This window comes from Dryobates pubescens, chromosome Z (genome assembly GCF_014839835.1).
Source record: "Dryobates pubescens isolate bDryPub1 chromosome Z, bDryPub1.pri, whole genome shotgun sequence".
NCBI lineage: Eukaryota > Metazoa > Chordata > Aves > Piciformes > Picidae > Dryobates > Dryobates pubescens.
Window position 1 is genome coordinate 32,903,057 of NC_071657.1, and position 288,358 is coordinate 33,191,414.

General features: G+C 42.7%; 4 protein-coding genes across 5 annotated transcripts; 3 read left to right on the forward strand and 1 right to left on the reverse strand.

Annotated features, from left to right (window-relative positions):
* The first annotated feature begins 43,903 nt into the window (after positions 1 to 43,903).
* CKS2 (CDC28 protein kinase regulatory subunit 2) lies at positions 43,904 to 46,799 on the forward strand. The gene is made up of 3 exons (XM_009901471.2): positions 43,904 to 43,962; positions 45,283 to 45,410; positions 46,557 to 46,799. Exons 1-3 carry the CDS (start codon positions 43,904 to 43,906, stop codon positions 46,607 to 46,609), a joined length of 240 nt encoding a protein of 79 aa, XP_009899773.1. The 3' UTR covers positions 46,610 to 46,799.
* A 7,164-nt stretch (positions 46,800 to 53,963) lies between these two features.
* SECISBP2 (SECIS binding protein 2) lies at positions 53,964 to 83,662 on the forward strand. The gene is made up of 16 exons (XM_054178776.1): positions 53,964 to 54,258; positions 56,070 to 56,193; positions 56,593 to 56,747; positions 57,790 to 57,853; positions 60,131 to 60,264; positions 61,091 to 61,258; positions 66,494 to 66,595; positions 71,260 to 71,379; positions 75,770 to 75,902; positions 77,819 to 77,988; positions 79,354 to 79,492; positions 79,934 to 80,063; positions 80,992 to 81,212; positions 81,982 to 82,136; positions 82,557 to 82,755; positions 83,535 to 83,662. Exons 1-16 carry the CDS (start codon positions 53,980 to 53,982, stop codon positions 83,639 to 83,641), a joined length of 2,400 nt encoding a protein of 799 aa, XP_054034751.1. The 5' UTR covers positions 53,964 to 53,979; the 3' UTR covers positions 83,642 to 83,662.
* A 3,823-nt stretch (positions 83,663 to 87,485) lies between these two features.
* Positions 87,486 to 196,074, reverse strand: SEMA4D (semaphorin 4D). 2 transcript variants are annotated; one of them, XM_054178775.1, is made up of 18 exons: positions 195,915 to 196,074; positions 129,098 to 129,494; positions 125,662 to 125,807; positions 121,804 to 121,866; positions 118,601 to 118,699; positions 117,789 to 117,882; positions 116,378 to 116,491; positions 115,365 to 115,516; positions 112,269 to 112,444; positions 112,005 to 112,161; positions 110,927 to 111,149; positions 110,307 to 110,422; positions 107,568 to 107,740; positions 107,314 to 107,357; positions 103,102 to 103,308; positions 90,284 to 90,493; positions 88,304 to 88,401; positions 87,486 to 88,146 (listed from the first exon to the last, which is right to left on the reverse strand). In XM_054178775.1, the coding sequence occupies exons 2-18, from the start codon at positions 129,189 to 129,191 to the stop codon at positions 88,117 to 88,119; spliced, it is 2,196 nt and encodes a 731-aa protein (XP_054034750.1). In that variant the 5' UTR covers positions 129,192 to 129,494; positions 195,915 to 196,074; the 3' UTR covers positions 87,486 to 88,116. The 2 variants fall into 2 exon arrangements, with proteins under 2 accessions (XP_054034750.1, XP_009899774.1); XM_009901472.2 differs by lacking the exons at positions 87,486 to 88,146; positions 88,304 to 88,401; positions 90,284 to 90,493; positions 103,102 to 103,308; positions 195,915 to 196,074 and adding an exon at positions 104,403 to 106,210 and having other exon boundaries at positions 129,098 to 129,202.
* A 42,116-nt stretch (positions 196,075 to 238,190) lies between these two features.
* On the forward strand, positions 238,191 to 239,835 carry GADD45G (growth arrest and DNA damage inducible gamma). The gene is made up of 4 exons (XM_054178270.1): positions 238,191 to 238,290; positions 238,428 to 238,529; positions 238,627 to 238,840; positions 239,212 to 239,835. Exons 1-4 carry the CDS (start codon positions 238,238 to 238,240, stop codon positions 239,320 to 239,322), a joined length of 480 nt encoding a protein of 159 aa, XP_054034245.1. The 5' UTR covers positions 238,191 to 238,237; the 3' UTR covers positions 239,323 to 239,835.
* Positions 239,836 to 288,358: the final 48,523 nt, after the last annotated feature.

Here is a 288,358-nt window from a genome sequence, read left to right on the forward strand (position 1 = left end):
TCCCTGATTGATCACTCCCAGGCACTGTAGTGAGCCCTAGCTTGTCAATAGCCCTTGCATCCTCCTTATCTCATGTCCCATTATCCTCCTTCTCCTCTGAGGTAGCAGTGGAGCCATTACACCATCCCACAGATTTCCCAGGCTTGTCTCCATTGAGTGTGGTACTTCCCCTTGCCCCCATCCAATATAGTTTATAGCCATGTAAATGAGCCTGGCCAACTGCTGTGATAAAACCCTTCTCTTTTCAGAGAGGTGTACCCCATCTGCCACCAACAGTCCAGGGATCATGTATATTGACTCTGATTGATAAATTGACTCCTATTAAAGGTGCAGTTTTGAGATAATTTCAGTATCCTTTGTAAAGACCAAGTAGCAAAACCAGTATACATCTTGCATAATTCAATTTTTTCCTCATCACTATGAAATACTGTATGAAGAGCAACTACACATACATTCTGCCTTGTACACAAATGCTGCCTTTCCAATTACATGACCATTGTCTACTTAAAATGCATTTTCATTGCAGAGTGCCCATATCAGCATTGTAAGTACATCACATTCTTCAGTCATTAAAGTCTCTCTCTTGAAATCAGCAAGAATATTTAACCAATTTTAATTCCATTAAATATAGTGTTAGATTTAAAAATATGTAGCATTTAGGGATACCGTTGCAGGGAGCAGGGGGAGAGGGAGGAGCAGAAGGAGATTTCTGTTAAAAGGGAGTCATGTTACTTCAAAATCACTGTTTATTTCCATGAGACATTCAAGTATACCTGATATGGAGAATGGTTCTGGTATTTGTAGGGTTAACCTGCTGAATCGTGACTACTTGTAACTGTCAAACTCTCTACAAGGATAAATAATTAAAGTTTCAGGAAGAATAAGCACACAGGAAGTGTTGGAGATTGGATGTACGTAGGTGTTGAGGGCATTCATTTTTATCCAATCACTGAACAAAAAGCACATTATTCATGCAATCTTGTTCATTCACTGCTACGTGACCTGCACCACAATAGTAGACTGCAGCATCCAGTGCTGAATAGAACTGCATTCAAGGCAGAGTATCAGCACATAGAAGCAAAATGTTACCATTCTAGGTATATGTGTAGCCTCTGATTAATGCTATAGCATTGATAATTTATTTTAGAATGACACAAAAGTACTGTTTCTTATAGAATAGTTTTCTATAAGTGAAATAAAAATATCAAACATAAGCATTAAAGTGAAATTACTTTTCCCTTTTCAGCTTAGATCTTCACATATGTTACTAATGCTTTATGTTACTTAATGCTTTTTGTTACTAATGCTGATCTTTGAGGTCTCTTCCAACCTTATTGATTCTCTGATTCTAATGATCACTTCCAGATGAAAAACCCAAACCTGTAACAGACAACAAACAAAAGTATTCACTAACTGGCAAAGTAATACCAATGCAATGCACTGTAATATCTGAGGTACTTTTAAAACAAAGTATTTCAGTACAGTGAACACTGGAAGGGATAAAATCTACAGCAAAGCAATCTTAGCTGTGAAGCTAAAAAAAAAATCTGTTGAGTGTTCCTGAGGGTTTTTAAAGCACAAGAACAACTCTCTGTTCCAAAATAGATTCCTTCGCCTTCACATTCCTATTTCTGTCCCATGTTTACTCGTTGCGAATTCTATCTTTGGCTTAATATCTCATTTGCTTGTTACCTACTCTGTTAAGTGCAATTATTGCTTTGAATATTTGTATAACACATGCAAAAAGTGAAACTCGACAAGACTCTAGTGAAAAAAAAATCAACAAATAAAAGATAAAAAGCTCAGTATCTATAATCCTATTTTAAGACCCATAGTTACTGGAAAGCAAGGCACCTGCTAAAAGTGTTCATATAATCTCCCACAACTACCTACTCACTCTGGCATTTTTAAATACCAGATCAGTTACATCATTCTTAGTAGCAGATGTTACATCTTTGTGTCTTATATCCAAGCACAGGCACAAATGATGAAGATTTTAACTCTCATTTATCATGAAAAATAATGATACTGAAGAAAGATTTGAAAGATGAAGAAGTCCCTAATGACAAAATTGGGCATTTGAAATGCTATAAAAATAAAACCTCATTTTATTCTGACATGAAAAACACAAGTCCGCCAAAAACACTGTACACACATTTAAAGCACAGAGGAATGTGGAAAATTAATTAATTTCTTCTCACAAACAAAGAAGAAACTGAAAAAGAACCAAAGGATATATAAAAAGTAAGAAAAGTCTTATTTTAATATCCTTCCTTGGAAGGGTAATGAATGCTCTATCTGCAGAGAAAAAAAATAAATAATGGATGCCGATGCGAAAAAGACTTCACTTACAGATTAAGAGTAGGAAAAAGTGAAAATCACATACAGACAGTCATGAAGAAGAATACGAAGGCAGAAATAAGAAAATATTATCAGATCAGAAACATATCTGAAGACTATTTTAGCAACAGACTCCACAGAAATATGGAAATAAATTAATGGCTGTAGTAGGACAGCTTTAATTTAGAAATCATTAATAAACCAAAGTCTTTGAGGAAAACCACAGGGGTTTTGCACCAGACAAGGCAACTAGGTTTCTTAATATAGACTTGAAAATATTCTCAAAGACTGTTCACCAAGAAGGGAAAAAAAAAAAAAAATTAAAAATAAAGAAAGAAGAAAGGAAAGAAAGGAAAGAAAGGAAGAAAGGAAGAAAGAGAGAGCAGTATAGTCCTACTTAATATCTGTGTCTTAAAAGAGAGTAGTTCCCGGCTTGCAAACTGCAGAAAAAGAATTAGTTTATTGGAAAAAAATCATAAAACACAACCAAGTAAATATGCTGCTATACTCAGAGTATGAGAAGGCTTTCATAGAGGAGAATGGTCTTTTTAAAAAGCACTGCGACCAAAGAATTAAGAATCATCATGAATGTGTGGATTACAGGTCACTCCTCTTCAACCTGAATTCAAACTACAGAAGGCATTGCAAAGAATTTGAAATAACAAATGCATAATTTTGTCCTTTGTGCTCTTCTTTGGTCACCCTCTTCACAGAGTCCCTAGTACAAAAATATATCGCTGTAATAGGGCAACATTAGACACAATTAATCAAAAGAACATAAAATTGTCCTATGTTGTGATGTAGTAGTAACAGTTACCAGCATTATAAAGCATCTGCCTTACATTTTGAAGGAAATTAATCAACATAGCAAGATTGATATTATATAATTAAACATTATTAATGTTAGGACCCAAGATTACCAAGCTCCTAAGTAAGGTGGCATTTGTATGATGCTAACAATTGTGTGCCTTTACTCAGGAGAAAATAGTACTCCTAATGTTAATAAGGAACATTATTAACCTCCCTCTCCTGTTTCAAAATTGCAAACTGGAACAGAAGAGTAATACAAGATTAATTCTCCATTTATCATACCCAGGTCATGAAATAGTAGTCATACCTGTGGTAGGTTAATTTCAAGGTTTAAACTCAAAAGAAGATTTGAAGATTTTCAATTTTAAAACCTTGCTAAGATTGGTTAGCTTTTATAATTCACATTTGTCATTTGTGGTATTCGTGAAAAATTAATTCCTGAATAGCAAGCGTCTGATCATCACAAACAAGTCATTTCAGAGCAACGAGATGCTGAATGAGATCTATAAACATTTGCTTAGATAGTTCACTAATGTCAATAAGAATTCACTGTGTTTAAAATAGCCACAGAAAGCCATCTCAAGTATAATTATAATCTCAGCTGAAATGCAACGTGACCATAAACAGCACAACTGATTTTATCCCACCCATATATAGCATGCTTCTGACAAGTTAATACACAGATTGCAGGTGGGTGTTTCCAGGTTCAAAAGCTAGTTCTGTCATTGAGTGGCGTGTTCCTTAAGTCCATTTTCAACACACCTAATTTTAGGCACCTAGTGGAGGGGTTTAAGTTAAAAACCCAGTCATCCTAAACTCTCTCTACAGGCTATGGAAATAGATATTAAGCAGTAGAGGGCTGATTAGATTTTTCCATAGCTGAATTTTGTTTAGTGAGTGCCTGCTCAGTAATTCAGACTGAAGCTATCTGCATATCAGGAGTTCAAATGTTTGAACAGCATTCAGAACAAACAAAATCCATATAAAGACTAAATGAACTGTACGCTTCTCGCTCTCAATTCAGCCTTCTCTCTCACTATTTCTGTGAAAAGAAACCAGTATCTTTCCAAAGAGACAATTCTTCCCACTTTCCCTCCTGTTTCTTCATATGTCACAAAAGTAATAATTTATTCTCTAGGAGAATACTACAAGAGAATTGGGTTTTTTTTGATAGCTACAGGTAGGTGAGTATCTTGTCCAGCTTAGCATACTTTAAAACTAACAATAGCTCCTAAATACCTTAAATGTTGTTCAAGCATTTTCTAGTCTTAGAATAGAAACTTCTGCTCTGTCCTACATGTTATTTAGTACAAGAAAGCCTTGGAAGTTATTATCAGTTATTAATTTTACACAAAAAAAGGCAAAATCTCTGACAATGAACTCATCAATAGTTACAGTTAAACAATTTACAGGACGATGGCAGTGAGTCTTGGAAAACAGTAATAGGAAAACTAAGAGCATTTATTGCCTTGCCTTTTCAGCTATCTACAATTTAAAAGTACAGGAAGCTATCTAGTCAGTGTATATAATGTAATGATACATTTTCTGAGCCAAATATAGTTGACTAAATAACAGGCAAAAACGTGGAGTGCAACTGTAAAAATAGAACCAAGCAAATATGAAAAAAAAAAACCAACAAAACAAAACCAAAAACAAACACCCAAACAAAACAGCCTAACCAGCAAACTCAAATCCAGTTGAGTTTTAAACACCTTTTTATAAAATTATCTTCTGATTGCTCACTTACAATACATAAATTACTTTAAAATTTTATTTTGGAAAAAAACACAATACTGTCTTGGGACAAGAACCGTATTTCTGCAGCTTCAGGCCTACATGTTGTCATAGCTGCTCAGAAAAGCTGCCATTTTTGCACTATAAGAACATCATACATGTTATACATGCTATATACTATTTGTTTTGTTTGAAAGCAAATGAACAAGCTAGCAAACCAAAAACCTACTTATGCTACTTCTTCATTACATCCTGTGAGAATCTGAGACGCAACTCTGCAGTAAGTCTTGAAGAGACTTTTTTACCTTCATAGGGCCACACATTATTTAGTGCAGATGTATACAGATAATATAATAGAATACATAGAATAAACCAGGTTGGAAGAGACCTTCAAGATCATCGCATCCAACCCATCAACCAATCCAACACCACCCAAACAACTAACCCACGGCACCAAGCACCCCATCAAGTCTTCTCCTGAAAACCTCCATACTATATTCTAAACATTTCTGACAAAGTACTAAATTTTATTACTTGCACTGTGAGAAAATAAACTTTTTTTGAGGTCAAATAATACATAAATGAATGAATTAATGAATAAAAATACATTTCAAGCAAGAATAGCATGGAATATTCCAGCATTCTCAGAAAATCTTTTAATACTCACTATTCACTAGGACAGAATTTTCTTTGTAGAATATCTAAGCCAAAGATCAAAAGCAACATACTTCTCTCATGTATAACATTTTTGAGGACCCAGTTCACAGGCCCAGTGAAGCCTGTTAACAGTGATGCACAAATAGTGCTAAATTACAGGAATATTTCTTGTTTGCTTCAGATGGCTTGTTTTGAACTCTTCAAATCAGAATCTCTAGATTCATTTAAAACCAAACTGGGAACCTGTTACTCTTACCTTTCTTCTAATGATCATAATCTTCACTATTCCTGTTTCAGTGATGTGTTATGGATCATAACAACATTATAAAAGATACCACATGAAAACAGAAAAAGCAGCAACAGAAATTTTGCAGTCTGCCAAAACAGGGCAGAGGACTTTGTATAGAGCTAAACCACTCTGAAAGCATGCTTGTGATGCATGGGAAGTAGTAAGTGAGTAAATATCCATTTTGGCTTGTAGACTGGTAAATTAGCATATTCTTATTCATCCTTATGATGGATACATACTCTTCAGTGCACCAGGGGTAGAAATTAATTGAGAACTATAAGAAGGCAAGAATTTTATGCAAATTGCCCACATCTATACTGCCTGAAATCATGAAATCTCCTTTCAGCATCAGGCAATGTGTGATAATATGTCACTGCACGCAGCAAAGTCAGCAATTAATACTCAGTACAGGGTATCAGAGGAGAAATAACATGAGTAAGGTATCTGCAGGAACAGAACTAAAGTGGCACTTTTCTAAATCTTAAATGGAGGAGGGGAATTTAATGCAAGGAAACTATTCTTTCCCTGGCAATTATTTGCACTGGGAAAGCTCTAGACAGTTGCTTTCCCAAATAATAGGTCTTAAGTATGTGGTTGGAGGTATGATTGCACCGGAGTACCCCTAGTTGAATGTCTGAAGAGATTTGACCTCTTTCCTCTCATATTTTGGAGCTGCAGAAAGAGGCATCCTCCATAATGCCCATTTATAAATGGGGCAGATCGAGATGCAATAGTTGAATGGTAAGGCACACAGCTACAGATCTCACAGAGTCATAAATATGATGTCAACTATATAAAAAAAAAAAAAAAAAAGAAAGTGATCATGCATACCAGGGGCTAACAGCATTAATTTCATTTAGCTTTGCCTTCTGCAGTGAATTTTGTAGGAATTACTGTCAAACTCACAGCTCTAATTACATTCTGCCATTTTAAAGTACCTGCATATGCATTTGATGCTTCCAATGACAGCACCCTCAATACTGAATTTCCTCTCTTCATTCCTAGAAAAGATACATTATTAATAGCCAATGCAATAGCACCTTAACATAAGACAAATGACCAAGGTTCAAGATACTGTTTTCCCAAGTTGAAATCTGAGCTACACTTAAGCAGTAAAATATCTAACATTTCAAAATATCCAGCTTCTGCCTTTTAATCTGCTCCATGTAGCAGGAAGAATTCTGCTGGAGCCAAAATACATTTTGAAGAACTGCTGATTTTAGACTGAGCTTCAGACTCTTCCCTCATGTCATTATTTTAGACACCATAGAAGTGAGGCAAACAGAAGGACAAAAATAATTTGATTATCTTACTAACTTCTCTTGTTCTTTGAAGTGCCAGAGTAGAGTAAGTTGAGCATGTGATTACTGGATTGTACCATCCATATTGCAATTTATGTACTCTCATCTAAAAAAAAAAATCCATCATGAACAACACTTGAAACAAAATACATCCTTATCCTGTGACAAGTTGAAATTGGAGCATAAAAAGAATTCCATAGCGATAATGCAGTGTGTCTTCAACAAGGATGTAGTTATAAAAGCTCAATCACATGATTGACTGTATTAAAAAAAGCAGTTATATTTAAAGCCTTACTACCTAGCTAATCTCCTGGAAACATCACAGAACCCACACTCAGAAAAAGGGCAAAGCAATGTATTTTGGTAGTCATGAGGATTATGTGCTTTAGAAAATTTGGGTAAACTATGGATTTCTTTAAGGACTTCTAGCAGTCTTCAATGGATTGGCTCACAGCACACCACTTCTTCAGAAAGGATATGATTAGTCCTCATGGGGAACTTTAACCACCCCAATACCTGTTGGAGGAACAACACAACAAGGCATCAGCAGTCCAGAAGGTTCCTGCAATGCTTTGATGATAATACCCTTCTCCAAGTGGTAGAGGAGCCAATAAAGGAAGGTCCTGTGCTGGATCATGTTCTCACAAATCAGGAGGCACTGGTGTGCAATATGAAGCTCAAGGACAACCATGTTGAGTTAACCATGAAATGCTTGAATTCCTGATCTGTAGGGCAACAAGAAGGGTGCATAGCAAGGTCAGTATCCTGTACTTCAGAAGAGCTGACTTTGAACTCCTCAAGGACCTTGTTAGTAGGGTTCTGTGGGATAAAGCCCCAGAGGGGAGAGGTGCCCATGAAAGCTGGTTACCATTCAAGGATCATCTGCCCCAAGCCCAGGAGTAATGAATCCCAACAAAGAGGAAGGTGAGCAAGAATGCAAGGAGGAAAGCAGGGATGACCAGACAGCTCCCAGACACTGTTAGCTGTCAAAGCAGCCAGGAATTAGGCTAGAAAAGCTAAGGCCCAGACAGAATTAAATCTGGCTAGTGACATCAAAGGGAACAAGAAAAGTTTTTATAAGTCCATCAGTGACTGCCCTGCATGACAGCCTGGCCACCAAATTGGAAAAATACAGACTTGAGCAGTGGACCAGTCACTGGACAAGGAATAGCCTAGATGCCCACTCTCAAAGAGCTGTGATCAATGGCTCAGTATCCAAATGGAAACCTGTGATGAGTGGAGTCCCTCAGAAATTGGTACTGGGACTGGTGCTGTTTAACATCTTTGTCAGTGACATGGACAGTGGGATTGAGCGCACCCTCAGAAAGTTTGAAAATAATGCCAAGCTGTGTGGTGTGGTCAACATGCTGAAGGGAAAGGATGGCATTGAGAGGGACTTAGGCTGGAGAGGTAGGCCCATGCCATCCTCATGAAGTTCAACAAGGCAAAGTGCAAGGTGCTGCACCTGGGTTGGGGCAATCCCAAGCACAAATACAGCTGGGGTGTACATTGGGTTGAGAGCAGCCCTGCAGAGAAGGACCTGGAGCTGCTGGTTGATGAGGTGCTTCACATGGGCTGGCAATGTGCACTAGCAGACCAAAATCCCATCTGTGTCCTGGGCTGCATCAAAATATGTCACATCAAAAGATGCATGGCCAGCAGGTTGAAGTGATTCTGCCCTTCTACTCTGCTCTTGTGAGACCCCACCTGGAGTACCGTGTCCGGTGTTGGATCCCCCAATACAAGAAGAACATGGATCTTTTGGAAAGCATTCAGAGGAGAGTTACAAAGATGATCAGTGGGCTGGGGCACCTGTCCTAAGAGGACAGGCTGTGGTACCTGGGGCTGTTCAGCCTGAGAAGAGAAGGCTTCAGGGAGACCTTATAGCGGACTTCAGTACCTGAAGAGGGCCTGCAGGAAAGCTTGAGAGAGACTTCTTATAAGGGCATGTGGTGAGAAGACAAGGGATAATGGTTTTAAATTAGAACAAGATAGATTTAGTTGAAACATCATGAAGGAGTTCTTTATTATGAGGATGGTGAGACTCTGCAACAGGTTGCCTCAAGAAGTTGTAGACAACTCATTCCTGGAAGTGTTTAAGACTAGGATGGAAGAGGCTTTGAGCAACACCTGCCCACCATAGCAGGGTGGTTGAAAGTAGATGATCGTTAAGATCCTTTCCAACACAAGCCATTCTATGATTTCATGATCCTTTGACTGCATTGACAAACCAACTCTGTGAAGATCTTACATCACTACATTCTGATTTAATATATGCAGTCTGATGACTGTTCTAATTTTACCTTTCAAAAAAATTAAATACTAAACATTCTTGGGTTCTTTTTTTCTTTCCTCACTCTTTCAGATATTAGGGGGAGGGATTAAATAAGGGGACAGAGGCCCAAGTTAAGGAAAGGTTGTCATTAGTTATTACTAATTTAGAGTAATTGCTTTTAGTTAGGTACAGATCAGATAAATGAGAGCACATGTCTAACTACCAGATGATACATTACAGGACTGTTTGCTTTAATTTATCATCAATCATATGGAGCATATTTATAACAAGTTTATTTTAGCATTATTCCATTCCAAATCTTTTCACTTGCATATTTTTTCCCCTTGTGGCTCCATCTGCTGATAGGAAAAATGTTACCAGGTACCATGGTAACGCCTGCTATGGTACAAGACATACTGATGGAAGTTTTCAGACTCCCCGGGCATAACTAAGACATATAATATCAGAAAAACACTGCAGAGAGATTATTTTAGAAGTTTTCATTGATTTGTTATTTATATGTATTTTATATGGGGAAACAAAATGAGTATAATAGAGACAGTGAAAAAAAGTGTTTAATGAAAGGCATTTCATGTTTCCCAGAAGCAACACATTTTGCTGGCTCCAAGCAGTCTCAAAGTGTTGCACTGGCAGTATTGAAGCCCCAACTTCTCTGCTCAGCATAGAACTACTGATGTCAATGGTCATTAGAGACAAGTGATATGCATAAGGATTAACTTTGAGAGACAAGAGATTAATCTGCCTAGACTTCCTCTCCAGTCAGTAAAATATTATTTCACAGGAAAATTCAGAGAACATACTAATTTTGTCTTTATGAAAGACCATCTCTGTCACCAAAGAGATCTAGATGACCAGCTATACTACGTTTAGACTGCTCTTGTGCCCATAAAAATCAAAGTAGCCCAATCTTCACTGAGGCCTTTCTTGCAGCAGCACAGATTAGTAGATGTTATCAAGCAGGATAAAAACAGAGCATGGTCAGGTCAGAGTGTTTATCCCATATGCAGCCTTTCATCTGACAAGAAAAAACACACATTTAGATCCATACTGTGTTTGCATATTTCTGACAAGTGGAGCATACAGAGAAAGAACTCTATCTCCTGCTTTCAGGCTAGGTAACGAGTCTGAGTTTACCCTTTACTATTTAATCTTCTTTCTGATGCAAGCCTACTCCACATACGGTAATAATATATAATACTAAAAGTGGACATGTGTAATGTGAATTTTTCCACAGAACAGGGACTTGTTTGAGATTTGCTTTGCTGTCACTGCATAGGGATAGGGTGACGGCCAAAGTGACAAAGATAAATGCAAGCAGAATATAGAGAAAGATAAAAGACTCCATTTATTTCAGCAAAGCAATACGTATCTGTATGTCTGTTGTTAGTGTGGCTGTGTGTGATTGGTTAACAAACTTTTCTCAAGATTCTCACTGATTACTGGTAGCATTGCTATAGTTACTCGTTAAGCTAGCACAGGTAGCTCCTCTATTTCATCTTGTGGTTTCTCATCCTCAAACATTCCGTCCAGGGTCTTTCCAGATTCTCATGGGAACACAGTGATGTTTTCAATATTGAACTCCTCACCAGAGCTCCTCAGAAGGTCCACAGATTCATCTCACACACACACCCCCAATTCCCCCTTTTTGTTTTTCTGCTACAAATGTTGCTTTGATCATCTGCTGTAGGGCCCTTTGCAACAGATTAATCAGGCAGGGCAACATCAGTAACATCACAATTACCAAAATTAACAACCCTGTTTTAACAATCAAAAGAAGCCAGACACAGAATGCCCATCCTTTAAACAATCCTTCAAACCATCCTTCATTATCAATGTGTGTTACTCCCTGTTCCAGTTCTTGAATACACTTATGTATAGAGACCGAATGATCTAACAGATTCATACAACAGAATCCTTCAAATTCTTGACAACCATGCCCCTGAGCTAACAGCAAGAAATCTATTGCAGCCCTATTTTGCAAAGCAGCATGTCAAACAGAATCCACATCAAGCAATAGTTCTTTCAGGGCTAGAGACGGAGTGTTACTCTGTTTTGCTAACCAACATCCCATTCTATTTAACGTACCTAGTGCCTTAGCTGCTGCCACTCCTGGAGAGAGGAGAGAGGCTCTTATGACTTTTCCCCTCCCCCAGAAATTAATGCTGTCATCACAATCCTTCTCAAAGGCATGAACACTATGCTTTTGCCTCTTTCTAAAGTGATTGAAAATTTCAGATGCATTTGGTGTTAACATGGTCAATTGATCAAGACTGCAAGATCCTCCCCTCATCCGTGAGGGCAAGGCTGGCCAGGCCCCATCCCCACAAATAAGGAAAATACCTGCAGGAAAACTACAAGGATAAGAATGCAGTGGCATTGTTATAAATGTAGTGTGATTACACCAGGCTCTATAGCTTCTGTTCTCCCTCCATGCTGGGGTAACATCCTGAACATTCATGGCTTCATCCAATGTAACATTAGACATAACACAATTATCCATTTTTACCAATCCTAACAGATCAATTTCTTGAGGCTTTAATGCAGCCCTCAAAAGGCACTTGGGTCCAGTTATTCCAACCCCTAGCCGTATAGTCTAAAGTTAGTCTTTTCAAATCCTTCCCAACTAAAACCATAAAAGCTTTTAAGTATTCCATATGTTTTGTTAAAATTTCATAAATCTGTATATAAAATGATCTTTTTGAGTTCAGAGGTTCAATCTTCTTGGTAATGTCCTTCCATCCGTTCACCGGAATGCCCACCAGGCAGGTGCTGAAAGGATTCATTGGTGTTGATACCAAGAGGCACAGCATATCTTGTTTCAGGGCATTAGCAAGTGTGACCTACACATTCTTCCGTGGATGCTTTGGAATCTGCATAACTGATGCAGCAGTCAGTGTCCAGAGGATGATGAAAATGCTGGTCAAACCCATCTTGCTGGAACCCAACATGGTCCAGAATCTGTTGAGACACAAGCATACCCTTGTGCCCAAGTTATTAAATCACAAGGATCAGACCACTGACCTGCTTGCAGATCCCGAACCCTGACTTTATCTCCTGAGGGCACCCCACTGGTGGTAGCTAAGGAGCCACGATGACACATTATTGGGGGTTCCCAAGAATCACAAAAATCTGCAAAAAATTTAGAACATACATAGCTTTGTTCAATCGAGCTTCTGAAGGATCCCTTGCCATTCCCCCTTTTTGTTTTTGCAACAGTTGTTTTAATGTGCCATGAGCACATTCAATAATGCCTCATCCAGTGGGAGAATGAGGGATACCTGCAACATGAGTTACACCTCATGATTGCAAGAATGAGTTAACCTTTGCAGATACATACTCTGGACAATTGTCTGTTTTTATCTGAAGGGGAACTCCAGCAGTAGAAAAAGCTCGCTACCAATGACAAACAACAGTTTCTCCTGTATGAGCAGTAACAATGATGACTGAGGAGAATGTATCAATAGACACATAAACAAATTTTAATCTGCCAAATTCAGCAATGTGGGTAACATCTGTTTGCCAGATCTGGAGGGCTCACAACCTCTAGGGTTAGTACCAGAATAGTGAGGAATAGGCTGGCCCTGACAATCAGGACATGCAACAACAATACCTTGAGCTTCAGCATTAGACAACTGAAATTGCCATTTTAGAGCATGATAACCTTGATGAAAAAATTTATGAAAAGCTATGGCCTGTTGTTTGATATTTGGAATTGGTCCTGTTGCTACACCAAACACAAGTGCATCTGCTTTTGCATTCCCTTCCACCAAAAAACCTGGCAAATTTGTGTGACTCTTAATATGCAAAACATAACAAGGAGCACATTGGTTTTGAATCTCAGCCCATAAGAGTTTTAAAATGACAAAATGCTTCTCCTGATTAACATGACCAAGGACAGCTTTATCTAAACATTGCACTAACCCAGCCACATAGGCTGAATCAGTAATGATGTTTACAGGACAGGAAAATTGCTGAAATACCATAATCACAGGCCTTAACAATCTGAGGAGAGCCTTCTTGGTATTCCATGCTGTTTTACCATTGATCACCATCATACCACACGATGGCAGCTTTTCCTGTTTTTCCTGAGCCATCAGTGAACACTGTGGGACCAAGCACAGGGCTAGATTGACTTAACTGTTTTTGTGCAAACTGAATTTGTCCACCCATTTTTATTAATGGATGGGAAGATAGCAAAAAAAAGATAGCAAATTTGACCTATATAATTTGCCATTGCTGCTTGTAGTGCTGAACTGTTAGCAAGGAACCATTCAAAATATTCACTTTGTACTGCTATCACAATTTTTTCTGGATCCCTTGCCAACAATTCTACACAGCGAGCTCTTGTTTTCATGATGATCTGAGCCAAACATTCAAACAGGCCAGGAACAGTTTTCTTAGTTTTAAAAGGTAAAAAGGCCCATTCTAGAATATGAAGAGGATCTTGCCAATCAGAGTTCCACTGTGCAAGCATTGCAAAAGGTATCAGATCATCTATTAAAACAATCACCTGCTTTTTGTGGATGGCTTGTTCTACTTCTTCTATTACTTGCATTGCTTCTGGAGTTAGAACTTGTGGTGCAGAGATGTCCAAATCCCCTGTTAGTTATTCTAAAGAGTGGCTGCAATTTGGAGGATGTCAACCCTAGATAAGGTCACACCCAATTAATCATTCCTGCTAATTTTTTGACATCATTCAAGGTTTTTACATTGATATGCAACTGAATTGGTTGTGGCATTACTGTTTGATCTAATACTTTCACGCCCAGGTACAACCATGGCTGCTGACATTGTACTTTTTCTGGGGCAATCACCAATCCATAATTCTGTAGTGATTTTTGTGCTTCAGTTTCAGCTAGCATTGTTTATGAAGGAGCTCTTATGTCATCCATATAGTGGTAACAGTAGCCTAGTGGAAACGCAGCCCAAACAAGGACTTAATGCCTTTGCCACAAACCACTGATAAATAGTTGGTGAGTTTTTCATACCTTGTGGTAAAACTTTCCAATGATACCTATGGTGGTCCCATCAATCCAAATCCTTTGTCACCATATATATCCTGTTCTGTTCTAGAAACATGACTCATAAAAGATACAAGTTGAGCAATTCGAGTCCCTTTAGGAATTGTTACAGGTGGTGTTGCAGTGGATATTAAAACACGTATTTGTCCAACATAATGAGCATCAATTATCCCTACATGTCCGTCTGTTCCTTGAAGGGTGCCACTTGCTCATCCTATTAATAAAGCACTGAACTGGTTACCAATTGGCCCCCACGTGTCCAAAGGTAACTTGTGTATATTTTTGTATGAAATAGTTATTACATCTGCTGTGGATACATCCATCCCTGCTGATCTCCTTGTTTTGGCTAACCATTTGTCACACAAGGTAGGACCTGTTGAGCTGGCTATGCCCCAGTCGGAAATGGATTGGACATTGCGGGGTATTTGTGTCATCACGCACCCTTGTCACATTCTTTTTGCTGTTTCCCTGCAAAGGCTGACCACTTGCATGAAATCTAGATTTGCAGTGTTTAGTATATATTGAGTACTGTGTCCAGTTCTGGGCCCCTCAGTTTAGGAAGGACATCAAGACACTTGAACGTGTCCAGAGAAGGGCAACAAGGCTGCTGAGAGGCCGTGAGCACAAGCCCTGTGAGGAGAGGCTGAGGGAGCTGGGATTGTTTAGCCTAGAGAAGAGGAGGCTCAGGAGAGATCTCATTGCTCTCTACAACTACCTGAAAGGTGGTTGTAGCCAGGAAGGGGTTGGTCTCTTCACCCAGACAACCAGCACCAGAACAAGGGGACACAGTCTCAAGCTGCACCAGGGGAAGTTTAGGCTCAAGGTGAGGAGAAAGTTCGTCACTGAGAGAGTCATTCATCATTGGAATGGGCTGCCCAGGGAGGTGGTGGAGTCACCATCCCTGGAGGTGTTCAAGAGGGGATTGGACATGGCACTTGGTGCCATGGTCTAGTCATGAGGTCTGTGGTGATAGGTTGGACTTGATGATCTTTGAGGTCTCTTCCAACCTTAGTGATACTGTGATACTATAATGACCAGGTTTACCACAAGAGTCTCTTGTGTTAGCTCCCAGCTGTGCTTTTCCTTGCTTACAATTAGCTTTCACATGTCCCTCTTTCCTACAGCTGAAAGACTTCACTGGGCCTCCTGATTTCAAGGCAGCTGCAAGCACAGTCATTGTAAAATCAGTACTGCTGACCTTGGAACAAGCGGCCACCATATCAGCTACAGGTGATTCACCTGGCAATGCTTCAGCAATTTTTTGGCAGTCAGCGTTTGCATTCTCTTTTGCCAAGTGCTGACAAAAAATTTGCCTGAGATGTTCATCATCGACCTGTTTCTCAATAGCAGCAGAAACCCTTTCTATAAATTGCAGAAATGGTTCCTTAGGATCCTGTTTAATAGCTGTATATCGAGGATGTGGAGATGCAAGCTCCATCATCTTTCAAATTGCAGACATTCCTATTTTTTAACTCTGTTCCAGTATGGAAGGGTGCCGGTGAGCTTGTGTGTTAAAATTAGATAACACAGGTCCTGTTCCCATAAGGGCATCTGTCTCACTCCTCATAGAAGATAGTTTGGATCCCTTTGCATGTTTTCTATTGCAGCCTTTTCAGCTAATTTTTTCCAGTTAGTTTTGAATACTGAAAACTGAACAGGCTGAAAAATTATCTGCACAAGATGATGAATATCAAATGGACGCAGCACATCAGTGTCTATAATATGTAAAAGCTGCATAGTTTCACTTGAATTGACACCATACTTTGCTACTGTGGATCACAAATCCTGTACAACTTGCCAGCCCAAAACCTGATGATCATCTTGCTTTCCCAATCCTGGAGCTGCTTTTTCCACAGGGAATGCCATAGGCTTGTCTGAAGCACCCATAGGAGAACACATCTCCTCTGGTTGAATAGACATATGTGGTGCCTCAAATATTTCCACTAAATCTCAGTCACCCACATCAGCAGCTTTCTGGCAAACTTGCTACCAAAATCTTGCCACCGAACACAGAGTAACAGTCACACCACAGGGAGGTAATGTCCAGGGTGCAGACATACCAGAGGACCAACACTTTCCTCGCTCTTGGTTCCCAGCAGTCTTTTGCATGGTCACAGTCACACTATGATTTAAAGCTTCCCCCTCACTCTCGTCCTCGCTATCAGATGGCAGAGAAGGTAATTGGTGTTGTAAAGGCAATTGCTGGTGTGAAGTCTGTAGATTATTACGCTGATTACATTCCTCTTTTTTCCACATGTTCTTTCAGTTGCTTTCTCAGAGATTGACAAACCAGTGGCATTTTTGTAGTGTTTGGGACTTTTCCAGTTCATAGGGAGTTTAAGTTGTTCATTAAGAGAAAGCTGCTTGTCAGCAGCGCCTGTTACTTCCTGCGCTGTTGAATCTACTCCTGAGCAGACAGGCGAGGTGGGGCTAGAGGGTGCCGGCATGTCCTCTACTGATTTATTAGTCTCCCCCATAGCCAAGTCAATCCCTTTTTCTTTCAACTCCCCCATTATTTCCTCCTCTTTTTTCTCCTACACCTGCTTAAGATATTTTAGTGAGTCACTAAGCAAGGGCCATGTAATAGCCACGTCAACCAGTTCCTTGTCTCCTTTTGATACAGCGTCCCACAAATGACTACCTAGTTTGTGCCACACAGCAATGCTGAAAGCTGTAGCCGAGGAACGCTCAAAACCTTGCTGCTTGCCCCATAATAGTAATTTTGTTAGCTCATAATCTTTAATTTTTAGACCACTATGTTTCAATAACAATTTCCAGGTTCCGATAGCCTGACACGTGTTTCTTTGGTTTCAGCCATTGAAACTCTGTCTGGAAAAAATGAGAATAACATGAAAGAGCTTGTAATGGGTTGGGGCAGATCCCCTCCCCACCACAGGCAGTGTGCCCCTTTCTTAAAGGCACAGCATCAAACGGCCACAATGCTGAAGGATGAATTTAGAAATACCATATCCCAATTGACACAAAGAGATAATTCCAATTCTTCCTCCAGGTGGATACAAGTTTCATCTATGAGGAACAGACATCCTCCAAGGAGGTCATTCCAAACCAGATCAAATCAAAACAGACCACCAAGGCAATCACGTGGGACTATTCGGATAACTCTGTGTGATCAGTTTGGTGAGAACATGAACAGATGGGATGGTCAGCCAACTTCCAATCTTTTCAGGAGACTGAGGGAACTGCAAAGTGCAAGAACCCAGGGTAGCAATACCAGAAGGGTGCGCTGTTACTTCCACACTTTCCCAAGACAACTCTAATAACTCCAACAGTGGCTCCAGTTCTAACACTGCACAGTGTGCTCGTTGCACCTGTGGGCATGTTCCCCATAATTAGGTGTGTCCTGCCTCCCGCCAGGGGGAGGAGAGGGGTAATAGAGATAACAGAATCTATTGGGATGTGTACATCCAGTGGCCTGGCACTTCACAATTTCAGAAGTACAGGGCCTTGGTTGACACAGGAGCTCAGTGTACCATAATGTCATCAAATTATCAGGGATCAGAGCCTATAACTATTCTGGGAGTCACTGGTGGATCTCAAGAGTTAACTAAGGTAGAAGTTGATATAAGTTTAACTGGTAAACAGTGGAAGAAGCATACAGTTGTGACCGGACCTGATGCACCTTGTATTTTGGGAACTGATTTTCTGAAAGAAGGGCATTTCAAAGACCCTAAGGGTTACAAATGGGCTTTTGGAGTAGCATCTGTAGAAGCTGATGGACAAAAATTGAAGCTGTCTGTTAGACCTGAACTCTCTGCAGTTGAATCTGCAGTTGTGGGACAACACAAGATTCAGGACATTAAATTGCTGGTTGCTTCTCAGACTGTGCATCACAGACAATACAGAACCAACCGTGACTCTTTGGTGCCCATTCAGAATCTGATTTGTCAGTTGGAGAGTCAGAAAGTCATCAGCAAAGCTCATTCACCCTTCAACAGTCCAGTGTGGCCTGTGCGAAAGCCAAAAGGAGACTGGCGTCTGACAGTGGACTACTGAGCCCTGAATGAAGTAACACCGCCTATGAGTGCAGCAGTACCAGACATGATGGAACTCCAGTATGAGCTGGAATCCAAAGAGGCCAAATGGTATGCTACCATAGACATTGCTAATGCGTTTTTCTCTATTCCCATAGCAGAGGAATGCAGGCCTCAGTTTGCTTTCACCTGCAGAGGAATCCAGTACACTTTCAACAGACTGCCAATGGGCTGGATCCACAGCTCAAGCATCTGTCATGCAGTGATCCATGATGCTCTGGAGGAAGGTGGTGCTCCAGAACACATCCAGTTCATCGATGATATCATCGTCTGGGGTAAAACTGCTGAGGAAGTCTTCAAGAAAAGTAATTGACATTCTTCTGAATGCAGGTTTTGCCATCAAGAGAGACAAGGTGAAAGGGCCTACCACAGAGACTCATTTTCTGGAAGTGCAGTGGCAGGACAGACGCCAACACATTCCAGTAAATGTGGTAAATAGAGTCTCTACCATGGCAAATCCCATGAACAAGGAAGAAACTCTACGTTTCTTGGGGATAGTGGGATTTTGGAGACTGCACATTCCTGGATACAGTCAGATTGTGAAACCTCTGTATGATGTGACTAGAAAGAAAAACAGTTTCCACTGGGAACCTGAACAACAAGCAGCCTTTGACCAGATAAAGCAAGAAATAGTTCAAGCAATGGGTGTGGGACCTGTCCGAGATGGTCCAGACATTAAGAACATTTTGTACATGGCTGCAAGTGACAATGGTCCAAACTGGTGCTTGTGGCAAAGAGCTCCAGGTGAGACATGAGGACAACCTCTTGGTTTCTGGAGTCGAGGTTACAGAGGCTCAGAGGCTAACTATACTCCAACAGAGAAAGAGATTCTAGCTGCCTATGAAAGAGTAAAAGCAGCTTCTGAAGTAATTGGATCTGAGTCACAACTTCCCTTAGCTCCCAGATTACCAGTTTTGAAATGGATGTTCAAAGGCAAAGGTTCCACACCACATCATGCCACAGATTCCACCCGGTCTAAGTGGATGGCTCTGATAACACAAAGAACTTGAATGGGAAATCTTGAAAGACCTGGTCTGGTGGAGGTGATCTCAAATTGGCCTGAAGATTCCAACTGTGCTAAACCTCCAGAGGAGAGAGTAACTCGTGCTGAGGAAGCTCCTCCTTACAATGACCTTTCAGATGATGAAAAGAAGTATGCTTTGTTCACAGACGGTTCATGTCGTCTCGTCGGGAACAAGCGAAGGTGGAAGTCTGCCGTGTGGAGTCTGATACGCCGAGTTGCAGAGGCAAAGGATGGAGAAGGAGAATCCAGTCAGTTTGCAGAGGTAAAAGCTGTCCAGCTAGCTCTTGACGTAGCTGAACATGAGAGATGGCCAAAGCTTTATCTCTACACCAACTCATGGATGGTAGCCAATGCTCTCTGGTGTTGGCTAAAGAACTGGAAAAAGAATGGTTGGCAGAGAAAAGGCTGACCTGTGGCAGGACATTGCTGATTGAATCGAGAGAGTTCCAGTGAAGGTGAGACACATTGATGCTCACATTCCTAAGAGCAAAGTTACTGAGGAACACAACCATCAGGCAGATCTAGCTGCAAGAGTTTCTCAATTAGACATGGACTCTGATCTTGATCTCAACTGGAAGCACCAAGGTGAGATGTTCTTAGCTCAGTGGGCTCATGATTCATCAGGACATCAAGGCAGAGATGCAACCTACCAGTGGACTTGTGACAGATCCATAGACATTTCCATGGATGCCATCACACAAGTCATCCATGACTGTGACATTTGTGCTGCTATTAAGCAGGCAAAGCGAATTAAGCCCTTGTGGTATGGCAACAGATGGTCCAAGTACAAGCATGGTGAAGCTTGGCAGATTGACTACATCACTGTACCACATCCTCATTCTGGTAAGCAGTATGTGCTTACTATGGCAGAGGCAAACACTGGATGGTTGGAAGCTTATGCAGTTCCACATGCAACTGCATGCAACACCATTCTCGGTCTGGAGAGACAAATCCTGTGGAGACACGGAACTCCAGAGAGGATTGAGTCAGACAACGGAACTCATTTCAAAAACAATCTTGTGAAGAACTGGGCCAAAGAGCACGGCATTGGGTGGATATTCCACATTCCTTACTATGCACCAGCTGCAGGGAAGATTGAATGCTACAATGGTTTGCTGAAGACCACTCTCAAAGCCATAGCGGGTGGATCTTTGAAAAACTGGGAAAAACATTTAGCACAAGCAACCTGGCTGGTGAATAGTAGAGGTTCAGTGAATCAAGCTGGACCTGCACACTCACGTCTGCTACAGAAAGTAGAAGGTGATAGAGTTCCTGTTGTTAGAGAAAAGAATCCGTTAGGTAAAACTGTTTGGGTATCCCTCAGGAGAGGCTAAACCTGTCCAAGGGGTGGTTTCAGCTGAAGGTCCTGGCCACACTTATTGGGTAATGCAAGAGAATGGTGAAATTCAGTGTATTCCATGAAGAAATTTAGCTTTAGCTGAGAGAGTTTAATTTCAGAGTGTTGTGCAGCTACATCGCGCCCAAGGAAGAGTCCATGAGGAATCTACAGTGCACAAACCCTGAGAACCCTGAGAGCCCTGAGTCAACTGAGAGTCCCTGTATCCCTGTTTCCCTTTCTTCACTTCATCTGCGAGGAGACAAACTGTTTTCTGTTTTTCTTGTTTCCTGATTTTCTTGGACTTCTGAATCATCTACATCTGAGGATAGCCGGAATGGACTATGAACTTTACTTACAAATTGTAGATATCGTTTTAAATTGGATAGACAGTACAAACAGCCAATGAAATTGTTTAGAAGGGATGGATTGTGACCGTTTTAGGCTGTGCCTTTAAGAAAGGGACAGTTACTGGAACACTGTGGCTGAATGTTTCGGTGAGATAATGAAAACAAGATATTCTAAATGAATTTCATTGGTAGATTGGTAGAATGCAACTTCGACTTTTAGTTCAGTTTGAATCTCAGTTCAGTTCTGTCCGTCTTTTTCAGCCTGTCTGTTTCAGTCTCTCTCTGAGCAACAGCTGTGCAGGACAGAGTTGACCTTGAACTAACAGATAAGAAACTAATTCTTGCATACGCTTTGAGCTAACAGAATTTCCTCCTTAATAATTACCTTTTCTCTCTCTCTAACCCTTTTTGGGAAAAAAGGGAGGTAGGGGGAGAGAGGGGATAGCGGGGGGGGACCCTTCTGGCTGGAGGAGGGAAAGTTTTGTTCTGTATTACGTTCTTTGCTGTATATTTCTGTATATATTGCAAATACTGTATATTGTGTATATATTCACTGCATCTCATCCTGCTTGTAAATATAGCTTATTCATATCTTTGCTTCTCCGACTGAGTTAGCCATGGTTTCTTTGTGTCGGGGGGAGAACTGAACTTTCTCTCACCACCACACAAGGACTAAGTCCTTGTCCTTCTTTAATTCTTGTCCCATTATGTTCCCAGTGGCTCACTTACCTCACCTGGCCAGGTGTCAAAGTTCAGGCCTGGACCAAAGGCAGTATCCCCACTGCTCTCAGCTACACCTGGCTCTGTCACCATTGCCGCATTCACCTGCAGCCCAAAATCACCTTGAATCAAATAGAGTCGTGTCTCAAATCATGTCTCGGGGGCACCATTTGTCAAACATTCCGTCCAGGGACTTTCCAGATTCTCATGGGAACACAGTGATGTTTTCAATATTAAACTCCTCATCAGAGCTCCTCAGAAGGTCCACAGATTCATCACTATCCCCCCCCGTCTGCCATTCTGCATATGTAGAAAATGGTAGACCTGACAGCAATCCATTGTGTTGTGACAACAAAATCCACTTTTTCTGACATGAAACAAAATGCTTTCTCTCTGTCAGGACATACACTCCAAGTGTAACACCATCTACTGAAAGCGTAAGAATTTGTGTAAGCAGTTTTAGTAATGCTGAACAAAAAAACCTTTGACTTAATCTCAGGCAACAATTAGTTTACATGTTATCCTGAAACACAACATCCTTATTCCCAGTTCTGTCTGGCACCTTCCCAAAATAGAATAGTAAGTCAATGAAACCCCAGGTACCATTCTCAAAGCATTTTATGGCTTTTAAAAAAATACTACTGCTCCAGATCCACATCTTTACCATCCTGCAGTTGCAAACTAAATGCAGTGACAATATTTATCCCTGTTCTCTCTAAAGACAGCTGTAAGATATTGTCCTGGTCTGAATGAGAACACCATTTTTTTTCAATTATTTAGTTTTTCAGCTCAGTCTCTCCTAAGTAACCGCACTTTCTGAAATTAACAGCATGTTTTCACAGACAGTGTCTGCCTCCAGTAGTGGTAAAACTTGATGTTTCTAGTAAGTATCAAGGACTGGTATGCAGACCAAAGTCACTGCTGAATCTTGGGTACTATGTTGAGGGTACAGAGTAAAATCCTGCACCTGCAGGAGGAGCAGGCAGTTCAGGTGACCCTAAACTGGCCAACAAATTATTCCATTCCACATATGTCATATTTGGTATAATGATGAGGGATCATGGGAGTAAATTTCTCTTAATAGCCAGCATGTAAGGAGGACACTATCCATTCTGCCTTCAAATCCATGAGTTCCTGGATCCAATTCCAGACTCCAGCTCCTGAATCTGGTTCTCATCTGCTGTTGAGTCCAGTTTGGAACCTGTGGCACAACATCAGTAGTGCTGGTGACACAATTGTCATCGGATGGTTTGGGTTTGATACTGGGTTTGGATATATCTGTATGTATTTCATTTTATTATTATTATTTTAATTAATGTAGTTTTAGTTTTCTAAAATGTAAGTCTCTCTCTCTATTACTCCCTTTCTCTTACCCTGGGGAATGGAGTGGGGGTTAATAGAGGGCATCTGTCACTATTTTAGTGGCCAGCCCAGCTCCAGCCCTTGATAGATACAATACTGAAATTGTACTCTATTGGAAAGCTACATATACCAACAACAGAGAAATGGCCTTTATATACAAACTTGTAACACAATTTGTCTAAACAGGGAGGCTGAAAGGGTAAGCTCTGACCAGGTTTAAATGAGTATGGACACTGCGTATCACAGATTAAAGTGCAGTAAAGATGAGACTGCATGCTTTTTCCATCACCCACTGTAGTTTCCACAGGAAACAGAGTTGTGCCAAATGCTATCTAGTCCTGGGTCCTTGTAGTATAAGTATGGAGAGGCCAGGATGCATTCTGAGAGGTACATCCCATGAGCACAGATGTAGGTACAGTGCCACAGTTCAGACTCAGTTAAAAATATGAATTGAGCTTACACATCCCCACTCCTCCTGCCAAATTCTTAGCACTGCAGAGGTTACATTACCAAAGATTCCATTCCAGAATACACATAAAAAGATGAATTAACATTTTGCTGTCTTCACGTAGAATCAAGCTAGTGTTTCCCATAGCCTTTACTGGTTCATCTAAGATTAAAATTATGTTGGCCAGCAATACAGTTAGGGAATTAAACAAACAAACAAACAAACTTAACCAACCACCACAGGATGAACAGGACGAGAGCGGCAGTGCTGCAGTGGAAAGGCAGGTGATTTCAGCATCACAGAGGTGAGACTGAGCTGGAAAAAGAGTTTGGGGAAGAGGGGAAATTGAAATCCCACTAGTCCCCTCTGTAAGTCAACACACAGTATTGGTAGGGCTTGAATCTACAGTAAAAGACCACCAAAGAAACAGCATTACAGAACTGACTACAGGACAGCTATCAGCCCAGGATGACAGCAGAAACAGCCGTCCAAGGTCCCTCTCCTGGCATAGGCACACCTGTGACACATCAGGTACAGCACCTTGGGACAAACCAAGCTGCAAGAAGTTCCTGTAGGCTGGGGTCAACCCTAGGCATGGCCTCCCCCACAGCACTGCTTGGAAGCCTCTTTCCAGCACTGTCACTGGTGAGAAGGGGCTGCCCTCACCTGCACTGGCCTCAGCTGCGTGGTTCAGTGATGGCCCCAGTTCCTGCAGCTAACTCCACACACAGCGGGAGCATGTCCAGAGCACTTACACTGATCTGAAAGTATCAGATGATGTAACAATGCAAGAGAATGACTTCCAAATCTGCTGTCAATTCATATTTTGAACCTCTAATACAAAGATCATGCCCTAAATGAAAAAAAAAAAAAATAAATTCCAAAACAGTTGTCCCAAGACCAAAATATTTCAGCCTCCATGGCCTGTGTTGCAACCATGATAGATTACCATGGGAGAAACAGCAAGATGCAAGAGCTACACTAACAGACTAAGCTAGCAGAAGCTTCAAATTTGTTGTGCTACCATCAAGATAAAATGCTCATAACATATGTAATTCTCAACAGTAAAAAAAGACATAAGAATTATATGAAAACTGTTATGAAACAGAACATTTACTGGCATTCTACTGTTCATTTACATATTTGTCCAGAATTTCAAGATGACCAATGACTTTTCTCCGATTTCAGTACACTCTCCATCAAGTTCATAAGAACAGTTAACAGGTGGGAAGGGAAAATCCCATTTTTAGCAATTTGCAAGCCCATAAAACAGGACATGGCTCAGTATCCATGACAACACTGCTGATGTGCTGCTAAAAATGAGTAAAGGCACCAAGTTTTAATACCTCTAAAGTCAGCTAAATCAGCTTGCCTGTGCTTCTATGAAAATTTGAATTTGCTTAACTTCCTGTTATTTTTTTTCAAAAGGTAAGGCTATATATACATCTATTTAATGATCTAAGTTTCGAGTATGGACAAGGAGAACTTCAGTCATGGATACTCTTTGGAAAACTGAAAAAAAGTATGTTCTCCTATGTTCTTCTAGCTGGAATAATTTAAGATAGACACAATCCCTTTTAACAGACAAAGGGCTAAAGTGGAGGGGGCAAAGATAAGGTTTCAAACTGAGCATATTTCTAATATATACCATTTTAGAAGTGAAGTCTCTGAACAAGCAGTGTTGATTTGCAACATGAACATCAAGAGCAGGAACAAATGCAATACAAAAATGATTCTGATGAATGTTTTTAGTCTAAGCAGTAAGAAGAACAGACTCTCGTTTATTTCCAGGTAGATTCTTTTTCTCATCTACCTTATAACTGTTAAATTATTTAGTGTTTGGTAATGTATAATGAGAGAGTTTAACTGTGGGTATTTTGACACCGTTCCTTTGACACCGTTCCCCATAGCAAACTCCTGGCCAAGATGTCAGCCCATGGCTTGGATGAGAGCACACTGCGATGGGTTAGGAACTGGCTGGAGGGCCGAGCCCAGAGAGTGGTGGTGAATGGTGCCACATCCAGCTGGCAGCCAGTCACTAGTGGTGTGCCCCAGGGATCAGTGCTGGGCCCCATGCTCTTTAACATCATCATTGATGATCTGGATGAGGGCATTGAGTCCTTCATCAGTAAATTTGCTGATGACACCAAGCTGGGGGCAGGAGTTGATCTGCTGGAGGGTAAAGAGGCTCTGCAGAGGGACCTCGACAGGCTGGACAGATGGGCAGAGTCCAACAGCATGAGATTTAACACATCCAAGTGCCGGGTTCTGCACATTGGCCACAACAACCCCATGCAGAGCTACAGGCTGGGGTCAGAGTGGCTGGAGAACAGCCAGGCAGAGAGGGACCTGGGGGTGCTGGTCGACGGTAGACTGAACATGAGCCTGCAGTGTGCCCAGGCAGCTAAGAGGGCCAATGGCATCCTGGCCTGCATCAGGAACAGTGTGGCCAGCAGGAGCAGGGAGGTCATTCTGCCCCTGTACACTGCACTGGTTAGGCCGCACCTCGAGTACTGTGTCCAGTTCTGGGCCCCTCAGTTTAGGAAGGATGTTGACTTGCTGGAACGAGTCCAGAGAAGAGCAACAAAGTTGGTGAGGGGTTTGGAACACAAGCCCTACGAGGAGAGGCTGAGGGAGCTGGGGTTGCTTAGCCTGGAGAAGAGGAGACTCAGGGGTGACCTTATTACTCTCTCCAACTACCTTAAGGGAGGTTGTAGACAGGCGGATGTTGGTCTCTTCTCCCAGGCAGCCAGTACCAGGACAAGAGGACACAGTCTCAGGCTGCGCCAGGGGAGGTTCAGGCTAGATGTTAGGAAGAAGTTCTATACAGAAAGAGTGATTGCCCATTGGAATGGGCTGCGTGGGGAGGTGGTGGAGTCGCCATCATTGGAGGTTTTCCTCTTCTCCAGGCTAAGCAACCCCAGCTCCCTCAGCCTCTCCTCTTATGGCTTGTGCTCCAAACCTCTCACCAACTTTGTTGCCCTTCTCTGGACATGTTCCAGCAACTCAACATCTTTCCTAAACTGAGGGGTCCCATTACTGGACACAGGATTCAAGGTGTGGCCTAACCAGTGCAGTGTACATGGGTACAATGACCTCCCTGCTCCTGCTGGCCACACTGTTCCTGATACAGGCCAGGATGCCATTAGCCTTCTTGGCCACCTGGGCACACTACAGGCTCATGTTTAGCCTACTGTGAACCAGTGCCCCCAGGTCCGTCTCTGCCTGGCCACTCTCCAGCCACTCTGACGCCAGACTGTAGCACTGCATGGGGTTGCTGTGGCAAATGTGTAGAAGCCGGCACTTGGATGTAGCATCTTAGTGGAAAACTCCAAGTACTGGCTCTGCTTTCAAAGACCAGTTTGTCATTTAATATGAAATGTGAGCCCTCAAGTGGCTATTTTAAACCTTACATTGCTACAATAATCATAGGGAGAACTCTAAGTACATAAATAGCTTCTTCATATTCCACTTGATTTCATCTTAATTCGTTCAACTTCAACTACTTCAATGATACAACCTTTTGTAGCAACCTATTGAAAGGCTTTTTAATACTTGTAAACAGATGTACTTTAAGTGCACGTACTCACTTTCTCTCCTGTATATGTACAAAATTTACAATGGCTTCTTTTAAATGTTTGAGTAATTTCACAGAAATCAATGAGAAATATTTAACTAAGAGTCTGTGCATTGGGTTCAAATTAAAAATTCTAACCCATAATTCTGTAGCATATAAAATCTACCTCTGGAAATTACAAACATCTGAGACAATGAATAAACCATTCACAGGATCTTCCAATACAAAATCCCAGATGTGGTAGATTTAACCTAAACAAAATTTGCTTGATCTCATAAAGGTCTTTGTTCAGCCACAGAACTCCTTGCAACAAGATGCTGTGGAGACAGGATGTTTGGCCCAAAGATAACCAGAAAACTAATGAAACAAAAATCCACCTGGGCCATCAATATTCCCTAGAGTCTCAAGTAATCTCCAACTTTTACATTCTACCTTTACGGAATACATCTGTTGAAGAATGCTGTAGAGTTAAGTCTGGCTAAAAGGACCTTTCCTCATATCTAGCACTGACAGTTTTACGTTTAAATAAAACCTTTACTCAAACTATTTAACCACTGTGTCGAAAATATCAGGTAACTGAAGAACTGCGAGATTCTGCTGCAGATTTTTTGCCATTAGTTCAATTAGAGATACTGCTGCATTGAGCATCTCACAGGAAAACTCTGAGAAGGATTGTGCCTCATCGCTGCCAGGACCCCCCGGAAAAGCCACCAACTGCTCCTTTTGCAGCTTGCAGGACCCGCGGGTTTCTCGGCACTCGACTGAGACCAGCTCCTGCCGATTCTCCACGTGCTCAGGATCGCCTGGGTTGCCTGCATCGCCACGGCGAAGCGCCGTCGGGACCGTGTGGCCGGTCCATCTCAGCCCGCCCTCTTGCTCAGACGCATGCACCGCCGCACTTTTTCTAAAACTTTGTGCAACGGGTGCTGCGGGCAGGGCTGGGCATGGTGGTAACTCGCCACAATAACCCCTTTAAAAAATCAATATAAGCAGGAATATAAGCAGGTAGGTAAGTGTCATAAGCAAGAGGTAGGTGTCCAGGCATCTGGCTGCAGACAGTGCTGGAGCCTGGTGCTTGAGATGCAGGGTAGTGGGGACAACTCCTGCATAACATGTGAGTGGATTGACTATCTGCTTAACCTGGTGGCCAGACTGAAGGACGAGGTTGCTAGACTTAGAGATGTAAGAGATTGTAGAAGGGGGACGGACCTGAGTAACCAGGCTCTGCAGGCCCCCCACGCAGAGGCTTGTTATCCGAAAAGCAAAGGGGAATGGACATAAGTTCCTCTCAAAAGATGCAAAGTTAAACCTCCTTGCCTCCTATCACCTTCCCTACTGCCCTTGGAAAACAAGTACAGAGCATTGGAGGTCGAGGGTGAGGTGATTCTGATGGAGGACACACCATCTGGGGTTTTCCCTGAGGCAAAACAGCCTAAGGCAAAGCAGCCTAAGGTTAAACAGCCTTCCCCTGGCATCAGGACCTGCTCCCTTAAAAAAAAGAGGAGGGTAATTGTCATTCCCTCCTGAGTGGAACAGAAGGCCCCATATGTTGGCCAGACCCTACTCACAGGGAAGTTTATTGCCACCCAGGAGCTAAGGTTAAGGATATTACCATAAGGATGCCCAGTTTGGTGCAGCCCTCTGACTACTACCCCTTACTAGTTATGCAGTTAGGGAATGATGATGTTGTAACCAGAACTCCCAGGGCTATCAAGAATGACTTTAGGGCCCTGGGGGATGTCATTGAGGGGTCAGGTGCACAAATAATTTTCTCATCTATACCCTTAGTTACAGGAGGGAATACCAGAAGGAACAGGTCAGCAGCCATAGTCAACAAGTGGCTTAGAGGGTGGTGTAGTCAAAAGAATTTCAGGTTTTTCAATCTTGAAAAACTTTCTACTGCACCAGGTCAGCTGGCAACAGATGAAGCACATCTGTCCCAGAGGAGGGGAAAGATCAGAATGTATGAAAATGGCCTATCCCTCAAAGGGAAAAAGATCCTAGGAAGGCAATTGGCAGGTCTCATAGATAGGGCTTTAAACTAGATTTGAAGGGGGAAGGGGCTGAAACCAGTCCCCCCAGGCAGGAGTCTGGGGGTAATAAGCTTGAGCCAGAGGTGAAACTGGCAGCCCGGCTGAAGTGCATGTACACTAATGCACGAAGCTTGGGTAACAAACAAGAGGAGCTGGAAGCCTTGCTGCAGCAGGAAAGTTATGATGTAGTTGCCATCACAGAGATGTGGTGGGACAACTCACATGACTGGAGCGCTGCAATTGATGGCTACAGGCTTTTCAGAAGAGACAGGCAAGGAAGAAGGGGTGGAGGGGTGGCCCTGTACATCAGGGAGGCACTAGATGCCATTGAGCTGGAGATCAGGGATCATCAGGTTGAGTGCCTGTGGGTGAGAATTAGAGGGAAGGCCAACAGGGCTGACATCCTGGTTGGAGTCTGTTATAGACCACCCAATCAGGAAGAAGAAGTTGATGAAGCATTCTATAGGCAGCTTAAGGCTGTCTCAAGAACGCCTGACCTTGTTCTCATGGGTGACTTCAACCTGCCTGATATCTGCTGGGATCTCAGCACAGCAGAGAGGAGACAGTCTAGGAGGTTCTTGGAGTGCATGGAGGACAGCTTCTTATCCCAGGTGCTGAGTGAGCCTACCAGGGGTAAGGCTCTGCTTGACCTCCTCTTCACCAACAGGGAAGGGCTGGTGGGTGATGTGGTGGTCGGAGGCTGTTTAGGGGCCAGCGACCATGAGATAATTGAATTTTCAGTATTTGGTCAAGTTAAGAGGGGCAGCAAGAAGACCTCCACTCTGGACTAACAGAGGGCAGACTTCAGGTTGCTCAAGGAACTAACTCAGAAGGTTCCTTGGGAAACAGCCCTTAGAAACAAAGGGGTCCAGGAGAGCTGGGCCTACTTCAAGGAGGAACTGTTGAAGGTGCAGGGACAGGCTGTGCCAATGCCACGGAAGATGAGCTGCCAGGGCAGACGGCCAGCCTGGATGGGTGATGAGCTTCTAAAAGAACTAAGGGAAAAAAAGAGGGTGTATCATCTTTGGAAGAAAGGGGAGGCAACCCATGAAAAGTTTAAGGATGTTGCTAGGTCTTGTAGGAAGAAAATTAGGGAGGCAAAAGCACATTTGGAGCTTAGACTGGCCTCTGCTGTGAAGGACAACAAAAAGTCATTCTATAAATACATTAATAGCAAGAGGAAGGGCAAGGACAACCTCCACTCCTTGGTGGACATGGAGGGGAACGTTGTAACTAAGGATGAGGAGAAGGCAGAGTTACTTAACACCTTCTTTGCCTCAATTTTTTCTAGCAGGACAGAATGTCTTCCAGACAGCTGGCCTGCAGAGCTGGCAGAAGGAGTCAGGGAGCAGCATAGTTTTCCTCTGTTCCAGAATGGGGTAGTTGGTGATCTGCTTAACCACTTGGATCCCCACAAGCCCATGGGACCAGATGGGATCCATCCTAGGGTGCTGAGAGAGCTGGCAGATGTGCTGGCCAAGCCGCTCTCCATCATTTTTCAGCAGTCCTGGCTCACTGGAGACATCCCAGATGACTGGAAGCTGGCCAACGTGGTGCCCATCCACAAGAAGGGCCGGTTGGATGAGCCAGGGAATTATAGGCTTGTCAGCCTGACCTCAGTGCCAGGCAAGATTATGGAACAGGTCATCTTGACTGCAATCACACAGCACATCCAGGATGGCCAAGGGATCAGGCCCAGCCAGCATGGGTTTAGGAAGGGCAGGTCCTGCCTGACCGACCTGATCTCCTTCTATGATCAGGTGACTGCCTGGTGGATGTGGGGCAGGCTGTGGATGTAGTCTACCTGGACCTCAGCAAGGCCTTTGACACTGTCCCCCATGGCAGACTCCTGGCCAAGCTGTCAGCCCATGGCTTGGATGGGAGCACACTGCGATGGGTTAGGAACTGGCTGGAGGGCTGAGCCCAGAGAGTGGTGGTGAATGGTGCCACATCCAGCTGGCGGCCAGTCACTAGTGGTGTGCCCCAGGGATCAGTGCTGGGCCCCATGCTCTTTTAACATCATTAGTGATGATCTGGATGAGGGCATTGAGTCCCTCATCAGTAAATTTGTTGATGACACCAAGCTGGGGCAGGAGTTGATCTGCTGGAGGGTAGAGAGGCTCTGCAGAGGGACCTCGACAGGCTGGACAGATGGGCAGAGTCCAACGGCATGAGATTGAACACATCCAAGTGCCGGGTTCTGCACACTGGCCACAACAACCCCATGCAGAGCTACAGGCTGGGGTCAGAGTGGCTGGAGAGCAGCCAGGCAGAGAGGGACCTGGGGGTGCTGGTTGATGGTAGGCTGAACATGAGTCTGCAGTGTGCCCAGGCAGCCAGGAGGGCCAATGGCATCCTGGCCTGCATCAGGAACACTGTGGCCAGCAGGAGCAGGGAGGTCATTCTCCCCCTGTACACTGCACTGGTTAGGCTGCACCTCGAGTACTGTGTCCAGTTCTGGGCCCCTCAGTTTAGGAGGGATGTTGACTTGCTAGAACATGTCCAGAGAAAGGCAACAAAGTTGGTGAGGGGCTTGGAACACAAGCCCTATGAGGAGAGACTGAGGGAGCTGGGGTTGCTTAGCCTGGAGAGGAGGAGACTCAGGGGTGACCTTATTGCTGTCTACAACTACCTGAAGGGGGGTTGTAGTGAGGGAGAGGTAGGTCTCCTCTTCCAGGCAACCAGTACCAGAACAAGAGGACACAGTCTCAGGCTGCTCCAGGGGAGGTTTAGGCTGGAGGTTAGGAGGAAATTTTACACAGAGAGAGTGATTGCCCATTGGAATGGGCTGCCCGAGGAGGTGGTGGGGTCACCGTCGCTGGGGGTGTTCAGGGCGAGGCTTGACAGGATGCTTGGTTGCATGGTTTAGTTGATTAGGTGGTGTTGGATGATGGATTGGATACAATGATCTTGAAGGTCTCTTCCAACCTGGTTTATTCTATTCTATTCTATTCATTTGACAGCATCTTCTTGTGCTTGATGCTCTAGTCATCTTGAATTTGTTATATGAGCATTGGTTGCTATGGAAATCTTCATCTGCTAAATTCAGCATTATGATTTTGTTTAGCAGAAGAATACTTCAGTGTAGCTCCTTTTCAGATCTGAGCTGTAGTTTTCAGAGAAGGTTCTGATTATTCCTTTCAAAGGAGCATTCATAAAAAACCTAAGCGGTATTTAAATCTCAATGAAACAACAGATTAAGACTAGCCTCCAACATCTGCAAGGATCTGACTGGATCACAGACATACTGTATCTCTATCCCCACCATGCAAGATGGACTTTTTATGATTTAGTAGTAACTTATTCAAGAACACCTCCAAAAGGCAGTTCTTGAACCAGCACAGGTACTGGAAGAAGCAGGTATTACTGGCTTCATTTCTCAGATGGAAATCCCCAGTAATTCTGATAATTTTCAACACTTACATTATTTACAGACAGATGAACCATCAAAACATATTATCATTACTTAGTCTCCTCAAGACATGGTTCACATTTTTGTGTGAAATGAAAAACAAAACAATTCATTTACTGCATTAACTAGGGAGAGGTTAATTAGCACAAAACTCCATGCTTGCAAAAATGTTTTTCAAATGGCATTGAGGCAATAAATCCAAATTTAGATATCTAAATTCCGGTGAACTGATTTTAAATAACAAATCTGTAAAGACAAATATTGCAAATATTATACACACAAGCATCCTGGTCAAGTCTGCAAGACCAGCGCTTTGAGGATTCCTGGGGTTGTGAAATACTAGTCAAATAGTATTGACTGCCAGAAAGTAAAATCACAGAACTAAATAAGATGGATTTTCTACTGACTCCTGGTTTATGAATGATTGTCTTCACTGTCTCAGAAGATGAACATATCAAAGGTTTGAGGATAGTTACCACTGAGGTATTTATATAAACTCTTTTTCCCATGTAGACTTCTTGGTGTTGAATAAGGTATGAGTTGTTCCCCATCATAGTGCTTCTACTCTATCTGGCCAAGTGTTATCATGAAACCTGCAATAATTTATCAACATCTGTTAAATTTGACCAACCAGCCAATAGGTTGAAAAGCTAACTGAGGATCCAAATCAATGGAGCATACAATTGTTTAAGCCTTGCTTCTATAAGAAACACGAAAAATTTAAAAGCACAAATAATGATTTATCAATATTCCTTATTAATATGATTCACAATCAAATTATTCTCAAATTATTAACTACGTATATGATTATGACTCATGAAGACACTGCAAAAGGTTCCTTGCCGTTCTGTTGAGGAAAATGTATTATCAGATATTAGTATTTTATGAGGACATTGCTTGAAAACAAAGCTGCAGTAGAAGTACACATAACTTAAAATTTTCAAATACCTCATAGAACTAAACAGAAAAAGCAGCAGAGAATTAAAATCAGAAATTTCTATGCACACCACAAATGGAAATCTTTGAATGTTCTTCTATCAAAAAGCTTGGAATATCTTTTTATCCAGCATAACTTACATCATGGACTCTGTGTATGCAAGTCAGGTACATACAGACCTTTCACTGTAAGAGATTTTTACCTACCACAGCCCATATCACTCTGTGAATGACCTTGGTCAAAAGTCACAGGTTACACAGGTTACAGTCTGCTCCTGTTCAGATATATGAAATCATCCCAAAACCCCTCATATTCATAGTCCATCTTTAGTTCTGAAGAGTCTCTGTGCTGACTCTAGTCATACTGCTCACATACCAATCACAGATTATTGCTGCTCAAAATTATACACACCTGTGAAACACCTACAGAAGAAAGAAAGCAGCTCAAGAATAAATAATTATGTTATTTTAAAGTTTTATCTTATGTTTCAGCAGAAAGAGCTAATTGGATAGGGCTTTGAGCAGGAGCATGCCTTTCAGCTGAGTAGCTCAAGTGCTTCTCCTAACAAACTCATGTCCCTGAGGCTAAGTGGAAGCCTTTTGAGTCTGCAGCATGGCAAACTCCTTTGCTGTATGCTTTGACATATACCTTCAACATGCTGAGACACAAGTATATGGGCAACTTTAACATGCCTGATATCTGCTGGCAACTTAACTCAGCAGAGAGGAGGCAGTCCAGAAGGTTCTTAAGAGTGTATGGAGGACAGCTTCTTGATGCAGCTGTTACGTGAGCCTACCAGAGGTCAGGCCCCACTTGACCTGCTGTTTTCAAATAGAGAAGGGCTGGTGGGAGTGTGATGGTAGGATGCTGTCGAGGGTGCAGTGACCATGAGATAGTGGAGCTTTCAATATTGAGGGAAATAAGGATGATCAATAACAGAACCCTTACTTTGGACTTCTGGAGGGCAAACTTCAGCTTATTTAAGCAACTTACTTGGAAAGTACCCTGGGTAGCAGCCCTTAAGAACAAAAGGGACCTACTTCAAACAGGAACTCTTGAAGGCACAGGAACAGGCGACCAGCCTGGATGGGCAAGCAGCTCTTGAAGGAATTATGAGCAAAAAAGAGGATGTATCACCTCTGGAAAGTGGGGGAGGCAACTCGTGATATGTTTAAGGATGTTGTTAGATCATGCAGGAGAAAAATTAGAGAGGCAAAAGCCCAGTTAGAACCCAAGCTGGCCACCTCTGTGAAAGACAATAAAAAGCTTTTTTATAAATATATTAATGCTAAAAAGAGGGGCAAGAACAACCTCCACTCTTTACTGGACCTGGAGGGGAATATTGTAACTAATGATGCAGAAAAGGCTGAGGTACAAAATCCCTTCTTTGCCTCCATTTTCAACAGAAAGGCAGGAGGACTTCAGGATAACTGGCCTCCTGAACTGGGAGATGGGGTCAGGGAGCAGTGTAATCTCCAGATATCCATGAGGAATTAGTTAGGGACTTGCTGAGCCACTTGAATACTCACAAGTGCATGGGACCAGATGGGATCCATCCTAGGGTGCTGAGAGAGCTGGCAGATGAGCTCATCAAGCCTCTCTAGATCATTTACCACCAGTCCTGGCTGACCAGAGAGGTCCCAGATGACTGGAAGCTGGCCATTGTGATGCCCATCCACAAGAAGGGCTGGATGGAGGAACCTGGAAACTACAGGCCTGTCAGCCTGACCTCAGTGCCAGGCAAGATTATGGAATAGGTCATCTTGGGGGCAATCACAGCACACCTACAGGATGGCCAAGGGCACAGGCCCAGCCAGCATGGATTTAGGAAGGGCAGGTCTTGCCTGACCAACCTGATCTCCTTCTATGATAAAGTGACCCACCTGGTGGATATGGGGCAGGCTGTGGATGTAGCCTACCTGGACTTCAGCAAGGCCTTTGAACACCATCTCCCACAGCAAACTCCTGTCCAAGCTGTCAGCCCATGGCTTGGACAGGAGGACTCTGTGTTGCATTAGGAACTGTCTGGAGCCCAGAGTGGTGGTGAATGGTGCCACATCCAGCTGGCAGCCAGTCACTAGTGGTGTGCCCCAGGGATCAGTGTTGGGACAAATCCTATTCAATATCTTTGTTAATGATCTAGATGACAGGACTGAGTCCAGAATTAGCAAGTTTGCAGATGACATCAAGTTGGGAGCAGGTGTTGATCTGTTAGAGGGTGGAAGGGCACTGCAGAGGGACCTTGACAGGCTGGACAGATGGGCAGAATCCAGCATGATGGCATTTGACAAGTCCAAGTGCCAGCTGATACACTTTGGAGACCATTATCACAGTATCACCAAGGTTGGAAGAGACCTGAAAGATCATCGAGTCCAACCTGTCACCACAGACCTCATGACTAGACCATGGTACCAAGTGCCACATCCAATCCCCTCTTGAACACCTCCAGGAACAGTGACTCCACCACCTCCATGGGCAGCACATTCCAATGATGAAGGATTCTCTCAGTGAAGAACTTTCTCCTCACCTTGAGCCTAAACTTCCCCTGGCACAGCTTGAGACTGTGTACTCTTGTTCTGGTGTGGTTGCTAGAGAGAAGAGACCAATACCTTCCTGGCTACAACCACCTTTCAGGTAGTTGTAGAGAGCAATGAGGTCTCCCCTGAGCCTCTTCTCTAGGCTAAACAATCCCAGCTCCCTCAGCCTCTCCTCATAGGGCTTGTGCTCAAGGCCTCTCACCAGCCTTGTTGCCCTTCTCTGGACACGTTCAAGTGTCTCGATGTCCTTCTTAAACTGAGGGGCCCAGAACTGGACACAGGACTCAAGGTGTGGCCTAACCAATGCAGAGTACAGGGGCACAATGACCTCCCTGCTCCTGCTGGCCACACTATTGCTAATGCAGGCCAGGATGCCATTGGCCCTCTTGGCCACCTGGGCACACTGATGGTTCATGTTTAGGCGGCTGTCAATCATCACCCCCAGGTCCCTCTCTGTTTGGCAGCTCTCCAGTCACTCTGACCCCAGCCTGTAGCTCTGCATGGGGTTGCCATGGCCAAAGTGCAGCACCCAGCACTTGGACTTGCTAAATGCCATGCCATTGGACTCCACCCATCCACTTGGTCGAGGTCCCTCTGGAAAGTCCTTCAACCCTCTAACTGACCAACATCTGCTCCTAACTTGGTGTCATCTGCAAATTTGCTGATGACTGACTCAACCTCCTCATCCAGATCATCAGTGAAGATATTAAAGAGGATGGGGCCCAGCACTGATCCCTGGGGGACGCCACTGGTGACTGGCCGCCAGCTGGATGTGGCACCATTCACCACCACTCTCTGGGCTCGGCCCTCCAGCCAGTTCCTAACCCAGCTCAGAGTGTTGGTGTCCAAACCACGAGCTGACAGCTTAGCCAGCAGTTTACTGTGGGGGAAGGTGTCAAAGGCCTTGCTGAAGTCCAGGTAGACTACATCCACAGCCTTCCCCACATCCACCAGACGGGTCACCTGATCATAGAAGGAGATCAGGTTGGAGAGGCAGGACCTGCCCTTCCTAAATCCATGCTGGCTGGACCTGAGCCCTTGGCCATCCTTCAGGTGCGCAGTTATTGCTGCCAGGATAATCTGTTCCATCACTTTCCCTGGCACTGAGGTCAGGCTGACTGGCCTGGAGTTTCCAGGTTCCTCCATCCGTCCCTTCTTGTGGATGGGGACCACACTGGCCAGTTTCCAGTCATCTGGGACCTCTCCAGTGAGCCAGGACTGGAGGAAAATGATGGAGAGCAGCTTGGCCAGCTCATCTGCCAGCTCTCTCAGCACTCTAGGATGGATCCCATCCAGTCCCATGGACTTGTGAGTGTCCAAGTGGCTCAGCAGGTCCCGAACTAATTCCTCATGGATTTCCAGGGCATCACACTGCTCCCCGACCCTATTGCCCAGCTCAGGAGGCCACTCATCCTGAACTCGTTCTGCCTTGCTGTTAAACATTGAGGCAAAGAAGGTGTTCAGGACCCCAGCCTTTTCCTCATCTTCAGTCACAGTGTTCCCCTCCAGGTCCAGTAAGGAGTGGAGGTTCTTCTTGCCCTGCTTTTTAGCGTTGATATATTTGTAAAATTGCTTTTTATTGTCTTTCACAGAGGTGTTCAGCTTCAGTTCCAACTGGGCCTTTGCCTCTCTAATTTTTTTCCTACATAATCTAACCACTTCCTTAAACATACCTCGAGAAGCCTTCCCCTCCTTCCAAAGGTGATACAGCCTCTTTTTTCCCTTAAATCCTCCAGGAGCTGCTTGCTCATCCAGGCCGGTCGCCTTCCCCGCTGGCTCATCTTTCGGCACATGGGAACTGCCAGTTCCTGTGCCTTCAAGAGCTCCTGTTTGAAGCAGGTCCAACCCTCCTGGACCCCTCAGTTCTTGAAGGTTGATACCCAGGGAACTTTGCAAATAAGTTTCTTAAACAGGCTGAAGTTTGCCCTCCGGAAGTCCAAGGTGAAGGTTCTGTTGGTGCTCCTCTCTATCTCCCTGCATATTGAAAACTTCACTATCTCGTGGTCACTGCACCCTAGGCAGCCTCCCACGATCACCTCTCCCACCAGCCCTTCCCTATTGCAGAACAGCAGGTCAAGCAGAGCCTGTCCCCTGGTAGGCTCACTTAACAGCTGCATCAGGAAGCTGTCCTACATGCGCTCCAAGAATCTTCTGGACTGCCTCCTCTCTGCTGAATTAAGTTCCAGCAGATATCAGGCAGGTTGAAGTCACCCACAAGGACAAGATCTGATGATCTTGAGACAGCCTCCAGTTGCTTATAGAATAATTCATCTGCCTCCTCATCCTGGTTGGGTGGTCTATAACAGATTCCAACCAGGATGTCAGATTTGTTAGGCTGCCCTCTGATTTTAACCCACAGGCTCTCAAATCCCTTCATCCTCCACCTCAAGTTCTGTGGCAAAGAGTGACTCCCTAATATACCGAGCCACCCCTCCTCCTCTTCTCCCTCATCTGCCTCTCCTAAAGAGCCTGTAGCCCCCCAGTGTAGCACTCCAATCGTGCCTGTTGTCCCACCAAGTTTCTGAGATGGCGACTATATCATAGTCACCCTGGTGGAACAGGACTTCCAGCTCATCTTGCTTATTGCCCATGCTGCGTGCATTGGTGTACATGCACTGCACCTGGGCTCCCGACTTCCCAATTAACCCTAATTTGTGCCCCACTCTTTCCTCTTCAGAGGGACTGATTTCCTCACCCACCCCCTTCAGACCTAGTTTAAAGCCCTCTTAAACAACAAACCTGTGCAGTGCTACAGGCTGGGGTCAGAGTGGCTGGAGAGCAGCCAGGCAGAGAGGGACCTGGGGGTACTGGTTGATAGTAGGCTGAACATGAGGCAGCAGTGTGCCCAGGCGGCCAAGAGGTCCAATGGCATCCTGGCCTGCATCAGGAACAGTGTGGCCAGCAGGAGCAGGGAGGCCATTCTGCCCCTGTACACTGCACTGGTTAGGCCACACCTTGAGTCCTGTGTCCAGCTCTGTGCCCCTCAGTTTAAGAAGGATACTGAGACACTTGAACATGTCCAGAGAAGGGCAACAAGGCTGGGGAGAGGGAGAGGTCTCAAGCGCAAGCCCTTATGAGGAGAGGCTGAGGGAGCTGGGGTTGTTTAGCCTGGAGAAGAAGAGACTCAGAGGAGACCTTATTGCTCTCTACAACTAGCTGAAGGGAGGTTGTAGCCAGGTGGGGATTGGTCTCTTCTCCCAGGCAACCAGCACCAGAACAAGAGGACACAATATCAAGCTGCACCAGGGGAAGTTTAGACTCGAAGTGAGGAGAAAGTTCTTCACAGAGAGAGTTACTTGCCATTGGAATGTGCTGCCCAGGAAGGTGGTGGAGTCACTGTCCCTGGAGGTGTTCAAAAAAGGATTGGACGTGGCACTTGAAGCCATGGTTTAGTTAGTCATGAGGTGCTGGGTGATAGGTTGGACTTAATGATCTTTGAGGTCTTTTCCAACCTTATTGATTCTATGGTAAGAGTCAGTCAGCAGCTTTCCTCTTTAATAAATGTAGGTATTTGTGGTTTGATTCAGTTCTGACCTGGTTCGGAAGCTTCAGTCAGGATACGGATCCACATGCTAAAAATCTTAATTCCAGAAACTAACTGCTTTGAATATGAAAACGCATTACAGGTCTACTTAAAAGGTCATTCTAGTGCACTAGAGGGAAAAGGAACAAAAAACCCATAAAGTTACCTTTGTTCTACAGCTGTATTGGGTTTGGCTGAGATGGAGTTAGTTCTCCCCATAGCATCTTTCATAGTGCTGTGCTTTGTAGTGTTGGCTGGAAGGGTGCCGATAACATGACACTGTTTTGGATACTGACAAGCAGTGCTTGCACAGCACCAAGGCTGTGCTTTTCCAACATTCCCACCCCCAACAACAGGCTGAGAGGTGGGCAAGATCTTGGGAGAGGGCACAGCTAGGCCAGCTGACCCAAACAGACCAAAGGAGTATCCCATGCCATATGATGTCACCTCACACATAAAAACTGAGAGAAAGGAGGAAGTGTGGGAGACCTTGGTTGATGTCATTTGCCCTCAGGAGCAACCACTACGCATATTGAATCCCTCCTTCCTGGGGAGTGGCCAGACATCATCCACCAATGGGAAGTAGAGAATATCTTTGTTTGCTCTTGCTTCTGTGTGCGGCCTTTGCTTTCACTTTGCTTTATTAAATTGCTTCTATCTTGACCCATAGACCTCTTGTTGTATTTTCCTTCTATGCTGTCTATCAAAAAAGGGGAGTGTCCTGGTTTAGAGCGGGACAGATGCTCTATTGTCCCTTGCCCAGGACAATGTCTAGATAGTTTGGAAGATCTGCAAGGATGGAGAATACAGGAGCTCTCTGGGCAATCTCTGCCAGTGCTCCAGCGTCCCTACAGTAAGAAAATGTTTCCTGATGTTCAAGAACATCCAGTGCTTCGGTCTGTGACAACTGCCTCTGGTCTAGCCACCTGCCACCGGAAAGAGCCTAGCACTGTCTTCTTTGTGCCTTCCCCTCAAGTTTTTATATATATTGACAAGACACCCTCTGAGCCTTCTCTTCTCTAGGCTGAACAGTCACAGCTCTCTGTCTTTCCTCGTAGGAGGGATACTCCAGTCTTTACATCACCTCTGTGGCCCACCATTGGTCTCTCTCCTGTATGCCCATCTCTCTCTTGCATTGTAGATCCCAGATGAACAGTACTCCAGCAGGGGCCACACCTATGATGAATGGAGGGAAAGAATCACCCTCCTTCAACCTGCTGGCAACAGTCCCCCTAACACAGTCCAGAACACCATTAGTTGTCTTTGCTGTAAGACAGTACGTTCAACTGGGTATCCACCAGCACTTCCAGATCCTTTTATACAAAGCTGATCTTCAACTGGATGGTTCTCATCTGGCACTGGTGTGTGTAGTTGTCCCTCCCCATATGTAGGACTTTGTACTTTGCCTTGTCCAAATTGATGAAGTTCCGCTCAGCCCATTTCTAGCAGCCATTCAACCAGCAGCACAACTGTCCAGTATATCAGCCCCTCCTCCCAGTTTTGTGCTGTCTGCAAACTTTACACTCTGACCCACTGTACAGATCATTAATGAAGGTGCTGAACAGGATCATATCCAGTATTGGCTGATGGAAAGCACCACTACTTACTGGCCTCCAATTAGATGTTGGGCCACTAATCACCACCCTCTGGATCCAGCCATTCACCTCACTGCACATTTCTCCCATGCATCAACAGCTTTTCTCTGAAGATGTTATGTGAGATTATGTCAAAAGCCTTCCTTAAGTCTTGGCAGACAATAACCGCTACTCTCTCCCCAGCTCAGCCAGGCAGTTTCATCATAGATGCTTAACAAGTTAGTCAAGCATGACTTCACCTAGGTGAATCCACACTGACTGCTCCTGATGCAAGAGTTCTTGTGCCTGGAAATGATTATCAAATTTAAGCATTTAACAAGCTTAATAATTTAGCAAGCTTATTATTTTATTTCATAATTTTTCAGATTATATCCCTGACATATTTTAGGAAGAAAATATCAAATCAGCAGTAAAGCATAACAGGTTCCTGGTACTGTTGCATTATTTATCATTCACCAATGTTTGTAAGTCTTGTCAGGCAAATGACAAAAGAAGAAGCTGAAATGGCACTCTGGTACTAAATAACATCTCCTAACCCTGGATTACTAAAACCAGTATGTCAGTTTTGTTCTATCACAGTTGTTTCTCACAGACCTGAGAAACAAGAACTTTCAAAATAATTTGAGTGATCTCAGAAAACTGGATGTGTATCTGTCTAAGAAATCTTTTAATCCTTTTCAAACTTACAATTTGTTATAAATATTTGCAATACAAGGAAAACTTGCTTTAAACAGCCTGCAGGCTTTCACTTCTGAGTGAACTCAAGGGAGGATTATACATATACTTACATGAATGAAATGTTTTCTGTCCAACAAAAGCCCCTTGTCATACTAGTTGGATCTTTCCATTTTTACATAATGTCATGTCTAACAGAAATTGACAGAAATTGTTGTGTACTCTGTCTTAAGTATTCAAAAATAACAGTTGTTTTGCCAGGAACCAATATTAAAAAAAAAAAAAAAAAAAAAAAAAAACAAAGCAAACAAACAAAAACCAACCAACCAACCAACCCCCACCCAAACAACAAAAAAACCCAACACCTCTATTTTGAATAATCCAACCAGTATCTTTAAAAACTTGCAGGTCGTTTCTATGTGTATCCTTATACTAGAATTGATACTGATGCCAGGAATCTTTGTTAATGAAAGGAATTTAATGCATTTAACTACACTGGTATAATACCGACTTTATTTTGCCTGCAAATGACCTGTGCCAATGTTCCTTAAGAAACATTCTAATTAAGGGAAAACTATTACTGGTAGGGTGTAAGTGCTTCCTTTAATAGCTTTAAGGCATGAGCTTGGTTAAACTTTAGCATTTAAGGCATCTGGCTGTAATACTAGTAAAAACAAAGCTGCTAAACCAAACAATGCCAGTCATACGTATGTGTTAGCACTTGTGCCTCATGACTTTTTCTCCCCAGTCAGAGCAATTTTCAGACAGATGTATTACATGATGGCAGACGATACCGGTGCTTCTGGTAGCACCATGAAGACAGGAAATCAAGTGTTTACATCAGAGGCTCAATAAGGCGACAGCAGCAGTCCGTAAACTGGGGCGGGGCAGAGAACGTGAAGAAGAGAGCAAGGGTGAGATCACTCTGGCAGCACCGTCACCTCCGCTTGTTTCGTTTCACGGGGCAACAGCAACAAATAGCACTGCCGTTCACGAAGGCACAACGTTCAGTGTTTACCTACCGAAAAAGCCTGATGCCAAAATTAACATTCATACCCTAGAACTGCAGTGCCACTTAACAGATCCTAACAAGCTGCTGATTGTTTTACCGTGGAAGTATGTGCTGCGCCATTTTACCGGGTAAGAAGCTGAAATCCTGTCCACAGACCACACACAGCTCTTAATACATCTATTCCCCATGCCTATTCTTTATTTGCACTGCGAGTGACCAGCACGTTAAAACACTTCAGATCCCCCGGCCGCAGAGCAGCACGCCACTTTACAAACTGTACCCAGCCCCTGGGTATGCAGTACACAAGCGGCATCAAGGCACAGGACACGCTTAATTTAAACGCGAAGGTCTGTTAAGGGCTTCCCATCACTGCTTGCCATGAGCAGCCCCCTTGCCACACGGCACCACAGCGGCCGCCACATGGCCGGCGCCGAACAGCCAACAGCAGGCCCCACGCAGGGTCAGCTAACGGCCCAACCGCCCGCCGCTCGCGCACGCACCCCGTCCCCACTCGCGCCCTCCAGTCCAGAAAACGCTGGAACTGTACAGCCGCGGTGGGCCAATCACCGCGCCCTGCGCCTGACACCCGCCCACCGCTCCACTCGGAACCGCCCTGCCCTCCTTACGTAACGCTCCCCTGCAGCTTTTGGGGATTGGCAGGAGGACGAACATTAGAGTCACGCGGCAGCTCCGTGATCGTGGCTGAGCGGCACGCTATTGGCTGGCTCGGCAAAGCCAATAAGAATTGAGCTGTTAAGATTCAAACCGAGGGGGGCGCGGAAGTAGACGGTTAGTTCGCTTCTTGCTGCCCTTTCTAGTGCTTCGTCTGTCTATCGCCGCTTCTGTCGCCGTCTATCTCGCCATGGCCAACAAGCAGATCTACTACTCTGACAAGTACTTTGACGAGCAATACGAGTACCGGTATGAAGCTGTGAGAAAGCGTGAGAGGGCCATCTGGAGGGTTTGGGGAAGTGGAAGTTTGGATCGGGGCCGCTTCAGCAGTGTTGTGCACTTGGGGCTTATGCGAGGCCTTCAGGGAGTAAGGTCCACTAGTAGCATGGCTGGCTTCGTGGGCCGGAGAGGCTTAAAGCCTGCGGGGAGGAGTTGTGCTTCGCTTCACAGTGGGCTTTTGCGTAGCTTTCGACGCGTTGGGGGGGAGGGGCGGGGAACGTGCTGGTCTCGGCTGGCGCTTTCATGGCCACAGTTGTGTGAGCCGGCTCTGCCAGTCCCCGCCCGCGAGCGCTGAGGACAGTAGTTGGGGCGGACAGCAAGCAACTGTGGTAGAGGTGGGCTTGGGCAGCACTGCCGGCTACTCCGCTAATGAGGCCCGGGTGGGTGGCCTCCTTCCACCGCCCCTCTAATGGCGCCAGCGCTGACTGCGTCGGCCTGGGAGAGGAGCGTCGGGGCCGTCTGGCGTGCGGCGGGTGCTGCCGTCTCGCTTGCTCGGCTGCCGTCAGCTGCTGGAGCGAGGAACTCCAAACCCTTGTGTACAGAATGCTTTACACGGGTAAGAGTACTAGCGCAGCTGGAGCTCTGAATGTGGATGAAAGATGAATTTTTATTAACGCATTAGTTTCCAAAGCAGCTCCTAAGGCCATGTGAAAATGTAGTAATAATAAATAAGGTTCGTAAAAGCCTTCGAAGTAGTGCTCTTTCTGCTAGTTTTCAAAATTCTAGGTAATAACTGATGCTGTTGCAGGTTCAGTTCTGTAACGTTACTTGAATGCACTACTATAAATCACGGGGCTTTTAACTGTGAGAGAGATTCAAGTGTCCCTTTGAGCACCCGACTCGTTAAAATTTCAAAACCAAGACTTGAATGCTTTGCATTTAAGTGGTAAAAGAACTTGCAAGTGTGAAGAGCAGGCTGTTTCTCTTCTGATAGACCAGGATTTTAAGTGTTAATATTCTTTCTAAACCATCATTATAGGTTCTGCAGAAAAAACGTTGTTGGCTACAAAATGCCAACAAGAGTGACTTAATCGTTCTAAAAGTCCAAAGTTCTTTTTCAAATACCTGATATAATGGCTGGTTGCGAAAACACTTTTGTACAACTAACATGATTAGAGCACATGGGAAAATTAAGCTCTTCTAGAAAGCAGGTTGACTATTTCAATACACAGCTGCATTACAGTGGTTTAATGGACAAAGTGATTTTTAAACAGTCAGATTAGTGGTATCAGCACCCTAGGCAAATTTTGCAGAGTATGTAGTGTGTTTTTAATAATTAAACCTCCACAGACATGTGACGCTGCCAAAGGAACTTTCAAAGCAAGTGCCAAAATCCCATCTAATGTCTGAAGAGGAGTGGAGACGACTTGGTGTTCAGCAGAGTCTTGGCTGGGTTCACTATATGATCCATGAGCCAGGTAAGCATATCTGAACATAATTAGATGGAAAAAAAGTAAAATACCAAAAGCCTGTTGCTCAGCTGAAGTGTATAGTGCATTACTGCTTATGATGTGGAACCCATCTGAAGTTCACTACTCAAATTTTCAGACTTGATGTTTTGCCTCCTTGCTATTTCAATCATTGTCCACAAAGGCAGCATAGTAACCTTCACATCTTTGCAGCCTTGTCCTTGGTATATGTGATACATGAGTAGACAAAGCATGTCAGTCTGGGAACTGTGCCAAACTCTGCTTATAGAAGTAGGCTTCTTGTGAGCTCTGGTGTAGGTAATACTAGTATCTCAGTGACTGAGCCAAACTTTATGTAGCAGCATACCTTTAAATCATCTATTTTTTTTTCTACAAAAACTTAATAGACCCCCATGTAGACAAGGTGCTATATTGATGCTTTAAAGTTCAGTTTGAGCTCTATCTATACACTCTACTAAAAGCAGCACTTAAAACTACTCTTTAAATTAATGGAGGGTAAAGCTCTGAAAACAGTACCAACTAGGATGTGCTGAAAACCGTCATTCAAGGTAACTTACCATTGATAGGCCTGACTAAAAAAGTATCTGGTGGTAGATGATTTGCAGCAGCATGGAGTTCCAAGATTTTGAAGAAACAGGTATAAAAATTAACCTTCCAGTGTTTTGTTTTTCTTTTGACTCTTCAGGCTGTTTTGGAGGACTTCACAATTAAGTCAGAGAAATAATAATGTAAGCTGCTGAATGCAGTGGGGTCTTGATTGTTGACACCATGATGCTCAAACACTAACAAGGACAGCATCATTAGATTGTTAATTTGTTACAACAGTAGCCTGATGTAGAGAGAATTAGTACCAATATTATCTAAAAGTAGTTCGCTTTTTTCCCCAGTATTTCCTCCCTGTAAGTATCTTAAGCTCATGGCACTGCTATAATTTGGTATAAGACTTTCAAAGGCACTTGTTTGACTGTTCTGAGGTTACTGCAAAGTTGGTATATTAATACTACATCTGGGACCGTATTTGTGGCCTTTTTAATCTCATTCTTCGACAGGAAGCTTCAACTATTGTTCAAGAGTTCTTAAATCCCTGTAATCAAGACTTGGGAGACTGACAGTTTGTTCAATTTCTTTCCACAGAACCGCATATTCTTCTCTTCAGAAGACCTCTTCCGAAGGATGTGCAGAAATGATCCTTTGTCTCTAAGCGTCTTAATCTGGAACCATGTACATGAGTGTATATATGTTGGTAGTATTCAGTGAATACTTTAAAATGTACAAAACAGACATCCATACCTGTGCATGAGCTGTATTATTCACAGCAACAAAGCTCAGTCAAATGCAATTCTAAGCAGGCTGCTATGGTGTTCAAAGGATGAAATTATCCTCTTTACTATTGATTTCTTTTTTTACTTCAATGTTACTGAAGCTTACTTATGTTCTGACTGCTTCATTGCTTGTTATGTGTCTTCAATATCTTTTGCACTCTGCTTTTCTGAAGTTTTAGCTTGTTCAGATGCAATAGCTCACCTCTTTAGTAGTAGCCATGAAGAAATAAACTGCAATGTTCTATCAAACCTAAATATGTAGTAGTCAAATTCACTAGACCAAACCATTTTTGCCTCACATGCTTCACAAACAAATGGACTTAGTCACCCTATTCTGTTTCAAGTTATTTTACCTTACAGGCTGAAGTTCCTAACCCTGATTTCAACTGAGAAATGCAGGCAAACTGAAAAACATCTACATGTACATTTACATGTAGTAAAAACAAGCTGCTAAAGTACATGTGTGTAATGTCTGCTTGTGATTAGGTCATTACAATGACATAAGTAACTGACCTGCCCAACTTGAGGAAAATAACCTTCATTGCTCTTCTAAAACTTCTGGAGATGTCTCTTAGTGCTGGTCTGATGGTCTGTAATAGGCACAAATGCTGAGGTGTCAGACTTTCTGCCCCGTTGGGTGCCTGCTTGTCGCGCAGTGCCCCATTCAAAATCTGTAAGGATCTCGTTGAGCTGAAGCCATGAGCTTTTCAGAGCTGTGCCACTGGTGGTGCTTAAAGGGGTTTATGTGCTACCATCTGCAAGTGCCTTTTTTTTGTTCTCGTGCCCTTTCCATTGGGGGACGATGATGTGCGCGTCCCGGAAGGCCGGCTTGGTTGGGATCAAGCCCTGCGTGCTTTGTACGTCTCTCAGCTGCTCAGCAGATCACGCGCGGCAGACGCAATGGCGCGCTCACTGACGCCTCTGGCTAGCAGACGTTACTGCTCAGATCCCGCCCCGACCTCGGGCCGGAACGGGGATCGGAAGGTATCCGCCGCTGCCCGGCGTTGACGTCATCGTAGCGCGCCGCGGCGCCAGGCGCGGGGAGTGGGAAGCGGCTGCGCTGGAGGCGGGGGTCGCGGGTCGTCTAGGCCATGTCCGCGGAAGGATGGTCGGGCTCGGGCCGAGGCGGTGAGGTAAGGGCGTCAGAGGGCCTCTCATAATTCCTAGCTTCCTCTCCAACTTCGCCCCACCTGTTGCATAACGGCGGTGCAAAGCCGCTGCCCGGCGTGGGAGGCGCGTGTAGCCTGCCCCGCTACGCAGCGCCTCGGGGCCCGCGGCGAGCTGCCTTTATCGCTCGCGGCGGCCGGAAGCCAGGCCCCTCGCAGGCAGACCGGGCTCTCCGCGACCCACCGGCCTTCGCGGGGCGGGACGGGTCTCTCGCACCGCACCTTGAGTCAACTTCTAGTTCAGAACAGGAGGCGAGGGGCAGCGTAGGTTGGTGCGCGGTGAGGCACGTTGTACCATCAGGAGAGGGAACCCCAGATGGCGCCTTTAGTGGTCTTAAGTAGGAAAGCCACAACTCAGTTCAGGGATTGGATACTCTGCTTCAAGAACAGGTAGAAAACCCAGTTGCTTTAAAGGTGGATGCACAAGTTCAAGCAGCGACTTTGCATTGCACACGGATTTGCATCCCCGTCAGACTCAGAGGCCTTAAAAGTTAATAATTATCTAGAAATCACAGTTCCTTCCTATGGTACACAACGATGTGTTTAGTAAGGTGTTCTCAATAATTATTCCGGAATGCTTTATGTTAATTATCTCCAAGTGTATACTTTTTGTAGTTACTATTGTACTTTGCCATGTCACTTTTAAGAAGAGTGTACATTTAGGCATTTGTAATTTGGACTGTCAGAAGTACTTCAGTGTTTATGATATGAGTGACTGCTGAGCTGCTGGAAGATGCATGGTGTCCAGTTTACATGCTCAAACACTAAAATTACTGTTCAACTCTTTTAAAAAGCCTTCTGTCATTCAGTTATTGAAGTTCAGTTATTGAAATTGGCTTTGACAAGTGGAGGAAAAAAATATCTTAGTTTTCATGTAGTGTCACTTACCCCAGAATACACAATCAGCTATAGCATGTATTAGGGTAAGTAAAGCTGTGTAACACTGTAAAGGCAATAAATACCTTGAGTCATATTTTGGTGCCCTTCCATGTATACATATGCACTTTAAGTCAGTGGCAATTCAGAACAAAAGGAAATTTTGTCTTAATAGATTTGAGTTGTGTGAGAAATGTGAAGACTATATAGTTGAGTGTTCATTTCAGGCAGACATACAAACATACACAGAACCATTGATTTTACAGTGGAGTTAAGATGCATTGTGAGCTTTAGCTTATATTGTTCAAATCTGAAGTGAAAATTCACATATTAGCGTTTACCGCATCATAAGCAAGTATCTGTCCTTTCGATAACTGACCTTTGTATTTCGTAAGAAATGTGGGTGTTAACAGAAATAACTTTCCAGAGTAATTGCATTTCTCTTAGAATTTCTTAAATTTGCTTCTCTGTCTTGCTCTGTTTCCTTCTGCTGAGTTTTACTGTTTCGCATGTTTTGTCAGAAGAAAGGAAACTAACACTTGCATATGACAGTTAAGGTCAGAAGGATGAGTATTTTTCAAGTTGTCAGCAGAAAGTCAAACCAATTGTTCCAAAACATCTACAGCCTCTGCATTCTCAGAAAAGCGATTTTACTAAGAGTGCTAGAGGTTTCCAGAAGACTAGTAGAATCATAGAATTGTTAGGGTTGGAAGGGACCTCATGGATCATCCAGTTTCAACTCCCCTGCCATGGGCAAGGACACCTCACACTAGATCACCTTGCTCAGGGCCACATCCAGCCTGGCCTTAAAAATCTCCAGGGATGAGGCTTCTGCCACCTCCCTGGGCAGCCTGTTCCATCATTTCACTAGCCTCGTGGTGAAGATCTTCCTAATGTCCAATCTGAATCTACCAATTTCCTGGTTTGTTCCATTCCCCCTAGTCCTATCATTACTTGACACCCTAAAAAGTCCCTCCCCAGATTTCTTATAGGTCCCCTTAAGATGCTGGAAGGCCACACTAAGGTCTTCTCAGAGCCTTCTCTTCCTCACACTGAATATCCCCAACTCTCTTAGTCTGTCCTCATAGGAGAGGTGCTCCAGCCCTCTGATCATCCTTCTGGGCACCTTACAGCACATCCAGATCCTTGCTGTAATAGGGGCACCAGAACTGAGCACAGTACTGCAGGCGGGGTCTCATCAGAGCAGAGTAGTGGGGGAGAGTCACCTCCCTCAACCTGCTGGCTATGCTTCTCTTGATGCAGCACAGGATGTGATTTGCTTTCTGGACTGCAAGTGCACACTGCCGGCTCATGTTGAGCTTCTCATCCACCAGCACCCCCAAGTTCTTTTCTTCAGGGCTGCTCTCAAGCCACTTACTGCCCAGCCTGTATCAGTGCTTGGGATTGCCCTGACACAGATGCAGGACCCTGCACTTGGTCTTGTTGAAACTCATGAGGCTGTCATGGGCTCACCTCTCCAGCCTGTCAAGGTCCGTCCTGGATGTCATCCCCATGCAGGATGTCTGCTAAACCACAGAGCTTGGTGTCATCAGCAAACCTGCTACGGGTGCACTCAATGCCACTGTCCATGTCACCAACAAATATTAAACAAGACTGGTCCCAGTACTGATCTCTGAGGGACTGTGCTTGTCACTGACTGCCACTTGGACATGGTCCATCCATCAAATCCATGCTGCACCAGCTTGGAGACCAGAATGCGGTGTGGGACAATGTTGGAGGCTTTGCTCAGGTCCAGGTAAATGACATCAGTTGCTTGGCCTTCATCTGTTAATGTTGTGACCTTGTCCTAGAAGGCCACCAGGTTTGTCAGGCAGAATTTGCCCTTGGTGAAGCTGTGCTGGTTGTACCCAATCATCTCTTTGTTATTCTTCTGCCTCAGCAGTGCCTCCAGGAGGATCTGCTCCATGATCTTACCAGGCATAGAAGTGAGACTGACTGGCCTGTGGTTCCCTGGGTCATCCTTTTTTCCCTGTTTGAAAATGGGGTTATGTTTTCCCTTTTCCAGTCAGTGGGGACCTCCCCAGACTGCCATGACTTTTGGAATATAATAGAGAGCAGTTTAGCAACCTCATCTGCCAGTTCCCTCAGCACCTGGGGGGGGTGCCTCCTATCAGGTCCCACGGACTTGAACACTTTCAGGTTCTTCAGATGGTCACGAACCTGATCTTCACTCACAATGGGCAGTTCCTTCTTCCACTCTCTGACATTACCTTCCATTATTCTGGGGGTGCAGCTGGAGCCCTTGCCAGTGAAGACCGAGGTAAAGAAGTCACTGAGAACCTCCATGTCACTTTGTCAGCAGCTCACCTGTTTCCTTTCTGAGGGAGCCCACACCTTCCCTAGTCTTCTTTTTCGTATTAGTATACCTATAGAAACTTTTACTGTTCCCCTTGATCTCCCTGGCTAGATTTAATTCTAACTGAGCTTTAGCTTTTCTAACCAGGTCTCTTGCTGCTCAGGCAGCTTCCTTATATGTCCCCCATTCCAGCTGTCCTTTCTTCCACTCCTTGTAGAGTTTCTTCCTGTGTGCCAGCATGTTCAGGAGCTCCTTGCTCATCCAGGCAGGTCTCCTAGCATTCTTTCCTGCTTTCCTCGTTGTGTGCTCCTGGGCACAAAGAAGGTGATCCTTGAACACTGACCAGCTGTCCTGGGCCCCTCTTCCCTCTAGGGCTTTGTCCCACCATACTTTGGCCAGCAGATCCCTAAAGTGATCAAAGTCTGCATGCGTAGAGTCCAGGCTTGTAAGCTTGGGCTGTGTCCTCCTAGTTGCCCAGAGGACCTTAAATTCTATTGCTTCATGGTCTCTGTGGCCAAGCTTGTCCCTGAGCCTCACACTGGTGACCAGCCCTTCCCTATTGGTGAGAAGAAGGTCCAGCACAGCACCTTTTTCGTTGGTTCCTTTTCCATTAGGAGGAGGAAGTTGTCATCTGTGCACTCCAGGAACATCCTGGAATGCTGGTACCTAGCTGTGCTGTCCCTTCAGCAGATGGGTGGCTGAAATCCCCCATGAGGACCAGGGCTTGTGAATGTGAGGCCACTTCTATTTGCCTGTGGAGTGCCTCATCTGCTTGGTTCTGCTGGTCAGGTGGCCTGTAGCAGACCCCTACAGTAACATCACCTTCCCCTGTCTTCCCTTTAATTTTCACCCATATGGTCTCAACCAGCTCATCATCCTTGCCCAGGTGAAGCTCCACCGATTCCAGCTGGTGACTGATGTAGAGAGCAACACCTTCTCCACTCCTATCCTGCTTGTCCTTCCTAAAGAGCTTGTACCCATCTATCCCTACATTCCAGTCATGGGAATCATCCCACCAATTTTCAGTAGTAGCCACCGCTATGTCATAGCATTCCAGCAGCACAGTGGCCCTTAATTCATCCTGTTTGTTGCCCAAGCTGTGTGCATTTGCATAGAGGCTCTATAACATCCTTTACCTGGCCACCAGGGCAACAGCAGACCCCTCTATGAAGTGGGTCCAGTCTGCATATCAGGCCCTTTGCTCCCATCAGCGGAGAGTCACCCACAACAGTGACCCTTTGATTTTTCTTTTCAGGGTCAGTTTTTATGGCTGCCCTGAGGCAGGTTGGCATTAGTGGCACTTCTGGCCTTTGTGAGCCCTCATCTTTGCTCACAACCAGTTCCTCCTGCAGAGCATCATACCTGTTCTGCAAGGACACTGTGGCTGGTGTGCTTCTTACAGTAGCACATTTGCTCCATCTGTACCATTTGTTTTGTTGGGTAGTAGTTCCCAGTGACCCTGCACATGCGAGTTACTACTGGAAGACTGGGGGGCTTGCTGATGAGGGGATATCGAATCCTCTGCTCTACTAAGAGTCAACTCTTGTTCTGTATTTGTAAAGATCGGTTTGTGAAAGTTAGTAATCCCTGAAAAAAAATGGTGAGCTTACTGAAAAAAGGATTGGTAACATTTGAGCAAGCAAGAAAAAAGCCTAGATAGTAGGGTAGGAAATAATCGAGTCTTGTAAGAATCTTGTGATGTTACCTAGTTCTCTAGTTGCTTCTCAGAACTCTAAGCATTAATTGGATTAACTTTGAAATTTCTGTGAAGTTATTCATGTGTCCTAACAAATTCAGTTAAAGTCTCAGCAAACACATTCCTTGTAGGCCTATATTTGGTCATGTAGGAAATGTCATTATTTTCAACCCATTTAGATTTGTAATAGAAATTTAATGTTGAGGTGAGTATGGTCTCATCTGTATGCTAGAAAAAAATAGAGTATTATCATTAATTCAATTACCCTTTGGGAGAACAGACAAACAACAAAAATCCACCCCTTCCCCCCAAAAAAATCCCAAAACCCAAATGAAACCAAACCATCAGACTGGAAGGAGCTATATTCTGATGAATATGGCTGAGAGTGAGCCATTGCTGGTTTGACTTTCATTTGTTAGTTTTCTTCTCTGTAAACTATGATTGTTTTGACTACAGTCAAAATTGCTACAGACAATGAGAAACCTGTTATCTGAGGTTTCTTTGTTTGATGGTAAAGCTTGACAAAGTTTCTTTGTTTTTCGTTGTGTACCCATTGGCCACTAATCACAACTTTTTAGGTTGAAATTTCCTTCCTCTGTAATCAAATTTGGACCTTGGCATATACTTTCTGCACAAAGTTTAGGAGGAAATTGTAAGGGAACTTCAAATCCACATGTGAAAGAAGGCGGCAGGCCACAGACAATGCTGTGTTTACGTAAACTGTGATGGTTAAATGCAGATCAGTTAACAGTTACCTTGTAATTCTGTGTTTCATTCATGTCTTAAAACCCATAATATGCTATACTTCTACTTGTTACTATGGCATTTAAAGACAGAATTTACTCTTTAATGTTTGTGGTTTTGCAGTTAAATATGTAGTGCTTGCCATGTAGTTATGTTGTGCTTTCAGTTTGTTTCACAAGAAAAAGCCTGCTGAAAGTAAGTATGAAGAATCTTGATAACCTTAACCAGGAATGAGGACTACAACTGCAAAGCATTCTAGCTTTGGGATTTAGAAACAGGTAACACTGTGGTTTTCAGTATTTGTTAAACTACATATTATCCCCAAACAAAATTAATTCTTTTTAAAAGCAGCATATAGTAGTCAATACTTAATTGCGCTAACATGGAATAGTGGTTTTTTGAAACAGAGCTTTTAAACAAATTCTTCAGCCAAGGAATGATATATTTATCTAGGCAGCAAGTATATGCTGAAGATCTGCCCTGGGATGACTTCTCATCTCTTTCTCAATGTCCGTTGCATAGTGTTCTCAGAGATCCTGCCTTCCCTGAATACTACAGCTGCTCTTACTCACCTGATGTTGTTTTGAATGTATATCCAGTAGATGTCTCACAATACCATTCTCACTACTCACCCCATTGTAATGGTTCAGGAATAGTCAGTGAATCTGCTGAGCAAATGTATCCAATCAAACAAGAAAGTAAGAATCTTTCAAAGGTGAGCAAATAACTGGGTGTTTTTAAAAATCAAATTAGATTCTCATTCTCGATTGGTCTTTCTAAATGTTTGGTTATTTTGTTTTTTAACAGGAATAATTACTCTCTGTTCTTGTGGTTACTATCAGTGCCATTTAAAGGGGGTAGTAATAATGTGCTCAACTTCAGATTTTTAAAATGTTACAGAAATCTACAGCTCAAATAATACAGTTTTTCAAGCTGTCTTTTTGGAAGAGGCCATTCATTTGTGAACTATGCTGTAGTTTTTCACTATTTGGGCTTAAGGGGAGGAGTGATAGGCTTTTGGGGTTTTTTGAGCACAGTGGCAGTTCCATGGATCTGAGTTAAGAGAAACCTGGTGTGTGTGATCAGGAGTCCAGGCCTGTCATGAAGGGATTTCCAAGCTCTCCCACAGGTAGAAAAGAATCCACAGTAGAGTAGGAATTAGTGTTGGTATGGAGAGGGAAGAGAGGTTTGTGTTAGAAATGTTCTTTTTCAGTCAAAACCAAACCACATGTTCTGTAAGTATGTCGTTCTTTGAGTGTGCCTGCTTGGGGATAAATTTCCTGAAACTTGGATAACATTTTCAATCAGAAAATAGATACAGTCCTCAAAACATAAAAATTGGGGCAGGGGGAATAGTAGTATAAACCCATTTCCTTCTGTTGTGCGACATTGTATCGCTTTGATTTGTAAGGCTTTTGTTGGCTCAAGTAATCTGTTCTCCAGTCACATCCTCCTGGTGGACTTTACTTCCTAGGCAGAGACCTCATGACTTCACTGTGTAGAGAATAGAATAGAATTAGCCAGCTTGGAAAAGGCCTTCGAGATCATCAAGTCCAAGAGAGGCCTGTACAGAAGAAGTTGTAAGATCTAAGTCCTAGGCATGCATTACTGGACATAAGATTCAGAGATTAGAGACCTAAAATTAGTAGTTTTCTTGCTGAGAATAAAACTAGACACTGAAGCTGTCTGGGAAGATTATCTCAGTGTTGGCAGAGGTGATGCAATATTAAAAAGCTTAGTTTAGCTTCTGTGAGGAATTCTGTAATCTTTGCAGAGGCTTGGGCTGAGCGGTGTAACTGGTTGACTCTTTTTGTGGCTGTTTTCTGTCTGTTTTATGTGTGAGCGTTGCATTAATACAATCACATATCCTAAAGCTTTACCCGTTTGGTTTTGGGAGTTAGGAAATGCCTTATCCCCTTACCCAAGAAAATAATGTTGCTTTGAATTTTGTTCAACATCCTATAATGAGAAAAAGATAAGCCAATTACCTGCGTTCATACTTTGTGTGGATGCAAGCTGAGCGCTTGTTCTTAGCCTGATTTACTGATTCCTGAGCCCAGCTCTGCCAGACTGTGTTTTTTGTGAGAATCAGAAGGCTTTTAGGACCTCACAGTATGGGTGAATGTGTTTCCTTTACTGGGATCATACAGATGTATCTTTTCTAATTTCTTTGTGTGCTCCATGCATTTTGAGTGCTGTGACATCAGACTTTCCTGGTTTTCTGCATAATACATAGATTAGGCAAAAGATTGAAATGCTTTTATAAGCTTTTAGTCCTATTGTAGAAGTTCAGTTTTAGACAATAAGAATGGATGATTTAGGACCATTTAACAAGGTAGATAAATAACAAATCTCTAACCAGCTGTTTGTGGTTTTATTTGTTACTTGTGGTTATGGTATACTAACTTTATGTTGCATTGACTTGATGGTTAGGCTCAAGATGCAGAGGTAGATAATTGTAACTATAGGTAGACCTGATCACTTTGCAAAGTAAAAGTAAAATTAATACGTCACAAATACTTGCAGCAGAGATCAAAAGACGGTGAGAAAAAAACGGACAGCAAAAGGTGTGGTGGAGATGACTCTTCTGTCAGAGTTATGAACAGGACTTCGTTCCAGACCTCGTGCAGCAGAGATTTTGTGAAGCCAGGTACAAACATGGTGTTTGACTAGAAATGCATTGAATAGAGACATAATGGTTAACTGTGCTGTAGCCCTGTTTGTGACCATATTTGTGAATCTAGAATAATTAAGGAACAGGGTTTATCCCTTGTGTGACATTTGGAAAGGGGTGATGAAATATGTCCTTTTGCTGGTGAAGAAATACATGTAAGCTGATAATGAAATGTTTCCTAAGCAAGCATGTGAATTTGGAGTTACTTCTCAATTCAGTGTAGTGCATACACATTGTTTATAATTGCCAGGTTGTGTTTTTAGTATGATCAGTAGTTCTTGATTACCATAGTTATGTCAGTTAGTGTTATATAAAACATACCTGGAAATGATCACAACAGAGTTTAATTATTTAGATTTTCCATGCTTTATTCAGACAGGTTCAATAAAACTACAAACAAGAAGTTGGCTCAAACTCCAAAACCAGAATCTTTCCCTGTACCCACGTTGGAAGCTAGCATTCTGGATATCCACAAGTCACAGAATTTGGGAAGAAGTGAGATACTGAATGTACAGCATAGGAGTGGACCAGTATGTTCAGCAGGAAGTAACATTATGTGCCTTAGTCAACCACAGATGTCTCTTTTGCTGAAGACAGAGGTTAGCTGATGCTTTCATGTTGGAGAGCTCATAAATAGAGGTTTTACACTTCTTTTTGTAGATGGTGGTGTCAATGCATGCTGTCTCCCTCTTTTCTCCCTGTCTCACTCACTTTCTTTCCTCATCTGTGCTGCCAGTAGATAGAGGAAAACAAAGTACTGTTAGAATTTAGGTTGGTAATGTTACGGTCTAAACTTTAGCTTGCCTATACAGGCACATACATTCCTGAGATTTCTTAACAGCTGCTTATTGTCTTTCCCCTCAAAACAACAGGTGAGCAGTCACTTACCCAACAGTTTTGACAGATTTAAAAAAAAAAAATAATCTAGATTATTACTCTTAATTGCTTTGTGCCAAAAGGAAAAAAAAGAAACACAATTTCTAGAAGGAGGAAAAAAAATACTAAAATGTAAGCATATAACTTTATTCTTCTTGAGTTCCTTGGTACCCTATTTGTTAACAAATGCTTTTCTGACACATTCAGCAGTATGTCATAAGTATATTGAATCACAGTTTTAAACAGTGATTAAAGATGAGCAGTAGTTATGAACGATCCAAACAGCATAGTATTTCCCATGCTTCTGAGTGGAAAACTAACTGTGATTGGAAAAAAGACCCTTCTGCCATCACTGATGTTTCCTTTTTCATTGCTAGTTTGAGTTTGATCATGAACTTTAATGTACTTGAAACATTAGAGCATTTTATTATTTGTTCTTAGTATTTATATCTTTATTATTTGTTCTTGCTTGTACAGTAGTGGAACAACATCTGCCTCTATTTTGTAATGCTCTAGGGTTGAAATGACAGTTCCAATTAGAAGAGCAATAAAAGTCAGGCTGTGAAATTCCCTATACCTTTATCTGTGCATGCATTGAGGATTTTTTTTAATTTATGAGGGTTTTTTATGTTTAGCTCTGTTCAGATGGGTGTTTTTAATCCTGCTTTTCTTGATGATTGACTGCCTGTTTTACAGGAAGATACTTTTGCAGTAAGCAAAGCTTCATCCAGCTTAACTCCCACTTCTCTTGATAGTAGAGGTAAGTGCTCTGCACACAGATTATTTGCCTGTATGTCAACAGCTTTCATCTTTTCAGCTTGGAAAACTGAATTGTTCTGAGGAGCAGTGGTTGTGCAAAGAAAGGAATTACAGAGCAAATGCATAAGAAAATAAAATAAAACTAACCAGATAAATAAAGCTGTATCAGTTTCTTTTAAATGAGATGAGCAGTAACAGCTCGTTCTTGCTTACAGATTTCTTCAGCAGATCAGAACTGGGATTATTTTACTGTTCTGTTGCACTGATTCTCAAGGGCATATGTTCCTGTAGTTGCCTCCATGTTGTTTGAGAGGAGAGAAATTAATGCATATTGATTCTTGGTAGTCTGTTGAATAACCTTCAGATTCTTTTTTTTCAAGAATGAATGAGAGGTAAATACTTAGCCAATCCTGATAAGCAAATTTGTTTTAAATTACTGGCAGACTAGAGTCTGGTATGTACCCAGAAATTACTGTGTCCTACATTAATTCTGTCTAGTCTGTTACGCAAAGAAGGATAGTTCTCTGTGGAGAGCTGTGATGCTTAAATAATCCTGTTATTTTTGTAAAGTTTGTTTGTTGTTGTGGGGTTTTTGTTGGTTGTTTGGTTTTGTTTATTTGGTGGTTGTTGGTTTCGTCTACCTGTTGTCTGTTTCTAAGGGTGAAGAACTTTTTTTTTTTTTTTTTTTTTTTTTTTTTACCATTTCCACAAACTATCAAGTGGCTGTTTGGAAGTAAATATTTAAATTTAACTGAGATACTTACATCCAGAATTGTGGAAAAAAATGTCCAGGAATCTCGTGGAAGGGCCTTGTGCATTGAACTACGCCTCTCCCTGTATCGACAGTTTGGTCCTTCAGTAAGAATTTGGAAAGAGAGGTTGATCTGCTGAAGTACCTTGAAGGGCACTCTGAAGATGAAATTATTCCAGAAACATTAAAGTCATCTGATAATGTAGCTGCTTTTATCTCTAAACACTATATTCAGTTCCTATCTCCCAGAATAAATTAACAGTTTGTGGTGAGTTGATCTTGGCTGGCAGTCAGATTCCCACCCATGCTGCTCTCTCCCTGTGTTCTTTCTCTACCTCTTCAGCAGGACAGGAGGAGAAAATAAGATAAAAGGCTTGTGGGTCAAGATAAGGTCTGGAGATTGCTCACCTCTGACCCATCTTGATGAATATTAATTCATTGCCAATTCTAAAATAGGGTAGGATGGTGAGAAACAAACAACAAAAAAACCCAAAAAACACTTCTTGTCCCACCTTCTCTTCTTGCTAGGCTTATCTTCATTCCTGACTCTTCTGCTTCCTCCCTGTCCCAAGCATCACAGAGGACTGGGAGTTGCAATTGGTGCAGAACATCTCCTCCCACCCACTTCTGCAGGGGTGCAGGGGCCAGCCTGCTCCCCCACGGTCATCTTCAGGGGAAATCTCCCAGTGCCTGGTGCACCTCCTCCACCTTATTTGCTGACCTTGTTGTGTGCGGAGTTTTCTTTCACACTTTTTCTTACCCCTCTCCCTGTCATAGCTCCTGCTTCAGTTTTTCCCTGTAAGTATGCTGGCACTTATACTGAGGCACTATTACTGAGCAGTTCAGCTGTGTCTGGCTGTTGGTCTGTTTTGGAGTTGGCCAAGGCTGTCAGTATCCATTTCTTGCAGAAGCCACCCTTGCAGCCTCCCACCACTAACAAAACCTTGCCATGTAAATGTATTCTGCTATTCAGTTGTTCAGTGAAAGTTTTTCTTATTCACAAAGAAAAGTCCAGATTTTGTTCTGTGTTTTCTCGGTATTAGGAATAATTACCAAATTAATTGTGAACAGTTTCAAAACTTTATTACTTCCAAGTGGAAATGCTGTTGTAGCATTGTATGTAAATGCTCTAGGACTGAGAGAGATAAACACTGAAATATATACATATATTTGTTTATGTATATAAACATAGCAGAAGTTCATTATTATAAAGAAAAATATCTTAGAAAATGAGCACAGAACTATATAGTTAGTATGACACAATATAGATTTCCAATTGTAATTCAGTTTGGCTAAATATATTTATATAGCTCTGGACCATACATGGAGTAGTTGCAGTTCTAGAAACTTCTTGGAGAAATGAAATGTGTGTGTCATATTTCAATCCTTTCTCAGAGGAATGTGGCTCTCAGCTGTATCTGCTGGTCCTTCATTAATTACTGATCCTTTTTCTTTTGGGTATTTCAGAAATATTTTTCAAATATCTTTGTATATCACTTTTTTTCCCCTCAATGGCATTTCCTGGAACACCTGCAGATGGCTCTAGTCAGCCACACGTGTCTTGGGCCAGGGTCCTTTCACAACCTCCGAAGAAAACTCTGTCATCACCAGCATCTGAAGGCCTTGCCAGAAGCAAAGGGAAGCAGGGTAGTGAAGCAAAGGTACTTGAGAATTGTCTGGACTAATTTCTGTCTCTGTGTGATTGTGTCTCTTGATGTGAAAGACTGACATTTTTTCTGGGCTTTGAACAGTGCCCACTTCTCGTGTAGCTTTTTAAGCAGCTGAAAGGAGGTTGTAGCGAGGTGGGTTTTGGTAGGCCAAGAGGAAATGGCCTCAAGTTGTGCCAGAGGAAGTTTAGATTGGGTATTAGAAGAAACTTCTTCACTGAAAGAGTTATTAAACACTGAAGTAGGCTTCCAGGGAGGTGGTTGAATCCCTGGAGGTGTTTAAAAGATGCATTGATGTGGTGCCAAGGGACATGGTTTAGCACCAGACTTGGCAGAGTTAGTGAGTGGTTGGGCTCCATGGTCTTAAAGGTCTTTTCCAACCAGAATAATTCTATGATTTTAAGTAATATAAAGTTACATTGTCAATATTGCAATTCTTCTTGTCTGGTAGTGAAGACAAGATGTCAGAAGTACAGTGCTGCTCCAGCAATACAAATTTTCAACTTTTAGGCTGGACTTTTTTCAAATTCCTGATGCTCAGAATGAGACATGACACATGGAACTCTTGCCTGATGTGGGTCCATATTTCCTGTTGAAATCTCAGTAGTCCTGATACATTCTGATTAACCATGCAAAGTGCTTCCATCTGAGTTTTTGCAGAAGCTCTGACTTTCCAGGAAATCTTGAATATTACTTGTGCCCTTAGTATCCTAGACTGGATTAATTAAAATAGCCCATTAGCTCTCTAAGTGCATTCACTTCCTTTTATTTTGGTAGATGGTAATGAAATAAATCAGTTTCTAATGGTCTTGCCTTACAGTTTTTTCAGCAGTCAGAAACAAAAAATGATGCTAGTGAAACTGAACCTGAAGAAGCATCAGAAAAGAAGAAAAAAAAGAAGAAAAAGAAGAAAAAACCAAACTCACTCACGGATGCAGAGAAACCTCAAAATGAAGCTAGTATAATACAGGAACCACCAAGGATTGAGGTACAGGGAAGAAGTTTCAGTTGTTCTTTTAAGTGTTATGTGTGTATTGGAACACCAGATGTTAACACAGCTTTGTACAAATTTGATTTCAAATTCCATGGGTAGAGAGTAGTGGTTCAGTTGAGGTGTTTATCAGAAGTCACTGGTAGGGGAATAGTTGGGAATATACTGGTTACAATTCCACGCATCTCATATCTGTAAGCAGTTTCTGTGTAACACAGGTGTCATTTGCTATTGTTAATTCCAGGGTTTTTTCTAATTCATGTAGCTGCCATATTCATATTAGTATTTTGGTTCTTCTGTGTGTCAGTAGTGTGCTGACTTCAGGGTCTCCTACATTAGAGAATTGTTTTATGGTATGTGGTTTAATGGTGTTTCATTGAAAGCCAGTACTGCACAGCACTACGTACATGTGTTAATTTATTATGCTTGATCAAGTATGCATGTTTGTGTAATGACATCATAAAGAGTCCTTCCTGGCTGGATTCTGCTCTGTGTATTTTAACATGGAACACAGAGCAGGATTATGGCTACATGTTCTCTTCATTGTGTTGTTCATTGTCCTGCAATGACAAAAGATACAACTTCTCACAGATGTCTTCAATAGAGAGCTATGGATAGAATGGACTTAAACATCTCTTGGGAGGGGGCATTCCCAACCACTCCAGGCAACCTCTTCACAAATCTCACTGCCCTCATACTGAAGAATTCTTTTCTAAGATCTAATCTAAAGCTGCTGTCCCTCAGCTTAAAACCATTCTTCCTGGTCTGCCACTAGACCCTTTTACAGAAAGTTGCTCTCTGGCTTTCCTGTAGGCTCCCTTCGGGTAGTGGAATCAGGAATCTCCAGCTTCTTCCCCTCAAGAGAGCACCCTCATTTTTACTGTATGCTATCATACAGTGTCTGATCTGTGAATGGCTTATCTAAACAGAAAGAGAATGGCGGGAGTCATGGAAAAGAGTAGGAAGGAAATGGCAATAAAAACAAAAAGGAAAGAAATGGCATAGAACCACTGAATGGGACGCATGCATTGCACTGAAATTCATGGTGAGGATGCATTGTCTGTTGTAAACAGTGAGGGACTGTTTTCAGATTCTCCTGGCTTGCTGGGAATGCTTTTGTGCTCATCTGTTTGAAAAATGAGTGAAACATTCTTGTGTGATGCTCTTTAAATAGGAGAGCATGAAAGCAGCTTAGATATGAGTGTTTGTTCTTAAAGGCACAGCCTCAAACGACCACAGTATTTTTTCTGTATTTTTTCACCCAAAAGAATTCCAGGCACCGATCATATAGGAGCTGCATCTTGTACTTAAACCACACATACAATTTTTGCATTATATATTTGCCTATCTGATCGATAATCATACCCAGGCAATACTTGTAGATCAATACACTGAAGACAGAGAAGAGCAGACGCTCTAAAACCCAAAACACCTTCATGTTTGCTCATTCGACTCAAGCAAGCAATAAATCAAACTAATTTGTCACCAAGCCCTGAATTGGGCAGCCAATAATGTGGTAGGTTGAGAGAGGGCTTAGCTCTCCCTCCTCCACAGAGTAAGAAACCACAGCTAACTCAGTCAAAGAGCAAAAGCTATATATTTACAAGCATATATGGAAAGCAGGTTATATATGACACAATATATACAGGTATTTACAATATATACACAGAAATATACAGCAAAGATCCCCTCTCTCCCCCCCTTACCTCCCTTTTTCCCCAGAAAGGGGTTAGAGAGAGAGAAAGGCAAGTTACTAAGGAAAGGAGTTGTTAGTAAGCTTCAAAAGCCCATGCAGGATTAGTTTTTGCTTATCTGAAGGCCAACTCCAGCAGTTCGCAGAAGAAGCAGGCAGGGAGAACAGGCTGAAACTCCAACTCCCCCAACTCCCAAACCGAACTGAACTGAGGGAAAAAAAATTCCAACTGCTTTACAATCTAAAGCTGCATTTTTGTTTATCAACCATTGAAATTCGTTTAGAATATCAGAATGTTTTGGTTCTAGTACCGAAAACATTAGCCAGTGTGTTCCAGCAGTGTTTGTTCTTAAAGGCACAGCCTCAAACGACCACAATATGGAACTTGTGGGCACACAGGAAGGTTCTGGTACATGCAGCAGCTCACAGGAGCAAGGTATTGGATTGCTTACTAAAAGCAGTGCTTGCAAAAAGCATTCATTTACAGATTGTTAAAGAGCATAAACAGATGCATTTGGGGAAGAGTAATCCTGTTTTTCCAAACACAAGGGTAGGTCCTGAGCTAGATGCTTGTTGTGCAGGGAAAGAATGGAGGCTGCTGTTGATAATCAGTTCAGTGCTGGTTGTACTACTGGCCAAATGTGTAAACAGTGCTGGGAATTGTGAGGAAAATAGAAAAGAAAGTGCATTATGACAATGCAGAAATCCAGGATATATCCAGTCTAAATATAGTGTGGATTTTGTTTTTTTGCTTTACCTCCACTCTTTGAAAAAATAGACATATCTGAACTACAAAAAGATAGACAAAAGGCTCCAAAAATAACGAAAGGTATGAATCAGCTTCTGTAGGAGGCAAGACTGAAAAAATGGGACTTCTCAATATGAAAAACACATCTCTAAGTGGAAATCAGAAGTGACAAGGAAATAAAAGGGACATTATTTGATCTTTGTTCTGATTTTGTTTGATGTCCTCTGGTTCTTACAGGTGATGGGTTTAAAAGCAAATACAAAGAGGTATCACATGGAGTGGTAGATTTTAATTATTCATTTTGCATCAGGGTATTGCAAGTGCTGGAAATTTATTTGAATTTAAGAAGTGATTGGAAAGATAGAAATAAAAATTATTCTTTTGAGAGCTATTTAAACACAAAGGCACTACCTCTAGTTCAAGATGTCCCTAAGCTGGAGGTGTTTGTGAAACATTTTTGTCCTTTCTTGCAGTCAATTTCTGGCATACTTCTGTGCCTCTTCAAAAGTAGTTAGTGAAGTGTGTTTGTCCTTAAGCTGCAGCTTCCTAGCTTGGGCTGTTTACATAAAATCTTCCAGGCTGCAGAATTGTTAAATATTCTCAGTAGTGGCTTCTCAGAAAGTGGAAGAAGAAACAAGTGAATGAAAAGCAAGCTGGTGGACCAAGATCATTGTGGTTGACACAGTGGGTGTAAGTTAGACTGTTACCCATAACATCCTCATAGAAAATCTCAGGAAATGTGGCATAGATGGCTGGCCCGTGAGGTGGATTGCAAATGGGCTTGACAACAGAGTTCAGGGGGTCATCATCAGTGGCACAGAGTCAACTTGGAGGCCTGTGGCCAGTGGTGTTGTGATTAAGAGGTTATTAATTTATGAATGTAATATGATTAATATAAATAATATTTTATTATTAAACTTATTAATAACTGGTTAATCACTATTTTATATACAGATTCTAGTGCATGATTGTGAAATACATCCCATAAGTGGTTTAGTATTTATGATTTGGATTCAATTAGAATATTTGCAGAATTACTTTCTATTAATATAATGAAGGGTGCAGTTCTGCCCCTTGTCCATCAGATGGCGACTCGATAGGACGCTGGTGGCATAACTATGTACAGAAACATTACAAGGTGTCAGAGGTTACTCTCCTAGACGTGGGTGCTTTGAACCAAATGCTAATGAGTGGAAAGCACGTGGAAGATGCACTCTGTCCTTTGTTGCAGCAAGGTTAGGTTCGGGCAGACTGCTGTCACTGGGCTGGTTTCTGGCTGGTCTGGACAGTGACAGTGGGGGCAACCTTCTCCCTCCCATGGCAGTGGAGATGGGATGGAACATAGGTTAGCCAGTAGGCAGGTTCCCTTGGCAGGACTCAAGTGGCTCACTCTGGATGGCAGGGAGCGGTCCTGCAGGATCAGCCCAGCAGGGCTGGTAGGGCTGGTCTTGGGAGGGAGTCAGCCCTCACAAAGTCAGCCCACATGGCAGGGTGGGGCGACAATTCCCGGTAGGCGGGTTCAGAGGTTTCCAACCTGGCATGGTTGCAGGCAGGGCCAGAACTGGCAGGGTCAGCCTGGTGGCAATGGGCTTTGGGGCTGTCATGGACAGCCGTCGGGAAGAAGGTGGCTGCGCAGAGCGGTGGCTTTCCCTTTGCTTGGCTCGAAGGAGCGAGCAGGACCCTCTCGGAGCGGTCCCAGTTTTGCAGCACAGGGCACAAATGGTGCACTGGATTTCCCTGAGGTTCACAGGGCACGGAGCAGCAGAAATGACAGCTCCTCTTCTCTCCTGCAAATGGCGGGGTCACGCAGGCATGCAGCGAAACGCTAGTCTTGCTCTGTGCAAGCGGCTACGCACACCTGGGGGCTCGTCAGTTTGCTGCTTAAGGCTGAGGCAGACATTTGGACTGCCAGCCTCAGCTAAATCCCTTCCCCAGCAACTGGGCAGGTCTTACCTTTGCAGGTCCAGTCCTCTTGAAGATGTGGTAAGGAGAGAGACAACAAATTGGGGTAATACTTACAGGTTTCTTGAGGCTAGATTTGGCTAATGGGCACTCTGGTAAATGACTGGCTTCAGCCTACAGGAGGCATGAAGCTAGAATTATGCCCGTACTTGGCCTTTGTTCCCCTCATGAAAGGAGGGGGAACTTGTCCACGTGCTGGGACAAGTTTCAGTATCTGGGCATAATGTGCCTTCACCACAGGTGTTCCCCAGGGATTGGTATTGGGTCCAGTTTTTTTCAGTGTCTTTATTAACAACCTGGATGAGGGGATTGAGAGTACTCTCATCAAGTTCACTGAAGATACAAAACTGAGGGGGTGGATGACTAATTGTTGACTAATTTACATGTTTATTCCCATACTGTAGTCAAGAGTCACTACTCTCTTGACTGCCCTTTTTGTTCACCACCACTCACATGACTTAAGGAAGAGTTGCACAGCTGGACACTGTACTGGAAGAAGAGGGAATTCATTTTTGAGGCTGCTAAATCACCCCAAAACCACTTCTTTAGGAGCCTTTTACCTCTGATTATGTGTATCAGCTGGACCTTTTTCTCTTGAAAGCTCTTTCATCTGCAAATGAAATCAGCTGCAGTATAGGTAGCTGTACCATTGCAGTGCTGTACAGTGCAGTCATCACACTGATAATTGGTGCCCGTTTTTCTGCAGTGAAACAAATTACAGGGAATATTTGATAAGCAGCGAGAAAATAATTTGAAGGTAGGGAAATTAATTTTGAGAGTATAGACTCGATAGTGCTTACTAAAATCATCTGCTTTTTTTATTATTTAGGATGCTGAGGAGTTTCCTGATCTGACAGCTGCTTCTGATAGGAGGAACCAGCCCAGATCTCAGAAATCATTATTTACTCCTGCTTTCAGAAAGCAGTCTGAAGTAAGTACTCTTAGAATATCATGTGAATGTTAAGAAAATAAGCAGGAAAAGATTGCCTGTTTTAGATTAGATTAGAGATGGAATTCTTTAGAATAAATGCAGATGTTTATAGAATAGAATTAACCAGATTGGAAAAGAGCTTTGAGATTGAGTCCAACCTATCACCAAACACCATCTAATCAACTAAACCATGGCACCAAGCACCCCATCCAGTTTCTTCCTAAACACCTCCAGTGATGGTGACTCCACCACCTCCCTGGGCAGCCCATTCCAATGGGCAATCACTCTTTCTATGAAGAACTTCTTCCTAACATCCAACCCAAACCTCCCCTGGTGCAGCTTGAGACTGTGTCCTCTTGTTCTAATGCTGGCCACCCGGGAGAAGAGACCAACCCTCACCTGGCTACAACCCCCCTTCAGGTAGTTGGAGAGAGCAAGAAGGTCTCCCCTGAGCCTCCTCTTCTCCAGGCTAAGCAACCCCAGCTCCCTCAGCCTCTCCTCATGGGGCTTGTGCTCCAAACCCCTCCCCAGTTTTGTTGCCCTTCTCTGGACATGTTCTAGCAAGTCAACATCTTTTCTAAACTGAGGAGCCCAGAACTGGACACAGGACTCAAGGTGTGGCCTAACCAGTGCTGAGTACAGTGGCCAATGACTTCCCTGATCCTGCTGGTCACGCTGTTCCTGATACAGGCCAGGATGCCATTGGCCTTCTTGGCCACCTGGGCACACTGATGGCTCATGTTCAGCCTACTGTGAACCAGTACCCCCAGGTCCTTCTCTGCCTGGCTGCTCTCCAGCCACTCTGACCCCAGCCTGTAGCACTGCATGGGGTTGTTGTGGCCAGTGTGTAGAACCTGGCACTTAGATGTGTTCAATCTCATGCCCTTGGACTCTGCCCATCTGTCCAGCCTGTCGAGGTCCCTCTGCAGAACTCTCCTGCCCTCTAACAGATCAACTCCTGGCCCCAGCTTGGTGTCATCTGCAAATTTACTGATGATGGACTCAATCCTCTCATCTGGATCATCAGTAAAGATATTGAATAGGATGGGGCCCAGCACTGATCCCTGGGGCACACCACTAGTGACTGGCTGCCAGCTGGATGTGGCACCATTCACCACCACTCTCTGGGCTCGGCCCTCCAGCCAGTTCCTAACCCAGCACAGAGTGCTGCTGTCCAAGCCACAAGCTGACAGCTTGGCCAGGAGTTTGCTGTGGGGGACGGTGTCAAAGGCCTTGCTGAGGTCCAGGTAGACTACATCCACAGCCTTCCCCACATCCACCAGGCAGTCACCTGATCATAGAAGGAGATCAGGTTGGTCAGGCAGGACCTGCCCTTCCTATAGCCATGCTGGCTGGGCCTGATCCCTTGGCCATCCTGGAAGTGCTGTGTGATTGCACTCAAAATGACCTGTTCCATAATCTTGCCTGGCACTGAGGTCAGGCTGACAGGTCTGGAATTCCCTGGCTGCTCCTTCCAGCCCTTCTTGTGGATGGGCACAACATTGGCCAGCTTCCAGTCTTATGGGACCTCTCCAGTGAGCCAGGACTGCTGAAAAATGATGGAGAACAGCTTGGCCAGCTCATCTGTCAGCTCTCTCGGCACCTTAGGATGGATCCCATCCGGTCCCATGGACTTGTGGGGATCCAAGCAGCTAAGGAGGTCTCAAACTACCTCCCTCCTGGAACAGAGGAAAACTATACTGCTCCCTGGCTCCATCTGCCAGCTCAGAAGACAACCTATCTTGCTATTAAAAATTGAGGCAAAGAAAGTGTTAAGTACCTCTGCCTTTTCCTTATCTTCTACTATGTTCCCCTCCATGTCCACCAAGGAGTGGAGGTTGTCCTTGCTTCTCCTCTTGCTGTTAATATATTTGTAGAATTATTTTTTGTTGTCCTTCACAGCAGAGAACAGTCTAAGCTCTAAATGCACTTTGGCCTCTCTGATTTTTTTCCTGCATGACCTAGCAACATCCCTAAACATTCCATGAGCTACCTCACCTTTCTTCCAAAGATGACACACCCTCTGTTTTTCCCTTAATTCACCCAGAAGTTCATCACCCATCCAGGCTGGCCGTCTGCCCTGGCGGCGAATCTTCCGGCACACTGGCACAGCCTGTTCCTGTGCCTTCAAGAGTTCTTCCTTGACGTAGGTCCAGCCCTGCTGGACCCCTTTGTTTTTAAGGGCTGTTTCCCAAGTTACCTTCTGAGTTAGTTCCTTGAGTAATCTGAAGTCCACCCTCTGGAAGTCCAGAGTGGAGGTTTTGTTGCTGCCCCTCTTAGCTTGACTGCGTATTGAACACTCAATTATCTCATGGTCACTGGACCCCAGACAGCCTCCAACCACCACATCTCCCACCAGCCCTTCTCTGTTTGTAAAAAGGAGGTCAAGCAAAGCCTTACTCCTGGTAGGCTCACACAGCAGCTGGGATAAGTAGCTGTTCTCCATACATTCTAAGAACCTCCTAGACTGCCTCCTCTCTGCTGTGTTAAATTCCCAGCAGGTATCAGACAGGTTAAAGTCACTCATAAGAACAAGGTCTGGCAATCTTGAGACAGCCTCTAGCTGCCTATAGAGTAATCCATCAACTTCTTCATCCTGGTTGGGTGGTCTGTAACAGACTCCAACCAGGATGTCTGCCTTGTTGGTCTTCCCTCTAATTTTCACCCACAGGCACTCAAGCTAGTCATCCTTGATCTCTAGTTCCATGGTGTCTAGAGTCTCCCTGATGTACAGGGCCACTCCTCCACCCCTTCTACCTCACCTTTCTCTCCTGAAGAGCCTGTAGCCATCAGTTACAGTGCTCCAGTCCTGTGAGTCATCCCACCATGTTTCTGTGATGGCAACTACATCGTAACTCCCCTGCTGTAACAAGGCTTCTATTTCCTCTTGTTTGTTACCCATGCTGCATGTATTAGTGTACATGCACTTCAGCTGGGCTGCTGGTTTCACCCCTGACTCCAGCTTACCAGCCCCAGACTCCTGTCTGGGGGGACTGGTTTCTTGGAGTTCTGTCTGTAGCAGTCCCTTTAGGTACTGTGTGGACAGGGAAGAGCTACTCAGTGTATTTGGTAGATTCTTACCATTTCAAAGGAGGTACTGTTTTGGTCTCTGAATTGCTGCCTAAACTCTGGGCTCCTAACTCTTGACAAAGGCACCAACTTAATGTTAGCTTAAACAAATTGCATTTATGTAGTCTTATTTTCCTGCAGGTAGTGTTTCAGTTTAATTTTCCATTTCATAAAAATAATAAGATGACTCAATTTCTGCCTTTGCTGTTTGTTTATATAATCAAATTTCAGGGGCATCTGAACAGTGTAACACTCTGTTCTCCAGCTGTGCAAGGGCAAGAATTTGAGTCTGACACCTATTGTAAATCCAAAATTGCTGCCTCCCCTCCCCAGCATAAGTGAAATAAATCCCAAGGATGAATTTGGAAATTTGTTCAATATAGGAATGAATCCAAAGCATAAATCACAAGGGTTGAAAATATGATTGCTCTTGCAAAGCAAATAATATAAATAATAAAGGTGAAATTCTAGGTTTCAGTTTCTTTGAAACTAGTTTTGCTGCTAGAAAATTTTGTCTGTGTTGGTTTTTTTCACTGAATATTTGTGGTTTAAAAAAAAAGAAACCATGCCAGAAAACAGAGAACTAAACCCCTTGTTTGCAGCATTAAAGTGTGTTGAGAGGGAGGAATGCCCAGGGAAAGGCACTGTAATTGTGCAGACCAGATTTGTTACAGAGAAAGTGCATGTCAGTTGACAAAAAACTTTCAGCTTTGTAGGTGTAAGTGGGACATAACCTCTCAAAGTTTATGTAAGTTGTAGAGGTGCAATTATTAGGCCACTGCTCTGTAACAAAAGTTTGAAGTTCAAGCTGCTGATTTTTTTTAACTTCCACATCTGAAAAAAAGAAGGAAACCATGACTAAGTATATGGCATCCAATAAATGATCACACTTTTAGAAGGCCACAATAAGGTACTCTTTGAGACTTCTCTTCTTCAGAAATCTGTTTGCTCAAATCTGTTTGCCTTTTATTGTAGAAGAGATGTTCCAATCCTCTGACCATTTTTATAGACTTCCTCTGGACATACTCTAGCAGTATGCTAGTGCTGTTCTTGTGCAGGGGACCTTGGAACTGCACAGAGGACTTCAGCTGGGAACATGGAAGGGTAGACAAGAGGAGGAGAATCACACCTCTTGGTCTCCTGGCCATGTTTCTTTTTCCACACAGCCCAGAAAAAAAGTTAGCTTTCTGGAATGCAAATACATAATTGTGGCTCATGTCCATTTTTTCAACCACCAGTGTCCTCAAGTCTTTCTCTGCAGGACTGCCTTCAATCCATTTATCCTACAGCCTGTATTGATACTGAGGGTTGCTCCAGCCCAGGTCCAGAACCTCGCACTTGACCTTGTTGAACTTCGTGAGGTTCATGCAAGTCCACTCCTCATGCCAGTCAATGTCTCTGGATGGCATCCCTTCTCTAAATTCTATCCACTCTACCACCCAGCTATGTGTCATTCACAAACTTACTGAGGATGCATTCAGTCCCGTTGTCTACATTGCATTTGAATTTAGTATCATCTTCACTTTACTCTTTTCCGTGTGTCCTGAAATATTTTCCCTTCCTCCTTGTCACTTTTTTGTCTCTACATTTAAAAGATCCATCTTCATGGAGAGCCTTGGGATACTCGATCTCCCACGCTGGATGGAACTCCTAAAGTGGATGGACTATCAGGGAAGCAAATTTCATCCTCTACATTAGAAAGAAGGAAAATGCAGGTAAATGAATTAATGTTTGAAAAGAAGTCAAAATTACAAAGGAAATTAGCCTATTTAAATAGAAGACTACCCAGTGAAACAAACAATACAAATGGAGCAAATGTGCTCCTTTAAGAAGCACACCACCCACAGTGCCCTTGCACAACAGGTACGAGGCTCTGTGGGAGGATCTGGTTGTGAACAAGGGTGAGGGCTCACAAAGGCCAGAAGTGCCACAAAGGCCAACTCACCTGAGGCCAGCCATGAAGACTGACCCTGAAAATAAAAATGGGAGGGTCATTGTTGTAGGTGACTCCCAGCTGAGGGGAGCAGAGGGCCTGATACACAGACCGGACCCACTTCATAGCGAGGTCTGCTGTCTCCCTGGTGCCCAGGTAAAGGATGTCATAGGTAAACTTCCCACCCTTGTGAGTCCTTCAGACTATTAAACATTTCTGGTTTTGAGGTGGGTAGTGATGATGCAGCAGTGAGAGGCTCACAATCAATTAAAAGAGACTTCAGGACCTTGGGGCAACTGCTAAAGGGATAGGAGCTGAAGTTGTGTTCTCCTCCATCTCTCTGACATTAGCAATGGATGAGGGAACATTTAGGAAGAGCCAAGAGGTCAATTCATGGCTCTGGGACTGGTGTCAGTGACAGAGGTTAGAATTTTATGATCACAGCTCTGTTTACAGGGCATCAGAGCTGCAGGCAACCAATGGGATGCACCTGTCCCAGAGGGACAAAAGAATTCTAGGACAGAAGTAGGCAGGGCTCATTGATAGGGCTTTAAACTAGATTTGAAGGGGGAAGGGGATGTTAAACTCATGCTTGCCTGTGACAAACATTGGGGCAGCTCACCAAAAGCAGAGGGATGGAGTGCTAGCAAGGGCTCTCAACTTGTTGCTCTGAGACAAGGCAAGGATGAAGCACTGGAGCACCCCAAGGGAATCAAGGAGGATTCACCTGAGAGGGTGACATGGCCAGCCCAGCTGAAGAGCCTCTATGCAAATGCACACAGCTTGGGCAACAAACAGGATGAATTAAGGGCTACTGTGCTGCTGGAATGCTATGACATAGTGGTGGCTACTACTGAAACTTGGTGGGATGATTCCCATGACTGGAATGTAGGGATAGATGGTACAAGCTCTTTAGGAAGGACAGGAAAGGTAGGAGGGGAGGAGATGTTGCTCTCTATATCAGTGACCAGCTGGAATCAGTGGAGCTCCACCTGGGCAAGGATGATGAGCTGGTTGAGACCATATGGGTGAAAATTGAAGATAGAGGAAGGTGATGTTACTGTAGGGGTCTGCTACAGGCCACCTGACCAGCAGAACCAAGCAGATGAGGCACTCCACAGGCAAATAGAAGTGGCCTCACATTCACAAGCCCTGGTCCTCATGGGGGATTTCAGCCACCCATCTGCTGAAGGGACAGCACAGCTAGGTACCAGCATTCCAGGATGTTCCTGGAGTGCACAGATGACAAATTCCTCCTCCTAATGGAAAAGGAACCAACGAAAAAGGTGCTGTGCTGGACCTTCTTCTCACCAATAGGGAAGGGCTGGTCACCAGTGTGAGGCTCAGGGACAAGCTTGGCCACAGAGACCATGAAGCAATAGAATTTAAGGTCCTCTGGGCAACTAGGAGGACACAGCCCAAGCTTACAAGCCTGGACTCTACGCATGCAGACTTTGATCACTTTAGGGATCTGCTGGCCAAAGTATGGTGGGACAAAGCCCTAGAGGGAAGAGGGGCCCAGGACAGCTGGTCAGTTTCTATAGGTATTTTAATGGGAAAAAGAAGACTAGGGAAGGTGTGGGCTCCCTCAGAAAGGAAACAGGTGAGCTGCTGACAAAGTGACATGGAGGTTCTCAGTGACTTCTTTACCTCGGTCTTCACTGGCAAGGGCTCCAGCTGCACCCCCAGAATAATGGAAGGTAATGTCAGAGAGTGGAAGAAGGAACTGCCCATTGTGAGTGAAGATCAGGTTCGTGACCATCTGAAGAACCTGAAAGTGTTCCAAGTCCGTGGGACCTGATAGGAGGCACCCCCCCCAGGTGCTGAGGGAACTGGCAGATGAGGTTGCTAAACTGCTCTCTATTATATTCCAAAAGTCATGGCAGTCTGGGGAGGTCCCCACTGACTGGAAAAAGGGAAAGATAACCCCATTTTCAAACAGGGAAAAAAGGATGACCCAGGGAACCACAGGCCAGTCAGTCTCACTTCTGTGCCTGGTAAGATCATGGAGCAGATCCTCCTGGAGGCACTGCTGAGGCAGAAGAATAACAAAGAGATGATTGGGTACAACCAGCACAGCTTCACCAAGGGCAAATTCTGCCTGACAAACCTGGTGGCCTTCTAGGACAAGGTCACAGCATTAACAGATGAAGGCCAAGCAACTGATGTCACTTACCTGGACCTGAGCAAAGCCTTTGACACTGTCCTACACCACATCCTGGTCTCCAGGCTGGTGCAATGTGAGTTTGATGGATGGACCATTCAGTGCATAAAGAACTGGCTTGATGGCCACATCCTGAAGGGTGGCTGTCAAAGGGTCCATGTCCAAGTGGAGGCCACTGATAAAGAGTCCCTCAGGGATCAGTACTAGGACCAGTCTTGTTTAATATTTGTTGGTGACATGGACAGTGGCATTGAGTGCACCCTCAGCAGGTTTGCTGACAACACCAAGTTTTTAAAACCAGGCTGAATGTGGCTCTAAGCAACCTGATCTAATGTTAGGGGTTGTGCTGGGTTGAGGCAGCCCCCTCTCTCCCCACCACAGGCAGGAATAAGACACTCAGACAAACGGATTGCAAAAGTGATGAAAGTTTAAATAGAAAGCAGTGAATGTTACAGAGAACCCAAAGCGCAGTAACAAAGAAAGATCCCAAAGCAAACCCAGAGCCATCCCATTCCCACCTGAGGGTACACCCGAGACCCTCAGGGCTCCTTCTTCCCCCTCCCTCTGCTGGGCTAGTCTCAGCTGGCCAGGCCTGAGACTGCCCATCCCCCCGTGGCCTTGGGCCTAGCCAGGCCCACAGCCAGGAGACATCTCCCCCAGTTACCAGCTGGCAGAGGAGGAAGAAAAGAGAAGGTGCTACACCCCGCACCAGATCTTATAGTGGTGCAAAGAATTATGGTAGGAAATACACACAATTTCCTGTGTCCATCCCTCTGGGCTGGACTTCTGGACACAGGAAGTGAACACATCAGGGGGCACCCAGCTCAAACTGCAACAGGGGTCCCTGCCATTGGCAGAGAGGTTGTAACTGGATGATCCTTGAGGTCCTTTTCAATCCTAACAATTCTATGATTCTTTGATTAAACCCAGGCTCATCTGCTAATATATTTGTACTTCATCATTCATACTTTCTCCTAAGTTACAAGATCCTCCCAATAAAAAGCACTTAGTTAAGAGCACTGTAGCACCTGGTATCCCCCAGTTTGAGATACAGTGTTTAGTTAAAAATTTTTGATTTTCATGAATGTGTATGAGTTTCTCCTGCCTAATGTGATCATGACATAAATCCTGTCCAAACTGATTGTGTTAAGGAGCTGAGAACCTTTTAAATGTGGTTCTGCTAGATAGTACAAGGAGGCAAGGAGATCCATTTAGCTTGCAGCAAGAAGGGGAGATAATTAGCAACAGTGAGGTCAGCAAGTAGTTCCATCTTGGTCAGCAGCTTCTAGCATAGCTCTGATACATGTTGGGTTCTGAGTCTCAGAAGGAGGAGGTCATTCATATTCCTTAACCCTATTGTAACAGAATAGGACTAGCATAAGGCTTCTAAAAGTACAACAACTGTGAGTGATTTTGTTAGCATTTGTTCTGCCTTCATAGTTTGCCCTTTCATAGTCTTTGATTAGGACTATTCATTTGTAATCTTTGGTTTCTGAATCATTAAAGATGGTGCCAAGAGCGGGACACTGCTTTTGCTTTCTCTTCAAACAGAAAGGTTACTGGTCATGAGGTGATGTTTAAAGATGATGACCTGCCTTTTTAGTAAGGCATTGAAGACAATGATACATGTATATTGCAATCACATGCCCTCGAAGATATTCAGAGTAGGTCTGTGCATTTAACAAAACTTTGCATTTTGTTGAGCCTTTTATTTCTTTTTCAAAGATAGGTGGCAGTCTGACTACAGTGGGATTCTGACATAAAGCACATCCCTTATTAAAGGTTTTTTACTTTCATTCTTCATTCCAGTAGCTATTCAATAGTTACTCTGAAGTGTTTCAGATTTTTATTTTTTACATAGAAGTTGCTGAGTATTTTAAGATCAAAATGCTTCCATTGGATCCAATTGAGAGCACTGGGATTGAAGATGTAGGAGTGTGTGACACACAGTAACAGTCTTCATATTCTGAAATGGAGAGTGTTGCTAATTGGTACTGCACTTGTTCAGGAAACACCCAGGAGCAGTGGCAAGAAGAGTCAGATTCCTGTGCAACTGGATTTAGGTGACATGCTGGCAGCCTTGGAGCAGAAGCAGCAAACAGAGAAGTCAAAACAGTCTTCTAAGCCTGTGGTGCTTTCAGGTACTTGTTACGATGAAATCCCTTTTCTTTCAACATGAGTCAAATGTGGCCTGATTTCTGATCTGTAATGATCTCTGAATATACAGGCAGGAGCACAGTCCACAAGATAGCAAAGAAAATACAGGTTCCTTAAAAAAATGAAAAAGTTTAAAAGCATGACAGTCAGAATTCTTTGGAGAAGACTTGAAGAAAGAAAATTCTTCAGGACTATGATTTGTAAAAGAATACCTTCCATAGAATTGGAAGAGGTGATTGAAATTTACCTTTGAAAATACTCATGTTTGCAGGGGTTTTTTTGCTTTCTTAAGTTCATGATTTTCTGTTGTAATCTGAACCTATAGGAAGAGGCTACACAGTAACACAGGCTTCATTAAGCTCCTCTGATACTAGAAATCCTAGAGCTGAGCTTGAGTGGAAGAGTGTCTTTGCAAACAGGGGGGGTTATACTGAGACTCAATCAGCCTAAGCCAGAGGATGAATTCTGCCATTCTGCTGTTAACAAAATCCTCATCTTGGCAATAGAGAAAGTCTTTCAGAACATTTGGATGCATAACTAGGAGGAAGACACAAATAGCTCAAAATGTAGTCTTGGCTATGTTAGTGTAGTATATTTTGCAAAAGGAAGCACAATGTTTGCTGGAATTTAATGATGATAACATTTCTCTCATTTCACTAAAGAGGTTTTTTTCAGAGAGAGCTAATCATGGGAGAATGCACCTCACAATGTTTGATAGCTGAGAGAACTTGTAAGATGCTTTTAAAGATTCTTTTCTGTAATTGATGTTTTTTCATTTGAGACAGTCAAATTCAATAGTGCAGAGGTGCTAACAACCATTTTTTATTTCTCTAAAATTATACAGTGCATGGATTGGTGGAGCACAAAGGTGTGGGTCACAGTACCCATTTTCTAATGTTAAATTGCTTGTCTCTGAATCTGCTGCAGACGAGAAATTGATGTATCATGTGGAAGTATAAGTCTGGAAGTATAAGGCAGATATTACCTCAGTTTTATGCTTTTTTTTCAACATTCAGTGGTGTTGGGGGACTTACCATATAAGCACTCTGGAAGCAGTAAATGAAGATGGCTTAAGACAACTTGTTAGAGGCTTTGGGTGTTTTTTAGGGGAGAAGGGTTGCTTGAGGCATGAGGGCGTCAAGCTCATTCCACTGATACTTATATCATCCTCTTTGTTGACTTGATAATGTGACCTGGTTTATATTGCAAGTAGCTGAAATTTGACAAAGTGCTTTCACAGGATACAGCAGTTCCTCCTGATAGTGAATTGAAAGGGAGAGTAGTTTTCAGGATGAGAGTTTGTGGTCTGTAAGGTCCAGATTCAGTGACTTGGCAAGTCATTTAAAGCTTCTGTGCTCTAAACCCTCTGCAAAATGCAAGCAGATGTCTCCTTAGTGCTGTGCTGGTTAAGCAAAAGAGACTTGACTGTAGCTTTGCATTATTCATTACCCATCTGCAAATGAACTTCATCCAACTTCATCAAGGTGTGGGTAGGAGTAATTGCTCCAAATCACTTACAAAGATTAAATTTAAAATATATAATACTGCAACTCAAAATGTATTAATGCAGTACAGAATCTGTGGAGTAAAGAATGCTATTGCCATGAGACATGGAGATTTCTGAAGATTTTCTGAGACAGCATGATGTGGTAGCTTGGAGTGCAGTGTTTTGCCACATTGTACTTCTGAGAGTTCAGGGACAGCGCTTCTGATTCTACTTACAAAATAAAGGTAGAGGAGACATGTCTTTGTTAAATAACGTTGATTTAAGACACGAGATTGCCTATAAAGAGCAGCAAAACAATGTGCATACTGGTTGTGATTCAGACATTAAACTTGCATTGGATGCTAGTTTAGGTACTTGCTATAGTTGTTTGATGCACACTGTTTTTTATCTCAGTTGGTGGTGCCATACCATTGCTTTCTAAAGAACCTGCTACAGCCACAAAAAGTCACCGGTTAAACCAAGGAAAGATGCCTCATAACCCTTTGGATTCCAGCGCTCCTTTGGTAAAGAAAGGGAAACAGAGAGAAGTCCCTAAAGCAAAGAGACCGACACCTCTTAAAAAGGTGCTCATATTTTTACCTTAAATAGTACAATATAGGATAATGTAACTTCAGTATTAATCTGTGAGTCTGTTAAACCTTCTGGTCTGGAAATCTGCATCTGTGTTCACTTGTCTAAACACAACTTTAAATTTCCATGTTTAAAAAAACTAATGGGAGCAGGGAAAAGAGTGGAGTGTTGCTAAGTAGAATATACAAATCCTGCCAAAGATAGCTGAAGAAGTGTCACTACAAAAGTGTTTGTGCTTTTGGTGAATACTTGGTACAGGGGGACATCCAAAGAAACCTTAATTGTTTTGGACAAGGTATGCTTATTTACAGTATTGGGGAGAATGGTTTGAATAAAGGTGGTATTTAATGTTTCTGTGCTCTTTGAAGCCAGAACTTGAGCTGGCTCTGCAGCAGCTAGTGTTAAGTCATTGTAGAATGATTTAAAATGGAATTTGTATTTACTTGAAAATGATGATTTCTCTTGTATCTTCTTCATTTCTTTCCCATTCATGCTGCTTGCCATCATGTCTTCTATACAGAGGATTTTGAGATGCCCCTCCCTTGCTAGGTCACTTTTTGGTCTAGCAAACGTAGTGTAGTGGTCATTCTCTGCTGCTTAATTGAATTTGAAAACTCTACAATGCAAACTACATACACAGAAAAGTCTGGGAGGCGATACTAATTAGTGTATCTTCTGGCTATTTTCATCTTGAGAAGACAAAGATTGCTCTGTCTGTAAAGTCTGTGTTCTGAGCATGGTAGGAAGCTTCTTTTTGTTGTTCGTTCATCTTTGACAAATGCAAATGGATACATTTACTTTTGCAATTAGATTCTGTGGTGTAATTAAAAACTTTGGATAGATTAGCAGAACTGGTGATACATATATATTTTTAGCAGCTATGAAAGAGAAAGAAGGCGAGTTTCAGGAAGTTATTATTGCTTTCTCATGCAGTAGCATGTTTGGATCCAGCATATATGTTCTCTCTGCTCCCTCTCCTTCATCCATGTATCGTACAGCTTAGCTATCCATGGTAATTTCTTCTCTATTTCTTCAACCAGTTATTAGAATAACTCAAGATTTTTAATAAGGGGGGGGAATATTAACTGTACCTGTATATACATATGTACTTGAGTGTTTGACTTAATTGCAATGAACTGATGATCTGAAGAAGAAAGTTAAAGAGGGAGACCTTTTCACGTGCTTCTCTGCACTGAGGCAGTTTGTTGGTTTAACTTTAGTTCTTCCCTTGTAGTTTGATACCAGTAATTATTTTCTCCACATAGACACTGTTAATCAAGGGAAAAGCCCTTGGTAAGAGAAACTGCTTTATTATCTGTGTGACGTTGAATAGATTTTGGGTGTTTGGTTTTTTTTAGATTATTCTGAAAGAAAGAGAACAACGAAAACAGCAGCATCTGTTAGAACAGAAAGCAGTACTGAAAGATGAAGACACTACTTGTCACTCTACAGAAAATACCACTGAAGATGAAACACTTACACAGGGTAGTCAAGCAGGTATCTTTCAAGAGGCTATAATACAGCATGGAGATTTGAGAGTGAGCACACTTAGTGCTTTCAAAGAAGTGTACCAAAGACTGCCAACCAAATAAGAACTGTTTCTAGGATTTGTTTGGGGGTTAACTGGAGTTTAAAGTGTGCGAAAGCTGACAGTCAAAGTAGTTCAATAATTTAGATTCTGATTACTATTTCACACTTCTATGCCTGTTTGATTTATTATTGTCAAAATATGAGTCCCTGCATCTCTCTGTCAATCTGTTTAAAAAGATAAACATTAATAAAAATTAAGAGCATAAAAGGTATGACCTCTGTGCCCCTACTACCACAGACTGTTGTAATACTGAAGTAACAGCTCTTAAAGAAATACCTGACAAGCTGTTCTCTTCACAATGGTTCTTAGTCTCTCTTTTCAATGAAATGTCTTTATTTACATGGTAGCTGTTCCTGTAACTCAAGTTGCTGAAGGGATTCCGAAGCACACGGGGATCAAGGAATCTACAGAAATTTCTGGGGCTTCAAAGCAGCCAACATCCAACCTTCCAAAAATCCATAGCAGGAATTTTAGAGAGTAAGTATTGTACTGATGTCTGTTTTCCTACAGTACCGCTTATGTGGAATTTTCCAAGCAAGGTACTTCAGCTGCATTTTGTGTAATGCTGCAGTTCAAACTGAGGGATCTGCCTTTTTTGTTTTTAGTATGATTTTTTTTCTGTCAAGCTGACACAGACAGAGAAATTATATCTATATAAACTGTAGTAATTCTTACTTCAAAATGCATCTTCCTTGAAACAAAAAAGACCAGAAATTCATTAAAGGCTGATGAAGGAAAAGGAGCTGCTGTTGAAGTACCTTATTTTAAATAAATGGAACACCAGCATGATACTTAAGAGGAAAAGGAGTACACTTGAATTATTTTTAGGATGTCCTTTGGTTTTCTGCTGCCAGACCAAAAGGAGAAAATGTAGAGCCAGATGACATTTTCATGTTTTGTCTAGGCAGAGAAATAAAAGGAAGATGTTTGGGTTATGTGCAAACACTTTCAGTTTTGTTTAAAGAGGTGCATGTATGTGTTTCCTTATGCAGAAATAATTCTGCTCCACTTTGATTTATATAAAGCAAATGCCCTCAGAAAAATGCTTCAGTAGGAAAATGTACATATGTGCTTATTGGTATAAAGTGTGTGTGTGTGTATACATATATATATATATATATATATGTATGTTTATTGTAGATCTGTTACCTGTTTTTATTATAATTTGATGGGGAGCTAGATACCACAAGTAACAATTTTCTCTAAGTTCTCAGCCAGTCAAAAAAAGAGCAAGTACGTTTTTGTTTTCCTGTGTATAACAAGTGTGTTTGGAGTGGAAATAGGGGAAAGAAAAAAAAAGACAGAGACGTGGGGTAGAACTGTTTATATTTTACATACTGCGTGTCCATGTGTTACATACTTGTAATTTTACGGGTTTTAACATCTAATTCATTCTCTGTTTCAGTTACTGCAGTCAGGTACTTAGTAAAGAAGTTGACAGTTGTGTGACAGATCTTCTAAAAGAGCTGGTTCGTTTCCAAGACCGTTTGTATCAGAAAGATCCGGTGAAGGCCAAAATAAAGCGCAGGCTTGTCATGGGTCTTAGAGAAGTTTTGAAACATCTGAAGCTGAAAAAACTGAAGTGTGTCATCATTTCTCCCAACTGTGAAAAGATTCAGTCAAAGGGTAAATAAGGTTTTTTCTGGTGTTGTTTTTTTTTAATAATGTTTTTGTTTAATAAAAGAAATGTTAAAAAAAAATACTAAAAGCAGACTCAGTATACTGGCAGCAGCGTTATTATTACTACTGGAGGAATTTCCTTGAGTAGCCTTTGAAAGTCAGCTAAAGATACTCTCCTTCAGATTGTTTCCTGCTGTGCAGCTGAAGTAGCAGCTGAGTCAAGATGTACCCACTGGAGTGGGGAAGGTTTTCTCAAACTAGGACCTGTTTAGTTGTTGATTTGCTGTGCAGCTGCACAAAAGATCGCACTGACACAGATGAGAAGAGACAAAAATTCCTGATGCCAGCTGTGGCACTACAAGAAATCCAGCTGCACCAGTCTCTTTTAGGCCACAGTATGACAAGAATCTGTCAGTGATAGTTTGATTTTTTTTAATTTGTTGTAATTATTGTCATTACTTTCTGTTAACTGGTAAATAATTTCTTAGCTGCTGGCCGTTTTACACTAGTTTAGACTATATTACACATGAAACACAGAATAGTAGCAGTAAAGAGATACTGCTAATGAAGAATTAAGAACGATATGTCAAATTCTCCTTTAAAAATCGGTATCTAATGCAGTATTGAGGTCCATGTATCTTTTTCTTACAAACTTTTAATTTCAAGATGCACCCATAATCATGGGCTGTTCTTGGCCCTCTTTTTACGGAAGCATCCTTTAGTTCTAATTAGCTTGAATACTGTAATTCATTGCTAATTATGTTGTCTGCTCCAGGTGGATTAGATGAGACTCTACACAACATTATTGACTGTGCCTGTGAACAGAATATCCCTTTTGTTTTTGCCCTTAATCGCAAGTCCCTAGGCCGCTGTGTGAACAAAGCAGTGCCTGTGAGTGTGGTGGGAATTTTTAGCTATGATGGGGCTCAGGTAAGCTGAAATAAGTAGGCTTATTTTGCTTTATTTTGTTTACCTTTGTACTTGTAAGAGGAAAATAAACCCAAAACTGACTTCAAGGTTTTGTTTGTTTTAGTTTTGCATACTTAAGACTCTTTATCCAAGGTCAGTGAAGGTGATATTAGAAGTAAAGCCACTCACCCTGGTTCAAAAAAAGTGTTTTGGCTCTCTCCTCCTGACACCCTCACATCTAGATCTCTTCTCAAATTTTTTTTTTCAAGAGGATTGGTGGGTTTATAAATGGTTTAGGTTTTCATATCTTTATACATACTTAACTGTTCAATTTTTCTATATGAACATACATGTTCTGGATAAGGAGCATTTTTTACAGGTTTTCATGGAGATTTTAAATCTCTGTGACTTAACCTCTACTAATATTTTATATTTCCATAGGACCATTTTCACAGAATGGTGCAGCTGACAACAGAGGCCAGGAAGGCATACAAAGACATGATAGCAGCTTTAGGGGAAGAAACTGACGGACCAAGAGAAACCCAACCCAGCATTTTAACCACTGAATGTGAAAAAAAAGACTTACCAGAAACTGGTAGAACATCTTCCAAGGACTCTGATGAAGATGTACCAAATTACAGTGAGTATTTACTGACTGGGATTTGATTCAGTTCTCATCCAAAGTGCTCTTTATTTCTATGATTTTCAGTGAAACAAAGGACACCTGACACCTCAGTGATTAGAAAGGGGGGAGATCCTGCTTTTCAGTGATTTCATTGCACCCTCATTACTTTACAAACCTGAGGTCAGGTATGGCAGAACATTCCCCAATGAAATCTGCTGGTGGCAGGCAGTACTCATTGTTTTGTCCAAGGAGGTTTAACAGAGTTCCTTATTATTTCTATTTGTTAAAATATCCTTTAAGTCTTTTTGTAGAAGTGCATACTCTGTAAGTGTGGTGGACATAACTTTTGTATTGAAGCTTGTTTGAGATACATCTTCCTGTCCCAAAGCATTCTTGTTTTGTAAAGGCCTTTCTAGGCGCTTGTTCCTCCAGCTCTACTCATACAGTCACCAGAGAGCAACAGTTAATGTGGATACCAGGCAATTTAAAACTTCTTTGAAAATTTTGAATTTTAAAGGTGGATCCACCTTCAGTGTCAGCTTTGCTTGAGCAGAGGACTGGACACAGGGACCTCAGTGGATCCCGTCACTCCTTAATCATTCTTTCACTTCTCATCTGATGGTGCATGGTGTACATGCAAACATGCCCAAGTTCCACCCTATATCAGCACTTGCTTTGAGGAGGAAGTAGATAATCAGGGTGACTTAAGTTTTAATTCAAGTATTATACAATAACCTGTTTGTTTTGGGTTTGTTTTGTTTTTCTCTGTTTGTTTTTATTCTAATATTCTCTAGTTAAAATCTGGAAGAGAAAACTTGAAGAGTATAACCCATATGCACTGGAACTGGAGCAGAATGCAGCTGCTGGCATGGTGATAGTCAATTCAGAAGAGCATCAGTAAACCCAGATCCCATTCTGTGGGGCTTTTGTTTGTTAATTTATTTATTTTCTTTTTTTAAGGAGATCACTAGGAAGAGGGTAGCAAAATAAATTGAGGAAATATATGAAGTCAGCTAAGTTAACTAACCTATTCTGACTCCCTTTAAGCAAGATACACACTGAAGCACATGAGGCACTGGCTCATGTTCTCTTATGTTCTGTGTATTTGGCCGATGACACAGCAGGTTGTCTTAGCCAGGAGCTACTTGAACTGGCTTGGCACGCCTCATTGACTTGTTAATGATAAAATAAACCGAAAGAACTTGCTGGAAATACAGTTTTATGTGGCAGGTGAATCTATGAGCCAGGTTTGGCCTTGTGAGGAGCTGTTTTCTATTTTCTAACTCTTGTTTAAAGAACTTCAACTGTTTTTTAATTGTGGGTTTGGCTTTAGTTTTTTCATCTAAATAAACCTCCTCAGGTGGGCAGGCTGCCATCAATGTCACTTTCTTTCAGTTAGTGAGAAATTAATTTTGAGCAGGCAGCTTGAATAAAACTATTGAGGAAGACCATGATAGCAGAGTTCCCAGTTAGCTCTTGTGTTGTTTTATTCTTCTGGGATAGAATAGAATAGGATAGGATAGGATAGGATAGGATAGAATAGAATAGAATAGAATAGAATAGAATAGAATAGAATAGAATAGAATAGAATAGAATAGAATAGACCAGACCAGACCAGACCAGGTTGGAAGAGACCTTCAAGATAATCATGTCCAACCTATCATCCAACACCACCTAATCAACTAAACCATGCAACCAAGCACCCTATCAAGTCTCCTGAACACCTCCAGTGATGGTGACTCCACCACCTCCCCAGGCATGTGTAGAACTTCCTCCTAACCTCCAGCCTAAACCTCCCCTGGCACAGCCTGAGACTGTGTCCTCTTGTTCTGGTACTGGTTGCCTGGGAGAGGAGACCAACCTCTGCTTGTCTACAGCCTCCCTTAAGGTAGTTGTAGAGAGCAATAAGGTCACCCCTGAGTCTCCTCTTCTCCAGGCTAAGCAACCCCAGCTCCCTCAGCCTCTCCTCATAGGGCTTGTGTTCCAAACCCCTCACCAACCTTGTTGCCCTTCTCTGGACACACTCCATTAAGTCAACATCCTTCCTAAACTGAGGGGCCCAGAACTGGACACAGTACTAAAGGTGTGGCCTAACCAGTGCAGTGTACAGGGGCAGAATGACCTCCCTGCTCCTGCTGGCCACACTGTTCCTGATGCAGGCCAGGATACCATTTGCCCTCCTGGCCTCCTGGGCACACTGCAGGCTCATGTTCAGCCTACCGTCGACCAGTACCCCCAGGCCCCTTTCTTCCTGGCCACTCTCCAGCCACTCTGACCCCAGCCTGTAGCTCTGCATGGGGTTGTGGCCAATGTGCAGAACCCGGCACTTGGATGTGTTAAATCTCATGCCATTGGACTCTGCCCATCTGCCCAGCCTGTCGAGGTCCCTCTGCAGAGCCTCTCTACCCTCCAGCAGATCAACTCCTGCCCCCAGCTTGGTGTTGTCAGCAAATTTACTGATGATGGACTCAATGGCCTCATCCAGATCATCAATAAAGATGTTAAAGAGCATGGGGCCCAGCACTGATCCCTGGGGCTCACCACTAGTGACTGGCTGCCAGCTGGATGTGGCACCATTCACCACCACTCTCTGGGCTCAGCCCTCCAGCCAGTTCTTAACCCAATGCAGTGTGCTCCCATCCAAGCCATGGGCTAACAGCTTGGCCAGGAGTTGCTATGGGGGACAGTGTCAAAGGCCTTGCGGAGGTCCAGGTGGACTACATCTACAGGCCTCCCCACATCCACCAGGCAGTCACCTGATCATAGAATTCTATATAGGATCCTATAGCAGAGGTAAAGGAGAGAGCATGGACTCTAAAGGTCTATAATTCCTGAAGTAAAAATGCTCTGTTTAGACACTGCATAAAGCTGATCAAGTGTACAGTTGTGTTTCTGCTGCTACTCAGAGTAGTTTATTGTAGGTCCTGCTTTGAAGTTTGAAGATACTGAAGGAAGCAAACATGCTAGCCTGCTATTATGTATGTATCTTCTCCATGCTGACAGACTCCTCATTCCTTCAATTTGGGGTTGTGTCAGTAGATATATATATATATAAAAAAAAGAGGTTTTTGATCAACTCAGTTTGTATGTATGGTAGGGAAAAAATTTATCTTACAAGAAATTAAATTTATATCTCACAAGAAAAGATATTTTAAAACCAAAATGTGCTCATAATGGTGGTGGAGCACCTTAGAGGGGATGTCTTATAATATCATTGTTTACAAGTTGCAGACATAATGACAAGCCTAAAGAAAGTAATTGCAAGATGCACATGTGTCAGCTGCTCTGGAAGATGACACAGCTGCCCTGGGCTGCTGCCAGCATGTCTGAAACGTGTCTGTAAGAGCTTCACCCCATTTAACATTTGTAGTGCAATACTTTGGAAAGTAGCTGCCTTGTGAAGTTAGGAGTTATGTAAAAACTTTAAGTAATTTTTCAATGCAAACAATTTTGTAGAATGTAAATGGTATAAAATCTGTTACCAATATATTGATTCTATAAAGTGTGGTTGTGATTTAAATAATCTCCTTGGTGGGCATTTAATGATACTTGAAATGTCTTTTGAGGAAGAATGTTAGTGGGACAAGCCAGCCTAAAGCTGAAATGCGTGGTCATTTCTAATGGTAAATCAAAACAGAGGGTGAAAAGTCCCAGTGATTAACAATGGGGTTTGGCCAACAGCTATCCTTGACCCCTGGAGGTAAGTTGTGATTTATTCTAGTTGTACCACTTTGATACATACCTAAAAACTCTGAAACTGATAAACCCAATCACAGCATGGAATGGGGACCAGTTGGTGAAAATCACATTAACAGCTTTTTCTGACCATATTTACTATTTTATTTTACTGTAGAAGAGCATGAAAAGTGGCTTTGGAAAAATTACAGGTTGTTCAAAATCTTAGGGAGATAACTTCCTGTTCTTAGAGCATAGCAAAACCCAGCACCACCAGAAGGGGTCACAGCTGTGTTCAATCATTCCTGTTACATGTTTTGTCACACAGCAATCTTTCTACTTGCAGTACTTCACTGTAGAGACAAGGCAGAGCTCAACTATGTTCACCTTAAACTCTGACCTCAATCTTTACAAAAGCCTTACCTTCCCACACAGCACCATAGAATGAAACTTCAGTCAGCTCCAAATCTGTTGAACAAACAGAAGAGGGCCAATTCAGGGGAAGTTTTGTTCTAATTGTCCCTTAGTCATAAAGAGAAACACAAGGGGGGGAAAGCTCACTCTGGATGGTTGGTGCATTACTTTATTGGTGCATTGCTTTCAATGTGAAAAATGCTGTATAAAAATTCTCACCTGGGAGATAGGCCTGACACCAAAACCAGAGACACCCATTCAGGAAAGCCTTAGTGAGGAGAATGCTGCTTTTTTTTCCCCTATGTGGGGAATAATGGTCTAATTTGAATCTTGCCAGTTGGGGAATAACTTAGTACGAGGCGTCTTGCTATTGCTAGGAGCTGTTATCCCTGTGGACTCAAGCTATCGTGATTTTTAGTTTGCAGCTCATGTTGATCTGCAGCAATCTCTTCACATTGTTGAAAACCATTGAGAAAACAGAAAACTTGGTTTATGCCTTAGACTTTATTAGACATAGAAGAAAAATCTAAACAGCAATACAGTAAAGCAAAATTCCACTTTGTATTGATTACGTCCTCACAGTTTTAGTCTGCACTTGTTCATTGGGAATAATCTCAAAATTGATTCAACAGTTATCTCAAACGTAGGAGAACAACTTGCCAAAACTGAAGTCTGCTTTAACTTGGGTGCTTTGTTATCTCTCTGTATTTTGAGGATGTTAGGAGTTCCTCATTTAGTACAGAATCTTTATTACCAAAGGAAATATGTTTCAACAAATGAACTTGCTGACACTAGAAAGGAATGCTCTCCAAAACAAGGGGAACAGAATATAAAGGGTAAAAGAAAATAAATGGATGAGTTGAAGTGCCTGCAATAAATGTGATCCACATCTCATTCTCTCAATCCCATGCCAAGATCCTCAAGTCTGAAATGAACTGGTTTGTTTCATGAACTCAGAAGCCATACATTATATTACATTGTTTGAGCAGCACAAGTCTTACTGCAACCACTCTTGTTCTTCATTAAGCTGAAATAACTGGCATCAGAAAACCAGAGATGGTTCCAGCATAGGATGGTGGCCTCTTCTATCACATACTCTAGTTGTTCTTTGATGCAGTAAGGATATCCTCTTCCATCTCAAGCTTCAGGTATTTCTCCTGAATGTCAGTTTCAATGACAGTGCTAGCACACACAAATAACTCCTTGAATACCATGATATCAATAGAACTATGGGATTACTCTAACTTGCATACATTTGTCCTTCCAGCCTTTTTCTTGTTCTGTCCATTAGAGGCTGTTTTTCTTGTTACAGCTCTCCTAAAAAGAAGTTCAAAAAGATGTGTTAATACTGCCTTTAAAATTAAAACAGGGTTTAAAGCTTGCCTGTACTAACTGTTCCACATGCAACAAGCATGCATCACATCCAAAAGCTATCAAAAGCAGTCTGGGAGATAGCTTTTCCAAAATTTCTTACCCATGTTTTCCTCCAGTTTTGCATCATTTTGTCATGCTCACTGACCGCACTTCTCCAATTATAAAATTCTTTGGTCCATCCATTATGACCAACACCATCTGAAAATTGGGATGATTACACAACTTTAATGATGAATTAAGTTGATATCTGTTCAGTTCTTCAGGTGGAGGATGTGGCTAGAAGAACCAAAAGGCACCCTCCTGTTTTTCATTTGGCTCTGCTTCCTCTTGTGCTGTTTGGAATAAATTCTGTACTAGTGGATATGGCTCTTCTCTGTAGCAAGCTTCATAGCCTCTAGTGTAAACAGATTCAGTGCCTTTATCTGTGATTCAAGGCCTAGAAAATGCAACCTAAAAGTTAGAGGAAATCTATCTAAGAACAGGGGTGCTTCAGTTAGAGCAAGCTGGGGGGGGCATGCAGGCAGAGAATTACAGCAGTCAGTTACCTATGACTAGTTTGTAATTTCCCAAATTTTTTAGTAATGCTGTGTAGGAAGTTAGTCTTCATTCCACTGAGAGCTTAAGAAGGGCTAGTTTACTGCATCTTGATAAAATTGTAATTCTGCCTGTCAGTTTCTCTTGCAGAATCATAAAATTGTTAGGGTTGGAAAGGGACCTCAAGGATCATCCAGTTACAACCCCCCCGCCATGGGCAGGGACACCACTCACTGCATGCGGCTGCCCAGAGCCACAACCAGCCTGGCCTTAAAAACCTCCAGGGATGAGGCTTCCACCACCTCCCTGGGGAACCTGCTCCAGTGTCTCACCACTTTGGTGGTGCAAAACTTCTTCCTAACATCCAATCTGAATCTACCCATTTCTATTTTTGTTCCATTCCCTCTAGTTCTATCATTAGCTGACACCCTAAAAAGTCCCACCCCAGCTTTCTTGTAGGCCCCCTTCAGATACTGGAAGGCCACAAGAAGGTCTCCTTGGAGCCTTCTCTTCTCCAGACTGTATATCCCCAACTCCCTTAGTCTGTCCTCATAGGAGAGGTGCTCCAGCCCTCTGATCATCCTCATGGCCCTTTTCTGGACACCTTACAGGACATCCAGATCCTTCCTGTAATAGGGGCTCCAGCACTGGAGGCAGTACTCCAGGTGGGGTCTCACCAGAGTGGAGGTGATGACACAGCTATAATATTTTCTGTTTATCCTTTGGGACACTAGCAATAGTGACATATACTGCTCGTGGAGCACCGTGGATGTTTCCCTTCCTCTTAGAGTTGCCACAGGTTCATGGAGATGCTTCCAAGACAGACTTCAATGGAACTGGAGTGATGGCAAGCCAGCTTTTGCTTATCTCTGTCACTGAAAAAAAGAAGGGTGGAACTGCTCTTGACAAATTAATATGTTACTAACCAGCTAATTAATATTTCCTTTATCATGCCAAGAAAATCCATACTCTGCACTGTTCCTGCTACATTAAGACCTTGCCAAGGTCTGGATGAGGTCTTGAAAGCTGGTTGCAAATGATGCTTAAGTTGCATCAGTCAGTTGTGGGTACCCAAAAAATCTTGCACAGCTAAAGAAGTTATCTGAGCTCCTGCCCAGTTAGTGTTCAAATAAAGAGATAAAAACTGGCCTTGGCCAGCTACAGGTGGTTTACAAATTACCTGAGGTTTAAAACAATCCTGGGTGGTGGTGGTTTCTCTTTCCTGCCTGCCTTCCTTGTAATTTAATTTTTCTTTTCTCTGTCACACTGTAGAGGGTTTTTATACCTTAGTACTCATCTGACTCCAAATTTATGTCCCTTAGTTCAGCTGCTTTGGTTTAATCTCTGTATCATAACTAATTTGCAGGTTAGGGGTGGAAGGGTTTTTACAGCTGCAAAACTATTTTCATAAACAGATGGAGTGGTTGCTAACACAATAAGGAAGACTTCCCTTCTTCAGATAATGCACGTTTTATGGGTGAAAATTACAGAGCTTTACTGATACCAGGGTCAGGCCAACCGTGGTGTACATTCAATATCAGCCTACCTTTATCTTCCACTGTGATGAGCACTTTGGACATTGTGTTCCCCACTTTTGAGATAAATGAGCATTTATATTCTGTATTTTCTGATACTGAATCTTTCACCCAACTCAGAACATGCACTCTGCCGTTAAACAGCATATGAGATTGCTCAGTGATGCATGCCTTCATCTTCTGTCCATTCTTCTTCCAGACAAAATACGAGTCATCTGGACCTGTAAAAACATGAGTCAGATTATTTTGTAAGAAAACACAAGATAAGTCTTTGAAAACAAAAGCTTAAGACCTCAGTATTAGTCTCAAAAACATGTTTGTCTGTAATGTTTCATAGGTTTCTTTGGCTGAAACTCCAAGAAACAAAACCCTGCTGCAATAAAAAGGAGCTAGCACTGCTAATTTAGCCAGAGTTGCAAGTGAGTCCATATAGATGCAAGAATTCTGTCTGGATTCTCACATGGGTGGCATCAGTGGGGGTGTGGCACTTATCCACAAACGTGATTAAGTAGATGATAAACATTGGCACTATCTGCCTATATGATATCCTCTGGAGGTAGACCATGTTGCCTACCACTGATCAGGTTAGCTTCTGTTACACAGCTGAAACCTGAGACATGCCTTGGAAAAGTTCAAGAACTCAGTATGGCAAAAGATGTTAGAAGTAATAAGCAAAATTGGGAAAAGCACAGAACCATTAGTCACAGCACGCAGTTAGGCAAGACAGAACTTGGAAGAAGCTTGGACCAAGAACAAAGAGCAATCTAATCTTTTAGCCTTGCTACTATTATTTGTCTTAACCTGCAAGGGCAGATTTTTAATAAATCAGAGATTGACAGTAGCCCAGAGGACAGAACAGCTGTTCCCAGAACATTTTAGCAAGGTTGACTGAAGTCTACTTGGCTGTATTGGAGTCTTTTCATTTAAAAGAAAAGCATCTGGGTCAAGCTAAGAACTTTGCGGTAATTTTGGTGTTCAAAACATGCCTATTCCTCCCTTGAGGCCTAGGTTCTAGACTAGCCTTAGCAAGAGAAGATGTAAAGAGAAATGTGAGAGAGTGATTGCCCATTGGAATGGGCTGCCTGGGGAGGTGGTGGCATCACCGTCATTGGAGGTGTTCAGGAGGAGACTTGATGGGGTGCTTGGTGCCATGGGTTAGTTGATTAGGTGGTGTTGGATTGGTTGATGGGTTGGACGCGATGATCTTGAAGGTCTCTTCCAACCTGGTCTATTGTATATGTATTCTGTGTAAAAAAGGTATTTTTGCAAGTACCCCTTTAGGAAACAAGACTACAGAATTTGGCTTTTACTATAAGCATTTCTGATTGTAAACCAAGTTGGCATTTTTCAGTAGATTTGATTCTAGGTTAGTGTCTTGAAAACTAATTATTATAGCTATCATGCAGGCAAAACAACAACAAAAAGGAAGTAATTATGCCCTTTGTCAGCATGTAGTGTTCCATTTCCCTTTGGAAATACAACTAAGAATCTACAGATACAGAGACATAAATTATTTAAGAGTGAATGATAGAGAACATTAATTTAGTTGAAGCACATTAGTGTTTATATCTGAGGGAAAGAGGGGAGGAATGGAAATGGCCCAATCTGAACAAGGATTGACAACACTTCTGACAAAGGGGAGAGGGCAAACACATGCCGAACTGAAAACAGCCTAACATGCAGTTACTCCTTTAAAAACCCATCAGTTTATGAGTCAATGTTGTACGATTAACAGTAGATAGGTCACTTGTTGCCAAAATAAAGATGTCTGGAGCCAGGGACAAGGTATTTCAGTAGACTAACACTGAAGCTGGAATTTGGACAAATAGGATGAACACAAGCACAGCAGAAAGAAGTCAGCTTTGAAGAGTAGAAATCCCTTTTGATAAACCGCACTGGGTTATAATGTGTAATAGATGCCATAATAAATCTGTCACAGCATTAATAAAGAAGCAAAATTTAGCAATGGTGTTTGCAAAGGTCAGCCATCTTGGAGAAGACCAACTTGACCTCAGTTGAAGATCAGTGAGAGGAGGGGATACAGTGGCACAAGCCTCAGGATGAACTTTTCCAAGTGTGGAAGAGTTACAACTCTAGCACTGTAAAACTAATAGCTCCAGGCTCACAAGCTTTATTTGCAGCCGTGCAGCCCCTCACACATAGGAATGCAGGGCTGTTACCTACAACTGAGAGCTCAGAAAATGCCATTTTAGGGACAGACAGGAAGTGGCACAATCAGTGAAGGACACATCCCTAAATGAACTTCAGAGGTTACATTTGGAGAGCCTGCTCTGTTTTCTGATGCTGGAGATCATAGTTGTTCCAAAATCTGCCAACCTGCTTCACCAAAAAACAATTTGCAAGCTGTGCTGTTTAAGGTTGGCCCCTTAAGAAGTTGCAACTGGGCAGTTCTACCCATTTTTGTTTTCAAAGCACTCAAAATCCCTACAGAGATAACACTCATCCCCACATACAGAAGTTAGTCCACAGCAAAGTCCAGGTTCTGCCACTAGTCAGGTTCTTTACTAATCATGTTTTATTACAGCTTATTCCCAATTTTCAGGCACGCTGCCACTGTTTTTTCTACTTTGCTTTCCTTTTCAGGATTTAGCAATTAAAAAAACAAACCCCAACAAAACAAACCACACCACTATGAAAGGCTTTCGACTGCAAAAAGTTTGATTCACATTTGTTAAATACAGATTTTTCTACACCTCTACAGTGAGGTAAATTCAGGCTGGCATACAATGGATCGGAGAAGTATGAATCTTGAATTTACTCTGCACCTGCTACTGTTACTGTAATACAAATTAATGACATGTCTAGTGGAAACTTACAAATTAGTATTTTGATCTACTTACTTTGCCATCCACTTTAGGAATGCTTGAAGGATTGAAAAAAGTAACATTATAAGCAGGAAGACAATTCAACAGCACATCAGTACAGGTAGGCGGTAACTAAGCAACAAAAGTTACTTCAGTTAGCTTTGAAAACATTGCTTCAATCATAGTAAATACATCATCATCAACTTCACCACATTAATGGTTTTACAGGGAGAAAGGTTAACAGTTATGAAAAATAAAAAAGCCTTGCTGCCCTCTCTGAACTACTCCTTTTCTCTGCATAAGCCTTGCATCATTTCCAGTGCCTGTGAAAGTGACTGATACTGTTTCATAGAGATTCCATTTTCTGTGCCTTTGCTTTCAGCACTTTGAGTGAACTGGCGCTGCCCAGGTAGTTTGCCCTGACAGAATAGGTTCTCTGACCTACATCAAGTCAGGCAGGTCTGTGCAAACTGTGTTCAACAGCCAGATGATTTTCCCTCAAGATTTTCCACAAAGACAAATTTCAGCAGCTGGAGACAGTACTGAAACCACGGCAGCTGTTTGTAAACTTACACCCACAGTGTAACTGTGTTTATTGAATTGTTGGTGTAAATTTGATCCTGGGTTAAAATCCATCCATAAATACATCAATCCAAATTTAAAAGAATTTAAGTAAACGGCTCCAGCTTCAGAGCAGTGTGCCGATGAGTCCCAGCAAACTAACGAATTCAGTGTTTGCCATATACACATCAAATCCTAATAGATCCATGGCTTCTAAGAAAGCTCAGAGATACTAATTTAAAAGCAAGAGATTATGGATTAAGTAGAGCTCACTGACATAAAGCTGGGGTTGGAGAGCAAGAGGGAGTACCCATCCACCAGTCAAGCTATCTCCTTTTGTCAAATGCTGCAGAGCTGAGTAGACCAGCGAAGCTGTATAATGAAACAGAATTGCTACCCCAGTGCTGCTGGTTTAGCACACTGTTTTTCTGGGGTTTTAATGTGGTTCTTAAAGGATAACCTACTAAAACAAAGCTTCCCTATGAATTATTCAGAGAAACACTTCAAGGCAGGAGGTGACTTGGGTAAAACAACGCGCAAGCCATCGGCAAGCCTAACCCTCTTACAGCTTTCCCTAGCTAAACTTATCTCTGACAGCAAATTGAAACCCAGTGAAGATAACTGACAGGTATTCCACAGAGAAATTGTAGCAGGATAACAAATAGCCTATTTTCAGGGATTTCTATAATCTCAACAAAAAAACTCCTACCAGAGGCTATCTGCACTAACAGGAAGTTTCAGGGGAAACTCCCTAGATTCACAATGCAGATTTAAAAAAATCCCTTCCAAAGCTGGTAACATGCAGCAGGTACTTAACCAAAGAAAAAGTGCCATTTGGATTTACTCCTTTGCTGTCTAGATTACAAGCCAAAGCTGTAGGTTGTGCTACTGAACTAAACATCCCAGATTTCAGAAAAGCAGGCTTATATAGAAAGCTGTCATTCCACAGCAGGGATTAAGTTTTAAAAAGACAGTATAATCTGGGTGTTGAAAGATTATTTTACATCCCAGATCAAAGCGCAGGAAAAGGTTAGTCAGTCATTAACATACAAAACGATTAGCACCACTCTGCATGAATGAAATCAAGGCAGACAGGGGGGTAACAGCTCGGGAAAAGTGAAGAAAAAAAAAGATTCTTTCTCCACTTGCTTGTCAGGATATGAGACAAACATCTTTGCAGATTTCTGAAAGCAGTGTACAAGGCAGACAGCCTCTATCAGATAACTGGAGTGGATTGTAGTTTTGGTGGCTGGTTGTTTTTTAAGTAGGGGCAATCTATGCTAGGCATAAAAAAAGCCACAAACAAACGAAAAAGAACCCTCCAGAAATACCCTGATAACAAAAAACCAAAACACACCAAAAAGACAACCCAAACCAAAAACCCACAAACTTAGAAAAGCCATCACAAACAGACTCCTGAAATTGCAACAAAGAGTATTACTTCATACACCAAACAACTAATATTGAATAATGCCTGATAAACTCCTTCAAAACATGGTGCCATTATTAGATCACTAGCCCATTTGTGTACATCAGCACCACAAGCTCATGCAGCCTTGTCAAGGCAGACAGGAGGCAGGAAGTGCTTCCTTTTAAGTGAAAACCACACAGAAACTGAAGAAGTAGCCAGTCACCAGAGGAGGCAATGCACAGCACACACAGATGAAAGCAGGGCACAGCATCTGCCTCCTCAGAATGGAATTTAAAAGCAGACTGGGGAAATGGCTGACTTGCCTGTGAGATGAAAATTCAATTCTTCACTGTCCACACTTTCTACAGGAAGACAGATATTTTGTGTGTGTGTCTAAGGAAATGGTTTTGAAACTGGAAACCTGTGAAGAATGATTGAAGCACTATCAAGACAGAACTAGAGACTGGTGGCAGGCTGGGCCTGGGTGGGAGGAGAGGGGGGAGGGAATCTGTTTCCAGTTTGAGTTTATTTACTTGTTTTTCCTATGGGCTAACAAGGCTACCATGTTAATTATTAAAATACAGCAATGAAAACTGGAGACTACTTCAGGGAGTAACATGCTTTCCAGAAATCAGTCCTGCTCTCCAGACCATAAAAGCCACTGCTTTTACTCCTTTGTTTGCTAAACAGATCCAGCAGAAGGGTAACTGGAAGAGATGAAAATGAGATTTTCATCTCCACTGAGGGGACAGTGTACACAACACAGTGAAGCAGCTCTGGTAAACAATTTCTCCTGAAATAGTTAAAAAGCTGACAGGTATGTTCCAAATCAGTACTCAGGTAATCAGCCATGACGAGAGATTAATTATTACAAGACTCTCTTGTGAGGAAAACAAGAAAATTAAGTGTATAAATAATTAGTTTGCAAATCAGGTGGTAGAGGTATCAAGAAGGTCTGAGGAAAAGAGCATGAAGTTGTGTTTTATGCTTCAAAGACTCCTGACACCAGACCAAACCCATCACATCTCAGTAGGCAGAACAGGGAGTTAGAACTCTTGTACAGCTCCAAGCCATTACTGAATCAGAGCTGCAAATCAGCAAGAAGAGAACAGTTTAAATATTTATGTTGAACTGCTAAAAAAGAAAGGTCATGTAAAGGCTTGTAGGCAAACGATACAAGAAGCAAATACACACCACCAAAGGGAATCTTTTTCCTGGGGAAAGATACAAGCTGAAAGTAATTCTGAAATTACATTTGGATCTCAGAGACCCCAGTGTAAAGCAAACATCTCCTTTGATACATACATAGACATACCATAAAGGCTGCCAAGGATTCTGCAGCACACTTTTTCTTGCATCCTCATAACAACCTGTGTATTTGGGCCAAATCAGTTTATCTCTGCAAATGGCTCATGCAGCACCAGATTCCGGAAGTAAACTGAAAGGCTGAGCTAAGCAACCAAGCAGCAAAGCTGCTGCTTCACAGAGGGGAAGGTAGATGCACTAGCTGCTTTCCTTAGTCTCAAGAGACTTTCTGACAAATATTTTCTCAAAAACATGGCTTATTCAAACTGCAGATACCAATCAAAAGCTTTTAAACCATGCAGTGAGCCCTCTGCTGGCACATGAGGCAGCTGATAAAATGCACCAAGGAGCAGTAACAGGCATATATAGGTATACAGCAACATGCATGCAGTTTGAAACGTTTTAAGCAGGTTACAATAGTAATATTTATGTGCAGCTTGCAACTACTGTCCTAACTGAACTGATCTCCTCACAAGGAGAAAGACAGTGTCTCATGGCTTAAGCATTCATGAATTACCAAGTCACAGAAGAGGTTAACCCACGACATGTTATTCATTGCACAAGAAAAGGCTGTATGAACGCAGGCAGCTGCACACTGTGCAAGGGAAGATTCCATTGAGCAAGGGGCAAAAGGATGCTTTTGAGGAACAATTAGTAAGAAACTTTTGGTTCTGCTCCTTCCTCTTACTCTGCCATTTTTTCAGTCGAGGCCTCTTATGCTTCAATTATGTTTGCACCAAGCTTGTTCTAGGCCTTACAAGAAAACATGTCTTCCTGCACACCTTTCCATGTATTTCTGAGCTTACATATAAAACTGCACAGCAAAAGGAATTCCTACTTGGCTTTTTCAAAATACGCTGTTGATGCCAGAATGCATCACCCATGTCAAAATCCTTACAGAAATTAATCTTCAATTATCTTACAGAAGTATCTGTGGAGGAAACCATCAAATTCAGGATAACACCAACACTTACAGAAGTGCTTGAAGCTGTTGTTTTTGCATGCAGTTTGATGTAAGAGGACCACAACAGGCCCTGACATCGGGGGCGGGGGAGGGGAGGGAAGGAGAAGAAGGGGAAAAAAAAGCCAACTTTCTAGTCAGATGATTGCAGCCCTAGGATACTGCAGTCTAAAGCAACAAGGACACTTTTTAACATCTGTGATTTTTATGGAAAATAGGTCTGAAGTATTTCTGTGATATTATAACCTTAAGTCAAGAGTTCCAAGTCATTTTCTGCTATTAAAGGAATCACCTTAATTTTTTAAAATTCTCTCTTCCAGATGCACCTCAAATAATAAAAAAAGAGGTGACACGTCAGAAATCAGCAAAAAGGCACAGTTACATCACACTAAGGCCTCCCTTAAGTGATAAGCAGTCAGTGCAGAAATCATTCAAGGAAGTGATGCAAAACTAAAAAAAAAATGTACAAATTAACACCTTCTGTCAGATTATGGTAGCCAAAGATGCTGAAACAGGTCATAGGCAGATAGCATGAGATAAAACAGAAGTCTGTGGAGAGTGGGAAACAGAACTGTTTCACAAGGTACGAGCTTAGCATACTTGTAAAAGGACAAAGATAACCACAGGTTACTAAGCAACCGTATTGATTGAAGTCAAGGATATTGTGTCAACAAGTCATTGCCATGTAGATCTCAAAAGGCACGACATGAAAATGTACAATACTCTAGAAAGTTTTAACGTATTTGTGCAGTGGATTTAACTGGGGGGTGGCTGCATCTGTCCACAGACACCATTTTCAAGAAACACTCACTAACAAAGGCAAGAAGAGGAGATGTTCTGGGGATTATTCTATGCATCAAGTCACAAAATGCAAAGGAGAAATAAAAAATAAAGCTTGAAAACTGCAACACAAGTCTATGTCCATGGAAAATTGTTGCTTGAGATCTATGTTCTTGTAGGAGTAGAACAAAGTAACAACTGAAGCAAACACACGTTAAGACACTGACATACAGTACTTTAAACACTGTGGTTTTTATGCCTAAAAAACCCCTCCACACAGATTCATTTTGCCCTGGGTGCTGCACACCTCTGTGCCTCTCCTGACTAAGCTCTTAATGCATTCTACCAGGTCAACCAGCCAGGCTACTCCAGGGCATCATGAGTGATGAAAATATAGAACCTCACCCACAAATGACTTACAAAGCCACTTCCTGAGAGGAATTTTACTCATTTACATAAGTAAGACAACACCAGAGATATGAGCTCTTCTTCCCAGAAGTGAATCAGAGACACCTTGGGGTGTAGGGACTTCAGAGCGTCACTGATGAGAAGTGCCTGGTGACACCAGTACAGTCAACTCTCAGACATCTGGACATAGACTTGGGCACAGTCTGGTTTCAACTCACTCTGCAGGCACTTTATCTAGAGTTTTACTTGGTCAGCAGCAGCACTTGGTTAAGTACACTGCCTTGTATCTCTCCCCCCTTTCCACACACCTCTTAGAGTACCCTCAAGTTTCAGCAAAAACACTGAGAGCACCTGTGATTCTGATTCTTGCAAGTGAAGGGTCTTTTGCCGTGCAGATATGGGAAGCTCTCTTGCACTCCCATTAAAATAATGTGATGACAGGGAATAGGCATTGTACACAGGTGCTATCAGATACCCATCTCAATAGCTCCACAAAACAAAAACTTCCTTTAAAGTATATTGCTGAAATTTGCAGAACATAGTTCACACTCCCAAGGTTATTTTAATGAGATGGAAATCATTCTGTAATCTCCAGCTTCAGATGAACAGAAGTAGGAGGTTAGAATTCTTAACTCTAAGTCTGAATTGCTCTGAAAGAACATATAAAGTATGGCAGTTTGTTTCTGATTATAAATGTATTTAAATTGTTGCTCAGCATACTCAGGATATACTAGTATGTCACTCATCCATGAAGCTGAGGTCAAGGACACACTACAGGTGGGGGAGGAAGTGTCAGCACATCTTTAAGCAGAAGTAAAACTGCTAGAGAAAACCTTTTTTCTACTATATCTAAATTCAACAGAGCACACCAGAAAATGACAAAGCTGGTGCATGCATCATCAATACTGTGCCTCTCACCCACACCAGATGGTAGAGCATTTTGTTCTATTTATTTGAAGCCTGCCTCAAATATCTTTAAAGGGATTTAAAATTCTGTAACAGGAAAGAAAGAGTTCTATTTGAGAAAGAGTATGGGCAACCTAGCATTTCTCACTGCACACCTAGCAAACAGAGAAACATGAAGATGTGAGACTCTTCAGGAAAGACAGAGAAACTGGTAGGCAGTTGTCCTGAAGAAACAAGCCCCGAAACATGCAAACCCAATGGATTAAGCAACTGAGAATGTGCAAACATGGACACTTCCGGGGGTCCAGATGGCCCAGATAAATGTGTAGCACGTGTAACTAACCTTCTAACACAGCTGTGAACTGCGTGTGCCCCTGGCTGTGTTTGGATATGCCCCATCTTGTAGGTTCAGCTATCAGGTTTCTCTGTTACCAAAGGGCATTCATTGTCTTGGGACAGTATTTAAAGCAGATTTGCCTTTTTCTCACCCAGAGAGCAACAAGAGCCAAATGCTGGTGGAGTTGCAGCTGAAGAGCTTGTCCTAGCAGGCAAACCAGAGCTGAGCCTTGCACCTGGACACCCTGAGAGCCCTGTGCCAGAGGCAGAAAGGGGAAAAGCCCTGAGAGAGACAAATCCCACACAAGCCAAGGGAAGGCAACAGAGCACATAGGAGAGGCCCTTAACCTTCTCTGAGCCAAGGGAAAGCTCCACTGTGAACTGGGCACAAGAGGAGATAGGCCCTTTAGCCCCCTCCGAGCCAAGAGCCACTTGAATTATATATAGGTACAGCATCTGGGAAGACAGCAGACAAAGAAGCAAGCCGCGAGTACCCGGATGGTTTCAGAATCCCCCTTGTGGGAAGCCATAGATCACAGCACCTTTAGCAGCAGTTTAAGTCACTGTATTGGAAATTCTCAGAGCTGTGTTTACATTGCTTAACTGTCTTCTGCTTAACTGTGGAATGTAATACCCACAAACAAATAACAGAACCTGTAAATATACTTTGTAAATAAGTTACAGCAGTGTCTGAAGATACCACTGCCCAAATATATAAAAATACATTTTGTTACAGCAGTTAGCTACAGATGTATTCCTTCCTCTTCAAGAAAGCCAGGACCACTCCCTTCTTGAAACACTGATTTCCAGGAAAAACTGTTGTGCAAAGTGGCTGCTTGTGCTATACCCACTTTATGTTAACATTAAAATGAGCCAGTTACAAGGCTGGACAGATGGGCAGAGTCCATCATGATGGCATTCAACAAGTCCAAGTGCCGGGTGCTGCACTTTCGTCACAACAACCCCATGCAGTGCTACAGGCTGGGGTCAGAGTAGTTGTGTGGTCGTTTGAGGCTGTGCCTTTAAGAACAAACACTGCTGGAACACACGGGCTAATGTTTTTGGTACTAGAACCAAAACATTCTGATATTCTAAACAAATTTCATTGGTTGATAGACAAAAATGCAGCTTTAGATTGTGAAGCAGTTAATTTTTTTTTCCTCAGTTCAGTTCGGCTTGGGGAGTTGGGGGAGTTTGGGTGATCAGCCTGTTCTCCCTGCCTGCTCTCTCTGCGAACTGCTGGAGTTGGCCTTCAGATAAGCAAACACTAATCCTGCATGGGCTTTTGAAGCTTACTAACAACTCTTTTCCTTAGTAACTTGCCTTTCTCTCTCTCTAACCCCTTTTTGGAGAAAAAGGGAGGTAGCGGGGGAGAGAGGGGGTTACAAGGAGGGGATCCCTCCGTCGGGGAGGGATTTTTGTTGTGTTATCTGTCTTTGCTGTGTATTTCTGTGTATATATTGTAAATACCTGTATATATTGTGTTATATATAACCTGCTTTCCATATATGCTTGTAAATATATAGCTTTTGCTCTTCGACTGAGTTAGCTGTGGTTTCTTACTCTGTGGAGGAGGGAGAGCTAAGCCCTCTCTCAACCTACCACAAGTTGGAAATCAGCCAGGCAGAAAGGGACCTGGAGGTACTGGTTGATAGTAGGCCGAACATGAGCCTGCAATGTGCCCATATGGCCAAGAAGGCCAATGACATCCCAGTCCGTATCACACTTGAACGTGTCCAGAGAAGGGCAACAAGGCTGGGGAGAGGCCTTGAGCACAAGCCCTACGAGGAGAGGCTGAGGGAGCTGGGATTGTTTAGCTTGAAGAAGAGGAGGCTCAGGGAGACCTTCTTGCTCTCTACAACTACCTGAAGGGAGGTTGTAGCCAGGTGGGGGTTGTTCTCTTCTCCCGGGCAACCAGCACCAGAACAAGGGGACACAGTCACAAGCTGCGCCAGGGGAGGTTTAGGCTTGAGGTGAGGAGAAAGTTCTTCACAGAGAGTTATTTGCCATTGGAATGGGCTGCCCAGGGAGGTGGTGGAGTCACCATCCCTGGAGGTGTTCAAAAAGGGATTGGCACTTGGGTGCCATGGTTTAGTTAGTCATGAGGTGTTGGGTGATAGGTTGGCCTTGATGATCTCTGAGGTCTTTTCCAACCTTATTGACACACACACAAAGCCCAGTCCCTCACTGCTTTCCAAGACAAGTCAGAAACATATCCACAGCTGGCTCATCTGGCCCACTGCATCTCTTCCATCTGTTGATTCTTGTTACAGAGTTTCTTCCTCTATTTGTCCCTCCCTCCTCAGGAGTGCACTCCACAGGCTGACTTTAGGACACTGCTCTTTCTATGTTCACTGCCAAGGCCATTACAGTTATTGACGTTTTGTTGAGATATGCACACGAGTATCATGTTAAAAAAACCCCAACATCGCTGGACAAAAAAAACAAAGGGGGCGGACTTTAAAATAAATTCCAGGTCTGCAGTACAATCATTACTCCTTCTTTTTCCATGTCAGAAAGCAAGTTTCTCAACTGTCTACAGCAACAGTGAACAAATTATTGCTGAAAGGTCTTTTCCAACCTCAATGACGCTCTAGTTCTATTTGATGAAAGAACCACGATCCTGCTGTTTTAACTTTTAGCCACAGGAATACTAATCATGCCTATTAGGCCTACCTGGAAAAAGATCTTTGCATTTTGGTCTGATTCTACAGACCAGTATGAAACAATGCTACTTCTACAAATCAACCCCCATCTCTAATCTCTCTCAAGAAATAAAGTTACATTTTAAGACCTGTTTATGAAATCTCACTTAAACAAACAATTGCTATCCAAGCAAAATCTGATACATCAGATGTTGCACTTCTACAGAAAAAATAGGTTTCTCCTTCTGTACAACTTTAATGTATTCTTCATTAAATGGAAGTTGTCATTACTCTAAGTACTTTACCATTTCAAATAAGAGGAAAAAGGAGCAACTGACCTGGTCCAGAAAAAGAACACCAAATTCAGTGAAGCAGATTTTTCAACAACTGCATACATAATGACAGCAAAAACACTTACCTGCTAAACATCCACATCCCATCATGATCCAGTGACTCAGCGTGCAAGTGATCCTATTAAAATCAATTTAGATACTAATGCAGGCTGCGAGTCAGAGCCTGCACTTTACCATGCAGCATTTGCAGTGCCAGATTTTTGGTAACAGTACACTGACCATCTTGAAATGGTCTTTCTTATTAAGTATCCAAAAAATACACCATATGCAGTATGTGACAACATACATAGGTATTTAATGCAGAAAATAGCAGCTTATTCTGTGGTCTTCCCACTTACCTATGGCTTGGCAGAAGAGGCGAAAGGGTCCCCCGACAGTAACATACTGTGCCTGGTCACTTAGGAAAGGTGGCAACAACATGACCTTTACAGGGTCTGTGCTAGACCAAACATCAGGCTGGGTACTGGTGGGTGAAGGAGGTGAATCACTTCTCACACAGGAGAAAAAGGAGGTACCAGTAGGAGGGAAAGTTATAGGAGATGAGGCTGTGTGACAGAAGAGGACAGAAAAGAAAAGAGAGGAAAAAAAAAAAAGAGAAAAAAAAAAAAAAGAGAAAGAAAAAAAAGAGGGTACTAAGGAAAAAAGTTGTAAGAAATACATCACACACTGAAGAAACAATGCAAAAAAACAAATGAATTTTAGAAGGGTTATAAGAGGAAGTGTCCTTACACCCCTAGACAAGAGCACTTTCTTCCTTCACCCATATTTGTTTTTCCACCCTTCCAACCCCTCTCTCACGAGTTACAACTCATTCAACTAGAGCTGAGGAGAGAATCTGCTTCAAATGCACTACAAAAGTTTTTGCTTCCCTCCCTTAAGCAAACCACAAGGAACATTAGTGCTTGCAATATGGAAAGTGGTGGAACTGTGTTGAGTTCAAGAAAGTCAGGTTTTAATACAATTTATTTTAATATTTATTCTGTTATATGTACATAATTAAAAATAGAAAAATAAAACCAAACTGAATCTTATAAAATATAAACTGTTTACACTAAGATGGTCTAAATTATGTTTGTGTGAAAGTCCAACAGAGAAGCAGCCCAGGCGTACTGCTATTTACTGTTAAAATGTATTCTACTCCTAGCAATAATTACAGAAAGATGCAGTGAGAGGAACAACTCTTCCAGACTGTACCGCACACAATGCTTTTACAGACAAACAGTGCTGCTGTGAACCAAGCTGAGAACAAATGCACATTTTCACGTTTGCAGCCATGATTCACATGAACAGTTCAAACAACTGATTGTTTGAGCAGCTCCAGTTTCAGTCTCCAGTTGCATAGGAGATTGGAAATTGTCATCCAGAAAGGGTGACACTGCAAAGACTTGTCACAAAAAGAAGCTGAATTATTTCTGAACTGAAAGAAAAACACAATTAAAGGCAAGTTTTTCCTCATCAGGCTGTATCCTAACAGTCCATTCCAATGAAGCACTAGCTGAAGTACTGTAGTTCATTCTTCTTGATTCCTGTTTTGTCTCCACAGTGCAGAAAACTTCTCTCCATGTGACTGCTGACAGTTGCTTGCCTGTACTGTTTCGTTGGACAAAACAAACGAAACACAGAAAGAAAACTAAAAAATCCTGTTTTGTACAGAAAATAGAATATGACTATGTCCAGTTTGCTGCTCAGTGGGAGGAAACCAAACAAAACAACAACAAAAAAGGCGGCCAACAAAAAAAAAGGTGGAAAAAAAAGAAAAGCATTATTATTTCCTCCTCCTTCCCCAGTTACTCCATGTTTTGTACTGATACTGTTGTACCTAAAGTTCTAGAAAGCAGCAAAGAAAAAATACCTTTACACAAGATTATCCCTGAGAAGTCTTACACAAATCAAGCCAATGCTATCCCCATTATACCTCAAAATCTTGCTTAAAAAAGCAGTTAAAAAAAATTAACTACAGCCAACTAAAGAGACCTAGTGTTCCAAACACAAAGCATAAAACTAATCACTAGAAGCAAAGGGGGGAAAAAAAATGTCCTGTCTGGACAAAAGTCTATAATTTACCAATCTGATAAACTAAACTTAATTTCCAATTTGGAATTAAAATGAAACTAGGTATTTATTTTTTTTTTTAATGGCAGCTAAAAATATGTGTAGACTGAAGTACTTTTTAAAGCCAACTGAATTATAAAGATACTCTTATTGTATGGAAGAACAGGGCTGAAGAACAAGCAGGTAACTGCTAAAGTGAAGCGCTTGGTGAGGGGAAAATCTGGAACAAACGATTGGGTATCTGAAACTGGCCATTTAAAAAGAAAAACAAAAAGACAGAAAACACAAGATGCTATGGTCTGCAGACAAGAACACCACTTCTCTCATCTTGCGAGATCTGAATGCAAATTGGCTTGCTGTACAGCATAAGCATGTATCCCCACTATGGCTCAGCTGTCACACACACCGTCTCTGTGCTCAATTAGCTAGCCACAGGACCACAGCTGATTTTCACCACTGAAACGGATGATTGGGTCCTTCAGTCCCCCTCTGCGTCTGAGTCGGCATACTTGAGCTCACACTTGACATCAAAGGGCTTGTCCTTGGCCTCTCGGGATGCCTGCAAATCTGCAGACTGCAGCTGGCTGTTCCCGCAGTCAGGCTCAGTCTCATAGCCGGTGTCATGTGCCGGCTTTGGCTGCTCCCCGCTCTGGTGGCTGACACTGCCCTGCTCCACCAGCGTCTCCTTCACGCTTTGCTCGCAATCAGAAAATTCTGACTTTGTTTTCTTCTTACCAAGCAGCATGACAGAGCGAAATTTCAAGCACTGCCCTGGCAAGTACCCTTTGTAACAGTTGTAGGAGAGCAGGCACAAGAAAAGAATAAAAAAGAAGAGGAAGAGGAACATCAACAGGAAGTTGTCATTTGCCTTGAGGAACATCGTCTTTTCTGGGACCGCGTCAGGGATTGAATTGAAAAGCTCTGTGTTAGAGGCTGCACTTGTCAGGACAGAGCCAACGGGCTTTGTTACTATCTTTGCTGTCGTTACCGGTACCACATGAGTAGTTGAGGTGTGAGCAGTAGACCCCTCGGTTGACACTGCTGACACTTTTGGCTCATCACTATTACCTTCTGTTGATGCAGCTGCTGCAGTGGGCCCCACCGTGGTATGCTGGATCTTTTTCAGTTCCAAAACATGTTTGGCCAGCACTTGAGAGAATTTCTTATTCTTCACTTTTTCTTCTGACAAGCATTGATAAACACCACTGTCTCCTTCTGATAAATTGAAGATGAGCAGTGCCTTTTCCAGCAGACGGTACTTGGGACTCTCCACTCTCAACACATCATCTTTGAACTTCCAAACTACCTGTGCCAGATTGGACTTTTGAGAACACTTGAGCTCTGCTGTGCTCCCATGCTTGAAAGTGTGCTGCAGGGAGTTCTCGCTTACTTTATCTGGAACATCAAAATAAATGATCAGCAATGATTCCCATCTGCTCTGATCTGTACAGTTTCACAAGACTGTGCTATGGTCTTAAAGGAAAAGTGAAGACAATGGCATTCAGATTACCAAGGCCAAGACAATAGCATGCAAAAATCTCAGGCAAATAACCAAGCTACAGCTGCGTGCAGGATATCACAACAGACGAAAAGATAGGGCACCTTAAACTCTAAGACAGTCTCCACTCCTAGATCAAGAAGAGACCTTGTTGGCTGTCAACCAGAGTGCATCTGAGACAAGTCTTTGTTTGGAGAAAAAAATGCTGAATATAGTACCACTTTATATGTAACTATCTATTTTAAGTAACTCAGCAATGACAAAATGTGTATAAATTGAACAACTGCTGTCACTCAACCTAAACACCTTCCTAAGAAATATCAGCACTTATGTCACACTCAATGCAGCACTAGAAATTGGCAAAAAAACCAACATGCAAAACTCTCACGGTGGTCCATGTCATGCTTGGATTAGAAATAAAAACAAAGTAAATCAAGCTCCTAAGAGGTTTGTTTACTGCAATACAAATCTCCTCTAATACAACTGTTCTTTAGGAAATCCTTGATCTGGTGGCAGCAGCACATACTATAAAGAAAGGATTTGTGGTTACTTGCCTTAAAGCACTATGGAGGGCACTTCAGCTGCTCTGTATCATGTTCTGAGTCCCCTTCTCACCATAAACCCAGCATTATTAGGATCACTTCACCTGATCCGGCAGCAATAACCACACCCTTAACTAGGCTCACAGTAGACTGTCAAATGCTGTATCACAGACAGAGGCCTCTGCACTGTAAGTACTTATGGTAAATATTGCATTCATTCCCTGTTCAGGGCTGCTGAGGTGCCCCTGTTCATTTCAGGGGTTTGTGCACTGCACACTGAAATGTACACAAACAGACATTTTAAGACAACATGCAAGCTGTACAGATGCTTCAAAAGCAGTATCTCATACCTTTTAAAATAAAGATGAATGTCCAGATAATTGCAAAAACCAAGCCAAAGCAAACTATTTCACTACTCCACCTAAACATGTGAAATTGCTCTTCAAGGTTTTACTCACCAGAACAAGAAGATGCATCTCCACCTATGTTCTGAATCCAGGTTCTGTAAAAGGAAGTCCAAGTATTACAACTACTTCCTACAGGCTGCCCATCTTCTCATACTAGGTAAAGTTCATCTTAGCTAAATTGCACAAGCAGACAGAGATGGATAGGAAAAAGTCCACATTTGAAAGCATTCAGTTAAAAAGTCTGTAGGGGGCACGACTGATGCAATACTGGCTGTAACTGTGCGGTAATCAAAGGGTACCATTACCTTTCAGTTTCACTTTCTTTAAAAATATCAATGCAGGAAGCTTCAAGGGGTTTCCAAGCACAATAAGGATCCCTTGCTAAAACACAGTCAACACAAGTGGCGTACTTGTCACAGAATGCCAGGGGAGACTGAACCACACCAGAATTTGAACCAGCATAGAGGTATCTTCTGCCCTAAAAACAAAAAAAAAAACCAAACAGAAAACAGCCAATCACTTTCTGAGATCTGTACAATACAATCCACAACATTCAAAAATTGAAAACAAATAGTTGTATACATACAGACACGTCTGCAAAAACTGGAGCATATGGGGAATAAGCATTTTGATTAGCTTTCATTTCTAGAAAGGAAAGGAAATACATCCTGACAATATCCAGCAATGCTGAAAGTGCAAAATGAGAGAAGAACAAAACCCTGAAATAGATGCAGTTTATGAGAATGGAAATTAACCAATTCTAACTATGGCTCATTCCACAAATACAAATCCACTGACAATCTTTGTACAAGGCAAGGCAAGCCTGTGCTGATGACAGGACTGCAGCAGGCACACGCAAGCCAGAACAGGCAAGGCTTGCCATATATAGAATCTGCTCCTGGTTGACTCAAAGTAGCCCTGATGCCTTCAAGCTCTTTACCTAGCAGGGACTCTGAACCTGAATGACCACCAGCCTTACAAGAGTCAAAAGCAGCTGCCTACTTGTCACTCAAAGGAGAAGCACTGGATAGTATTCAAAAGAAATGGCACTGGCATGACACCTAGCAAGAGTGGGCTATAAACACAAATGGCTGTTTGACCCACTGTTGCTTGGGATCCTAAACAATTCTTACTTTGAGCATGGCAGGAAAAAGACCACATTCACCTCAAACATCCTTCTTATAAAAGGCAGGCAGCTGCCTTATTTCACTCACCTGTTTCAAAGCAGAAGGAAACCAATGTCTAAAGGCACACAGTGAATTTTTACATTATTATGCAAAGGCTCAAGAAAGGGGCCTGTGCTGCAACCCAAAAAATTGCATGTGACTGACCCTCTAGTCCTTTTGAGAGGCTGTGCATACAAAGCTGAACAGCACACCCCATCTTGGATGCAGGTTGGCCTCATCCTGAGCAGAAAACCAAATAAATGTATCAGCAACCTACCACAGCTGTCAAGGCCAAAGAGACAGATCCAAGCACAGAGTGGTTCTTCCTGTACTACAGCCACATGGATCTCAGCTTGCAGACATGTACTTAGGGGTCATGTCTGCAGTGAGACAGCATGACTCCTGAAGAATGAACTTGGCCACAAAGTAACAGGCAGACTGCCAAGAAAGACTTCTAGTTGAGAAACATTCTCCAAAGACCTCATATTTGTGGTGCAAGACTTTTGATCTTGACATCAGAAACAGTCTTAATTAGACAACTAACAGGGCAGTGTATGAATGAACCCACAATTAGAAGAATGGACATTAGCATTTTTATTAGGAGAGCTGGCTACCATTATCTTCTATTACTGGGCAAATGCTGAAACCTGTTAAAGCAAGGCATTTGAAGTTTTCTTTGCAGATAAAGCAGAAAAAAATAGCAGTTATATACACACATACAACACACACACATAACACATGGGAAGTTGCTAGTGTAATGCATCATACAAAAATACTACAAACATCTCTGAAATCTGAGCATGGAAGTTTTTAATCACTGGTTTTTGTTTGTCAAAAGTATACTCTATCTTCAAGGCTTCTTTCTACTGTAAGCATGGAAAGAAAAAAGTGCACAAGATGAGCTTCAAAGAATTACAGCATAACTCTTTCTTCAACTGAGTTGACCACATTGGCATATGAAGTTTTATTAATATCACACAAAAATAAAAGCTGTTTCTAAGATATTTTGGCAGTATTCCTAGATCTCTAGCTACAGAGCACTTACACATCACTGAGTAGCTATGGAATGCCAATACTACTACCAGATATGCCAAAACAGTCGTTGTTTCCTTAAGAAACTCTGAAGCTTCACTAGTTGAGGGGTTTGATTCTACAAGCCACTGTAATAATTTCATAGACATTCACAGATCCACAGGGCTGAGTAAATGATTACCCTTCCACTGTCACAGAACCTGGAGAACCACTCCAGGACTAAACCAAGTGACTGTTTAATAGTGCAGAACAACTTCTGGGTTTGGAGCCTGCGGCAAGTCTTGCATCCCTTGGCTGGAGCCCCAGCCTGTGCCCTGCTGGGCAGATGGAGCATCACCAGAGATCCTCAGTCCTAGCCACACCAACATGACTGTTCCCACAGTACATCCAGCATGCAGGAGCTGGTGAGATTTCAGACAGCAGAAACCAATTAGTTGCAGAATTGTTGGTGTCTCTACTTGACAAGAGTGTTTTCTGAGGTGTCCTTCCTCTGAACAGATACACCACCAAGGGCTTTTTCCTCACGGATTTGCAATGTCCACAAGGGGTCAGGATTTTTACACGACTCCTAACCTGGAATTTGGTCTCTTCAAACACCTTACAGCTGTAGCTGCAGCACATGGAATCCAAGCGAAGACCTGCAGTGAAGACCAGAGCTACCCTCACCTTCCCAATACCTTCAGTAGCTTGCCACCTAGCAAATGAACCGAAATGCAGCAGGCAATACATGGCACAGCAGCTGGCTCTGTGCACAGTGACAGTCCTCTTTTGTCCCTGCAAAGTGGTACTAGAATGCTCCGTGAGAGAACAAAATGAGTCTAATACTGTGATGTTTATAGCACTTACTTTTTTGGATGAAAGTAAGAGAGTTTGGACTGGCTCAAAATTTGGAAAAAGCTGTGTCTCCTCAATGATATGCATCCCATTTTCATAACTGATGGCTTTGTGCAAGGCTCCTCTATCTGAATGAAGAAAGCAACATATTTAAGTAAGATTCTTGAAATAGAAAAGAAGGTAAAAAATGGCGAATTGCTATAAATTGTCTCAATAATCTGCTGGCTGCTCATCTGAAGACTTCACACAGCTCTGTGTCAAAGGCAACCATTAAGCTTGCCATCAAGGAGCTCTGAGCAAGAAATCACAGTATCACAGTATCACAGTATCACAGTAACTAAGGTTGGAAGAGACCCCAGGGATCATCAAGTCCAACCTGTTCCAACAGACAAGTAATGACCACTTAGGGAATATTTTGTGGGGTTTTGCTGCACCCATTACAGCTTAGGGAATTTCTCCTGCAATACTTTTTCAACGCATTTAAGGTTCTCCACTTAATAATCCTGGCCTTTCATTTTAAATGAAAACAGCAGCTGGTATCACTGAAATGTGGAAATCGCAAGAGTTTGTTAGAACATACTTCAGCCCAAAGAATCAGTGCCTTAAGGAAAAAAAAGTTCTGTGTAACTCACCCGTGCTGATGAACATAACATCATATATGGTCCCATTGAGTGCTCTGACTCTGTCTACTACAATCTGAGTATACTTCACATCTCGTTTTACTAGTCGGGGTCTGTCTCCCACTGGAGTCACTGAGTCATCCATTAAAGGATGATCTTTAACAAACTGCAATGTTTTGTCTGGTAAATTCAGGGAACTCAAATAGTTTGAGGCTCTGGCTTCACTGTTTATACACTAGCGGGGGAAGAAACAAACAAAAGAGATTACACCACTCACTCACACAAACGAGAGAGAATTAACATCACCTATATGCATTTTATTTTCTGCATTATGGCCTGTGAGCACACCTTTACATTATACTCATTCTATCAAGGAACCTCCCTCAGGTCTTGCGGCACTTGGACTTCTGTGATGTACTAATCTGTGAGTTTTGGACTACCTTTTTTTGGGCCCAAATTACATTCTAGGAAAAACAGTCTTCCTGGACTGTCATGCCCTTAACATCTTTTCAACTGTTACCTCATCCAGCAACAGCAACAAGATGACTGCAGAAACATGACTAATAGAGAAAAGTGTGAAAGAGACCCTGCACTATGAACATTTTAGTTTGCACTCCAGGGGATCATAGAATTATTGAATGGTTTGGCTTGGAAGGAACCTCAGAGATCATCTAGTCACAGCCCCCCTGCCATGGGCACAGAGACCTTCCAGGTATAAACCTGATGAATCTACTGAGACAATGCCATGATTGCTGCACTTCTCTTCATCTGAACTGAAAAATATTTCATATTGCCTTGTGCATACTGACATCTACTTCACTGATAGAAAATTAATATCATGACAATGAAATGAAAATACAAAACCAGCAAATAACTCAATTATAAATCAAAAATTCCACTTTGATTCCTAAACACAAAGTTCAGAATAATTCACTAGAGTGTTCTTCTATAAAATCTTTACAACAAGAACTATCCAGATTAGGGCAGAGTAAAATTAATCTTTAGTAGGTTATCTAGTATTGTCTGTTTCCTTTACTCCTAAGCACTGAAACAATGACTAGCCATTAGATCCAAGATTAAAGAAACTTACTGCACCAGGTCGAGGATGAGGAACTTCCCCATTGTACCGTACCCACTTTGTATGAGATTGCTCTACTGTAGCACTCTGCATATACTTTCCTTTTGAGAAAACCTCTTCTACAGTAGACAGATTGTATGCACACACTGCTGACAGTCCCACATTATTCCTGAAAGTTCAGAAAGAGAGGAAAAAGAAAAAAAGGATTAATTATTGCTTCTTGTAGTAAACCAACTTAGATGAAAAGTATTTAATATAGAGAAAGGTTACACTTACAGCTGCGGGGTGAAGACTCCATATATGACTGGTTCCTTCAGAGTTGGAGACTTGAGAATAAAAACATCATTGATAATATTGAATATTAAATTCTTATCAGGGATGGTACAAATCAGTCTGGCCTTGAGAAAGGAAGTCCACTTTTTCTGCAAGGTCCTTAATCCTCCTTGGTCCCTCTTTTGATATCAAAAAATAGAAACAAGGGTGTTAGTGAGGAAACTCAGCAGCATTTTTGCATTAAAGAACCACAGCTATGAAGAATGAAATTAATGAGCTTTACTATTTTCAAACACTTAATCTACAGCAGTAGCAATAAAAGTTAACATATTTACCAACAGTAAAGTAAAAAAGCCACAGGAAAATTAGTTCACAAGTATCACAGTATAACTAAGGTTGGAAGAGACCCCAAGGATCATCAAGTCCAACCTGTCTCGAGAGACCTCATGACTAGACCATGGCACCAAGTGCCATGTCCAATCTCCTTTTGAACACCTCCAGGGACGGTGACTCCACCACCTCCCTGGGCAGCACATTCCAATGACGAACAACTCGCTCAGTGAAGAACCTTCTCCTCACCTCCAGCCTAAACCTCCCCTGGCGCAGCTTGAGACTGTGTCCCCTTGTTCTGGTGCTGGTTGCCTGGGAGAAGAGACCAATCCCTTCCTGGCTACAACCACCTTTCAGGTAGTTGTAGAGGGCAATGAGGTCACCCCTGAGCTAAACAATCCCAGCTCCCTCAGCCTCTCCTCATAGGGCTTGTGCTCAAGGCCTCTCCCCAGCCTTGTTGCCCTTCTCTGGACACGCTCAAGTGTCTCGATGTCCTTCTTAAACTGAGGGGCCCAGAACTGGACACAGGACTCAAGGTGTGGCCTAACTAATGCAGAGTACAGGGGCACAATGACCTCCCTGCTCCTGCTGGCCACACTATTCCTAATGCAGGCCTGGATGCCATTGGCCCTCTTGGCCACCTGGGCACATTAATGGCTCATGTTTAGGCGGCTGTCAATCAGCACCCCCAGGTCCCTCTCTGTTTGGCAGCTCTCCAGCCACTCTGACCCCAGCCTGTAGCTCTGCATGGGGTTGCCGTGGCCAAAGTGCAGCACCCGGCACTTGGACTTGTTAAATGCCATGCCATTGGGCTCTGCCCATCTGTCCAGTAGGTCGAGGTCCCTCTGCAGAGCCTTTCTACCCTGTAACTGACCAACATCTGCTCCTAACTTGGTGTCATCTGCAAATTTGCTGATGACTGACTCAACCCCCTCATCCAGATCATCAATGAAGATGTTAAAGAGGATGGGGCCCAGCACTGATCCCTGGGGGACGCCACTGGTGACTGGCCGCCAGCTGGATGTGGCACCATTCACCACCACTCTCTGGGCTCGGCCCTCCAGCCAGTTCCTAACCCAGCACAGAGTGTTGCTGTCCAAGCCACGAGCTGACAGCTTAGCCAGCAGTTTACTGTGGGGGAAGGTGTCAAAGGCCTTGCTGAAGTCCAGGTAGACCACATCCACAGGCCTCCCCATGTCCACCAGACGGGTCACCTGATCATAGAAGGAGATCAGGTTGGAGAGGCAGGACCTGCCCTTCCTAAATCCATGTTGGCTGGATTCAACTAAAAATGCAGCATGTCTTCTACCAACACAAAGGTAAATTGAGATATAAAACCTACAAAAGACTGTACTTCATTAACACTTGAAATATTGAGATGGGCAATGCACTCTCAGGAAAAAGTTGTGAAAGTAAAGTAAGCAAGGAAGTATTGTACTGTCCCTTCAGAGAAATAAGTAACATAATGGTTTTTTTCTGTGACGTCTAAATGACGAGTATTTACTAATGTTGCACTGTGCCCTTAAACTTCCTTGATGTTAATTACTTCAATAGAAGAAATTCAGCAATGGCTTAATCCTGCAATCAGCTGCCACTTTTATTAGGGACTTCAAGTATCAAGGCTTAAATAAGTAAATATATATTGACTAGAAATCTTTCAAAGTATTTGGTACTCAAGCTGTAGCTCTTTCAAAAAGCAGGGCATAGCTGAACATTATTAGTATTTCCCATTCATTATCCAATGCCAGTAACGAAGTATAAACGCTTTTAGATTTGCAACTTGTCACTGATTCCTATTTCAAACAAACAGCAGCCATAAGCTCTCATTTTGCACAATACTGCCCCATTAATGGGTGCACTAGCTGTCAGTGGGACATAGTAAGAAGTCCCATGTAAACCTGCTTCCAGCTGCTTGTTTACTGGAAATCTCACGGTCATTATCTTGCAATGGATGCTTTGACTTCCACATTGAAATATAAAACAGCTAAGTCAAAATAAAATATTTCAGTCTCATCAAAATTATTAGGTACATTTCCTGTCACTCAGGGAGGAAAAGTCCTCAGGGAACTGATACATTCCACTTTACAAGTTCGTTAAATCAACATTTTTTACTGGAAAAAAAACCTCTTTCATCAGCAAGATTTTTTAACCAAAACTCCTGAGTACATACTTAAAGCAGCCTAACACACTGAGATTTAAACACAGCATGTGTGACAGAATCAGGTTGCCGGTGATCATTTTCCTTGAAGCTCTCACAGCTCTACTAGCTTCATAGAACTCCCAGCTGCTATACCACAGTCAAGAGCTATTCTGCTGTGGACACAGCCACAGTGAAAAACAGCTAACAGAAAGTAAATTGACAAATATTCTACCAGCCCACCCAAAGTCAGTTCTTCCCAGGAAGTTGTACTTTAGAGTTGTTAAAAAAAAAAAATAATAAAAAGGAAAAACAGGGGAGACACTTTTACTGACTTATGTGGTGGACGGGTTTTTCCACCAAGTGGTGGGAATAACTTTCAGATGTACTTAAACACTGCGCAAAATGATATCAAGCATTTGTTCCTAAAGCAACAATTATGCTTTCTCAGTTCTGATGAACTGACTGAAACTGATGATTCATGAAGATTCACTAAGTTCAACCATTCATTAGTCCACAATGTTTATTACTCTACAATAATAAATTCTAATTCTACAATAATAAATGCTTTTTAACACACACACACACACACACACAGAGTGAATTAGTAAAAGTAAACCGAACTGTCTCACCTTGCACACTCTAGCAATTCTTGGAATCATCAGTTTTCCAACAAATTCATACTCCACAGACACCTCAGTGAAAAAGAAGTATATCTTGTCATCTTCTCCATCTGTGCTGTTTTGTTCTGCTCTTATTACATCAGCAAAAACAAAATTTGGCTCTACAGACAGAATGAGAAGAATTTTAAATTATATATGAGGCCACTAATTTTGATTCCCTTGAAACCTCTCTAGAAGTTCTCTTCAGCTCAAAACTCAGCATGCATTTTCCTGCTTTCCCATCACTGACCTGCCTACACAGTTTGCTCTTCATAATCAATAGCATTTCTATAAAAGCAGAGAAAAATTCTGAACCCACAAACCCTATGTGAAAGTACCAAGATACCTGACAGATCTCTGTGATCTAATATTTCATTATTTTAACATACTTCAGTCCACACTCAAGTGTGGCTCTCTAATAGGCCAGAAGAGGTAGGTATCTGCCTCTCCTTCATTTCAGCTATTAGCTGAAACACAAAAAATGACAGTATCATTACAACATGTATTACAAAACTCAGTATCCTATACTTTTTTGGACACAATGCAGTTTTCAGTATGTGCTAACTTCATGATTTTGGCATTTTTTAGCAGAATGCCAAAACCCAGTGAGCATTCACAAAATTTAGAGATTTTTAAATTTAGGAACTCAAAGCATGAGGACCAACCATCAGCTCAATTTGAAAACCCATTAGGAGACCAAAACCATTCTCTTCCTTACTGTATCTTAACTCATGCTGAATTACTGCAAGGGTGAACAAGTAGATAAAACATAAACTGTAGGCCTCTAATGCCAGGCTGAACCTTGAATGATTTGTAGCTGGTTTTACTGCCAATGATGATAAAAATCCTGAAATTTCAAAACAGAAGCTCCTGATTGGCACACATTAGACAACTGCCTAATGTCCCAGGTAAGACACTTACACTCTTTGTGACACTGTAAAAGGAAGAAAGCATTTGGTTGGGCAGATCTTGTGCCCACTTACCATTAAGCCAAGGTATTGCATACTCTGTTCTCAGAGGACTCTGGTGAGAATGCCGTGAAATGATAGGTTCGCTTCCCAAGAAATTGTAAGAAGTACCAGAATAAAGCTCCTCATCTTTAACATAAAACCAAATGGTTTAGACTTTCTTATGCACTGGATACCAAAAAAGGATACATAAATATTTCAGACTACATAAGCTTAAACTTCCCACAAGGAAAGCTAAATAAGGATTTCCTCTAAATCATTCCAGACATGTCTTCTATGTTTATGTTTCTGCTGACCACTCTGAAGTCTGACACTTCCACACACTTGTTTATTATTGCTTTCACACAAGAAACTGGTAAAAGCCAGTATTCTTTTTGCTGTACTTTTGCACTTAACATGTAAATCAACATTTTATGCACAAACCACCATTTTTCCTGTCAGAAATGCTACAGCAGTTTTTGCTATGCCATCATTATTCAAACTCAACTATTAATAATTTAGGAAAGAGCACATGGTGTTTTTTCTCACTTCCTGTTTCATGTTATTTTGAGCTTCTCTTCTATGATCTTTTGACACTAGGGTACAACCATGAACTTTGGTTTCAACAGATCAAGATTCAGTGCTGTCTAACCATGGGATAATACAACTGCAATAAATACCTCACTCCCCTACTCTCTCTCACAGATGTCTTCAAGATAGCTAAAAAATTCTACTTGTGTCATGAGGTTTCGGCCCAGCCAGCAACTAAGCACCACATGGATGCTTGCTCACTCCTCCAACTCTATCCCATGAGATGGGGAAGAAGAAAAAAGTAGAGATAAGGAGAGTTTAATGGAACAGTACAAAGACAGATGAAACAACAGTAATGACAATACTACTAATAAAATAATACATAAAACTAGAGACATAAAACACAACTGCTCACCACCCAGAACTCACCACTACTGCCTGCCCCACTTGCTCCACCTGCTCAAATTGTGTGTGTGCTTTCCCTGGCCAGCTCCCCATTTATACATGGGGCATGAGGTCAGTATGGTATCAAATATCCCATTGGCTGGTTTGGCTATCCTGGCTGTGGCCCTTCCCCCTGCGTGAAAATCAACCCTACGTTAGCTGAACCCAGGACATTGTTGTGTTTTCTGAAGTGACAGTAGCTGAATCTACAAAGGCTACATAGGTTAAACACTCAAAAATGTAGTTTAAAAATTAAGTGTTTCAAAAGTCAATTCCAAAACAATAGTGTTTTAATGTCTCAAGAAATATGCGGAGGTTGACTATGTATTTTAATGCCTATCTACATAAACAGTAAAGATGCAAAAAATATGGATGTAAACCACCATTTTGATACTAAGCAACTGAAGAATGACAGCAGAAAAGATTATATGTTTTTATACATAATAATGAGATACATAAAGTCTGAACTCACCAACCATAACAGATGTGTAGCTTTGAGCAGGATCAAATGGACATCTGCCCTTACCATCTTCATTTTTCCCTCCAAGTTCAAATGAAATTAAGTTCTGCAAAAGGTAAGTTGAAAACCACACAAAAATGTTAGAACTCTTCCTTTCAATCACTTGACTCATACAAAGGCGACTGAAAAAATTAGCACTAAATGATGGACCATATCATCAGCTTCAGGTATCACAAATACTTTTTGGTAAGATCACGCGTTTTCAGAAAATCTTACCAAGTCCAGCAGACACAGAGGAAATGTGATTTGTGAGGGTGGGAGCAGAAAAGAATGGAATACAAAAAGCCAAATCCAGACAGACCTCAAGAAAGAGCACCCAAAAAGAACCCAGACAGCAGGAACAGCAGAAAAGTTAATTGATATATGAAAGAATTTGTGACAAAGCCAGGAGCAGAGGCAAGCAGAGACAGAAATGTCAGAAATTTCAGGGAGATTCCATAGCAGATGGAAGTCACAAAGAATGTAATTTCAATTTTAGCAGTTACTTTTATGCTGGTGCACATTACATAATTATGAAAGCTAAGAAAAGGTAAATCTCTTTAATTAAACAAGATCAATTACTAATTCAGTAAGCTTTGAAAAAGGAACACTACAGATTACTCCCATACTCATTGTTGCTCTGGGATAATGTAAATGCTCCCAAATGCTATATATACCATCACTGAAATTACAACTGTCTTTCATAATGGCAATTAACTCATTGTTTAAATGAGCTTCTTTTAAGTAACAGTTGTTACTAGGTCAAAACACATGTACATTCTTACCAGGTAGTCACATGCCGGCTGAAACGCGTTAGTTCCACACACATAGAGAAAAGTATCATTCAGCCGCTGCAAGACGCGCACATAATTGCGACACTCAGTCTGTAACACAGGATGAGAAAAGGACCAGTATGATAAACCAAAGCTTCCACATTCCAACAGAAATATCCAAATAAGATGTGTGCTGTCAGCTCATCTGTTGCTGCTACTTATGTCACACCAGTAAGGCTCGTTGATAAAATCATTTCTGGGACACCATTTCACTACAGTCTCTAGGAGCTTGAGTCCTGCAGCATCTCATTTCCTACAGCCAAGTATGTAGTGCACAGCTGCCTCAGTATATCTATCAGAGTAGCATGACCAAGCACCATACACTCTGCAGAGTGCCTCTTAAGTTGTTCCACAAAAGCACTAACTCCAAAGTCACCTGACCGATAGGAACAACTAGTTAAACACGGACTAAGTTTTAGATGTTGTCATTCTTTGTAAGCCTAGATGAAAACAGTGATAGTCATGGTTGCTTCTTAGGAGAAAACATCTAATACCATTAAAAAGCTACAAATTGCTCTTTCATCCAAGAAAGCTTCTAATTGTTTTAGCTCTAAAACAGAACAAAGAATTTGAGCAAAGCCTTGAATAAAGAATACCATAAACAATAACCAAGAAAAGCAACCCTAAACACTCAGAGGGAAAACCCACTATCAGCAACATCTCTTAATTCTTGCAGCTACATAGGCAGACACCAGCACTATTCCATAAACTACTGAAAGTATATATGTATTATCTCTTCCTTCTTACAAGCCCAACCAGGTATTTCTGTGGCTATACAGTTGCTTCAGTTTGGTAGAAAACTGGGGGTGGAAAAGAGTAAAACTAGTTTTCTGCTAGATGAGACCCTCAAACAGCTGCATAAATGCTTTTTGCTGGCACTAGGGAGCACAGTGGTGATGGGTGGGGAAGAGAACTGCCCATTTTAGTGTAAGAAATAGCAGTAGTGGCTTAATACCTTAACTCTTTGAAAGTACTGTACTACATGAACATCACAACTACAATATAAATGTGACTAGTAAAAGGTTATGACAAAAAAAAAAAAAGCAAGCATGGTAGGGCCAAACAGCCCCAGCACAAATCCAGACAGACACTAAGGTGTTTAGGCATGGTCCCCTTCTCCCCACTCCTTCCTGCAGAAAGACAGGTAACACAGGAAGAGGAACAAAGGGGACAGGACCATGCATGTCTGGAAAACAGCTCTGTATCTACGGTATGGGCATGTGTTCTGGCCACAGCCTAGCAGAACCCCTTCCCATTGGGTAACTATGTGCTGGTTTCATGCCCTATTGGTCCAATCTCGAGCAAGATTTAATATACAGGCTGATTTCTAGTTGCCTGTGCCTTGCTTAGCCTTGCTTTTGCCTTGCCTTTGCCTTGCTCAAGCCTTGCATGCTTGAACCCATTTGGACCTTTTCTGGCTAAAAACTGCCTCGAGTTGCATAGCCTAGAGTTGCCTGGTCCAGTGCCTGGGATATAGCCATGAGCACACGTACCGCAATCCACGAGAGGAGCCACGAGCTTAGGAGTCAGAGCCAAACCTGCTTCCCCTTGCCACCAGGATTTTGCCTTGCCTCAATTCACCCAGGACAAAGCAAGCACCCCAGCCTGCCATCTGCTGAAGCCAGACCAGCCATTGATGACCGCATGGCATTCCTGCCGGCAACCTGCTGTGCCTGGCACATGAGAGTGCCCCAAAGCCTCTAATACACAGTGGCAGCACTCCCTACCTGGGTACAACCAGCTGTGAGTAATTAATTAACTGCCTCTTTGGCATAACTGTTCTTGTTCACTCTCCACCCCGCCGGCTGTGGTTGAGCGCCATTTTGCTCCTGGGGTATTCTCTTTCTGTTACTTCCTCTTGGACTGCGTAAAATGGTTTAAATTGTTATAGTTGCCCAAATACTCTACATTCCCATGTAAATATATCTAACCACACATTGAACCTTTTGATACATGTGGCAATTTTAATATTAATAAAGGTTATTAATATTTTGATTAATATTGCCATATTGTTTATAATAAAGGAAAAATTATATCGCCCTTTTCTAACAATTATTACTGGCAACCCCAACTGAACCTAAGGAGTACAAAGAACACTCTTGAAGATGCAGATAACCATACCCTATGCTAGGATAATGCATTGATGGTTGTCAGTCAAAAGCTGAGCCATGGGAGAGCATGCTCACTCCCACCTCCACGAGCCCCACAAAGGCAGAAAGTTTGCCAGCTCTAAATGTAGCTCCTGGGGTTTTCTAAGTGTGAACCAATGAGGCTGCAGGTTCAGGGTTGCTGATGTCAAATCCTCACAAGTATAGAGCAAAACTGATTTCTGTATTTACAGGGCTTGCAGACTTCCAGCTACAAACCTGTGCTAAAAGACTGACCATCGACCTTGCCCAACAAACTTTCACTTTGATGTATCATTAAATGAAGTGCACTACATAAGACAATAACCTCAATCAAGTAAACCAACTCAACAGAAATAGAAATTGACCACAGAAGTCAGCACACTGGTGGTTGTGAGCAGTCCATGGTTCCCAAAAACACTGAGTGATGCCCAGGTCTGAGCTGCCAGCACTGCTGAGCTGGCAGATCAGACTGCTCAGGTTTCAAGGAGTTGTCTGAGCAGTCACATCAGCAAGGTGCTGCTGCAAGGGGCACACCTGCTGAGCAGCACAATAGGGATACATGTAGTTAGTGAAAAATGTGCTGGTGGAACACCACTGGCCTAACAAATAAACGGTACACCCTAAAGCAAAGCAAACAAAATTGTCACCCATTTTGCAATATCAAATACTATGTAGCAATTATTGCAGTAACAAACTAACACACCTGCTATCAATTACCTCAGTAAAATTAATACTGGTTTACCATTTTAATGGAAAAAACTTGTAACATTAAGCACACATCAGGGTGTATTCAGATTTTCAAATATTCACCAGCGATCAATAAGAAATTCAGAATTAAAACAAAACAAGCAAACAAACAACCAAAAGCCACTAAGCCTGTGGAAGTTTCTAAAGCTCAAGGTAAAAAAATTAGGTGACTAGCTGAAAATTCTAACTTCAAATAGTTGGAGCCTTTCTCCTTTTAACGTTACACCTTTCACTTCAAGAGAAGTAATATCTTTCTCAAAGTTCAACAGAAGTACATACCTGTTCTGATTTGCCTTTGACTGCGCATTTAGCCCTTTTATCTTCTGTGACTTTCCAGTGTAACTACGTGGGGGAGAAAACAAGCAACACAAAGGCACATTCAAATCACTTTAAATTCAATGCAAGGTCTGAAAATCTTGCAACAACACACCAATAAAAGCCAATCCTAAAATTATCTGCAGTAAAAGCAAGTCATTTTGTAAGTAGCTTTCAAAGGTTCGGAGCCATTCTTTCCTGTGAGGTGACACTTCCAAATGCATGTGCTTTAAGTGGGGTCAAACTACTGCCATTACCTTTTGAGTTCATAAGAGGTTTTCCTCAAATTGCTGATGAGGTGCCTATTACCATATGCATTAAAGAAATGCAGCTGTAACGGTTTCAACTACTTTTCAATTTCATTCTGACTTGAAGGAAAAACATTTAGAGGGAGGGGCATTCTAAGAAAAATTACCTGACCAATTTACACTACACAGAGAAGGATAACCTAGACAGTTAAAACTGGCTTTATGAGTGCACTTATGTGCTGTTGAAAGTGCCCACCACCCATGAATGTGTTCTCCGTATTAAGAACCCTATGAGGATCTTCCAAAATAGCCAGAGTGGGACTGCATGCCACACACCAAGCGTCAGCCTGTGCTGCTGATGAGATGAGAAGCAGGAGTCCCAAAAGAACTGGAGGCAACACAATGTTAGCAAACCTCTGCATGGGCTAATCTACTCCTAGAAGCAAGCTTTAGCACATCCAGAGTGTATCTGTGAGCAAGCTGGATCAGACCTGTCTGTGCACTGCTTGCTGTGCACACACCTAAAGACACAAAACAGAAGCTGAAACAGAAGAGACAGGGCCTTCATTTGAATACAATAGAATTAGCCAGGTTGGAAAAGACCTTTGAGATCATAGAGTCCAACCTATCATCCAACACCACCTAATCAAATAAACCATGGCAGCAAGCACCCCATCCAGTTTCTTCCTAAACATCTCCAGAGATGGTGACTCCACCACCTCCCTGGGCAACCCTTTCCAATGGGCAATCACTCTTTCTGGGAAGAACTTCTTCCTAACATCCAACCCAAACCTCCCCTGACTCAGCTTGAGACTGTGTCCTCTTGTTCTAGTGCGGGCCTCCCAGGAGAAGAGACCAACCCCCACCTGGCTACAACCCCCCTTCAGGTAGTTGGAGAGAGCAATAAGGTCTCCTCCAAACCACCTCTTCTCCAGGCTAAGCAACCCCAGCTACCTCAGCCTCTCCTCACAGGGCTGTGCTCCAAATCCCTCACCAGCTTTGTTGCCCTTCTCCGGACATTTTCCAGCAACTCAACATCTTTCCTAAACTGAGCGGCCCAGAACTGGACACAGGACTCAAGGTGTGGCCTAACCAATGTTGAGTACAGGGGCACAGTGGCTTCCCTGCTCCTGCTGGCCACACTGTTCGTGATGCAGGCCAGGATGCCATTGGCCTTCTTGGCCACCTGGGCACACTAATGGCTCATGTCCAGCCTACTATGAACCAGTACCCCCAGGTTCCTTTCTGCCTGGCTGCTCTCCAGCCACCCTGACCCCAGCCTGTAGCTCTGCATGGGGTTGCTGTGGCCAATGTGTAGAACCCGGCACTTAGATGTGCCAAATCTCATGCTGTTGGGCTCTGCCCATCTGTCCAGCACGTCAAGGTCCCTCTGCAGAGCTCTCCTACCCTCTAACAGATCAATTCCTGCCCCCAGCTTGGTGTCATCTGCAAATTTACTGATGACGGACTCAATCCACTCATCTGGATCATCAATAAAGATATTGAACAGGATGGGGCCCAGCACTGATCCCTGGGGCACACCACCAGTGACTGGCTGCCAGCTGGATGTGGCACCATTCACCACCACTCTCTGGGCTCGGCCCTCCAGCCAGTTCCTAACCCAACACAGAGTCCTCCTGTCCAAGTCATGAGCTGACAGCTTGGCCAGGAGTTTGCTGTGGGGGACGGTGTCAAAGGCCTTGCTGAGGTCCAGGTAGACTACATCCACAGCCTGCCCCACATCCACCAGGCAGTCACCTGATCATAGAAGGCGATCAGGTTGGTCAGGCAGGACCTGCCCTTCCTATAGCCATGTTGGCTGGGCCTGATCCCTTGGCCATCCTGTATGTGCTGTGTGATTGCACTCAAGATGCCCTGTTCCATAATCTTGCCTGGCACTGAGCTCAGGCTGACAGGCCTATAACTCCCTGGCTCATCCAACCAGCCCTTCTTGTGGATGGGCACAACATTGGCCAGCTTCCAGTCTTCTGGGACCTCTCCAGTGAGCCAGGACTGTTGAAAATTCATGGACAGTGGCTTGGCCAGCTCTCTCAGCACCCTAGGATGGATTCCATCTGGTCCCATGGGCTTCTGGAGATCCAAGTGGCTAAGGGGGTCTCTAACTACTTCCTCCTGGATCACAGGGGAACTATACTGCTCCCTGGCTCCATCTGCCAGCTCTGGAGGCCAGTTGTCCAGAAGACAACATATCCTGCTATTAAAATTTGAGGCAAAGAAGGTGTTAAGGACCTCTGCCTTTTCATCATCTTTTGTTACTATGTTCCCCTCCGTGTCCACCAAGGAGTGGAGGTTGTCCTTGCCTCTCCTCTTGCTATTAATGTATTTGGAGAAGGATTTTTTGTTGTCCTTCACAGCAGAGGCCAGTCTAAGCTCTTAATGGGCTTTTGCCTCTCTAATTTTACTTCTGCATGACCTAGCAACATCCTTAGACATTCCATGGGTTACCTCTCCTTTCTTCCAAAGATGACACACCCTCTTTTTTTCCCTTAATTCATCCAGAAGTTCATTGCCCATCCAGGCTGGCCGTCTGCCCCGGCGGCTCATCTTCCAGCACATTGGCACAGCCTGTTCCTGCATCTTCAAGAATTCTTTCTTGAAGTAGGTCCAGCCCTCCTGGACCCCTTTGTTTTTAAGGAGTGTTTCTTTTAATGCATGTCTGAAGCATGCCACCTCAATTTTGCTTCTGTTCTGGATGACATTACTTTCCGATTCGGGTTAACCGGAGATGGCCCACTCCTGATACAAAATTTGTGTAAGAATTGCCACTGCTGATGACACTCTAAGACCCTTCAGTATGGCATCCTGTCCCAAAGAAGAAAATACCTAAGGAGACCTGTAATTACTTGTTTGCATCCAGCTTCTCATTTATTACTCTCATCTGATGGCATGCTTTACTCTATAGCATCTTCCAGAAGTAACACAATCCCTTTGTCATACTTTAAAGAGCGGACAGAAATAATTTTACTCCCAAAAGAAGTAACATAAAGACACTCTCACTAAATTGGAGAGACATACAGACTCAGAAATATACAGGGAAACAGAGTACATGAATCCTTAAGACCTAACACATATACAGGACACATGGAAATCCCCAAAACCCTTCCCCCAACCAGACCAATCCACAAACCCCGTTGCTCATTGTCTCTGTGGCCTAAGCAGGCCATAATTGCCCAGGAGAAAATTAGTCAGGCCTCTGAAGGCCATGAACAGGTCTACTCCCCCATGGTGTACCAGATAAGGACTCCATCTGGAGAGCTGACAGGAAGGAGAAAAAGAGAGACTGAGTTGGCCTTACTGCTGATTTATAAACAGATAGCAGGATTATGAGATTGAATAACAAAATTACAACTTTCTGGCCCATCCCTTCACCCTTCCTGTCCTCCTGGAGGGGACCCCTTTTTTCTTAAAGGCCTCCAACTACCACATCCACACAGAGTATTTTCTCCTTTCCGTACTTACCACCTCTGAAGTGCAGTGCACTACTGACCTCAGAAAACAACGTCAAACTTGGATTATGATTTTTACACAGAGGAGAATGTATTAAAATGCATACCTCATGCTGCTTTTCAGCAATATTCATTGCATTTAACGCGAAGATCACCTCTCTGGCTCCAACATATAAAACATCTTTGTGTTCACTTAGCAGCAAGGTTGAATAGTTTGACACTTCTGATTCGTGAAAATATATTAGCTGGACCTCTGTTGAAATGAAAGAAAACACAGTGACTTAGGGTCACGTAAGTCTATGGCTCATTTTTCTAAGCTGTTTAACACCTCTTGGTTATCTTGAAAACAACAAAAGTTAGTCTGGACAACCCAGGTAACAGACAAGACACCCCTCTAAAGCTTGGTTTGGCCTAAACAGCAGCTCCCATCATCAATGTTATCAGTACATGTTCAGGGCTGATCTGCTGGAGAGAAGCTCTGTGGAAAAGGACCTGGGAGTCCTGGTGCACAGGAAGTTCACCATGAGACAACAATGTGCCCTTGTGGTGAAGAAAGATACGGCATCCTGGGATGCATTAAGAAGAGTGTGACCAGCAGGTCAAGGGAGGTCTTCCTATCCCTCTACTCTGCCCCTGGTGAGGCCTGATACGAAATATTGTGTCCAGGTCTGGGCTCCCCAGTTCAGTAAGGACAAGGAAATACTGAAGGGAGTCCAGCAGAGAGCCACTAAGATGATTATGGGACTGAATTTCTATCATATGAAGAAAGGCTGAGAGAGCTGGGTGTGTATAGCCTGGAAAAGAGTAGATTGGGGGGGTGGGAGGGTGTCTTATTAATGCTCATAAATATCTAGAGGGCAAGTATCAGGAGGATGGAGCCAGGCTCTTCTTGATGGTTACCAATGACAGTACAAGGGCCAACGGACGAAAATTGGAACACAGAAGGTTCAATGTAAACATGGTGGGGGAGGAAATATTCATTTTGAGGGTGGCAGAGCATTGAATAGGTTTGCCTAGAGACATGGAGTCTCCATCTCTGGAGGCATTCAAAACCCACCTAGACATCTTCCTGTGTGATTTTTCTACATGATCCTGCTCTAGCAGAGATATTGCACTAAATGATCTTCAGAAGTCCTTTCCAACCTCCTACCCTTCTGTGAGCATCAAAATTACTGGTACCTGCTTGTCATTCAATGTGAAATTTTTAAGTACTTCCTCTTGCTGTTATCTCTGTAACTCACATCTTCCTTCATTTTTTTCATAATACCTGCTAATTCCCTTTTCTCTAACTTTCCATTGTACACATCCAGTGTTAAATCCTTCCTCGTCTTTTCCCTTCTACTGCAAGACAGTAAGGTTGGCCTCCGTGTCCCTTGCAACTGCCCCAAACAAGTCTCTCAAACAATCTTGCACCTTAAGAGACAACACTTCAGTGTATTACCGTATGAGCAAGAAGACACAGAAGGCAAACAGGATCCATTTACAGAGGGTCAATAAAATGATTTCCACATAACAGTGGAAATCAGAGACAAAACATGTAACAGAAAGAATTAACATGAAGACTCAAGAAGGACAGTGGAATGAGGAAGCATGCAGACTGGAACAGAAGAGAGTGGAGAAAAATGACACAAAATGAGTAATATGCAAGAATATTTTTTTCTGCGTGTACAACCACAATGGAAAAATGACTAGGAGACTCTATTTTGTGCAAAGGACTACCACAAGACTGGCTTTTTAAGACACAGGCAGAGAGCAATGTATTATTGCTCCCAATTCTAACACTAGAAATTGCACATTTTCAGTAATAGTAATAGTCCAGAAACATTCCATTTTAAATTAGATTATCAAGCATGTAATTTTAAAACATTTTACCTGGCAGGGAAATTTTACCCAAATGGATGAAGTGGTTTGTACAACTTCACATGTTCATTCCCCCACTGAAACAAATACCCCCTCCTAGCTGATACAGGCTTCCCATATTTAAATGTAAGAATCTTTAGCAGACACAGGCAGGGAGAAATGGGAAGAACACAAAATACATTCAATTTATTTTAAGTAATTTGAATGTGGGTCTGCAGTCCATTACCGTTAATACCATTACAACAGCAACCTACCAGATTGTAACTATTACACAGACAGAAGCATCAAGAAGTTTAACAAGGAACTACAAGCCTTGTCTAGACCATTCTTTCTGAAGAGCTACATCAGCAACTCATTAAGTGCTATGCCAGTAAACAGCAAAAATACTTCCTTTGTTGATGACACAGTGATCTCATAAATCAGCTTTTTGCTACTATCTTTTCCTAGAGTACAGCTGCTCTGTGTTTAACAGCCATATTGAAAGCTGCTTCTTCCTACTGCCCATACACTTGTTTGTGTTTGGTTACAGCACTCATGGTTAAGTAATCATTGCAAATTAGAAGTAAAGGGAGGACCCAAACAAAATCTTTCAAAAGTTATTTCCAAAGAGCAGCAAGTAACTACTCTGGGACCCTTCTCTAGCATTTTTCTCAGATTCAGGATAAATTTTAAACAAAAAGTTAAAGGTTCCTCTGATGCTGTCATACAGATAGTCTATTCACACTGAGCACAGCTTCCAGGACAAGAGGTAAGCAGGCAAAGACCTTTATTACTTTATATAGCAAAGTTACATACTCTATCAGAAGGCACATGTGTCACATCTTAATTGGTTGTTTTCTACTGGCATGCATGTAATTAAGGCATACAATAGGCTAAAACAACAAAACAATATTTTAACACATCCAAACAAATTCTGCCCAGTTCCTTCTCCTCAGTCACAAAATGTTTACATTCTTTTCCAAGTCAAAGACTAAACATAGCCTTCTCTAATTCGAACAAACCTTCCACAAAGCCTTTCAAAGCTATCTGAAAACAGCCCTTCTCCTACACTCTGATACCTGTTACTTCTCTTTTGTAGTTGCTGACTCCTCCTAAATTGTACTGTGAAGTTATGAGCATTTGCTGCAAATCGAAATACAGGGAAGGTGGTGTTGTGTGAAAGATTGTTTCAACTCTAAGCACCATATAACGCTCTCAGAAGAGGCCCATGTGCATTATCTTCATCTTGTGATTTGTTTAGTGCACAGGATGGCTTAGTGTCCAACCACATCTCAGTGTGGAGAAGTATGAAAAAAAAAATATTATTAACCAAAGAGGTGCATTTTGCCAATATGTTCACACTCAAAGTAAAAATGTTTGGTTTAAATAAAATACATGTATTGAGCTTTTCTCTTGAAGCAAGCATTGCCTCCAAGACTCTTCAGCTGAGAAAGCCAAATTCAAAATTCCTCCTTTAAAAAGTTATGTTTTCAGAACTGTCTGAAGGATCTGAATTAACAGAGTCTGAGTCACTTTAGAATATTCTGCTCCTAAGCACAACACAAGGTCAGCATAACCAGCAACACCTGACCAAACTTGCATCAAGCAAGCCTGAAGAACACACAGCCTCTACAAGTTTTAGACCCCACAGAAACCCTGAGGCTGTGGTAATGTCCCGTATTACACTAAGGTTTCTCTTCTTACCTCTATGTTCCCAAGTGATCCTTGGTACTGGGCCAAATGCTACTGCCATATCCAATAACAAAGCCCAAACTGCATAAAAAGCACACAGAGCCATTTTCAGCGTCCTTGTTCTTCAGGGCTCTTTGGGTAACTGCAGCAGGTAGTGTTTCTCTGGCAGAAGAAATGCAAACCCCAAGGAGTATTAGAGAGCAGGCATTTCAGACTTTGAGAGTGGTGCAACAAGGCAGGCTGGAACAACTGTATGAGTACGTGCTCTTCAGCAGATTACTTCTTCAAGGGAAGGAACATTTTCCAGGATGCTGTATACAGAGTCAGCCCACACTCTCCACAGGCTTGCAGAGCTGCTGAGAAGTGAGACCAAGCACATCCTTTGGTTTCGTTGCAGAAATAAATGATGCTGTGGAGAGAGAACAAGAAATAGAAGAGAAAGCAAACTGAGTAATGCCAAAAATAACACACTGTATGCACAGACCTTGCAATACCTCTACAGCTGTCAGGATAGCTTAATTTTAATGAGTATATTAATTGGTGAAAATAAGATTCTTAAAAACAAGCCACACATTACATGGCAAATGGGCAGTAAATGAAAGAAATAATTTTGATTTAGAATATCAGTATTTTGAAATGTCACTTATGTTTAATGCATTAAATCTGACTCTAGTTTACTTACTTTCTTAATTTTAATATTAAATCAAAGAACATTCGAGCTCTTTAATATATTATACAACAAAGGTAACAATCACTATGACTAAGTTGAGAAAGCAAAGGACATATGAAGAGCAGCATTAACCTTAAGCACTGGTTTCATAAATCTGCTGCACTTCCCATCCTTTGGCTCTTAAGAAGAAAAGAGTCATTCTAAGTAGTCTTTTCAGGCTATTAGTGTATGGGTAGAGTCAGTACAGCTACAGAAACAAGGAGCTAATGCACTGCACAAAGAAATAAGGGGAGAAAGTGCTTAAATACTAAAACTACTACGCAGTCGTATGAAAGTCACTGCCTCTGAGCCACCCATTAGTCTTAGGCCCAGGAAGGGCTCTGTCGTCAGCAATCAATAAAATCATTCACTGCTTTCTACATTATCTTCCATCAGTCTCCACTGCTCCCATCTTCCAGGAGAAGGGAGAGCATTCATCAAAACTAGGTTAGGGCATAAGGATAAATTTTGAGGGCTGTACAGTTGATGGGTGGAGTGCACAAGGCAAGCTGGAGAGAACAAGAAAAGCATTTCGTCCACTGCAGCAAGGCACGGAAGGTGCATGACCTTGTTAAGAAGGACACTGTAATTCAAGAAAACCTTAATCCCTAGAGGATGTCCAGCATGAAGGCAAGGGAGGGTTACAAAAATTTTTTGTAGCATTCAAGAGAGCTCACAAGTAGTGTTCCTTAGTAGCCCTGAAGAGTGAAAAACAAACGTGAAGCGGCAGCAAGAACATTGGTAAGCGTGAGCGTGATGCTCACCGCCACTTTGGGAGGGAGAGGCCTCAGCTTTAAGCAGGAAAATGCAATGCATCTCAGAGAAGTGCAGCCAGATCTGCTCATGGATGATGAAGTAATGTGGTTGAGCAGATGATGGACAAATATATTAGCTTTTCTGCCTGCTTTAATAAATGACCACAGGCAAGGTTAAAAAAAAGAAATTAAAGTTCCCTACAGATCTTTTGTCTACTAGGAAAAAACCCACAGAAAACCAAACTTACCCAAGCTGAACCTGTGACTTAAACTTTTTTTATTCTTTTTTTTTTTCCATTTTGGTAAACACTTTGAATTAGATCCAACTGTTCAGAACAGATCATCTAAACAATTTTGTAGTTTAAGGCACTAAAGCCTACTAGGCTTGTCTTGAATCCTTCCTGTATGCTTGTACATTGTCACATACAAGCGATTCCATGCTTTGCTCTGCAACATGTCAGCCTGACCTCAGTGCCAGGAAAGATTATGGAACAGGTCATCCTGAGTGCAATCCAACAACACTTAGAGGATGGCCAAGGGATCAGGCCCAGCCAGCATGGATTTAGGAAGGGCAGGTCCTGCCTGACCAACCTGATCTCCTTCTATGATCAGGTGACCCACCTGGTGTATGTGGGGCAGGCTGTGGATGTAGTCTACCTGGACCTCAGCAAGGCCTTTGACACCGTTCCCCATAGCAAACTCCTGGCCAAGCTGTCAGCCCATGGCTTGGATGGGAGCACACTGCGATGGGTTAGGAACTGGCTGGAGGGCTGAGCCCAGAGAGTGGTGGTGAATGGTGCCACATCCAGCTGGCAGCCAGTCACCAGTGGTGTGCCCCAGGGATCAGTGCTGGGCCCCATGCTCTTCAACATCTTTATTGATGATCTGGACGAGGACATTGAGTCCTTCATCAGTAAATTTGCTGACGACACCAAGCTGGGGGCAGAAGTTGATCTGCTGGAGGGTAGAGAGGCTCTGCAGAGGGACCTCGACAGGCTGGGCAGATGGGCAGAGTCCAACAGCATGAGATTTAACACATCCAAGTGCCAGGTTCTGCACATTGGCCACAACAGCCCCATGCAGAGCTACAGGCTGGGGTCAGGGTGGCTGAAGAGAAGTCAGGCTGAGAGGGACCTGGGGGTGCTGGTTGACGGTAGGCTGAACATGAGCCTGCAGTGTGCCCAGGCAGCCAAGAGGGCCAATGGCATCCTGGCCTGCATCAGGAACAGTGTGGCCAGCAGGAGCAGGGAGGTCATTGTGCCACTGTACACTGCACTGGTTAGGCCGCACCTCGAGTACTGTGTCCAGTTCTGGGCCCCTCAGTTTAGGAAGAATGTTGACTTGCTGGAACGAGCCCAGAGAAGAGCAACAAAGTTGGTGAGGGGTTTGGAACATAAGCCCTACGAGGAGAGACTGAGGGAGCTGGGGTTGCTTAGCCTGGAGAAGAGGAGACTCAAGGGTGATCTTATTACTCTCTACAACTACCTGAAGGGAGGTTGTAGACAGACAGATGTTGGTCTCTTCTCCCAGGCAACCAGAACCAGAACAAGAGGACACAGTCTTAGGCTGCGCCAGGGGAGGTTCAGGCTAGATGTTAGGAAAAAGTTCTATACAGAGAGAGTGATTCCCCATTGGAATGGGCTGCCTGGGGAGGTGGTGGAGTCGCCGTCATTGGAGGTGTTCAGGAGGAGACTTGATGGGGTGCTTGGTGCCGTGGGTTAGTTGTTTGGGTGGTGTTGGATTGGTTGATGGGTTGGACGCGATGATCTTGAAGGTCTCTTCCAACCTGGTTTATTCTATGTATTCCATGTGGAGAAGTGCCCAATCCTCACAGGTGAAAGGTATCACAAAAACGTGTTTTGAGGCAAATAGCTTTACAGGTAATATTTAGAGAATGAACAGCAGTAAAATGATACACTTCAAGGCAGTTCAGCAGTTTTATTTTAATGGAAATGTAAGGGCAAAGCCCTCAATTTGAAGAATGACCTTTGAGCCATTATTTCTGTATACTGCCAATTATTTTTTTCCATGTCATCTTTTCTGAGAAGGCCTACATAATCATCAATTCTCTGTGGATTTTGTTTGCTATTCAGTACCACTCCCAACAATAAGCCATCTTTCATGTACAATACCATATGGCAGTCATGTCTTCAGGAGAAAGTCCTGTAAATTTACTCTATACTTCAAAATAGGATTAGCCAATCTATGTAAAGGAAAAGTCTCTACAGGCAAGGTTACACTCCTGGCCTATCTTAACTACCCCAGAAAATGCAAGAGGACAACAAAATCTGAAACAAATTACACCATCTTTCTGAAGACAGCAAAACGTGTAGTTGGATTAGTTAGTATCAACTTGCTTTTTGGCCTGAGAATTGCTCTGGCCACATAAAGCAGAAATCTGTCATTTCATTCCTGCTGTACAGGTTTGCAAGAGAGGCCCTTTTTCACAAAGTAACTTTGACCTGTGGGAGTGAGACAGACTTCATTCTCATTCCTGTTCATTTAAATATGAGATGAAAACACATCGAGATGAAAACACTTGCAGGACTGTGTTCTTTAATTCAGTCTTCCATTTAATTACTCTCACCACCACTCCACTTCCCTGTGCTAAAAATTGTCTGGAACAAGTGCTCAGTGACATCCATGGGGAAGTCATACATAATAGAATACAAATGAGGTTTTATATAATGCTAGGGGTAGAAGGGAATGAGGAGTAAAGGCACAAACAATAGCCCAATTTTTGAATGTTCTCAGTTCTATCAGTGTTCACTGGCTTTAATTAGATTTGAGTGCTTTGCACATCTGCAAAGTTAGGTCTCCTAATGCTGTAGGTTGCATTCCTTAAAATGTGCCACAATTTGCCATGTATAGTGACAAACTGGAGCACAATAATATGTACACTATTTGCATAATGCATGCATTTATGGCGACTAAACCCAGGGCAATTATAGAAGAGGAAACAATCAGAGCTCCTGTCAGTTTGGCAGAGCACAGCTGGAAGTCCAGACCTGTGAACATTCCCCTTTAAATGCTTAATTTTAGTGCACAGACCAAGAAATGGGAAGAGACAAGTTTCTGCTCTCTCAAAGGACAGATAATCAGAACTGTTAGAAAAATTTCATGGTGCCTAAGCGCTAATAGAGAATACTAGCACAAATTATGAAAGCCAGGGATTATGATGACATCTCTTGACTGCTACAAAAACTGCAGACAATCTAGTGAGCAAAGGAACAGGGTTTCAGGTCACCTTTTAGAAAAAATGCAGAGTATTAGCTCTGCAATGGAAGATGATGAAATAACAATGGGAAGAAGGCTGCCATCTTTCCTAACCTCCAGGACAAAGAGGCAAAGTAAGTACAAAGAGGTATTTGTGAAGCTAAAATTGAATCTTTCACAAACGCCAATTCAGCAATTCTTATCAGGACCATCATTTTTTTATAAGTTCAAGAACTCATTTTCTTCCCCAGTCCCCATAGTAAAGCTACATTCAAGTGCCTATCCTGTACATGTGATACTTTCACAAGCCTATCTAAATTCTGGAATGTCAAAGTTAGGAAATACCTAATTTTGCAATCCCGGTTTTGAAGTATTTTTTCTACTAATAAATACTTAGTTGCATTGTGCAACTTCTGAATTCTGCTCAGTATCACATAAACTGCTAAATGGACCTATCTTTATCTTCTCTATGAAGGTTAAAACCGTAAGAGACTTTACTGAAACAGCCACAGCATTACAGACAAGATCCCTTCAATTCCCAAGAAATGACTTAACACCACAGTGTATCCAGCCTCTCTGCAGAAAGCCAGCCATGCCTTGGCTCTTCTGGCCTAACCCTGTCACTCTTTCGTGATTCTTCAGGCATGCCTAGCAGCCACACTGTTCTCCTCCCATTCTGTATTGCACTTCACTCCCCTTCCCAGGGTTATCTTCTCTTTCAGTTCTTCACCTACTCTGTGTTTATGCTTCCATCCATGCTTCTGCCACTTATTCTTCCAAAACACATGAAGTTCAATATGGAAAAGTGGAGGGTCCTGAATCTGGGGGGGCAAACCAACATGCACCAGTTCAGGTTAGGGGCTGTCTTCCTGGAAAGCAGCTCCATGGAGAAAGACCTCAAAGTCATAATGGACATTAAGGTTTCCATTCTGTGATAAAAATGCGCCCTTGTGGCAAAGAGAACCAATGGTATCCTGGGATGCACCAAGAAAAGTGTGTCCAGCAGGTCTAGGGAGGTTCTTCCCCCCCTTTACCCTGCACTGGTGAGACCACACCTGGAATACTGCATCCAGTTTTGGGCTCCCCAGTTCAAGAGTGACAGGGACCTGCTGGAAAGAACCCAACAGAGAGCCACAAGGATGATCAGGGGACTTGAGCCCCTCCCCTATGAAGACACACTGAGATCCCTGGGGCTATTTAGTCTTGAGAAGACTAAGAGGGGATCTCATCAATGTCTATCAATATCTGAGGGGTAGGTGTCAAGAGGTCCCTTCCAACCTCTAATGTACTGTCATACTGTGATACACAAGCAGCGTGCAGCTACACGACCACTGGTGATGCCAGCCTCACTGAGGCAGCCAGGCAAAAGACAATATTCCTTTATAATAAGGCCCTCCCCTTCCAGCCATATATATTTCTGTGCCTCTCTGTAAAATCACTTTCATACCACTCAATGTCCAGACATAGCAAAGGAAAGCCCCACTGTAAGTGAAAACTGCAAGGCACCTTCCATTCCTACCACAAGGAGAAGTTAAAAAAAAAAAAAGAAACAAAAAATCAGAGCAGGCTTCCCAGGCAGCGTGACCTGGGATTTTCAGGTTGGCTTTCTTTTGTTTGTTTTGTGTGTAGTTGGTTGGGTTTCTTTTTTTTTGGGGGGGTGGGTGTTTGTTTTTTCGGTTGGTTGGTTTGGGGTTTGTTTGGATTTTTTTAGAAAGAATTTGTCAAACATGTAAGTTACTAAGATGATGCATATGAAGCTCTATGCATTGATAGGGAAATTTATGAGCTAATCGCTTCCTCCAGCAGAAAAAGGAAAAGGGTTAAAGGATTCACCCATCAGAGGGCATGAATTGCTACTTCTCCCAACATCACTCTTCAAAGGCTTTTGAAAGCTTAACAGATTACAGACCTGCTTCAGTGCTTGCTCATTTGACAACAAATATTTTAAGGTTTAATATACGGGAAAAATAAACCACAGAACTCCCACTATGAATTTACTTAGACTTAATTTTTACCATTTACCTAAAGTGTTGTCTCTAAAACAATGAGAAAGGGAAAAAAAAAAAAAAAAAGTAGAAACTTAGGAATGCTTCTATTTTAAGTAATCAAAATGACACAGTTAAGAAGTCCACAATTTACCTCTGACAGCTGACTTCTATTTACATAGTTCATTTATTTTAGACTGATAAGGACAAGCTGGCTATATCCCTTGCTTCAGTCTCACCCTTTCAAAACCCCAAACACAGTGCCATTTTCAGATTGCCTCATGATAAACACCAACTTTATAACTTTTTTCTTACTGTACAATACATACAGACTCATTTTCTGCTGAGGTAAATTAAAATCTCAAACTAGCAGACTAGTGGCCATTTATGACAAACATAAATGTAGAGCATGGGATTATTTACATTTCACATTTTGACAAAAATACTTTGTAGATACTAGGCACTTACAAATTAGATTAAGGTTACCTGATGTGGCGTATACCTCCACCAAACAGCCTGCTGGAGGAAGTGCATCAGTACTATAAGACGCAAACTCCCAGGTTTAGGCTGAAATCTTCTGTGAAGACAGGAATTTCTTTTCTGATTTTGCATCACAAATATACCATGAAGCAGCACTCAGGAAACCAATGCTTTAGCTCTAGGCAGAAAAGGTTTATTGTCTTCAGTGGAATACTGAGAATTATAGAACACACTGGGGTTGGAAGGGACCTCTCGAGGTCATCAAGTCCAAATCCCCTGCAGTAAGCTGGGAATACCCAGTTAGACTGAGGTGCTCAAAGCCCCATCAAACCTGACCTTAAATGTCTCCAGGGATGCAGCCTCCACTACCTGGGCGTCCTGTTTCAGTGTCCCATCACCCTCACAGTAAAGAACTTCTTTGAATGCCCAATCTAAATCTACCCTTCTCTAATTTAAAACCATTGCCCCTCATCCTATTGATACATGTCTTTATAAATAGTCCATCTTGAAAAACATCCAAACTTCTAATCTGTATCTATTTGCCCTCTGTTTCCAAGATCCACTTTAGACCTATGAAGATCTACAAAGCAGTCAAAATACATGTAAATATATCTTCCTGTTCTTTAATACGATGCACTACTTTTGAGGGGCAAAGATTATCAGAGGACAAATCATTATGCTTTCCCACACACCCACAGCAAAGATTACAAGACAAATAGGAGATTTAAATTTTTATTTTTCAAGTTATTATGGGTGAATTGTTGGAAATATCATGCTAGACTTCAACTGAAAGAACAACAGAAAAGAGCAAATGGGGTGCTTCTACTTGCTTTGTCTTTAAGAAAACTAGCTCTGGCCTTAGACAAGTCAGTTTTTGACCTATCAGAGTTTGTAGGCACTGTCACAGGTCCTCATCATGGATGCGTAAAAGCAAATAAAGTATTAATGCAAAACTACATGGATGATCAGAGAGACCCAACCACAGCTGCAGTGCCAGCACCTTCTGCTAACATGCACATCAAACTATCCCAAGTCGAGAATCCAAGAGCTTCCCAGGGGAGAGATGGGCTTTAAGATCCTCACTGAGCTCCCTGAGATACTGCACCTGTGACAATGTCACAGTCTTGCAGTAAAAACTGTTCAAACGACCAAGAAATGAAGTCTCTACAATTCCAAACTCATCTTCCCCTACCACTTACACATACTTTCACAATAAAAAGGTATTATTCAGTTCTCATTTCTTCTTGGGCTCATGGGCCTAAGCCAACAATTCACTGTCATTTCAAGATGGCTACTGGCAACTAGCAGCACTCACAAAAATACCTGTGTTCCCAAATTAGCAAGCAGAGGTGTTTTAAAAAAGGCTAACCTTGGTGTCCAACACCACTGTCAAAGATTCAAATGGCAATGAAAGCAAGCCCAGTATCCCTTCACACACATCTAATGTGCAGCACAGAGCTACAAGCCTGAATGCAATCTGTAAGTGGTAAAGCATGGGTAAATAAAAAGCAAGTGAAAAAAGTCCCTTTTCTGCTAAGTTTCTTGGGGAGCATTCTAGTCTTGAAGCAAAACAAGAGTAATAAATTGAGCTTATCATTAACTTGCTTTTTACTTTTCCATTAAGAGCCCAGTGTTCCTGCAGTGTACTTATTTTACTAACAAAAACACCTGTAACACAACCACCATAAATCCACCACAGCCTGCTTGCTGTGGAAGAGAGTGGTACCCCAGGTTTCGCTGTATGTTCCTGCTGCCCCTCATGCCTCCCCACACACCTTTGGAGCTGGGGAACTGTCAGATACATGTCCTTTCTGTGAAGAAATAAGAAGAGTTAGAAATCATTGCTACGTAAACCTGAAGGGCAAGTTTTGCTATGAGAACTGTAAAAAGTCCTCCCCTAAAAGTTTGGCACAAAAAGAAAAAAAAGTTTGGCATAAGAATTTCCCATATTACCAGGGCAAACTGTTTCTGACAGAAAGCACAACTGATACATTTTTATTCAATAAGCCAAGATCCTGATGCTGCACTCAACAAAGAAACAAACAAAAAAAACAAACATCAAACTATGAAAGTAATCCTGATAAAATGAATGCATACTATGCCCTTTAAAACTCAATCTGTTTTTTCTGTCCCAAGTCTGCCAGTAACTACAAAATCATTCAGCATTTGTATTGCAGTAGCAATGATTGATCCTGGTATGAATATGGGATCCCTCCTATGCTGGTTCTGGGCATACATACAAAGAAAGCTCAGAAAGGTTCAACACCAGTCAACCCCATGAACAATTACCTGTAGTAGTAATAGTAATAATAATAATAATAATTCCAACACTCTCCTGCATTACTGAAGAGCTATAACCAGAATATCTGGATATTTACAACCAAACATTGTGTGTTCATGTTGTAGTATAGGTGTTCGATCACCCTGAGCACAGCTTCCAGGACAAGACAACAACATTTATTATGTTATACAGCAAGGTTATAGAGTCTATCAGAAGGCACATGTGTCACATCCTAATTGGTCATTTTCTACTGGCATGCATGTAATTAAGGCATACAATAAGCTAAAACAACAAAACAATATTTTAACACATCCAAACAAATTCTGCCCAGTTCCTCTCCTTCAGTTACATTCTTTTCAAAGTCAGAGACTAAACATAGCCTTCTAAAGCTACCCAGAAACACCCTTCTCCTACAATGTCCACATTCATTTTGGTATATCAAAGAACAGCAGACCACATTGAACCAATCACAACCAGGCACACAATGCCTTTATCCCAATAATGTAACCTTGCACATATGCACACTTACAACACTGTTACATTCGTTTGTATGTAGCATATACACTTCCTACTGTTCACCTATGTGCTTTCAGAAGACTGTAGACATAGTGTTTTAAAAAAAAAAAGGTCACTGCTGGTCTGATCTGGATTTCACTAAGCCAACAGTATGACATGTCCCACAGACCCAAATGGGAAGAGGGTCCTCCAAGGGGAAAAAAAAATAAATTAAAAAATCTCCATTGCATTCCTGAAGGCTTAATTCTTGATCTGGAAGATTACAGTGCAAGGCTCACAAGACTGAAGACCCCAGAACAAATAGGCCAGACAAAATTGCAACTTCTCAATATTGCAGCTCTCTACGGAAAGGAAACATCTACAGGGTTGCTGTAGGGTTGCAGCAGCTGTGGCTGCTGGTACAGTAGCAGGTATCAAACAATTGCATTAGATCCACTTTAAATAAAGCATTTTGAAATATTTGGCATCTTCTGCATTATAAAGAGGGGAATATAGTCTGATTCTCTCCACAATGTTTTTTTCAACAAGACATTCCATGGAAATCTATTGCCCACCTATGCTATTACCCCATTTGACATTTTTCAGTATCAGCATATAATTGACTTGTAAAAACAACCAGCTACTTTTCGTCCTGATGGAGAAAACAGAGCAGCCAAACTGAACCCTACAACCAGTTACAAAGCTCTCTGTGAACCAGACATGGTAGAGCTAGACTATGGTTGGATTAGATGATCTTAAAGGTGTTTTACAACTGAAACAGTTTTATCATCTCTAAGGCTGTAGCTACTCAATATTTGAGTGGAGAATTAAAAATGACAAAAATTGCTGCTTTCCCCAAGAGGCCATTGATCACCGGAGTCACTACCACGAACCAGCATTTTCAGATCCCAGTATGCTGCCGTAACAGCTCACTGCTTGCAGAGGTATGATAATCCATTTTAGCTGAAGGTATCTAAGGGGAAAATTGTTTTTGCGTCTGCTGAGAAAGGACTTCTGGCAGCCTGTGGCCTGTACAAGCACATTCATAACAACGAACCACTTGCATCTAAATATATAGTTACAGTAGGTGCCAAACTGCTCACAAAAACCCTTGCAGCAAATTAGGTGACCTGGAGACTTCACTAGCTCTCAAAATGACCTGTCATGGAGATGTCCATGTCTTCACAAGGGGCTCCAGGTTTCTGAGCTAGTGTCTTCAGCCACTGGGGATCCAAAAGCCAGGTGGGCAGGTGGTTGAAGCATAAGCTAGCTCTTGACCAGGATCTCTCCCTAGGTTTCTGCTGAGGTGGGATGAGGCAAGGACTTCAACATTGCAGCAGTGGGGCTGACTGACACACTGATCGCACTGCCACTGGCTGACAGTCTGGACAACACCTGTAGGCCACTGTGCACATGAGTAACTACTTGCATCTTGCTGAAAGCTACAACATAATTAAACCTTCTAATCCAGCCAAGACTCAAGTATGACATTAACATCCAGGCAAGCACTGCAGGTTTGTAGGCACGCTTTGGGTGCCCTTGTTCCAACTAAGCTTCACAGCTGATATTTTAAAGTGAGCACTGCAGAAGCTCTCTAACAAAACTTATACACTGTCAGCTTTTATGAGTGAAAACTGTATTTCAGTGTAAACTTAAGGGGGGGGAACCCTCTGACTCTTTTGGTAACAATTACTCGGGCATGGGGGAGTGTACAGGAACAATGAAAAATTACACTGCAAAAAGCTTATTATTTTGAGTCCTGTGAGTAAGTCCTCCAAGATTAAAGAAAACACTTACTGGATTATAAATGAAAGACATCTGGAACATGTTATGTAGAATAACATGATAGTCACCCTAAGGATTTTTTTTTATAAATGAGCCACAATCCTTAATACATGTGTTTGCATATATTTTATTTCTAGTATTTCTTTCTTCTAATAAAATTCCAAAGCACATTAATCTATTACAAGGTAATTCCTTCTGAATATCAATTACCATCTAGACCAGAGGCTTTTCATTAATACGCTAATCAAGCATACACCTGCTGACAATAAGTCCCAGGGATTCTAAAGGAGAAGGAAAAGAAAACAAGCTTAAGCAAGTTTTAATTACTCAGAGAACTCTCTAGAAGACCATGGAAGCAAATTTTATGCCTGAGAACACTTGTAATATTACAACACTATTCACTGGCTTTACCAAATTACAATTTCCAGATACATATCTTGACGATTGCAACTAGAGGTATATTTGCTACCCTTATCTCAAGTCAGCCACAACACATGCTAGCTTTCTTAGAAAAACTATTTTAAATGCTGCTACAGAAGCCACAAGTAAAACCAGCATATAACTATAAATAACAAAAGCTATGCACACAGCTCACAGACAGCACCCTAAAAAAGGTTTCTGTGAATGCCATGCATGGGTTTAAGAATTTTCAAATAACTACACAGAAAGGTAGGCTAGGCTACAAAATTCAACAACTGTGCATATTATCAGCACTTTATTTTAATAATTGGGTATTTGACATACTGAAATAACTGCTGATTGCAGCAATTTCTGTATCTCCCACCCTCTCCTGATGAGCGATGAGACCTGCTGATCACCCATGCAAGACTTCTGGGGAAAAATAAGCAAAGAACCACACTAGAGGATTTACAGTACAAGCCATGAATACTTTTCTCCTTTTCTACTTGTGAAACTTCACTTTTCATAAAAATGTCTTTACTTCACAGAACCTTTTACTGGCTTATCAGCATGCCCCAATATTTTCTAAATGTTATGTTAAAGGTAAGGTAGCTTTGCCTTGAGTGCAACTTTATGTGCATGAGGATACACAACTGCAAACAAAAAAACCAACCAAAACAAAACACACACAAAAAAAAAACCAACACAAAAAAACCCAAAACACCACAGACAAACACCACAAAATAACAACAACCCAAAAAAATAATAATCAAATATCAGTACATTGGCTTAGATAAAATTTTTTAAGACAGAAGTTTCAGGACATGTATAATTTATGTGCACTCACAACAATGTGCATTTGCTTAGGGAAGCAAATGTTCTTTCAGAGGCAGCATTACAGTATTTTGGTCAATAAACAACACAGTCTTTGAAGAGTACAGGACACTGGAAGCATGTGTGTATTCAACCCATCTCTACTTTAATAAGGCCAGCATGAAGGAGACAATTACTTTCTCTCACCATGGATGTATCATCCCCTGTTACACTGAAAGGTCTCCTTCTATCAGAAAATGATTTGCTGGTGCTAAAACATGAAGAAGAATAAACAGCAGATAAGCTTTCAAACCATTTCTAAATAGTGAAAAATAAGAGGATTCTATCTGTACTTTGGTTCTATCTGTACTTTTGGTTAATGTGCCTTAACAGAATGAATGACACGTACTGCAAGAAAATCAACAGACGAAAAAAACCAAAACAAACACACAAACAAAAAATAAAACAAATATACCCCCACAACACACATGCAGAACAAACAAAAAAAAACCAAACAAGCAAAAAGAAATCCTAAAATAAACAAGAAAAAGCCCCACACAACAAAACACAGACATGTCTTCCCCAAAAATTATCAGTCACCAGATATGTGAAAAGGCCTCATAACACAAAAAAAGTGAGTGAATGTCACATTTCCACAGACACTACAATACAGCAACCCAAAAAACAAGCATAAATCAGCATGCTGTATGATACCACCTGACCTCTAAAGAGTTCAACCCAAATCTTCTGTCACTTGTCAACTATTACTCCAACTTTTTTTTCTTTTTTTACTTTTTCTGATTCTATACATAACTGAACTTACCACTGTTTACAACTGAGTCTTAACAGCATTCAGGAAAGTTACCCAAACACTGAGATTACACCCAGGTGCTACTTCACAGTGTTCCATAATTCACATTTTTCAATTCTGTCTTGACACTTCCATTTCTCTTGCCTTGAAAAACATACAGCCTCTTCAAAAAACAGGCAACACAAAGACATGGAAATGAATCTTTCACATATAAAGAACGAAGCATTTTACCATCATGATAGTGTAGAGAACCCTTTTCAGACTGTCGAGACAGTGTAAAATTATGCCAGTTACCTACCAGTGCCAGACCCTGTAAGCTGAGTGTATTCAGTCTGCCTAATGAATACACCAATTTTATATGTTATACATACCCTTAGACACTGTGAACAACATACACTTCTCAGGGCCACCTACAGCAAGACAATAAAATGCAGACACCTTTTAAACAAACCTTAGAAGAGTGTCAAAATCACTATCTTTCTTTTATTCTGGTTTCCACCCCCCCTTACAACAAACTACATTATGTGGAGAAGGAAGAAAAGTATGAGTAAGACTGAAAAAGAGCACTTCTCCAACCTGACAGCAAAATATTCTGCAACTTAATAAAGAGAAACCTTGGTAGTGATTACCTGTCCATCCTGTGCTGAGAGAACAGGCAACTGCAGCTCAAGAAGGGAGAGCTGGCTCCCTGGTTTTCTAAGTTACAGTACAGCTTCCCTGAGGGAGCTGTGCAAGGCTGAAGTAGGGAATTTGGGCCAAGTTATTCAAAACAGTGAAGAAATAACAAAAATAAAACTGCACTGCATTTGACGATATGAAATTCAGAAATTGAACCTTGCAGCAATGTTTACTATTAAAAAAAAACAAAAGTCACAGGTGGAATTTACCCATTTTTGTAAAACCAAAACTGTTCAGGTCAAAAACAAAACAAAACACAATAAAACCAGGAGAAGCTATAAAAAGGGATTTCCTCCAGCTTTACAAGTTATATAAGGACATCTCTAACTTATGAACACAGGTAAAATCTGTTGTGCTTCTGAACATCCTTATCTAACTAGTCATGCATTACAACTCCATTATCCCACACACCCATTTAAAACTCTCTCCTCCTCACTCTAATGTCCAATTGCACAGCGTCATAGCACGATGAGAGCGTCATTAGACTGGTTAGGGCGATACTTCATATCATGTTAAAATCATGCTCACTCAAAAGCAGGACACCCAGAACAGACTGCAGGAAATTCTTACATTCCTGAATTCTTCTGTATCCCATTCCCAGTTTCATTTGGGACAAAGAACTACAGCATCCAACTAGTAAATGGATCTCAAACAATAATTTTCAGGTTTGGGTGCAGTGAGAAGATAGCAGCACTGGTGATCCAAGCACTTGACCTGTCACTCCACAGAACTGCTTCTGCTGCCCACTGCACACAGACAGCATTGCATTTGTCAGGAGTCATGCTGGCCAACAGGAAAAGCTGTAGTTTTTCCTGTACATATACATATTTTGAAGGCATATACAAATTTTGAAGATGGTAGAATAAAGCCCTTTTCTGAAATGCCAAATGTTTTCCCTTGAATAAGAATACAGATTGCATGGCAGCTACTTGAAGATTATTAAGCACAGTCAGTTGTCTTTCACACAGTCTGAGCTGATGCCAGTGCCTCTATGCAGGTGCTACTGTTTTCGTAAGCTGCTTTTTCATCATCAAGTTTCAACATTCATGGTTTCATATGAGAGACAGGGGTGTACTGAGTATTCCTTCTTCCCCATCTGAAAGTTGTGGGATGTATGCTGCACAAGAAACCTCCTCCAACTAAAATCAGTTGAATTTCCAAATTTACTTCCACAGAGAACTACAGGTGCTATAGGTTAAAGATTAACTACAACTCAAAACCCCCACTAAAACTGAATATTTGCCTCAGGTCTGCAGATCTCCATATTAATGGGGGAAAATGTATAAACATCTTATTGTTCCCTTTCATTCTCATTCATTCATACATGATCCTCACACAACAAATGTCAAATTTTATTTTCAGGTACAGTAGCAACAGCACCAGGCAACAATGTGGTTTTCCCTGCACAGGCATCATCAGAGTTTGACATGCTCAGCATTCACACTTGGTCTGTTACCAGGTCACTGCTGCTTTCCTCCTTCCTTTGCCAGTATTCCACTTGTATTTGGTAACCCACTCTTCCATATTTTTTTTAATTTATTTACAGCACCTTTAGGCTTCAGAGGTCCTAAGCAGAAGCTATGCAGTGAAGAGAGAATACGCAAACATCTTAGTTTTATGAGACACATGAGAAATTTATCAATGTGCCAGGGTGAACAGCTTCAAAATCATCCCCTGAATCCCCAAAACAGAGCTGAAGGAAACAAACTAGGTAACTGCTCTTCCCCATTACAGCTACAAGGGCTCCTCCAGCTTGCTTAGGTTGCCTCCCTCTATACTACCTACTTCTGTGTCCCTTGGTTTCCCTTCATCCCCACCTCCAGGCCCAAATTTGTGCATGTGGGCAACCAGTTAGGGAAATCCACTGATCGACTTCCACAGGTTAAAACAAGCTTTGGGGAGGGGAAGGTTCAGGGTAGTCAAAAACCACTCAAAATGCCTCTTTCAGTAGCACTGGAGACATGAACTCTGAGTCTTCCTTTAGGGGGGAAAAAACAAACACACAAAACCCAACAAAACAACAACAAAAAAACCAGCTTGGAGTGAGTAGCCCAGTAAGTGCTACACTCATTCTGAGCCCTGCCAGCCTCACTCAAGGGCCAAAATAACAAAAGTAAGGAAAGATGAGGGATCCTTGCCTTAAAAAAAGAATACCCTGTAGGACTGAGGGCTGCCCTGGAACAGGGCTGAGATGGAGACAACGTAGCAGTCCCCTCCCCTCTAATGCTGCAGAGTGCCTGCCATGGGTACTGAGATTTACTGCTTGCTGGAGGAGAGCTTGGAAAGACAAGTCAGAAGTACCCAAGGGCAGGGCTACATCACTGACAAACATTGCTCTTTTTCTGCTGCAGCATCATTATGAAAGCTATTTATTTTATTCTGCCAGTGGCAAGCAAAACTACAGTTCCTTCTCGTCAGCTAAACCCTGGCCACAAGATGCTCCACTGCTTCTGAAGACCGGTCAAACAGCATGTGCCATGGGACAACTGCATGTCCCAGACAGCCCCACACAAATCAGGATATAACAGGCTTAGGGTCAAAATCCTGAATTCACACCACACTGCAAAGGTCACTTTAAATACCAGAGACCTCAACAGGAGATTACTCTCTAACAGCAGACTGCAACTCATGTTTTCTTGGCAAGCACCATGGAAATATAGTAGAATAGTCTTATAACTTAAGAAATCATTTTACCATACTAAAACCACCTAACACAAACAGGTTCAGGGGCAAGCACTTTAAAAATATTTGGGTGTTTGTTGTGTTTAAAGTTATGCTAGCTCAGAAAAGAGATGCTTTTCTTTTCCCCATATTAACAATGCTACAGCAACCCTGGGTGTTATTTGTTTTGTGGGGTTTTTTTTATGTTGAAAATTAATAAAATCATACTTTAGAAAGAAATGGCTAGTGTTTTTCACAGGTAGTACAGACCTCAATTTTACTAATCACCTCTAGATTACTGTTGTTCACTATCCTTTGCTATTTTTTAAACTAAATTCGTACAGCCTGGGACTCTGCTCACTGCTGTTATATATACATAAGGAAATCATACATACCAACAACTACAAAAAAGTTGTTAAATGTAGGTTTTTCATGGCAGAATTTGGTTAGCAACAACTCAGCAATTACAAACTCTGAAGTTTGAAACTTACACAAATGCAGCAATTTATCACATATTGCTAAATCCACTCTGTGAGGTTGTACAGCATTGACCATCAATCATATATGCTCCTGCCTCAACATAAGCCTTGTGTTAATAGTAACACCACAAAGGCCATTTGGCCCTTTGCTTGTAACAAGGTATAGGTTTGTGCCCATACTATCACTCTCTGTATGTTCAGAAACACAGGTGTAGATCTCTCAGTACAAGCGCTTCAGATTTCACATTAAATTATGTGTGAGCATGTCAGGAACAGGATTAACAGAAGCTTTGCTTGCAAAACATTCTCATGAGCATTACTGGGATTTTAACTCCTGCCAATCCTAAAAGGAGCTTTTTCTTAAGCCAAATGAAATGTAGTAGAGAGAATCATTATTGCACTTGATGATTAACTTTCAAGAATCTTGTTTGCACTATCATTAAGGACATTATGAAAGGGAAAGAACTGCACACTACACAGATTCTGCCTCAAAGTTTCTCAACAGATCTAACTGCAAATTTCCAGTCCTGAATGCTGAATTCCAGGGGTTTTAGCATGAGAGAAAAGCAGAACTGTAAAACTACATAAAGCATTATAAGCAAGACAAGATTTATGTACTCTCCTCAAAGTTTAGAGCTCAACACCAAAATGCAAAGCCTTCCTCAGCAAAGTTAACCTCCAGATGCATCAGCTGCAATCCACATCTTAAATCAAACACTCCCACCCTAGAGCTCTCGCAGCTTCTACATTTCAAATGCCACAGTGGAACAATGAAGTTAAGCTCAGCCCTATGCAAAATTTAATTCCAGCCTAGAGATATGTCAGAGAATTATATAGAAATTATTGTTACTTGTCAACCAGATTCTGTAGAGGTGCTCAAGGTCTTAGCTGCTTCCCTGTTCCCCTTGATAACCTTCTGTGGTTGACAGCTAAAGGCATGACACTCCCAAAACAAAACCAACCAACCAAAAAGCTCCACAACAAAAAACCCCAAGAACATCCTTGCGACACTATCACTTTTCCTGCTGCATGACTCTGAAAGGGCAGAGACAGGATTCAAGAAGATACCATCGTTGTTTATACTCTTATTGTCCTCCTGCACTTAACAGAGCAAGAAACAAGCCAAAGTCCCCATATGGCCTGTAAAATAAATGGGCTGCTTCAAAGCAATTATATTTAATAATTTTCTAAATTTAAACTTTTATGCAGCTCATTTGCTTTGGGCTTTTTTTTCAAAAGAGGCAGATTTAATACAGCAACACTTCCCCAAATTTTCTCATAGTGGAATATTAGCCTTAAAGTACTGCAAAATTACCTAACAGCAAAGCAAAAACAATGCCCCAGTATTAAACCATGAACTTAGCTAGGTAATATTATTTATGAACAGAGGAACTTCTCACAAGCCATCTTCTTTCCAGCAAACTACTATTTACACTTCTTTTAAGTCTAGAATGCTTTCCTTCATAATTGAGAAACACTGATCTTCCTATTTCTTACAGTATGTGCTGAGTTGCACAGACAATTTAAATCTACCAACAATAAAATTGCTCTTCTTTTACAGATCTCTTAGAAGTCATCCATGCTACTCAGGAGTAAATAAACCACAAGTGGACTATCAGTACTCCAGATTAACAACCATTTATTAGCTGTTTTACCACAGCTCCTGTACAATTAAATACTCAGTGATAGTTTTCATTATTTTTTTGTTGCTAAGAAACCTGTCTCCTTTTGGACTGTTTGCTGATGGTTCTTACTATGACAGATTTTAAACAGCAAGCTTCAAGCTGTCTTGCTCTTAAAGACTTGCAGACATACTTCTGCTTGGCAAAAATGCTTATTGTCTTTAAGAGATTCACTTTTGAGTGACACAAAAGAAACTGGTCTACAGTTTGTGTGAAACAGCCCGAGAAGTCCATGGGCAAAGTCAGCCAACTGCACGCCTCAAGGGACAACACAAGCTGCAATTATTGACCTTAAAACTTTCTTGACCCCTCTCTGAGAAACCCCAAAGCTATTAGCTATTCAGGAGATAGAATATAGGTATCAAATTATCTGTGCTCAAACAGCTTCTCTGTCTTTCTAACCGACTGGGTATCGTGCATTTTATCATTAGCTCTTTTGAGCCATGGAACTTCAAATCCATATAATTTTTTTTTCTTAGTTCTAAAATACTTTGAAAGATGGGTGGCAAATCCAGCATCTAGGTAACAACAAACTGTCATGCCATTTCACTACATTTGTCCCCTCCCTCAAGACTTCTAGCAAAACACTGTCACACTGCAGGACCTCTCAGATTATATGTGGTGACATCACTCTTCAGCAGGAAAAAAACCAACCCTTATCTTTGTTTTCACATGAAACAAGGAATTTGAACATCAACATTTGGAAATACTGCTCAAAATTAACTGCTTGCAAGATTATGGCAGAATAGTGGGAAACAAAAACCTCAGCTAACAAGTTACATTACTGCTATAAGGTACACGACATATTTCATCTTGTTGACATTCACCAAAGTTCATCACTACTCATGATGCACAGGGCATCAAAAACCTCCTATCTCTTGTTGAATCTCAGAGTACGAAATCAACTTGCTTCACTCTCCCTACTATAGGATTTCCTATAAGAGTCCTTCCTCTCTGATACAAGACTTTACAGGACACTTCCTGAGAAAACGCCTCCTAAAGAATCTGGTCAGATCCTGGCCAATATGAGCTGCTGACTAACAACTGTTTTGTGGGTGATTCCATCAAAGGCCTAGAAGGTCTTGATGGCATTTATGTCCTGCTTAATGCTTTGGTACATTTCCAGTTCTCACAGATACATGTCAGGTTTAACCTCCCCTGACAAATACCAGCCCAAACTTCAGTTCCATGTCTGGGAAAGAGTACAAGAGCCTGGGATCAACCACTACAACTTCAATGGACATGCCTGGGAAAACAGCTGCATGGCAGACAGCCCCACCACCTTCTGTGGCATACAAAGGCTCCTGTTGAAAGCCAGGCTCAGAAAGCCAGGAGAAGTGTCACAACAGACTCATGTGAAGTCCTTTCTTGGTAGATCAAAAGAGCAACAGGTCATACATAAAAGATTCTACTTACCATGAAGACCTAAAGAGAGCCTTCACCAACTCCAGTAGAAAGAAGGTTTTCAGGAGGGAAAACAAGTTTAATAAACATTATTTTTCTGGCTTTTTTTAACAGGCTGAGAAGTCCGCACAGACCACAAGGATCTCCCATCATTCAGTGGCATCCTCTGTGAAGATCTCCTACCCAGAGTCCTCCTCCATGCCTCCCCAAGCCCTCTCACCCTAGCAGCCACCCCACCACTATTTTTAGTAACTGCAGCAATCCAAGCCTGCCACACAACTCTCTCACCACTGTACTTTCAGTATTTACAAGAAAGGTCAGAAAACACCATCAGAAGCAGCATTGCAGTCTTATTCTTATGCATACAAATACAGGCACATTCGAATTAAGTGCCTGCTCTCATGGTATCACCTCACGTGGTTTTCAACAGATTGCACAGACTACCACTACACCACATACAAAAATAGTACAGCAGCAGCAACTACCAAATTTTGCCTCCATCTTAGAGTGTAACACACATTAAGAGGGGTGGCTAAAGTGGCAGGGTATCCACTTCCCAGGGCTAAAATGGCATCTTCAGACTTCCCCTGTACCCTAGATAAAGCCATCTCCTGAGAGGCACAAGTACAAGCAAGGGCCTCAAACCAGCCCCAACAGGGCCTCCCATACTGCCAGAAGAGTCAAAAGCCAGGTGGGCAACTCTCCTCCACTGCCACACAGGGTCCTGTTTCATCATTTTGACTCCTGGATGAGTGACAAATTGTAAAACTGACAAGCAGCAAGAGGCACTGTCTCTCAGACAGAAAAGCATACCGCCTATTCTGGGACACCTGCTGTCACCAACAAAGACATACTATTTCAAGAAATAAAAGCAGGATCATTTGAATCACCTCACAGCGCTGGGGCAAAGGCACTACAAAACGTAGAGCTGGACAGCATGTCACAGGTAAAAGGCTCATAAAATCATCCTGTAGTCCTCCACTCCTTGCCCTCAACAGTTTTATAATTGAAACTAATAAAATTATAAGAATTTAAAGTGATTTATTAACGTTTCAATGTGTTACTGCAGCAAGCTGTAAGACGTAACCAAAACAAATCCTGTTTCTGGACAGAGTATCACAGAAGAGCATGGTATTGTTTCTTCTATTGGGTCTGCCAAATTTAAATGGAAAATGGTAAATAAAACCGCTTAGGGAAAGCATATTATTGTCAAACTCCATTTCAAGAATGTCAGTAGTTCATAGTACAAAAGATTAAATGCTATGGGTTTAGTAAGAGTGACACATCACTTTTAGAAAAGCCTGGCTCCAGCAGTTATATCCACGAGACTGCAGAAGGGCAATCACCATGGAGAGTGGGTGAGGCAAGTCTACAGGCTGGAAGTTAAGTATTATTCAATTCCTGCAGACAAGACTATAGTCAGACCAGGGTTTAGGCAACAATCAGAACAGAGAGCACAGATTCAGACCCCTAACCTGCACAGTAGATGGTGTCCATCAACCAGGACATAAGGACATAAAAATGCCTCCATTTTCTCACCTGGACAATAAACAGCTCCTTGCTAACTAGCCAGATTTCCATTCACCACTAAAGACAACACTGCCATACAAAGCAGAATAGAATCATGGCTTGCTTCAACATGTAATGCACCACACAGCAATGGCAATGGGGTATTGTGGAGATAAAAAGTAAAAACAAGAACAATTAAAAACAACAATAACAACAAATGCACCCAAGCAATTTCAGTGGGACGTCATCTCAGGGGAGTAACGGACCCTACCTACAGTACCATCATCATTAAGATCTCATCCAAGGAAAGCAACAGCAGCAGCACAGGAGGTCAGGGAGGGAAGAAACAGCACAAAGCAATTTCAGCTATTGAATTAAACATAACTTGAAGCACTGACTTAAGGCTGCACTGTTGATTGACTGGTCTTCCTCCTGTCCCGCTCCTGGGCCACTTTCTGCAACAGCTCAGAGACATATGAAGCTGTTCCCTTTACAAGTTCCAGCAGTGACAATCAGCTCTGAGTGGCAGAAGGAGATATAAAAACACCGGATATATCCTCTTCTGCATGTTAGGAAAGCTTTGGAAACAAGGCAGACAGTAACTCCAAATGAGGATTATTTATACTCCAATCTTAGTGGGCATTTTATATTTTTAACACACAGGTCACTGTTACATCTCCATCACATCTACTCCACTAGCACAGAAAAATATCACAATCAACGCCATAAGACGTTTTCACATGTTGTATACTATTTGGTCCAAACCAAGTCTGACAGGACATGAGAGGCATGTCTGTGATATAGCTGCAGATAGTATTTCCATTTTTTCCTGCTTATACAGGTTCTATAGCTAAAGCTATAGGCAAAAGCTTAACAGAGCAAGCACAAAAGTAGAGTATTTCCATAGCTCAAAAGAGTAATTTTTGAAAATTGACTGCAAAGTGGCAACCATTTCTGTCTTTGTGAGGAAAAGCCAGAGTCAGAATAAGCTGAGTGAATTTAGTTGATGATAACCACACTGAGCCATTCATCTCTTTGGCAGAACATCCCAGGCTTTGCAGCTAACATTTGACTATGTGAATGGGTAGAAACATTTGCTCACATAAGCTAGTTAAATGTGATTCAACCCAGATGTCCAAATGACTTAGCAGCCTTTGTAGTGAGATGTTTGCAAAACATCAAAAAAGAATGACAAACAAATACATGACCAAATTCCTGTCCAGTGGACGTGCAAGGCCTGGAGTTTAACAAGACTGGTTTTGGCGGCACATATTGCTAAAACTCATTGATGTACCAGAACTGTAATTCAGTTCTTGTTCAATAGAAAGGGAAAATGGGACACAATCAGGATGTAAAAGACATGCCTCTTGCCATCTCCTCACCCTTTGTAGCACTGCTGCGCCTGTCAGCAATAAGGAGATTAAAAAGAGAAATTATATATGAAAATCTGGAGCATCTTGAGAAACATACACAAACCCTCAGGTTTGATAAAGATCTACCAATATAAGTATGCTCAGTACCTCTTAGTACCACACAGTCCTGGAGAACACAGACAAAAAGATAGCATTTTAAAAGCAGGTACCATAGACATACAAAATGTAACCAAAAAAGACAATCAGCATGAGAATAACAGGGAAAACCTTGGAACAAGGCAAACAGCATACCAGTAATTCATCCTCCCAAATACAAGGTCATTTTCTTCTCTCATTGTGGAATATATTGATTCTAATTAAACACAAATTTTCCTGCAGCTATAGCAGTTAATATGATGTCTGGTTCAGACAGTTTCTGCAACACATGAGTACATTACAGATCTAACCCTAAAAAAGGAACTTGGGGGAAAAAAAAACACATCAGCTTGGTCTATTATGTGAACATGTAAAAACGCACATACAAATTTCTGCACAACTACTACATGGAAGTATTTCATTCAGTATAGCAAAACAAACTACCACCACAACCACTTTCATATATAAAGCCATTCTCCTCACTCTTTAATCTAAAACAAATGCACCTTGATGTCACTGCTCCAGATTACCTGCTGGAGGCATCTGAACAGACTGCAGAGCTGAAACCAGTCCAGCAGCTTGGTTAGAGCCCATGTCTTCCCCAGAATACACCATACACCATGAATGGGCCTTAACATAGGGGTTCAGACCAACCAGCAAGAGAGGCACCAGTACTTCTCTGTTACTAAGACATGGCAATATCTAATTTGTAATGAGGCATTTCACAGGCAGAAGTTGAAAAGAACTTAAAGGAAATGCATGATTCTGAAAAGTGCTCAGCAGGTAGAACTTTTCCCATGTCTCTGACTCTGACTTTTGCACCTACAAAAATAAAAACCAGCTTCAAATTCTCCTCCCTAAACCCATCCCTATCTTTAGAGATCAACAGGCATTCTGCTTTTAGCAGGCTACTCTACCTCAAAAATAGGGTGTCGCAACTTGAGATTATTTGCCTTGATCCAAACCTCATACATTTGTTTTTTCAACTTCAGGGTGGGGGAAGGGTAGGGAGGAAATAGAGCTTAAAGTATCTAATTACAGCTTAGGTCCAAGCAAATTAAAGGCTTGCTCATGCTGTCCATCCTTGACTTTGATCCACGCAAGTACAGTGAAACCCTGAGCAAACAGATGCTTGGTACACTTCTGCCAGAAGTCTTTGTATTCTACAGGAAGAAAACTATCTTTTGCATATCAATATTCTTCAGAAGTCATTTATAACTACAATTAGTTATAAATGCAGTTTTTCTCAGTGTTATTAAAAAAGGGGGAAAAAAATATTTTGTGGCATAGAACAGAACTAGATGAAACGTTCAGGATTGAGGAACAGAAAGTAAAGCACCCTCAGCGCTTCCCTTACCCAAGATTTAAAACCTCAGCAGAAGTTCAATGATCACACATTGTCCTCTGCTCTAATTTGTACCTATCTGTTCATGGAATAGAGGTATGTCTTCTGCACCTATTTCCTGAAGGCAAATGGACCAATTGCTTTACATAGAATTGTCATAGTCTTGCTACCTGCCACACACTTGGGATAGCAACATAAAAACAGTTGCTCTAGCCAAGTTTCTTCCAAAAGCAGATGAATGCTCTCCTTACTGCTAAAGAGAATTTAATGAAGCCATCTGCTTGTGGTTGAGACTATTTGAAAAACATCCTGCATTTTTTATGCTCCCTTTGACAGTTCAAAGTTTGGCTAGCATCCCAAGGCTATAATCTTTGCAAAAAGCAAAGCAAGAACTAGAAAGGAAAGTATCTGAAAACATTTTGCTCATATGCATGCTAGAAAGGCAAAAGAATAGTAAACTGCAAGAGTACCAGAAGAGGCCCAATCTGGTGAGAATGGATGCTGACCACTGGTAGGTCACCAACATGAAGTTACTGCTACAGAGAGATATGGAACATATGCATTTTAATACTGCTGTACTTAGAAGTACTTTTCTTCAAAGTCTCATCTGTTAGTACCCCCACTGGCAGCAGACTTAAAACATTATTTTTCAAGGAGATATACTGCAGCACACGATTAACTTCCGCTGCACCTGACAGTATAAATATGCGGTAAGTGTGCTTTTCCAGGTGAGGAACGTACCTTTGACTCACAATGCAAAGTTCAAAGAGGTAAAAACCTGTTCCATTGTGTTTCCAAGACAACTCTGAAATTAATAGTACTGCTAAGCATCTGGGAACTCAAAATAAATTCACCATGGTACCAAGCACAACAGAGCCTTCAGTTTTGCTTAGCACTTCTAGATCACTTCCCAACACAATCATTGTGTTCGGTTATGAGCAAGATGGTATCACACACAAAGAAAAACAAACCGCCAAACCCAACCAAAAAACAACAACAAAATTGATCTGTGTAATAAAAGTATGCGAAACTTTATTTGTAGGAGTGCAGAGCCTACAAACACCAACCAAGAGCACAAGATCAAATACATAACATGCACAAATTGGGTTTCAATATGTCCACAGTATGGGACCCGAAATGGAGAACAATCCCCCTTCTAAACATTTTTAAGTGGCATTTTCAAAAGGCAGAGTTTCACAGTTGGAGGCACATCTAACATGCTGAACCTGCATATCCAAAGTTTCCGTAATCATATGGTGCCCAGCAGAGTTCCACCACTAGCACAGGACAGGCAAAAAACGGTGTAAAGCTGCTAAAAAAAATTCAGCACAATCCCACACCTAACCTGTTGAACAGTTTTGCTGCTCTCGCACCAGTAGGTGACAAAGCCTCAGTTCTGCTCTCACATCTCAGAACAGCTGCTCCTTCACAGAGCCAAGACTCTCATAGCATGAAGAAAACAAAATTCTCAATTTACAGGTTCTCTCACAGATTTCTCTAACAGAAACCAATCTTTTTTTTTTTTTTAATTGATTTAAAACTCATGCCTTCCAACTTTGACATTTTCACATTCATAGAATAATGAAAGGAAGACTCTCATTTTTGGATTTCACAGCAAGAAGAAGCAGAAGTAAAAATGGTACTGCAATGACTCAAGACATCATTTTTCTTCAGTGCTGGGATTCTCCAAAAGCAAGTGTGCTTCCAGTGTTACAGGCATAGCTAACTCATCAGAACATCTCAGATGTGGCTGACAGAGACAGGTTCCAGACTAGGCCAAAGCTGGCAAAAGGACTTCATAAGCTCAAAACTCATACCAGAAGCCATTATAAACAATGCCCATTTCCTTATTCTGCATATGTTAAATGACTGAAACACAAAGTTCAATAAAATTGAACCAGAAAGTACTAAGAGGGTGACAGAAGTGTTCAAGATACACAGCATGTCTTGTTCCAAGAAGCAAAACCGCCCCGTAATTCTGAGAGAAATGGTCTAACTAGGCTGTTTGCTACACACACTGATTTAAAACACATGAACACAACCCTCTCCTCCCCTGCACTGGCCTGAAAAACTGCCCTGATGGCATGTTTTGATAAATGATGCACTTCAGCCTCGTTCTCTGTGTGGTAAGGCACATCTGGCAGACTGATGGTAGGATGGGCCCTGCTGGAAATCACCTGGACACCAGCACTGCAAATACATCCAGTGTGCTGTGCCCTCCATTTCCATACAGCAGTTCACAAACACTCCAGGCTTCAGGCCAGAAAACATGTATCTTGTCACTGCAAAACAGAAGCAAAAGATCTTTCCATCAAAGGTGGCACAGAAGTCTGTGCTTGGTAGTCCATGGCTACTCAGCAAATTACTGCTCAAATGGTGCTTTCATTCAACTCCTTTTCCTCTTCTCACACGCATTCCCTGCATCATCTCCCACTGCACATTGTACCTGCCTAGGCTACACAGGAAGAAAGCTGTCTTTACCAACACAGGAAAAGAGAGAAACAGTGCTCCCCAAAACACACCTCCTTTTTAACCAGCTAGAATGATTATGACAGGAACCCATACTGCTACTCGTTTTAGCACCTCTCAGACCTTACATGTTCTTGAAAGCATCCTTCCATGATACATAAAAACAAGTTAACCAAAACCTTATTTTCCCGATTAGTGCTAGAATCATATCTGTATATGCAAGTTTCTTCTCCCCCTTGTTTCATATCAGATCAGAAATAAAGAGGTTGTGAATGGCCAGCTACCTGATGTTTGCTCAGTCAGGAAGGACCCAAAGCTCAATTGTTTGAAGCGCATCAATGTAACGGTTTAGCCCAAGGGCTAACCTGTCTGCTCCCCTGGACACAAAAATGAGGGGAAGAGTAACACACACAACTCAGGGCCGGGATAGAGTTTAACGTAACGTAAGATATAAGTACAATGTGTAATTACCTTAGCTAATAACCTAATTAATTGATTAATACAATATATGATTAGTTTAGCTTAGCCTATTTGCAGAAGTGCAGTGAAATACATGGGGGGAGGAGTAGGGGGGGTGGGAAGAAAAAAAAGAAGAAAGAAAAACAAAAAACCCACCCTGCATAAAACAGAAAACCAAAACCAGAAGCTACCCAAACCATTTCACCACAGTGCCTGTAGGAAAAAGCCCACACCCAAGAACCAGCAACCAGAACAGGAAGAATCCCATGTTGAAATCTGAACTTCAAGCCCCATGCTCCAGTTTCCGCTTTCATTTTTTGAAGCTGGCATGACTGCAGCATGGTATCAATAACAGCAGCAGGTTCAACTCAGTCTGTGACAATCAGGCAGGAGACAGAAGAGAATTCCAATGAGTATTATAGAAGTGCATTAATAGAGGAGCAAAGACTTGCCAGCAGAAGACATGCTCTCCTTGCTCTCCTCTGCACTTCCACAACCAGACACAGAATGTCATCACTTAAGGGACCAGAAGAACAGGACCAGGCACACAAGCAGAAACATTTACAGACTTTATGATAGCACCTGGAATAACACTTCCACGACAGTGAATAGGTAACTTACCTGATAGTAAGAGAGCTGCAGAAAGCTATGTGTGCCCAGGTTTTTCCCCTTGCTCTTAGAAAATAAAATTATGAATCTAAAGTTTATGTTCATTCAAGAAACTTATTCAGCTGAAGCATGAAATAACTTTGCTTTTATTAGGAGAAACAAAGGCTGTGGCAAGTCACTTTTCAGCTCGATCAGTTTCTGAATGCAGGCCACTGTACACCCAGACAAGTTTTAATACCGGTGCAGGGAAACAAGTAAGAGCTCATTTAACTGTAGGTTTTCAAGAAAAACATGCTCCATGTCTTTTGCTGTGCAGACCTGCCGTTTTGGGAGGCATTGGGGTTTTGATTGAAATTCTTCCAACTAGAGAAAAGAGACTGGAAGCTACCAGGAGTTGCAGCCATAAAACAAAGCATCTCTAATTTGTTCCTTGCAAGTTCAGATTTCCACCAATGCACCTGTCTCTATAATTTGTACATGCTGTGAAGGGTTGAGGCTGGGCTGGCCACTAAGTGAGTGACAAGGTGCTCTCTATTAACCCCTTTCCCTTCCCAAAGGGGAAGAGAAAGGGAATAAGGGAGAGAGGCTCATCACTGGAAAAGAAAACGAAACCTCCTTTAATGAAAATACTAACAATAAAATTAGTTATACACAAATATATAAACAACATTGAGCCCAACCTCCCTGATGGCAATTACGTCACCATCACTACTGATACTGTAGTCCAAGTCCCTCATGACTGAGCAGCAGATAGGAACCAGATTCAGGAGCTAGATTCAGGAACTCATGGATCCAGACTGAAGGCAGAATGGACCTTCACAGATGATGGCCATTGAAAAAGAGAGCTTGATCCTCATGATCTCTCAGTTTTATACCAAATATGACACATACGGCATAGAATACCTTGCTGGTCAGTTTAGGTCACCTAAAATGTCCACTCCCCTCCAAAGATGTGCCCTTTTACTCTGCATCCCCAACTTAATACACAAGATTCAGCAGTGACCTTGGTACCAGCTCTTGGTACTAACTAGAAACATCAAGTGTTATTACTAGTAGATAAAGGCAGACACTGTCTGCAAAAACATTAATTTCAGAAAGTGCAATTACTAAATAAAATCTCTGAGCAGAATTCATTCTAACTCAAATCAGGACAAGGTATGAGGGCATCTTTTGAGTCTTTTGTATATAATTCTTTTTCTGGCATTTGCACCAAGTACTTGGTGTGAATTCCAAAGCATGCCTCTCTGGCTCACAGAACACAGTGTTAACCGGCTCTCAGGGTGCTCCTGTTAACCAAGTGAGAAAGCACTGTGTAAACCAATCTGTTTTATTTGCACTTGGTAAACTTCTTTGAGCTCCAATGAAGGTGAGAAGTACACAGAAAGGCTGCAAACCCCATGGACTCTGAAAGCCCCATTTTGATTCCAGAGGTCTTGAATAAACGAGAGTGTAAATACAAGTTGTGTTTCAGTGTCACACACAGGAACACACTTCTGCAACACCAACTTGAAAATCACTAGAAGTACACTCACCACACACAGCTAAAGGCTTCTGATCTGCCACAGTGTTGACAACACTTCTAAGCCTTTTACACAGATGTATGAAAAAAGCAAAAGATCTGGAGTTCTGAACAGTAGGACTTAACACAGATCATGCCACCCTTGCTTTCCTCGCATCCTACCCCTTGTTTTAGTTCCTTAATCCAACAGACAGTGTGGGCTTCAGCTGCATCTTAAAGCCCATCTCTGTGGCAGTGCAGGTGGGATGCCCAACTTCTGTTATTCTGTTACTCTACTCCCTTCCCCAGCCTCAATATAAGCTGCTTACAGAAGATTACAAAATCACTGAAGAACAGCTCTCCCACAATCCTCTTCAGTTCCCATGCTGATGAAAACTGAGAGCCTGCGGCAGGGACATAATGTGTCAAAACTGCCAGCAACAAGATCCAAAAAGGACCACTGAGAAAGGAGAGAGAAGTCACCTGTGCTGAAGCCTTACTTCTGTCTTTCAACTTCACCAACTTCAGAACACCAAAAGCTATTTGAGTGTTGCCAGATAAAGCAGCTAAGTCACTGAACCACGTTTGGCAAGTACATTTTCTACCACAAACTGGTTTCACCACTTGGATACCACCAAAAAAATGAAGACTGAGAATGTACTGTAAAGCATCGTTTACAAAACTGGTGCACTCAAGCTATCTGCATTATAGTTAGACAAGTCTCACAGCCCTCAGCTTGAAGCAACTTCAGGCAGCAAGCAAAGACTGCAAGAACAAAAATCAATCTGAAAGACATAGCTCTTTGAAGAAAATAACAGAATATTTACATAGAATACATAGAATAAACCAGGTTGGAAGAGACCTTCAAGATCATCGCGTGCAGCCCATCAACCAATCCAACACCACCCAAACAACTAACCCATGGCACCAAGCACTCCATCAAGTCTTCTCCTGAAAACCTCCAATGACGGCGACTCCACCACCTCCCCAGGCAGCCCATTCCAATGGGCAATCACTCTTTCTGTATAGAACTTTTTCCTAACATCCAATCTGAACCTCCCCTGGTGCAGCCTGAGACTGTGTCCTCTTGTTCTGGTACTGGCTGCCTGGGAGAAGAGACCAACCTCCGCCTGTCTACAACCTCCCTTCAGGTAGTTGTAGAGAGTAATAAGGTCACCCCTGAGCCTCGTCTTCTCCAGGCTAAGCAACCCCAGCTCCCTCAGCCTCTCCTCGTAGGGCTTGTGTTCCAAACCCCTCACCAACATCTCTGTCAAAATCAGACTGGTGTCTTTCATCAAGATTGCTGAATGCAAATCTGCTAGAGAAACAGGTAGTGAAGTCAGTAATTAATGTTGCCCTCTCCAGATCAATGAACAGTGACTGACCGACCATGACTGAGCAGTCACAATGGTGGCAGACAGAAAACGCTGCTTTTTACCAAAGCTTTAATCAGCAAAGCTTAGAGCTGCCAAGAAGTTAACATACAACTAAGACCTTCTCACATGGGTATTTCATTAACCTTTGCTTTTCATGCTGTGTACCCATGAGTAATGGATACATGATACTTTGTTTTAAAACTTATGTCTCCCTCACTATAACTGCACACCATCTAGAGATCCCAAAGAGAAAGCAGTACAGTGAATGAATTTGTTTAGGTGCATAGAACCATGATGTCTGCATTTAAAACCGTAAGGGTGGATGGTACCCATTTACTTCCCTATCAGAAATCTGAGATGAATGCTGTGCCTGTCACTCCAAAGTAGACCTTCAGAGCAGATGAATCATACCTCCATTATTGGTGCTAGTCTGACTTTTCTGCTTCTCAGTGGATTTCTGCTGTTGCAGTTCATACTCCAATCTGAACCATTTCCAAGGCAGAGGGCTAAATATTCCTGTAGGTTAGTGGATCACTGAGATTGCTAGCACAGTTTGAGTGAACAAACTATACTAACAGACTGTCTATTAACTAAAGCTGACACTTTGCTCATCAGGCAACAGCACATTCAGAAGCCACCACACAATGCACTCATTGTTAGTCTTTCCTTGACATATTCAATGACAGAACAAAACATGACCATTGTACAGTCAACAAGAATTTGAATTTCTGCAGGTAGCATTGCTTCTCAAGAGCAAACTCAAGTGCAAGAAAGATCTTGCACTTACAGAATGGGGGGGAGGGGGAGCTTTCTATTGCAATTTCTCTCTGAACAGCACCCTTTCATAAGCACCCTGAGTTATTTAAGCTCAGCATCATACCACTTAGCCAATACTATTGGTCAGAAAAGATAGCACAAAATGCCTCCCAGTTTGTTCTCCTTCCCTCCTCTTGAGTTCTTCCATTTAATGCTCTTTTGCCAGCTTTCAAGCACAAGAACAAAGTACATTTTGACACTGTGAATCAGACAAATGTCTCAAAAAAAGAATTATCCATTCCTTCCAAAATATTTGTCACACAAGATAGTTACTCTTCATGAAAAACAGGTATACGAATTTCCAAAGCAATTACCAGGAATTAATGAGAAGGCTCCTTGCATAAAGGAATGTAAGGGGAATTATGTACTTGTGGTGTTGTTCCATGAATTAGTGCAGCATATTTAAAAACATGAATCAACTGATATTCCAATCAACACTTTTTTTTAAACTGTAATGTTTTATCAAATGCACAGACTTCAAACAGTTATCACTGCTAACAAAATGTGAGGACCAACTCAAAAGAGCAAAATAAATACTTTCATCCCAATTTTCCTGAGAATAGTAAAACAGGTAAAAGAAACAAGCAAAGAAGGAAACTCTTGAACAAAAATAAGTAACAGAGTAGACAAGTGATGGACCTCTCATGGTAGTGATTTATTCTATCACAGCCTGTTCATGTCAAGTTATGTAATGAGCCCACATGATTTAGGAATTCATGTAAGGAGAAAGCGTTTTTCAATTAGCAATATGGATCTTACTAGGCTGATGTCAAGTGCCTTTAAGTGATAATGTCACAAGAATGACAGATGAAGACTTCAAACAATGACTTAAAATCCATTACTTTTATGACCCTATGCTTATGAACGTGTGCTCTAACATTATCTTATCAAAAGAAACTAGAAGAGTAGACATAAGCTGTAATTCTCTCTAATATTAGCACTTCTCTTACTTTCAAAGATCTCTGCTTCTAAATTAGGGTACATTTGAAATGAAGATGAAACACAGAGGTAGGTAACACAGCAGCTATGAATCAGAGGGGGAGAAACCTGTAAGCAAAATAACAAAATAAAAAATGGAAAGAACAATTAATACATGTTAAGCATTTACAGGAGGGAGAATACAGAAAACATGCAGCAGTAAAACCAAAACCTATCACTGAAAATCAGTTTGCCTTTCTGGGTAACAGAGCTGCTGAACTACTCCATGGGTCTACTGAAGTGAAATCCCGCTCTTAGAAAAGCAACAGTCCCCAGCATCCAGAGTCTTACATCCAGCTTTACGTTACACAAGTGTGCTTTATTACTGGTCTGAAATGCCTACCTTCACAATCCAAGTATTGGGGTCCTCTCTGCCTCACCCAGAGGAGGAAATTCATTTTTATTTTTAAATTTATCTGCATAATCTTCTCTTTCCTAACTTATAGAGACAGGGTTCTTGAATTTGTCATACTATAAATATTTTCCAGCACTTCTCAACCCTCCTGGACTTGGGTAATATCCTGGACCTCTCTACAGGCAAACAACATAAAGAAGGAGACTAAACAGCAATATGCAAGCCACCATCACCACAACCAATCAGGCAACTAACCAAGCCAACCAGAGCAGTGTAAACTGTGCCTTGGCTGTCTCCTTAAATGACAAATAAAAAACCAACCACCTATAGTGTATGATACTAACACATGAAGTCTAGGAAACAAGCAAGAGGAACTGGAGCTCTCTACCCAGTCAGGAAGCTATGATATCACAGGAGTAACTGAAACTCACACAACTAGAGGATCATGACAGATGCTGTAGGCTGCTTTGTAAAGGCAGGCCAAGTAGAAGAGGTGGTGGAGTTGCACTCTGTATGAAAGAGAATCTCGAAAGTACTGAAGTCAACTATGGTAACTGTGGAAGCCCTATGCAATGCCTCTGGGTCAAAATCAGAGGGCTCATCTCCAAGGGAGAGCTCCATGGAGGACAAAGTTGCTAGTGAGTGCTAGGAGTTTTTCAAGAACTCTCTCCTAGACACAAAAAAGGAGCTCATCCCCTCTAAAGGCAAGGGAAGCAGGTGGAACAAGAGACCCTTGGGCTCAACTCTTGAGCTTCTGGGTTGGCTCAGAACCAAGAGGAAAATGTACCAAAGATGGAAAAGTGGAACATTACCTGTTAAGGTTACAACTGCATGCAGAGATGCAGTTCAGAAGGCAAAAGCTCAGCTCCAACTGAAATTGGCCAAAGATGTCAAAAACTTCAAGAAATCTTCTTTAGCTACATTCACAACAAGCAGAAACAGAAAGGCACTGTAGGTCCACTATTAAACAGGAGAGGTGGACTAGTCAGCTACAGTGACAAAAAGGAACAGGACCTCAATGCCTTCTTCACCTCTTTCTTTACCAATGCTGTTGGTCCCAGGCTATGGGAACAAAATGCAGGTTCATGCAGACACAGACCCACCTTTGGTGAAGGAAGAGTTGGTCTGTCAACTATTACAGAAGCTTGATCCACACAAATCTATGGGCCCAGATGCCATCCAGTTGAGGGTAATAAGAGAGCTGCCTGATGCTGCTGCAAGGCTGCCCTCCATAGTCCATCAGAAGTCACGAAGATCAGACATCCCTGAAGACTGGAAGAAGGCTAATATCACCCCCATCTATAAGAAGGGTTCCAAGGAGGATCTAGGCAATTATAGACCCATTAGCCTCATTTCAATCCTTGTTTCAATCCTTGGAAAGTTATGGAACAAATTCTCCTAGGGACTGTCACAAGTCAATTGAATTGTGGGACTGGGAAAAGTCAACATGCATTCACCAAGGGCAAATTGTGCTTGACACAGCTCATCATCCTCTATGACAAACTAACTCACTCAAGTCAGTGCAGTGTGAGCAGCTGACATTGTCTACCTGGACTTCTCCAAGGGTTTTGACATGGTCCCTCACAACCTCCTCCTAGAGCAAGTGGCATGTTATGGCCTAGATAAATGCTCTGTGTGGTGGGTGGGAACTGGCTGACAGGCCATACCCAGAGTGTGGTAGCAAATAGTTCTTTCTTAACCTGGCAGCCAGTCACAAGTGGGGTCCCCCAGAGACTGATATTGGGCCCAATGCTGTTTAATGCTTTCATAAGTGATCTGGATGTTGGGATCAAGAGCATCCTGATGAAGTTTGCAGATGACACCAAAATGAGTGGGGACGTTGACACTCCAGAAGGGAGAGCCACCCTCCAGCAGACCTAGACAGACTGAATGGGCAAGCCAGCAAGAACCTTAGGAAGTTCATCAGGGACAAATGCAGTGTCTTGCACCTGCAAATATACATAACCCAGAAGTGCAGCTCAAGACTGGGATCCACATGACTGGACAACAGCCTAGCGGAAAGGGACCTGGGGGTCTTGGTGGATAACAAGCTCAACATGAGTGAACAGTGTGCTGCAGTGGCAAAGAAAGCCAACACCATGCTGGGCTGCATCAACAAGGGCATTACCAACAGAGATAAAGAAGTCATTGTCCCACTCTACTCAGTGCTTGTCAGGCCACACCTAAGGAACTGCCTGCAGTTTTGGTCACCCCCATACAAAAACTATGTAGACAGGCTGGAAAACTTTCAGAGAAGGACCACAAGAATGATCAGAGGGCCGGAAGATCTGCCATGTGAGGAAAGGCTGAGAGAACTGGGTTTGTTCAGCCTTGAGAAGAGATGGCTTAGGGGAGACCTTGTTACCACATACCAATACATAAAGGGTGGCTCTGAGAAAAATGGAGACTCCCTTTTTGCAAGAAGTCACATGGAAAAGATGAGGGGTAACGGGTACAGTCTCCTGGGGAGGTTCTCACTGGAATCCAGAAGACATTTTTTCCACAATGAGAAGCAGTGAATTCTCCTACATTGGTCAGTTTTAGGACTCAGCTTGACAGAGTGCTGGACCATCTCATTTAAACTAGACTGCCATCTAGACACGCTGAGCCAGATGATCCTTGGGGTCCCTCCCAGCCTGGCATTTTGTGATTCTCTAAATCAAGTTTTTTTGTGATCTTTGATTACAGACACATAGACTAATAGAATGACTGGGTTGGAAGGGATCTCCAAAGGTCATGTAGTCCAACCCCCTCTGCAGTAAGGAGGGGCATCCTCAACTAGATCACAGTGTCCAGAACCCTCTCAATCCTCACGTTGAATAACTCCAGAGATGAGGCCTCAACAGCCTCCCTGGGCAACCCCTTCCAGTGTTCCATCACCCTCATAGTAAAGAACTTGTTCCTAACATCCAATCTAAAACTACTCTTCTCTAGTTTGAAGCCATTATCCCTCCTCCCATCACTACAGGCCTTTGTGAACAGACTCTCTCCATCCTTCTTGTAGGCCCCCTTCAGGTACTGGAAGGTTGCTATTAGGTCTCCCCAGAACCTTCTCTTCTCCAGGCTGAACAACCCCAGCTCCCTCAGCCTGGCTTCATAAGAGAGGCGCTCCAACGCCCTGGTCACCTTTGTGGGCCTCCTCTGGACTTGCTCCACCAGGCCCATGTCCTTCCTGTACTGAGGCCTCCAGAGCTGGATGCAGTATTCCTGGTGAGGTCTTGCCAGAGCACAGTAAAGTGGCAGAGTCACCTCTTGATCTGCTGTGCACGCTTCTGATGCAGTCCAGGATGTGATTTGCCTTCTGCGCTGCAAATGCACTGTTGTCTCATGTCCAGCTTCTTGTCCATCAGCACACCAAAGTCCTTTTCTGCAGGGGTGCTTTCTATCACCTCATCACTTAGTCTCTATTGATCACAGTATCACAGTATCACTAAGGTTGGAAGAGACCCCAAGGATCATCGAGTCCAACCTGTCACCACAGACCTCATGACTAGACCATGGCACCAAGTGCCACGTCCAATCCCTTCTTGGACATCTCCACCACCTCAACCACCTCCCTGGGCAGCACATTCCAATGACTAATAACTCTCTCGGTGAAGAACTTTCTCCTCACCTCCAGCCTAAACCTCCCCTAGCACAGCTTGAGACTGTGTCCTCTTGTTCTGGTGCTGGTTGCCTGGGAGAAGAGACCAACCCCTTCCTGGCTACAATTACCTTTCAGGTAGTTGTGGAGAGCAATGAGGTCACCCCTGAGTCTCCTCTTCGCCAGGCTAAACAATCCCAGCTCCCTCAGCCTCTCCTCATAGGGCTTGTGCTCAAGGCCTCTCCCCAGCCTTGTTGCCCTTCTCTGGACACATTCAAGTGTCTCAATGTCCTTCTTAAACTGTGGGGCCCAGAACTGGACACAGGACTCAAGGTGTGGCCTAACCAATGCAGAGTACAGGGGCACAATGACCTCCCTGCTCCTGCTGGCCACACTATTCCTAATGCAGGCCTGGATGCCATTGGCCTTCTTGGCCACCTGGGCACACTGCTGGCTCATGTTTAGGCGGCTGTCAATCAACACCCCCAGGTCCCTCTCTGTTTGGCAGCTCTCCAGCCACTCTGACCCCAGCCTGTAGCTCTGCATGGGGTTGTTGTGGCCAAAGTGCAGCACCCGGCACTTGGACTTGTTGAATGCCATCCCATTGGACTCTGCCCATCTGTCCAGTCAGTCGAGGTCCCTCTGCAGAGCCCTTCTACCCCCTAACTGACCAACATCTGCTCCTAACATGGTGTCATCTGCAAATTTGCTGATGACTGACTCAACCCCCTCATCCAGATCATCAATGAAGATATTAAAGAGGATGGGGCCCAGATAGTGAGGATTGTTCCAGCCCCTGCACTTGCTCTTGTTCAACCTCATGCGGTTCACCTGGGCCCACCTCTCCAGCTTGTCCAGGTCCCTCTGGATGACATCCTGTCCCTCTGGTGTATTGACAACACCACTCAGCTTGGTATCATCTGCAAACTTGCTGATAGTGCATTCAATCTGTCTATATAATTTTCAAAAATATTAAACATTACAGTATGGACCCCTGAGGGACACCACTTGTCACTGCTCTCCATCTGAGCTTTGAGCCATTAAGTACTATCCTCTAGATGTTATTAAAGGTGAGACTCTACAGGGGTCTGGACAATCTGATCTAGTTGAAGATGCTGAGAAAGTTGGATCACAGGATATTAAGGGTTGGAAGGAACCTCTGGAGATCATCAAGTCCAACTGCCCTGCCAGAGCAGGACCATAGAATCCAGCACAGGTCACACAGGAACACATCCAGGTGGGTCTTGATAGTCTCCAGAAAAGCAGTCTCCACAACCTCTCTGAAGAGCCTGTTCCAGTACTCTGCAACCCTCACAGTAAAGAAGTTCCTCCTCATGGTGAGGTGGAACCTCCTGTACTGTAGTTTATATCCAATGCCCCTTGTCCTATCACAGGGTAAAACCGAGCAGAGCCTGTCCCCTCTCTCTTGACACACAGCCCTCAGATATTTTTAAACATTTAATAAATCTCCTCTCAGCCTTCTCTTCTCCAGACTAAAAACTTCCAGGCCTCTCAGCCTCCCCACACAGATCATGTGCTCTAGTCCCTTAATCATCCTTGCAGCCCTCTGCTGCACTCTCTCAAGGAGATCCCTGCCCCTCTTAAACTGGGGAGCCCAGAACTGGATGCAATATTACAGGGCAGAGCAGAAGGGGAGGAGAACCTCCCTTGATCTGCTGGACACACTCCTCTTAATGCCCCCCAGGATACCATTGAACTAGACCTTTGGAGATCCCTTCCAACCCAAACCATTCTACAATTCTACAACAATAAACCATGCAGTCTCTCAAGGCAGAGTAATTAACCATTGGAAATAAGAAGACAGAGGGAACTTCCAATTATTGAAAACAAAATAAGGAAAGATCCATTTCTAGATGGGTAAAGTGAAAGCAGTGGACAAACCCCAGGGCCTAGATCTGTATTTTGCCCCGTCATTCTAGAGGTCTCAAGGGCTAAAGTAACACCTTCAGTTTTTCTTCAGGGAAGTACTGGATTATTTTTTCATTATCGGAAGCTCACTACCCTCTATCTCTAGCAAGAGAGGGAGCACTGCAGGAGCAGTCAAGACCTGAGCTGCTGTAACTCTGGAGTGATACATGAGAAATGTTTTCCCAAGTATCTCTACAATGCAGCTGTAGCTACAAACTCCAGAAGCAGCAGAAGCATGCATGGCTCTGCAGAGCAGCTCCTTCTCAGGGCAGCTGTCCATTCAATTGTCTGTTGCTCCAACTGCTGCTCTCTCAGAAACAGAAAACTTCACAGTCACATGCTCATAAAGACTTCATGCATGTACTTCTGCAAGAGACAATAAAGATCAAGGCAACCATCAACCTTCTGTTTGTTTTGGATGCATTTATTTTTGCACCAGGGGAAAAAAAAAATCATCACTATACCATAGACTTTTCTCATTATGGCTCTGCCCATCCCATTACCAAGCTGGAAGCTAAACCCAAGCATCAGTACATACATGTGCTTTAAAAACATGATGTCTAGCCACTACAGAGGAAAGCTCTACTCAGGCACCTATTTGAATACTATTTTGAAAAAAAATCTCCTTAATTTCTCTTTGACTGTATATATAGCTTTGAGAAATTCCACCTGGATTTTTAAGTCTCCTTCACAAAGCCACACTCCTCTAAGTCTGTTCTTATTTGCCATGAATCATTTTAGTACAAGTTTTCCACATTAATTTCTTCAGCCTTGCACGATATAATCACAAATGTTCTCTCTGCATATTTTTGCATGTTTAACTGAAAGACATTTCATGCTAATGCAAAGAAAATGTCTCAGCACACATTTATTTTGTATGTTATGCTTACACTGTGCTACGCCACTTCTCAGTTTCTAGATAAACTCTAGCATTGTTCAGGTGTAACTTATAAATATTAATTATAACACAGTGTCAGTGCCAACCTGAGTGCACCACCAGAACATTAGCTGAAGGTAATGCAAATGGAACTCCACAAATTGCACGTGACAATTAAGAGCCTTTAAGAGAAAACCCCCATGAAGAAAAATCCCATTGTAGGGCAGGAACATGATAAACAGTAAAATCAGATTAATGGGAAGGTAAAATTTCTGCTGCAAGACACGGTGTCCTGATTACATGAAAACCTCCTCTAACTTGATGGGGGATTTGAAGCTGTCGGGGACAGTCTGGAGTGAAAGGAGGGCAGCAGTACATGTTTTGCTTATGGTAGCAGCACGGTTTGGAGGAACTCTAACGTCCCTCTTGAAACCACACATCTATGTCCAAATTATCATTCAATCAAAGCATTTGTGCTTCTGCTGTTATAGCCTTAAAATGACACATGGAGTGAAGGGTTACTGAAAATACACTAGCAGAATGCATCACTCTGGAAATCATCCACCAGAAGGAAGCTAACTGCATAAGCCAGCACAACATAAGGATCTGTCTCCCCCTGAGAGTCTTATCTTCCACAAGATTGCAAATTCCCAAGCAGAGCTGGGCCACTGATCTAAGTGCCTGGTGTGGGAGTACTGCTCTTAATGTACAGTTAAACATGCTCCATAAGAGCCCTGCAAGCCTCAAGTCTCTGAAGGCACAGGACGTTCCTTCAGGAAATAACTAATCCCCATCAGCTAGAAAGACTGGCATAACCTGACCAGTTGGTACTGAGTTTAAGCAGCCTCCTTTCTCCATTCTTGATTACTTAGAGAAATACTTTTTGTCTGCTTCTGTCACCCACAAATCCAATGCAAGAAGCCAGATTCTACAGTGAGAGCAGCAAGATTACTAAGTTTATAACCAGTAGCTTCTCAGATCAAAGGAACAGGTATAACTTGTTCTTCCTTACAAGTTCCTTATGGGTACTGAGAATAAATCTGAACTTCAAGCAAACAGGGCACTTCAGGATCCAGTCCATCACCAGATTTCCAGACAAGAAAATATGTATTTACATGATTAATACTGTAATTACTTATAATTACATATTATGTATATGTTGTGTGCTATAATATATATTAATAAAGTAATATAATTATCTTTATTTACAAAATTTAGAAAGGTACAGACTTTTTTGATGGGACCAATGCCTTTAGCATTTAAAGCAACATTTAATGTAACAGGGGAAAATACAAGAAGCATGAAAGTCAGATTATGCACTCATTTCTTTTGTCTTCCAGGCAAATTTAAGCACCATACTTTATTTAGCTTTTTGAAAATTTTCCTCACAGTTGTTACATTCAAACTACAGATTTATGTTCTCCATGTCAATTTCACAATCACAAGGCTGTCCCACAGAACTCTTACAAACAAACTTCATTTTGTATTTGGTTATGCCACAGCTTTCCCAGAAGCTGAACAAAATGTTGCACTTCAGCCATGGCAGCCCTTCTCAGACCTCTGAATTGTTTGCATCTCTGGAAGTTAACGCAACAGGGCAACTTTGTCAGCATTATTTTTACATGCCATTTTAACTGCAAAAGCCAGCATGCACAACTAGCTCCTGTTCTGGCATGCTGTGCTACACACCCCCTTTAGAAGTTCACTCTGCTAAAGCAATGCTGGGCTAATCCCAAACACTTGTGATTCTTTCCAAAGAGATTGTTAGTTTCAAGCCAGTTCTTGTGGACATTATTTTACACAGATGAAGGCAAACAGCAACAACCAGAAGAACAACAGCTACTTTCTTCACACAGTAAAACAATGTGAAATTGCCAAACTGCACTGTGTTAAATAAGTGGTCTACAAAGCAAGTCATGAAACTAATCTTTGATTTCCCCTCTGACATTCACGCTCTCTCGTAGCAGAGGCTATTTGGTTAGCCACATTAATAAGAAAAACACAGTCAACTGGTACAGATATTGTAACCAGAAACCTCTCTTTATTGTTTTTACTATCTAGTTTCTGACAGAATAATAATAAAAGGAAACCTGAATGCTATCCACTCCAAAGCTGCAACTACACTTCCTCAGCACAACTTAAGTTTTATTTAAAACTACACTTCCGGAACAACTCGGTCACTGAAGAGCAGTAACTCTCACTGCACAAACAAAAAATGCATCATCAAAACCACTTTGCAAATACAAGGGTTTACAGGTTAAATCAACACCACCAACAAAAAAAAGCAGCCTCAGTAAAATGTGCTTTATGTAAAAAGAGTAAAAAAGAAAGGGCACAACTTTAACACGAGGAACACTTTCTGGTTTTGCTGCCACTCGTAGTTCACTCCTTGGCACACTGGGCAGCCTCGTGGGTCCCTCTGTGAAGTGTTTTTGCCACCTCATTTGGGTGTTTGTGTTCACCAGGTCAGTAGTCCACAGGTAGGCTGGGAAAAAAGGCCATAGGCAGCAGGCAGAGCCTCAGAGAGGCTCCCATCATAGCAGTCACTGCCACTAGATCAGCAGAGGATGGTCTGAGCCACAGGCACCCTTGTTTAAGGCTTCAGGTGCCTGAAAAGTCCAGAGGAAAACCAATTACAACAAAAGAAGCAGGTATAAAAGTAAAGGTAGAATAGTCTGTACTTAACTAAATTAATAAACCAGGTCCTAGAAAGAGTGAGTTACACAAGACACCAGTCACACGGCATCTGATTAACTTAAAAAATAAGAGAGAGAGAGAGAGAAACAGCCACAGGTACATATCCAGACAGAAAACAGAGAGAGTAGCACCAACAGCAAAATGAAATACCAAAGACAGCTATTCCAGATCAGAAGTATCAACTTGGTACTCCCTAAAATAACATCGTGTGTCAGTGTTTGGTCATTCAGGAGAAAACCAGGTCTGTATCATACACATCTACAACCAACAGAAGGTACTATCCTCTTTAATCACTCCAACTGAGCATGGAGAAAAGCTACCTACACCCATGAAAACAAATCTTATCTCCTGTCAGCCCTGAAAGCCAAACCAAACCCAAGAAAAGGCTGCTGTGGCAAACTCTGAAGGATTTACAACCTCTGGGTCAAATGCTGCTCTACTGCCTGAATCCATCCTGCATTTGCTGCACCCTGACCACCATCACCACCACAATCACAACATTTTCAGGAAAACCTCCCTTCTCAACAAAGCTGGTCTTTCTCAAGAGAGGGATCAGATTCTTTGTCTGCCCCACAGCCTCACTTGTTGTAAAAACCTTGTGCATTTTGTACTCTACATCCTCAGTTCTTGTCTATCTGCTCATCTCTTCAGATGAAAGAATATACGCTTTCTTTATACAGTAGGAAGAGAAAGTCATTTCAAGACATCAAGCCTCAGACAGCATACGTGCCTACAAACCCAGCTGACACATAATAATCCAAAGTGACAAAGGTTGATTCTCTCGGTTCACTTTTTTCTCAGTATGACCATTTTGATTTTCCTTTCCCAAATAATTAAAAAAAAATAAAATAATTAAAAAGTTCATCTAGACCTCCACCAAAATAATTAAATACTCAAATAGGTTAAAATAATAAAACTGTTAACTGAACATAAGACAAATTTCTCCTTAAATTCATACCCTCTCAAAATGCTCAAATTCCCCATTTTGCTTTCTGTTTCTTATTACACAAAGCATCAATCTCATTACAATGTAACAGCATCCATTCAGTACTTAAAAAATTCTTGTTATTAAGGATAACCTTTTGAAGAATAAAAGCTTCTTCTGCTATCTCCTGAAAGGCAGGTTTTATTCTTGGTTTGCATGTATTTGCAAACAAGACCCTACTCATTTATTCAAGTGAGCTTCAGGGATGCTGATTATTAAGGTACAGTTAAATTTTAAAAGCAAAAAAGCAGAAAAAGCATGTAATAGTTATGCCACACACAGCCTATGCTTTAATAGAAAAATAAAAGCATCAGCATGATTTAATAGCAATAAAGCTCAGTAATACATTCTAGGGCACAATTACAACAGAGGCCTGTGTCTGTCCCCTCATCATCTCTGCCTGCCCCACCCACCCCAATTCATTCTTCTAATCTGAGCATGGCTCTTCTTCAAGAAAAATACACTGCTACTCAACTGTCAGCGACTGATATAAACACAGATTAGTCTGCACTTCAAAGTCTGACGTCCTCAGGGTCTTACACCTGAAAAATAGATGTCAATATTCAAACTACAGTTTTGCACAGAATAGAATAGGATATATATCTATTTGGAAGAGGCCTCAAAGATCATCCAGTCCAACCCTCAACCCAACACTGAAGGGTCAACACTAAACCACATTCCTAAGCATCAGGTCCACACACTGTGTGAACACTCCCAGGGATGGTGACTCCACCACTGCCCTGGGCAGACCATTCACAGTATCACAGTATGTTTGATACCCTTTCAGTGAAGTATTTCCTAATGTCCAGTCTAAACTTGTCCTGGCACAGGCTGTAACCATTTCCTCTGGTCCTGTCACTTGTTATCAGATAGAAGAGGATGGCCCCCTCCTCGTTCCAAACTCCCTTCAGGTAGTTGTAGAGTGTGATTAAGTTCTCCCCCTCAGCCTCTTCTTCTCTAGACTGAACAAACCCAGCTCCCTCAGACATTCCTTGAAGGTCATGTACTCAAGGCCCTTTATGAGCCTTGCTGCCCTTGTCTGGACATGCTCCAGCAGCAAAATATCCTTCCTATAGTGACGGGCCCAGAAATGAACACCATACTCGAGATGTGGCCTCACCAGTTCTGACTACAGTGGGATGATCACGCTGGCCACAATGTTTCCAATTCAACCCAGGATGCCACTGTCATTGCCACTCACAATGTAACAAAGCAGCTGCCTGTTCAGATACAATTTACACAATACATGCATCCACAGCGCTTTTCTATTCTTTGTATTTAAACCGTATGAAAATGAAAAACAACAGTATCTGTATACAACATTTTAACCAAAAAAAAAAAGACAGCTTCCCCAACAGATCGTATCACAACAACACTGAGGCACTTGGCGTAGGCATGACTGTTTGCAAGGACTACACCTACGGGTGTTTGTGTGAATACTCTCAAGCTGGAACAAGGCTACTACCAAAATTGCAACTAGTCAGAGCAAGAGATCCTTCTCCAATGCACACATAAATATAAGATCATTTACAATTCATCTCTACACAGGCAGTATGACTCACAGTCAGTTTAAGAAACCTCAGTCTGCTGAGTAATTCAAACAGCTTCATTCTTAGTTACAATGTAATGAAATCAGTAAGTCAACAGTGACAACACTGTATATAAACTTCTCATCTGGAGACTTGATTACAGCATTTTACAAGTTAAGGCAATTATGATCTGCTACCACCAAATCATTTCCTATTGTGACAACTAATTTACTTGATAAAGAATCTTTAAAAGCGCTTTCAATTTGCATTGTTGTACAAAATACCTAAAAAACTAATTTCTTACCCGTACCTCAAGCTGCATGGCTGTTCTCACAGCTCTCTTACAAGGACCACAGCAAAACATTGCCTCAAGCAGTTGGCAGTGGCCTGAATTTTGTCATCAAGTAATGAGCCTACCACAAAAATAATGACTGCATGGCAGCAGCCTGCTGGATATAAATCCCTTTGCTGCTTAAAAAAAAAAAAAAAAAAATTAAAAAATCCCCTTGATACTTTTGAAGAGTAGCAAAAATATAAAGCATCTGTGCTGGTTTTAACTAATTACACAGCAGAACGTGAACAAATTAGCACTAAGTTATTTTACAGCTAAGCAAACATTAAAAAGAGGAACATGGAACCAAACACTTAACTTGTGCAGTGTCAGCCATAAGCACTAAATGCCTCACCATGCAAATGGTGAAAAGCTTTCTAAAGAGAGACCAATACTTAAAAGCAGCAAAATAAACACTACATGTTTTGTGAATGCTTCCCTCCCTAGCCTTGCTCACTCTTCCCTTTCCTAAGGCTCTGGATGAAAATAATTATCTGCCTCAGAAAGGCATCGCAGACAGCGTCACTCCTTAAACAGTAGGAGGACAGCTGAGTGATGTGAAGCATTTCTCGCTTGTCCCTGGAGTAATTGCATCACCTCCAAAAGGCACTACTGCAACATCAAAAACTAAAATGACTTTAAATGTGGAGCTCTCTTCTAATGACAGTCGTATTTCAATAAGGCCATCCTCCAAAAACCCACATGACACTATTACACCAGCTGCCTGTTAGGACTTAGCTTATTGATCACCAAGGATCAATCAGGGCAGCCTGCATGCAAACCTCAGGGTATGAAATGAACTCACAACCTAAATACATAATCATTTTTTACATTTTCATCTTTACATTTTTATCATAGAGTGAACATGGTTATGTGCAGCACCAGATTTGCAAGTTCTATGTGCCCTGGCAGAGAAAGAATACCAGTAAAATTACACTAGATTTACAAAACATCACTAATTTAAGTCTCTGCACAAATACCTTAGAAAATAAAACTAGGTATGTATTTCTTGATAAATTGGAAAACAGAGAGGGGGGGGGGGGGGGGGGGGGGAAGAAACAACACTCGTAGGTTTTGCCAATACACTTCAGTGAGCATACCACAAAGGAAATGTATGATTTAGAAAAATACCAATTTCAGCTTTCATCAGCTATGCATGCTGTAGTTTCAGTCCAAAATGAAACATCAGGACCTAGACACTGCAAAGGAGTCTTTTCTTCAAACCAAGTCATTTTCACAGAACACACATTTACTTGAGGAGAAAAGGAAAAAAAAAAAAGCTATACATAGAATAAACCAGGTTGGAAGAGACCTTCAAGATCATCGTGTCCAACCCATCAACCAATCCAACACCACCTAAACAACTAACCCACGGCACCAAGCACCCCAAATGATCCTCGCCATCCTCAAAGAACCCCCAAAATCATGTTCTCTGTGACGACTCATAAAATCCCATTATCTGTTTCTCTTATCAAGTCTTCCATCCTTCCTAACCGCTCCTTTGCTCAGACCTGTGGCTGATGCTAGCACTTCCTGCCCCACACAGCTTCCTCAATACACTATATCAGCTACTGCCCCCTTTCACTCCCCCCCAGGCATTTGCAGCCACATTTCAGCAAGACTTCAAGGAAATAATTTTCAGATACAACAGCCAAAGGCAAGACTAGATGCAGCAGGACCACACAAGTTATGATCAACCCACTCTCAAAAATCCTGATTCTTCTCATTTCATGAGGTTCAGTTTATTCTTGTTTCTAACTGTGCTGTAAACCTACCAGGGAAAAGGCTGTGTCCCCCACAGGTGTTTTTGCACTGCAAACTCTGAATAACACCAAAGCTCTGATTGGGGCCCTCACACGCAACAAGAATACAATAGCCCTTGTGGCACCCTACAACCAGCAATTACACCGGAGTACAGTGTATTCCAATAGAATAGAATAGAATAGAATTAACCAGGTTGAAAAAGACCTTCGAGATCATCAAGTCCAACCTATCACCCAACACCATCCAATCAACTAAGTGCCTCATCCAGTCTCTTCCTAAACACCTCCAGTGATCGTGACTTGATCACCTCCCTAGGCAGTCCATTCCAATGGCCAATCACTCTTTCTGGGAAGAATTTCTTCCTAACATCCAGCCTAAACCTCTTGTTCTGGTACTGGTTCCCTGGGAGGAGAGCAACCCCCACCTGGCTACAACCTCCCCTCAGGTAGTTGTAGAGAGCAATAAGGTCTCCTCTGAGCCTCCTCTTCTCCAGGCTAAGCAACCCTCAGCCTCTCTTTAGGAAATGGGAGTCACCAATTGAGAGGGTGACTCACTGTCCTTTTCCAACTCTGTGGTAGTTTTAGGCTAATCCTTTACCATTTTTTCACAGATCTTGAACAGAAAGTGGTAAAATGTAAATAAATCACCATTGGGTGTAACAATGAAAATAATGATAGCTCTAAACAATCCCATTGGAGAGGTGTCTACCATAAGGATTTAGTTTGGAAAACAATCTTTCCCTCTTTTTGCTTCTTTGATTCTAGCTGATGCTTCTTCTAGCTTTACTGACATCGGCTGCCCTGGTTTGTTGTGACTGTTACTAACAACTTCTCTGATCTTTTCTCTTGTCCCTTTTGTGTACAGGGGGGTAGGGAGAGAAGCAGAGGCAGGAAGAAGCTATTAGCTTCTCCTGATCTTTGGCCAGGGGGGGTTCTTGTGCTGTTTATAAATTGTAAATAACTGTAAGTATTGAAAACACTGTATATTTTGCACATATTCATTGGATTTCATCGTAGATTGTAGTTTTGCTTTTACAGCTCCATTTGCTTCTAAGTGAGCTGGTCTGGCAAATTTCACGTTGGGGGAAAAATTTCAACCTGCCACAAACTCTGAAGTCCATCCTCTCCATACAAAGGGAACTACACAATTTAGTCACATTAGACAGCCTTTGATTATTGGGATGAAAGTTTCAGGAGCCTTCATAATCTCCAGAATCTCTCAAATATTCAGTTAACTCTCAGCTTGGTTTCTTCTCTGCTTTTCAACCATTTTTAAAAGCTCACATTTTATAGAATCATAGACATGTTTTGGTTTAAAAATATCTCCACCACCTAACACTATGATGGCCATAAAACCATGCCCCAGAGGGCTATGTCTACATGATTTTAAACACCTCCAGGGACAATGACTCCACCACCTCCCCAGGCAGCCTACTCCAATGCCTGACCAATCACTACCTATAAAAGATTGTTTTCAGTCCATCCCACATCACAGAATACCTCAAAGATCATCCAGTTCAACCATCAACTCATCACTGAAGAGTCAACACTAAACCATGTCCACGTGCAGCTTAAACATCTCCAGGAATGGTGACTCCACACTGCCCTGGGCAGAGCACTCCACTGTCTGATAACCCTTTCAAGCGAAGAAGTATTTCCTAATGTCCTGCCTGAACTTCCCTTGTAACCATTTCCTCTAGACCTGTCACTTGCCACCAAGGAGAAGAGGCTGCCCCCCTCCTCATTTCAGCATTCCTTCAGGTAGTTGTAGAGAGCAATGAGGTCTCCCCTCAGCCTCCTCTTTTCCAGACTCACCAACCTCAGCTCCCTCAGATGCTCCTCGTAGGCCATGTGCTCCAGGCCCCTCATGAGCCTCACTGCCATTCTCTGGACACACTCAAGCACCTCAAAGTCCTTTTTGTAGTGAACGTGCTACTTGAGATGTGGCCTCATCAGTGCTGAATACAGGGGGAATGATCACCACCCCATTCCTGCTGGCAGCAGTGTTTCTAATACAAGCCAGGATGCTCTTGGCCACCTGGGCACACTGCTGACTCATGTTCAGTTGACTGTCAACCAATACCCCCAGGTCATCTCCCAGTCGCAGCTTTCCAACCACACATCCCCACATCTGTTGTTTCCCCATGGGGCTGTTGTTTCCTAGGTGAAGGACCTGCCACTTGCCCTTGTTGAACTTCATACAGTTAAGCTTGGCCCATAGGTCTAACCTGTTCAGATCCCATTGTAAAGCTTCCCTACCCTGTAGCTGATAGACACAGCCACCCAGCTTGGTGTCATCTGCAAACTTGCTGAGGTTAACTCAAACCCCCTCATCCAGGTCATTGATAAAAATATTAAAGAGGACAGGCCCCAGTACTGATACCTGTGGGATGCCACTAGAGACTGGGCACCAGCCAGACTTAGTTCCATTCACCAACACTCACTGGGCCCAGCCATCCAGCCAATTTTTAATCAAATACATCTCAGTCAAAGAAACCTTCAAATCTCTTCACACAAACTTTGAAAAACAAGAATAATTAGGTACTGAAAGTAAAACAAAGAGTTTTAAAAATGGGGAGATCCAAAATAAGTGCTTTATAACCTTAAAATGATCAAAGGTACCTCGATAACTAGTGGAAGAAAAAATGGCAGCAAGTTAAGTTGACACCTAAAGTTTGACTACAAGCAAGTTTTGCTAAGTTTTTAAAACATTCAAGTCAGGAAGCAAATCTACTGGATTATTTCCGTAGACGCAGCCAACAGGGAAGGGGAAGTACTACTGAAAAGCCCATGTTTTCGAACAGTTTCCTGTTCACACTGGAACACTTCCTCGATTAATCAGCGTGTTCCTGTATGCCTGTATGATGCACATGAACAGGCAGACGTTAAACAAAACTGTTCAAGCTCACAAACAAGTTATTGACTCTGCAGATGGCCACAACAAAACCCTTAAAGCATCATTACTGATCTTCACTGCTATCACACTTCCTTCCCCTTTCCCAGCTTCAGAGACAGGCTGTTCCACAGACCTTTCAAAGATGTAAAAGCCTGAGTAGCTGAACCCAGGCTCTAGACCAGATTTCTCTGTGGTCCTGCCACAGAGCTGAGCAAGGGTTTACAGCCAAAGTGCAGAAGCATGCCAGAACTGCAGGAAGCAGTTAGCTTTTTTAGTGAACTCCCAGTTTCCACTTGCCACAAAAACTGATGCTAAAACAAGCGTAAGTAGAACTTTAGCCCTGCGAGTAACCCGCTGGCAAGCCGGCTAGCAAGACAGAGTTTCTGCTGAAATTTGCAGCTTGCCGTATGTTTTATGAAAGCAAACAGCTTTCACCTTCCCACTCCCTGCCTCTGCCACAAACCCAGGCAATGAAAGTAGTATCACAAATGCAACGTTTTGCAGGACTGTTGCACAAACTTCACGTACCACAGTGGAGATTCCACAAACAACAATCATTACACTGCTGCTATGCTGGCTGGGCCTGCCTGCCTACCTCTTACTCTACACACTTAACTATCTGGCGTATGTCCCGCTGTTGGTTCAGCATGATGAGTCTGGACAATCTGTGCCAACACAACTCTCTGTAGCACATCATTTGCAAAGACATGATGGTTACAGGTACATTTATTGCAAAGGATGGCATCAGGAAATTTAGGCAGCTAAGAAGCAAACTATTTGATTCCATCAATGCATTAAAAAAAAAACAAAACAAAACAAAAAAACACTTGCAGAAATAAATACAGTGGCTCAAAATTCTGCATTTTTCCTTTGAACGCTGAAATCTACAATCATTATTATAAGCATCTAAGCAATAAAACTTCCTTTTCTCTTGTTTTCCACAAGGATCTTACTGTATGCCAGTACTACATAATATGGCCTATAAAATGCTTACAGATTTACTGCCAACATTTGAGTCATTTTAACCCTAAAAAAAGAGGTTCCTCTGTGAAGGGAAGGCACACCACAGGTGGCAATGTGTAAAGAAACAAAGTAACAGCATATTACCGCAATAACTAAATAAAGAATCTTGCCCAGATAACTAAAAATAGCATCTCGGTGTTAATCTTGTATTCACAATTTTAAAGTATGTAACACCCTGAAACTCAGTTCTGCACCTCTACACATCTCTATCTCCCACTTCTGAAGTTTCAAATAGTATTACCTGGCTCTTGCTTGTTCCTGTTCTTTTAGTAATGAAACAAGAAATAAATGCTTAACCAAGCTCCTAAGCAAGTTTTCAGGACCCTAAAAACATCATTATTAGTTGTAAATTATACAAACACTAGTCATTGAAATATTAGTTGTAAAAGCAAGCCAACAAATAAGGTTTTTCACTACTCAAGCCATGCGACTCTTTGCACTGTACAACAGGTATGGGAGTGCTCTCCCACCTCACTGCAGGAGCTAATGAAAACCTCATATATTTCCTTCTCTGGTGAGGAACTACTGGAAGAAAATTACTGACATCATTCTTCCATCACAAGAGAAAAGACCACCCTCTTCAGAGGCGTAACTGGCTACATTTGCATGTCTTACATGCGGGTGTTAAAGCAACTTGATCCAATAGTTGGTTCAGCCATAAAATGCAGGCTTAGAACTCTGTTTAAAAGAAATATTTCATCTTCTGTCAAAAATAGATAAATAACTAGATAAATAAATAAAAACCTGATCCCAAACCCCATCTTTCTGATTCATGAAAATGTTAGGAAATGCTGTAACCATTACAGAGCCATTTCCTTTTTTGACTCCAACGTTGCTTTTTCTTTTCTTTCCTTTACAACAGAGGACATCCTTATGAATACACAACAGAGGACATCCTTATGAATACCCCAGCACTGGGAACTTCCCAGTTGTGTTTGCATAGTTATCATGACCTTTCCATAGTAACCAATCAGGTCTTCCATTATTAAAAACTTCCTTGATAAATGTAAACCATTTGTACAAGAGCAGCACAAAGAACCCTTCATGGTCCCACCTGAATCACCATTTGATTGCTCATATCAATACAGTGTACTCAGCCTTAGAAATTCAGATAGAACAATACATCTGTAGCAACCAAACTCCCTGATTTTGCCAGATCTGTCCATTTAAATTACCAATCACCAGCCATTAGCCTTAGGGGCATCTGTACAGCTCTTTCTTCTGAAAGAAGTTATAATGAAAAGATCAAGAAATTCAGCATGAATTCCTAGTAAAACAGCCCTTTACATTTGTCATGGTTTCTCACTGAGTCAGTTACAGCCAGCTACTTCTGCACTTACCTGTAGTCAATAGCAATTACTATAAAGCAAACCTGAATTTCAGGTGCCCAAAGTAAAGGCAGAGGAGATTTCATCCCTCTTCATAGCTCCCACTGCACATCCTGATGTTGTTATAGCTCTTTTGATAGCATAACCATGAAGTCCACTTGCAAACTGAGTATTTCCTCCATCTCCCCAAAGGCGATTCAAAAATAATGGCAGGTGGCAACAGAAATAAAACCAAGAAAAACGCAATTGAAAAACAAAATCATAGAATTGTTAGGGTTGGAAGGGACCTCAAGGATCATCCAGTTCCAACCCTACTGCCATGGGCAGGGACACCTCACACTAGATCAGGTTGCCCAGAGCCACATCCAGCCTGGGCTTAAAAACCTCCAGGGATGAGGCTTCTATCACCTCCATGAGCAACCTGTTCCAGTGTCTCACCACCCTCATGGTGAAGAACTTCTTCCTAACATCCAATCTGAATCTATACATTTCTATTTTTGTTCCATTCCCCCTCCTCCAATCGCTCCCTGACACTCTAAAAAGTCCCTCACCAACTTTCGTGTAGCCCTCTTCAGATGCTGGAAGGCCACAAGGTGGTCTCCTCAGAGCCTTCTCCTCTCCAGACTGAACAGCCCCAACTCTCTCAGTCTGTCTCCATAGCAGAGCAGCTCCAGCCCTTTGCTCATCCTCGTGGCCCTTCTCTGGATACCTCAGAGCACCTCCAGATCCTTCCTGTAACAGAGGCACCAGAACTGGACACAGTGCTCCAGTTGTAGTCTCAGCAGAGTGGAGCAGAAGGGGAGAATCACCTCCCTGGCCCTGATGGCCACACTTCTCTTGCTGCAGCCCAGGCTCTGTTTGGCTCTCTGGGCTGCGAAGTTCTCACTGCTGGGTCCTGTTGAGCTTCTCATCCACCAGCATTCCCAAGTCTGTTCCTTCAGGGCTGCTCACAAGCGAGTCACTGTCCAGCCTGTGTTGGTGCTTGGGATTGCCCGGACCCAGATGCAGGACCTTGCATTTGGTCTTGTTGAACCTCATGAGGCTGTCATGGGCTCAGCTCTCCAGCCTGTCAAGGTCCCTCTGGATGCCATCCCTTCCCTCCAGCATGTCTGCTGCACCACACAGCTTGGTGTTGTCAGCAAGCCTGCTGAGGGTGCACTCAATGACACTGTCTGTATCACCAACAAAGATGTTAAACAAGACTGGTCCCAGTAGAATAGAATTAGTCAATTTGCCTCCAAAAATTCCACTGCTTTACAGCAGTCAGAAATTCCCCCAAAAGCACAACATGTTGCACCAGACCATTAGATATAAGAATACCTAACCTGAACAGTAAACATTCCCTTCACAGCATTGCTACCTCACCTCTGTAGCATGAAGCAAAATACATTCAAGAATAAGCAGGTCGGTTAGAGAAGGGAGAGACCAGAAGGTATAGCAAACACAAACACGTCCTTCCACACAATTTGCAAGTCATCAGCAAGCCTCAGTTTCTGCAGGAATGGCTTGCTCTCCACACTGGCATAGGGCTTTCATGTATCAGGTATTATACTGCTTGAAAGGCTGTAATTTATGGTCTACCTGAGGTTCCTCCTCTTTAAAAACAAGTTTTGTTCAACATGGAATTAGGATTTTCCCTCAAAACCTTTTATCTGAGACACACATCACCTTGCTTAACAGATTTTAAGTACAATTTTGGTTCAAAATACACTAATGTAAATAAACAGCCACTAAATCCATGATGTCAGTGCAGCTATGATCAAAGTCAAATACCTATCTTCGAAACATCACATTTGCCCTGAAATGTCATCTTGAAGTATACCAAGTGGGGAAGGGACAGCTGTGCTTCTTATAAAACCTCCACACTCCAAGGAATGTAAATAAGGGACACTTACAATCTAGTTAACTAGATCTGGAGATCTAGTTAAAGCATTACATTTAAACATTTAAAAGGTTTTCCCTTCCTTTCTGTATCCTTCAGAGGTTATAATGTGTAAGTGACAGCAGTTGCCATGGAAATAAGTAGGCCAAGATCTTTCTGTGGGAACCTCAAAGCTCTCTTCACCACTGAGCACCCCATAATGACAGGGTCACATTCACACCTTTGACTCCCAAAGCCCATTTATTGAATAGAAATTAGTACAGCTGACTCCATTCACCTTCCGCAGACAAACACTAACTGCTCCCGCTCAAGGGAGCCACTTCCTCTGGACAGGCTCCCAGACCTATTTCAGCACCATCCTTCATACTGCAGGAAACTGATGTTGAACATGTACAGCCTTCTCCACAAACACTGAGCGGAAAGCAGAGTGTGCAAAGGCCATCAGATGCTTCACCTATCAAAAGCATCACTTCATAACCTGTGCAGAAATTTCTTTATCCAAAGCAATTGATGTATAATAAATCTGCATCCTATACCAGAAAACTAAGGCATAACAATGCAGACATGCAGTGACAGGAATTGAACTCTTGTAATAGCTAACAATTGAATTAGAGAACAGAAGAGAGGCTCTGAGTAATGGTTTCTTTTTCCCCTGGTGACTGTCAGTACTAAAGGAGGAAAGAGAAGTCCTTAAAGAACTCAGAGGAATTGCTTAATATCAGCATGTACCATTTGATGCACAGTCAATATATGCACATAGGAGGCCTATTTCAGGGCAGATGCAAGCAGATCTTTTTCTTGGGAGGGAGAAGGCTATTTCAACTGTTCGAGAATGTCTCATCAGCATCATAATTTTGTGAGCAAGTACAAATTCACACATTTAATCTATGCAGTCATATGTGTTTGCATAGGGTAAGGTTTATGTCACACATCCCCTAATAAATGCCTTAGATATGTAAGATTCAAGATATGCAAATAGCTGAGGTAATTCTAAACGTATCTGAAGGCAGAACTGTTTCAGTAGTACCCGCCCTCATTGAAAATGGCTAGTCAAATGTTTTTAACAATTAACATGCTGTGAATGTACACATATGGAATGGCTGGGATTTTCAAGAATTCTTCAGGGAGACAGAATTGCACAGAGAAGAAAACTCTTAAGCCCATGTGGAGGTTCATTTTACACATTTATGATATAATCCCCCCCAACAAATTCCTGTGCAAAAGCAGTGAAATTTAAAAGCCATTATATGTCTCGCTTGCCTAGCAGAGAATCAGAATGACCTTTAAAGGTAGTTCATCAATTTCACTGACATGAAGTAAAACCTAGTCAGAGTCAACAGACAAGTAAACACATTTCAATAAAGCAAAGCATCTAAACATCTTAAGTATAGATTTTTAACAATTCCAGTAACTTCAAGACGAAACCAGATAATCTTTAAGTCCCTTCCAACCCAAATCATTCAATGATTCTATGAAAAAGGCAGCTATTCTCTTGTTGAAATATTAACAGGGGGGGAAAAAAATTGTTAGTTCACAGCAAAAGACAGATAATTCCTATTGGGTCTGCAGTGGTTTTTTTGATTGTTTGCTTTAGCTTCTTGGTCAGAGAAGAGGGATTTAGTTTATCAAACTTATTTATTTTCTCTGCACTTAAAGTTCTGATGGACAACTGATTTTCTAACAAATGGATGCTTCATGTGGGGCACATTTACAGCCTAAGAAGGGGGTCTGTAAACACATACATACACATCTCTACCAAACCCTTAGTAATTAGGTAATTGCTGAGTGGGAACAGGAATGCATGATTTCTTCCCTCTGGCTGTTTTACACATTTTTTGTTAAAAGAAACAACAGAGAGGCAAGCGAGGGGGGAAAAAAAAAAAAAAATCTTTTGAGCACAATTTCTATACACAAAAAAAGGCTGTATAAGCAAAATTACAAACTAAAGCACTACTGCCCTGCCACTACAACAATTTTGTTTGGGTTTTTTTGAGATGCCAGGGAAGAACGCTTGTGAAGGGTCCCTGTCCTACAGTTAACCTTTGCAGGCATATTCCCCACCTCAGATATGCTCCACCCACACACAGCAGACAGCACCATCAGGGCCTTGATTATTTTACCTGGTGTGAAGAATACAATTCTTATGATAGTCAAAGTAAGTACAGATTTACACACTCAGGTATCTCATGGCCCACAGCACAATACCCAGCAATGTGCAGAACATACCAAGATGCAAGATAGGGCTTATAGAGGATAGGGCTTAGGCTGAGAAAACATAATCCTGTCTATATTCCCATCACTTTCCTAATTATTTCAGCATAGCTACTTTCCACAAACTCTCTCTTCCTACATCTCCAGGTGAGCAAGAATAATCTCATCTCATCTCACCAAACAAGAAACTGTTCTGCTTGTGGTAACAGGGATGTAGCTGGCCTTGCCACCAAGAACCCTGGGTGAAGTAGCCCAAAGCTTGTCAAGCAGTGTATTGGCTTCTTAGATAACCAGAAGGTCTAACCCCCTCAAGGTTGAAAACTATGTACTCAACTCCCTCCCTGAAATGTTTACACACCAATGCATGCAGCATGGGCAATAAACAGGAGGAGATGGAGGCCACTGTGTTACAGGGAAACTATGATATAGCAGTGTGGTAGTGAGAAAAAGTTCAATTCTCCCCTGCCACACAAACCACAGCTAACTCAGTCAGAGAAGCAAAATGGAAAAGAGCTGTATTTACAAGCAGAATTAAATGCAATGAATATACACAGTATTTACAGTATATACAAAAATATACAGGAAAGAACATAACACAGAAAACTCCCTCCTTTGGGAGGAGGGCTCCCCCCAAAACCCCCTTTTCCCCCTCCCTCCTTTTTTCCCAAAAAGGGTTAGAGAGAAAAGTAATTATTAAGGGAAATTCTGTTAGTTCAAAGCATATGTTAAGGGAAGAAAAGAATTAGTTTCTTATCTCATTAGTCCAAGGTCAGAACTGCCAGGAACAGAAGAAAGACAGCAGCTGTCCAGACTGAGACTGAAACAGACTGACTGACAGACAGAACTCAGAGTAAAACCTTAAAGTTACATTCCCACTGATCTACCAATGAAATTCATTTAGAATTTTCTTTGTTTTCCTTTTTACACCAAAACATTCAGCTAGAGAATTCAGTAGCTGTCCCTTTCCTTAAAGGCACAGCCTAAAACTGTCACAAGCAGCCACCACAGAAACCAGGTGGGACAACTCCCACAACTGGAGTGCTGCAATTGATGGGTACCAACTTGTCAGAAGGAATAGGCAAGGAAGAAGAGGTGGTGGAGTGGCCCTCTATGTTAGAGAGACAGATGAAGCTATGCAAATTAATAGGGTTGAGTCCTTATGGGCAAGGATCAGGAATAAGAACAGCAAGAGTGATATCATGGTAGGAATCTGTTACAGACCACCCAGCCAGGGCAAAGAGGTAGATGAAATTTTTTATAAGCAGTTGAGAGAGGTTTCACAATCACTACCCTGTTTCCTGTGGGAGACTTCAAATTCCCAGATGTCTGCTGGGAATACAATAGAGCAGGGAAAGAACAGTCCTGGAGGTTCCTGGAAGATAACTTCCTGACACAACTGGTGAGGGAGCCAACCAGGGTAGATGCCCTCCTAGACCTGCTTCTTGTGAACAAGGAAGAACTTGTGGGGTAAGTAAAGGTTGGAGACTGTCTAGGGCTCAGTGATCATGAGATGATTGAGTTCTCTATCCTTGAGGAAACAAGGAGAGTGGCAAGTAAAACTGCCACCTTGAACTTCCAGGGAGCAAACTTTGCCCTGTTCAGGAAACTGATTGACGAAGTCCCTTGGGAGGCCACCCTGAAGGATATAGGAGTCTAGGAAGGCTGGACATACTTCAAGAGGGAAGTCTTAAAGGCACAAGTGCAGGCTGTCCCTGTGTGTTGAAAAACAAGTTGGCAAGGAAGGTGTCTGGCCTGGCTGAACCGGGACCTTTGGCTGGACCTCATGAACAAAAGGAAGAGTCTATGGCCTTTGCAAGAGGAGACAGGTCTCTCATCAGGACTATAAAGATGCAGTGAAGCTATGCAGGGAGAAAATTAGGAAAGCCAAAGCACAGCTAGAGCTCAACCTAGCTACAGGTGTTAAGGATCATTAGAAATGTGTCTATAAATTCATTAACAACAAAAACAGGACTGTGGCAAATCTCCATCCTTTATCGGATGCAGAAGGAAACAGTGACTATGGATGAGGAGAAGGCTGAGGTCCTCAATGCCTACTTTGCTTCAGTCTTTAGCAGTAGATCCAGCAGTTCCCTGGACACCCAGCCTCATGAACTAGGAGTCAGGGAGGGGAATCAGAATGAAGTCATCACAATAAATGAGGAAGTGGTCAGTGATCTGCTACACCACTTAGACACACACAAGTCTATGGGGCTGGATGGGCTACACACAAGGGTGCTGAGGGGGTTGGCAGATGTGCTCACCAAACCACTTTCCATTATTTACCTGTGGTTCTGGCTAACTGGGGAGGTCCCAATGGACTGGAGGGTAGCAAATGTAACACCCATCTACAAGAAAGGGAAAAAGGAGAATGTGGGAAACTACAGACCTGTCAGTCTGACTTTGGTACCAGGGAAGGTCATGGAGCAGGTCACCTCAAGTGCTTTACATGACATATAGAGATAAAGCAGAGGATCAGGCCCAGTCCTGCCTGACCAACCTGATCTCCTTCTCTGACAGGATGAACCAACTGTTGGATGAGGGAAAGGCTGTGGATACTGTCTAACTAGACTTTCAAAAAGCCTTTGACACTGTTCCCCACAGAATTCTTGTGGACAAACTGGCTGCTCATGGCTTGTATGTGCACAGGCTCTGCAGGATAAAGCACTGGCTGGGAGAACAGGCCCAAAGAGTGGTGGTCAATGGGAGTTAAATCCAGCTGGCGGCCAGTCACAAGTGGTGTTTCTCAGGGCTCACTGTTGGGACCACTTCTGTTTAACATCTTTATTGATGACCTTGATGAAGACAGAGTGCGTCATCAGTAAGTTTGCAGATGACATGAAGTTAGATGTGGAGATTCTACAGAGGGACTTGGATCAATGAGCCAACATTAACAGGATGACATTCAACAAGGCCAAATGCCAGGTCCTGCACTTGGGTCACAATAACCCCAAGCAATGCTACAGGCTTGGGGAAGTGTGACTGGAAAGCTGCGTTGCAGAAGGGGACCTAGGGGTTCTAACTGACAAGCAACTTAATATGAGCAAGCAGTGTGCACAGGTGGCCAAGAAAGCCAATGGCATGCTGTTTTGTATTAGAAATGTTGTGTCCAGCAGGAGCAGGGAGGTGATTATTCCTTTGTACTTGGTGCTGGCGAGGCCACACCTTGAGTACTGTGTTCAGTTTTGGGCACCTTGTCAATAAAAGAGAGATCTGGAGGTGCTGGAGCAAGTGCAGAGGAGAGCAATGAAGCTGGTGAAGGGCCTGGAGAATAAATCTTATGAAGGAGCTGGGACCGTTTAGTTTGAAAAGGGGAGACCTCACTGCTATCCAGAACTACCTGAAAGGACATTGTATGTGGCATATTGTGGAGAGACTGGCACTGGTCTCTTCTCAGAGACAGAACAAGAGAGAACAGCCTCAAGCTGTGACTGGGTAGGTTTAGACTGGACATTAGGAAAAAAAAAAACTTTCATGGAAAGAGTGGTCAGGCATTGGAATGGGCTGCCCAGGGAGGGGGCTGAGTCAGACACCCTGAGTGTGTTTAAAGGCTGTTTGGATGTGGTGCCTAGCGGGAATATGGTTTAGGAGTGAACCTTGTAGAGTAGGGTTATAGGTTGGTCTTGGATATCCCAAGGGTCTTTTCCAACTCGAACATTTCTGTGATTCTCTTTCTGTGAAATGTGGATTTCATCTCTTAAGTGTGATTAAATAAATGTCTTCTAAATAAATTAAAGCATTACTGAATGAGGCAAAAGCACAGAGAAGGATATCTGTAAAATGTCATATTGTTATACATTCTTACACCTTACTGTACTCCAGCAAAGAAACCAGTGTTACCTATGTGCATATGCCAATTCCAAACACCACAAGGCACAGCCAGATTTTTCTTTCCTATTGCCATAAGAGATGGCTTTCAAAGCAGGAAGGTACAGTGATGCAGTTTAGTGATAAAAATTACCAATTTAGTGTCCTCCCCCACAAACTTTGACCAGATAGTTTTATGCTAAACAACCTAAGTTACAGCTAGCTCCTGATGATTTCAAACTTGGTAGTTTAACTATAATAAATCTGAGCAAAGCCAAGCACAGCATCAATGACCCCATTCATTTAAGACAGAAATTCATAGCACAGTGGTTGTTTTGTGTTGTTTGTTAAAAAAAAAAAAAAAAGGTCTGCATTGTTTCGTTCTCCCAGCACATATCAAATTTACACTGAGAGAATTCAACTACCAATCCAAGAACATTCAAGATTCTAGATCTCTTCTGTATTGTTTTTCTAGTAACAACCAACCACAACACATTGTCTCTTTCAGTGGAAATGAGAACAAAGACATTAAAAAAAATTAAAACAGCCTTTCCTTCTCCATGTAGTTCTCTTTGTATACACAAAGTTCATTGAGCATCACTTGTTTACTAAAAAAAATAAAAAAGGCACAACTGAGCATACAGATATAAAAAAGAAACATCATTTGGGGCAAGAAGAATGTCTACTTTATACTGGGGGAAGAAGGAACAACTCAGAAGAGACAGTTAAAGCCTGACCTTGAAAACTACTCTTAAACAAAGCAGGAACTATAATCACATTTCATGCAATTTTTTTTTCCCCCTTTTCCTCCCTGCTTTGCAATTTGCAACACATGCAAATCTGTTCAGACCTGGCAGGCCATATTCAAGCATGGGGGAACTCCAGTCTCTCTTCTCTTGTCTCACCTTGCTGCACTTGTGTCAGACCTGATTTAGCTTCCAGGCTCTCTCTCTTGCATACCAGAAAAAAAAAAAATCTAAAAAAGTTTAGTGAAGTTTCTATTCTCCTGTTTCCCAGCAGAAAAGTCTGTCTCCATAAACTTTCTCCTGCTTTGCATATCCTCTTCTGTCTCCCAGCTCAGTTGAGTAATCAGATGCACTAACAATGTCAAGACTTTCCAGTCTGCTAATTCCATACATTTCCTAGGCAATTCCGTATCAGTGCTCCATCATCTACACATCTGCTCGGCATGCACTACCCTGGCATAGAAACACACAAATCAAGCTGCTCATAATGCATGACCACATATTCTCCTCTCACATCCATGCCGTACCACAGTGTCAAAAGCACTCTTCTCAGAGAGTCCTTGCAATGAGGCCAACAGGTACTAATTTTGCAGCACAGCATTCAATCCTCTTTGGCCTGCCTCATAGATAGGCTAATACTAATTTTTTAAGAGGATCAATGCAGAAAATGCCTGGTGGATTATGTACATGAACAGAGAGAAAAATAAATAGGTGGAAGACATGAAAATGGGTACTGTTTTCTAGGTTATCAACAAACGTGTTCTAAACTTGACACACAGGCTTCGATTGAATTTATTTACTGTCCTTAGAAACGCTCCCCATCTGCTTATATCTCTAGTCCATTTTGATTAATTTGACACCTCTTCTGGTTCCCTCTCAGGCACTGTAAGAACATCTCCTGAAGTAATGGCTATTGTTTAGCACTTTCAAACACTTGTCAAAAATCTCAGAACTGCAGCAGTACAAACAACATGCATGTCTCCTCATTGAAAAATAGTCTTTTTTCCCTCTGCTTCACCTCATCATAGGAGAAAAAAAAAAAATCCACAGCACTAACAGTACCAAAATTAAGCTCTTTCTTATTTACTCATCTTACTTACTTACTCATTTACTTATTTACATTTTCAGAAACATGTGCATGCACCCAGAAACTTGGTGCAACAGAGTGGTGTGGCTGGGAGCAGGACATGCCAGGGTGGCTCTTAGATGCCTTCACAAGCTAGCTGAATGGAGCGGAACACCATTCTTACCACAGGAACTAGGGTCCCCTGCAGGGAAGACAGACTGCAGCAACACCTCCAGAGAGCTGAGCAGGCTCCTGCAACTTTACAGGTAGATAAAAGACAGAATATAGAAGCTTTTTGGCCAGAACACATATGCAAGATCTTGTTAATCCAGTTCCAGAGGGCTAGATGTGTAACTTTCCCACCCAAGATGAGGACACATTTACCTCAAATACGAGGTGCTACTTTTTGATTTTTAACTGAACAGTTTTGGGAACAGAAAATATAACTTTCATTAATTCATGCAAGAAAAGGATAAAATCCTCATATCAGGAGGAAAACAATGAATACAGAGTCCACCCAGCATGTATAGCTGCATCACCAGAGAGGTAAGTTAACTCTCCCAAGTAACAGCCAAATTAGCATCCTTCTGGCTTTCACCTCTTGTTACACTTGTGCTACACTGAAAAGCAGCTTCACAATCACCCAATCTTCCCAAAATTCAAGACTACAGTAAAGTAAGTGGGACCTTTCTCATACTTTTCATCAGTAGACTCACACTTACCTGCCTAGACACTCAAATACCAGACTGTACAAAGCCAAATGAAAAAAGCTTTACAAAATGCTTCTTTATCATCAAAGAAATGACCAGTTAGACAGGAGGGGAAAAGCTCCAGGGAAAGACAATCAAATAAAGGAGCCAAAAGCACTTCCTAGCTCCTTGTTTATTATACAGCCTCCCAACTGGGCACACCTTTCTTCAGCTAACTAAATAAACATTGCATACAACAGCTGAGTACTACACACAACAAAGAACACCCCAAAACTGTTTTAATATTATCATAATAAGGAAGGTCTGAATTCTCATTTTAAACTTCCAACACAGTAGCTTATGTACAGATGTTAAAAGAAAAACCCACACTGTTCTTTAAAGTCTAATTCAGGGAAGTTTATGACCCGGTTTGCTTCTCTTTTGTAGTCACCTTTAAGTCTCCATCTTTATTGTCACATACTACCTAGAATACATTACAGTTTTGTGCATTTTTCTCTAAGTAAAACATTATGAAAAAATCTCTTAGTAACTTCTGCAAGTAATTAAACCTCAGTTTAGTGGGAAGGATAGCAGATCAGCATCCATTCATGAGTAACACTTTCGTGGTCATGCACCTTGAAAACCTACTTCTCAGCTCATTTAAATCATAGGATAATGTTATTATTAACAAGATCCAACACTTGGAAGCACTGAAGGCTTACAGGAAATGTTAGCCAACCTTGGCAATTACATCTTTCCTTTCCTGTCAATACTCATTCCAAGTTACCTTTGCACAGCGAAAATTGGGATACATAACCTCATCCCTGAGCATTCGGGGGAGCACTTTATTCTCGTATGAGCTACACAGTCCCTATTGTATTGGGCTTGAGACTCCATTTTTCCTGAAGAAACCTAAAACAAAATATTTGAGGAATTCAGAGATAACATCAAATCTTGGGAGCTTTTCTATCATGTTTATTTCCACTCATTTAAATAAAATTACTTTGGAAAGTCATTCTCAGAATCAGAGCACAGCACATCTATCTACCAATTCATCCAACACCTTTTGCAAGAATTAGATCTAATGCTAGCAATTCAGATCAAGAATTGATTTTCACATGACTGAGAGACCTCTGCTTGCTTCACTGCAAGAAAAACCTAAGAGAACATATTTTAACACAAAAACGTTCATTCAAAACATACCCTCTAAGATGGCTGAGAGAGAGCGTGAGAGCGAGTAGCACAGTGCAATCTCCAAATCCAGCCAAGTGGCCCTGGGGAGATTACAGATCCTTTCAATAAGTCTCCAGTTCCTCATTAGCAGGAGGCCACACAAAGCAGGTAACTCTGAAGCTCAGCTGCTCAGAAGGCATGCCAGTGAGCGAAGCACTAGGGGATCCACATCATCTCTCCTTCTTGCAGGACCTCTAAGTGCTATAAAGCCATACACTTTTGGCAGAGCACAGCTGTATCCATACCAGCAGGTTTGCAAAAGGTTATCAAGTGGTTAATGTAATATCTGTTTATACTAGAAGAAAGGGGACTCAATCATAACATTAGCAAGGAGATGGCAACACAGCACATTAAACAAAGTCTCCAGACACACCTCCACTCAGTGTCCAGAAAAATCTATGGATCAGTCTTAGATTGCAAATAAATGCATTCATATCAAATGCCTCATTCACTGTGGAAGGAGCTACTGCCCTCCTCATTGCTACAATGGCTTTTGTTTCTTTAATAATGAACAACAAACCAAACAAAAAATCTACACAAAACCCATTTTGGTAGGTATGAGTGCAAGCAGCTTTTGTCAGCAGACTCTGTAACAATCTCTGATCATAGGAATTGCTATGTACACCAAGGTATACACAGTAATTGCTTGGAGGGGAGGGGGAAAGCATGTGAACTGTTTCCTCTCTAGGCTAAGAAATCCAGTGAGATAGACTTCATCTGTCAATCCAGCTCCACATTTACAAAGCTTGCTTCTTTTTCTCCTTGATAAACATACACAGAGAAACCTACTCCCTTGCCACTTCTTCCCTTTCAGTGGAAAAGAGCCACCTGCACCTCGTCTCTGCTCCATGAAAGAATTGCAAGTGTCCATTCAGAGCCTGCTCACCCCAGACAGCACACTGTGCTGATACACGTCACTGCACAGCAAGGGAACATGGCACATACAGTGTCTCACCCTGTATGAGCTACTCGGTTCTCTGTCTTAAGATTACCCTTTCTAACCCAGTCTGTAAACGACACTCCTGCTCTGGCACATCATGGCCTCCAAGCACATCGACCGCACAGACGGACAGGCAGCAGAGCTTCCTTTAGGTGCACTTGCATAACTGCTCCAGCTCGCACACACCTTCTAATGAAAGTCATTAACAGTTTTCCAACAAAACCTCTGCGTAGGTATACAAAAGAAGTATGAGATCAGTATCTATTTTTGAGCCTGATGGTCATAAAAAGAGTCCACGACCTACTGACAATTATTATAGGAATTTTTAATGTTTTTTAAAAAAAAAAAAAGGGGGGGGGGGAGGCATTTCTACTACATTGATGTCCAGAGCCCACTAGAAATACTCGGGTGTCATAGACTTAAAGGCGACGTTTCACGTTTTTCACAGCTCTCAATGCAAGAGTTATGCAATAATAAAAGCAGCATGAAAGTGGAAGACAGGAAGGCGTTCCAGCACAAAACCGAAGAAGAGATATAAAACACCTCTTCAACCTGCAGGATCCATCAGGTTCCCCCTCACAGCAGGGCACGTCCTGTTGCCCTCCCTACTAATGGCAACCATATAACAGAAATGAGCCTCAACAAGAAGTTTAAAATCGGTGCATTCATGCTCGGCTTTCCTACTAAACATCGATGCTGCGTGGTTTCGTATGGGCACAAAACAATGACAAACGGGTCCACCGCCACGAAGCAGCAGCAGCCATCCACTAATTAAACTAGCTGGAAGGCAAACAGGCATAGACAGCAAACTCTAATGTCACTTTACCCGTCCCTTGCAAACTCAGCATTTCAGTGCAGACCTGGTTTCAACTCTCCTGACAGCCGAAACATAAAAGGCAGCCGGCTTCCCAACAGCAAGCGCCGGTACAGCGTCTTGCTATTCATCGAGTTAAGGGACGGCGGTTCGTGGCTGGTAATGCCCCCCGCCCCTCTTAAGTGGCCAGGCACATTAATGGTAACGTAGGCTGCATTTGGAAGAGACCAGGCCAATTCCTGGCCGGCCAAAAATGCCTCGCATCCGTACCCACCACCCCGAAAGGTGCCCCCGCCCAGCCCCGCCGCTGCGGCAGGTGCAACCAGGACCAGCAGCGGGGGCCCGGGCGCCGTCCTGCCGCCCCGGGACGCACCTGCGTAGCTGCCGCGGACTGGGGGCAGACAGGAAACTGCCGCCGGAGTCAGTGGGGTTGCGGACATTGGGACAAAAAAAGCACATTTATAGACCCGCCAGCCCTCGCTCATTTGCTGCCAGAGGCTCCTCCTCTCCGCTCCAGCCGCGCTGCCAGCGGGGGCTCACACCTCCCGCACCCCTTCTCGGGAACCGGCGGCGGGCCGCGCCGGGCGTGAGGCCCCGCTCCGCAGGTGTGCTGGCACCGCCCGCCAGCCCTTCCCGGCCCCGGTCACGGCGCAGACCAAGCCCCAGAGCCTCCCCCCCAACGAAGACACTGCCCGCCACCATGGCAGCCCCTGCACCCACCTCGGCGGGAGAAGGCACCGCCAGACACTCGTCCCAGCGGCGACCGCCCTGCCTCCGCCGCCTCCACCACCACCAGCAGCAGCACCACCGCCGCCGCCGCCGCCTCCTCCCGCCCCTCCCCCTCTCTCCTCCCGTCCCCCCTCCCCCCGCCCCGCTGTCGCCTCCGCCTCCTCCACCTTCCCCGGCCCCAGGCGATGCGCAGCCCGCCCCCCTACCGGTCGTCCCTACCTGCGAGGGCCTGCTAGAGCTCCCCTTACGGCGCCCCCGCCCGCCTCGGCGCCTTCCCCTCGGCAGGCTGGGCGAGCACAGCCCCCTCCTCCCTGCGCCGGCGGGGGCAGGGCGGCGGCAGTGGGAGGAGTAGTTGGTGCCCGTGTGTAACAAGTTTGGGTTGCCCCACAGTATGGCGGACGAGGCCTGACGGGGGGCGGGCGTGCCGCGGTGCCTGCCCGGAGCGGGGCCGCAGCGGCGCGCCGCCAGGGGGCGGGCCCGGGGCGGCTGCCACCACACCGGCGAGGCGAGGCTGGAGGGGCTGCTCCGCCCTTTTCTCAAGAAACTACGTTATTTTTTTCTCTACGCTACCCCCGACGCTACCCTTGCTAACGGCAGCGTGCTCGCAGGAGCCAGCGGGGAAGAGCAGGGGGTTGATGGTGCCCATTCGATGGCCGCCCCCGGTAAAAGCAAATCATCCCCACCCTCCCCCTCAAAGATTTAGGGCTCTGTGGCTTGAGAAGGTATCGATACCCTTCTGCCGAAGGAGATGCGATGCTCCCGCAATTTAATTAAGCGGTGCAGAAGCCGCCTCGCACCTAGCGCTGCTGCTCCTCACGTTCCCGCTCCCAGGCTCAGACTCCTATCGGGCAGGATGGATCCGCGCACTGCGGACCGCACGCAGATCGCATCCGGGGTGCAGCCTCCCAGTGCCACGGAAATGGGATTTACACTGAAAGCAAACGTTGCTGGAATTGCTGTGTCTTGAAACTCAGGTCCGTGTAGGTGCCTGCTTGGTAATACTAAAGGAGGAGCCGCTTAGCATGGAAAAGAAATTAGGGCAATGGTTGCGCAGATCGCATCCGGGATGCCTCTGCTGAGTCACCACTGATGAGTTATTGATTACCATCGTGTCCATGCATGGCTGTGGTGACTGTTCTAATGAACGACATGAACCAGCTCGTGGACAACTGGCGTTTATTTTACTTCTGTGGAACATGTGGTATCCAATGCCATTCGATTGCTGTAGTTCAGTTTAACTGGAGTAATTTAAGCACAACTGAACAAAATATTTAATTTATTGGATGCTGACACTTGCTTTCCTATCTGACCGAATTCCAGCATTATGGTATGCATGTATTGGTACAATAACATGACAGTTAGTTTCTAATACCTACATGTCACTTCAGGTATAGCTGAGAAATAGTGTCAAAAGGAAATTATTGAGGAAATATAGCCTTAAAAAGACACAGAGACATGATGGTAATCTCAGATGAAGAAAGCTTACTTCAAAGCAAAACCTGGCCACCTTGATAGTTCAGGGTGTTTGAAACTAGACGGTTTAAAGGAGGGTGTTAACAAAGCCAGTGAACAGCTTCTTGTGTGGGAAACACTTGGAAATCCACTTCCCCTCATTACATTTTCAAAGTGGTGATTTAACACAGGGCCACCAGAATCTATCACACCATGGATATCAAATAAGGTCACACACCATCATAACGTTAGATCTGAAGCAGAAAGAAGCAAGTAGTCATGCTCAGGTCTAGGAGGCAACAACAGAAGGAGCTGAGTATGCTGGTTTTGCACAGAGTGTGGGAACCACGATTTACCTGCACTTTCCAGAAACATGGAAAAGGATCAAATGCTGAACTGCTGCTGGAAAATTCCTAGTGCAAACAGAGTAGAAGGATTAAAAAAATCGTATCAGATTTTATATTGGGGAACTGCTGTAATTTATACCAGCAGAAAAATAAGCTGCATCTCCCCTGGGACTGGTTGCTGGTATTAGTATACCAGCAAAACCTTCCTAGTATAGACAAAACTCTAAGTATCTCCTGAGGGATGCGGCTTTGAAATGATACTCCAATCGAGGCAGCAAAAATGCTTTTTAAATCTCTTTTGCATTATATGAATCCTTGGCTAGGGCAGTTTTTGGCACAGAGTAGGAAAATCACATGTTTTGGGGTTTTTTTTCAGGTTTCTCCAGGGATCCTACAGTCTGCACAAGCTTTCAAAGACTCAGAGCAGCACAAAGCAATCAGAACAAAGGCAAGCAGGAAGACAAAATTTCATTATTATTTCTGCTGTCTCTATCCAGATTAGATTTTATAGCCTTTAAGAGTTATGCTGTTTATTTGTATAGCATAGTTTTTAGTTTCTGTTCTCAGTAAAAGTGGAGGATTGCGGTCTGAAAGGTCAGAGGTAAGCCAAGGAATCCATATTTGGACCTTGTCAAATACCAGAATCTTAGTCACATTCAGGAACTTTTTATCAAGCAGAATGTGTTACCAGCAGGGACTTGTTGAGAAAACAGAAATGCCCTAATAATAGCAGTGTTTGGAACATATAGCACGTAACATAAATTGCATCACTGAAAATTCCTATTAAATCCCATTTTAAGCACTGTCTTTCATAGGATTTAAAGACATACAGCTTCTGTGGTGTGATGGACGCATATCTGTGATGTTGTCTGAGGGTCTGTGACATTAGCCTGGATTGCATGTCACCTAGCGGTCCTCATGTTAATTGAAACTGAACTTTCTGTGCTAAAAATCACTGTCATCTTTCAAATAGTACATGGTGCAACAATGAAGTCATAAAATGAGCTACTATTAATACATGTGTCCATATGGGTATTCCAGAGATATGCATGAAAAGTACTTTTAAAAACCTCTGTTGTAAGCATAATAAAGTATATTCTTTGAAAGATGCATAATGCAAGCTGTGAAATAATAATACATAATGACTGATTCTGTCATAATACACCTAGTTCAGAAATCATGTTAAGAGGTGAATATACACATGGATATTTTTAAGCGTAGACAAGCTGTATCCAATCTGTGCCAGGAAAAAACAAACCCAAAAGCAGACAAACAAACCAAACCCCCACCACATCAACACACAAACCAAGCACCAAAAGTTATATAAAGCTCTAACAACGGACTAGATTCTTAAACCTGAAGTCCTTAATTCAACTCAGGAATAAATAAGCTGCAAGGAAGAGGACACCAGAGGAGAGTAAGGAGGGAGAAAGAGGAGGACTGAAGCTGGCCTGCAAACCAGGTCTGAGGCTAAGGGCAGATCAGCCCAAGAGTGAGTGAGAGAACAGGTGGTAGGCATTTAGTAAGGCAGTGAAAGGGCAGTGAACATGCCTGGAGGCTTGCAGACTAATATATAATGCAATGAATAGGTCAGTAGCAGAGTGCATAAGAGAATGAATGGTTGAGAGGGTAAAAGAAAAAAGTTGGGTTCAATGAGTGTAATTTTTGAACAATTCTAAACAAAGTCAAAAGTTCCAAGGTATATTAGTTGCTATATTGCTATGGTGGCATGACTTTTTAGATGATTTGTCATTGATACCAGTCAGTGCTAGAGTAAAAAAAAACATTTCTATGGGGAAAATAAACAAAGGGAAGCCTTTTCAACTAACAATAGCATGATAAAAATACATATTTTGAATGCTCTTTACGGTTGTGACAATAAGAACAGGTTTTGAAACCTTAATATATAAAAATAATGTATAAATATAAACACAAATAAAGCATTTAAAAGCAATGTCCAGTAAAATTCATGTTGATGAACATTATTGAAATACTAAAATTAACATGTACTTAAAATTATTTACAGTGTAGGGAAATACCCTTAATTTTTTATCCAAGCTAGGAACATGGTACACAATAGCTCAAAAGCAGTTCATATAAGATTGTACAAGTCATCAGTGGAAGAAGAACAGATAAATAAAACCTTGACCTTTCACTTCTGTTTCATCCCCATTAGAGAAAATGCACTGTGTTCACTTTTGCAATTACATAGGCAATGGAACTATACTATAATAAAGGGGCATTGTCTCTTAACCCTGTGGGGTTCTTGTCTGAATGCTTCCTGTATCATTGTGAATAAACATGGAAATTATGTTGAGAATACACTTAAAGACTTTTAAACTGTCCCATGTATCTATTTGTATGTCTAAGACAGAAGGATGGAGAGCTAAGCAGGTGCACAGACAGCTACATTTAGACTGTGTAGTGCAGAGGAGGTGCATGGCTGGATACTATGGAAAGTGAGGGTCTCTTTTCTCTTCTTTTGGTAGATCTAGTGGACAATAACCCTGTCAAGGCCACAGATGGTATTTTCCTTCTCTTTGTACTTCCTCACATGTAATACCAGGTTTATCAGGTGGGTTAGTGTCTTAAGCAGTGGGCAAAAGACTTACCTGCGGTCCAGCCTCCATTAAATCTCACTGCAAAGCCTGTTAAAATGTTTGCTAAAGGGATGAGGAACAGAGTGTATTTAGGCAAGGATGGCAAAAAGGGTGGGAATACCCCTCATTCTGATTCTGTGTAAGCATTCATATTTTACATTGAGAATTCACTAGCAAGTTATGTTACTGACATGCATTACAGATAGACAAAATAACACAAATACAAACAAATATTTTGTGTTAATAGTTTTCACTTATCAGTGCCCAAGTTTGGAGCTTATAGTTCTTACTCAAGACGTTGCATGCATAGGTACATAATGGAGAATCCAACCACTCAAGTGGTCTTTTCATAGGAAGCTGCCATACAAAGATGTAAGATTAACAGTTGGTGAATGATGAAAGACTCTTTATCTGCTCTACATAGTGGAAGAAGTTCACGGACTAGTGGAGGAGGCACAACATGTTTATTAATGAGAAAAATAATTTAAAAAGTGTCAGCAGTGCCTGCCTCAAGGGACAAGGTCAGTGAGGCAACATTAATAATGTAGTATGTGAACAATTATGAATAAACTAGAAGTCAATATATTGTTTTTCACATCTTCTGAAAAATGCAATTACGTTTCCAAAAATATCAAAGTGAATGAAAAACAAAATTAGTGAAGTCATTAACAATCACAAGAATGATTTTTGATTACATGTTTTTTCACACAAATCGTTATCAAAATACTTGTGTGGGGTAAGTATGAAACCAGAAATGTTGACAAAGATGTTTTGTTGTTAATGCAGTAAAAACAAATGTAGTATTTGGCAGTAATGGATTGAGACATTTATAAACTTTATACTGAGCTTGCAGGATTCCTGTATGAACACTTGTGTTTATTGCCTGCACTATTATAATACCTCATGTCTTTCTGATATTTTCCACAATTGTGTTTATGGACTAATAACTTCATATGGCACTTCACAAATAAAAATCAAGAAATGGAATTATGAGGGATTTGTAAGGTGACAAACTTGACTGTGAAAGTTTATAGCCACAGACCTGTCTCCTGTATGTAGTGAGTGAAGAATTTGCCTTTTTATCATTCAGCATAGCATCTTAATCCAATTTCTTTCCACCCTTGCCAGTTTACTGAGAGAGAATCATAAGACTGGTAAGATTCTTTGACTGGTACCCAGCTAAAACCTGTAGACTCCAAGTTTGGGCCCCAGTAAGAAGAGAATATTGGGGTTTTTTTTTTTAAATATATCATAAAATTGCTAGTGTTCTTATGGTGGGCATCTGCTTCGACTAATGCACAAGCCAATTAATTTCAGTCAGCACTCAGATGAACAGAAACCCACAAAATGAGACATCAGCAATGGAAATGTGCCACGTATAAAATGTGAAAGCAGACTCCTCTCCTTGTGTGCCCTCTTTTATTTATTCCCCCCAGTGTTTTGGGTTTTTGTTTGGTTTTGGTTTTGTTGGTTTGGTTTGGGTGTTTTGTTTTGGTTTTGTTGGGGTTTTGTTTCTTTGATTGGTTGTTTGGGTGTTGTTTTTTTTTGTTTGGTTTTTTGTTTTTGTTTGTTTGTTTGTTTGTTTTTATGGTGGTTTTCTGTTTGGGTTTTGGTGTTGTTGGTTGGTTGCTTTTTTTCTTTAATGTGCTGGCATCTCTTGTCCTTCTCACTGCAAAAGAATGCAAAAAACTTGACATAACTTGCTGGTTGAACTAAGTTGTCCTAGTAACCACCCCTTTGCTGAAGCTAAACAAGGTGTTAGAGATTAAGTTGAACCTGCTGCTGTTATTCACACCGTTCTGCAGTCACGCCATCTTCAAAAAGTGAAAGTGCTAACTGCAGCAAAGTGTTATTGCACTTGACATTCAGATTGCAACATGGGAGGCTTCCTGTTCCAGTTGCTGCTTCTGGGTTCTGGCTTCTTGGATGCTGGATCCTTTCTGCAGGGATGGTGGTGGTAAAAGTGGGAGCTGGGTAGCTGCTGGATTTGGCTTTCTGTTTTATGCTGGGCTGTTTTTTTCCTGTGTGTTTCACTGTGCTGCTTTTGCAAATAGGCTAAGCTAAGGTAATCACATATTGTATTATTAGATTAATTTGCTTATTAGCTAAGGTAATTACACACTGTGCTTGTGATATCTTATGTCACATTAAACTCTTATCTCTTTATCTCAGCCCTGAGTTGTGTGTGTTACTCTTCCCCTCACTTTTGTTTTGGGGGAATAGGCAGGTTAGCCCTTGCTCTAAACCCTTATACCAGGTCATGATTCCCCAGAGTGATGTTACAAGGACATTTCTTTCCGCCCTACAGTAAGGTTTTCCTTTTTACTGGTTGTTCCTATTAGATTTCTGTTATTTCATATGGAGAACAAAAGGAAAGGATCCAATTGCTTCACTATTATAAGTTAAAGAAAAGGACACACAGTACAGGAAAGGATGGGGTTTTCTAAGATGAGACAAGCCTTGCAAACCCCCTTGGGAACACAGCTCTCTGCTCCAGAGAATAATAAGAAGGCAAATAAAGATGGGGTGGAATAGGCTAAGTCTTTGACAAGAGATTTATAAAGATGTAAAAAAATTGCTTTGATTATGCAGAAATTGGGAGCATTTTATAGCTATTCCATGGCTTGCAAAACAATGTGAGTAGCAGTGCACAATATCAAAATTCCTCTCTGTAACAATCTTTCCCCTTGTGGAAAGACCACAAGTGCAAAGACTTATGGTTACTGTATTTAATGTCCACTGAGGGGTCCGTCTGCAAAATGTATGTTTTAGCTGTCTAAAACATCATCCCATTTAGACGTTCTTTATTCATGTTTCTACAGGACTGCCAGTTCAAACAGAGAAATTTAAAAAAAAAAAATCATAGAAGAACAGGAAGCAAAAAGTTTATTGTAGAAGAACTTGGGATTTTTTAAATATAATTCTAGAAATTCTGCTTTCATTAACATCAAGACTATTTACATGGAAACAGTTTTAGTTACTGTGATTAAATACTTCTTTTGTGCTTAAAATTATAAAAATATCCTTAGCCAAAAGTTTTTATCCTGAACAACTTCTTAGTTTGAAATTTTCTATTTCTGTTAATTAACATTAAAAAAAAAAAATCCTCATTTCCAAATGAAACAATTTGGTTAACCATTTTCCAGAAAATATTTCTATAGTAATTTTTTTGGCTTTGAGTTGGTTACACTCTAAAATCAAGGAAACTTTTATATAACAAAGTGGGTATGTGAAATTCTTGGTAGTCTTATGGGCAATACAACATGATAGATAGCAAATAATATAAATAGAAGTCTCTTGGTCATTCACATTTGCATCTCAATTCCACAACAATGTAACACAACTATGTGGCATTACATTAAAGATATAGGGCATGGTCACTTAGCACATTGCCATCCATCAGCTGGGCCATGGTAACTAATACATTTGTGCTGAGTCTGACAAAACTGTTAAGTAAAATCTGTTAGCTCTGATCTTGGTTCAACATTCTGCATCCCTTTTACATGACATTCAAGTGCCCTGTTATCCAAACAGCTGGTTCTCTCTTCCCTGTGCATCTTTCTCCTGACACCTCTCATATGACCACACACATCTGGGAGGCTGTATGGCAACTCAGACTGAGGAACAGAAATGTGTTTGAAAAATCTTCTTGTCTGAAAAAGTAGGTTAATCTCCAGATGGATGCCAGAAGGAGCATGGGAGATCTGTACTGCACCTTTGGGGTTATTTGATGAACAGTAGTGGATTGCCTTAAACCTGAGGCACCACAACTCCTTTACATTCAGTCAGGTGTTTTTAGCTATAGCTACTTCATGACTAACCTAAAGGGATGGGTGACATTATTTACTCTTTTCATTTTATTAATATTTAAAATTTCTAGTTATTCTAGGACAATAGAGATAAGAAAAAGACTAAGAAAAATGTCAACAAAGGAATCACGAAGAATATTATCAACTGGTAATCACTGCTATTTGTTTTGGCTTTAACAATAAAAGTAGGTAGAAAAAGAAAAGTCTAGTACAAAGCAAGCACTTTGTACTAAGAAATATTCCAGTAAGAGAATGACAACACAAATGACCTAGAGGGGGAAAAAAAAGGAACATAGAAAACAAAAATATAGTGACTCAGCAGGGCCTTTTATATAACTCACATTTAAAATACTTTGTTTGTTTGTTTGTTTGTTTTGCACTGAGATAAATCGAAAGATAAGGGACATTCTGTAATTAGAAACAATAAAGAAAATTCATTCCCAGACTTCCTAGGGTTTTGAGGTTGCTTTCATGGCCTGCTGTTTCTGGTTATTATAACTGTCTTCAGTGTTAGGGCAGGCTCGGAGTTTTCAGCTTCTGGGATTTGTTGTGTGATGTGCCTAGGGGCGGCATTTTAAACAAAAGCTTTTTAGAGTTACTGGTAGTCTGTTTGTGTTGTGTATTCAGTCTACATCTGTTGTGTACACTCCTTTACTGGAAAAGATTACACAACCCTATAACAAAGGGTAAGAAACTGCTTTCCATGCTCACTTTTCCATTGACCTTTCAACTGAACAAATAGCTCACTTAAAGACAATCTGAATGGATTTTAGGGATCAGTATCCTATCAGTCCTGTTCACTCAACTGTCACACTCCTGCCTTCTTTCCATGTGAAATCTCATTGTTTTGAGGCAAGATGTGCAGTACTGGGCTCCCTGTCTGGCTCTTGCTTACCTGGTACAGAGCCCAACCTCATTTGTTTGCCTGTGAGTTCATCTCCTGAAAACTGTTATAAAACAGTTATAAAACAGCATAACAACCAAGGCAGTCTAGTAGTATGAAAATATGAAAAAGCAAACAGCATCACAAAAGCAACAACAAAACAAACAAAACAAAACAAACAAAAACACAATAATAAAAAAACAAAATAGCATCAAAAAAAGTGTCACTTAAAATTCTCTGTGAAGCAAAGGAAAAAATAATCCAAGCCCAAGTCCAAACATGTTAAATTGCTTGCTTTTCAAGAACAGCAGATACGTTCACAAGTGTTAAGTGACAGAACTTCAAAAGACTAAATAGAGATCCAAAAAGCAGGCTCAGATTGCCCATTTGTGCAGTAAATTACTAGTGGTAGGAACTCAGAAGAGTCCTCGTGTAGTGGAATGACGTCACAGTATGTACTTGTACCGTATATCATCAAAGTTTTGTGTGGTCTGGTTGTTTAACACATTTTTTTAATGGTATAACCAACTGGTTTTGCAAGGGATTTTAAACCTATTAATACAATGTCCTGGGTGGGGAGTATTATGGTATATGTTAATAGGTTGGGAGTCTTTTCTTAAATACTTATTGAGTCTTGCCCAATTATTTTCAATTAATTGGAAAGAACAACTACTAGCAGTATTATACAGGGCCCCTCTCTTGGCCTTGTAATGGCATTTGCTGATCTCTTCAGAAGGGAAATTACCTTCCTCTTCACGGTCTTCATTACACTGGCCAACAGTTTCTGTGAGGTAATCTTACCTGCCGCCAGCTCTGATGAGGGAATGGTGCAAGGCAACCTGCCTCTGCCATTCTGACATTTGCAGATGTGAGGGAGACCCTTCTATCCCTCAATGTTGTTACCCTTCTTCCCATTTCTTCCCTGATGCCCTCATGATTTCAGGGCATCGTAGTGCCTCTCCCCTTTTGCCAGGGCATCAGCAGAGTGCTGCCAGCTCTGCTCTGCAGAAGAGCAAGATGAGTAAAGTCCTGACCAGATACAGAGGAGCAAGGTCTCGGGGCAGATTGCTTCATCTCTGGCAAAAATGACAGATGTGGAGGACAACCTGTTCCTTCTGGGTGACCCCTCCCTCTCAACAGAATTTCCTAAAATCCCTGGAAAGACAGCTTTCTTCACCAAGGATTTGCACAGATAGAAGTGACAGAAGACAAAGCCATTATGTGAAAGGTTCACAGTTTTTGCCTTGATTTTGTCAGTTCCTCTTGTGTCCTCTACGAACTTTATTGATAATTGCTGGGTGGTTTCCAGCAACTTTGCAACAAACATGTAACAAGGACTTAGGCAGAATTTGGTCTTCTAATGGTCAGCTAGAGGTCTACTAAGACAAATAGCGGTTTTAAAACATCTGTTTAAATGCTGACAAATCAGATAAGAGTTTTATCCACATAATTAACACTCTTTTTTACGTTTTAGACCAAGGAAATCAAAATAAGAAATCACACAATAAGTTTTTCCTGTGTTCTGCAGTCAGCTCTGGTGACTGAGCTACAACAAATAGTGCATGAAGAATTAGAGGTAGTTTTGGAGTACCAATTAATGATAATTCTAACCTGATGTATTTTAAGTATAATCCTTGGTTTAAAGAAAAAGTAAATACATTGCTCTCACCAGTGTATGGAGCAGTAGACTGAAAGGAGAGCCAAGACAACCTGTCCACACCTCCTGTCCCTTGAGAAACCTTTGCAACATACAGGCCTCTATCCTACCCCCTTCCTCCTGTCCTCAGATATGCATTTGACCTTTATAAGACCATCTTTCTCGAACGACCAAATGCAACACAGATATCCAGTCAATAGGCATGTTTGTTGTGCTTGTTTCATAATCTGAATGGAGGTAGGACATGCTCTTGGACTCAAAAACCACCTAAATGTATCCACCAACCAGAACTAATTCAGAGTATGAATTAATTAACAAGATGTAAAAGCCAGAGAAGGGGAAAACTGACATGATTTTTCATCCTTTATTGTATAGTGCTCCTCCCTGTTCTAAAGAGCAGCTCAAAAGGAATTGCAGGAACTATGATTTGCATTGCTTGGTCTTGTATATACATGTTGTTAAACCGCTTTCTATCCTGCTTTAGTTACACCCAGTACTGACACTCATTACAAATGCAGTATTTTACGAAGCAGAACAGGGCCTTATGTACTAGGGCTTGAGCCATAGATAACAGCTCATACCACAGTGAGCTGCTCACTTCCCTCTTTCTCTTCATAGATTTTAAGGATTAAAGATGATTGATCATTCAGTCACACCCTTTGTATCACCAGAGGTCAGCAAATTTCAACCGTGGTTTCCTGCAGCTAGTGCAAATCATAAGCAGCATGGTTCTTTTTCCTGTAGCACAGTACAGGTAGTCTTCTTTGAAGACAGAATGAAGATGGCATGATCTGACTCTCTCCTCCAGGCTCAAAATGAAATACTGTGTTCTATTGTTTGGGGAGCTTGTCCGGCTGTTATTCAAAGTGCATGTAAGTGCTTATCACAGTACTTCTTTGATGGAAAAGCTGTTGAGTTCTCATGATTATCTGTCCAGCACAGTTCATGCACATGAAAGTCACATATAAATGTGTATAGGCAGGTATGCATACCCACCATACAAGGTTGCTATTCATCTTACTGTCTTACTTTCAAAGTGCCAGAAAAGACAAGAAATGCTGCACTGGTGCATACAGCCTTGTGAAAAAGCGAGGAAAAAGAAAAATAAAAAAGGGGGAAAAAAAACCCTGCACACATTAAAATAATGCAGACAGCTCAAGGGAATGATGGTTTGGTTGTTGGTTTTCCCTCTCCCCTGCCATGGAGCCACTGTCTGAAAACCAAATACGTCTGGGAATCAGATTTCCTTTATGGATGGTAATTCTGCCGGAGTTAGGCTAGCCTAAGTGCTCACCAGCATATTTTCAGGATCTCAGTAGCATGTGATCTGTTTAAACTGTGCGGTGATCAGCTAATGATCAACTGGCCACTTTTTAAAGGCACTTGAGAAAACTGTGGCACTCACAGTCTTTCATATCCCTCCACTGCAGAACTGCTGTACTGCAAGCTAGTGTGCTGTTTTGTTGCCAACGTGCTCTTTTGCTGAAGGTAGCAATAAGCTTAGGCAGCTTATCCCAGTCAAAGTAATGAAATTACATGTCGCAGTTCAGTTCATCAAGGTCAGTGCCCTCAGCATCCATTTGGAGAATGATTTTCCTGAAAGCAGCTGTTCGCAAAGCTTGGTGATACCAGCTCTTCCCTCTTGCTAATCTTTGTCGAAATAAACGTCCTTATTTTCCTTTTCCATTAGATACCATATTTCACAAAGCCAAGATGCTAGTGCTGTAACGGTATTAGAAAGGAAAAAAAATGCTCTAACTTCACATACAAAAATACCAATCAGACTTGAGTGTGCACAATAAAAAGGAAGGAGCATTGATAAGTCTTTCAGCATGAAATTACCTTAGGCATGTGGTCACTTGCTGAACCCAAATGCAAATGCATCTTCTCTAATGAAAACATTGTCACTCTCGGTAGCTGTTTTATTGCTAGCCTTGCTGGCAATCTCCTGGTACACAAAACACAGTGAATACTCCCAGAAGAGAAACCTCCCTGAGCATTCCTTTGTATAAGGATGAGTGTTTGGTGACAACTCAAGCCTGAGGCAGGGCTGGGTCTCCTCTGAAATTAGCTGTTCATTCCCAGTCTATCCCATGCTCTTTTAAAAGCTGAGGCATTTCCTCAGGCAGCTTGCAGCAAGGCTTCTGGAGTGGTTCTGTCTTCCATGCACACACCCACACACAGCAGCCCCCCACCCCGGGAGCAAATGGTGGAGAAGCAAGGGGACCTGCAACATTTCAGACAGCATTACCACCAAATGCTCCACCTCGTGAAACAGCAGCCCAAGTAATTATACTTTTGTCAGCACTTCTCTTGATTTCATGGGTTAGTACGAGGAAGACAGGACATACTGGAAAGATCAAGGGCTGTAATGACTAAGGAGTTAATTAGGGAAGTCTGAAGCTATCAGTACTTCCCTGGGTCTTGCTGCTGCTGTAGGGATGTGGGCAGTACCGTACAGAGAAGGCCAGAAGGTGAAGCTGGGTGTGAAATCAGTGCCCTGCTGATGTTGTGGCAATCGGGGCCCAGAAAAGCTGTTCCCTGAGGAGTTTCCCAGAAAGTCAGTCTGCTCGTGTGAGACCGTATTCCTCCAACAGCCCTCCTTCAGCAACGTGCCGACTCAGCTGTCCTGTTTATGCATTCCTGGGTGCCCTCATCCTGCTCTGCAAGGGCTTGGGTGGCTTCTTATCAAACCAATTTACCATCTTTTAGAAGCTGTTATTCATTAGTAATGCAGAAAAGCTTCCCATGCACTACAGCCTTATAAATGGAATTGGCACTGACAGCAGTAAACGCTTTATAATGTTCCCTTCCCAGGAATCTGGTGTGTCACCCCACTGCCACTTTTCAGAGGCATTTTCATTTCTCAAGTGAAATATTATAGTGGGAAAGTGCAGACAAAGCTCAAAAATCAATGCCTGATGTTAACTATGCTACCCCTTTGGGAACTTCTGTGTATGAACCAGCGTGAAGACAAACCGGGGCAGATGATGTGTGATCAGGTTTGGTAGCAAGCAGTAATGTTACAAAATTTACTGTCCACGCAGCACCATAATATGGTGAGAATAACTTGTGCTTGCACAAAGTATGTTGGTATAATTTCATTGTCCTCAGCATGCTTATAATTACTGCTTGGACCAGAATTAAACATTGTAGAAATCTCTTTCAGTTGATAGTCTGTTATGGTCTAGACTAAAATAGTTTACCTCCTAATGTATTTATAAGCATTCTTGATCCTTTTTTATTACTTAAAATAAGCTTTCTGTGTTACTACATCTTCATAACTTTACACAGTGTCAGGCTTCCATCTTACATATACACTGTAAGCACACAGCAACTCCCAGCCTGGCTTCTCAGTCCTCACTGGGTTAACTAAGCAAATTGGTACTAAGTGGTAAGCAGACAAAAAATGCTTTAATCCTTGCAGAGGAGATCCATGACTGTGTTCCTTATGAATGAATATGATTATTTATTAATAAATAATTTGTTACATGCTTAGTGGAGTCTAGTGTCAGTTACAAAGGAGGAAAATGGTTTCTACATGAAGCTTTGTTAAAGGAGGAGACACTGCAGCAGACAAAAAAAATTGTTATTTTTATGAAGTAAGGATGTAGCAAAAAGTAGCTTTTCCTACCATTTAAATAGTACAATATTTTAGTTTTGAGGGTTTTATTTTTGGAACAAGGATTCAACACAGAAACTTTTTATTTCTACAGAGGCATTATGTAAGCCTGGTGAAGTGCCCTTTAATTTGTGAAACATTTTAGCCAAAATTAAAAAGAAACATCTCCAAGACAGATGGGCACTGCATTGTGCTGTTGTGTTCTGGCTGTGTATACAGAGGTATACATAGTCGGTGGAGAGGAGTAGAAAGATTTACTTTTTCTCTCCAAGAAGGTCATCTCTGCCAGAGAATGTCTTCTAGAGAGTTAATTGTCCAGAAGGCCCCTCAGAATCTCCTCTGTGTTTCTGCATTGTCTGAATGTTGGCACTTCTGCTGTTTGTGTTTTTCGTTTTGTTTTGTTTTGTGGGTTGGTGTGTTTTGTGTCATGTCCGTGTCCCGTCCCCCCGCCGTCCCCCGCCCTTCCCCGCTGTTTTGTTTACTTTTTTGTTGTTTTGTTTTCCCAAAAATATATTTGTAATTTTCTGAATTTTGCCGCTTCTGGTTCTGGCCACTTTCAAAAAAGCAGTAAGGAAACACAAACGTGGTAGTGACAGGGATTACCACCTGCCCGGTTCTGCTTAGACCTCCCACTGGCTGGTTCTGGAATAATCAGGTAGAACTGAAAGGCTGAATTTTAATGAAGCTTTAGACTAGACAACAACGCTGTAAGGAATCCGATGGCCAAAAGTCTTCCGCGGCTATGGCCTTTGTAAGCATCGGTACTTAACTTTCAGGAAAAAGAAAAAGAGAAAAAGAAAAGAAAAAAAGAATAGGAGAAGCTGATAACAGCAATGTCCTCCCCGCTTTAAAAGGACATTTGCATGTATCTGGAGCTGAGTTGCCTGTCTGCTTGCATGTGAAAAGGCAGCCTGTCCTAGAACTTTAGGTTAATGGTTGTGCATATTCTGCACCAAATTAGCACTAATTTACCAGATTTCTCAGGTACAGGCTGAACTCGCGGGGCACATGGCAGTTAACTCCTCTTTTTGGAGGAGATAACAGAAAAAACTTCCCAACGACATAAATGTCACGCTGGGGAGGAGGGGTGGGGAAGCATTGTGTTACAACATGTGTCCACCCAATATAAGTTAAATGTTTTAACTGTATTTACAATGTAAAATATGACCTAACAGATAACCAGATGTGAATCCCAGGTATAACTGAGGATAGCTGTGCTTAAGAAGATGTTAACAGGTCGCAATGATGTCCGTAGCCTGAAGTTAATCATGCCTATCTTACACATGAGTTCTTAACAATTGCAGAAGCCATTATAAAAACAAGGCCATCAAGAGGCGGGGAAAATGAAAAATAAAAATAAAAAGGAAAAGAAAAAGAGAAAGAAAAAGGGAAAAAGGAAGAAAAAGGTGTGTTTTTTTTTTTCCTCTGTCAAAGTAAACCTATGGCAGGGCTGAATCACTTGTTAGCTGGTATGTTAGCTGAAAGCTTTTTGATCTCAGAGGTTCCTTGTGTTCACAGCTGGTCTTTGAATGTCAGGGAACAGAGCCACAAAAACATATCAAAAGCAAAGAGGAGTTTGAAGTGCTGAGTGCAACCACCAATAAAACTAAATGTATACAAAACCTGGGAAAATCCAGGGAGATCTCCTAAACCAAATTGTGCAAACCAAACACCCTATGGCTGAGGAAGCCTCTGCCTCTACTGGTGAGTTGGGAATCCACAAGTATATGTATTAACTGCTCTTAATGAGTGCAAAGCCGGGTATAATCACTGAGAAACACTGTTGGTGTGGGAGCCCAGACTGGCCTGTCTTCAATGATTCCTTCTGTACCACCAGTTGAGGAAGAAGTGGGTGCTGGAGGGAGGGTTGGGGGAGTGCTTTTCCTGTCTCTGGTATCTGCTGGTTGAGTAATTGAGCACATCCACTTTTTTTGGTCCATCTTGGATGATAGCTCTGCTGTCTGTTCTTTAAGGGATATTATTCATTCCTGCTTTCTAATGCTCCTTTTAAAAACTATTTTTCAATTTATGTTTTATTTTTATTTCCCATACACGTTATTATTGATATCTTATGGGATAGCTGGAAAGGTCCCACATTCTAAGTGCTTTCTTTTTGTACACTGGGGAAATATCCCTTTCCCAACTGTTTACTCACCGTTCCCACAACTGACTGCAGTTTGCTCTCCAGGTTGATGCAAGTTGTCCTTTCTGCCCAAAGTATTCCTGTAGATGGTTGCATGGTCCCTACACAGACACTGTCACCTTTTCCTGTTAATTTTTTTCCCCCCTCTACATTTCTCCATGATACAGCAATAAGTTGAAAGAACATTATTCTTGTTTCCTTCTACATCTGCCAAAATGACTCATATAGTCCCTGCATCTAAAGATGGTGCTTTCATCATCCCTTAAGTAGGACATGGCTGACAACCCTTCTCCTTCTGCCAACAGACCACTGTGCTAAGCAGCAGTCTGTCATCTGCTGCTTTGGGCAGCCATTCTGAAATAGTGTCCTTGCACACGCTGAGAGGAAGGCTGATGGTGTGCAATTGTCAGGCTGTGTCCTACACAGGGTCTGTCTCAGGTGCAGAGCCCTTGTGTGTGTGGACATTCCTGAGATGTCTGAGATGTGCTGGCTTTGCTGGGGAGGAGATAGGAGGGGGGCATGCTGGAGCTACTGTTCTCGACTTGCCAGCCTTGATGGGTCTGTTAAGGAGATGCAATTAGTGTGGACAGGAAATGAGGTGCATGAGCCAGCTGACCTGCCGAAATGCTCAGGAAGTCTGCAGCTGGCTCTGGAAGAGAGCCTCAGCCCTGAGCACTGCACTAATAGCTTAAACCACAGAGAGGCTAAAAATCAGACATGACCTCACCTGCAAATGTGTATGGTATATAAAGAACTCATTTCTGTCCATTACCTCTTTCATAACTGTGACCCAATCAATGCCTGTGCTCTGTTACATGCTAAAAAAACTCTACAACTGCCCAGTCACATGCCCACCTGCACGCCTGTCTTTATGCACTATTAGGGCTCTGCAAAGCCAAAACTTTCTCTCACTATATATTTATTGCACAGTTTTGGTGGAGTTAAAAATGTATGTTCACAGAGATCTGGTTACAAATTAAAATAATTTGACTATATGCTATATGTTAAATTAAAGACCCCCAGTTTTAGAAATTTCTGTATCTACTGAACCTAATTTTAAAGTTTGTCTGTTTCATTTTATTTTTTCTTTACTATGTGACAATTGAACTGAGGACAAAATGTACCTCAGGCTGCCTACCCTTATTAAAAATTAGTAAATTTTTCACCCACACTCTTCTCCCTTTGCTTATCTGCAGAGCAGATGCAGACCTATTTGCTTAAATCAAGCTTGTGATTCACTGGCACATCAAAAGAGCAGCCCCTATCATATCGTTTTTATTATTGCACCTTGTCTCTGTGATCTCCACTGCGTCAATGCTGCAAAAGGAGGTGTCTTTATCACTTCCCATCCTTTCCTTCTGTTTTTAGTGGAATCTGAGTTAGCAATCAGAATAATAATGATTTAGCTCCAAGGGAATGTGAATGCATGCCAAGTTCCTTTGGTACACAGGGAAATAAGTTTGGTATTGTTTACTCATCCCCTGTGGATTCACCAGATGGCATCAGACAGCATAGTTTGAAGTCCAAGCTGGAAAGAGAGTCAAGGCTTGAGCTACAAGAATTGATAATGTGAACTTACCAGGGACCGTTCTGTTATTTTCTTGAGGATACGACACATCTTTTGTCTTTCTCATGAAACGTGTAAAGAACCAGAGCGTATTGTAGCACACTTAGACCCCTAACACGTTGAGCAAACCATTTTTAGCACATTCAATCATGAATGATTTTTGCTACTCTTCTGGTAACTGCTTCCCCTGGAGATGATGCTCTGCCTGGGTTGGGTTGAAGGTCCTGAGCAGGTCACCAGAGAGGAGGCAATGGGAAATAAGGCATTGCAGCTGTTTCCTTCTAGGCTAGCTCTGCTTGAATTCAGTAAATAGAGGATTTGGATTTATGGTCCTTAAAATATCCCAGGCGTAACTTATTCACTCTAAATTCATTTGTCAAAGTACAGAAGCACTATGAAAACAGAAGTGGAAAGCCGGAGCAGCGTCTGAACCAGCTACAGTTTTACTGACCGCAGCACAAAGCACTCTGTATGGCCTGATGGCCCTGCCCTGAGGGACAGAGGAGATGATCTAATCACTATTTTCCATCTCGTTGCTGCAGTTCTATGATCTGAATTGTTTTCGGGCCAGATCCTGAAGCTAAGTAAGCTTTCCTGTAGTGAATACTGCTGCATTGATTTTTAGCAGCTGAGTGTCTGGCCTTTGAAGACTGTTTTAACCATTAGAATATTGATTTATCTTCTTATTTTCCCTGATGCTGGAAGCAAGCCCCTTGGTCAGGTCCGTTATTGTGCAAGACGCAAACGGACTGTGATTTGTGAAAATGAGTGACCAAAGAGGTGAAAAGTTCAGCAGCCTTCCCTGCAGTACTGCATAATCACAGTAAAAGGGGCCACAGCCTCCTGGAAGGAGAAACGGCCTCAATCACCTGACAGTGATGTTTAGTGGGTAGGACCTGACCTGCTGTGGATAAGGGATGGAGCTGGAGGAAGTGGTCAGGCATGCTTTTACTTGACTCCAGTGCTAAGTGATCACTCATGAAAGGCTTATAATGCAGAGAAAAAAAAAAAAAGTAATTGAAGATCTCAAGGATTCCAACCTGTTTCTGATGTACTTATTAGGCATACAGTGACATATGAATTTTAGATATCTGTATAGATGCAGATATAGATACACATATATGAGCACAGTACACCAAAAATGGCATGAAAACTATGGAAGTTACACAGTAGTAATAAATATCTTTACACCAAAGCAAAGCACTTAGCAGTATACCTGCTTGTTTCCTCACTTAGTGTGAGGTGTCAGATCTCCTCTCAGGAAAGCAGTCATCCACATGAGTTCAAAATGTGCTTAGCATACTGCAAGCATGCTGTTTTTCTATTGCAGGTACATTATTACGCTGCCATTTCCATGCAGTTGGCAGAAATGAAGTCAGCAAATGCTTTGGGAAAGACAGCTTGGCATTTTAGACTAGTGAGTGGATACAAGCACTGCCAGAAGTTGATTTCACCCAGTATTACAGTATTATCTTACCATATTACAGTAAACCTTTCCTATAATAAAACCTTTTCTACAGCCTTTCCTACAATAAAACATATTATTATATACTTACTTCATTTATGTCTAAAATGCAAAGATTTTTAGTTTATAACAGTAGTGGCAACCTTTAATTATGTGTCTCAAAACCATTACTGGTTTGTTTGTATATCCAGGATTGCGGAACTCCTTGCTAACATAGTCAATAATCTGTTCATCAGCAAAAAGTTAATATCCAAGCCTGAAATCAGGAGAAGGAAGCCTACTCATCAGGTTGGGTTAGTGGTTTCAAGATCATATTAATTATTTCAAGCCTAATCCTAAAAAAGGCTGAGGATTTTCAGCTTGCATTGCAATCACTGAGAAGCTGGTGCTCACGGCTGTGCAAGAGCAGACCTGAGAAAAGAAAACTTTTGGTTGCTGGATGCCAAATCCATCGCCGCAATGGCTGATCTGGAATTGAACCTGCTTGCACTGTGCATTGGTTTGGCTCCAAGACAGTAAAGCAAGATGGCTTGTCAAGACAAAAGTGCACCAACATGCTGTGTGAGAGAGGCCAAAGTACAAGTTAAAACACATCTTTCTGGCTGCAGGAGCACTGCATAATTATTTGAGAGTACTGCTGTTCAGTCTCACTACACAAGTCTCTCTCATTTTACTTATTAAATATGGCAAGGCCCATAACTGGAATGATTGCTGCCTTGTAAAATGCAAGGCCTGTTTGTGAAATTTGATTTCTCCTCTCCTTCTTGCCTCTAGACCATATCCTTTTCATGTTCTGAAGGAAATATATGTGGCTAATCCTGTATTATTTATAATTACTGAATGCCCTGCTTCTGTAAAATTAGCCTCTGCAGTTCTGTATTCAGCTGACATCCCAGGCATTTCATGGGATGTATCAGCAGACAGGCTTTCTGAGGCACCCCTGCTATCTACATAGGAACAATTGGATACAGTGGATGAACAGTCTTCAGCTTCAAAGTCAAAAGCAGGCTGCAGTACCTCCCCAGAAAATGTCCAGGTATACAGGGTTGTAGCTTCTCTACTGGCAGCAGTTTCCCCCCTCTCTTTACTCCACTTTTGGCTCTTGCAATGAAATGACTGTCTTGGATGAAAACACGATTTAGTGTACCAAAATCCTTTTGACATCAATGTCTAAACCAGACAAGAATGAGAGGGAGGGAATTCAAGAGGGAACATAACAGTAGCCTACTGGCAAGGGAACCAGGCAGCTCCATATCTTGGTTTTTTATTTAACATCTCATGTCATACACAGAAAGTGTTCACTCATCAGGCCACTCGGTGAAAGTGAATGCATTTTACCATCATCAGCCCCCCCATACTGTATGTTAGCAATATGCTGCTATGAGCTTGTCAGACCCAACCTCACAATTTTTCAGATTCACAGATTGCCTCATATTGGAAGGGTTATCTCATCCAATCCCCCTGCAGTGGGCAGGGACACTTCCAAATAGATCAGGCTGCCCAGGGCCACACCAAATCTGATCTTGAATGTCTCCAGGGATGGCATCTCAACCATATCCCTGAGCAACCTCTTTCACTATTTCACCACTCTCATTGTAAAAAAACTTCCTCCCTATGTCTAACCTAAATCTACTCTTCTCCAGTTTAAAACTGTTGTCCCTTGTCCTAGCCCTGCAAGCCCTTCTAAACGGTCCTTCTTCAGCTTTCCTGGAGGACCCCTTCAGATACTGAAAACCACTAGAAGCTCTCCCCTGAACTTTCTTTGCTCCAGGCTGGACAGCCCCAACTCTCTCAGCCTGTCTTTGTAGGAGAGGTGCTCCAGCCCCTTTGTGGCCCTTCTTTGGACATGCTCCAGCAGGTTCATGTTTCTCTTGTGTTGTGGTTCCCATAGATGGACACAGCAGTTCAATGAGGTCTTAGAATTATAGAATTATAGAATCATAGAATCAATAAGGTTGGAAAAGACCTCAGAGATCATCAAGTCTGACCTAACAACCAAAACCTCATAACTAAACCATGGCTTGGAATGGGCTGCCCAGGGAGGTGGTGGAGTCACCGTCCCTGGAGGTGTTCAAGAGGGGATTGGATGTGGCACTTGGTGCCATGGTCTAGTCGTGAGGTCTGTGGAGACAGGTTGGACTCAATGATCCTTGGGTCTCTTCCAGCCTTATCTATACTGTGATACTGTGATACCTCCAGGGATGGTGACTCCACCACCACCCTGGTCAGCCCATTCCAATGGCAAATAACTCTCTCTGTGAAGAACTTTCTCCTCACCTCAAGCCTAAACTTCCCCTGGCACAGCTTGAGACTGTGTCCTCTTGTTCTGGTGCTGGTTGCTTGAGAGAAGAGACCAACTATCTCCAGGCTACAACCCCCCTTCAGGCTAAACAATCCCAGCTCCCTCAGCCTATCCTTGTAGGGCTTGTGCTTGAGGCCTCTCACCAGCCTTGTTGCCCTTCTCTGGACATGTGCAAGTGTCTCAACGTCCTCATTAAATTGAGGGGACACAGGACTCAATGTGTGGCCTAACCAGTACTGAGTACAGGGGCAGAATGACTTCCCTGCTCCTGCTGGCCACACTATTCTTGATACAGGCCAGGATGCCATTGGCCTTTTTGGTGACCTGGGCACACTGCTGGCTCATGTTCAGCCAGCTGTCAACCAATACCCCCCGGTCCCTTTCTGCCTGGCTGTTCTCCAGCCACTCTGACACCAGCCTGTAGCACTGCATGGGGTTGTTGTGACCAAAGTGCAGCACCCGGCACTTGGACTCGTTGAATGCCATCATTTTGGACTCTGCCCATCTGTCCAGCCTGTAAAGATCCCTCTGGGGAGCCCTTCAACCCTCTAACAGATCAACTCCTGCCCCCAACTTGGTGTCGTCTGCAAACTTACTGATGGTGGACTCAATCTTCTCATCCAGATCATCAATAAAGATATTGAACAGGATGGGGCCCAGCACTGATCCTTGGGGCACACCACTGGTGACTGGCTGCCAGCTGGATGTGGCACCATTCACCACCACTCTCTGGGCTCGGCCCTCCAGCCAGTTCCTAACCCAGCACAGAGTGCTGCTGCCCAAGCCACGAGCTGACAGCTTGGCCAGGAGTTTGCTATGGGGGATGGTATCAAAGGCCTTGCTGAGGTAGACTACATCCACAGCCTGCCCCACATACACCAGGTGGGTCACCTGATCATAGAAGGAGATCAGGTTGTTCAGGTAGGACCTTGCTCTCCTAAATCCATGTTGGCTGGGCCTGATCCCTTGGCCATCCTGCAGGTGCTGTGGGATTGCCACCAGATCAGGTCTCACCAGAATAGACTAGAGTGACAGAATCATGTCCCTCAATGTGCTGGCCACACTTCTTTAGATGCAGCCCAGGACATTATTTGCCTTCTGGGATGCAAGTGTGCATTTTTGCCTCATGCCCAGCTTTTTATCCATTCATCCACATCCTTTTCTGCAGGGCTGTTCTAATTTCATACCTGAGCATGTACTGATACCAAGGCTTGCCCTTGGTGCAGGACCTTGCAGTTATTGAACTTCATGGGATTCTCTTCAGCCCACTTCTGCAGCCTGTCCAGGTCCCTGCTACAAACAGCTTTGAAAATGTGCATCAGCAGGCCTGAAGTTAGCATAACTAAGAGTAAAAGCTTATCTCTGTTTCATGGGGTAGTAGAATCATGGAATGGTAGGAGTTGGAAGAGACCTACAGATTTCATTGAGTCCAACCCCTGCCAAAGGATCACCTGAGACAGGCCACACAGGAATGCATCCAGATGAACCTTGAGTCTCCAGGAAACAACACTCCACAATCTCTCTAGGCAGACTTTCAAAAGTAAGCTGAATTAGATGGGTAGTCAGACACTACTGTAAAATCTGTAGATCTCCAGGGCAACTTTAACGAATGTTTAAATCCTCTCTCTGTTAGACTCAGTGCAAGAACACAGTTCTCATAGACTTTTGCACAGAGACAGTAAAACTTTGACTGCATTAAAAACCACACTGATTTCCTCTGTTTGTTGGTGACTCATTTGTGTGGCCTTGAACTGTCAACCAGGAGACAAGTATCTGTAAAGAAGTGTTATTTCTGTAGGTAGGTTAGTGGTCAGAACATCTGACTGGAAATTACATTACTAACTGACTCTGTCTCTTGCCAAATGTGTGATCCTAAGCCTAGTCTCTCTGTACTGCAATTCATCCCTATGTGAAATAACAATAATGATGATGCTTACCTCCTTTGTAAAGGTCATTTAGATCCAATGATGAAAACCACTATGCAGAGTCAGAGATATTAGTTTCTTAGTGCCTGAGTGCAATAGTATTTCTTTATAGCTTGCAAAAATAAGTATCTTTGTTGCTCTGTGGAATCATCTTCAGATAGAAATCCACTTGTTTCCAATAGTCTTTTTCAAAGTGTGTCTACATCTTGGTGACAGAATCCAAGGTACATTTGAGGGCCTGGCTTTCAGCCTCTGTCTAATCCAAGTTAATCTGTTTTAAAAAAATGGTGTTTTGGTGGATTGCTGCTTTGAGGGAAGTAGTCAAGACCCCAGATATGCAAGAAAGGAGGAAGAAGTATCAAATGCAGCTTCAGGCTGTGTGTCATGCAGTTTTGACCTGCTGCTTTCTGGTAGTCTTCTGATATTATCCCTTGCTGTCTTCAGATCACTTTGGACCATGCTTACAAAGATATTTGCAATAAGGTGAGACTTGAAGAGTTCCTTTCTCCTCTTGGTTGCAGGGCACAATGTCAAGGAGGCTGCCTGATCAGACCCAGCTGGGGTCTGCTGCTCCCGTTTTGGACAAGGACCACACTCCTCTCCTAATCCAAAATTTAGTGCAATGCTTCCTGGATCCATGAGTGGGCTTTTGGAGAGATAACATGGTAATGGCAAAGATCCCATCCACAAGTGAGAATCGCAAGATCTGCTCTCTGGTGGTAATGGCAAAAGCAGGTCGGGGGGGCATGTGTGGATCCCTCCTTGGGTAATGTGGAGGCCCTGCAGCAAGAAAAGGGGATGGAGGAAACAGTACAAGAAAAAAAGTGAAATAAGTCAGTTTGAAGCTTAAGGGATTCTCTCCTAAGAGATTTGGCATGTCCTCAGCCCTGCCTTCATGCTTCCTCAGGCATCTGGTGGGAAGCATCACCAATGGAAACAAGGGATATGAAATAGCTTCTCTGTGAAAAAAAACCACAACATTTTAGTCTTCAATGGATGTGTGAAAGCTGTAAGAATATGGTGATGATTACCTTTAGTCACTCCATTAGTGTGTGACTAGGGAAGACATTAAATGGCAGATATTAAAGTTTAACATTTAAAAGTCTGCAGGGTTGGATAACTTCCAGGAACTGTCCATAGAGCTCTCTGAACCATTAATGTCAACACAAAGAAAAATAAAAAATGGAGCAGTGAAGAAATTGAAAAGGGTTGGAGAAAAGCCAATCTTTTAAAAGAGTAAATGAGATGAATGGGGCACTAAATGCTCTTGAACCTGACATCCATCACAGGAGGGAATGGAACGGCTGACACAGGATGCAACTGGCTAAGTGAAGGGTCTTAGCCACCACCACATGATAGTTAAAAACTGATAGTTATTGGCATTCTACAAAATAACTGCAGCCCCCTGCTGAATGAATGAAGAACTAGGAAACCAAGAAGTGTAAAAGAACTGTACATGGGGGATTATTGTCCACTGACAATATTTTGCAACTGAACTGGAGAAGGGTCTGCTATATGTTTGGTACCCTTCAAAAGGGTCTTTCTCTAAAATGAAAACTGAATTTGCTGCATGTGAAATGTGGGGCACCACTTGGGATAACACAAAGCTGTGGTTAGAACAAGTCAGTTAAATGTGCAGAGCTAGGCTGTTTATCACTGAAATGTGTATTTCATAGCAATCAGCTGGGAAATCTTAAAATGAAATAAAATATAGGCCACCATGGAGGCCAAAAATTGCAGGGCACTGTGGGTCCTAGAAGAACAGGGGAACTCTGTGAGTAAGCCTAACTCCATGTAGACTGCCTGCATCATGCTCTGCTAAGGCTACCAAGTATGTTCCTCAGAGATACAAGGCATTATGTTTCGATATACAAGCTTGTCTGGTCTCGTGCATTAAGCAGAAAACTAGTTCAGTTAGGTCCTACTTCCCACTACTCCACATGTAAGGGTGTATTTTGCGTATTTAAAACTACACAGCTGCTAGTATATGTTAAATATTATTCTCTAGACTGTGTGAGTCAGCCCAAACTGTTTTAAATTGGGTTAGGAAAGTAATTTGTTTATTCCCATGATGTTATTCCTGCTGTACTTTCAAGAGCAACAGCAAATTAAAAATCAAAGCTAAAAACCTTCTCCTGTTATGTCTCAAAGTTCAGCTGAAGCTGCTAGTGGGTTACTTTTTATTTGCCTTTTTCTGTATCATAATAAGATGAACACTGTGGTTTGGTTCTGTATGTTTTCCTCAGAAGCTATGTTTTTCTCTTGGTCATATGCATATTTTTCTTGTTTTGAGCTGGCCCAAGCAGATACAAAATGGTTAAGTCAGGCTGTTATCAAGTTTAGTACATCTCCTTGGACTGTCTACTAGTTAAACAAAGTTATCTGAACACATTATAAGAACATGAGTTGAAACATTCCATGAAGTCTCTTGCATTTGAGAGATTGTGGGCACTGCTCCTTTACTGACACAAGGGATCAGACTTCCAGCCTCGGGTTGCCTAAAATAAACTCAGCATCTCATACATTCCCATGTGATGGCCCAAAACCTCCCCAACACGCCAAGACAGTCTGTGCACACACAATGTCCATTTTATATTGTCCAGCTGCAGACATTGTTAGATGAGTGACTGAGAAGTTGGCTCTTGCTTTTTCTTTTGTCATCAGGGGACTGTGCAGTTCAGGCTTGTGGGGCCCCTGCAACACAGCCATTCCGGTTCTTCTCCCTCAACGTCTCCCTTATGGCCAGCACTGTCTAGGACTGTGGCGGAAGCAACACAAGCTCTCTCCTGCCGCTCAGCAATGCAAGGGACTTTGCAAGATCACATGCATCCCTGAAAATACCCCAAATTATTGTGAGTTTTATTTCCTTTTGCACTGGGAATGCGTTGCAAAAGCATTACAGCTTTTGCTGTGGCAGCAAATAAGCTGAAGAATTAATGGTGATTCCTCACAGACTTCTGAAGCTTTCTTTGTGAAATAATAATAAGAAATTTTGAAGTAAGTTAATGCATTATTTTGGGGTATTGGCCATAAGTATGGGATGTTCAGTAGGACCTGCACACAGCCTGTGTGTAGCCTCTGAGATATACTGCAGGCAGGAGCCAGGCCATGTTTTGTCATGCCCACAGGGCTTACGCTGTCAAACGGTGGCCTCAGGTCTGCAAAACTAGAAACTAAAGTGCTTTGTTTCTGTTTTGCTGCCTGAGAGCCCTGAATGAGAAAGTAAGATACAAGTCTTCACATTGTTCATATAAAAAGCTTTTTTCCCCCTTGGGTTTTGGGTGGCTTTTTTGTTGGTTGTTTTTCAGTTTTTTGTTTGGTTGGTTTCTTTTAATGGCCACGCCACAAACTTAATTCTCAGTTTCCTGAATGCTGATTTAAGGTCTGTATCTTGCAAGTGGAGCATTTACAATGTGTCAGCCAGCTGTGCAGGCAGGACTGGGGACATACAGAGGACGAGTTTACCAAGGAAATCAGGCGGAAGATTACTGCAGCGTTTCTCTAGGGAGTGGAGTGACTCCAGGAAGAGCATGGTGACCCCGAGAAGAGGCAGCTGGGCACCTCTCTGTGTACTGGGGGAACTGGTGCGAGCAGAGGTGGAAAGAAGAGTGGGAAGACCCAAGGGAGCGTGTCTATTGCAGAGGGAGGGTGTGGAAGTTGTAAAATGTGAAATGTATTTTCTCTTCTTTCACTTCAAGTGTTGCATATGTTTTTCTCCTGGGTTTTGATGCTAGGAAAAAGAGCAATGTGTAAAACCTTCAGCTTTATTAGTTATTACTATTATTATTCTCATCACCCAACTGTTGTGTAAAATGACAATATTTATTCAGCTTTTAGCCTAGTGCAATTTTACCCAGGCTTACAAGTCTGCAAATGAATGAAATCGTAAGATCCTTCAGACATTCTACAAGCACAAATGCAATGATAACATCTAATTGCTGGTATCTGAGACTGTCTGACTGACTAACCACTTTCTGTCTGTAATGGATGTGTCAGAAAATTGTCAGGATGGTGCTAAACACTGCCCAATCTTACAAGACAGAACAAACATTTAGGTCCTGAACATGCAATAATTTAATCCACATTTAAGCTGTTGAATTTGCAAACAGTACTTTCAAATTATTTTCATGTATGACATGAACAGAAATTATTGAAGAAGAAGTATCATGAAAAGTAACAATAACCCTAATGCACCTCATTACAGCATAGACAGGGTTTCAGGTGCTGGAACGCTAACTGCATCAAATTCTAAATTGTGATAGTAGGATACAGTATAAACCAGGCTGATGTCTGGTGCCTCATTTGTTGCACAGATGTTCCTTGTCCTTTTATTCCAAATCATGGTCAGTTCCATGCTTCCTAAGTCTTAGCTACTTTCAAAAGTAATGCTTTCTATAGGTGGTTGCAAGAATTTTCCTCACCACAGGTTTTGCTCTCTGAAATTTAGGGACTTTATATGCCCCTCCTCCCGGTTCTGTGAAGCATTGTCCTAGGCTCAGGTATGTAAAAGCTATCCTACTTTGCCTACTTTGTATGCAGATGCTAAATTAATAAGAATAAAAGAAAAAGGTCTGTAATTAATATTTAATTTCAGAAAGTGATGAGAATGGGATTTTTTAAGGTACACTCAGCATAGCAGTGACCAGTAAGTATATGCTTATTCTTGCTTCATTATGAGACATAGATGACCTGACCAGCCACTGCTGTCAGACAAAACCCGGCGCTGGTGGAAGGATTTCCACGGGTTTCCAAACATCATTCAATGAGCTGTGTTCAGCAGATCTTCGAGAGTGTAATCCGCGGGTGACATCTTGTGAGCAGTGGCTGTTGAAGTCACTGCTGTGCAGTTCCTCGGGCGCAGGTAGCCTGAGGCGTGCTGAGGAGCGCTGGCTGGAGCGAGGCTGACTCCTCCCGCCTGCCCACAGCGCGCCAACACCGCGGGCAGAGCCCGCGGCAGACAGGAGACCAGGTACAAGAAGGAGATGATCTCAGCTTTTCTTCGGGCCATGGGCGCCTGAGAAGTAAGACAAAGGCGCCCTCACACCCGGTGGGGCCTGGCAGGGGGCAGCTACCTGGCGGGGAGCAAAGCACCGTGTCCCGAGCACTGAGTACTACGCGCTGTGTACCACGCCTGGCACCCACGGCCCCGGACACCGCTCTGTCTTTATTGACGACAAAACAAAAGCCCATCTTTGATTAGCATCACCCTCGGCTTTCCTGAGTAGCCAGCTGGTTGGCCATGGGTTTTGGGTGCATGAGGGAGTGAGGTCAGGTCCTGCCAAGATGGTGACAATGTCCAGCACCCTTCCTTAGTGATGCTGTGAGTTGCTGGTGTTCACATTGACAGATATTTGCTCTGTTTTACCAAATATATTTCTTTTGGGGTTCTTTAAAAATATTTTGAGCAAAATTTTGCTCATTTTCAGATCATATAAAATAGAGAGGCTGATAATGTAGTTGTTTAAAACCGAAGCTGATTCCATGCAGTTAAAGCAGCAGAGAGCTGTTGAGCTCTGGTGTTCAGTGTTTCCCACTGCTAGAAAAAAACTTGTCATGTTCAGTTATTTTTAGCAGACAGCACATGTATTTTGCTAAAATGCATGAGGAAAGGCTGAGGAATCCGGGATTTTTCAGCCTGGAGAAGATTCAGTGTGGGGGATCTCATGTATGCATATGAAAACGTGAAGGCAGGATGCAAAAAACGAGGAAGCCGGGTTCTTTGCAGTGGTGCTCAGTAACAGGACCAGAAGCAACAGTTACAAACCAGGACACAGGAGGTTACACTAGGAAACACTTCTGTACTGAGAGGATGATGGAGCACTGGCATAGGTTACCTATACAGCTGCTGCAATCTCCGTTCTGGGGAAACAGTAAAAAATTATGGTTCTAAGGCAGCTTGCTGGAATATGTGTTTGGGCCAGATGACCTCCATAGGTCCTTTCCAACCTCAGCTACACTGTGATTCTGTGAATAATAATAATAATAATTAAAAAAACCCCCAACAACCAAACCAACCAACCAACCAACCAAACCAAATTAAAAAAAAATAATCCAAGAAACCACTGATGGTGGTAATCAATAATCCTAATTTGACTTGACTCCTGTGGTTGTACAGGCTGCCTGGAGGTTTGGATGTTTTTCTGCTAGTAACAGAAAAAACAGAAGTCCTTACAGATGCACAACCAAGAAGCCTGGTTTCTTCTTATTGCTGATACTCTCTGTAAAAGATTTTCAAGACCCAGTGCAAGAAAGCCAAAATGAAAACCAAACCCACTTGAAAAGTGAATAACTTTCAATATGGGATAGTAGTGAAATAGGTAGACTCAATGCTCAATGTGAGGGCATATTCTTTTTTAGTATTATTTATAAAAGATTTTATTAAGTTTTGGTGTTTGTTTTTTTTTTTTTTTTTTTTTTTTTTTTTCATGGAGTAACTGTTTCTTTTTATGTAGAAGTTGAGCAGTGGAGCTTAGAAAATTAAGGCTGAGATTTACCCTGAACTTGACAGCCAAAATTACAACACAGTACAAGGGAAGGTCTGGCTGGACTGTAAGAAGCTGTCTCTATCCACAGGTTTGGCAAATAAACTTAACAATGCCAAGAAAGAGTTTTAGAATGGTAATGTTATTGCTATTGCAAGCTCTTTTCAGTCTCAAGTGGTAAAACAAAACTCATGAGTCAGGCTCACCAAATTAAAAAAAGAAAAAAAAAGAAGATTGGACTAGATTTTTTTTTTTTTTTAAAAATTAGTAAATTAGCAGGTTCTTTTTGTGTGTGTTTCTCTCTCTCTCTCTTTTTAAAAAATTAATTAATTTTAATGTTGGTCTCTAAGGTTCATTCACCTCTAGATTTTCTCTCAATCTGTGAGAGTCAGAAAGCATTAATTAGAAAATAAAGAAGCTTCCTTTCACTAGCATTATTCCAAGAACAGGAAAGATTTAAAATGACAGAAAACACGGAGAGATTCAGCCGGTTTGCTAATCCTGCTTTGCACATGTATAACTAGGCCAGGCACAGAGAGATTTACTATTTTGCACAGGGCTATATATCATCATGGACAGAGTTAGATGTCCTGATGCCCAGACTTCTAATCAAGCTTTCCTCTTCTGAGAACAGAGATGACCAAATTCTACAGCCAGTTCCCCATTTCAAATGCAGGAATACTTAGTCAGAGTTCTTGCTAATCCTTGCTAGGATACATCAGGCTACATGGCTAATTTCTGGACTTCCCTCTTTCTCTCCTTTTTTATATTAGGAGAGGTTTTGCAGTTGCTTTTGTATTCTGAATGAATACAGCTTGTTGCACAGCACTGTGCAGTCGAAGAAGATCTCTGTTGCAAATTTAGTCTCATTATTGGTTTGTAAATATTGGTACCAACGTCTCCACACTTCCTTAATCACCCTTGTGTGGGCCACACATCCAAATTTGTGTACCCAAAACACAGAATAGAAACAGAGTGACTGATACATGATATTCACGTCTTCCTCCCATTGTATCCATACAAACAGGAGCAAAGTGAAATTATATTTCTAAAAACATTATACAATTCTTAGATTTTGAAATATTCAACCAGGATCGTGAATGAAGGATTTCCCCCCAAAAGCATGGAATGTAAGACTTGGAGCAGTAAGGACTTGAAGAAATACCCATTTCAACCACTAGAGGTCCGCTTCTCACCAGCCCTTTGCAGAGTATTGAAAGATGTAAATAATTCTATCAAAATTTTAAGGTCTTGCATGCAATAACAGGTATCTAAACTATTTTGCTTGAAGTAAGAGAACACCACCCTAAATTACAACATGTGTTTTTTGCCTTCTGGCTTTCTTATGGTAGTAGGTAGATTTTTTATTTATTTTTTTTTAAACCCCATTGATCTATTCAGTGCATTATTGAAGAATACTAAATGAGAGAGCTGATCAGTGTGTGCCTGCTGGCAGTTTTACTCATTCTTCACCCCTCAATACAGAGAATGAAGTCACTGTGCAGGATGATTTGTGAAAGCCCACTTTAGCATCCCTACATTTTCCTCAGATATTTTGGAGGCACAACCCAAAGGAGCTTGCTAATAGCCTCTCTTGGTCTTAAACAAATTACAGGGCTAGAGCTGCATACTGGGAAAAGAACTACTCTGACCTAAAATGAATAATCAAATGAGGAGTCACTGTTCAATAAATTTGTCTGGGACTTTGAAGAACCATTGACTTTCTAGTTAAAGATGTTATGCATGGCTTTATGCATGGAACTATAGAAAAACTCACACAGACTTGCTGGGTGTGAGTTAAAGAGCTAAATTCTTACTCCACCAGGCTCTGTGTGTGTGCCTCAGCCTTCATTAGAGATGTTTCCCTAACCAAATTCTTGCCTACATCAATGTCTAGAGCAATTTCAGACTTTTATTGCTGCTTCTCCACAGCTTAGCCAAATTTCCCTCTTATTACTAAGCCCTGAGAGAGCTTGTATCTCTAAAGCTGGACCTGGCACCAAATGTAGCTGTTCTGCCAGGGCAGAAGCAGGGCTGGTGCTGGAACTGTTGCTGTTCGTTGTTGCTGCCCCTGTTTGTTTACCTGGGCATAAAAGGGTTTGCTTGGTGGTCTCATATGCCCCAATTTCCATTTCCAGGGCTGCCAGAGGCACTTCCTGGGCATGTCTTTGATTTAAGCTACCTGTTACATTGTCATGGGCAATATTTGACAGCCTCTCTCTTCATCCAGAACAAGCAGGCAGTAGCAGCCCCACTCTCTACCAAACCCCAGTATATGTTGGACTTGAGAGAGTCCTACTCGGAGACTCTGCTGCCTACTACTGCTTAGAGGAAATAGCTGGGACTGAGGAAAAAACCCTGCATTCTGGTCCCCATATGGAAGACCTTTCGCTTAAGGCCTGTTTATTATGAACAATGTTAGTGATCCTCAGAGCAGGTATTAGAGACCAGGCATAAATCACAGCTGCTGCAGCTTATGCTATTGGCGTGGATACTGAATTTTTAATAAGAGCAGCTACTGGTGCTGCTGTGCTACTCCTCTGCCATATCCAGGGTCATACACAAAGTGAATAGAATCAGCGAAGTTTTAGTTATTCACATTTCATTAATACAGTGTCATAGCCTTGTCCCAGATAGTAACTGATCACAACACGTGCTTCAAGGGAATTCTACTTGTCACCCCTCTTCTTACTTACACCCATCTGTGTCCCTGAATGCTCTCTCCTACTGGCAAATGGAAAACTAGTGCACAGAGAGAATCCCATATGTGCGGTCCAAAATCCCATACTCAGTGGCTGAGGTACAGTTCTAGAGGGAAAAGTGACAAAGAGTCACAGATAGGAACACAAGTAGGCTAAAAGGTAAAAATCAACAGAGAAACAATGCCAACACAGCCATCTGGCATACACATCTTTTAATTAAATTAACCGTCTTCGTGAATTTTCAGATGAACTGACTAAAATTCTTCACTAGTAAATGGTGATATCCAGAAATAATAGTCCTACTATAGTAATTTCATAAACAATAGCTGTCAACTGCTCTTCTACTATACAATGCTAAACTGAATCTAAATGCTAGGTTATTTTTCCATTTACATTTACCAACTGTCATCACTTGCTTTTTGCAAACTTATGCATCAAAGTGCAACTGGATTTCATTTTATGGAGGTCATTCATGGCTCATATCTCACTATGATGTTTGGAACACTTGATTAACAAGACTTTAAAGGAAATATGAACTTCTAGATAGTATTATGTGGTAACTTAATTAAGGTACTTCTTTTTATCTGAAAAATATGTTTTGTTTCTCTTGAGTGGGTTAAAAAGGAAAGAGAAAATGTGTCTATTTTCTAGCTTTAAGCTCATTTTTCTTTCTTTCTTTCTTTCTTTTTTTTCTTTTTTTTAACTGTCACAAAGACAGGATGAGACAAATGTTCTTTGTGACCAGGGAAAATTGGCATGTACAGAGGTGTCTTGGCAAATAACTGAGGTTGGTAAAGATTTTTGTTATTCTTACCTTTCAGTTTGTTTTAAAGAAAAAGATCAAGATAAAATAACCCAGTCCCATCAGTCTTCATGTCTAAACTGTTTAAATGTAAGACAGTCTCATAGATTTTTTTTTTTTTAAGGTAGAATGCAGATTCAAAAACTCAGTTACACATTTGAGGTCTAGTCTGACCATCTGAGTTGTTTTTCTCAGGTTCTCTGTTCTGTTATACCTATGACAGAAGAGAAAGAAGAACTAATGAAGGATCAGATTATTTTGCTCAGCTAGGCACATTTTTGCAATAAAAGTTCCATTACATGGTTTTATGCTGACATATGAGAGGCACTTGACATAGGGCAACACATCTGCCTTCTTTGTGAATTACTTTTCTTCATGCTGCAGAACTACCCAGTGAAATGAATAATTCTTGCAGCATCTGGTCTAAGGAAAGACTGTTCTTTCATTACAACACGCAGACAGCTGTTCAGTGATCTTAAGCATTTGATTTCTAGCTTTTGATGGTGTATGTTATGCTGATCAAGTTATGGTCACCTGTTCAAAAATTCTCTTTGGCTTTGTATGGAGCCATCAAAACTGAGAAAGCCAACATCATAATTCAAAGCAGTCATTAATGTCATTTGGATGGATTGGGGAGCTAGCAAATCAAGACTGTATTTCAGTAGTTCTGTTCTGTTGGTGGAGAGGAGCCCCTGTGAAACACATTGTTAATATAGATATAACAGAAAAAAATATGTGAAGGAACTAAGTTAAATGGGGATCAAAGCCAGCTATATCACAAGAAGTTTCTAGGTTTGTTTGTAAGCCTCAACTGAGATTGGCAGCAGCTGGTTTCAAGTGATGAGTGGATGGAGAGTCAGAACCAGTGACTTTTGATGCTTGGATTTGCCCTTGTTCTTCTGGCTTGAATTTTTAGCAAGTAAAATTTGTAATGTCACTGATGTAATTTTTTAACCTTGAGTGTCTGTCAGAAGTCATATTCCTAAGGTTTCCAGGCATTCTTGGACAAAGGTGTGTGCTCAAGGGTAGTAAATCTGATACTGCAGGATTTCTGGCACACAGACTTCAATAGAACATTCAGACACAATCTGTCCAATTTGGCCTGAAAACATACTATTTATGGAGCTGAGTGTTATGCAGACGTGGTGCATATGGACTGTGAATGTGTCTAGGATTTCCAGTTGTATAGCAGCCAGTCAGAGCTGTTCTGAATGCACAATAAGGTTTCAGTTGCTAGGCCTACAGACATGCAGGAATCCCAGGAGTGAATCCTAAAAAAAAAATTGCACTGATAAAATTCTGGTCTGAAAGCAAGCAACCATTGCCAAGAAAACCTAGCTTTTAGCAGTTCTTAATTAAAAAAAAAACAAACAACAAAAACAAAAGAAAAAAAAAATCAACATGCCTCCCAGTGCTTCTGAGGGACTCCTGTGCTGTGGTGTAGCAGAAGGTTTCCTGACATGTTATCAGCTACTTCCCATAAACTACCTCAGACTCCTTGTCAGCTCCTTGTCAGATTTTGGCATGGGTCTGGGGAGACATGGATGCTGGCTCTCCCAGACATAATTTTGGACACTTGCATCTCAGAGCTGTCTACATACAGAATGAGAAATGCAGGTTTTGTGTGTATGTGTGGTGTTTGTTTGTTTGTTTTTTCCCCTGGTGTGTGTTTTGTTTGTTTGTGTTATTGTTATTATTATTATTATTATTATTATTATTATTATTAGTAGTAGTAGTAGTAGTAGTAGTAGTAGTAGTAGTTGTTGTTGTAGTAGTAGTAGTAATAGTTTGGGGTTTTTTTGTAATGCACACCAGGGTGGGGAGTATAATTTGATCTGTACTGCCTCACTGAAGAAAAGCATGAAACCCCAAACTTCCCATTTCTTTAGCTCTATCAGACTCTTGGTGGACAGAGATGCTCAGATGTATGTCTTGTTTAAAACAAGAAACACAAATATGCAATGCTATGTTCAAGATCTCATATGCGACTATCTTTAATTGAAGCCTAGCTAGATAAATGCAATACAGGAATCTAAGCAGGTGTGTAAGTAAATTGTTTGTGAAGAGAAAAAATGCTTGAACTTGCTTTATACTTCCATTAAAGTGTGTCAATGAAAACATTACTGTGTTTTGAGGTGAGAAGGGGATAAAAGAGTCTTTTCAAACAACCACAGGTGGTCAGGTTTGTCATGATCCCATTGCATTGGCTGGCTGAGGCTTTTACTCTGATGCTATACCACAAGGTGTTGCAGGTAGATATATCCACTTACATTATCAGGTCAAGGCTTCTGTCTGCTGAAGCAAAGCAAGGCAGAGCTGCTGGGTGGAGTGTATCTCCTCTTCCTTTGACCTCTTCTGTACTTGCTTCTTTGTATGTGATGGCTCTACTCTGCCCTGATGAGACTACACCTGGAATACTGTATCCAGTTTTGGGGTCACCAATTCAAGAGAAACAGGGATCTACTAGAGAGAATCCAATGGAGGCCTATGAGGATGATTAAGGGACTTTATCTCTCCTATGGAAGAAAGACTGAGAGAACTGTGGCTGTTGGGTCTTGAGAAGAGAAGGCTGAGAGGGGGGGTCTTATTAATGCCAATAAATATCTGAGGGGGTGGATTGTCAGGATGAAGGTGACAGTCTCTTTAATGTGGTGTCCAGTAGTAGGAAAAGGAACACATGAACTTTCACCTCAACATGATGAGAACTTCTTTACTATGAGGGTGACAGAGCATCGAAACAGGCTGCCCAGAAAGGTTGTGAAGTCTCCTTTCCTGGAGACTTTCAAAAACCACTTGGATGTATTCTTGTGTGGCCTGCCCTAGGTGACCTTGTTTCAGCACGGCTGTGCTGGGTTGCGGCAGCCCCCTCTCCCCACCACGGGCAGAAATAAACACTCAGACAAACAGATTGCAAAAGTGATGAAAGTTTAAATAGAAAGCAGTGAATGTTTACAGAAAACCCGAAAGCACAGTGACAAAGAAAGATCCCAAAACAAACCCAGAGCTATCCCATTCCCACCTGAGGGTACACCCAAGATCCCCAGGGCTCCTTCTTCCCCCCCCCCCCCCAGTGCTAGGCTAGTCTCAGCTGGCCAGGTCTGAGACTGCCCATCCCCCCATGGCCTTGGGCCTAGCCAGGCCCAACGCCAGCAGACATCTCCCCCAGTTACCGGCTGACAGAGGAGGAAGAAAAGAGAAAGTGCCAGACCCCGCACCGGATCTTATAGTGGTGCAAAGAATTATGGTAAGAAATACACAATCTCCTGTGTCCACCCCTCTGGGCTGGACTTCTGGACACAGGAAGTGAACACAGCAGGGGGCACCCAGCTCAAACTGCAACACAGGCGATTGGACTTCATGCTCTCTAGAGGTCCCTTCCAACCCCTAGTATGCTGTGATTCTTACCTGCTCCGGTTATGTGTTTTCAAAATTACCTCTTTCAACCTCCTGTCTGCATGAAACAAAAGAGTTGACTGAAAATAGCCATGCCTGTTGTAAGAATCTCTCCTAAATGTAAATCACCTTGTGCATGTGATGATTACATTAAAAATTTGAGAAGTGTCTCAGCAAAAATAAGATCATAGTGAACTATGGGCCTGATGTGTCAGCTCTGGTCACCAAGATAGCACATCTGGAACTCACATACACATTGTAATGTGATAAGAGTGTTGGCCAAGTGGAGCTACAATGAATGAACCAGGAATAGTACAAAAATCCTGAGCTGTCAGTTTAGAGGGGGAGTGTCACCTGGGGCATCTCAGGCTAGAGGCAGGAGCCCAAGAACATCTCCCCCTCCCCTCTGCCAAAGAAGCCTATGGTTTGATAAATATCTCTCTTTCCCTCTTTTCCCATTCTTTCTCTTGTTCTCTCTCTTTTTCCTTTCTTTCTCTGTTTTATTTGTAAGTAATAAATTGTCTCATTTTGATATATGACCTCATTTGTGTCATAACTCACGAGAACATTTAAAATTCCTGATTTCTGGATCAAGACACCTGTAAAATGTCTAAAAGTTTGAGGGAGCTGGACAAGCTTGAGAAGTAGGCACACACGAATCCCATGAGGTTTAATAAGGCCAAGTGCAAAGTCCTGCACCTAGATCAGGGCAACTGCCGATATCAATACATGCTGAAGAATGAAGGGATTGAAGGCAGCTCTACAGAGAAGGGCCTGGGGGTACTTGTGGGTGAAAAGCTGGACATAAGCTAGCTAATGTGTGCTCACATCCCAGAAAGCCAAAAGTATCCTGGGCTGCATCAAGAAGCACAGTCAGCAGGTTGAGAGAGGTGATTCTGCCTCTTTGCTCCACTCTCATGACAACTCACCTGGAGCACTATGTCCAGCTCAGGTGCCGGTAGCAAAAGAAAGACATAAACCTGTTGAGGCAAGCCCAGAGGAAGGCCACAAAAGTTGTTAGAGGGGTGGAACACTTCTTCTGTGAGGAAAGACTGAGAGTGTTGAGCTTGTTCAGCCTGGAGAAGGGTCTTTCTGACAAGAAGCCTGATTACGCAGCACAAGACAGGAAAGCACCAGGCAGGTCAGGCCACTCTAAGAGCCCTGTGGCTGGGATGGCTGTTAGCACCGTTAGTGTGCCTTTTCTGACGTGGAAGGTTTGAGCCTCCTCTCACTTAGGCCAAAATCTGAATTCTGTGTCCACTGCTCTTCAGATGGAGATGCACTACTACTTTCCTCAGAAAATAACAAAGTCATATTTATTATCTGCTATCCAGGGGTGTAATCTATCTGCAGTTCTATCTGCTGTGTTCTGCTAGGTTACTTGCCTATGTTGGGATTTAGTACACTACTATTTCCTTGTTACTCTGCATCTGACTTTTTATAAGCTTAGGAGTGGGGAGGATTTTAGGGGGCTTCATAGAATCATAGAATGGTTTGGGTTGGAAGGGACCTCCAAAGGTCATCCAGTCCAACCCCCTCAACAGTAAGCAGGGGCATCATCAACTAGATCAGGTTTTCCAGAATCCTGCCAAGCCTCACCTCAAATATCTCCAGGGATGGGGCCCTCAACCACCTCCCTGACCAACCCTTCCAGTGTTCCACTGTCCTCATGGTAAATAACTTGTTCCTAACATCCAATCTGTATCTACTCTTTGTATACAGTCTCTCTCCATCCTTCTTGTAGGCCCCATTTCAGGTACTGGAAGGTTTCTATTATGTCTCCCCGGAGTCTTCTCTTCTCCAGGCTGAACAACCTGAGCTCCATCAGCCTGTCCTCATAGCAGAGGTGCCTCTGATCATTTTTGTGGCACTCTTTTGGACACACTCCATCAGGACACAGTACTCCAGGTGAGGTCACACCAGAGCAGACATCTTCATGTGGGGAGTATAAATTTTTTGTTTGTTTGTTTGTTTGTTTTTTTTCCTTCTAAATTTTCAATGAAAACATTGAAAAGGAACAGAATGTAGGTACCGTTTGCCAGCGGGTTGTTAATTATTTTCGGTAGCAGTACTTTTTTATATATCCACCAGAGGTCAGAGCAGCATCAGTTTAGCTGAGGCGCGGCAGGCCATGTACTAACGGTGCCAGTGGGGAAATAAAAAAGGGGTTGCAGGCTCGCCTTTTCGTGCTACGGAAAGAACATGTAAGCTGTACTGGAGTGATACCACTGTTGTCAAATATAACGGCAAAATCCATTTATTACTCTCTAGCACAGCTGTAATATGGTATTTCTCCTCCTCCCTCTTCCCCCCCCGCCCTGATCCTTGCCCCTTGATCTACTGGATGGCTTCAAGTGCTCAACAGTTGATCCACCTGCAATCTGATGCATAACAGTTTTCCATCCAATGCATAGATTATACTGAGCTGCACTTCCAAATATCAATGTTCAGTGTTTGGCACATAAGCATGCTAAGAACACTTAAGCACACAAAAGTGTACTCAAGTGTCCTGTAACAATGGAGGGTACAACTTCCATTTTCAGATGGAACACTCAGCAACCTTACCCCAGTGTTCACAGCCGAGAGTGCTGAAAAACATTAAGGATCTCTCTCTCTCCTTTTATTTTTTTATTTCTTCCCTTTTGTGAAAGTCTTAAACATATGGCAAGAAAATATCAAGAAAGCAAGCAGTGGAACCTGACATCCACTGAAGCTTATTAGATATCAAAGGTATCATGACTGCAGAGTTGACAGTTTCGAAATGGAGGCAGGACCTGGGGCAGGCACAGCTTTGCTTTCTGCACCTCATCTTCCATATCATAGGTGCCTGGTGTTGATGCCATCATCTGAAACACACTGCACTGGGTGTCTGTTAATGCTTTGTGGCCTTGAGCACCAGGAGACCCAGGAATAATGGGGCAAATTTAAAAGTGTGATGACAAAAAGTCCACGGTATGGTGTTATTAAGCCAAAACTGAAAGCCTACATGTGAAAGCATTAATGTGTTAATATGGTTCGTTCCATACATTAGTTTATTATTTAGGTATTTATACATGTTATACTATTGTATGTGTTCTGTTGTCTAGTATAAGACACTTTGTTCTATTAATTTTGATCTACTTTAAGTAACTATAATTTCCACTGTAATGATAAACTCATCAAAGTTATAGTTAATATCAACACGTTTCAAAGTACTGAGTCAGTCCTTTATTTTCTACCTATTTCATCATTCACTGAAACAGCTATACATCAGTTATATGCCCTTCAGTACTTCTAAGAGATATAACATTTAGTTTTAAAGAGAACAAACTTAAAATTTATGCTTAAGTAAATTCAGTGTACTAGGTCACAGGTGTGGGTTCACAAGTCAAGAATGTCTTTGCATGTTAGTAGGGTAGAAAAGTTCTTTAGGCTTGAGAACTGGCAGTTACAATGAAGAGCTCTGAGGGTATCACCTGAGAAATGTTTTCAAAGAGGCTGGATATATCTGGTAGTCCCTGCTGTTGTCATCGGTTTAAAATGGAGACTTGCTAAAAGAGTACTGCAGGATCCAGTGCTGTCATCCATAGAGACAGAGACAGAAACACTAACTAGAAACAGCTGGAAGCAGTTACATAGCAAGCCACTGAGTGACTCGGAGAAGACCTTCTGAAATTATGGTGTTCAAAGAGGCTGAAACTACTGAGCAGAGTATACCCTTACACAAAGTCACAGATGATGCTGTGTTTCATCTAGACCACCTAGCAAAGTACTGGGAAGGACATTTGCAAGGTCTGGGTTTGAACACATTTGAAAGTGGACAGTGTGACCGAAAGCAAGGGTGACAGGTTACAGAGCCCTGGCTGTGCAACCTGCTGGACTTGGCCTGGTGCAGGCTTGCAAGACATGGAGCTTTACCTCAAGGTGGCTCTCCACAGCCTCTATGAAATTACATGATCCTGGTCTGAAGAGGTTACTCAGTGGACAAGTACGAACTGGCAGCCTAAGCTGGGATGTCTGAAATTAAAAGAACTTAGAAAGTGACTTGTCTCATTCACAGTGGGAAAATGAATTTTACTATTGCTTGGTTTGCTGACAAACAGGTTCAGATCTGAGTTTGGCAATCATATGCATTTCACACTAAATCAATCTTAAGGGATATACTTGAGCTCACATTTCTATCTAAATCAGATCTACTTTTAATAAGCCTCATAAGAAACAAACAAATAACCCTATTTGCTGGGGGAAAAATATATTAAATTTAAAATAGCAGGATCATAGGACAACACAGCCCAGAAGGGACCTCAGGAGGTCTCCTGCTTGCAGCATAGTCAACAGGGAGCTCAGACCAGGTCTCGGAGGATTTGTTCCACAGTGACTTGCAACTGTGCAAGGCTTGAGCCTGCACAGCCTCTTTGGACTGTCAGCCTCCTTCACTGCTTGATTCCTCCTTTCTCTGGGAAAAAGAGTTTTCCTTACATCCCACCTGAACCTTTGATTTCATTTATGCCCATTGTCTCTTGTCTCTGCATGAGGCATTACTGTAAAGACCCTGTCCTTGTCACCCTTGATAATGAACCCACAAGTTTTGAGAGGCTGCTATTTGTGACGCCTGAACTGTGCCTCCTCCACATGAACCAGGCCTGGTCCCTCAGCCAGCAAGGCAGAGTAGTACTGCACCCCTAGACATCTCAGTGTCCTCATCTGGACTCACTCCAGCTTATTGAAATGTTTCCTCTGCTGTGGGAGCCACAATTGGACAAACTATGTAGCTGTTGTCTCTTGAGCACTGAGCAGAGGGGTTTTATCTCCTCCTCCATGCTCCTTTTCATACAGCCCGGGAGATGGTGGCCCTTGGCTGCACGGGCCAGTGCTGGCCATGCTCCCCTCACCCTACTCACTGCCCACCATAGACCTTCTCCACAGAGCTGCTTCCCAGCCCGGGTAGCTGAAGGGCCCATCCTTTCCCAGGAGCAGCAGGACTTAGCATTTCCATTTCCTCAGATCATACGGACGAAAGTTTTGTCTCCACAGCACCTGCATTGCCAGTCCCTAGCCTCAGCCAGGACCCTCCGCAGCCCACCCGCCACGGCCCACCCCACGTGGCCTCCCGGCACGAGCCAGCCGCCCGCCCCCCATTTCCCCCCGTCCCCCACCCCCCCCCCCCCCCCCCCCCCCCCCCCCCTTTCCCCACCGGCGCGCGCCGATTAGCATAATAAAGCCCCCCCTCCCCTCCCCTTTCTCCCCCGGTGGCCAATAGGAAGCGAGAAGGCGCCGCCAGCTGCCGGCGCCTCAGCCTCCCGGCCTATAAATAAGGACAGACGGGGACTGCCGTTTCAGAGCTTGCAGTAGCTGCCTGAGCGTAGTTGTGCTTTTAGCTGTTGCTGGCCTCTGCTGTTGGGACTTGCTGTTATGACTCTGGAGGAGATCCACGGACAGGAGCCTGTGCCCGCAAGCCACGACTGGTACGTTCGGCTGAGGGGCCGCTGCGGTGGGAGGTGAGGGAAGCGGGACGGCCGCTGCGGTGGGAGGCGAGGGAAGCGGGACGGACGTTGTGGACGGTTGCGGTGCGGCGCTGATTCTGTCTTCTCCCGGCGCGCAGGATGCAGGGCGCCGGCAAGGCCCTCCACGAGCTGCTGGTGTCGGCGCAGCGCCGCGGCTGCCTCACCGCCGGCGTCTACGAGTCGGCCAAGCTGATGAATGTGTAAGTACGGCCAGCGGGGGCTGCCACCCGGCGGGGGTTGCTTCGAGGCAGGCTGGCGCCGGCCTCGGAATTTACCGCGTCGCTCCGCTCTTTGTAGGGATCCGGACAACGTCGCTTTCTGTGTGTTGGCCGCGGATGAGGAAGACGAGGGGGACATTGCTCTCCAGATACACTTCACTCTGATCCAGGCCTTCTGCTGCGAGAATGCTATTGACATTGTGCGAGTGAGCGACGTGGGCAAGCTAGCTGCCATCGTGGGGCCCAGCGAGGAGTCTGGGGAACCGCGGGACCTCCACTGCATCCTCATCACGGTGGGTGTCCCGTGGAAGGCGAGCGGTGCTCGGTGCGCTGTCCTCAAGGCTGTGCATGCACTACCGGCCTGTTCACGGGATGGTTAGAGCCTTTTGGGACTTCCCTGTCTCCTGCCGGTAGTCAGACCCTCTTTTGGGCAAGGAAAAAGGGCTTGGCACACTGTACATCAAGTCACATGAGTAGTAGTAATATCCTGCACTTCTTGTAACTGAATTTCTGCTATTGTCCATGAGGGTAACATCTCTATTTCCTACTTTGTCAGGACAGAAACTGTGTCTTGCTTCCTAAGCTAGTGTAAATACTGTGATGACCTCATCTGGCAGGCAGCGCTCATGACGTGCAACTTTTTTTTTTTTTTGCTTTCTGGCAGAACCCAAATGAAGATGGCTGGAAGGACCCAGCACTAGAAATGCTGAACTCATTTTGTGAAGAGAGACGAAATGTCAATGACTGGGTGCCAACTATCACCCTGCCTGAGTGATGGTGACTCAGTGCACTAGGGAGGCTGAAACCTTTGTTGCATTCTCAACGTGGTGTGGGTTCACTTGTGCAACAAGCTGCTGATTCCATGGATTAGCCTGGTCAAGAGACTGGATTAAAGTCACCCAGACTGGCATGTGGTGGGCTCTTACAGAGAAGAAAGAAGAGAACAGCTCACCTTACCAGTGAGTCTCAGTAGGCTGCAACCGTGGAGAGGCTGACATACCATGGAACTGAAAGAAGTTTTGCAAGTTTCCTGGTCAACTGGAGGCGTTTCAGAAAGCAAGATGGGGGAGGTGGGCCAAAACTTTCTCAAATACTGCACAGAGTACTGTAACTAGGAACTGTTGGTGCTGTCTACAAAACGCAGAGGAAAGTTTCAGTATTTGATGGACTGCCAGGGTTTGGTCACCAAGGCAAATAGAGACAGACTTCAACAGGCCTCTTGGGTCACTCTGAACTGGTTTAATAATGCAATAATTTCTATTGAAATATTTGCTGCTATTGAAGCTTTCATAATAAATTTTTTGACAATTAATTTCTGGGAGTGTCTTGCTTACTGGGTGGGGAAGCATGTCTCTGAAATGCTACTGATGTTTTGCATGTGTGTTGTGGTCAAAGTAATACTCCAGTTATGGAGCTATTGCTCAAATACTTTCTCTTTTGCGCTAGCTGAATGCAGAGCTGTGCTGTCCAAGTTGATAATTCAACCTTTCACCCTCGTGCAACAGCTGCTTATCTCAACAGCTTGCTAGACTAAGGAGCTGCATGCCTAATGAGCTTGCTTATTGTAATAGGTGGTCTTTGTAGTCTGCTCAAGGAACACAATGTGTATTAGAAACACAGATTTTCTTGGAATACAGACCTGCAGTAAAAGGCATCATTAGTTCTTAAATATAACTTTGCAGCTCTGAATTAGTCTTACAGCATTTCCACTTAGCAGAAGCAGCTTAAAATTATAGGGACAGTGGGGACTGCAAAACTCCTTAGATGCCAAATGCATCTAACATGTACTTTGATTAGAATGGCATCATTAAATCTAAAACTAGCTAATAGTGAATAAACATCACATCTGCCACAATCTGCTTGCAGATTGCTGTATGCAGTAATAATAGAAACTGTCACTCTAGAAGCCAATTTTGCAAAATCTAATTGCATGACAATACCAAATTGAGCCCAAAACAATTTAAGGATGGTGTGGCCTTTTTTAGAGATCCTGTTAGGGCAAGTTAATAGGGGCAGGATGATTTGTCCCTATATTAAAAGGGAAAATACCACTCCATTTCTGTGCAGAATCTACATGAGTGCTCCAGCACTTGACATTAAAATGGCATAGCAATGATTCATTCTCCAGAGAGCAAAGAAAGCTAAACTACTTGCTTCCTCTATAGATGCTAAAAATACTCAAGTTATCACAATTACATTTCCTCCAGGCTGGCTTGTGGTGATTGACAGGAGCACTTGCTGAAAAGTGGTCATTTCTACATGCTGTGTCTTGAACAGTTGCAGTTTCTAGGAAGCTGCTTGCTCTTGGTTTCATTGTTCCTGATAAGGGAAGTTCAAATTCAGCTCCAGCATTCCTGGAATACACTCCCTTGTAGAGGATGTTGTTGGCCTTTGTTGGTGTGTTGTGAAAGGCTGTAGGATGGCAACATAACTGGAGTTCAGGCTGAAACAAAAACTCTTGGAGCCTTAGATCTTAGTGCAAGTATTCTTTCTTGCACTTAAGATACAGGAGTTTCTGTGCAGCCTGTTTTCCTACTTAACCTGCACTCATCTACTGGTGTCTGCTCTAGGACTTTGAGAAAAGTGACAAGGAGGAACTAAGAGAATAAACAGCTTTGGCAGCAGAGATAACAGAAATTGCCTTTAAGGCAATTGCCTTGATATGTAGAAAATATCAAGTCTGGATGCTTTATTATTTTTTTTTTGGTGTGTTTTTCCCTTAGCAAATCCAGGTTTCCTAATTTTCAAGTTTTACAGCTGAGAATAATTTTTCTGTTCTTTGCTTGGGGCTTAATGAATACTGAAGAGCCAAGAACAGATGAAAGTGTCCTGAAATAAACTTTTATGTAAAGTATAAGCAGTACTGGTGTAGCCTTGAGTCATTTAAATAGAAGTCTGAGGAATTCAAAGGAAATTCTCAAGCACGTACAGTGACGTATACCACTACATATACAATTAAAGTATAGCAGAGAAGAAGTGAGACTGATCTACTGGCTGAGACAATAGGCATAGATAGTTGTACCTGGTAGGCAGTTGAACTTCCCAGCTTCTGTGAAAAATATAGTGTGGAACAAACAATGGACTTAATGAGGCAACACCAAAATACCCTTGCAAGGATGTTGTCTCCAGTCCTGTAAAAGGTGGGAGGCTGACCCTAGTAGTGCTGTGAAGTTATAAGCTGTGACTCATGTACACAATTTCTTATTTTAGTGACACACACAATTCTCCTGAAATCCCTTCTGGCTCAATGCAGATACACTGTAATACGAAGATTATTAAACTGAGCTAGCCTGCAAATGTTATTAATAAGGCCTTGCAACTAAAGGCAGCTGTGACTTGAAAGTTGTGTGATGCTGCAAATATCTTCAGTGATCAACACTACTTAATGTAGTAAAAATTCAGCAGCTGGGATTACTGATACTAGCAGACTTCATCTTTTTGTGCTCAGACATGTAACTTCTCAAGAAGCAATTATGCAATTGTTAGATATAGACAGTGAATGTACTATTACTGACAGCTGGTCAAGGAGATGTTGCTTGGCTCACAGCTGTCCAGGGTATTTTGTCAGGTATCTGGGAGAGTTGAAACACAAGGACAGTAGCCTCTTGTGTCTGCGAGCAACTTCTACCTTACCTTCCCAGGAAACAAAAATGTTCAGGTTGGCAGGGTTGGCAATGACTGCTGGGAGTTCTGCCAAGGTGCTTACATTCCAGTTGTGCTGCATAGTCTTCACAGGCTGGTTTGCTTTGCACCATGGTGGGCTATATTAGGGTGCTTTGGGGAGGAGACTGAGGTTGATAGTTATTAATAACAAAGGTGGTTCTCCAGGACATGGGCCAGCCTAGTAACACAGCAGGAGATGCAGAACGCTGAGTAGAGTCACAGAGTGGTGGTACTTCTCTCTCTGCTTCTGAAGGCCTGCTTTGAATCAAATCCTTCACTTGTGTTCCTCTAGGTGGTCAAAAGTATGTATTTAATTATTATTATCATAGACATTTGTGTTGTGCTGTCTATACTTCTCAGTACACTTTTTAAAATTAATTGATGCAGAAAATTTCAGTTAAAACTTCTCCAGTGAATGTTTCTCTGCCTGGGTATCTATTTCACCACCTAATAGTGCTGACTGGCAGGAACTTCCCCTTTTATACTGTCTCCTTCTCTTAATGCTTTTACACTTCTGTTCATCACTACTTCTGTCTTATGGTTACCTATCTCTTTAGATGCCGAGTTCTTTTGGTGTAGGCTATGTTAACTGCTTTATTGTCTTATCAGCATATATATGTGTATGATGGCACACATTGTTCACAGGATCACAGGATGTTAGGGGTTGGAAAGGACCTCCAGAGATCATGGAGTCCAACCCCCTTGCCAGAGCAGGACCATAGAATCTATTGCAGGTCATGCAGGAATGCAACCAGATTGGTCGTGAAAGCCTCCAGAGAAGGAGAGTCCAAAACCTTTCTGGGCAGCCTGTTCCAGTGCTCCATGACCCTCACAGTGAAGAAGTTCCTCCTCCTTGTTTCACTGTTAAGTACGAGATAAAAAAAGGAAGATAATACAATCTATATTAGAAAGAGGTGGACAAAGTGCTGCACACAACAATGTTTGCATAAAATCCAAGCCTATGCTAGACAATCTACTCAAGTAGTATTTATAGCAGTAGACACTCAGGGAAGAAGTGCTGACATGCCTTCTTTGCAGCCTTAGAGTTCTGCAGACTGGTGGCATTGTAGATGGAGGCTGTTCTGCAAAGAGAAAATCTCTCCAAAAACACTAGTGGCAGAAACATATCACGACTACTTAACACATAAGGGAGACCTGTCTCATGTCAACAAATCTATTGACTCCAGCTTTCAGATGCTCTGTTACTAAGTGCAGTGTGTGCCCAGGTTAAACCATGACAAGTATACAGAGCTAGTGGAAGTAAATGTCATCGTGTGTGAGCAAGAGAGCAAGAGATAGGTGTTGAGAAGAATGTGTGAATATTGCATTCCTTGCAGGGACACACACGGTGGACAGCTGTGCTCAGGCCTCTGCATTCACAGCGCCTCATTCATTGTAAAGCAGCAGTGGCAGAAACTGAGTTCAGTGGAGAGATGGAACTGTACATACAATACATAAGCCTCATCAAAGCCATTTTCTTCTCCAGGTTTTATTGAAGATTGCTTCTCATTCCTGCTCATTTCTTATCCACTTCATCACAGCAGGTATGATTTACTTGTTTTGTAAAGTCTGAACATGCAATGATAGGATATTGGAAGAGCCAAGTTAATACTTCTTGTGTGATTATTTCATGCTGAATGAGTGCATACTCTTAATATTCTTCATTGTCCTGCAGTAAGGTGTCCTTACACACAGCATTCAGAATATTGCAGTGCTTGTGAAGTATTAGTATCTTCAGGGTATAAATAGATAGTTGTAGGGGCTGTAAGATCTCATCCAACTCATCCAATCACACACTGCACTGGCATATGATTATTTTTGCCATTCTTATTTTCCGATTTTATGCATGGAAAGAACACAGAATTATTTTTTGTCTGTAGTGCTGACTTTTCTTTGCAATCATGACTTTGAAAACCTAGTTTTAGTGCATACTGCTGATTCAAAACTAGTTTGTGCACCTGTTTTTTAGTTTTTTCCCTTTCCTGTCTTGAAGAGATATAGAGATGTAATAGGAGGTTTAACAACTAATCTAATATTTCCTCTGTGCTACAACTGATGAGAAAAAAGAAGCTACCTTTTTTTTTTTTTTTTTTTTTTTTTGAGAAGAGCTGTTATAAACTCCCCACAGAAGGGCCCACATGTTATAGTACATTATGGAACAGTGATAAAATTTATCAAAGAACACTGAAGATGAATTTCAATATTGGAAATAACTTTTATTGGGACACCACAATATGGAGTTAAGATTTTTTTGAGAGGTAGATCTAAGGTTTGCTTCCTACTCCCTGTTTTGGGGCACTGAAGTTACAGCACCCTGCTGAGGCCAGTAAGAAGAAATGGTGATAAGTAAATTCTACTTAAATGCACAAAAAAAGTATCTAAGACAGAAATTTACAGATCTGTATTCCAAAAACAAGGCACCTCAGTTAAATATCTGCTAGGTACAATCAGATACCTATATGCTCAGCTGGCAGCCCAGAGTAAAAACTCTCCAACCAATCAGCTTATTTAGCTATATAGCCATAAACTTACATATCAGGCTTCAGGCTTTACTCTTCTGCTTAAGAATGTATACTGGAGGGGACAGCTGCATAACTGTTTTAGCTTGGATCAGTTGTGTGGCTGAAATGAATTTGTGTATCTCCACCTGTTAACCTGCTTCAGTTCACATGGCAGAGCTGGAGCATGCAAACAGAATGCCTCTTGAAAGAACCCAAGCCCAAGACATATGCTAAGGGACTAGCTAGTGCTTTCCAGCTGCTATTTGGCATTCAGTATATGGGCCCATGCTTGAGGTACACACAGCACAATTGTTTGCTGATTAAGAATAAACTGTCGAATCTTGACAATAAAGAAGATAAATACATTGGCCTACTTTTCACAAAAGAAGATATTTTAGTGTAATACACATACCAATTAATTTTAAACAATTTCATGCTCTTGATTTATGGCTACATGGCTGTTGTTGCCATAAGGGTTCTGGCTTTTCTGATAATGGGACCTACTATTAGGACTACAGCCTGCTAGGAAGGGATGGGATCCACCCATGTGAATGAGGTGGGGGAATCTTTAGCAGCAAGCTTGCCAACCTGGTGGGCAGGCTTTAAACTGAGGGACTTGGGGTAAAGGATCCAAAATGGCAATATAGAAGCCAGCATCACCACTACAACCTACTGGGCAATTAGCCAGGCCAACCAGAGCAGTGTGAAATGTGCCTCAGCTTTCTCCTTAAATGACAAACAAAAACCCAACCACCTAAAGTGTATGATACTAACACATGAAGTCTGGGAAAGAAACAAGAGGAACTGGAGCTCCCTAATCTGTCAGGAAGCTATGATATCACAGGAGTAACTGAAACTTGGTGGGACAACTCACACAACTGGAGGATCATGACAGATGCTGTAAGCTGCTTTGTAAAGGCAGGCTAAGTAGAAGAGGTAGTGGAGCCGCGATCGGTATTAAAGAGAACCTTGAAAGTACTGAAGTCCACTATGGTAACTGTGGAAGCCCTATGCAATGCCTCTGGGTCAAAATCAGAGGGCTCATCTCCAAGGGACACCTGAGAGTACCAGAGACGGAAAAGTGGAACTTTACCTATTAAGGTGTAACAAAATATGTGTTTTTATATATATATATAATTATTTAGTATCTTTGGTAGTGGTATCTTCAAACACCACCGTAACTTATTTACACAGTATATTTACAGGTTCAATTATTCGGTTATGGGTATTACATTCCACATATAAAGACAGTTAATGATTCAAGCACAGATCTAAGAATTTCCAATACAGTGATTCAAATTGGAAAGAAAGGTTCTGCGTTCTGCGGTTTCCCACAAATAGGATTCTGTGGCAGATTAGCTGGGGACTCAAGACGTGCTCCTCTGTCCAGTATTTTCCCAGATGCTGTGACTATGATTTGAGTTGCCCTTGGCTCAGAGAGGGCTAGGGGCCTCTATCCTCTTGTGTACTCTGTCGCAAGGCTGTAGTCTTTCTGTGGCAAGCCCTTCAGCTGCTATTCCAGTAGCATTTGGCTTTTGTTGCTTGCTGGGTAAGAACAAGGAAAGGCCTAACTTCTCTGCTGGTTTAAATACTGTCCTAAGACAGTATTTGGTAACACAGAAACCTGATAACTGGACCTATAGGGTGGGACATATCCAAACACGGCCAGAGGCACAGACAGTTCACAGCTGTGTCAAAGTTAATTACATGTGGTATCTGGACCCTAGGAAGTGTCCAGGTTTGCACATTCACAGGTGCTTACAAGGTTAATCACACATGCTACACATTTGCCTTGACCATCTGGACTCCAGGAACTGACCAGGTTAGCACATTCACAGGTGCTTAGCCCATTTCTGGGCTAGGGCATGCTTTGGGGTTTGACTCTTCGGGACATAAGGTTACATAAGGTTACGTTGGCAGGCTATGCAGAGATGCAGCTAGGAAGGCAAAAGCTCAGCTCCAACTGAAATTGGCCAAAGATGTCAAAAACTTCAAGAAATATTCTTCAGATATATTCACAACAAGCAGAAACAGAAAGGCACTGTAGGTCCACTATTAAACAGGAGAGGTGGACTAGTCAGCTACAATGACAAAAAAGGAACAGGACCTCAACACCTTCTTCACCTCTTTCTTTACCAGTGCTGTTGGTCCCAGGCTATGGGAATGAAATGCAAGTTCATGCCAACACAGACCCAACTTTGGTGAAGGAAGAGTTGGTCTGTCAACTATTACAGAAGCTTGATCCATATAAATCTATGGGCTCAGATACCATCCAGTTGAGGGTAATGTGAGAGCTGCCTGATGCTGCTGCAAGGCTGCCCTCCATAGTCCATCAGAAGTCATGTCCCCATGCAATGCTACAGGCTGGGGTCAGAGTGGCTGGAGAGTGGCCAAGCAGAGAGGGACCTGGGGGTAGTGGTCGATGGTAGGCTGAACTTGAGCCTGCAGTGTGCCCAGGTGGCCAAGAAGGCCAATGGCATCCTGGCCTGCATCAGGAACAGTGTGGCCAGCAGGAGCAGGGAGGTCATTCTGCCCCTGTACACTGCACTGGTTAGGCCGCACCTTGAGTACTGTGTCCAGTTCTGGGCCCCTCAGTTTAGGAAGGATGTTGACTTGCTGGAGCGTGTCCAGAGAAGGGCAATGAAGTTGGTGAGGGGTTTGGAACACAAGAGATGGCTTAGGGGAGACCTTGTTACCACATACCAATACATAAAGGGTGGCTCTGAGAAAAATGGAGACTCCCTTTTTGCAAGAAGTCACATGGAAAAAACGAGGGGTAATGGGTACAGTCTCCTGGGGAGGTTCTCACTGGAATCCAGAAGACATTTTTTCCACAATGAGAAGCAGTGAATTCTCCTACATTGGTCAGTTTTAGGACTCAGCTTGACAGAGTGCTGGACCATCTCATTTAAACTAGACTGCCACCTAGACACGCTGAGCCAGATGATCCTTGGGGTCCCTTCCAACCTGGCATTCTGTGAATTAACAGGGTTAAAAATCTGCTTTGGCAGCAGCTTGCTTGAACTTAATTGTTTCTGAGGCAAGAACAGTGAATAGGACTATTTGTAGAAGCGGTTGCAAAGTGTTTGGGGTTTTTTTTTTTTTGTTTGTTTGGTTTGGGTGTTGTTGTTGGGTTTTTTTTTTTTTTTTGTAATGTAATAGACCAGCACTGCCCAACTGTCAGCATCCAGACAGACCTGCCAGGCCTGTTCAGAGAAGCAGACGTGGTGATCCCGCCACAGTCATGCCACCTTGTAGGATAGCCAGGACAACATGAGAATAGTTTACCAGCCAAAGCAGGGATTGTCCCCAGTGTGGAATCTGTACCTTTCAGTTGTTGCTCACTATGTAGCCAGACCTTCTTCACAGGTACAAAGGTACACAATCCTTGCAGGTGACATAAGAATGAATAGGGCTGTACACCAAAAGAAGATATTACATTGAGATCTGGATTGCTATATTAAATTGTTACTGTGTCACAATGTAGATAAGCATGCATCTTTTTTAGAGAATAGAATAGAATAGAATAGAATAGAATAGAATAGACCATCTTCTTGCATGGCAGGAGATGTTAGATACTGAATGGGAGACTATGAAATCTTACACCAGTGGCAATAACTATTGCTGGTGTAAAATATTTCTGTGCTTTAAGTATTCCTATTTTAATAACAAACTCCTTACTGTAGGCTGGTATTCTGCATGTAAGAGTTAATGCATCAATAAAATACATGCTGTTTTTAAAGGTGGTATCAAGCTGTTGAAGGCATATTTATGGAGAGTAAGAAATTCAAGTTACGCTAGCTGGATGCAGTTAAAAATAGGAGGATTGCAAAGCACTTTTTCCAAAGTATCAGTTGCATTAGTTACTAATACAGATGTTGTATTTCTTGCATACTGCCTGGTAGCTGTCGTGCTATAAAGTCCTTCAAATAAAATTACTGATGAGGAAAGCAATAACAAGGACTGCATGATTTCCGCCAAATGACTGAGGTATTTGGATGCTACCCCTTCTGGAGTGCAACAATAGATAGGCTGCACACAGCCTGCCCTATACTGGGTGAGAACCACTCCCCGCCATTGATGTTGGCTCAGCCTTGCATAGGTCACTGCCTCATTGAGTCATCCTTGTAGTGGTTTGAGCCTTAACTGGAGTTTAAGAGCTCAGATGGTAGCAAAGTGACAATTACTCCCTCACTCCCCTCCCCCCCTTCCTTTAGAGAAGCGTGGATGCAGCAGGGAGAAGACCAGGCCTGACCACATGGCAGAACCAGGAGGCCAGCAGCAGCTGTGGGTCCTTTCGAACAGGCGAGGCAGGCACAAAAAGGAAATAAATGGCAACAGTGTCTTCCTTTTTATTGGCTTGCTGGACAGGAAGAGGGAGTGGAATAGACCACCTTTGACCTGGGGGACCCCCCTTTCTGGGAGGGGGGAACCAAGTCTCTCTCTGTTCACCTGGATCAGGTTTCTTTTTTCCCTGGGGAAGCAGGGCTCTCGTAGCCCTCTCCCAGAATGGGTATAAACCAGCACAATACTGAATCACTCAAGTTTAAAAACAGGTTCTTGGTTGTGCTTCATGGCTATTGGTAACACAAGCACGCTCTCGGTATATTAAATGTGACTACAAAAATTCTTCCAGGTCTATCTAACCACCTGGCTAGTTGGTCCAATTTAAAGCAAAGTAGACATTGTGGCTCTCTAGATAGAGATAAATTATAAATTACTGGTGGAACACTGCTGCAGAACAGTGTAACTTTCTGCAAGTTTGCCTTCTTTACCACAAAAAGCAAGCCAACCCACAATCTTGATATATTCCTATGAAGGTCTGGCTGGCAGGTCACTTAGGGGAAAAACATCAGCAACAGTTGAAAAATTGTGCAAAGGAATTCTCAACTCTTAAAACTCCTCTACTACTTCTCTTATGGGGTCTGGGCTGTGTTTCCAAAGAATTATTTGTCTCATGCTACACTTCTCAATAATTGTCAGTTTACTGGTGTCAAGGGCTTGTGACTTGGCATCTTGAGGTGCAGGAGCTGATGAGGTAGTACTGAATTCAGTCAAGCAAGAAGGCAGTGAGTTATGCAAGAGCTTGCCTTGCAAAGCAGTGTGGTGCTTTTCAAAGCAGTGGTATAATACAATTTGTACATTTTAATTATTCTATATCTAACCAATAACTAATACATGCTGCTCTGTAACTGGTTTGCCAGAGGAGTTAAATTGTTACTTAACCTGAATGTGGATGCAGTAGAGACTGCCTTTTGAGGAGTTAGAACTGGAGACACATGACTGAGAAGAATGCATCAAATGTAGAAATGTTCACCAGAGTTTGGTGAAGAGGAGGTGTGCTATGCCTATGACTGCAGTGATGAACCACTTAGATGGAGCTCTACACTGAATTTTCCAACCAGGTGGCTGTAGAGCCAAAGTTCTTAAAAATAACTGAGCTCTACAAGGTCTCAAAAAATTGTTGACCAGATAAACCTGAGTAATTCAGTGCCCTGAAAGGTGCCAAGCCTGCTAGGTGTGCTCATAACTTACTGTGCACTCCAGAAGATCCTCTTCAGAGAAAGAATTTCTTATTTTTTTCAGCTGTAGAAAACAGCATCGGGCAGCATGCACAATCAGCTGTTAAGATACACATCTATGGGAAACCAGGCTGCAGAGCTTGTGGATGATGTAACAGCCCTGCTGCATCACCTAAGTTACAGGTGATCATCTGTGTGGAACTGAAGGCTAATATGATGCTTTATTTATGAGGCAAACATTTGACTGGCCTTGCTGTACCTTCACCTGAATTGCTAATAACTTACTGCGGTGTGTTGTTTAAAGTAAATTGCAGTGTTAATTATGACAATAAACCCATGCAGGCCAGATCCAGGAGGACCCTGTGGAGAAGTTGCTGGAGCATGCTGTGCTCCCAGAAGTGCTGATATTACAGCTCAAGCCTTGGCTGGTTAAGGACCTTTTTGCAAGAACTGGTTCCCCACCTCCCAAACCTGCATTTCTTCCCCTTAGGCCTACACCCTGTATTACTGCTTCTGCAGAGCCCACAGCTGCAGAAATATCTGCAGCTTCCCTGTGCAAGAGCAAGCTGCTTCAGGCTTCGACAGGAACTGAAGTAAAAGCAGTACATAGTAGCAAATATGCCACTGTCTGTCACTTTCTGAGATGTCAAGTGTGCAGCAGTTGCAGGGGGTTCAGCCTTGGAAGTGGCCAAGCCACCCAGCCCACCCCAGCCTAAGGCCAAGAGGCTTTCTCTCCCAACCTCGCAGAGCTTCCTATTGCTCATCTGATTCACCTACAGTGAGCCAACTGCTTATCTGAAAATCCAATAGTAACAGGTTCCCCATAACTGCCTGAAGCTACGGGGAACTTCAGAAGACTAAGGGAAAACTTAAGCTGCAGTTCTTTCTGCAAGCTGGAGATAAAAATTTTCTTTTCTGATAAATGCAGAAGAAAGAAGCCACCTGATTCAGTGATGGTAGTAATAGTCTAATGTGACACAGGCATATCGTTTACTGAAATGAAAACTCAGTATAGCCCACAATTGAGGTTACCAAATACACTTACATAAAGCCTTTCAGAGCAACAGCACGTCAGCTGGTAGGGGCTACTGCTAGAAACCAAGATTTCTTTGTTTCTTAGCAGCAGATGATTTCCTCTCCTGGGGCAATTATGTAGCCTAATCGCCTGTAATAATCATCCCTGCTAAAAGTGTGCTAAAGCCAGCCCTTCCCCTTTTTGCAGTGTCTCTTTACGAAGTCTCTGCTTCCAAGTAGCAGAGATACAGAAAACATAGGTAGTGTTGAAGAACTTACGATTTTAACATCTGAAGCCCTTCACTGATGCTGTTATTAGTGCCTGAGCTGCTATGGAACACAAAACAAAGCAAACAAAAACTCACCCTACTCTCCCCCCCATCCCCCCCCCCAAAAAAAAAAAACAAAAAGAAAGAGAGAGAGAGAAGATAACATTATATATTATTTCTTTCTAGTCATTTAAATTTGTTTGGGGTGTATTTTTTATTTTTTTAGCAGCTCTTAGTGTATTTATTCCTCTTATAAAATACCAAAGCTAGACTGCTGTGCTACACCACCACAATTTTAAAAAGTAAATTAGAAAAGTTATAAAATAGTCATAAGGCATCCTGTACATTGGCTGGATAGACAAGATAATATAACCACATCTCTGTCACTGCTGATTTCTTTGGTTTCATTTAGATGTTATCAGTGTTTTCTTCCTAGCAGATAATCCTGCAGCAACACGTTATCATTCAAAACTATGTTTTCCAGCATTCACATATGTGAACAGTGAGCAATGTAGCTGGATTTTTGGACAAAGTTCAGCAAAATACATAACAATTCAGATTCAGAACTAAGGTCCATATAGGTGTGGGTGGTGTTGTTTTTTTTTGTCAGATATGTAAAGAAGGGGTATCAGAAAGGGCCAAGCATGTAGGTATCCCTGCCCTGTGTGATACTTTTAAGAAACTTGTATTTCTGGGACTTCCTAGCCATGTGGCACTAATATATTTCCAACATACACTGCCTAGAGGCTCAATGCCTGAAATTCAGGTACTGACAGCTGGTACATGGTAAGTGTACAAGCACATCAAAAAACAGATCAAGAAGGTCCCTGAAGTGAAACCCAAGCAATGCAGAACAAGATTTTTCCCAGAAGTTTAGATATGAAGTACGTAACAGGAAATTTTTCTACTCCCTGCAGTTTGCTTGCATAGATCCTCTTTTCATCAGAAAAGTGGGTGGGAAGCTACACACTGTGTTGCTTTTAAAGGGAGAGGTATTGTTGCAGGGGTCCAGTGATCACATCTATGAGCCTGCCTTTTCCATGCAAGACTTTACTGTTGATTTTGTCTGGAAGGAAGGCCTTTTATTCTGAGTAAGTCATATTTTATAACTCATGGAAGGCTATTCTGCTTACTGAAGGAAAATAATAGCAGTTCAATGTATATGTTTGATAGTAGTACTTTGAAATTATTTAATGCCTGTTACTGACAAAGAATTAAAAAACCCACAGGCATAACAATGTCATTACTGCAGAAGATACAATAAGGTTTGGTGGTGCCAAATTAATGCACTTTATTGTAATTTAAAATACAGGAAGAGAGAGACAAATAAACTAGAGGAACACAGAATCATAGAATCAATAAGGTTGGAAAAGACCTCAAAGATCATCAAGTCCAACCTGTCATCCAAGACCTCATGGCTACTAAATCATGGCACCAAGTACCACATCCAATCCCTTTTTGAACACCTCCAGGGACGGTGACTCCACCACCCCGCTGGGCAGCACATTGCAATGGCTAACAACTCTCTCTGTGATGAACTTCTTCCTAACATCCAGCCTAAACCTCCCCTGGCACAGCTGGAGACTCTGTCCTCTTGTTCTGGTGCTGGTTGCCAGGGAGAAGAGACCAAACCCCTCCTGGCTACAACGTCCCTTCAGGTAGTTGTAGGCAGCAATAAGGTCTCCCCTGAGCCTCCTCTTCTCCAGGTTAAACAATCCCAGCTGCCTCAGCCTCTCCTCATAGGGCTTGTGCTTGAGGCCTCTTGCCAGCCTTGTTGCCCTTCTCTGGGCCCAGAACTGGAACAGGACTCAAGGTGTGGCCTAACCAGTGCTGAGTACAGGGGTACAATGACTTCCCTGTTCCTGCTGGCCACACTATTCTTGATGCAGGCACACTATTCTTGATGACAGGAAGGACTATATCCAGCAAGTCTTCAGAGATACTGGAAGTGAAGTTCTATGTGTAGGTCAGAAAGGGGTTATTTCTTGGGCCGGGTCAGCTCTGTTTGAAAAGCTGTATACCATGACTAGGATGTGGGTGTGTTCAAAGAAGAGGAATAAATTCATTGCAATTTGGAAATGGGGCAAAAATTAGTGGTCACAGTTCTTGAGGTCCAAGTGCCAGTCCAGATGTTTTCCAGTGTCATCTAACTCCATTGTCTAGAGACTTACTCTTAATTTCATATGGGCGTTACACTACCTGAGAGTTTCTTTGACAAGACAGCCAACTGGTTTGGGTCTCAGTCTCCTTTGCCTAGTGAATTGTCTTACTATAGCTATATTCATAAAAACATTAGGACTTTTAATGGTAATGGGATGGATGTCAGGGGAGAATGTAAAGGAAAAGGCCGCAACGTGTTTCCTGAATTCTGAACTGCACCTGTGGACCTGAGAAAAGATGTAGGAAGGCAGCCATTGTATGAAACCAAAATTAAGAGCTACCTGCAGTGGAGTGCTGTCTCTGTTAGCTCCCATGAAATGCTTTCATCATTATTTTATACAGCGCAGGTTGTGATAAGTAAGGAAGAAGCCCTGAGTATTCTAGATTTCCAAGCTGAGGAGCCAGAAGCTGATAAAATTGCACTAAATAAAGTTAAGTAAACCTGAAGGACTTCCCACTCAAATCACACAATGGATGCAATATTATGTTGGGCCTTATCACTTCACAAGCACGTGAACACTAGCCATATTAGTTATTGCTGTGTGGCTTGAAGAGAGATGTGGATGAAACTGCATAAGAGTTAAGTCTAAGTTGGGTTTTTCTGTGAGGTGTGTCAGTTTTCTGTTGTCCCAGATTCTTGTAGACAGAAATATTCTTCCCCTTTCTCTACAGAGTTTTCATTGCTTGAATATTGTTTTTCAGGCACAAACAGAACAAGTCTGGTCACTGAGACCACTGAGTTTTGCATCCTCCTGAGAGGAGGAGGAAAAACACACTACCAATTAGAAGAACCTTCCCTTTTCACATGGAGTTGTTCATTATCAGGAACATGTAATGATACTGGAGAAACACTAACTTTTGCAGAAGCTGAAGGAATCATGAGGTTTCTGTTTATAAATGGATTTATAGCAGAATACTGTTACAAAGTGATAACTCAGAAAGAAAAAGCAGTCACTGAACACAGTTTTGCAAACTGCCACCCTTACATAATTCACAGAGAACTGTGGGTAAAGAGTGATAGAGTGCAAATGTTGAACCAAACTACTTTGATGCTAGCTCTGTTCGTTTAAATGGAATGAGATGAGAGCTAAATTTGGCATCCTGCAACTGTTTCCCTTGGGGTGCTGCACAGATGCTTTGGAGTCCTGCAAGATTTATCCTATCCTTGACTCTTCCTGCTCCTTTTATGATAATGAAAACTGCAACCTCCAGACTGCATTTAAAGCATCATGCCAGTGCAGTTCATTCTGCTGAAGGATCTGACCTGTTACCTATGCTTGGCTGCATAACTTTTTTCAAGGTGCAGGCATGGTGTAACCATGATAATGTCTCTCCTAAGATAAAAGATCTCAGGGTGTGTTATCTTCAACTTTGCTTATCTTCTACACCTCCTGCAAACTGTTTCTGTATTTACTTTGGCCATGTACCTTTAATTACAGACAACACTTAGGCCTTAATGTTGAAATATTGGACTTCCTTATGGAAGCATTGTGTGCAGCAACAAAAAAACCACATGAGAACCTACCTTCATTGGCACCTGCTGGTTTTTCTACATAATGCGTGAAAGAGGAAATTGGGGAGCTTGTTTCTGATTCTACAGCTGGACCTGTACATACTTTCTTGTTGGAAAAAGAATATTACTTTTCCACAATGTATGGTCTGCCCTTTATACCTTAATGAGGATTACACTGTGTGCTCTTATAGTCATTCAAGCATACATGGAGGACTGAAACTAAGCATGGCATCAGTGCTAGGTATTCTGTGTTCTTGCAGAGTTACCTCAGCCACCGTCCTCTCGCTCTGTCCCCAGCAAGAATGATTGGCCAACAAATGTTATCTATCTTGTAAGCATGTGGTTTGTCACTCCAAGCATGCACACTTACCCACACATAGAGTCAGGCAGGCTGGAAAAGACAAAGGCATGTTTTGCTGGCATGGCAGTAATGCAGCCAAAATAAAAAATGAAACAGGGAAGAGACATAAAACTGAAACATAACCACTGTGTATGTGACTACTTGCAAGGTCTTTAAAGATGTGACCCCTGCAAGATAAAACAACCACTGAGTTTGGAAGGGTATTTATCTATAAACTTAGGATCTGTTTACTCTTCATTAAAAAAAGTCTCATGCATATCTTCACTGTGCACTGTGTGCAATGCAAGTGCTGAGGATTGAGTGAAGAGCACATTCTTCAGTGGATGCCAAGGGCAATCAGAAGAGTCTAACTCAGTTGTGAGGTGACACCCACTTGTTTAGGTCTCTTTAAATCAGGGCATGCTGGAAAGGCTCACAGAGTTTATTATTATTAGTTCCCTACTCAGAATCTGGCCCTTGTGTTACTTATTAGCTGTGTAGAGGGATATTTTACCCACACAAAAAGCAGTTTGTACTCTGAAGATTTTACAAGACATGGCAAGGAGGCAATATCCTGGAAAATCCAAGTAAAATGTAGATAATTTGAACTCCACCATTGTGATTTCCTAATGATAATTCTATATTATTTCCCCCCTGTGAAAGATCGGATATGATATCTTTCTCTAGACCTTTGGAAGAGAACTGTAGTGAATAATACTTGTATCTGATTTCCCCCAAAACTGCTGGCACCTTGAAAAGAGCATCTGCATTCAGTTCTGGGCATTCCCAACAACTCCCTGGGTCATCACAACCTCATCTGCAGAAGTGGAGTTCTGTGAGCTAAAAAATACTGGTTATATTCTCTCAAGGCTAAACTGAAGCTGAAGGCAAGGTGACCCTTCTTGCCTTCAGGTCAAGATCTGGAGCTCATTGTAATGTTTTAATTGTACTTGTTTGTTTTTTTTTTTTTTTCCTTCATCTCTGGATTTGGAGCCTTGCGTCAGCTAAAGTGAAGACAGCATTTCAGAGGAACAGCATGCTTGCAGAGCCTGATACCCTTCAGTAGCTGTGCTCTGTAATAAGAATTACTAAAACTGTTGCCTTAGAGAGTGGTAGATCTACAGTTACTTGGAGGATTGGCCTGAGTCACTATTTCATCTTAAATAAGGAGAAATAAGGAAAAGAACTTCTTTGTGTTTTTTTGACATGTTGACATTTTATAGTTTTAAACTAGTTGGGGGAATGGGAACCTATTTGGTTTATCTGGAAATGGATATTGTTTATGGGTTCACTTCACCCATGAAACAATTGCTGAAAAATGCAAGATGATAAAACTAGATGTACAATACTGGATGAAACCAGCCAACAGAAAACTACTGCTGCTCTTGGGATGCTGTGCTTTGAAGGAAAGAAGAGCAGTAAACAATTAATTTGTATTTTACTAGCAAGAACTTTCAAAGGGAAATTTTAATTCTTTGTGTAGTGAAAATCCTCAGAGAGTATGAAGTCAGTTTATAAAACTGACAGAAAATATTTTCTAGAAATTGTTTACTAGTAAAAAAAATACATAACCAATAAGCCCACTACAGTGAAAGTTGAAAGCATTGTGAACTTACCAGAAATTAGTCTGAAAATATTTACTTGATAACCCCCACATCATGTTTAGGAAAAGACTGCATAAAACAACTCTTGTAAACAAGAAAATTAATTTTATTATGCAAAATTCTCCTCTCTTTTGCCTTTGAAGGAGGGCCTAGTCCACAGTTGCTACATATTGAAGTGACACATGAGAACAATGGGAGTGTAGCTGGTCTTATTTCCCCCATCCAAGGATTTAGCTATTTGTCCCAGCCTTGGCAATGTGTGGGATGCTAGGAGTTGAAGCTAATGGGAACCCCCTGATGGCAATAACTGTAAAATCTGTCATTTAGGATGGAATAACCTCCTGTAACTGGATGGGCTGGGGGCTGCCTGGTCAAAGCAGTGTCTGTGCAGAAGAGGTGGCAAGGGTCCCAGTGGCTGTCAGGTTGAGTATGCCAGCCAGCATGCATAACACACTCTGCTCTGCATGTGAAAAGCGTGATTTTTTTTCCTCATTTCTCAGCTATAGTGAGGCTGCAGCTGAAGCCCTGTCTCCAGAACATGAAAGATACCAATAACTTGGAGTAAGTCCAGGTGTCGAGGGGACTGGAGCACTTGATACATTGCTGTCTCAACTCTCTAACAAGTGGCTGTAGTAAAGATGGGACCCAAACTCCTCTGGATCTTTCACAGCAGGAGGACGGCAAACAGACTGCTGCAAATTTCAGCAAAGGGATTTGGTCAAGTTATAAAGAAAAAGAGCTTTCCCCTGTGAAGGTTGAACACTGGGGCAGGCTGGGTGTTCCCATCTCTGGAGATGTTTTAAGTGTGATGGAAAACTATCCTGGTCTCATTTTCAAGATAGTTAGTCCTGGTTTGGAGCAGGAAGGTGGACTTGATGGTTTCCAGGTATCTTCTCTAATCTTTATTAACCCACAATTGCTTCCTGTTCTTGTGGGTGCTCTCAGCTCCTGCTTATTTCTGGGCCTTCGTCTTCAAGAGAGATTAAGCTGCCTGATCACCTCTTAGAATGGATGGAGGTGAAAAGTGTTGTTAGATCTCATCATACTTTACTGATCTTCTGGGGGTGGCACAAGTTAATTCACCTTTTCACATAAGATCATATTTAATGCTAGAGAAACAAATCAGCTCTCAGTGTCCCTAAGTCTGTTAAGAATAGGTAGAAGTGGCTGGCTCATCATCTAGAAAATTATTTCAGGCATGTACCCATGAAGGATACACTTATGCTGGCATATGCTCTTATGCGTTAGGTGACTGGAAAGTGCTTTTGGTGAGAAGCCTGTAATGTCTACTCTGCAGATGTGCAGAGAACCCTGTCCTGCTCCTGCCTCTCACCATAGCCAGTGTACAAGACTGCATATATGAAAGCTGTTAAAAGATGTTTGTGCCTTCAGCATTTTACCACTTGCTTAAAGGCATCTTCACTTCATGCGAAAACCATATTCACTTGATAGTATTTTGACAAGGACCTTCTCCTTTCTACATGGCCGCTATCCCCTGCTGCTGGTGTAATGGGTTGGGGCAAACCCCCTCCCCACCACAGGCAGAAATAACGACTCAGACAAACTGATTGCAAAAGTAGTGGAGAGTTTAAATAGAGAACAGTGAGTGTGCACAAAAGGAAACATGGTGACAAGAAAGAAACCAAAGTAAACCCAGAAAGACATCCCATCCCCACCTGAGGGTGCATCCAAAACCCCCAGGGCTCCTTCTTCCCCCTCCCTCTGCTGGGCTAGTCTCAGCTGGCCAGGCCTGAGACTGCCCATCCCCCTGTGGCCTTGGGCCCAATCAGGCCCATGGCCGGGAGATCTCTCCCCCAGTTACCAAGTCTCAGAGAGGGAAGGAAAGAGGAAGTGCCAGACCCCACCGCAAAATTTATAGTGGTGCAAGGGATTATGGTAGAAATACCTAATTTCCTGAGTCCACCCACTGGGATGGACTTCTGGACACAGGAAACACCCCTGTAGCAGAGGGCACCCAGCCCAAACTACGACATGCTGGCTTCTGCCAATGTTTGATCCAGAACCTACTTTGATTGACAGAGTCCCTGCCAATGCACACAACAGAGCACTGGCAGCACCTCTGGCAGCACCTCAACTTCACCTTCTTTCTTTTTCCCACCCTGCACAATGCAGAAAGGTATGCCTTACTCCTACATGCTTCTGAATTTTCATGGATGGTTTTAGTCCCAAACAATATGGTGTTGTTCATGCTGCATGCAACAGACTGGGTGTTCCCGAGAAACATTCAAAAAGCTGCTCTGCATGTTGTCTTCTGTGAATTGCCTTCTTGAATGATGCAGGTTCAATTCAGCTTTTCTTTGCCTCATTACAGCGCCAGACTTCATTGTACAAATCTCCACTTTTTCCACAGATAATTGCTCACAAATGGGCTCAGATGGTTTGCTTTTCCAACAGCAAGACATACCCAGAAGTGATAGAACTGGCCAAATCACAAAAAAGTGAGTTGTAAAATATTTTTGTGAATAAATATTATTTGTCCATAGGTATTTTTATGCAGTCCACAAAAATATCTATAGCTCCCAAATGCCAGCCAGCCAGATATGCTTCTTGCAGTGCTCTCCCTGCATCCATGGTTCCTTGGTCACGTGATGCGCTATTCTCTCTGGCTGCGTCCCTGTTCCATAAAAATCAGCAGTCATATAATCATGGAACAAAGACAAGCCATGCATTTGAAGTGACAGCTTGCTATAGTAAATCGTTGATGTAAATAATTTGAGAGCAAATGCAAGGCTAAGGCTTGGCACCCTTTACCAAATACTTCTGAATTACTGAGATGTTGCAAGATGGTAAGTCCAATGCACGAACGGGGCAGACTGTTAAACTTACAGAATGCCTTTTTGCCAGTAAAATGCAACCTGCCCAGCTCAGTGAGGAATACATATGCAGGGGAGGAAAAAACCCACAGCTGTTTACCCAGCTTACTGCATTTTACGCACTGGTGCTGCAAGACTGTGGATTCATCTGCTGTTTGGTTTATAGTAAGTTATGTGAGTTCAGGCTCTATCTTTGTAACATCCCTCACTCACATATTTCCAAATATGCCCCCATTTCCTCATTATCAAGAAGTCTTCCAGTTTTCTAGAGTAGCTGGAAACTCCACAGCTCTGATTTCCTGTTCTGCAGCACTGTGTAGGTGTTTTTTTATCCCTCCCTGCTCATTATACTGATTGAGAATAGCACACACTGAAGCATGATGCGACAGCACTCGCATGCTGGCAAGCACGCAAGAAAATCCCTGCTTGGCAGGATGTCATGGATTGAGTTGAACCTGCTGCTGTTACTCATACCAAGCTGCAGTCATGCCATCTGCAAAAACGAAAGTGCTGGCTGGAGCAAAGTATTATGGGGCTTGAAGTTCAGATTGCAACATGGGAGGCTTCCTGTTTTGATTGCTGCGTTTGGGTTCTGAGGTGTTTTTCTTTTCTGCTGGGATGGTGGCGGGATGGGGAGTGGTTTTCTGGCTTGGGGTTTTGGCTCGCTTCTGCTTGATGTTGCTTTGAGCGGTGCTTTGTCTGTGTTTCCACCCCCACCCCCCACCCCCCACCCCCCCATCTCGAGGTTTTTTTGTGTTACATTTCCCTCACTTCTGTGTTGGGAAAATAGACAGGTTAACCCACTGGTTCAGTTTGACCCGCTTTGTCCAAATTCAAACCACTACACAGGAGCATCAGAAAACAGATTTCATTGCATTTCTGTCCTATGCTCCCTGTGTCCTAATTTGTACAGCCTTAGCCTATGCAGAAATAGGAGTAATGTAGTGCTGAGGCTGTGAGGCTTACATGAAGATAAAATCATGTCTTAAAAGTGAGATTTACTCTGTTTAGGTGGCCAGTAGAAGCCTATTCACAATTTGCATTTCACTTAAAATCTTTAAAAAAGTTTAATTGTCATCAAAGTGGCGTGCAGACATAAAACTGTTCCTCTACAAGCTGTAAATTGTAAGCATGCAGAAGCAGGGGCCACAAGAAGGATTTCTGATGTAACTTGCTGGATTTTGAACTGGCCTGACTATCTCGCTGTTGTGTCAGTGCTGACCTATCTCTGGGTCAGAGGTGAAAGAGTGTGGAATGTAGAAAGCGATACTCTGGAGGAGGCTCCCTCGTTTTTCCTGCTTCCTGCTGGGATTTTCTGTGGGGCAAGAGCAAGCATGTTTCCACATGCAGGCTGACTTCTCTGAATTCATGGGCTGCTAGAGGAGCACAGTCCTGCTCCACCACTGCAGATCCTGCTGAGGCCCCCTCTCCATGCAGCAGTAGCACAGCCCCTTGCACTCATGCATGGCAGTGGCAGATGCCACACTGGGAGTGGAATGGTTTCTTTATTTTAGGGAATAAAAGGGCTGGATCCAGGCAGTCATATGACAAGAACAATGCATATACAATGTCTGTAATTATTTAGCTGACTCCCATCCCCAAAGCTGATCATAAATATGTATCAGAGCAAAGCCAGACTGTCAGCTCGGTTATTTTTTCCATCTCTTGGACAGAGCGTCAATGGTGACTCCTTTTGGACAACGCGTCCTCAGCATTCCTGCAATCAGTCATCAGGCTGGTATCTTGGAACAAGTGGTAAGCTGAAATAAGCTTTATGGACAGCTGCCAGTTTTTCTTCCTTGATGTTGTTATTGCAGCCCTAGTTGCTTTTCCTGAGGAACTTTTCCTTCAAACGTGTGTTTCTGAGGAGTGATGGCTGAATGTCTAAACACTAAAGTACACATACTGGCTTGCAGTCATTGGTGTTTGGAGGGCATTTGAGCCAGAGATCCATAGCAAATATTTTCCAGCCATTTTCTGCTTGTATTAGAAGTTTCAGGACACAGACTTACCAACTCTCATTGACAAGTTTTATTTTGTGAAAATAGCTGTGTGTCCTATTATGTTTATCTTGCTCTGTGATTTCTTTGGTCTTGGTTGAAAACAACAGCTCCCATGGCTTGTATTTCAAAACCTTACATTTCAAAAAGTGTTTGCCAGAACATAGAGGATCATATTGTAGTTTGGGTTAGAAGTGACCTCCAAAGCTCATCTCATCCAACACCCCTCCACTAAGCAGGGACATACTCCATTAGGCCAAGCTGATCAGAGCCTTGTCAAGCCTGACCTTGAATATCTTAAGGGATGGGGCCTCAACTACCATACTGGGCAGCCTGTTCCAGTGTTCCATCACCCTCATGGTAAAGAACTTCTTCCTAATATCCAATTTAAGTCTACTTTTCTCTAATTTAAATCCATTGTCCCTTGTCCTATCACTACAGCCCTTTGTAAACAGTCCCTTCCCAGATTTCTTGTAGGCCACTTTGTCACAGTTTAGGCTGTGCCTTAAAAAAACTCTGAGCAAATCTACACTTGAGTGTAACAAGGAAAACAAGGGTTATTCTAAATGAATTTCATTGGTCAGATGTGAGATGTACCATAGCAATATCTTTCACATTCTTTTCTCTCAGTCTTACTCTGTCTCTTTCTGCTGGCATGCATTCTGTTCTTGACAGAGAGAGACCTCTTATCTACGGCCTTGAGATAAGCAATACTAACTTCTTAACAACAGTTCGAGCTAACTGAAAATCCCTCTAACATCTTGCCTTTTCTCTTTTCTTCTAATTAACCAGAGGAAAATGGGATGGGAGAAGTTGGGGGGAGGCAAGGTGGAATCCTCCTGCCCAAGAAGGATTTCTGTGCTGTTTTCTTTTTTGGTAAATCCCTGTATAATATTGTAAATACTGTGCACCATTATCTCTTGTATTAAGTCCTGTCCTGGGTTCCTGAGTAGTGGCATCCACTGCAGGACTCTCAGACTTGTCCAGCCCAATTTTGCATGCTCCTTAGAGAGCTCCAAATGTGCTTGCTTCTAGTGATATCTGTACAGCAGATTTTGGAAAGTGGTTGGAAACAGTTTGTGTCAAATGAGGACACAAAACAAGGTGTGGAAGGGCCCAGTGCAATGGGGTTCTTCATTGAACTAGGTCACAACTCCCTGTGTGGCATCTGTGGTTGGGATAAATAGAATAGAATAGAATAGAATAGAATAGAATAGAATAGAATAGAATAGAATAGAATAGAATAGAATAGAATAGAATTAACCAGGTTGGAAAAGACCTTCAAGATCATTGAGTCCAACCTATCACCCAACACCATCTAAACAACTAAACCATGGCACCAAGCACCCCATCCAGTCTCTTCTTAAACACCTCCAGTAACGGTGACTCCACCACCTCCCTGGACAGCCCATTCCAATGACAAATCACTCTTTCTGTGAAGAACTTCTTCCTAACATCCAGTCTAAACTTCCCCAGCACAGCTTGTGAATGTGTCCTCTTGTTCTGGTGCAGGTTGCCTGGGAGAACAGACCAACCCCCTCCTGGCTACAACCTCCCTTCAGGCAGCTGTAGAGAACCATAAGTTCTCCTCTGAGCCTCCAGGCTAAACAACCCCAGCTCCCTCAGCCTCTCCTCATAGGGCTTGTGCTCCAAACCCCTCACCAGCTTTGTTGCCCTTCTCTGGACCCCATGTGCCCCCTATTCTATTTCTGAGCCATTGCTGGGTTAACTTGATGCTGCCAGGGCACCACTTATATGTGCAAAGGTATTTTATTTTCCCTCGTTTTTTCTGTGTATGTCTCTTTTCCTCCTTCAGCTCCTCATGCTGTTTCAGTCCTCTTGATACCTTAGAAAGCCTTTCTAAATCCCTCATGAAAGCTCAGCACTGGCCTTTTCAGCACATACAAGGATAGGGCTTCTGCTTTGTGCAGAGGATGGTTTAGTACTATCAAATTAGCTTGAGGATGAGGCCAACTGCATGTCCAGCAAGTTCTTTACAAGAAGACTCTCTTTCTTTCCTGTAGTTTGCAGTGGGAGTAGCTCTGTTGCAAGTGTACCTTCTCCTAAATTCAAGATCCTGTACATATCCCAAGCATTAGTTAGTGCCTTTGCTTGTAACCCACAGAGTATGACACATCTGACCTCTTTACAACTCTTTATAATAGCTGGAGCACCCTGCTAGAGGAGGGAAAGAAGGCTCTACCCATTATCCTGGCTGCTGCACACATGTGAGGGGCTGCCTGAGAAGAGGGTCATCCCTGTGATGCCAACACAGCAGCAGTTGCAGGCAGCACAGAAAAAGGCCCTCAGGGAAACTCTTGCCTCAGAGAGGTCCAGTGAGGTGCTGGGGGCAATCAGGAGATGTGTGCTAGCTGCCTGTGGGTTTTAGCCTTCAGTGTTGATGGAAAATTTCCCACCAGCTAGTTTCAGAGCCTGCACAACCATTTATGGTGGTTTACTATGGATATATATTGTCTGGGCAGGTGTCTTCAAGCATAATCCCATTAAAGACAACTTGGAAAATCTCCCAGTGACTCTAGCAAGCACTGAGTCATACCAACTGTCACCTCCTCTTCCAGGCATCTTGACTGTGATGAAAGCCTGCTGAAGAGAATGCAGATGGGGAGCTTTCAGCACCCATTTGAGTGGCCCATAGAACAAATACCAGGGACAGAACCTTTGCAAACTATTTGAGGTAGGAGCAGTTTAATTGCCCGAGATTCCATGGGTGTGGCAGGGAGTGAAAACATCTCCATCAGTGTGTTGATCTGTTCCTACAGGCTGGCCCATTTGCAGAAGATAAGCTTGGCTCTGAGTAGGAGAAGGTGATCTTTAGAAGTCAGGTTTAGATAAATGTAAAGACAACAAAGGGAAAAAAAAAGGGGTGGGAGGTGGGGGGAAAGGGAATTGGAAATAATGGGTCTTATTTTCATTACAGTATGAATAATGAGCACAATGAGTAAATGAGACACTTCATAAGTCAGTATGATACATACATGGCTGCTTAGACTTCTATTTTACAGACGCCTTACTGTTTGCTTCCAGAAGTTGATACATTGTGCAGGTGGAAACAGCGAACATCTCATTTCAGAATCACAGAACCACAGGCTGGAAGGGACCTTGAGAGATCAACTAGTCCAACTCCCCTGCCAGAGCAGGATCACTTATACCAGATCACACAGGAACTCATCCAGGTGGGTCTTGAATATCTCCAGAGAGGGAGACTCCACAACCCCACTGGGCAGCCTGTTCCAGTGCTCTGTCACCCTCACAGTGAAGTAATTCTTCCTCCTGTTTCCATGGAACTTCCTATGCCTCAACTTCCACCCACTGCCCCTTGTCCTGTCATTGGACATCACCAAGAAGAGCCTGATTCCATCCTCTTGGTACTCACCCTTTACATATTTAGAAACATGAATGAGGTCACTTCTCAATCTCCTCCAAACTGAAGAGCTCCACCTCCCTCAGTCTCTTCTCATAAAGAAGATGTTCCACTCCCTTTATCATATTTGTGGCTCTGTGCCCGACTCTCTCAAGCAGTTCCCTGTCACTCTTGAACTAAGGAGCCCAGAACTGGACACAATATTCCAGATGTGGCCTCAGCAGAGCAGAGTGGTCGGGGGGAGAACCTCTCTCGACCTACTGACCACACCCCTTTTAATAAAATGCAGGATACCATTGGCCTTCTTTGCCACCAGAGCACATTGCTGGCTCATGGTCAACCTTCCATCCACTAGGACTTTTTCCTCTTCACTGCTCTCCAATTTCACATATGTTACAGAAACATAATCAAGAAACATACTTTATGGGATGAAAATGGTGTCCAAGCAGATCGTAAACTTTCTTAAAGCAGTTATTTTTATAGCTGTTTTCTTCCCACTGGAGACCAATAATTTTCTACTAGATGTGTCAAGTATTTGGTTTTATTTTATTTTTTAGCTTTATTATCAAACTGCCAGAGAGATTAAAGGCTGATCCAAAGTGAAACTGCATTTTTCTTTTCATGCAGAAAAAAAAAATAATTAGAAATATCTATTCTAGGTCAAATAAACCCCAAATTCTGATCCAGAACATGTGTGTCATTCTCACTTGTGGGATTTCTGATCAGATGACACAAATCAATGTTTAGAAATTATTCAAAAAAGCGTCATGGACTTGCATCTCTTCTGTTCCCAGTGAATATTCAGGGTATGATAGGCTGCTCTTCAGGAGACTGTCTCAGACTCTTCTGTCAAACCCCAGTTTCTCTTGCATGTGGTTCTTTGATTTATGCTCTCTTCAAAACTTCAGTTGCTAAGTGTTTCAGGATCACAACACAGTGTTGTTTATAAGTCAACAGTATCCACACACTGTGTACTTTTGGTTATGCATCTGATCCAATGATTATTAAAAGGATTTAGAAAGAGAGTGAGGTGAAAGGCTGCCATTATTACAATCACTTGCTGGCAGAAAATGCAGATCAGCATGCGAAGCCAGGAAATGTGTTAAGCGAAGATACCTAAAACTTTCATTAGGTGAGCTCAATCAGCACAGCAGAAAAGTCCATCAACAGCTATGTGCAGTTAACCTTCAAAGCATTGCATCCCTCCCTAGCATGCAGCAAAGGCATATTTTTTCATTCAGCTCTTTAGGTCTAGCTGTGCAAAGTGTGTCACCGGTGTCACCACGTCTTCCAGCACAAGGAAATATTTGCAGGATTAGGACTTAAAACTCCAACCTTAATACAGTATATGCCTGCAACCAGCATGCTCACAAAACTCACCAGCTTCTCTTGCTCAAAGTGAGATATTAAATGCATGCTCACCTGTTGTGAGTGTTAAAGCTTTTCTTTGCAAACTTGTAGGTGAGAGGCATGTCATACCCTACATTTTATAGAGTGGTACTTACTGTTCTCATTTTCAGAGTGCAAGCAGTGTTGTCTGGTTTTGATTGGAATAATGCTGCCACTACTTTTTATTGATTATAACTTACAATTTGGTTTCCATTGTAAATGGTTATATTTACAAACTCTGAATGAATGTTTTGTTAACATGAACCTCAAAACCACACAGATTCTGCCCTTTCAGCCAAGTCGTTGGCAGGTATGGTCTTGAGAAATAAAGTGCAAAGAGGGAGTTCCCTCCCTTGCTTGAGTGGGTGGTATGGGTACTGCTGGGTGTTATTGCTCATATTCTGGCACAAAGCAATGCTATCAACTTCACTTTTCTGATGCCAGCACCCGCATTCAGGTTTTCTGGTGTCTTTGGTGCTGAAGCAAGGGATGGATCATTAAATGTTTTGCACTCTGGCCTTCCTGTGAGGTCTGCTTGGCTCCCTGTGTTCTGCCAGAGCACAACATCCTCCGCCTTGCTTGATATACCCAGGAAGACAGCCTTATGTCTGCTTCTCTGGGCATCTTCTTTAGCTGCTGGAAAAAGACACATTCTTCTGCAGTGCTATTCATCTGTTAGCTGAATACCTGTCACAAGCTGCTTAATATTTTCTGTTCAATTGAGATGTAAATGACTATGTCAGCAGTCATTTTTGTGGTAAGACTGGACCATCACTTCATTTTAGCCGTTGACTAATTCTGAAGGTTTTGCTTTACCTAAATTCAGAGCAGCCAAACTCTTTGCAGGTCACTTGGTTAATACACAATAATGTTTACTAATTTCCTCATGTCTGGCTTTGGTCAAAACTAACAGACGCTTCTTGTCTCTCACATGTCAATTACTAACACTGGGCAATGGCTTCAATTAGTGTACAGGCTTTGTCTAACACATATGGAGGTTAGGCTGATTAAATCTGAGATACTCACAAAGCAGTGCACATCCCATTTGATAAGGTTCACTACTATTTAAGGGTATTTCACAAAATATATTTCATAGAGAAGGATACGCAAACATGTGTAACTACCCCTCTGCCGTAAGAACACTTCCATGAATCAATATCAATATAGCCCAGTGGTAGCTATAATTTTGTTCTGTAGAGACAAGTCTGAAGAGAAGAGGTTTCAGCTGCACACATCTGACAATTGTCTGATTATTCAGGGTATGCAAAATCTATTAGCTTGTTTTCCCTTCCTTTCTTCTGACACTACATTTTTTGCTTGTGTGATTTTATATTCTGAAGTGGAGGGTGGCAAACACTAGCTAAAAGAGTTGTGCATTCTAAGGAAAGCATCTTCACAACTATTTTAGCATCACTGATCACAAAAAAAAATATTTTTCAGTTGTCTGGAGTCGAGTGATGACCAATTAAATGAAAACGGAGCATATATGTCTATAGTTAGGTTACAAGTATCATAGGCTTTAGATAATGTTTGGGTTTTTGAACAAAGACAATAAGCATCACATATGGATTTATACACATGGATTTCGGAAAGGAGGGTGGTGAAGTCACCATCCCTGGAGGTGTTCAAGAGGGGATTGGACATGGCACTTGGTGCCATGGTTTAGTAGTCATGAGGACTTGCGTGACAGGTTGGACTTGATGATCTTTGAGGTCTTCTCCAACCTTATTGTTTCTATGATTTTATGTCTAGCACTCTGATGTGGCAGCCAGGTGAGAACAGTTAGTGAGACTGTAGTACTAGAAGTGCTGTAAAATTTGTGATCTTGTGTGTAAAGAAATATCTGTCACTTGAAAACATGCCTTAAGTGTACAAAATTCAAGTTGTAACAATGATCTGTTCCTCAGTAACAGCTAGAAATGCCTTAAGAGAAAACTCCTGCCACTGAAAGTTGGCACATTGCTGTTTACCAGACTTATCAAAGGACAAGCTGTACACATAGCAAATGCTCCACTGACTCCATAAATAGTCAGGTAACAGCTGTGGAAACCACAGGAATGGTTGCATGGGGGAAAAATCAGCCTTTGTACCAAGCCTTAAGGAGAGGTTGGTAATGCTTTTTTTTTTTTTTTTCATCTGTATCCATAGGGTTCATATATGGATGAGAGGGGTGCAGCTGCTTTGTAGCTGGATACAAGGCAAAGATTATGCTAGCAGTCTTTGAATTGTGTCATTTGTACAGGCACATCTGTGGGGTAATAGAACCTGCAAGTAGGTGACAGAGTGTACACTGATATTTTGTCCTTAATCTAATTAGTGGGTTAATATACACAGGTTAAAGGAAGAATTGTGCCTGAGAACCGAATATGAGGTGTGGGTTAACAGCAATGTGTCATGTTACCTACCCTGCAAGTATTATGCACTCAGTCTACACTAGGAAAAGATACATGGACCTCCAGAGCATTGACATTGACTTTGCCTCAGCATTTTCTTTTTGCAGTAATGGGATTGCAGAAAAATCACTCCCTCCTACAGCAGTTGTAAATTACCTTTTCAAAGACTCCCTGCTTTCTCCTGCAAATGCCTTTACATGCTTTCACATTGCTCAAAGTTTGCATGACATCACCAGAGTTTAGTTCATTAAAGGCACCAAATTAAAGAAGTTCAATGTTCCTCTTGTGACACTACATAGGATAACTAGAAATCTTGAAAATGAAATCCAGGAAGCAGTCATTGTTGACACATATAATATTGCTTCCTTCGAGTATGTACAGAAATTTTTCAGCTTCTACCTCTTCAGCAGGTTATTGGCTTGCCATGACTTCTTGGAAGCATCACCAATTGCCCCCAAACACACTAAAGCATAGTTAAAGACAACGTGGTCCTTTCAGTCCTGTGGCCTCTTTGAGGCGGATGGACTACTGCAGAAACAAAAGTCGTATCCTTATCCCAGACAGAACTATTATATCTTACATACCAGCTTCTGTTGGGTCAGTATTTTGCTAAAACCCTAATGAAAACTATACACAGTCCACAAAATGATGATTCTAATGCAGGCAGCAAATACATGGTAGCTGCAGGCTCCACAGAGGAAAGAAGTATGGATATGAGAAGACACATGTATGCATGCTGTTCATGTAAAAACCAAAAAATATATATGTGTGTGTGTATATATATATATATATATATATATATATATATAAAATAGAATAATAGAATCAATAAGGTTGGAAAAGACCTCAAAGATCATTAAGACCAACCTGTCACCCAAGACCTCATGACTACTAAACTATGGCACCAAGTGCCACATCCAATCCCCTCTTGAACACCTCCAGGGATGATGACTCCACCACCTCCCTGGGCAGCCCATTCCAAGAGCGAAGAACTCTGTGAAGAATTTTCTCCTCACCTCAAGCCTAAGCTTGCCCTGATGCAGCTTGAGACTGTGTCCTCTTGTTCTGGTGCTGGTTGCCTGGGAGAAGAGACCAACCCCTTCCTGGCTACAACTTCCCTTCAGGTAGTTGTAGAGAGCAATGAGGTCACCCCTGAGCCTCCTCTTCTCCAGGCTAAACAATCCCAGCTCCCTCAGCCTCTCCTCATAGGGCTTGCACTCAAGGCCTCTCCCCAGCCTCGCTGCCCTTCTCTGGACATGTTCAAGTGCCTCAAAGTCCTTCTTAAATTGAGGGGCCCAGAACTGGACACAGGACTCAAGGTGTGGCCTAACCAGTGTTGAGTACAAGGGCACAATGACCTCCCTGCTCCTGCTGGCCACACTATTTCTGATGCAGGCCAGAATACCATTGGCCTTTTTGGCCACCTGAGCACACTGCTGGCTCATGTTTAAGTAGCTGTCAATCAGCACCCCCAGGTCCCTTTCTGCTTGGCTGCTGTCCAGCCACTCTGACACCAGCCTGTAGCACTGCATGGGTTGTTGTGACCAAAGTGCAGCACCTGGCACCTGGATTTCTTGAATGCCATCCTGTTGGACTCTGCCCATCTGTCCAGCCTGTCAAGGTCCCTCTGGGGAGCCCTTCGACCCTCTAACAGATGAACACCTGCTCCCAGCTTGGTGTTGTCTGCAAATTTACTGATGATGGAATCAAACCCCTCATTCAGACCATCAATAAAGATAATCAGGATTGGGCCCAGCACTGATTCGTGGTGGACACCACTAGTGACTGGCTGCCAGCTGGATGTGGCACCATTCACCACCATTCTCTGGGCTCGGCCCTCCAGCCAGTTCCTAACCCAGAGTGCTGCTGTCCAAGCCATGGGCTGACATCTTGGCCAGGAGTTTGCTGGGGGGGATGGTATCAAAGGCCTTGCTGAGGTCCAGGTAGACTACATCCACAACCTGCCCCACATCCACCAGGCAGTCACCTGACCATAGAAGGAGATGAGGTTGGTGAGGCAGGACCTGCCCTTCCTAAATCCATGTTGGCTGGACCTGATCCCTTGGCCATCCTTCAGGTGCACTGTGATTGTCTCCAAGATAACCTGTTCCATGATTTTCCCAGGCATTGAGGTCAGGCTGACAGGCCTGTAGTTTCCAGGTACCTTCATCTGGCCCTTCTTGTGGATGGGCATCACACTGGCCTGTTTCCAGTCATATTGGACCTCTCTGGTGAGCCAGGACTGGTGGAAAATGAGGGAGAGGGGCTTGGCAAGCTCATCTGCCAGCTCTCTCAGCACCCTAGGATGGATCCCATCCAGTCCTATGGAGCTGTGGGGGTCCAAGTGGCTCAGCATGTCCTGAACTAATTCCTCATGGATTTCAGAGGTACTACACTGCTCCCTGACTCCATCTGCCAGCTCAGGAGGCCAGTTATCCTGAAGTCCTCCTGCCTTACTGTTGAAAATTGAGGCAAAGAAGGTACTTAGAACCTCAGCCTTTCCCGCATCTTTAGTTACAGTGTTCCCCTCCAGGTCCAGTAAAGAGTGCAGGTTCTTCTTGCCCTTCTTTTTAGCATTAATATATTTATAAAAAATGCTTTTCATTGTCTTTCACAGAGGTGGCCAGCTTAAGTTCTAACTGGGCTTTTGCCTCTCTAAATTTTCTCCAACATGTTCTAACAACATCCTTAAACGTATCACGAGTTGCCTTCCCCCCTTTCCCAAGGTGATAGATACATCCTCTTTTTTCCCTTAATTCCTTCAAGAGTTGCTTGCCCATCCAGGCCGGTCGCCTTCCCCACTGGCTCATCTTTTGGACACATGGGCACAGCCTGTTCCTGTGCCTTCAAGAGCTCCTGTTTGAAGTAGGTCCAACTGACCTGGACCCCTTTGTTCTTAAGGGCTGCTACCCAGGGTACTTTCCAAATAAGTTGCTTAAACAAGCTGAAGTTTGCCCTCTGGAAGTCCAAAGTGAAAGGTTCTGTTACTGGTCCTCCCTATTTCCCTGCATATTGAAAACTCCACTATCTCATGATTGCTGAACCCTAGACGGCCTCCTACCGTCACATCTCTCAACTTGTATGACTGCTTATGGTATGTGAATCTAAGATGGCATTAGGTGGGAGTGTCCCTGGTGTCTGACTCATTTTGAATCGGTATGAATGACAGCTCACCGAGTATGCTGACAGAGCATCTGACTGTGAGGTTATTAGGAAGCATCACTGTTTCTGTGTGCCCTTGCCACCACAGAGAGCCTCAATGGTTTATTTCAACCACCCTGAAGGAGGGAGAAGTGGTGATAGCACATACATGTTCAAAGGGATTCAATACACACAAACAGAGCTATAGGCTACCCCTTGCTAGCAGTGCTAGAGGGACGCATAAATGCAGCTGCTAGTAGAAAAGGTAGGGAGAGCTATTATGGCCATTTTTAGGTGAGTAGGTATCTGGACACTACAGAAACATATGCATTAGGAAATATAAGCAGAGATGCCAGGGCCTAAAGAAAGTCAGAGGAGAAAAACAAAAATGGAAAACTGAAGTTCTGGGTATGTTCCTCATATGACATTGGCATCTATTCTGAGATGGGAAAGGAGAAAACAGCTAGCAGGCTACTGAATGAAAGGTCTTGAAATGCTTTTTTAAACATCACTGGGTTAACTCACAGTGTAAGTGACCAGCATAAAAAGTGGATGTGGTTTCAATGAGCAGAGCTAACACAAGTAAGAAAAGGACAATGTTTACACAAGTGCAGGGAGCCCATGGTCATGCAGATTCACAAGGCAGATTTCCCAATGTCTTGAAAGAGTGTGTAATCTCAGCAAGACTTTTTCACCTGCCACATCATAAAAATTTACTGACTTAGGCATTGCACTGTTGGCTTGCAGGAAAGTGTGACTCCTCCAGAAGATTTTTGTGTTGTCTGTGAGGCTGCCCAAGGTGTTATCTGCCCACAGGAGTACCATTGAAAAGTGCTTTGCACACCTGCAGTCCAGCAATGCTGTTTGTCTCCTGCCATGCACTGCCTACCTCCTCTCTTTCTTCAACCTCCTTTTCCTACAGTCCCATGGCCTTATGCAAGCCCTGTAGCAGATTTTTTTTCAGTTATCCTTGACCACTGGGTGCATCAGTTGGTCACTCAAGACCAATTGTTTAAAACCAGAAAATCCTAGTCTCAGCACTGACTTGTGAAGCTTACTTTCACTCTTGCTTTTAATTACACAAAACATAAACAGCTTTACAGAGGGGAAGAATACACACCTTCTAGGAAATTACAACCTGCTTATATTGCCAGTGGACTCTTTAGGCCAAATCTGGTTTCCCTTCTTTTTGGCCAATGCACTTCTATTATAGATTTGTGGGTGAGTAAGGAATTCAGACAGAAAAATAGGGAAGGGATTATGATATCAGGATTAGTAAATAAAAAAAACAAGGCACCAGAACCTGTTTTGCTGAGGGGCTCTTTACTAAGTAGTGCTTGAGAAAGACACCTCCTGTGCTTTCTCTTCTTGCTTTACTATCGCATGCATGGCCCAACCCTCCAGAGTTGTCCCAGAATGAGCCCTTTGTGGAAGATTATGCTCTTTAGTTATTTTTCCTCATCTTCAAAGCATAGAGGAAAAGGCTTGCATTTATTTGTTTATTTGTTTGTTTGTTTATTTATTTAATTATTTATTATTTTTCCTCACTAGCTTCCTGCTCCTCCTGAATTGCATTCTGTGATGCTGCTGGCAGGACATCATGTTATTGCTACAGCAGACCAAATGCAAACTCTCCAAAGTTGTTTTTTGCTTAATCATACTCAGTGCATCCAGCATTTATGAAGGGCTCTGGGAAATCACATTTGCATTTGTTAGTCTCTGCTAATCTGGAAAATGTTTGAAGCTGAATTTATCAGTGGCATGTAAAGAGTTGCACCGTACTCTTTTACTCTGGTGAAGTCTCAAGTAGGCTCTGCCTGGGTCAATGCCTTCCCCCAGGCAAATGCTTTGGCCAAAGGAGAAGGCTGGTGTGCTCCGGAGAGGGGGGGCTGGTGGGGAAGCTACGTTAGGACGGTGTCCTGATACCCAGAGGGCAGTAACAGTTATTTCCGAGAGCTTCGTAGTCCTTGGTACAAAGTGCTTATAAATAAACCCCCAGCAGCAGCAACGCTAGCAGAAAGAAAACAGCTTCCTGCCTCCCACACTAGCTGGTGACTAGGACGGCATCTAGTTACGAAATTCAGCCTGGGTTTTGCTCATCTAACACTGCACAAACCTGTTTATGTACAAACTGTCCTCTGCTGTTGCTTTCTCTTTAGAGCAAAAGGGGTTTCAGGCCCAGGAGGACGACAGAAGGAATACTGTGCAAATTGCACAATTAGCACCGTTGTTGGTCCCTTTACTCGAGATCACTGTGAAAACAGTGTCTGCTGCTGATCATGAGGGGAAGAAAATAAATCTTGGTTTCCCTTTCTGCAGACACCCAAGGAAGCTGGCTTTTGTGTTGTAACATGCTTTCTGCAAAGCAATTACAGAAACTGCAGCTCAGAGTACTGTGGCACAAAGCCATCATGATTCACTTCCCAGTAATTGTTTTCGGTGCTGACTTACCAAGCATTGCAAGAGCGAGAATCCAGTGTACAAGGGACTGTCTCTGAGTATTTGCTTTCTGTTTTAAAGCCTTCTCAGTATAGCACTCTGGCATTGTGGTGTAGATGCTGAACCCACCGCCTTAACTGCATGATTACCATGTGCTGGAGAGTTTGCAAATGGCAATTTGGCGGTTAATCCCTCAACAACTACAGTGACCCCGTGTTGCAGTTCTGTGGTATTAACTGTAAAGCTGCCACTTTGCGCACTGTAAAGGTCCATTTCACTTTGTGGTGAACAGCACTTGTTTGCACCTGATCTTTGTACCTGACCAAAGCTTGTCAAAACAGGTCACTGGAGAGGGGATGCACTCGTGGTCCTTCTGGCTGACCCTGCTTGGGGAAAGCAGTCTGGAACAACGGCCGGGAGGGAAGGAGGACGAACAAAATGTTTTCAAGGAGCTTTGTGCAGGCAAAGATCTCTTAGGCTTGACTATGCTAATGCATAACAGAAGAAAAGAAATACAAATTGTAGCCTGACTATTTAGCCAGTGCCCTCTAACAAAGATAAATTGGTGGCACATCAACGTCTTAGGGCCTTACCAGCATAAACCTTTCACCTGCACAAAACGTGCTTTGCAAGGAACTTTCATCAGCTACATTATGCCATTCACTAGACCACAGATGCACAGGGTGATTTTATGGCTGCATACACATGCATACTTACAGATGTCAGATTATTCAAAGACTGCCTGCAGGTATTGCAGGTGTTGCAAAAAAAATGCACAAGTGTGCATGCAGTGATTCTTTTCAAATGCACATGTGGAAACCTTTTAGAAAGTGTACTGCTGCTTGAAAGTCACAGTAGGATAATGATCCAAGCTGTTCTCAACTAGATGCATGGCGCTTTCTGTTGAGATCCACAGATTGTTCTGTAGAAAAAAAATAAATCTAAGGACCTGTCATTTAGGAAATGGTTTGATTCCTGCAAATGGTGCAGATTTATCTGAATTTATTTTCTTGGAAACAAGTAGTCTACTCATCCTTGAAATGCATTGAGGGTACATGTGACTTTTGCTCCAAGAGAGCATAGTAGTATGACTTGTCATTTGGAAACTGGGGTCAGAACATACATATACCCTTTCATATCACTTGTTATTTAGACGAGAACATGGCATCAATTATCTCAAATAACTGTATTTCTGGCTAAGTACCACTGGTGAAAATGAAGTGGACATTATTTCCTCTGTGAACAGCCTCATGAAAAAAGCACTACAGGACTGATGCTTATGTTGATCTTGTTGCCTTATTAATGAGCACAGTGGGTCAAAATAACCTTTTACAAAGGACAAAAAAGCCCCACATTTTAAAACTGTGTACAGAGGATGATCTCAGTGCAGTGACCTAGGACTGTGTTTTCAAAAATGAACACCAAGTCCAATAAACAAAAACACATGTGAAAGGTGTATTTTCAGCTGCAATCACGGATTCCTACAGTTGCAAGTGCAAATCATTTACATGCACAAATAGGGAGCTAGAGGAACACTTAACTTGCACATAAGACTGTGGCTATTTTGGTGGACATTGCTCTGTAGCTCTTGATTTCTATGAAACAAAACACAAAAATGTGATAGAAACTTTTCAGACTATGAGAACCGTATGACCTTAGACACCTCTCGGTGTTTTTAAGATGTGCTGCATGGATCTGTGCACAAACACAAGTGCAGGAGGTCCTTGAACTTTATGTTTTCAAAAAGAAATCATAGGACTGTGAGACGTTGCTGCTCTCCTACACTGTTAGTATTTCTGCTCTTTGCTCTCCAAAAAGGTGATGAGGAGTATGTCTGTAGGGCCATAGCATTGCACCCCTGGCAGCTAGCACCTCTGGCAGACCTTATAGGCTAAAGATTTACTCAGGAAAAGAGCAGCATAATCCTACAGCATATGTTTCCTTCTTGGACAGAGGCTCTGTACTGATACCACATACGTGTGCTTTGACTTTGCCCTGTCTCTTGTGTTTGTTGGCATTTGTGAATCTGCTGTGGGGTCAGTGAGCACAGCTGCTGTAATAGAAGTCATGAACTTGCCCACAGTGAAGGACAGCAAGGCCTGTGCCAGGAACAAAGTATCAGAGATGGACACTTACTTTTTCACTATTCCCCACATGCTGCAAATTTCCACTGGCAATCAAAGTGTTTGTCCTTTGGCTTTCCAGTTGCACTGTTCACGGAATTAATGTTGACATGAAATGATAAGGCAGGGGAATGTGGGTACAAGGCTGTTTAAGGAGCCTGCAGTTTCTGGCAATGATGGTTTGGATCTTTGAGTTACTATATGGGCAGCAATACCCATCTCAGATTCCACCAGAAAGACAAAAATACCTCCAAGGACTCAATCCAAAATTATCTGAAACCAAGTGGATTGCTGCAGAAATTTCCTGTCAAAAGACCACAACAATTTACAGTTCTCTGCTTCTTAAATTACCCAGCTTTATGGGCCAGGTTTAACTCCCTTTGACAGATAGATCCTTGTGGCAGTTTTAGGCTATGCCTTTAAAATTAAGCTGCAGATTTTGAGCAGAAAAGTAGAAAAATATAAATAATACACTATTGGGTGTAAAAAGGAAAACAAAATATTATTCTGAACAAATTTCATTGGACAGAATGTCTGGTATAGAAGCAAGTGTGCTATGAACATCTTACACATTTTACTTCTATTTCCATTCCTTCTCTTCTCTGGTCTGGCTGCTCTGCTGGTAAGATAATGCTTCTGGCTGACCTTGAGATAACACTGTTTTTTCCCAGCTTCTTTCTCGGTCCAGGGGGGTCTGGAAGATTTGGGGTGGGGGGCAGTGGAGCAGCTTCCCTGGTCGTTTTGAGTAGGGGGAGTTTTGTGCTATTTTCTGATTGTAAATACCTGTATAATATTGTAAATACTATATATTTTATACATATTCCTTGCATTCCATTGTAGAGGGTAGGGTTTCTTTTTGGTAAATACAGCTTCCATTTGCTTCCAACTGAGTTAGTCGTGTTTAGTTAATGTAATAGGAAATTTCAACCCACTACAATCCTTCCCTGCACAAACTTTGTGTTTCATGGAGAGAATGGCAGTGTCTGTGCCTGGAGTGCCAGCTGGTTGCAGAGCAAGACTTCTTACTGCTCTTACATGTTTTTTCACAGGCTTTGCAAATGCTAGGCAGCACATTTAGAAGCTAGTAGGATGGGCAAATGCCACTGGTCTTGGAACACCACAAATGCTTTGCAGATCTACATACAAAAGCTTTGCTATACTTTCTCACACTGCACCTGATTCTGGAATTGAATCTGCCTGTTTGCACAGGTATTTACACTTTCTAAATTGCTGAGGTACCTGAGAACGACCTTAATGAACAGCTGCTTGTACCTAGATAACTAAGAAAGGATTTTTTGTCATCTTACCCTGGAAGAGGTAAAATGACAACGGCTGTAGACAACCTCACAGATGATCAGCTCTCAGAAAATAAATCTCATTAAAGTGATCAATTTTCTCCTTCTGTAGGTGAAGAATAACTCTCTTTGCAAGTGAAAGGTTAGAGCTGACCATTCCTGCATCTGTAAAAATTTATATGACTCAGAGATGTGCTTCATGGTCGGTGTCTGAGTACAGACTCCAGATGGTGTTTGTGGCTTACTCTATCAGCGAACCTCAATCAGCTGTGATGTCTTCAATGGCAAAGTCAGTACAAGCAAAAATCAGCCCCTACTCTCTTTTTTTTCCGCTAGTTACCTTGTGCCACACTCCAACAGCTCACTACTGCAGCTGCAGCTACTTGTGAGAGAGCATGCTGTGCTGGAGGACTGGACTGATCTTTGTTGGACACACAAGAAATTAAAATAAAACCAATAGCTCAGCAGTGGGGAAAAAAAAAAAAGTGGAATCAAATTAATACTTATTTCCAACGCATTCTTTGTAGGGAAAATAGAGTCACACCTTGAATTAATTTAAGATCATATATTGTGATAATTTTAAATACGATATAAATGGAAAAATTTGTGTAAGACTAAAGAAAATAAGGGTGCAAGCACTGCAGTGTAGAGAAAGAGATGTTTGAAGAAAAAGGCCTCAGCAGTGTTGCTCTGAACACTGAGAATTCTTTCTGCATGCTGTGTTGCAGCTGTCATCTTTAATAACCCCACTGCTCCCAAAGAGCATTTTGTGCAGAATGCCTGCAGATCACAGTATCACAGTACATCAGATGTTGGAAGGGAACTCCAGAGATCATCAAGTCCAACCCCGCTGCCAGAGGAGGATCACCTAGGGTAGTCCACACATGAATGCATACAGATGGGCTTTGAAAGTTTCCAGAGAAGGAGATTCCGCAATCTCCCTGGGCAGCCTGTTCCAGTGCTCCATCACTGTAAAGAAGTTTCTCCTCACGTTGAAGTGAAACCTTCTATGTCCAAGATTGAACATGTTGTTTCTTGTCTTATTACTGTGCTCCACTTGCCCCCCTCCATCTGACACCCACCCCTCAGATATTTATACACATGATAATATCTTCTCTTCTCAAGACTAAACAGCCCTAGGGATCTCAGTGTATCTTCACAGGGGAGATGCTCAAGTTCCCTAATCATTCCCGTGGCTCTCTGTTGGACTCTCTCCAGCCAGTCTCCATCTCTCTTGAACTGGGGAGTCCCAAACTGGACACAGTATTCCAGGTGTGGTTTCACCAGGGCAGAGTAAAGGGGGAGAAGAACCTCCCTAGACCTGCCAGACACACTGTTCTTGATGCACCCCAGGATACCATTTGGTCTCTTGGCCACAAGGGCACATTATTGTCCCATGGAGAACTTGTTGTTCAAGGTCTTTCTCTGTGAAGCTGCTTTCCAGCAGGGCAACCCCTAACCTGTACTGGTGCCTGCTGTTATTCCTCCCCAGATGCAGGACCCTGCACTTATCCTTCATGAGGTTTGCCTGCAGGCAGCTCTCCAGGCTGTCCAGATCTCACTGGATGGCTGCACAGCCTGACAGCGTGTCAGCCAACTCCGCAGTTTTGTAACGTCAATTAATTTGCTAAGGGCACTCTCAAACCCCTCATCCAGGTTGTTAACAAAGATATACAGGCTGGGGTCAGAGTGGCTGGAGAGCAGTCAGGCTGAGAGGGACCTGGGGGTGCTGGTCGACGGTAGACTGAACATGAGCCTGCAGTGTGCCCAGGCAGCTAAGAGGGCCAATGGCATCCTGGCCTGCATCAGGAACAGTGTGGCCAGCAGGAGCAGGGAGGTCATTCTGCCCCTGTACACTGCACTGGTTAGGCCGCACCTCGAGTACTATGTCCAGTTCTGGGCCCCTCAGTTTAGGAAGGATGTTGACTTGCTGGAACGAGTCCAGAGAAGAGCAACAAAGTTGGTGAGGGGTTTGGAACATAAGCCCTATGACGAGAGGCTGAGGGAGCTGGGGTTGCTTAGCCTGGAGAAGAGGAGACTGAGGGGTGACCTTATTACTCTCTACAACTACCTGAAGGGAGGTTGTAGACAGACGGATGTTGGTCTCTTCTCCCAGGCAAGCAGTACCAGAACAAGAGGACACAGTCTCAGGCTGCGCCAGGGGAGATACAGGCTGGATGTTAGAAAAAAGTTCTATACAGAAAGAGTGATTGCACATTGGAATGGGCTGCCTGGGGAGGTGGTGGAGTCACCATCACTGGAGGTTTTTAGGAGAAGACTTGACGGGGTACTTGGTGCTGTGGGTTAGTTGCTTGGGCGGAGTTGGATTGGTTGATGGGTTGGACGCGATGATCTTGAAGGTCTCTTCCAACCTGGTTTATTCTATGTATTCTATGTATTCTATATTGAACAAAACTGGACCCAGTACTGACCCCCGAGGAACACCACTGGCCAAAGGCCTCCAAGTTGACTCTGTGCCACCAATGGCAACCCTCTGAACTCTGTGGTTGAGCCAGTTTTGAATCTACCTCACTGATCAGCCATCTATGCTGTGTTTCTTGAGCTTTTCTATGAGGCTGTTATGGGAAACAGCCTGCAAAAAGTCACCTGATCACAGATTGTTGGCTGCTTCTCCCTGTTTCCACCTCTGGAACTAAAAATAATCTCCATGGTTTCCTAAAATTAATTTTCCATGGAAAAAAAAAATTACTTCCTTGTTTGATCAGGACAGCATGCATAACTAGAAGCAAACACAGACCATAAAGAGAAGGGGACATAAGCTTGTTAAAGACAGAATGCCTGGTCTGGGTGTCCTGCACTCATTTGGGATCATGCCAGGTTGCTTAGCCATAAGATCACTTCACGTTGTGGGAGTTTGCCTTCCAAAGACTGAACAAGTTAGAACTGCACAAAAGCATTGTAGACAACTTTGAGAAATCCAACTATAATATCACACTTGCTTTTAAAAAGTTATGAGTTCTCCTGGGATGCTCAGCAACATATTCTGGCTGACCTTCCCTGGACAGTCAGGGGAATGACTGTCATATTCAAACTGGTTTCTCCATCCAGCTGCTCCTATACCACATCTGGGGAGAAGGAACAGTTTGTACCTCTTCTGGCAGCTCTCAGTGCCAGAACCATTATTTCACAATCTCCAGGAGCTGAAATAATGGCAAAACTGGAAAATGAAAATGACTTTTTTACCAATTCAATTAAAAAAAACCCACAAAATGACAAAATTGCTCTGCAATACTTTCCAAGGCATCTCTTTAGGCACGCTTCCCTCCTACTCTTCAAGAGTAGAGAGAGCTGTGGGGGCTGTCAGGGAGCCACGGAGGTTAGTTGGCACATTCCACAGCACCTGGTGGACTTGAAGGTTGGACTTTTGCCTGTGTCTTAGTGACTCCTCTCAGGCCTGATGTGTATGAGTCCAAGAAAAACCTTAGCATGAGATAAGGAATTTCCTCTGAAGTTAGCAAAGCTGGTCACTTTTAAAAAGTGAAGAGTTAGATGAACCAATTGGTGCCTTGCTGTGGCTAATAATCTGACTCTAAACCATCATCTTATTTGCACAGCCACCAAGTTTGTGCAGCTGTTCATCCTTGTTGAGAAGGATGCCATTTCTGCAGACTGACATGATCACGAATAGGAAAAGGCAGAGAGGCAGGATGCTTTCCACAGGATCCTGACGCCACTGGCATTTCTGCTTGGCAGAGTTCAGGGGTTCCTGAGAAAACCCCACAAAGAGGAGGCAGGAAAGGGAAAAAGGGAACCCGTTTTGGGTTTTTCGCTTGAATTGATGGAGGCTGCAGTGTCTGTCCCCCTGCTGTTTTTCAGGCAGGGTGCAGACTGCGGTGGGATGCGGTGCAGTGGGGGGTGCAATGCGGTGGGGCTGGGGTGCGGTGAGGTATAGTGGGGGTGCGGAGGCTGCAGTGCGGTGCTGGTTAGCTGTCGCCAGCTGCCAGCCCCGACTCTGCCCAGCAACCCGGCCACGCTCCATCTGCCGCTCCCGTAATGAGCTCAGCCGGCCTCTGGCACAAGCTAGCTCTCGTTCCCCTATTCAGCCGCATCCCCCTTTCAGCGCCCTATTGTTCTTCCCTAATGGCCTTACAATAGCCCTGCCTGTTGCCCTTACAGCCGCAGTGAGGCCAACCGGGGAAAGTCTTAATCTCTGCTTCAAATTAAAGGGACTCCTCTGATTTAATAATGTTGCCAGGAATGCATTGCCAGATTCGGGGGGATGTATAGCACTCTTCAGCCCGCGGCAGCTGTGATTAGCTGGGGCTTGAAGTGTCCTGTCACAGTATTTCATCCTGCTCCCCCGCTTTCCCCTCCCAATCAGCAGGGTTGCCACATGGTCCGTCTTGTGCTGCCTTTTCAAGCCCTGTGCCAATCATGCGGCAAAGATGCCCCAGATAGGGTGACAGATGGGACCGGGGTAGTTTGAGGCTAGACTGGGGCCTGGGGCACTCGCTGATAGCTCAGTTCGCCACAGATTACCATATGGAGGTGCAAGGGGAGAAGGACCTCCCGGTTGTGCTTTGCAAGGAGCTGCCTCTGCACGGGGCAGGGCAGCCCACCTGTATCCCAGCCCTCGGGATTGGAGGATGCTGGTGGCTTTGCAGTTGGAGGTGTCTTGCTTTCCCCATCAATGTAAAGGGCTGGCTAAAAGCTGTGGAGAGGGAATCTGTTTCGTGGCATGAAGAGAAACCTCGGGCAACGGGCCTCGGTGGTGCTGTGGGGAAGAGCCTGTGCAGTGGGGCTGCAGTTTTGCTTTGTCGTGCTTGGTAGGTCTGCAGACATACCAGGAAAAAAAATAGCCCTGTTACAGGGTCACAGGCCTAAGCAACTGTAGTATCTTTCCAGCAATGAAGATAAAGGCTGGTCCAGCTTGACAACTTCTTTCCAGCCAGAAATTGTTTCTTTCCAGTGATAGGAGAGAGAGCTACAAATTAAAGAAGAGAATAGCTCTGTGTTTTGCTTGGTAGCCTTCCAGCGTGAGGACAGAAAGATCACTGACAAATTTATTTCAGGTAGGTTAATCAAGGCATAGTGTTGAGAGGGAGCACATCAGAAAATGGAAATCTAAAGTGGACAATTCCAAAATCTGTCAGAGAATGCCTGAAAAAAAGGAGAATGCTTACAGTGTTCCCTCCCATGGTGGCTGACGTTGCAACTGGCACTAAACCTGTACAAGATCCAGTTCTGTCCTTGGTGCAAAACATCGCTCCTCTGCAGCTTGCTAGTGACTGCTTGGGATACCGCTAGGGGCCTGCCACCCTGTCTGGCACAAGCATCCCTTTTCTGGCCACATGCATGATAAACTTTTGTCCCTGAGCAGTGTGACTGGCACAAAGTCTTTTGGCTGGTCCATTTTTGTGTTTGTTCGGCTGCCCAGTGTTAAAAGGTCAGAGCTCCCACATGGGCAGTTAAGATACCTCCTGCCTTTGCTGGATACCAGACTGCTTTGACAAAAGCAGCTGCTGCTACCAGGAAGAATAACAGATCACCTAATGATAATATCTCTTAATACTTCTGCATGCTGTTCCTTCATAAATCTCACAGAATTTTGTGACAAAATGTGGGGATTTCTGGCTCAATTTGCATATTAGGGAAGGGAGTCATGGGCCAGCACAGCTTGCTGGGTAGATCTTGCAGGCCACTCCTGAGGCACATGCATACTAAACCCATAAGAGTCTTGAGGTTATATCCATTTGCTTTCTACTTGATGTCTACAATTTTTATTTTGAGATGCTTGTTTTTGACTACATTGGTTCCTCTTTGTGTGGGGATTACGATGCCATCTGTATTTGCTAAACTAGTAGCAGAAAAGACATGATGACCTGCTTAGTGGATGAGGGCAAGGCTGTGGATGTAGTTTACCTGGACTTTAGTAAGGCTTTTGAGAAAGTCCCTTGAAGCATTTTCCTGCAGAAAGTGGCTGCTCATGTCACAGGTAGATGCTTTGCTGGGTTAAAAACTGTCTGGCTGACTGGGCCCAGAGAGTGGTAGTGAATGGAGTTAAATCCAATTGGAAGCCAGTCACAACTGGTGTTCCCCAGGGCTCAGTTTTGGGGTCAGTTCTCTTTAATATCTTTATCAATGATCTGAATGAGGGGATTGAAAGCACCCTCACTAAGTTTTCAGACAACACAAAATTGGGTAGGAGTGCCTGATGTGCTTGAAGGCAGGAAGGCTCTGCAGAGGGATGTGTCAATGGGTCAAGGTCAGTGCTACAAGGTTTAACATGGCCAAATGTCTGGGACCTGCACTTGGGTCTCAACAAGTCCACGTAATGCTACAAGCTTGGGGAAGAGTGGCTGAAAAGTTGCCCATCACAAGAAGACCTGTGGGCATTGGTTGAGAGCTGGCAGTGTGCTCAGGTGGCCAAGAAGGCCAACAGCATCCTGGCTTGCATCAGTAATACTGTGGCCATCAGCAGGGAAGTGCTGGTGTTCCTGTGTTCATCACTGGGGAGTCTGTACCTCAAATACTATGTTCAGTTTTGAGCCAATCACTAGAAAAAGGACACTGAGGTTCTGGAGTGTGTCCACAGAAGGGCAATAAAGTTGTTGAAGGGCCTGGAGGTGTTCAAGAAACATGTAGATGTGTCACATGGGGACACGGTTTAGTGGCCATGGTGGTCTTAGTTTGATGGTTGGACTTGACAATCTTAGAGGTCTTTTCCAACAAAAATAATGCTATGATTCTATGAAAACACATTCCTTCGTGATTTCTGTGAGTACTTTGGGTAAATTGCATCCAAATGATTAATGCTGACACTTCCCACCCAATGCAAGCTACCATTTATTGAAGATTCTGGTTCATTACTACAGGGTTATTAGTGTCCCCAAGGTCTCTATGTGTATGTAGGTCTCTGTGATGTGGCATCTCCTTTGTTGATTAAATCCATTGCATTCTACAGATTTGCTAATCTTGAAAGCACTGGCAGGCTGCTGTGTCAGATCCACTCACAGCCAAGGCACGTGGCCTCCATCCAGCATGCAAATGCATGGAAATGTTTTTGCCCTCTGGCCAGGAGTTTGTACCAGGCAGCCTGACACCCACAGCGTGCTCAGCAGGTGCTAAGCATGGGGCAGGTGTACCATATGCCATATGGCCCACTTTGCATAGTGTATCTTTTAAGCCCTTTGAATTACAGGCTAGGTGAGATAAAGAAAGTAAAAACACACGTATGAAGTGAGCTGGGGAATATACACCAATAACACAGAAGTTGTTCCTTAACATGTGAAATGACGGGGAACAGTGAAGTAAACCCAGAAATGTTTGCTTGACTGCAAAAAATGTAATGGCAATGAAAAATTTGGATGGGAAGCTTGTTTGTTCCATTGCTTAGAGAGGAAACTATGCAACAGGTCTCTGTAAAAGCTACAAATGACACAGTCACATTTTGAATGCTTAGTCTTTGTGAACAAGTGTGTGTAGAAATGAATCAGATTTTCATTTAATGATTAGCCAGAAAGCTGGTGAGAGGAATACATGCATACTTTAAAACAATCCGCATGGGAAAAGGAAATGAGGCAGTTTTAAATGTATGAGGTTTTTACCTCACCTCACCACAAGACATGAGTTTGCAAAATGAATTTCCTTAAGAAATTTCTCTGTGTTCCATCTGGTGCTAATGTGGAATTAAGAAGTACAATTTTTGTAAAGTTATGTGCAGCATGATATGCGAGAAGGGGAATGCACACTTACGTGACCATAGCTACCATGTTTGCAACTTACCTGTGACAGCTGCACTGGCAAATGACTGCAGCGTTGTGCGATTTATCATTTTCGTACACACTTGCCACTCTTGCAGGTACAAATTTGACACGCAAATGTGCATATGTTTGCACAGATGCATTTTTGTCTTTCATTTTTCCTGGTCTTAAATATTAACCACCTATCTCTTCATCTAGATGAAAAGCAACTGTCGCTCGCACATTATTGTTGCGCTGCCACCAGCCCGGTCTCATGTACGCATGCCCTTCCCTGCCTTACTTTGAAATTCTGTCCCCTTTCACCAGCCAGGAAAAAGGTAAGATCATGAAGTATAGGTCTTTTCTCCCACACCAGATTGTTTACACTGCTCTCCCTCCAGGACAAGACTTGCCAATGACTGGTGTGAGAAAGAAGAGAATGTGCGAACCACGCGCCGGGCTACCGGGGGCCTGTCCCTTTCATACTCTGTAATTTTGCAGAGGGTTGTTCATCAGTGAGGGTGTAAACCAGCTATCCGGGGAGTCCTGCCCTTTGAAGCCAGGCGTTTTGTTCTGAAATCAGCCAAAGTTCAAGCTCATTCGTGTGTGGAGCCACAGCAGGGAGAGGCAGGGGTGGGTTTCCTGACAATGCTGCATTTCAGAGCACGTGCTGCCAACTGTTGCCAAAGGCACATATATGTAGATATTACTTCTCCTCGGCTCCCGTGCTGCCTTCCTCATTGTTTAGTGTGAGCAGGCAGCAGGCCCCAGCTGACAGCTGTGCATTGCTTGTATCACTAACAGCTGCCTTTTCCTGGAGGGAAATTAAAAGATTAAGGGGATGTGGGCACGTGCTGGCTTCTGGAGATGGAGACAATGCTTGATTTAGGATGGAACTTGTCTGCAGCGGCCGACAAAGGAGGTAGGCTGGAGGGAGGCGAAGGGTCAGAGAGGCTCTTGCTTTGGGGGAGACAAAAGGAGGGAGGAAGGAGAGGAGGAGGAGAAGTGAAAAGCGGCTGCAGCAGGGCTCTGAAAAGGCCGCCACGGTCCAGCAACAGCTGCTCCCGCACAAGAAATTTGAGACGGTTCTTTCACAAACACAACGGCTGGCAGAAGAATAGGGAGGCCACACTTCACCAAAAATGAATCATTTGCAATTGAAAAGGGGGACTGAGAGCTCCTAGTGTTTTTAAAGGTCTGCACCTAGAGGACTAAGAAATGATTAGTCAAAGTACATCACAGAACAGGAGAAAAGTGTGCCACAGACCAGAATGGGAAGTAAATACCTGCTTTACTATTAAAAGTTTAAGTAACAGCTATTGTCTGCTATAAGCAATACAGAAGAAAGCATCCATGCAAGTATGCGTGTATGTGTACAGCCACTGTAGTGTTTTGCCAGACTACTGACCTCCAGCTGAAATCGAGTTTGTTGGTACAGTTGGAGCAGTTTGTTTGAAATTATGATGAGTTGCACCTGCTCGAGGAACTACAAGACCACTCACATCAGAAATAAGCAAGAGCTGTGCTGAATGTGCCCTGCCTCCCCATAAAATCACTGCCCCAGATACTGCTTGTGCAAGTCTCCACCAGGGAGGGCTACTCAAAGACTCAAATATGAATGTACATACTCAAATATGAGTGCAGCCCTTTTCCAGGAGGTCCCAGCTAACCAGGAAAAAAAATAATGGCAGATATCCATTTTTACCACCACCCTCCTGCATGCTGCTTTTGGGCAAGATGGTGCTTGAATACCATTTTGAAATCTGTAGGTATATGTTTACTGAATTTTTGGAGACTGCGGTGCAGATCTGTGGTCGAGACTGTCCGGCAGAGTCAGCAGGATTTGCACTGTGTTGTGGCAAAACTGTTATGCAGTTGACTTCACGATGGATCATGCTATGGTCAAAGAAAGAAGTAACTGCAGCAGATTATGCTGTTTATGAGAGAGAGGAATTTGAAAAATGTAGGCCAAGCAGTAAAATGACAAAAATGGTATGGAACTTCGTCGTAGTTTGGGCTGGGTGCCCTCTGCTACAGGGGTGTTTCCTGTGTCCAGAAGTCCATCCCAGTGGGTGGACTCAGGAAATTAGGTATTTCTACCATAATCCCTTGCACCACTATAAATTTTGTGGTGGGGTCTGGCACTTCCTCTTTCCTTCCCTCTCCGAGACTTGGTAACTGGGGGAGAGATCTCCCGGCCATGGGCCTGATTGGGCCCAAGGCCACAGGGGGATGGGCAGTCTCAGATCTGGCCAGCTGAGACCAGCCTAATAGTAAGGGGGGGAAGGAGGAGCCCTGGGGGTTTTGGATGCACCCTCAGGTGGGGTTTGGGGTCTTTCTGGGTTTACTTTGGTTTCTTCCTTGTCACCATGTTTCCTTTTGTGCACACTCACTGTTCTCTACTTAAACTCCCCACTACTTTTGCAATCAGTTTGTCTGAGTCGTTATTTCTGCGCTTGGTGGGGAGGGGGTCTGCCCCAACCCATTACAACTTGTAAGTACTTTATGCCCTTAAGATGGCTTTGC

Coding starts and splice junctions, on each gene's coding strand:
- CKS2 (XM_009901471.2), top strand. CDS start 43,904: ATGGCCAACAAGCAGATCTACTACTCTGACAAGTACTTTGACGAGCAA. Junction 43,963..45,282: donor GACGAGCAATACGAGTACCG/GTATGAAGCTGT, acceptor AAACCTCCACAG/ACATGTGACGCTGCCAAAGG. Junction 45,411..46,556: donor CTATATGATCCATGAGCCAG/GTAAGCATATCT, acceptor TTCTTTCCACAG/AACCGCATATTCTTCTCTTC.
- GADD45G (XM_054178270.1), top strand. CDS start 238,238: ATGACTCTGGAGGAGATCCACGGACAGGAGCCTGTGCCCGCAAGCCAC. Junction 238,530..238,626: donor TCGGCCAAGCTGATGAATGT/GTAAGTACGGCC, acceptor CGCTCTTTGTAG/GGATCCGGACAACGTCGCTT. Junction 238,841..239,211: donor TCCACTGCATCCTCATCACG/GTGGGTGTCCCG, acceptor GCTTTCTGGCAG/AACCCAAATGAAGATGGCTG.
- SECISBP2 (XM_054178776.1), top strand. CDS start 53,980: ATGATATATTTATCTAGGCAGCAAGTATATGCTGAAGATCTGCCCTGG. Junction 56,194..56,592: donor CAGAGATTTTGTGAAGCCAG/GTACAAACATGG, acceptor TGCTTTATTCAG/ACAGGTTCAATAAAACTACA. Junction 61,259..66,493: donor AGGAACCACCAAGGATTGAG/GTACAGGGAAGA, acceptor TTTATTATTTAG/GATGCTGAGGAGTTTCCTGA.
- SEMA4D (XM_009901472.2), bottom strand. CDS start 129,191: ATGGCTCTGTGTGCTTTTTATGCAGTTTGGGCTTTGTTATTGGATATG. Junction 125,808..129,097: donor GATCACTTGGGAACATAGAG/GTAAGAAGAGAA, acceptor TCATTTCAACAG/AGGTCCAGCTAATATATTTT. Junction 117,883..118,600: donor AGCCGGCATGTGACTACCTG/GTAAGAATGTAC, acceptor TACCTTTTGCAG/AACTTAATTTCATTTGAACT.